Here is a 288,358-nt window from a genome sequence, read left to right as displayed (position 1 = left end):
GACAGCAGGGGGCTGATACAACCGTTTGCTCTCCTGCAATGTTATTCCTAAAGATAAACAGCAAAATGACAGCAACCTTGTATCGAAGCACCATGAGGAGCACTGTCATCAACCAGAGTAAATTCACTTTCTGTTTACTCTTAAATGAAAAAACTAGAGATCAGGTTTTTTCCTGCCGATTCCGATCACCCATGAGGGCCGATCACCGATACAGATCACCGATACCGATCACATAATTGTTTTTTTTAATCATAAGCACTACCGGTTACATTATGTGGAAAAAGGAACCATGAATTCACCTTAATTTAGACAAAAACTTGTTTTAATAACTTTTTCCAAGAAATAAACAAAACAGGCATTGTGCAAATTGTACTGCTATCGATAATACTATCTTCAACAGACTGAAAACATATGAAGGCTCGGAAGAGGCTAAATAATGCAAAGAGCCAAAATAAAACCTCTCAACATTGCCAAAAAATTCAAGTATAAAACTTAACATTCAAAGGTAAATACAGGATCCATTACAATAAACAATCCTGAGTTACTGAATGAAAACTTCCTGATAGCATGGCGGCTAGCTGATTACTACTAGTTGTGATTGGCTGTTTCTGACTGAGCCGAGTAATTATGCAGAACAGGGAGGAGATTGATTATTTTTTCAGAGATTATCTGTCTCATGTGAGGACAGCAAAAGTTTTAATACCTATGTAAAATGTATTTTTTTAAGTTAGATGCTGCAGCTTTAAGCAGAGGTTCGGTGTGAGAGTCACTACCAGGTGGAGCAGAAGCGACGCTCCGTCTGTGAAATATTACTACCTGTAGCTCGTAGCAGTGGTTCAACAGCGAGACCAGAACCAGCGTCTTACATCGCAGCTCCAAGACTTAAATAATTTTGTGGGTTATTTAGCTTTCTGTCTATCATGCTAATCGGGGTGAGTGTTTGTAGTTGTGCGCTGCTTTACCTGCCATCTGATCCTCCATATGTCTTTTTTACTGCAGTGAGCCTCGATGTAGCCAAACTCCGTCAAGTATGACATTGTTTTTTTGCCATATTAGATTCGTCGTGTTGATGCATTTTGACGTGCTTCAATTTTCCGCCGCAACACGCAAACTTCCCCATTCACTCAGTGCGTTATAGTTCCACATCGCTTAGGATTTGTTGCTGCGCGTTTGCGCAGAGTGAAGGAAAGAGGAGACCAGCTGCACAGGCAGGCTGCGAAATGAGATGCAGGTGATCGGTTTGTGTGATCGGCAACAAGAGACCGTGATTGGCGATCACCGATCATACACTTTTTCACGGAAATCGGCCGATTATGATCGGCGGCCGATCGATCGGCACATCTCTAGAAAAACCCCCACTATTATATATAGAATATACATCAAAGGTTTATTTAACACAAGACTTCCACTATACGAGTGAAAACTGTCATGTTCCCATCTCCAATGCCAGGAGTGCCAATTTGTTTTCCATTATGGTCCTGATCATTGGAACCTGAATCTGAAGAATTTTCATTCAAATCTTGACATCCAGCTGTCTGTTCAGGATACTGGTATAGTGGTACATCATTTACTCCCATAAAGAATAAAAGAAGGATTCTTTTCCCATTCCTATTCATGCAATATCAATATTTTGATTTCATTTCTGCTTTAAAATATTAGTAAAACCTAGTTCCTAAAAAGTACTCAGGAGAAAAACTAGAAAAATATACTGCAAACATAGTTTTTATATGTTCTTAAAAAAATATCACCATCAGTAAAAAGGAAAAAAACAAACAAACAAAAAAAAAAAGATTGAATCATTTAAAATGACTATGATCTGAAACCAGCATGCAGAACTAAAATTGTTGCGTCTTTTATCCCTAAACATCAGCCAGATTTGAGGTTTTGGCCAAACGTTGCCAAAATTTTCTACTAACTTCCTGATGTGGGCAAAGGACAGAACACAGGCACATTCACAGACACCGGAGGACTCCCACGATTCCCCAGCTAACCAAATATCTCGTTTACATAAAGCCACCTGTCAAACAGTGGAGGAGGGTGATGGAACAATGAAGCACTGTAAGAATAAATTTCACCGTGTCGTGCTGCATTAGGCTCCCAGAGAGCGATGGCGCAAGAACTAAAGGATTCTCACCCAGGAAGAGCTTTCAGGTCTGCTCTGTGTGAGCCAGCAGACAGACACCAGGCCGGCCGTTAAATCCACACCAGCAGACTCAGTAATCATTAAACGCTTCTCAGTGATGCAATGCAGACTTGGAAAACGCAACGGCCAAATAGAAGGCTTGGGTAGTTTGAGATTAGAATGTAAGCTGGTGGACTCACAAATTAAATACAACAAAAAACAAAAAAACACAGCAATTTTGTTTAATGAATTGTGCTTGTCAAGCAAATATGTAGCGTGCAAAAAAAGTAGCTCCTCATCTGAATGAAAACACTGGTGGCCTAATTCTGCAACCTGCAGAATAAGCTCGTCAAGCCAGGGGTGACTTGACGAGCTTATAAACTTTTGCAGCCCCAGATTTTAATGTCCTTATGTTTAAAACTGCACTCCTGCTTCGTCCACCATATTTACAAAAACAAATCTCAAAGGCCTTCCCTCAGGCTGGCAGGCCACCAGGCTTTACTTGCGCCCCCAACAGTCTAAGCATTGTTTATTTATTACTGGGGTTTTTAAACACCAGTACAGTGATAGCAAAGATGGGTGAAATTGTCTCTTTGGGTCACCAAATCCTTTGTCACCAAAGATCCTTTGTGGTCAGTATGGTTGTGAACACAGAGGACTGAAGTTAGATTAATTTTTTTAATTCACCTTAACTCCATAACCACTGCCTGTTTTTACCAGTCTGAACACTGAAAACTTCAGCAAATAAAGTGACGAGTCCCGGACAAAGGATAAAAAAATTTTGGATACTAAATAGGATGAAATCATTGAAGTACAAAAAAATATATATTAGAGGTGTGCCGATCGATCGGCCACCGATCATAATCGGCCGATTTCCGTGAAAAAGTGTTTGATCGGTGATCGCCGATCACGGTCTCTTGTTGCCGATCACACAAACCGATCACCTGCATTTCATTTCGCAGCCTGCCTGTGCAGCTGGTCTCCTCTTTCCTTCACTCTGTGCAAACGCGCAGCAACAAATCCTAAGCGATGTGGAACTATAACGCACTGAGTGAATGGGGAAGTTTGCGTGTTGCGGCGGAAAATTGAAGCACGTGGGGTGAAGCAGGTCAAAATGCATCAACTCGACAAATCTAATATGGCATAAAAACAATGTCATACTTGACGGAGTTTGGCTACATCGAGGCTCACTGCAGTAAAAAAGACGATCAGATAGCAGGTAAAGCAGCACACAGCTACAAACACACGGATTAGCATGACGGTCAGAAAGCTAAACAAATAACCTGCAAAATTATTTAAGTCTTGGAGCTGAAATGTAAGACGCTGGTTCTGCTCTCGCTGTTGAACCGCTGCTACGCGCTACAGGTAGTAATATTTCACAGACGGAGCGTCGCTTCTGCTCCACCTGGTAGTGACTCTCACACCGAACCTCTGCTTAAAGCTGCAGTATCTAACTTATAAAATACATTGTATATATGTATTAAAACTTTTGCTGTCCTAACATGAGACAGATAATCTCTGAAAAGATAATCGATCTCCTCCCTGTTCTGCTTAATTACTCCGCTCAGTCAGAAACAGCCACTCAGAACTAGCAGTAATCAGCTAGCCGCCATGCTATCAGGAAGTTTTCATTCAGTAACTTAAGATTGTTTATTGTAATGGATCCTGTATTTGCCTTTGAATGTTAAGTTTTATACTTGAATCTTTTGGCAATGTTGAGAGGTTTTATTTTGACTCTTTACATTATTTAGCCTCTTCAGAGCCTTCATATGTTTTCAGTCTTTTAAAGATAGTACTACCGATAGCAGTACAATTTGCACAATGCCCGTTTGTTTTGTTTTTTTCTTGGAAAAAGCTATTTAAAAGCTTTTATCTAAATTAAGGTGAATTCATGGTTCCTTTTTCCACATAATGTAACCGTAGTGCTTATGATTAAAAAAACAATTATGTGATCGGTATCGGTGATCAGCCCTCATGGGTGATAGGAATCGGCAGGAAAAAACCTGATCGGCACATCCCTAATATATATACTACTTGTATTTTATATGTCCACATAGCTACCTTGTTATATTTTCAAATTCCCTGTCAACTTTAAACATTTTCAAGTTTAACACAATGGGCTGCTAGATGACTGCCTGGCTTAGGAAGTTTTCTGGAGTAAACCTCGTCTCCCTTTCAATCTCCAATTGTTCTCAAGACAGGGTGGATTGCCAAGGATCCTACCAGACCTGTCCTTAAAATCCAAGGAAACAAGGATATGTTTGGGGGAGCCTTTTGATTTGGCCTTCCTTTATCACATTGCTGTTACGTAATCAACCTTCAGATGCTGCCTGTGAAGGGTACAGTCCCTGAACTCGGACACACCTCATAGACAGGACAACCAGAGGTTAGGAAAAACATTGTCTTGTCTGATGAGTATGTATTTTATTTAGATGGTAAGGTCGGAATTTTGGGGTAAATCTGAAAGCATGTTTCCATCCTTTCTGGTATCACCGCTGTAGGCTGGCTGGTGGTGTAAAGCAAACAAATTTAAAAGATTTTAAACATCACTGCACATTACACAACTGGGTTGGATTGATGGCCTTAGTCTCTCATAGACTCAAATGTTAGTATGTTTTTATTTGTAATCCCATACTTGGAATTCTTCCTTCAGCTTCCAGGGATTCCTGCAGTGTATTATAAGCCTGGCGGGCCACCAAGCTTCACTTAGACACCCTGTACAAAAATGGAAAGTTCACCTTTAGGACTTAAAAGTCCAAACTGAACTTTGAGAGAAATTGTTTCAGGTTTTTGTTTTTGCTCCATCTGCTTGGAGCAGAAATACACAAACCTCAGGTTGCTGTTGTCACTAAAATGTTTTTAAGATGGATTCTGAGAAGGAATCATTCATCTGTAAATGTTTCACTTGTGGAATCTTTTAGCCAACTTATTTATGATGGTGTTAAGTTTTTCTGTTTTGCTGTGAATGCCCTGTATACTGTGTTGCTGTCAGAGATGTTTAATTTTTTTTCTGGTGAAATAAAGGTTAATAATAATAATGATAATATTAATAAAGATGTGAAAGAACTGGCACCAACTTTCTATCCTCCAACTGGGTATTTCTTTCCCATCTGCAGCTGCTAAATTTTACAAATAAAGCAAAGCATGTTCTTGAAGATCAACTTGATTCCATTGTACAGTCACCATGTCAACCAGAGGACCTTTGGGAAGTGTTGGACTGGGAGCTTTGCATGGTGAAAATGTCAATACAGATCTTTGTAGCTATGTTTTCTATCCAAGTGTCATGTGAATATTAAGAGAACTTTAAAAATGACACAAATAAAAACGGAAAATGTGATTAGGTATGTTTCCATCAACTGGTCTGCAGGGAATCAACCAGGCTATGCTAAGTATGATTTTTGTCAGATGTTGGTGGCTATAATAAACAGGAAGTAGAGGCTGCAAACTAGTATGGAGCACACATCTCAGGAAAATGAAGACAGTGCTCCCCTCTGAGCTGGAGTTTTGGACTTTGGATTATGCGAGTTTCATGAGTCTGGTAAGACACAGACACACCAGTGGATGCCAGCGTTCACTACGTCAGAAATTATTCAACAAATGTATTTCCATCTCCCTTTTTGCCCATCAACTCTTTAATGTGAAAGCCAAAAATCACATCAAGCAAGCATAAAAACATTTTTGCAAAATCTAGTAAGTATTCTTGAATTTTGCTGTTTCCATCAACATTTTCCACTTTCCCCACACATTGAAAAATGTACATAAAGAACCTTGATGGAAACAATGTTAACAGGTTAATATCTCAGGAATATTTCCAACAGTTCCTTACATTCAAGTCTTGAGGAACTCAGTCATATCTGAAGTTAAAAGGGAGGCTGTCTACCAATAATCTGTGCTTAATAAACTGGCTGGTTAGTGCATGTCTGAATATCATCCCCAATTTTTGTTCCTTGTGCAGCTTTTGCATTCAGCTTTGAAAATCTGCAAACACATCCTAAACCAGCCACATAACTCTGATCAGTGTACAAGTGTGCACCACTAGATAGAGACTTAAAAAAAACCAAATCAGTTGCATGAGATAAGTAAGAAGTTAATTTCACTTCTAAAACTGAAGGAAAGGTGTTTATAATTAAGGAACATTCTAAAGTCTACAGGAACCGTTTCTGCAGTGTGTGGCAAAACTGCAAAGCAGCTGAGAATCAGAACATGCGAACATTACAGCCTGCAATCAGTGCTGCTGCTCCAAAGCAAGTCAGAGGTGAACGCTGAGTAAACACGGAGAAATCTGGCAGAGGGACTGGTGGCGCAGCAGTTTGTTTCCGGGTTGAAATTGTCATCATTCCCCCAAATTTCCTACGCTTCTGCTGCTTCTGAGCTTCTTTCTATCAGCAACAGCACGTTCAGGATCACCCAGAAAACTTGCGGGAAAACACCGGAATATGTCTTAAAGAAGGCTCCGTAAATCGACAACTTACCAAGGGTCAAACTCATGAATGATGCTCTCGAAGCGGATGACAGCGAAGAGCCTGGAGCTGAAACCGGCCAGACAGGCCAGAAACAGGATGGTGAAAGACAGTAGGGACTGCCAGCCGGCCGGCTGCGACAGGCCGCCGGACAGACCTCCCCCGGCGCCAGCCATGCCGTCTCTCTCCGCCGCCGCGGTGCTGCTGCGGCCATTCCCAGAGTACGTCGCCGCGGAGGTCAGCGAGGATTTGTGTTTGCTCTCGGAAATCTGGTGATGCTCCGCCATTATTCTACGTCAGCCCCGCGGTGGCAACCAAGCAAATGGAGCTATCTCTTATCACACAGGAAGGGACCCCCCTCTTGCCTTCCTATTCTGCGCCACGCTTCACTTCCTAGCCACTCGCAGCACCTTCCCCGGACACCCCGGACCCCTCCAAGGTAGCTTCTGAGATTCCCGACTGTCTGACCTTATTCCCCGCTGAAGGTAGGAGCAGCTAGATGATTCCTGGGAATCACATTGCAGCACAGTTTGGCTGCACCCTAGAAGTGTCACACGCGGCTCGAGGAGTTCCTCCTTCCTTCCTTGGAGCTGAATGAAAGGGGCGGGATCTGTTCGTGGAACAGGAAGAGTCGTCAGCCTCTCACAACGAGACAGGTACAGCGTGGACGGACACGGCTGCTGCGGAAATCCAATCCGGTGACACGGCGCGTGACAGACAAGCATAAGGACTAATGAGAAAGCCGAAGCCTGATCCGCATGACGTTCCTCCCTCCCCCCACCCAACAAGCAAAAGCCGTTGAGGCGGGGGAGGGGCCGACTGCGGTACAGGTGACCAGCTTTCTTATAGCATGGACTGATGGCTCCTGGTTCAGTGGCACTTTTTTTGTGAGATTAACTGAAACCAGATTTAAATAGAGAAAACATTTGCGCAACATATAGAGAGGTTATCTGTAAAATTATGAATTTTATGAAATCATAATTTAAATACTAATGTATTAAAACTGGAGATAAATATATAAATAATTTATTTATATATATATATATATATATATATATATATATATATATATATATATAAAATATTTGAAATATATTAAATTATGTGTGACATAACTTAATATGTTTAAATATATTTTGTATTACTGATATCATTTGAAAAGCTAGACTATAATTATAATTATTAAAATTAAATTAAATTACTTTATATTCCTGTGCTGAAGCACATCATCAACGAATTTAAATTATAAATTTCACCCGTCAACTCTATTTTTCCTGTCATTAGGGGTATCTTTTTCATGCATAATTTATCACAAATCCCAACATCCTAAGAATATGCCAATCTTTCTTTTGGAAAAGCTTTGTTTCTTTATTTTAAGACATAAAAATAGAATTAGAATGGTATTTTTTTTAATGATATAAAATTTCTTATTGTGTAAACATTTATCAGAAATTACAAGTTCTCTTTCTTCACAAGGCCATGTAACATTTGCGGTCAAAGTGAGTAAAACTTATTTTTACTTTATTATAGCTTGACAGGGCAAAAGTTTAATGAAGGTCAGGAAGATAAGCAAACGTACCACTAGGTGGCGGTGTTCTCTGTGTTTAGACTACCTCTATGACCAAGTCACTGTATTTGCTCAGACAAGACTAGTGTTTCTGCCCTGCTTTGGAAGTTTCCCTGCTTCAACACATTTGATTTCAACTAGTGCCCTAACAAGATTAGCTGAACTGCAGCCATCTTTAACTAGAGAAACATCTGGACTAGAATCTATCAATGTTACTGCAGGGTTTTGGTAATGTTATAACAAAAAATAAAATCCCAGGAAATCCTGTCTGCACTGACTTGATGGTGAGAGAAAGGACTTTATTTAATCGAAATGATAATAAAATCAGAGTTTGAAGAAGAACATACCTTGGTGCGGTTATTAAATGCCAAAAAATAGAGATTATTTATCAAAGGTAAACATTTCATCCATTTAGAAAAAAAAGTTTTTTTTCTTCTCTCACTAAAATTTGCAGTGTCTCATAGATACGTTTTGTTTTATCAGAGGTGATAATTTATTATTTATCATTAAATAGTATTGAGAACCACACAGTGCCAGGGCCCGGGGCTGGCGGCCCTGTAAGACCCTGCTAACTTCCGGCCCAACTCACATTTTCCACTGAATCCATAAAAGTTATTTTTGATTCAGTTTTTTTTTTTTTTTCCGTACCACTGCTGATCTTTTAACATCACCATGGGGCATTATGTGTACAAAACATTAAAAAGGGAAGCTACATTTTGACAGATGTAATTCTCAAGAAAAAAAAAAAAACTTCCCATAGAGCATGACTGGAATCTTTTGTAATTCCTGTGGATCTTTGTTTACTTTATAGGAGCATAATTGCATAATTACACGCATGATTACCACCTAAAAAACCCCTGAGACCTGGATAAATATATGGGTTCAACTGACAGTGGAGTCCCTGGCTGCGTGGTGTGGTGATTTGGAAGAATGAGAGTTTGAGGTTGTAAACTTAGCCAAGGCCATCTCAGTTTGCATGTTATTCCTCTGCCTTTGTTATACTGTCAGTTACTCTGTCCTAGTCTTACAGACAAAAAAAATTACATATAAGTAACTAGTAAACATTTGATGCTCTAAGGTGCCTTTGTTAACCAGTCGACATTTTTAGATCCATTAATTCAATAGTACATCTGAAATGGCCCCAACCATTGAAGCAGTGAACATTTTAGACCTTTCTAACTGACATCTGGGCCAAAAGGGAAGTTACTAATGAACTGGTGCATTTTTGTCAACTGTACTATCTAGTACACTGGGACATGTCTTAGTAACACATGTACCAGTATAAGTTAACTAGCTAATATGTTTTAGCTGCACTAGTGAATAGGTAAAATGTTCAAAGCTTTGATGAGTGTACATCCGGTCTTTGTTGGTATCTTTCATCTACATTAATAATTTCCTTTGGCATTTATTATTGATTATTTATAACATAACTTGACCTATTGTTGCACAAGAGTCAACTTGTTAACTTGTTAAAACTTTTAGTCACACGAGTCAAATGGTACACGCATTTAAATGTCACTACTAACCAGAGAGCATGATTTGTGTCAGCTAGTTCTCACATTGAATGCCAGCTAGTTAACTGTTTAGACACAATGTCAGCTAGTGCATAAAAAGGCATAGTGAAGACAGCAGAGCTACTAGAATAAAACTTCTACTTTTTGCTCCTATTAGTTGACCAAAAATGTCTATTAGTTGGCCAAATGTTTCCTAGGACCAGCATCAAATGTTGATCTGGCTTGGGCAAAAGTATAACTAGAAATGTATAGATGTGAAATTGATGTTAATGATGACGTCAAAGATATTGAATAAATACAAAAAAAGCTTGTCATAAACCTGGGCTTCCTTAGCGCCTCACTGGGCCACAGGCTGGATGCCTTCATGCATAATTCATACAAAAGGATCCCTTACCAATCATTGAGCACACATACAGTACATGAGCAAGCTTCCTGTACCCCATATTGTGTTTTAAAATATTTTTTTTTATTGTTCTCACGTAATATTAAATATTATGGAGAAACTAAATTCTGGGTTTTCATTAGTTATAAGGTATAGTCCTCAAAATTAGCTGACATAAATGTATGAAATATGATGCTCTGTTTGTAACAAATATAAGACAAGAGTTTCAGATTTTGACTTGAAATCCAAACTAACAGGGACCACTGCTGACACCCTGTCCCACTCGCCAGGCTTTTCCGAATCCTCTGCTGTACTTAAAAACGTTTCCACGTAGGCACGTCCTTTTGGAAATCTGTGAGGTGATGGCAAGTCTGGCAATTAACTGTTAGAACGGCTTGCTATACACGCAAGGGGCTATCGGGTTCTAATACTGCATAGATGAAAACCTAGACTATTCTTGTTCGTATGTCCACAAGAACGTGATCCATAAAGATCCATCCAGGGAAAAGACAGACATTTGGAACCACTGTAATATGAGAAGGGACGGACCATTGGTTCTTAAAGCAGCATCTTTTGTGGAATTTTCCGCTTCTCTGCCCTGACATGTCCTCGTAAAACTGACAACTCGCTAAAACTCTCCAGTTAGCCGCTGTTTAATAACAGCCAACTATAGCTTGTCATTAGAGGGCAGCGCGACATATAACTGCAGACATAACTCAAGTTAGCAGCACGAAAAGAAGGACGACACTAAAAGAATGGCTTCAAGTACAGAAACGCACATCAAAGGTAAGATGCAACACTTCTCTTCCCGTTGTGTCCTTCCGTTCCAGAGTTTGCCATTTCATTTATTTTGTACATTTTATTATTCTAAAACCGTAAAAAAATGTTCCAGTACATAATATACATACAATTTTCTTAGACACTGGCTACGTGTACAAGGCTGTTACTGATGCACGTGGACATATTTTATAACGTCCATGTGGGTGCAGACCCGGCTCCAGAGGGGGGCAATGGCTTATTTAGGAAGGGCACAGAAAACGGGCTTTTAATTTAATATAGATGATAAACAAACGTTTCTAACTCTTGAGATAAAAGTATAATGTCTATTAATACAAAATAAACAATAAATGCACAACCAAGCTACTCAAATAAGAGTAGTAGTACATAATAGTACACAAGTAAAGTAAGAAGAATAGTGCAGTAAAAATACTCTTAGAAGTACATTTTCCCCAAAAAAGTTAAATGTATCTACTACAGTCCACCTCCGAACAGACAAAACTATTGGCTTCTTGTTATGTTAAAGTGATATATTGGTATGGATTAACGAGTCACCATTTAGCTAAAATCATATGCATCCAACAGCATTACTCAGCTTACTCAGTTTTATTTGGGGAAAAAAACTGCAAACCCGCGCGAGCATCTTAGCGCTCATGTTGCGTTTTAAAGGCGGCTCGGAAAAACTCGCGGCTGTAAAAAAAAGTGCAAGGGACAGAGGGCTTTCTGTGCCGTCTGTCCCCCGCAAGTTATGAGAAATGGGATGTACGGAAGCCTCTGTTGCACCAAGTTGAGACAGAAATAATAGAAAGTTTACCACTCTGAGGTAAAAATAATGATAAAAAAAGCAGCTTCCAGTCCAGGACGAGCAAGGCTGACTTTAGTGGGCGGGCCATGCTCTCACAAGCTGCTGGGGCTGAGGGGTGGAAGATATTTTGTCCATTCATTGTGAAACTGCAGAAATGTTACACAAACACGCGCGCGCGCGCACACACGCACGCACGCACAAACGTATATTATCATAGTCTCTTGTTAAGGTTGCTGTGACCTAGGTTTAAGACCTAAGTTTCCTCATAGCTATGAGCAGAGGTGAAAGTAGTTTTTAAATCTTGGGGGTACTATGACAAAAAAAAAAATAAATAAAATATATATATTCGTGTGCTTTGGAGTTTCTGTGCTGTTTAATTTTTTTGCAAAGCGCTAAAAGCTGGTAGCTCTTGAATTGCTACAAAATAAAGCTGTATTTCCTCCTCCAGCCCACTGGTTGCAATGTCGACACCTTGAGATGCCATGAGACCTGAATTCTGAACATCATGGCATGGAGGGCATCCCAGTTTTCCTTGTCTGGCACATAACCATTAATTTTAACTTTTAAAATGGTTCTATTGATCCTGTGTCCAGACAGAGGGATAATTGGGATAATCATGACCTGTTTGTTCTGAAGATCTTGCAGCTTCCACTTCTCTTCCTAACATGGCGCCTCCTCATCCTGGCTCTCATACTGACAGGAGGAACCACAGAGCTCTGTTAGGTTAAAGCTCATCTTCTGAAGTTGGGATATTTTTCCTCCAAAAAATTCCAGATGAATCACCTCAAACCAGATGTTGGACTGGATTTTATTTCAATGTCATTTGTGAAAGTTAGAGCCTCATTTTCAACAGTGGAGCTATAAAGGTTGAGAAAGGTTATTATTTTGGAGAAAGTATCATCAACATCAATATTTCCACTAAATAAGAGCCAAAAAAAATAGTTTGATAAAGGACAAGCCTCTTAGACTCTGTGCCCGACAGCACCAAACAATTTTTTTTATATTAGACAATTAATTTAATTTCACATAATTATCTCGGTAGAAGCCATTTGTTTGTTAAATACTAAATGAAATATATTTACCATGTTTGATGTTTGTTGTGAATGACGTATACTCACAGACTAACAAGATAATTAGTCCAAGTTTGTAGTTTATTGAACGTTCAGAAATTACAGCGGCTGTGATTCGCCAAGACAAAGGTAAACACAGGTAAACAAAGGTAAACAAAGGTAAAACAACCCGAACAGGTGATCAACTCTAAACCACTTTTTTACTCTCCGTCTCTCTCTGTCATTTAAGCACAGCCTGTTGTGACTTTTTTACACTTATATGTTGTTCAGTATGATGTGACTGATTTACAATTATATGTTAAGCATAGATTACATGATTATTATTAATTGAATTGAACATGATTGTATATAATTACAAGGATGAAGTGAAATATATTTAAGTGCAAGACATGATTTATTTGAATAGAAGAAGTCTTTTATTTTGAAGAATGCTTAAATATCTGGTTCTGTTTTGTCACTATCTTGCTTGGTTGATATTTTGGTTGGCTTGGTTACGAACAGCTGTTGCCGTTATCAGCTGTCTCTCTTCAATAAAAAACTGAACAGAAAGGTTCAGTAAAAGACATACGAGCCTCCGTTTTGTTTGAAGAAGCTTCACTCCGTAACACACCCGTTGCCATGGCAACCTCTTGCGCTCCCCAAGTCGACCAGAGATTACGTTAAAACCATAACATTCAGTCCGTTACGATATAAGGTTTGCAGGCTTGATATTTATTTTGCTATCATTAATAAGCGGTTCCTGTACACAGAGGTGGTTGATTAGTTAATTTTAAACTCCTGCTCTGCTTGTTATTCTGGTAATGGAAGCGAAACGCACAGAATTGCGCAACAACTTGTTGAAACAATAATTACTGAGATTATTATTGTTGGGTCATTAATTTGAACACGTTTTGTTGATTTTTTTGTTGTTCTTTAATAAAGTTACAAACATTTTAAGCCAATCAGAGGAGGACGTGCTGCTCTCAGCGTCCTGGCGGTGTTCAGTTTGTCACCTAATGCCGAGATCAACTAAAAATCTTCCGCGATTGACGTATTGCAGCCCTGCTCTAGTAAAGCACGAAGAGTTAAGAAACAATATGAAATGAGAAAAAAGGTATTCATTAACTGATTAAGTCGTGTTTTAGATTGTTCTTGAAAAACTAATCAGTCACGGGTGATTAGTGGGTGAACTCACAGCTGCACAGTGAACCCGTTGATTTTTTTACAGATGACAGCCGCTCCCCTCTCTTGCAGGTACTGCGTACCCCCGCTAAATCTTTTAAGGGTACGCAGTACCCTGCCGTACCCCCTTACTTTCACCCCTGGCTATGAGGAAAATTTGCCAAACTTTGAGAAAAAGTTGTCTTTTTGGGTTACGTCAGGTATCATATAAATTGCAAATGTTCTGCCAGCCTTAGCTGACTAGGTAAGGTAAGGTAAGGTAAGGTAAGGTAAGGTAAGGTAAGGTAAGGTAAGGTAAGGTAAGGTAAGGTAAGGTAATTTTATTTATATAGCACATTTTCAGCAACAAGGCAATTCAAAGTGCTTTACATGAGTTAAAAGGAAATACAAACAAAATAACAAACCAAAGGAAAGAAACTAGAAAATAATTTAATACGTGCTGAAATGCTAGTATTTGCTTTTAACAAATTTAGTTATATTACTAAAAGGCAACACATGCAACAAATAATGCAAGAAGAAAAATAGAAAAATTTGAACGAATACAAAATCATAGGAGTCATAACACACACAGACGCACATTAATTCACTAGTATATTTGTATATGTATATATATATATATATATATATATATATATATATATATATATATATATATATATATATATTTTTTTTTTATTTTAAGTCTGCACTAGTACTAGAATGTTTGCTCTGTAATCATAGACAACGATCCCCTGGATCGCCCACCTCTGGACTTTGCTGCTACTGAAAGCTTTCTACAACAGTCAATGACTATGATTTTAGAAGATGCAGTGAAGAAGGCCACTGATGTCAGACAAAAGGTCAGAAATTTAATATATTTCCTTTGCATGTAGCAGAAAGTAATTTACTTGAGTGAACCTTGGCAGAAACACTGTTGTCCTTGCTAAACAGGTTTGTGAGTGGCACTCCCCAGAGGAGCTGAAGGAGCTTCTGGATCTGGAGCTTAGAGACAGTGGAGAGCCTGAGGCAAGGATCCTGGAGCGGTGCCGAGATGCCATCAGATACAGTGTCAAAACCAGTAAGTCAGACTGAGCTCAAATGGAAGCCAAGACCAGTGGCTCCAGCATGAATGAACTCAAATTGAAGCACCAGAAGCATGACTGTGAAGCAGCCAGGCTAGCTGTGTTGTGTCCATAGTAACAGAAATGATCTTTTTACTCTACAGTGGAGCAGTAATAAACCAAGGCGCCATCATTTCCAGAATTGGCCCCGGTCCAGTTGAAACACCCGTAGCCATGCCAGTAGTCAGCCAGCAGTGGCCTCCTGATGCCAGATGTGTCTGCTTTGTGGGCAATGTTGTCTTTAATTTTTATGGCGAAACCAAGACACTGTCTAAACAGAGTGAATTTATACAGCATTTACTAGTATCCTGTCAAAGCACTCCACAACAGAACCATTCACCAGTCTCCTCCTCCCTGTGCTGCTGTTGTCGTCTGAAGAAATGCACCAAAAACAACCAATCAGAGCCAGGAGGAGGGTCTTTGTGCTATCAGTCAGTGCTGCTCAATGTCCTAATGGCGGAGAAACAACTTACAGTTACAGGGAAGCTGTTTATCCACTGTCATCAGTGGCCATGGTAACTAGGCTAGCATTCATGGCAGGCTATATTGTAGTGAACCAGCTGTAGCATAGCAGAGAGCAAGAGTAGGGGATGAGCATGAGAGTGTTTGAAAGCACTAAAACCCTCCTCCTGGCTCTGATTGGTTGTTTCTGACTTAGTGGTGTATTTCTACAGTTAGTGGGAGCACTGGGAGAAAGTGGCGGAGCTCGATTTTTTTCACATATATTCTGTCTTACTGTCAAGACAAGTTTGACAAATATGTAAAAGACCCATTTTTACCAAAGTTACATATTGCAGTATTAATATGTGACACGAGAATAAAACACACAACTTTCCTATAGAAAGACTCCTCCCATTAACCGTCGCCCAATGACAGAATTGTTGTAACTCCTATTAGCTGCTATATAAAATAGCTTAGTAGCTATTAGGGAGCAGCAGACAGGTCTGGACCATGTGTGGTGTCAGGACAGCACTGCTGGTTGACTGCTGGCATGGCAACTGGTATTACTGGACCGGTTCAGGAAATGAACAAGCTATACCACATGGCTCCATAGTTGTGTAGTTTATGTGGCCCAAGTCTGTATACGTATCATATGCATGGCTGATTGTGGCTTAACGTATGATGCCGATGGCGTTCATGTGCTTATTGTGAATTCATACTTACATTTTATTCCAAACTCAAGTGGTGTCTGATGAACAATGAGAAGGAGAAATCCACTGGTTCCTACTGGTTATTATCTTAGTTATTCCTGTTTCAGCACTGAGTATGTTTTTCACTTTTTTGTATTTTTATAAGCCAATATTTTTTCATTAAATATTTACCACCACTAGAGGTTCGCTGTGCCTGGGTTCTTTTGCAATCTCATCATGACTCGCTAAGTGATAACGCAGTTGTGAATGGATGCTGCTTCTCTTTGCAGTTTTTAGGGAAGAACACTGTAAATCACCATTTCTTCAGTGCTTGATAGTAGTTTCATTACATGTTAACCTGAACTGTTTGTGTACAGTTTTGATGTTCATCAATTAAAAATAAATATTTGTGTAACTGTTGCGTCACTGTTGCGTCACTGTTGTGGCATTTTAATATAAATCACATGGCAAATCTTTATTGCATGGCTTTATTGAGGTGCATGCAAACATTGTTTTCCCTGAAATGCAATAACAGCATACCTTTAGTAAATGGTTGATCATTTGTAACGGAGGATGAAAATCATTCTGACATCAGCAGGTAAAAAGCTCAACTCTTTCTGCTTGGTTATTTTGCGGGATTGATGGATCTGTAATTTCACAGCAGAAGTTGTTTAATAGATATATTTTTAACAAGATTTGAACCAGGTGAAGTTAAAACTACCACTTGAGGAGTTCTGGGTAGAACAGATTTACAGACAAAGACGGTATGATTTGAAATGGAAATGTACAAATTTTTTGTACAGTTTTGTCTCATTACTGCTGTGAATATCTTGTAATTAGCCTTTTTGGAGTCTGCATTCTCCTGTTAATGCTTATTTGGTTTCAGCCCTACTTTAATTTGCATCACATAGAAAGCTGAGACCTGGAATGGGTTATTATAAATCTCTAATCTTTCATGAATATTCTGTCCTAGTTGGAGCTCTGTGATGATATGTGAGTAGATGTTTTTTCTCCCTGAATGAACCGCCTGTGTTTCATTTCCAGCTCATCCTCATTTCTTCAACCAGCTGTATGCGGGGCTGGAACCATACTCCCTGGTGGCTAGCTTCATCACCGATGCCCTCAAACCCAGCCTGTGAGACCCTCACTTAATATTCATTAATATTAATTAATTGAGTCTTTTATATCGTAGGATGAAGGATGCTGATGGGGAAATGTGTCATTTTGCTCAGGTACACCTATGAGATGTCTCCAGTCTTCACTCTGATGGAGAATGCTGTGCTCAGGAAGCTGATACAGATAGTCGGCTGGGAGGAAGGAGGAGATGGACTCTTTAATGCAGGTATTATTAAACAACGAAAGAGTATTTGTCCCCTTAAACATTTCCTTGTTTTTTTTATGTCCCACTAAAATGTTTCGATTCATCAAACGAAATATCATCCGGGACGAATGCAGGGGTCAAATGATTTAGTTGAGGTTTTAATAAAGCCCCATTCCAAGACGACTCTGTGGGAAAAGGTAATTGACTTCCTCACTTAATGAAGGCAGTCAAGAATTGGCATTGTTGATAGGAAATTAGTATTTTTACCTTGCCATGGAACTTTTGCCTACTTTTCTTTACAGAATTGTTTTGATGAAGACACAAGTCATAGACAATATGATCATGTCTGGATCTTATCCTTCAGTATTTTCTGACAGAGAAGAAGTCACAGCTCCATAAGTAAAATAAAGTTGTCCAGATGGCACACATTTATCACAATTCCACCAGCAGGTTTAACCGCGTGTTCGTACAGCTTTAATCACTCACTAGCTGCCAGTAGATCTGGTGTACTAATGTGTCCCATCTTGTTTTTTTAAGGTGGGTCAATGTCCAACATGTACGCCATGAACCTAGCCAGGTACCGTAATTTTCCTGAAATCAAGGAGCTTGGAAACTCTGCAGCTCCCCGGCTGGCGGTGTTTACATCACAAGAGGTATGGTTGTTAATGTACAACATGTCCCAGCAGAAAACATCCATCGTGATTCACACTAAGACAGCAAGTTTTTCTTTTCTCCTGTCAGCAAAAAAAAACAAAAAAAACAGTTATAGTGTAATAAAGAGCCTGCTTGTTTGAGCTGGTGGATTTCACAACCAAGTGGACTTGACTCTTAAAAAGAAAGATCCGGCAGGCGGCTTTACATGGTTTTTGTTTTGACTGCACATGAGCTCTGTTTTGATCTCTTCCAGTGTCATTACTCCATCTCAAAAGCTGCAGCTCTAATGGGAATCGGCACAAAGAATGTCTTTGTGGTTCCGTCTGATAAGAAGTAAATCACCACACACGTTTTGGAACTCTGCTGCTTCTAGTTCTGTCAGATCTAGTCTCACAGAACTGGTTTTATTATTAATATTTTAATATTATCTACAAAAGGTTTAATTTCTTTTGCAATTGTGTAAAAGCATGTGTTTGTTTATTTTGAAGACATTTTATGATGAAACTCCAATTTGTTTTTGTGTTTCAGAGGAAAGATGATTCCCTCTGCTCTTGAGGAGCAAATAGAGTCTCTTAAAAGTGAGGTGAGAAACTTTATTCAAAAGAAATGTAAGGTCAACACTTTTGCGAGAAAGTCAGATCAAATGCTTGTGTTTGAGTTCAGGGTGGAGTTCCCTTCATGGTGAATGCCACGGCGGGGACCACTGTCCTTGGAGCCTTCGATCCTATTGACGAAATTGCAGATGTCTGTGAGAAATACAAACTGTGGCTGCATGTGGATGTAAGTCTAGGAATTCATTCACGTAACGCAACCATGGCATTAGCATGCAAGGTCATTTTGTTTTTCTGTTTAACAGGCATGTTGGGGAGGAGCAGTTCTCATGTCCAACAAGCACAAGCTCCTAATGAAAGGAATTCACAGGTGATTCACTGGTTAATTTCATTTGTGTTTGAAAGATGCACAACCGTCCCAGAATAGATAACATCTGATAATTTCATTCAATTCAATTCAATTCAATTCAATTCAATTCAATTCAATTCAATTCAATTCAATTCAATTCAATTCAATTCAATTCAGTTCAAATCAATTCAATTCAATTCAATTCAATTCAATTCAATTCAATTCAATTCAATTCAATTCAATTCAGTTCAATTCAATTAAATTCAATTAAATTCAATTCAATTTTATTTTATTTGTCCCTAAGCAATAATTTAAGGGCACAGTGGAGCAACACAAACACAGGCACATTAACTAACTAGAACATTTCTGAAGAAATTTAAATGGGGCCTGCCAAAGTGTGCCCGTCTGATGCTACAAATTAGCATCAATGCTAAAGTAAGCTGCAATGTACTCAATAGCATGTGGAGAGTCTTAAACATGTTGAGTAAAATGGACTTACTCCATTCTGTATGTTAAAATTAGTGTACAAGTTAAAATGAGCCAAATTGCTAACATTAGCCTAAATGCTGTCGCTAGCATGTTGTTTTACATTTTCTTCCTCCATTCAGTATACTAAGTGTGACTAATAAATAAGAAAAATAGATAAAAGCTATTTTTAGGGAAAAGGCTAATGCTAATGGGGAGCAGTGAAATGCTAATGTTTGTGCAATGTATTAACCAACAAAAGAGATGTAACTTCTATCATGAATATAGATTATCCAAAAACCCTATAAATTACAATGAAATACTGCTACTTCCGCTAGTCACCAGAAGTAAGACCCTTAATCGTTTCCCCAGTAAGCCTCCCAGGAGTAAGGTGGATAGAATGTTCAGTTCCAATGGTATCAATGACATCAACAGTGATGTCATCACTCTATGATATCACAAGGGAATCTAAACATGCCAATAATACTTTCCAACAACTTCCAGAACTATTTTATTTCAAAGTTGATAACTGACAGTGTATTAAGCAATCTATACATATAAACAGATCGCAATTCAGCTCCTGATATTTGTGCCTGTGAGTGGGAGTTAAAAGAGTTTTAGAGTCAGAAACCCACTGTGCTGTGTGTGTGTTTCAGAGAGAAAGATTACTGATTCTGTGAGACACTCAGCCTCGATTTTTCTCTTTTTTTATCAATTTATGTCATCATGTTAACTCAGAATCCCACTAAAAGTAATAGCTCCCTTCTCGGAATCAAGCTGAATGTTTTGATACCACTTTTGTGGGTTTGCACGCAGCGGTACGGGAAGAAAAATAAATAAACTATAATAATAAAGAGACATTCTATTGGGTATAGAACAATAGGTGCCTGCCATGCAATGCGTGGAGGTCAGTCACTGCTCTCCCTATGCATTGCTATGGAAGGCCCCAATGATTGTCATGTCATTGTCATGCCCTCTTATGACGACTTTAAGTGCTTACTTTATTACTTCAAACACAAAATATAACTTAATACACATTAACACAAGATATTTCTCCATGTCAATATCTTTTAGTTGCAACGATATTGACTTTGCAACTAAAGTCAGTATCTTTAGTTGCAAATCTAAATAAGATTTTCACAAAAAATGTTCAGTAGGAAATATAGTGCTCAGCATCCAGTAACAGTGAGACCGAAGAACAAGTTACCCCTCAATTCAGACAAGTAACAAGTGTGAGTCTGATGTTTTCTTTAAATCAGTTGAGAATTTGTGTTTGGTTGTATGTTAACTTTCATTGAAATGATGAGATATAGAAAAGCCAGGTGCTTCCTGTGATGACACCACTGAGGTTAATGTCTCACCTTTGTTCCTTTGTAAAGAGTCGACTCTGTTGCCTGGAACCCTCACAAGATGCTGATGGCCTGTCTGCAATGCTCAGCTTTCCTGGTCAGAGACAAAACTGTAAGAACAGCTCTGATTCTGATTCTGATTCTCTGTTATTTAGAAATGCAATGCACCTTGTAACACTTAAGCAAAAATGTTGGTGTTTACTGTACATTTTATAAGACACCAAGGAATTGCAAGTGGATGAAAAAAACAGGACATCACATTTAGCGCTGCTGTCTCTCTGCAGCGTCTCCTCCAGCGCTGCCACTCCGCTCGGGCTTCCTACCTCTTTCAGCAGGACAAGTTCTACGATGTGAGCTATGACACCGGGGACAAGTCGGTCCAGTGCAGCAGGAAGCCAGATGCCTTCAAATTCTGGCTAATGTGGAAAGCTTTGGGAACCAGCGAGCTGGAGCAGAGGGTGGACAGAGCTCTCGCCATGGCCAGGTCAGTTTGGCTGCAGGGCAACAGTTCAACCTGGTTACATCAGGATGGAACCTGTACAGATGGAATTAAGAAAGGCTTTTTGCTGTGCTTTGGAGCTTGACTAAGTTAAATTCAATTCAATTCAAAAATACATTATTCATTCTAAAGGGAAAATAAATGTTGTAGCCTCTAATGGCTGTGGCCAGGAATGATCTCCTGTTGTGGTCTGTATCACAGTGGTTCTGTAAAAGTCTCTGACTGGAGGCACTCTGTTGCTGTCTGACCGTTGGATGAAGAGGAGGCTCAGAGTTATCCGTAATGTTCTTCATTTTATGAAGAGTCCTTCTTTACACAGTTACCGTATTTTCCGCACAATAAGGCGCACCCATAAACCTTCCATTTCCTCTAAAACCGACAGTACGCCTTATAATCCAGTGCGCCTTCTATATGGACCAATATTGAGCCACAACAGGTCTAGCAACTACGGTAAGCAGCCGACGACTTCATTTTCCCCCGTAGAAGAAGAAGTGCGTGGTACATGCTGGGATAGTTGTCAGAACGCTGGTTTGTTAATAAAGTTTGATAATACATTTAAAGCCAGGGGCGGAGGGGGGAGGGGAGACAGACAGAGACTGCGGCGGCAGCGTGTCGGTTGGTCTGTCTTACCCAGAAAGCACTTGGGCACAATATTGCAACACCAATACCGTGAGTGAAACAATGACTGGGGCAGACTACTATATAAAGTACTCAGGGACCACTTCCTTACAAATGTGGATGTGTAATAATAGCGTGTGGAGCAAATTGGCAAACATCTATTCTGTGCACCTTATAATGCGGTGCGCCTTATATATGAACAAAGTTTTAAAATAGGCCATTCGTTGAAGGTGCGCCTTATAGTGCGGAAATTATCTCCAGAAGTTCTGGAACTGTTTCCCAATCAGCTTGTTGATCTTCTTTGTTGCTGCCCCAGCAGATGATGGCAGGAGAGATTGAGTTCTCCACAACGCTTGCAGAAAAAAAAAATGCAGCATCTTGTTGCAAACACTGGAGAACTTAAGCTTCCTCAAGAAGTCTGCTTCCCCCTTCTTATAGACGTCATCCTTACAGACACATAAACTGCGATCTGTTTTTCAGGTGGTTATTTAGACGTCCATCTGTGTCTTCTGGAGTTTCTGATATGTGAAATCAGACAGAACATTGATCCTCAGTGCTTCCTGCTTCGTTCAGGTGACAGTGGGTTTACTGAAGCAGCTGTATGGTGGCGTTTTGAACCTCAGCTCCTTGCTGTCTCTAGTGTTGACTTTAAGTTGTTTTTCAGTTGTGATCATTTCTTTTCTCCCTCTCTGAAGCTTCTCTTTTCTTGGTTATCTGTTCCTTTAGTTCACTGGTGATCCAGGTTTGTTACAAGGGAAGCTGCTCACTGTTCTGGTTGTTCTGGTGGGGATGATGCTGTTAACACAGAAGTTTATACAGTCTATCAGACACTCAGTCATAACATTGATGTCCTTTCTTTGTGGCTGGCACAGTGCATCCCAGTCTGTAGCCTCAAAACAAGCAACCCTGCAAGGCTATTTGAGCTTCCTGTGACTGTCTTCTCATTGCTCTGCATCACAGAGTGTCTTACAAACAGAGAAAACTAATATTGATATCTTATTTGCCAAGAGGAAGTATGAATCCTTGACATTTGCAAAAAACAAATTTAATATATTTTCTCCATTAAAGCCGCTGACAAGTTGTTGAAGCATGCCCTTTCTTCATTTTAACATTTTCACCTGGTGCACTCTTTTTCTACAGTCATTGTATAATTTCTTTTGTAGGTATCTTGCAGATGAAATTACAAAAAGGGAAGGCTTCCGTCTTTTAATGGAGGCAAGTTTACCTTTTATTAATGAAATATTAAATGTTTGTTTGATTTGAATTTTAAGTAATGTGATTTATTTATTTTTTGCTTTGTTCTTCTGCAGCCTGAATATGCAAATGTTTGCTTCTGGTACATCCCACCAAGTCTGAGAGACCTGCCAGATGGTCCAGTGCTTCAGGAAAAACTACACAATGTATGTAATGAAGCAATGCTATTGTTAAAGTGTGGAAAAACCTAAAAAAATATAATGCAATGATCTGCAAATCCTTTTAAATGAATATTCAGTTGTACTATATATATATATATATATATATATATATATATATATATATATATATATATATATATATATATATATATATATATGCAGGCATAGAATTTAAAGTGAGTGAATATTTGCAAAACCACCAAAAAGTAAGTTGATCCATTGGAACATTAAATATCCATCCTTTGTAGTACGGCAGAGATAGCTGCCATACTACTAGCACAGTTCAGGAGCTAGTGTCTGAGCTGGATATTTAATGTTCCAATGGATCAACTTTTTGGTGGTTTTGCAAATATTCACTCATTTTAAATTCTATGCCTGCCCCGCGATCCAAAATAAGTAAGGACAGGGACAACAAAACACTAGGAAAGTTGAGGAATGCTCAAAAAACACTTGTTTGGAACCTTTAATTATAACTTTATTATAAACAAGTGAGTCATCCCTGAAAAGCAAAAATGAGGTGAGCTTCACCACTTTGTGAGCAACTGCATGACCAAATGATCCAGCAGTTAAAGAACAACGTCTCTCAACAGCAGGATTGTAGGAATTTCATCTTCTACAGTCCAAGCTATCATCAAAAGATTTAGAAAATCTGAAGAAATCTTTGCAAGTAAGCAGGAAGGTCAAAAGCAGCAAGTAAGCAGGAAGGCCGAAAACAGCAAGTAAGCAGGAAGGCCGAAAACAGCACTGAATACCCGTGACCTTCGATCCCTCAGGTAGCATTGCATTAAAAGCCGACACCATTCTGTAACAGGTGTTACCACATGAGCTCAGGAGCACTTCAGAAAACCATTCTAAGTAAGTACAGTTTGTCACTAGATCTACAAGGGCAAGTTTACTATAGTATGCGAAATGAAAGCCATATATCAACAACACCCAGAAACATCGCCGGCTTCCCTGAGCCCCAGTTCATCTGCGATGGACTGACGCAACATGAAGTTTTATTTCTAAATCTTCCTCCAGGCCAAAGAGGAAAAGAACCGTCCGGATTGTTCCCTGTACACAGTTCAGGAGCTAGTGTCTGTGATGGTACTGGCATGTGTATGGAATGAGTAACTTGTGAAGACACCGTTAATACTGAAAGGTACATTCAGGTTTTGGAACAAGATGTTTTTCATGGAGCCCCCTGCTTATCCCAGCCAGACAATGCCAAGCCACATTCTGTATGTATTACAATACATTGGCTCTATAATATAGTACTAGGCTGACCTGTCTGCAGTCCAGACCTGTCTTAAAATGAATGACACGTCATGAAGCATATCAAAGGAGACCCCGGACTGTTGACCAGCTGAAGTTGTACAACAAGAAAGAATGGTCAAAAATTCCACGCACAAAGCTTGTCCACACAACTCATTGTCCTTAGTTCCCAAATGTTTTACAGTGGGGTTGAAAGAGTGATAGAAGAGACCTTATTTTATCTGCTTCTATCTTTCTGTATTTGATGACTTGCTTAGTCAAGGCTCAGCTGTTCCTTAGATCAACACAACATTCAAAATTACAACCTGCACTTAGTTTATGAATCATGAGAACAGCTCTTTTGGTCATTTTTGTCAATACATACCCATTCTTCTATGTTAAGAAAGGCGTGTTATATCTTTGGGCTTAGAAAAGTAATTTTGATGGTCAATTTTAAGTTCAAATAAATAAAGTTGGAGTGCCTTTTATGTTTTTTAGTCAATAGAAGGGTCTGCACCCTGCTGCTTAAAAAGCTATTTCTTTTGGCTAGTGAGTTATAGACAGGTTTAATCAGTCTGATCTGTTCATCAGAAATAGTTTCAGATCTGTGCCAGTATCTAAAATTCAGATTTGAACCTTTGACCTACGGGTCATGAGTTCTTGCTGTAGACTTTGGCATGCTGTTGTGGATTGTTGTTTGAGTTTGGATGCATAATTATGGAGTTTGTATTTAGTACCTTTTGTTGCCCCCTGTGCCTCCAGGTGGCGCCAGTTGTTAAGGAGCGCATGATGAAGAAGGGCAGCATGATGGTGGGCTACCAGCCTCACAGAGGCCAAGCCAACTTCTTCAGGATGGTGGTGATCAGCCCTCAGGTCAGCAGGCAGGACATGGACTTTGTCCTGGATGAGATACACAGCCTGGGAAAGGATTTATGATATGCTGACAGTTTCTCAGGTTTATATAATCTTCTGCAAGTTTATATAGAATCATTTGCAGATTCATGTCCCTGCATATCTTGTATTAATAACTCCATCTGGGTTGAAATTTGTTCTTGGAATATATTACTTTTGGCACTTTTACCCTCAATGACTCTTCCTCATATTTTCAATTGAGTAAGCTGCTGATATCACAAGTGTAAAAAGCAAAGAGATCTAAGTTTATGGTGTGGGGTTTAGATTTGGTTATACTAGTAGTTTTCAGCACAAAGTTGTAAGAGTGCAATGTTTATTTCCATGTCATCTTCAGATTCATACTTTGTGTCAGAAATATTTTTTCATGGAACTGGAGCAATAATAAACCAACCATCTCTGGTTGTTCTGAAGCATGTGTGTTGTTCATTGTCATCACTGTGTAAATGAGACTTCAGGATCATGGGTCATAAGGTCAGATGTGTCCACTGGTCCCCCACATTCTCCCCTCTCAAAATAAATGTTGTCTGGTTATAGCAGTCTTCACAAAAACGTTTGACACGGGGAATGTCTCGGGCAGGACATTTATGAAACACGTAGGACAACTTATTCATGTACTTCAGAATTGTATCTATTTAATAATGGTTATTTTAGTGACCTCTAACATTTGGATATTTTACACTGTGCTATATAAACATAGATAAAAACTGTACAAGTACAAATTGCAGCTGCTGCTGTTATGGCAACAGCTTCTGAAGGTGAAGCTGTAAGCCCTTCAGTAAACATATGCCTGATCATTGCTGTCAGTGATGTGCCTGACAGTAATTATTCTGATGATGATAATTATGAGGGCTTTGATGAACCGGACAACTGTAGGAAACTGGAGGCTGACCATACTTCTGATTTCAGCATCTCTGTCTTAAGCTGTACAGTAACTTTCTACAGTTTTGACTGTAATCCAGCATAAGTGTGGGTAGCTAATAAAAGAGGTCTGATGTCAAACATATTTACATTAAGAAAATTTATTTCTGAATTTCAATTTGAGCAATTTTATGGTTAATCAATCAATCAATCAAATTTTATTTGTACAGCACATGTCAGCAGCAAGACATTTCAAAGTGCTTTACATAATTAAAATAAAAACAGCATGTGACGGTGAATAAACAGTGAGAAAGAGAAAGAGATTTTAAAAAAAGACAAAAACATTAAAACCCACACCCCTTTTAGGACTTCAGTTAAACATCGTTTAACTGGGACTCAAACCCTTTGGGACTTTAGTCAAAAACATCGTTTGACAAGGACTCCAACCTCCAGGTTTTTAGTTGAACGCAGTCAACTCGGACTCTAAACCCCGTAGAACTTTAGTTAAACGTCGTTTAACTGGGACGTTTCCGGGGGGCTTTACATCATTAAAACGTAAACAGTTAATAGAAACACAGCTACTGTTTGATGCGAGGATGAACACTTAAACTTCATAAGTTAGTGCTGTTTTGCAAAACCTTTAATGGAAAAACAATAACTAATACTACAAGTAAACTCAATAAAATAGCACAAAAATAATGGAAATGAAGGCACAACACAATGAATATAAAAAGGAAACAGTGGTGTTCAGTGTGCATACAAAATGTTCAAACATGTCAACATTTAAAATACATCAAATTTATAGACTAGACAAACACATTTAATACATTTTTGTGGTTTGACAATTTTGGGGAATTATAGCTCCTCTATTGCTTTTGCATGGATAAAAAGTACAAAATTTGTTGCATATGTGCAGATCATCAGATCTCTTTGCAGGATCCAGGTGATGGTACAGTCCATTGTTACGACTACAGCTTCTGTCAATTCCTTTAGCTTCCAGAAAATGATGGACCTTTAAAGTCCATCCACAGAGGATGAATAAAAGCTCTTGATGGAAACCCGTCCTGGATCACAAGTCCTTTCCCAGGCTGTGTATCTCATCCAGGACAAAATCCAAATCCTGCCTGCTCACCTGAGGGCTGATCACCACCATCCGGAAGAAGTTGGGCTTGTCTACATGCTTCTGATATCCAATCATCATACTGCCAGACTTCATCATACGCTCCTTAACTACTGGCGCCACCTGCAGGCGAAGGAGAGAGGCTACAACTTTCACTGTCTAATTTTTACACTTACAGACTGGTTCCAGCAGAGGTCTGGTTCAGGAATGAAAGACTGAGGATCGCATGCTTAAAAAACATGGACTGTTTGCTAAACATTGGCTTCATGGTCCTAAAAGATGAGTAAAAGCAGTTCTTATGTTTTACCATCTAACTCAGCTAAAAAAACCAGCAGAGGCTCGTGTAAGAAAAAGCATAATTTGCTGTTCACCAACATGATTCAAGGATTAAAGCTGCAGTAACTTTTATAAACACATTTTTTTTTTTACATATTTGATGAAACTGTCTCTATGGTATGAGATAATCTGTGAGAAAAAGACCTCCTTTGCCCTTACTTTTTGCTACGCTGAAGCTAGCATAGTCTGTTGTGGATGCTCAGGCTAGTTAGCATGGCCACTGAAGATGGCAGTTAAACAGTTTTCCAGTAATGGTAAATAGTTTCTCCACCATTAGCACATTTAGCAGTGAGTACATGAGATGAGTGACAGCACGAAGACCCGCCTACTGGCTCTGATTGGTTGTTTTCAGTTGGAGCAAAGGGAGGAGGTGGAGGAAATCAAACTCTTCACAGATTATCTGTCACAACATTGTGATAGTTTTAACAAATATGTAAAAGCCATATTTTTTTAATGAAAGTTGCATACTGCAGCTCTAGCTGAACAAATCTGCTGAAGTTAATGTAACCTTCATATGCCAGCATATTAAAAACAGACTCCTTACAGTGTGTAGCTTCTTCCACAGCTCGGGGCTTTCTGGAAGGTTCCTCAGACTCGGTGGAATGTACCAGAAGCAAACATTTGCAAACTCAGGCTGTGAATTACAATTTTTTTTTTCCAAAATGAAATAGTTTAGACATGGAAATTTGTCACATATCTGATAACTTTTACAAATAACTACCTCAATGAATACATCAGGAATTATACATATATTGGTTGAAAGAAAAACCTACCTCTATTACCAAACTGAATCCTTCTCTTTTTTTGATCTCTTGTGCGAGATACCTGCATCACAAAGAAGATTTAAAATCAGAAGAGAGTGGTGTGTATGATCTGACTTCTTAAAGTCAAATTGTTTACAGTGGGCCAGGTTGTGGCTCTGCTGGAGGTTTCTTCCTGTTAAAGGGGAGATTTCCTCTCCACTGTGGCTACATACATGCCCAGTATGGTGAATTGCTGCGAGTCAATAACTTGATGCAATCTGCTGGGTTTACTTAGAAAACTTTTTCTTAACAAACTGAATGATGACACGAACGTGACTAATCAGTCACGGCTGCACAGTGAACCCACTGATTTTTTACAGCAGAGAGCCGCTCCCCTCTCTTGCAGGTACTGCGTACCCCCGCTAAATCTTTTAGGGGTACACAGTACTCGACAGTACCCCTCTACATTCAACACTGTATATAACTCTCTGTAAGAAAAGTAAACTATCCCAGACTCCTCTTCCCAGGACTCACCGGGCCAAAGCCAGGGCCCTGTCCACCCTGTACTCCAGCTCTCTGGTGCCTACAGCTTTCCACACGAGCCAGAACTTGAAGGCGTCTGGCTTCCTGCTGCACTGGACCGACTTGTCCCCAGTGTCATAGCTCACATCGTAGAACTTGTCCTGCTGGAAGAGGTATGAAGCTCCAGCACAGTGGCAGCGCTGAAGGAGACACTGGTAAAAAGAGAGAAAAAAAAGCTTGAATACTGTTATGAAAAATATTCGACTTTAGGGGAGCTAAAATAGTGTTTTACCTTAGTACAAAAATGCAGATTGTTGCCTCCATTATAGTAACTTTTTAAAAAATACCTCTGCAACAGATCAGGTTATAAACATGCTCTCTTACACTCTTGTCTCGGACCAGGAAGGCTGAGCACTGCAGGGTAGCCATCAGCATTTTGTGAAGGTTCCAGGCAACAGAATTGACTCTAATCAGGAACAAACAAAAACAGTAAATCTCAAGTTTTAGCTGAATGGTTGAGTCACTTTTAAGACCATGCCATGCTGTTAGGATGTATCCTCCAGAGGGAGTCATCTTATTCTGCTAGTTCAGAACTCAGAATGTTTTTATAGCTAATACTTAATTAGTGTGATGTTTATTATCTGTCATTTGGGGGGAGAATAATAAAAAACTCTGGTTGTTTATAATCTTTCTAAGTGAGATCTTTAGGGAGTGGAGCTCCAGCCCATAACAGATGCATTCATCTACATACGTGTGACCCAAGTGGGCACAAAAAACCCACTGACAGCGCTGCTGCTCACCTCTGGATGCCTTTTAACAAGTGCTTGTGCTTCTTCGACACGAGAGCGCCTCCACCCCAGCATGCCTGAGGAAAATAAAAATACAATGATAATGTGAGCTGCTGTGGAGACCTGGGGTAATAAACCAGTGTAGCAGCTCACATCCACATGAAGCCACAGGTTGTGCTTCTCGCAGATGTCGGCGATCTCATCGATAGGATCAAACGCGCCAAGCACTGTTGTTCCAGCAGTGGCATTTACGAAGAAAGGAACTGCACCCTGAAGAGACACGTGTGTGCAAACATGCAGACATATGTAAGATGCAAAAAGTAAAGCCACCCCTCATCCACACACACACACACACACCCACACACACACACACACACACACACACACACACACACACACACACACACACACACACACACACGCACGCAAACGCACACGCACACGCACGCACGCACACACACGCGCACACACAAACACACACACACACACACACACACACACGCGCATACACACAAATAAGCTGGGTGGCTCACCTCACTTTTTGCCAGCTGTATTTTTTCTTCCAGAGCAGATGGAATCATTTTTCCCCTGAAAAGGAGGGAATATATGGTTTAAGATCAAACAAGCCATTTTAAAACAATGTTAATTTCAATGAGAATTTTTTTTTCAAGGTTCTCTGTAGTAGTCTAGTAGTGACACCTCTAGTAGTCTAGTAGTGTTAAATCTTTGCTTGGATTGTTCTTGTTTTAGTTATAGTAACAAAAATGCCATAGTTTGTCTAAAAGTGGAGCACCAACCAACACCTTTTTACTAGGAACAAGCTACCCTGTTTTACAGTAATCAACCTATGGAGCAGATAATCTTATCTATGGGGGCAGTATTATGTGCTTTCCAGCCATATAGTATCATTCTGCAGCACAAGAAAGTAGCTATGTTACCTTCGGTTGTGACAAAAATACTGCATATGTCAAATATGACTTAAAAGAAATTTGACTTCATAATTTAACGTCTTGAAATTGGCCTGTATCTCTTCAAAAATTCCTGTTCTTTATGAAACTCCGCCTTCAGGAAGTCATCACAACATGGCTCCTCTATTAACCCTTTAACAACGTTTTTACAGCGTCACAATGTGAAGTAACAGATAAGCATTTCCACCAGCTGTTTGCTAATTGCAGCTGGCTAGCTCAGGCCCGATAGGTGTTTTGCACACCTGAATGGTTGCCATGGGAGATTCAAGAATTTCTTAAACATGCATAAAAGAATCAAAGCAAAGTATGTTGTTGAGAGGCAATAAAATTATAACATGGTGTAAAGCTCAAAAAGTACATTTTATACAATAATGTTCCTATTTCTTAGTTTAAGAAAACTATTTTGTTCAATTGGCTCATTCATTTTTGAATTACATCTATAATTACCTTGTGTTTAATTTTACGGTGCCAAGTAAAAGTGTTTACCCCTTACAAATTACTTTTGTCTTTGCTTTTTCAGAAATAATGCTTGAAAGAGGGTCAGAAAGTGTCAGGAACAGCTTACCTGTTATCAGAGGGAACCACATAAACGTTCTTAGTGCCAAAACCCAGTAAAGCTGCTGCCTTAGCGATGGAGTAATGACCCTGAAAATGATAACATTGCTTAGGAATCAAAATATTTGCAACGCTTACTTTTCTATACTTGTATTTTATTTAAAATAACAAGAAACTGTTTATCTGACTGAAGGGCAACTAAATAACCCTAATATATTTCACCAGTGGGATCAAGAGTTACGTCTTTCTCTCCACTGTTAACATATGATGCTGTGAAAATGTATTTTCACCAGCTTTCTTCACTTTTTTTAAGCCAAGATTGTGGAACTGAAATACATATTTTGTAAAAACACATTTCATTAAATAACACACATAAAATGATGTGTGTTACTTTGAGGTTGGGACAATGTAGTTTCCCCTTTTCTTTCAACCAAAAGTTGGTCAATACGGCCAAACACTTCAAGAACTTTATTGAAGTCTTAATAATTATTGAAGTTGGTGAAAAAAATTTCAATGAGATTTTTTTCACCAACACAAGAAAGCAAATACGATAACTTTTTGTGCTGGTTTTGAAGTAATTGCTTCTTTTATGCTGAGTCAGCGATTGCCAGTACAGGACTTGTTCTACTATAAATAATGACCCTCTTTTACCAGCTTTAATTAGCATCCTCACAAAGCTTTTTGCTTTCGCTGTGGTGGTAACCTGCTAAAAACCAGCCCCTTGTTCTACGCTTTGCTTCGCCCAGAAGGTTTGGATCCTCAGCTCTTGAGAAACAATTGCTTCCTGGAGGTGTGCACTAAATTTTACCCAATCGCTAACATTTGGCCTGGAGGTATGTCATGTGTCAAGTCTACTAGAAACGGAGTGCTATGTAAGCAGCCATCCCCCACTGCAAAGACAGAAGTGTCAAGTCGAACAACATCTTTCCCAGCAATAATATTCTCCTTAAAAGTTCCTCTTGATCTGACTTTAACTGCTCAATATGTGGAAGTGTTGAAAACACGAACTGAACAGCTTCCTTCACTTCCTTCCTGTCATTGCTAAGCTACAATCATAGATAGAGAACAATTCTAAAACAGAGCAGAAAATTGATCTCATTGTTCACAATGCTGCTTTCTGTTTGATGATCAAATTAAATTCTACTGGAAGACCTGTGCTCTGTGGGAGAAATCCCAGACAGAGCAGTGGGGGTAGATGAGAATCAATCAGAATCGCATAGGAAGGCAATAGCTACCCTAATGTGCTTATTATGGCAAATAGCAAACAAAAGCAGTTTTTATGATCCTACCTGACTTTAGACTGGAAAATTTTAGTCTGATTCAATGTCAAACAGTTAGAAAAACGTCATGTCTACTTTTCCAATGTATATATCTAGGTTCAACTGCATTTGCCAATGAAGCCTCATGGAGAGGTAATATTGACAAAGGTTCTTCATGATGGCTTTCCTTCCTGCTTGGTCAACAGCATTGGAATGCTTGCAAAACAAAACTAATCTAAAGTCTAAGTTTTCTGACAGGTTTCTGTAGAATCATACCTCCTGAGACGTCAACATGACCAGTCGTGGAGAAGCATACATCCCGATCTCTTTGAAATCTGGACAGTAACGATACCGAGCTAAATTCACAGCATACATGTTGGACATGGAGCCTCCTGGAGGAGAAAGTAAACCCAGAAAGAGCAGCGTTTGTCAGAAACAGGAATAAAGATTCCGATAAAGGCCATTATGACTCAACATATGACAGAAATAATGCTGCTATGCGAACCAGGATTAAAGAGTCCGTCGCCTCCCTCCTCCCATCCAATCAGCTTCATCATGGTCTTCAGTAAAGCATCCTCAATCAGAGTGAAGACCGGTGCCATCTCATATGTGTACCTGATGGAATTTCATGGAATAATGCAGACTGGCTATAATACTATGTAAAACCAATGGTGCATTTTTTTTCATGAGGCCTATAACATGATGCTGTATCACTCACTGGCTGGTTTTTATTGCCTCAATGATGAAGCTAGCCACCATGGAATGAGGCTCCAACCCTGCAAACAACTGGTTGAAGAAACGAGGATGACCTGTAGAGGTGAAAATGAGCATCTATAATAGCGGTTCTCAGACGACGGCAGGACGCGCTGGCGGAAATTCATACAAAAGGGGGGCGCTGAGATTCCTTTGGGGGGCGTTTGGTCGAAGGTAAACTTTACACCTTAAATGCACAACAATACCAGTTTAGACTTTGAGCAACTTGGTAAAACTGTATTGTGTAACATTAAATCATGCTTGGCTGCAACTGTATCAATGGCAGCTCTTCTTTTAGTCAGTGTTTGTAGCTTTTGGCGCAACTCTGTTCTCCTGCTATCCCTCTGAAAAATGAACCAATTTAAATAAAGAAATCCCTCCATGGGTGATACCACAATAGAGAGCGTTCATTTTATAGCGTTAACACCGGTGCTGTAAGTGGTCCGGTATGAAACGGGTGTGAACGGTACCATAGCACTTTTAAATTTCAATAATCAGAATACCGAAATTGTTTCCGTTGTTTTAAAATGTTTATTTCAGTCTGCCTTTTCCCCATCGATACGCTTCCCGACCGCCCTGCACCTTAGGGACTAAAAAAAAAAAAAAACGACACGCACATTGCGCAAAACTCTGAAATAGGAGAAGCGGGTCATAAAACGGAGCGATGAACTAGATGTGAATTATGGCATAAAAACAGAATCCGACTCTGAACAGTGAAAAATCAACACATGATGTGAAACACATGACGATTAGCAGGTGATGAGTGAAGATTACTGATGGTCAATAAACAATAAAATAAATGTAGCAACAGGAAAGAAACTAAAGTGGACATAGCAATAAACCAAGAGAGGATAATACTAATCACAGGAAACTAAATGGAAATGAATGAAGAACAAAATGCAAGAATAAACTAAGAAACTAAAGTAACACAAAGGAATAAACTGGTATGGCAAGACATTTCGAGCAATAATTAATACAGAGGACTGTATGGCAAGAAGGTTAATTGGTCTGTCTAAATTGCCCCCAGGTGTGAGTGTGTGTGTGCATGGTTGTTTGTCCTGTGTGTCTCTGTGTTGCCCTGCGACAGATTGGGTGTCTGGACCAGGGTGTACCCCGCCTCTCGCCTGGAACGTTAGCTGGAGATGGGCACCAGCAACCCTCCTGACCCCACTGAGAGACAAGGGTGTCAAGAAAATGGATGGATGGATGGATGGATGTATGGCAAGAATAAACAGACACTATTTCCAGATAAAAGGTAAAATAATATTGTTGAAATGTTATGGGTTTGTTGAGACCACATCTAATACTGAGAATAAATATATCTTACAGACCATAACAGTAAAGAACTGATCACTTATTTATGTTTTTAATTAGATTTGATATATTTATTTCTTCAATATTATTTTTCATGTCAGTGTTAATGTCATGAGGCTGATGACTCCATGACAGTTTCAATTTGACTCATTAGGATTTGATTAAGAACCAGATTTGTTCTTGGTAATTTCTATCCAGTAAAACTATTAATCTATAAATCAATAGACAGGTTTATGTAAAGATATAATCCATGTTTCTGTCTCATATTTGCATGGCATTAAAAGGACCTGGAACTTTTATTTTTCCACTGAAAGCTCTGGTTTGCACACTAAATGCCATGTGGGTGAAATTTTATGGATGGTATTCCGATGTCCCATTCTCCTGAAGGCAGCACAGAGCTGCACCACCAGAAACTGACAAACACTGCAGAGAAGAGCTATGATTAATGTAGTTACAGTTCTATCCATGTTTTAATGTTGCAGAGCTCAGTCGTTTTGCAAATAGTTCAAAGTTTAAACTGGCATGTTGTACATCTTTTATCTGGTCATTTTGTGTAATATTTAACATGGCACAGAACAAGAATATTTTTTCCACTCTGACTGGCTGCTGTTTAAGCTGAATGTTCATTGCATTTTTCGTAGACACTTGTGAAAATAATTTCTATTCACATGGCTTTTTTGTTCTCTGGGAAATTATTTTTGATGATAAATACAGAAACAAGCATAAAAATCAAAACATCTACAATAGCGATAGTAATATTAATAATAAAATAATAGTCAATGCAAAGTAGCCTACAAATTCTTTGGTGGGGGGCGGTGAGGGACCTGGATAAAGGCTAGAGGGGCGCTGGCACAAAAAAGGTTGAGAAACACTGATCTATGTATAAGATGATGGAGCTTATCGACTGGTTGACACGTCTCCCTGTCTGAAACACCAACCTACAGCAGCACCTTGTGACTTCAGGAAACCTTTTGACTCTCAGATTGACCTCCTGCTCTGTGTTTTTTGTCAAAACAACATCTAAGGTACTGTGGGCCTCGCTTCCCTGAGCTCAGTGCTCAGCTATCGCCCAGCTTATGGCAGAAAGATCAGTCAAATTAAATTTATACATTTTATTTGATACATTTTATTATTCTATCTTAATGTTAAAGTACTTTGAAGTTAACATTAAGATATGTTAACTTCAAAGTACTTGAAGTTAACATATCTTAACATAACTGAATATTCTTCATTGATCAATGAAGAATATTCAGTTCAGTTCACCTGCATCTTCATGTTTATGTTATTAAGCATACAAAATAAGTACATTTCACTCAGTTACCAGTCTTCACACTGTATCTGATGGCGTCCCTGCAGCACTGCAGGATCTTGGACTCAGACTCTCCCGTGTCTTTGAGCTCGAGATCCAGCAGCTCCTTCAGCTGCTCAGGGGAGCGCCACTCACACACCTATTTAACAGAGGCCAACTTTTACTGTCACACATCCTGTATACTTTGTAGCACTGCAATAAATGCTAAGGAGCAGGAAGGAAGAACATAGTTTTACCTTCTCTTTGACATTGGTTGCTTTCTTCACGGCCTCTTGGAGGATTATTTCCATGGCTTGTTGGATGAAGCTCTCTGCAGCCTCCATGTCCTCAACAGCACCTGGAGAGCCTTTTTCTGGGTTCATCAGCTCTCCCACGGTGGTCTGACCTTTAAAGTTAATAACATACAAATTCATATGAATTTATGGAAAACCTTATATAAACAAGCACACTACCAACCACACACACACACACACGCACACCCCCCCCACACACAACACACACACACACGCACACGCGCACACCCCCACATGCACACACACGCACACCAACCCACCCACACACGCACGCACACACACACACACACACCCACACACACACACACACACACACACACACACACACACACACACACACACACACACACACACACACACACACACACACACACACACGCACACACACACACACTCACAGTCATGTTTTCATGACATAGCATTGACTTATGTTCATTTTCTGCAGCCTAACCTTTACCCTACCCCTAATCATCACATACCTAACCCTTACCCAGACCTAACCCCTAACCCAAAAAAAGTATTTCACCTCATGGGGATCAAGAAAATGTCCCCACAAGAAGCAGTAACATATCCTTAGATTAGAATTATAATATAAAAACACACCGCACACACACACACACACACACACACACACACACACACACACACACACACACACACACACACACACACACACCCACACACACACACACACACACACACACACACACACACACACACACACACACACACACACACACACACACACACACACACACACACACACGCAAACACCCAGACTGAAGGTGCAATGCTGCAGGAAAGGCTGATCTCTGTTCAGGATGCAAATAAAATTCCATATCATCTTTCCACAAGGAGAAATCACTTGTGTCAATTGTGCCAACAAATAGTGTAAGGATTTTACTACTGACTTGTAAAATAAGATTTAAAGATTTTTTAAATCATTTTCTTTAAGTCATTTGATGGATTCCTCCACTGTTTTTTACTGCAAAAAACCAGAAATGATCATATGCTTGTGAATGCTTGTTAACTATGAAGACATACAAGTATATTTTGACATTATTTGATACTATAATGTCAAAATATTATAGTACCAAATAATATTTTGGTACTATAAAAATATTATAGTACCATCTCATAACCTGTTAATGAGATGTGGATTGTGATTTAAAGAACAAAATCCATTGGACATGCTGCCGAAATGAGCTTCCTTCACAGAAGACACAATCTTCTGATCTCACAGGATCAGGGCCTATCCAAAAAATAAAAAAATTCTTACTTTGATCTCAGAATTTAGACTTTTCCCCCAAAACATTCGGACTAATCTAGCATTAAAGTCGTAATTCTGAGAAAAAAGTCTTACTTTAAATCTTACTTTTTTTCTTCCATAGCTTTTGTTATGCACACCAAGTAAATGAATGAATTAAATTAGAGAAAAAAATTCAATGAACAAAGTTGTGTTTTGTAGAACTCACCGTTCATGTGTCTCTCCATACTTTGATCGTCAGATTGATGCAACTGTAATTGTTGCTGCCTGCAGCCCAATACACACTTACAGTAAGATGCCTCTATATATACAGACAGAAGGTTGGACTGTCCTGATGTCATGGAATTTCCCACTGATCCATGTGAACACTAAACCACCAGGAAACTCTACCATGCCACCATTTTTTCTGATTACATGTGAATTTACAGTTTTATGTAATGCTATGTATAATTATCACACAAGAATGATTTTTTGAAACAAAATTTACTCGCATACAAATAAATATATTTGCATTTCAAGCAGAAGCAGGAGACTGGAGAGTAGTAACAGATATTTATGACACATCGAACCATAACTGCTTAGAGATGTGCACATAATTACAGCAGTGATAAAAACAAATTGGTTGCTGGAGGTGCAGAAACCAAATGGGCGCTATCAGCATTAATTAGCCCTGAACACCTCTGCTGGCCGCTCTCCACTTTAAAGCTGTTTGAAAGATTTCAGTCCATAAATGAAGCTCTGGCTAATCATTGAACATTTTGCACTTGATGACCTTCAACAAAGAAGCATCACAAAAGGCTTGAAAAAATACAAATAAAACAAACTACAGTATCATGAAAACTTCTAAGCTGCATATCATTCTTCAGGATTTTAATCTTTCTATCCTCCAGTCAAGCAATATGTAAAATTAATTTTGCTCCAGATCCAATGACTGAGCTTATGTTTTTTTTGTTTGAACTTTGAACTCTGGACATTTTGATGCAGGGAGAAGTGAAAGACACGTAGACGACACAAATCCACTCAAAGCTGCAGTCTAACCTAAGGTTGTGCAATCTTCTTTCAGTCGGTGAAACGCTGCTGTGCCACGGGATCCCTAAACTGAACATTGCCCCTCTCATTCAGGATGGAAAGTTACTGAAAGTGACTGTACTGAGGGAAGTTAATGAATCTAAGAATCTGTCAATATCAGTCACATGGGGTATTCAAATGATAAGTATAGAAAAGAAAGGGAGATCCAGGCAATATAGTCCATTGGTGACCTTGTCTGGAAGACTGGGGAGAGACCAAAGGTCATGTTATCTGAGAAAAACTTCAGTTCAGTGGGTGATGACTTCTTGTTGTTATGGCGATACTTTCAGTGTCAGGTTCCACTCTAGCTGTGTTTCCATTACCAATATGCACAAAAACACAATTTCGCAATTGAAATGTTGCAAAATTAAATTAAAGTCACACAGAAATGTGTTTGCTCACTCAATAGGTCATTAAAAAACATGGAAAAACCGGATGTAAATATTTACATATTCATAATTCAGCACTCATCATCTCAGAGGAAACGTCGGCATCTTATTCATGCGTTTGAGCAACAAACTCCGCCCACTTGGGAGCATCTTGTAGACAGCATTTTGAGAAGATTATAGTCCGTGAATTTACAGAAGAGCTGTGGATTGGAATGACACAGCGTTTTCTGAACTGTGAGAGCTGTGATGGGGCCAGCTGCTCATTGTCTGGAAAAACTTAAACAAACCCTCACCATCCGGCTACTTACTGTGGTCTTCGTTGTTTTCACCAGTAGTAACATCCGGTGGATTGGATTGGATTGCCGTGCGAAAAAAGTTTTACCTTTGCAGTTTCGTATAAAACATCTATTTCAACATGGCTGAAAACCTCCTCTTCCTAGCACAAAAACTTTTTTTTTTATCATAAAATGATTTTAAGTTGGTGTTTTTCCATTAAATTAATTTATTTTCATAATTTCAATTTGCTCAATTTTATAGGTAATGGAAATGCAGCTAGTGCTGTGAAACATAAAGAAAATCGGGAGAAATGAACTTTAAGTCAGTCAGCTGCTTCACATGTGATCTTTTCCCACACTGCAAAATATGACAACATCCCACAGGAATCTCGTCCGTTTATTCTGCTGCCTCTCTGCTGTGACTCGCTCTCCATGGGTTCTCTTCAGTTGTCCAGCTCCCCTCAGTTACACAAAAGTGTTTCACTGTAAATATGGTTTGTAGTTTGTTTTGTTGCAACCTGAAGTGTGAAATAAACTTCAGTGAAGTTTGAAAACAAAATATATGTATAGGTTTATGTCTGGCTGAAGGATGTGTGTGGCCAGTAGACTTTTTTTTTCCTTTTTTGGGGGGAATTTATTGTAACCCATAGGGTGTCCCAGAAGAAAATCATTTGGAACCATTGATTTAGAAACAACAATACTAATGTTCTAACTCAGAAATCAGTATTTGGTGGAATAACCAGGAGGTTTTCAATGGGGCTCAGTGCAGTGGGCTCTTCATTTATTCCAGAGCTGTACAAATATATATATTTATATATGTATTAAGCCTTCTCCTGCTAAAGCCTAATATGAACTTAGACTGACCTTTGATCAGAATCAAAGAGTTAAATTTTTTTTTGGAACCTGTCACCTTTATCAGACATTTGTGAATATAAAATCATTAAGGAGCAAGAAAGGCCTTGAACATGACATGGCCCGTCTTGAGTCGTTTGCAACCTGCAATAAAGTCTGGCCACTAACACAAACCAATTACTGGGAAGACACACACTCATCTGAAATTCTCTCCTGCTGCTTTGGTACTTGTTAGGTTTTGTAGAGTTCTCTCTCTTTCACTGAGAGATAAGATAAGATATGATGTGTCGGCACCTCTTCAAGCGTAACTAGAGGAACCCAAGGGCTGCAAACAAATCAGAATCAATGGTTTTGAGAGTTCATGGACATAAGTAAAACCAGGTTATATAAAAATGTTTTGAGCTCACATATTAGCTGGGATAACTTTGAAACTATTGTCTTAATGTGTTTTCATTAAAGCAGTTTTATCATGACACCTTATATTGTGTTTTCTTGGAACAATCTGGCTCTAGTCCAAGTTTTTCTTCAGATAAGATACTAGGAAAAGGTCCTATGGCAGTTTTTGACACTTAAACATAAAACATAACTTATTAATCAATCCTGTGTAATATGCCTTTCTCTTTTTACAAATATGCAGAAGCAAATAGTCAATTTGACCTTTAATAGATGTTAGCATCATGAAAGCAAAAGATGTAGGTGTAGTGTCCTCTATATGAGTTCAGTTAGTCATGGAGTCAGGAAAATGTATTCATATAGTCAGATATTATTTACAGTAATTAAACACAGGACAAAAATTAAAGACACACATTTAAAACAACTACATTAAAAAAAAACTGACAAAACAGATAATTATATCAGTGATAAAATGATTAAGAATAAGAAAAGAAAGATAAAACAATTAATTGAGAAATGAATTGTTTTATCATTGATCATATAGATCAATGAGGAACCTGTGGATATTTAGTTATTTATCTACAGAGGAGTAAAGTACAATAAAATAAGCATATAGTTTTTAAAATTCTAAAGTTATCCCAGATAGCGAAATATGAGTGAATCAACATTGCAATATAGTCACACAGAAACACTGAATCCACGTTGAAGCTGGACATTGAAAGTGGTTAGTAACTAACATGTTGAATCAACCATAACTGACATATCAATGTTGATTCAACCATCATCTGAATTTGGATCTACATGTACATTTGTGTTGATTTTATATTGAATCAAAGTTAGTTAATGTACATAATTTAGTCTGATAGGTTTTCATCATAATATACCTTTAAAGGTTTCTTCACTGGTGTTAAACACACAATGTTGTTGGCAGAAAATCTATAATATGTCATTCAAAATGATTACATTACCATATTTCCAAAAACGTGTGTAGACAAACTTAAAAATGACATCATGGCATTAATATCACATTTTATTTAAGAAAACAGGGATAGATCTGTAAACATATTTGACTCCTTTTTGACTATCAGAACAACAGTCTATTGTCCATGGAAGAACAGCGTCCATGAGGTCAAGCCTTGTATGAACCAGAGAAACGGTACAAGTTGGGGTAAGCCTAATAACTTGTAGCTTATAGCTCATAGCCTGTAGCCCATAGCAATGCAGGCTGGACATTATGAATTTGATGAAAAAACGTTTATTTCATTACTTGAGACTTGGCTCTGAATTGGTTCAGAAGACTTGAGTCTTGACTTAGAGAAATGAGTTGAACATCTCTGGCTGTGGTGAAGGCATGTCACCTGTTTGGCTGTTGCACAGACAAGAATTAGTTGCTCTTGTAGTTTCTCATATTGATAACATTTCTCTTTACTGTGACACATCTGAGGTATTTTAACACCCAAGCTAGTTAAAAAAAACATTTTCACTTGCTGCACTTTATGTTTGGGAATCTTTTGTATTTTTCTTGTTTTTACAGTTTGCTTAAAGGTTGCTAGCTTCATAAAAGCTCAAGCACTAGCATAGCTAGTTCAGGCTAACACTCTCTGAACACTGACTGCACTGGAGTTGTGTGTTTTCCCAGGGTTTGGTCCACTGAACCTGGTCTGTTCACCAGGCTGGATGTACGTTCTTCACCCGCTTCTGAAGGACCGGGTTTCTAATTCAAGTCTTGAAGAAGGATTTAGCAAACAATGCACAAGTCTTTTCAAAGCAAGCTGTGATCACATGAACCTTTGTAGAAATGTATGTCTTTTCTTATTTATCTAAGACTTTGAAGGCAAATTCTTCTCTTTTTTTACGAGCACACAGTGTTTTCACAGTACACCACACATAAAAGGGAACACAGAGCTTTCAATTTTTTACTGCATGTTTAGTAAAAGCCAAACCCTTCAGCTGATGCCAAAGCGGTCTTATTCCACCAAATAGGGCTCATTGTTGTGGTTTGAGCTGATAACTGCAATGGTTTAAAATTGAAAGCCTCATTTATCTGTTTAAGTCCGGTTTGGATCATTTATCATGGCGTGACTTTCATCAGACTGGTCCAGAGCTCCTTACTCTACTCAGGCTTTGTACACTGTGCCTGGCTTCATCTTCCTTCTGGTCACCATCCAGGCTGGATGTTTATACTTTAAGCATTTCTGGAGGACCAGATTTTTTCTTTCAAAGAAAAAAAAAAAAAAAAAGACAAATCAGTCATTTCTCAGTGACTTTTGCTCAAATATTTTACAACTTCAGGCACCTTTTTCATGTCTGGGCTTTCAGTTTTCAAAATGGATCTCATCTAATAGGAAACAAGCTGTTAACTGTTTGAGTTCACTTTTACCTAGAAAGAGTTAAATAAGCTCCCTGCTTCATCCATGCCCACATCACTGAACTGGACGTAGACTTTGTATGTTCCAACTTCTGCGTTTAGGTTTTTGTTGTTTAGAAGCCATTTATCCATGAGGGAATCATCAATATGCAATTGAAATTGAAGGGTGGATTTTGCATGACATATGTCTTTCTCACACTGCTACCTGATGAGAAAAAGGCCAGTCAACAGGTTTTTTAATGCGAGCTAAAGTAATGATAATGATGAATAAAGGAAAAACACAGAACCAGAGAAGTATATGTAAATATATTTAATTCATACATGATTTATAATATCTTGCATGTGACTTACAGGGTAAAAGTTCTTTGACAATGCATGTTTATGAAGACATACACTATTTTAAGACATGCATCCTGAAAAGTTGCAAAAAAAATAAATAAATAAAAAAAAAATAAAATGACTTTTCCTTTTTGTTGCTATTTATGTATATTTACTGTCTCCTATGCACAGTGGGCTTTTTATTGTTTAGAAAAAAAAACAACAACATGTAAGTAAGTATAAACACTAAAAAGTACATTCAAACAGAAAGACACAAATATACTGACCTGTTCTCCTGATTAACCAACCTGCTGGTACGGACACTGAACAGTGGTAAGGTCACTTCTCTGGTATTCAAAGTACACACAGAAAAATTTACTTTAAGGCACATTAGTGAAAAAAATATATACAGAAATGATTGAAAATGACTATTATCTGTAATACAGAAGGAGGTCATGACGAAATGCATGTAAAACCTGATTGGTTCAATCCAAACTGGCCTATTTATCATGCAGAGAAAAGCCTGTCAGGCTCTGCATTCTCCTAAGAAATTGGCATTCTTGTTATTTATTATTTTTATTTTATTTTATTTTTTGGATCTGCAGCTTTTCAACATGTTGTAACATTCTAGAAGCCATGAAAGCCCTAATGTTCACCAGGGCTGAGTCAAAGCTGAACGCAACACGGTGTCTCAGACTCCAGCTGTGGTCGGGGTCCCGCCAGAGCTCAGTTCTTCATCACCACCACCGTCATCATCGTCCGCCGTGTTAACCCGGACCAACTGGAAGGTCCCTGAAGGAGCCCGCAGATCCCCGCCTCACTTCTTGTCGCTCACAGAGCAGTCCGCAGCTATGATGTTCTGGATTTCGGAGATCTTCACCTCCTCCTCTGGGATCTCCATGGTGACGGGGATGTGCACCTCATATCGGATCTTCTCAGCCGAGGAGCTGCGGCTTGACAGCTTGTCCAGCTCCTCCTCGATCTCAGCGAGGCGTGTGGCCACGCAGTGGGCCGTGAGACGGGCCTCTGGGTCGTGGTCCCAGCATTCCTTGATCGTGGTGCAGACAGCCAAAATGCCCTGCAGAGGGAGACGTAGAGCACAGATCTGAGAGCCTCTTTCTTTCTCCGTTCCCTGTTTCATTACAGAACAAATGGCTGGTAAACCAAAGAAGCGTGTAGCGCAACTCATTGCCAGATCTTTTAGCGTTAACTGAACTCTAAATCAGGGGTGTCCAAAGTGTGGCCCGGGGCCTTCAGAAGAATTTTGTGCGGCCACCGACTGCAGTTCAAGAATGGTACAAATTTGGCCCTCCAGTGTCTAGAAAGTTAGACATGCCACTTTGCAATTTAAGTTGGAAAAGCAACATACGTGAGTACTTTGGGATTCGGGCTCATGTTGCAAAGAGTTTAGACGTCACGGCCCTAAATCAACCTTTTCTTATTGCAGAAAAACTGCCTGAATCGGTTAGGGATGATATCTTTATGTTTCTGTTCAAACTATCATATTTTTTATTTAAATTTGTTTAATTCTCAGTGCTGCCCTCTTTGGGTAAAACAGTGAGTACTGCAGTTGAATTTTTGGCAAAGCTCTTGACATGATGACTGACTAAAAATAACTTTTTGTATTTACTCAGATTATTTTTAACCTTACCTAAAAATGTATTGATGATCTAAAACAAGTAAGAAACAATAAATAAATAAATCAATAAAAATAAAATCAGAAGACATGCAAAGAAAAAAACATTTTTCTCGGCGCTGTTTACAAAAACACACATTCAATTCTGAAACATGCAGCATTTACCTCAGTATTCATCCACATTTATTTACATTAGATTTTGCTTTGTGCTCCTGCATTGTTTATTTTAAATGTATTTTCTATCAGCTGTTGTGGTTTTAACTTTTGATTTAAATCTTTAAATCTGACCTGATGCCGGAGCCAGCTGTCGGGGATGTCGGGTCTGTCGCTGTCCTTCATGCTCTCCACATAGGGGTTCTGTCGCACCTTGGAGCCGAACGCTGGCTCATAGTCCTTCACCTCTGGAAAACACAACAACAACAACAAAATAAAAACACTAACAAGGGATCAAACCAGGGGAGAGGTGTTGTTCTGAGCAGGAAGCAGGAAAAAAAAAAATCATTCTTCAATCTGTAGCACTTCTGCATTGTTATTTATTGAAAGCAGACTTGAACAATAACTGGAAACACACGGGCTGATGAAGAAAAACAGATTAACGTTGGAGTTTCTATGATGAGTCAAAAGGCCTGGTGGTCGTTTCCAGCCTGGCTGGAATAATGCTGACTGTGGAGACATGCGGTTCATCCTGCCTTATGAGGGGAAACGCCTCACTATGGCACTTCCTTCAAAACTACAAATTCATTCCTGCAGAAAACTAATTCATCAAATCATCAAAACGCAGCTTCTCAGTGTTACAATTATTATTATTATTAATATTTTCTGTTTTTGTTGAAGATTTGGTTATGGCAAAAATAAATAAATAAATAAACCTTTAATTGGAAAGTATGAGACATGAATTTCCAGGCCTGAATCCAGACCTCAGCGGACTGAAAGCGCAGCAGCTGCAGGCTGTTTTCAGCTCCAAACAGAATGCTGCATGAAGCTCACAGCTGGGACAAGATGCTGAAGATTCACAATGATCCCATACAGGCTTTCCCAGCCTGTAACTTCGTGTAGATTTACTACCGATCGCAATCTAAAACTGGATCTGTGAATGTGAAATCTGGTAGCAGCTTTCCTTCACACCATTATCTGTCTCTCCCAGCTGCAGGAAGGATTGAAATTTGATCTGCACCTCAATTCAGGAAGTGGATCAGAGGTCCATGGAGAAACGCTGTCTCTGCAAGCCTCTGCTTCCTATTTTTAAAATGTGGATCTTCCCTCACTTTCAGTGTGTAAAAGCTGGACCCACCCGGGCCGGCCCAGATTCTTCTCCTGGAGGTTATCTACGCCACAGCTGGTGGTGTGCTCGTGTTTCCCGCTGTACAGCAGGTAGGAACACCACACAGTCTTCTGCACAGCATTCATCGTGCAGCACAAAGGAGAAACCTTGTTGACCTCTCCTTCTCCTTCCACATTGGAACAATCACCAAGACTTCAATCTTCCACCTGTTCTTAACACAAAGAGATTCCCGAGACGAAAAGAAAAGCTTTGATTTTCAGCAATAAAACTGCGACCGGTGATTGTGTCACAGCGACTACATTTAATAACTGACAGAGTTGCCCTACGTTGAACACAAACGTGTAAAATGCAGGTGCAGTGAGTGGAAAGGTGAGCTGTGCTCTGGGATTATAAAACAGGATTATAACACTGCATTCCAAAATCAGTGCATAAGATATGTTGCTCATACATAAACTCCTGGGAATTTGTGATTGTTTTAATTTGTATCTGGGGAAAAACGCTCACTTAAAAAAAAAGGATTAATCAAAATCACTTAAAACAGCTTTAAAGATGCCGTATGTGACTTATATATATATATATTTTTTACATATTTGTTGAAACTCTACCTATGTGATCATAGTTTGTTATGAGACAGAAAATCTGGGAAAAAAATGGGAGCTCATCTGTCTTCTCCCAGTGCTAACTAGAAACAACCAATCAGAGCCAGGAGGCGGGGCTCCTGGCTCACCCTCCATGAGGAATTGCTCCCTGCTATGCTGTAGCCAGCAGAGCCTGTTGCGAATGCTAAGGCTAGTTAGAATAGCCACTGATGACAATGGATCAACAGATTTCCAGTGACAGTAAATTGTTTCTTTGCCTTTTACACATTTAGCAGCGTGTACATGAGATGAGTGACAGAGTTAATTTCAGGCATGTAAATTGAATGTTTGGAGATACTTGAAGCATATAATATAACAGACAACAACAGCAATGCCAGAGGAGGGTTTTAATGCAGTCTTCTATTCTGTCCCCTGTGGTTGCTATGCAGAAACCCACAGATAGACTTGAACACTTGTTGAAGGTATGGAAGTAGGACAGGTTGAGGGTGACTGTCTATTACTTATGAATCTGTATATTCTAATTTATCTAAAGAGAACACAAAGACAGAAACACACAGAAAACAAGAAAATAACCATCTAGCTTGCATACAGCAGAGGGAAGACAATCAAACCTTTGTGTATATGTAACTGTATCTGCATTTGACTTAACTGAGGATGTTTTTTGAAAATCAGAGCGAGGCAAAAATATTTCTGCTAGGAAAATCTGAACATGACATCACATAAAAAACAGATCATCTCACCATCAAATGAGTTCTCTGTTCTTCAGTTTAAAATGAGTTAAAACTACTGATAATGATTGTCAGAAGATTGTGATGCCAACGTCCTAAGAATTGCCATTAAGTCTTCAAATTCTGCACAAATATGTTTTTTCCATATTTGTTCATGTCATGGCAGTATGAGACAACGTGACAGTATGAGACAACGTGACAAGATCGATCTCTCCTTGTTGAACCTTGTTGAGTGACAGCTCTAAGGATACACTAAGGATACACTTAGCAGCATGTATCCTTGTGTACATGCTGCTAAGTGTGATAATGGTGGAGAAACAACTTACCTTTACAGGAAAACCTTATTTCCGCCATCATCCGTGGCTATGCTAACTAGCCTTAGCATTTGTAGCATTCACAGCCATAGCTTAGCTGTAGCTTAGCTGGGGAACGGTGTGAGCATGAGATTGATTGACAGCACTAAGACCCTCCCCCTGGCTCTGATTGGTTGTTTTTGACCAGGAGCGGTACATTTCTTCAGATGGCAACAGCAGCACAGGGAGGAGGTGGAGGAGATTATCTGTCTCATACCATAATGTCACAGGAATAATAATTTTAAAAAGTATATAAAAATAATGTTTTATACATATAAAAGTTAGACAGTGCAGCTTTAAATCCTTCTATAAATAAGTTCATGAAGTGTCTCTCTTATAAAAGTGATGTAAGTCATGTCAAGTTAGCTATTCAAAAATGTCCTTATGATCTCTGGTTTAATATATTTCAGTGACTTGTGTCTGTAAACTATTCTCTAGGACTTTGTACTAAAATGTGCAGAACTGTGTCAGGAACTGTAGTATAACAAACCACTGTGTTTTCAGTAAACAAACTTTGTGTTACGACCAAATAAGGAAATGTGCACAACCTTCAATATGTATTAAAAAAAAAAACATAATCTGTTTTCTCAGCCTCATACTCTGGTCACAGACTTGTGCAGCCAGGTGAAACTAGTGCAGTAGCGGCTGCAGCTCTCCCTTCATGATTTTCAGCCCAAGGAAGGGCAACAACGCAGTCTAGATTGTCTTTCCCTCATATCAGTCATTCCTCACATTCTTGCTGCTAACCTGGAGCTGAGGTTAAGGTACAGACTGACAGAAAGTCCATCAGACTTCCCCTCGTCCCCTGAATAACAGGAAACAGTAGAGCAGTCTTCTGTCTGCACCGTGTAACACACAGGGAGACAGTGAAGGTTTTCTCTGACTGGAGAAGCTTTAGTTTGCCGTATCCTACATTTGGCCAGGGTGTTACTAAGTTCTTATTCTTTTTTTTTTGTTATTAAAATTTTTATTGTTGTTTCAGAACACATACATACATAACCTCTCCCACACCTCAAAACAAAACAAACCACAAGCAAAATAACCAGTTCAGCGCATAAATCAACAAAAGTTTCACAAAAGATTAGCATATATATCCTTGATGGTAGCAGAAGCAACCACAGTAAACACAAGTAGTCATTCGTCAGTATTTTCCAAAACAGCAGTTCATTGGAGGAGTTTACTTGTCCCAGTATTGCAGGAGAGGAAAGAGTTCCAGGATTTCTTGAAGTCTTCTATGTCATTATGTAGGGGTGGTGCCAAAGTGAGTGAGGAATACACACTGTGTGAAAGTACAACAAGACAGACAGGAAGGCGATGTGGAAGGAAGTGCGGATCACTGTCTGATCAGTTTCACCTCACGACAGACAGAGAAACAACGATTTAATAATAGAAAGAGCAGGAAGGGTTTACTCCTCAGCCAGTCGACCTTTATGGAGTTTTCATGTTCTCCTCATGCATGCATGTTCTCTCCAGGAGCATTTTTCCCAAAATGATACACTTGTACTTTGCTTAATTATATTTTACAAGATGCCTGTGTATAATTTCTGACCAAAAACTTGGTGGAATGAAAATGCCTTAAATATAAGGGTGTTTTCACACCTGAAAGTCTGAGATTTGGTTCCACTGAGGCCAAAATTGCAACATTTGTTAACATATTCAGCTGCTGCTGCTGTTCACTTTCTCTCAAATGATCCTAATGGAAAAACATGTTGGCATGTATTAACAATTCAATATTTGCTTTTGTTTTTTTCTTTTTTCTGCAGTTCCACGATAAAGTTTGATGCAGCTCTGCTTTCCTGAATGGACCATCTTCATCTCCACTGCAAGTGTAGCAAATAGGCAGCTCTATGTTTTATAGATTACTGTACACTAAAAGATTGCATTTTGCCCTTGTTTATATTTTTAATAGTGTAATTCTGTAAATTACACTATATTTTCACCACCAGACAAAATATGTCTGGTGGTCTAGCTCTGATTTACATATCTTGCTAAATTGCGGGTTTGAATATTGCAATACTTTTCTATAACAAAATAGACCTGCAGAAAGAAATTACTAATAAAATATCTTACATAGGCATAGTTGTATGCTCTATATGGAGATGTTCGTTAGCTTTGATTGTATATGTCACATTTTTGTAATTTATCATTGTTTATTAAACTCTGAAAGCTGAGTGGCTTTGTTAATATTCTGTCCTAGAATGCAGTTAGATGGGCCCTTTTTTTGTTGTTGAGCACAACAAAGACACATGGGATTGTAGGCAGACCATTGATTCAACTGACTTGCGTTGCTTCTTCAAGAAGTGTTTCCACATGCACACTCACCTCCTATGGTTTTGCATCTTGACGTCATTTCCCACATGACCAGAGCCATGGAGTAAATGTCGGTCTGCTTGAAGGACTCAATGTTCTCCAGATTGAGTCGGGCCTCCAGGACCTCAGGGGCCATGTAGCGTGCCGTACCCACCTACAAGTCACACATTAAAAATTGTTCACTCACATCTGCACTCAAATATCACACACTAGATCAGTGTTTCTCAACCTTTTTTGGGCCAGCGCCCCCCTAGCCTTCATCCAGGTCCCTCACCGCCCCCCACCAAAGAATTTGTAGGCTACTTTGCACTGACTAATATTTTATTATTAATATTACTATCACTATTGTAGATGTTTTGATTTTTATGCTTGTTTCTGTATTTATCATCAAAAATAATTTCCCAGAGAACAAGAGTAATGTGAATAGAAATTATTTTCACAGGTGTCCACGAAAAATGCAATGAACATTCAACTTAAAATCAGTAGGCCTAACAGCAGCCAGTCAGAGTGGAAAAATATTCTTATTCTTTGCCATTTTCTAGTTGTTAAATGTTACACAAAATGACCAGATAAAAGATGTACAACATGCCAGTTTAAACTTTGACCTATTTTCAAAATGACTGAGCTCTGCAACATTAAAACATGGATAGAACTGTAACTACATTAATCATAGCTCTTCTCTGCAGTGTTTCTGTGAGTTTCTGGTGGTGCAGCTCTGTGCTGCCTTCAGGAGAATGGGACATCAGAATATCATCCATAAAATTTCACCCACATGGCATTTAGTGTGCAAACCAGAGCTTTCAGTGGAAAAAGAAAAGTTCCAGGTCCTTTTAATGCCATACAAATATGAGACAGAAACATGGATTATATCTTTATATAAACCTGTCTATTGATTTATAGATTAATAGTTTTACTGGACAGAAATTACAAGAACAAATCTGGTTCTTAATCAAATCCTAATGAGTCAAATTGAAAGTGTCATGGAGTCATCAGCCTCATGACATTAACACTGACATGAAAAATAATATTGAAGAAATAAATATATCAAATCTAATTAAAAACATAAATAAGTGATCAGTTCTTTACTGTTATGGTCTGTAAGATATATTTATTCTCAGTACTAGATCTGGTCTCAACAAACCCATAACATTTCAACAATATTATTTTACCTTTTATCTGGAAATAGTGTCTGTTTATTCTTGACATACAGTCCTCTGTATTAATTACTGCTCGAAAGGTCTTGCCATACCAGTTTATTCCTCTGTATTTATTTTAGTTTCTTAGTTTATTCTTGCATTTTGTTCTTCATTCATTTCCATTTAGTTTCATTCGATTAGTATTATCCTCTTTTGGTTTATTGCTATGTCCACTTTAGTTTATTTCCTGTTGCTACATTTATTTTATCGCATATTGACCATCAGTAATTTTCACTCATCACCTGTTGCGCCGCCTAATCATCATGTGTTTCACATTATGTGTTGATTTTTCACTGTTCAGCGTCAGATTCTCTGTTTTTATGCCATAATTCACATCTAGTTCGTCGCTCCGTTTTATGTCCCGCTTCTCCTGTTTCAGAGTTTTGCGCAATGTGCTTGTCTTTTTTTAAGCCCCTAAGATGCAGGGCGGTCGGGAAGCGTATCGATTGGGAAAAGGCAAACCGACATAAACCTTTTAAAACAACGGAAATAATTTCTGCACTCTGATTATTGAAATTTAAAAGTGCTGTGGTAGCATTGTTCTATTACACCCGTTTCATACCGGACCACTTACAGCACCGATGTTAACGCTATAACATGAACGCTCTCTATCGTGGTATCAACCGTGGAGGGATTTCTTTATTTAAATGGGTTCATTTTTCAGAGGGATACAAAGTGAAGATATCGTGATTTTAGTGTTTACATGTTTATAAGAGCGATTTTCTGTTGTCCTTCCATGGAAGCGGGCAGCTTTCAAACAGAAATAAAACTTTTTTAAATATTAGTTGCTGCTTTGACATGATCATAGAACTGGCAAAACATATGTACAAAAATACCAGACAAGGTGAATCACAGCAACGTCATCAGCCGGTGAAACGCTGAGCTGATGCGGTGAAGCTACCAGTAGCAGGAGCGGAGCTGCGCCAAGAAGCTACAAACACTGAAGAGAAGAAGAGCTGCTATCGATACTGTTGCACCCAAGCATGATTTAATGTTACACAATACAGTTTTAGCAAGTTGCTCAAAGTCTAAACTGGTATTGTTGTGTATATAAGGTGTAAAGTTTACCTTCGACCAAAAGCCCCCCTTTTGTAAAAATTTCCGCCAGCGCCCCCTGCCGTCCTCTGAACGCCCCCTGGGGGGGGGGGGGGGGGGGGGTACCGCCCACGTTGAGAACAGCTACACTAGATGGTAATCAATATATTTGAAGTAGATTTGCTTGATGATTTTGTTGATGGCATTTGACAAACTGTACTGTTTATTGCTTGTTTCATAGTTGGTTATTGTATTGTGTTTGTATGAAGGAAATAGGCACGTCACAGTAAACAAGAAATCAATTAATTCCATGATAAATGAAAATGAGTTCAATAATTTTCATTTGCATGATTTACCATTTTTCTCTTTCTGCCAAAAACTGGATGACAAAAGTCTCCAGCTCGGTGCTTTGGTTTCAACCTGCCCTTTCTTTGAAGGACAATTTTGTTTACAAAGACTAATAATTAATTTTATTCGTTTTTGTCTGTTGTTGTTTTTTTGGATATTTAAAATGTCTTCTAGTTCATTAAAATTTAAGTTTATTCATCTTGGAGAATAAAAAAGATGAATTATTTTTTATTCTCAAAGATGCCTATACCATAAAATAATGGTAAAGGCATTATTATGTCTTTGTCCTGAAGCAACAATATTATTGTTTATCGCGATAACTTCTGGGACAATTTATCGTCTAGTAAAATTTGTTATCGTGACAGGCCTGGGTGGAAATCACTTAAACTGCCTTGTTGCTGAAATGTGCTAAACAAGTAAACTTGACTTGACATATAAAGAGACAAAAATGATGAGTAAAAATATGTCATCAATGTAGCCCTGGGACAATTGAGCCTTATTCAACATTAAATTAAGTTCTTAATTATAACTAATGTAATTTTTCTCATAATGCATGTGTTTTGTATTGCATTGCTTGGTCACATCACCGTTTATCAGAAGTGTTGTGCACAAGTGTGTAAGTGAGAGACTGACCTGGCCACTGTTGGCGAGATCATCCACTGACAGGCTGCTGTCCAGACAGAGTGCCAGGCCAAAGTCACATATGCAGCAGGTCAGGTCGTTCTTCACCAGCACGTTGGAGCTCTTCAGGTCTCTGTGAACTATGGGCACCTGTTGGTCCAACAGCAGCTGTGGTCAAAACTCAACAGATTTCAAAACAACCATCCACAACAGTAAACAACCACAAAGCAAAAATGGTAAAAGTGTAAAAGTATAATAGGCAAACTGAACTTAGGTTGACAATGAGTTCACTGGGCTCAAATGGTTTCCACAGTAACCAGATCTTAATCCAGCAGAACACCTTTAGACTTTGTGGATGTGCAGCCAGCAAATCTGCAGCAACTGTGGGATTTTATGTTAACATGAACCAAAATATCTAAAGAAATGTCTTCCACACCTTGTTGAATCTGCCATGAGAAACTGAGGTAGTTCTGAGGGCAAAAACCAATTCAACCCAAGGTGTGGGTAATAAAGTAGACAGTGAGTGGATAGTCTAAAATCTACCCACAAAGTTTTGAAATGGATAGCTTTTTTATTTAGATATCTTTTGTGGGCTAACCACTGGAAAAACCCTAAAAGTTCACTCTAGATTCACCTGCAGAATAATGGTGGTGTGTTCTGCAACAGAACGAAAAGCTTTAGGGCAGGAGATGAGAGATACATTGGACAAAAGTCTTATATTTACCTCTACATATATATCATCATAAAACCAGGGGATGAATGCTGCTGTAATCAGAAAGAGATCCGACACACAGTGCCTGACTTTCACAGCATTCACAGGCCCCAGTCTTCAGGCAGTTCTATCAAATCTAAAGCATTTTTACCCCAATATTCTGCCAAAGTGTGGATTTCTTAAGAACTATTGAAACCAGGTTATTGCTTGCAACTTCCTGTTGCCCCGCTCTTGTTTCCAAGAGTTAAAGATACTTTTAAGCAGCCAACAGCACATACAGCCTCTGGTATGTGGAGTTCTGTGTACTGTGGACTGTATCTTTACAGAGTATCGTTTGGTGCGTGAACTTGGTTGACGTTTGGTCTTACTTTGCCTGTATGCACATAGTTACAACAATCCAAGAGCGCTACTGAATATGATGTCCTTTGATGTTAGAAACATTGACAATCTTAGTTAGCGTTGCCATCAAAGCTTTAACTCATTCTGCTCATCAGGTTTGTTTTAGTATAACATATAAGTCTTTGATCCTTTTTCAAAATGTGTTTCAAAGTAACTGTCAGGCACTGACTGGATTTTATGTTGTCATCTTCTTAAAATAATTGCCAAAGTCATTTTTTGCCAAAAGTGATTTTTTGTTTTTGTATAAATCATCTTTTGGCAAAAGATGTCTTGGGTCATTATTTCAGGAAGGTGACGATATGTGAATTAGATTTGGTCCTTGTTTGGTGATTATGAAATAATTCGTGGACATTTTTATCAAGTCCCACCTTGGGCCGTCCACTTGCGAGCTGGTCGCTGTGAAGGTGGGCGACTCCGCGGGCCAGAGAGCTGCTCAACGCCTGCAGTTCCTCCCAGCTGATCACGTGGCGCGTCAGATACTCCTGTGAAGCAGAGCGACGTTTGAGCTCCATCGCATTTAGAAGTTATTAAAGTGGCAGGTTTCATAAAGGGAAGCCAAGCAGCAGTGGACTCACCTGGAGGTTCCCAATGGGGTGGAAAGCTGTGATGAGCCAGTACTGTTTCTCTGCCTTCCTCTCCTCCGCTGTCAGGAAGTGGAGGACGTTCTCGTGTCTGAGGTCCGTGTTGAAAAAGATGTCCTTCTCGTTCTTCCAGGATGCGTACTCCTCATAGGGGAAGATCTTCACAGCCACGGTTTCAAACTGAGCCGAGCTGCTCTGCTTCAGCTTCGCCTTGTACACCTGAGCAAAGCGGCCCTTACCCACCTGGAGGAAGATTAAAAAAAAGGGCCTCAGTGAGACGTTACACCGCCTCCAAAAAGCTTCAGCTCTTCAGCTTACACTCACCAGCAGATCCAGCTCTATAGGCAGGGGTTCGGTGTTGTGATTCAGGTTGTTGGCGTGCATGGAGCTGCTGTCAGAGCCGTCGTCATCCACCATGAAGGCGCAGGTGTCTCTACAGTCCAGCCCGCCGGCTTTTGGCTTATGCATTTTAACGTTGCTCTCCCACTTCTTGCCAAGCTGGCGGCGCCGATTGACGCAGTGCCAGTGGATCACCACGGCAACCAAGACTCCCATCACAATGAGGGGAAGCAGGCTCACCAGAATTATAGAGACGAGGGCTTGATCTTTTGCTGCTGAAGAAAAAAACAGAGGAAGAGAACAGTTAGAGAAATGACGAGCTTAGAATCAAAAAGGGTCTCAATCAACACAGATGAATGTTTGATGATGGGAGCTCCCAAACTTTTCCATGCCATGGCCCCCTAAAAAGCATTGACCTCTGACCTGGGGGCCCCTTTGCAAACCAACAGACGAAAAATATGTAAAGAAACATTAACTTTTAGAACGTTTTTATTCACTGCTCAATAATTATCACAATCATTTAGCACAAATGATGGTTCAGACCAACAGACAAACCAGCCGGTGTGAAGCCATGAGTTCCATGGCTGATTTTATCATCAGATTATGATTTTAATACTAGATTACAATTTTTTACAATTCCAAAGGAAGGAGAGATACATCACTGGAGACCCCGCCTGCCTAATGGGCTGTTTATTCTGCTTCCTTCTGGAAAGCGGTGTATGAACACACAAACACACACACACTCGCACACACCACACAAAGAGACCGCTGATTCAACCAGAATGGTGAAAAACCAACATTAAGCACAAGGTGTACTTGTCAGGTCTTCACTTGTTTTGCATTTTGTTGTAGCGTGAGAACCAACTGTTGTTCCTGGTTTGAACTATTGCACCTCCATGCCTGTCAAAACAGTCTTAAGCTAACTAAGTCACACTTTAAACTGTTGGAGAAGACAGCATTACTTTCACTTTTCCTTTAGATAAGAATAAAGAGCTTGTCAAATGCAGTGGTCTTTCTCTCTATATATATATATTTGTAACGCTTTAGCCCTGACTAAAGTTTCTTTCCTTCTCATTTTGGAAAACGTTTGAATTCCAATAGTAAAAGTAATTATAATGTATTAGAATGAAATGAAATGGAAAAAAAGGCTTCCAAACACATAGCCACTTCCTCTCAAATTCTCTGTTTATGTACTTTGAATGTTTTTAAGGCTTTTATGACTCCTTGACGATTTTGGGGGGGTTAGGTTCATTTTCTCGCTGTGCCTATAAGTGTGTAATCTGTTCTGTGAGAGTAGAATGTGTTTGAGGTGTAAACACAGCCAGAAACGTACTGGAATGTCAAACTGGTAGTAAGGCTTGCATGGCCTTTTCCAGTCAGGATGCCAGAGTGTTCTCATGCTTTCCTCTAATTGGTTTGAGATGTAATTTGGCCAAAGATATGTGTCTGGGAAAATTTGAGCTAGTCTTCTCTCCCTCTCAATAAGGAAACTCAAAACAGTAACTACTCACAGTTTAAAAGAGTTTTATGATGTTACAGACCAAATATTTAAGAGGAACCATTTTTGTTAAAAAATAGCAGCACCAGACCTGATTACAGGTAATAGATGGTTAGATAGTATATACTTCAAAAAGTTTTTAAAGCTTTTGATTATCTTAAGTCGATTAGCCAGATCTTTGCAAAGCCATTTTGAAAAAATTGCCACCACTAAAGTTAATCAAAGTCAAGAAGGATGCAATTGTAAATGTGGTGAGTTGGTTTTACGGTGATAGCAATACACACAAAGTACTAACATAAAATTATTTAAAATACATATAGACATTAGGAGGATTTAAAAACAGATATTATTAATCTGTTCTTTGTTTTTTACTTTTGTAACAGTTTTTGATCTTCTGTGTGAACCTATAAATCTTGATGCTGCTCGTACACCTGAGTTTCCCCACCGTGGAACAGTCAAAACCGTTCTACAACTCTTCTTGTCTCATCTTGTCTTGTTCTGGTGAACTTCATGCAGACGGATCGTCTCAAGTCAGGATAATGAAAAAGCCTTGAAACAGTCTTGCAGGCTCTTGTACTTTTTCTGAAAATTCAAGTCGAATTATTACTGTGGTTTCACACAGACACGCACACACATGCACACGCACACACACGCACAGACACGCATGCACGCGCACACACACACACACACACGCACACAAACACACACACACACACGCATGCACGCACGCACACACACAAAACAAAAAAACATGTTTACTATTTTAAGTATAGAAGTAATCTGGCCTTACCCGACCTGCCAATATGCTACAGCCACACGGAGGTTAGCAGCTCAGTCCAACAGGGAGCATGCTGTGTATTTACTTGCTATGGTAACAGCACTGTCTTCACAACCCGCTGTTTCATAAGCACTCCTCATATAAAAAAACACACACTTTTATTCCAAGACCTTAAACAGACTGAGAGATGTTGACTGTCTGTGTTTTTATGTGCTCATTTAATTTGTTCTATAATAATTAACCATTTGCCATTGCAGCATGTCAGTTTTCTTAGTGGTTTTAAAGAGATTTATAAAAAAAAATGTGGTATGGTGTGACATAACTCTGCAGATCATCTCATTGTAGCATTTTGGCCCCAGAATGCTGTTTGGATGCGTCTAGACGATGACTTGTTGGATTTCAATTTCTCTATTAAAGCCATCTGCTGTGAAACTGAAAGAACTCAAGATTAGTTCCAGACTTAGCTAAAGAAAAAAATGGAAATAAAAAAAAAAAGTCCATCTAGGAATATTTACAAAACCACTTCTTCTTCCTTTTTTTGGGAGGAACCAAACTAAGTAACTATTTATTCCCGGTACTTATCTATTGTCGTTCCTCTGTGGTATTAAGATAGAAACGCCTCGTGTGGATGAAACATTCCCACTTGGTGTCACAAGGAAATCTGTCTTCTTTATGAGCCAACTGACAAACACATCAGGTAACATTTACAAACCTCAAAAAGAAATATATGCTAAATCTGCTCAACTTCTTTTTCTCATTATGTACCTCCAAGAATTTAAAACTTTTTTTTTTTTTTTTACAGTAGCACAGCAGTAAATATGGCCACATTAGTCCTTTGATCCTGGAAATGTTCTTCAGGTGACAGAAGGCTGACGTTGGAACTGCCTTTATGTGGCTCTGTGCGTTCAGGTCATCAGCACAGGCAGATTTCAGCCCAGATTGCTAGTTTCTAGCTGGCTAAGGCAAACTTAGCCTTTTACTTTACTTATTTGTTCCATTTGTAAATCTTTTATATTTGCATATTTACTTTGTGGAAAATCCTGGCCTAGCATTCTGCCAAACAATGGGTGTATATACATTATGGATGTCCATTCTTCACACCAATCTCTTTCATCCGTGTCCTTATAGACTTTACTTTGGGTTAATGCCCCACAAGTTGGGATCATGAAATTAACCAACGCGCTTTTATGTTCTGACGCAGTAAGAGTTTCTTTCGGTGGAATTAAGGGGCCCTAATACAAACTTTACACTTGACGGTGAGTGAAATGAAGTCAGACACGTTCTGGTGGCTGACAAACCCAGTCTGTACTATTAAACTGCCAGACAGACAGTAATGATTCATCACTATAAAACATGTTTCCAAAGCTTTAGGGGATAATGACTGTGTGTTTACACCACCACATCCAGAGCTCTGCGCTTGGTGATACAAGGCAATAAGGGATCTGTTTAGCAGAGGAAACTCATTCTATGAATCTCTGTACACACTGATCTTTAGCTGCTCTGAAGGCTATTGCTGCAGAAAGTTAGTGACCTGCACACCATATGTGGCTCAGCATCTCCTGGCCCCGCTCTTTGACCTTTTACATCTTCATGGCTTAGAGCCACTGCCTTCATATGCAGTTCCACTCATTTCTTTTGTCTCTGCAGGGATCCACTTGGGACTTCTACCATTGAGCTTGATTTATCTAGCTGACCAATCAGCGAACAGAAGACGAAGTTGCGAACAACAATGTCTTCTGTGTTATTTTAATATGGTAGTCTACCTAATGTTTGGCAATGGCAGCAAAGAAAGAGGCCATACTTCCAAATATTGAGCAGTTAAAGTTGGAGCAAGATGAAAATGCAGGACATTTTATCACTAGCAAAGATGGTGTGGCCCTGTTCCGCACAGGATTGTTTACAGCATTAGCTATTTACAGTAAGCTTCATCAAGCTGGCGCGTTGCATGCGTTATGGTCAAACGTTAACAATTTGTAAAATCAGATCCAACGTTTTCACATTTCAACAAAATCTACACCTCCAGCAAACAATCGTTTCTCAATAGCCGAGGGTCCAGACCCTCTGGATGAAGCAAGGTGTGTAGAACAAGGACCCAGGTTCCTGAGGAAGCATTAAACCGTTTTCCAATTGGAAAGTCACGATTAGAAAAGCTAATCTCTCTAATGCATGCTAACGCTCACTATGAGAAGCCAACAGGACAACACCATCCACAGAAAGCAAAGATGAGACCCTCGGGTTGTAAAACCAGAAAACCTCCTCTATACAACTATGCCTTGAGAACCAGTCGATGAAAACCACACAGGAAATCAGAGACAAGGGGTAACCTTGGAGACCACCCCACACATGGAACAAGCTTTACTTGACGCTGAGAACGCAGACACAACTCTTGTTTTAGACACTGTATTAAGTACTCATCCAGATATGCCATACTACTGGAGAATTCCACTCCCCAAAAATACCTTGAGAAACATCCTCAGAAGACTTTGGAAACACATGTAGATCAGAGAAGCTCCAATGACTACCTCAGAGATTGCACACAGGTAAAGATCTGGTCCCGTGTTCCAAAGCCAGTCCGAAAGCCACATTGCTCCCTCTGAGTCCAAAGTTCAGTAGGAACTTCTGGCATCACCACCCACACTTGAAGGAAGGCTTCCCATTTTTTAGTCTAAGTAGAAAATACTATGTGGTGCTGAAGACCAACACCGCACATAACCCTGAACACACCATCCCCACTGGGAAACTTGGATCTGGTCCAGTTTTTGTTTTATATTAGCCTATAAGTGAAAATACCAATAGAATTCATGGAGGTTTGTCTTTGTAATGTGAAAAAGTGTTAAAAAAAGGATGAAGTGGTAGGAAGCACTTTGTAAGGCTCTATATTACTGCTTACCATCCTCTTCATAAAACAGTTTTATAAAAAAATATGTCTTTAGTCATAGATTTCTTCAAATTTGATGTAATACAGACACAGACTGCTGCAGCAGATCTTTCACTCTGAAGAATTTTGAATTAATATGAATTACGTTTAAGTTTTGTACTTTTAAAACTAATTGAATTAATACATTTATTTTAATAGATTTTGTTGTAGTTGTTTAAAGTTGTATTTTTGTATGAGCAACAAAGGTAATACAAGTTTAAATAAAACACATTTTGTAACCAGTATTGCACATTCACTTCATTAAGTTTTCTGCACCAAACCTAGAATCAATTATCAACAGAACATTTACATTTTTGTAGCATGGTTCATGAGTCAAACTATGAAGAGAAACACATTCATTCATCACGGCCCAGAGGTACACCACAATCTAATTGTAAGCTGTTGCCCTTCAAAACAGGAGGATGGTAATTTGGATGGGAAGAATAAGACTTTATTCTGTTTTAATAACAGAGTGTGGGGTGAGACACGTCCTGCTCAGCAGACGTACTGCACCACTCTGTCATTCTCCAGATGAGGTCTCCTGTGTCTACGGGGTCCACTCACCATGTGCTGGAGATGCTTCTGAACCGAGTTCGACACAGACAGGAAACCATATGTCTGTGCTCTCCAGTGTGCCCGGCGCACACGCACGCACGCACGCATATTTTATTCAGCGACTGAGACACGTCTTTTTTCCTCTCCACTCTGCACGAGGCACACAGCTGCATGTTCACAACCTCACTGGGGAATCTGCGAGTGATGTTTAAGCATGATGCGAGCGTTGTGTTTCCAGTTCCTGTTGGTGTTAACAAAGCTCTCACACTGCAGCAGCCACCAGCCACTGTGAAAAAGACCCACATCTTCTTTACCATCGTTCCCCTTAAACTTTCCAAACACGGAGAGGCGGTATGATGAGCAAACATGTATGATGAGACAACGCAATGATGAAGTGAAGACGCACGACCTGAGTTAAGCACTTACACATTGAAAGTGAAGAACTTTTTGCAAACCCAAAATGATCCAAGAAGGCAAAGCTCCTGGAAGCTTTCATAGTTTTCAAGCAGCATGCACCAAAGCACCGGCACAGGAGGATAAAGTAGATTTCTTCATTGTTGCTAGAAATTGCAAGCATTTGGCTTTGACACAGAGCAGCATAATTGAATTATCTTTCAGTTTTGACTTTTGACAACAGAAAAAAAATACAGTAACAAAATTATCTATGTTATTTTGGCATTTCCCATTTTACAAGCATGTGTCCAGAGAGTAGCTCTGTCGAAAGGTTGAACCTGCATGCTTTGTGGAGGGTTTTTAGAAGTTAGTGCCAGTGAAGGTGGTAGAATGAGGAGAGGAGACTCGGCAAATTATCCCTCAGGCACGTATGACCTGACAGAGCAACAGATTTTAATCAGCATCAGTACTGGAGACGGGATGGGGAGTGGAGGAAGAGGTGTAATAGAGTGGAGGGGGAAGAGATGAGTCTGGGCTGGCCTAAAGTCATAAAATGAAGGAATGAGAAATGTTTATGAGCCGGCCGGTTTACATTATAGGAAAAAATGGATCGGCCCAAAAGAGCGCCAGATTACCAAGCAAAATGGCAGGTATGCACAGTTATCAGTCTGACCCAGTATCTTCTAGCTGTCTCAACGTCCATTAGTTTTATCACTTCATTTACAAATTAGAATCAATTGAATTTGTAAGTTAGTTAGGTTTCTAAATCTGCCAGAACACTATTCCCTTCTTCAAATTCAGTGATTTCATGATGTTTTTTCTATCATAAGCAGTCCTAGTTTGGAATTGGTAGAAATGATGATGAATATGATCTGAAAGATCAACATTCAGGCTTTTAGTTCCATGTTTTCACATCTATCACAGCGCTAGCATGGATAGAAGACTACATTTGTGAGTAGACTGATTAAAATGATGAATACTTTATGTCCAGTTGCCAAAGTGTCTGTTGATCTAAGCACACAAAGGAGCCATGCAAGCCCACCTGATGAAACTATGTCCACTGCATTTCACAGATCAGCTTGTATATTTGGAGTCAGGAGCAGATCCTTCCTTTCTCCAAACGTTTGATCTCAACCAAAAAGGTTTTTTGTTACCTAATCTATCCATAAAGCTTTGTTCCAGAGTTTTGTGACCACTCTCTGGACTTTTTGTTTTTTTTTGGTAAATTCCTTTTTGGGTTTCTTATTTTCCTACTAATGAGTGGTTTGAGTTTTCTGGGTTGTTTCTCAATATGCGTTCTTGAATTGAGCAAATAAAAGCACAAACAAAAAAACATTTTTACGAGAGCACACCACAGAGGAAGTGTAAGCAAGAACTGAGTCAAAAAAACGGGAGAATACTAATAATTAACTACAAAGCCATCAGATCCCCTTGTTTGCTGTCCAGCCTCCCATCTTGAATCAAACCATATTTTTTACGTTCTCATGACGCTGATGGAAACTTATGAACATCAGCAGGGTCAGCAGATCTGGATGGAGCATATGGCTGCACCCTGCTGGGAGCTAACACCTAGCTCCACGTTGTCATTTATTCCTGTCAGATTTCTCTATAAATCCTCACATTCTTCTGCATTACTGCCAATATAGAATTCTTCTTCAGTGTCCTGGCTGGCAGTGGTCTTTATGTGAGCCTGCAGGAATCATCAGCAACATTCGGTTCATGTCGTATTCCCACCTGAAATGGGACACCGCTTTATAACTGAAAATGTTGAGTTACTGCATAAATGAACTCGTTAACAAATATCATTCTAATTTTGTTTGTTGTTCTGACTGATAGAGGTAATCTAGATTTCATCATCTAAAACATTTTTCATCTCAATGTATGTGTAACATAGTTAATATTGTACGAGGTTACACATGTTCAGCTGGGGTGAAGAGTAAAATCCTTGCTCATCAGCTGAATGTATCAGCTGATGAGCTGATACATTCAGCTGAACAGGTGTAACCTGTTCAGCTGAACAGGTTACACATGGATGTATGTTGAAATCGTGATGTTGATTTATAAAGACTTAACTTTAAATAGCTTTTATGTTGAGTCAAAACATGATTAAATTTAGAATTCCAAAGCAGAAATCATTGGATTCATCAACCCACTGCATGACTTCATTAGAACGGGAACACTTACTGGGAACGAACAGCAGTTTGTCATTACACTCTTCTTCTGTGCAGGAGCAGATGTGCACCATCCCCCTGGTGGAGTTCTTCTCCTTCATCACACAGCTGGAGCTGTTGTAGTCGTCCAGCATGATGCCGTACAGCGACATGGACGGGTTGTGGCAAAGGGTCTCCACGGTGAAGCCGGTCCCATTCTTAATCCTGAAAGTCAGACAAACCTATTACATAGGAATCTTTTTTTACAGTTTGAAGGGAAAGTTCATACTTATATATATATATATATATATATATATATATATATATATATATATATATATATGGAAAAAAACTAAATGGATTGGGACTAGAAGAATTTCCACGAGAGGCCAAGAGCAAAGTTGACTGTCTTTGTAAAAACTCCACATTCTTACACAAAGGTGGTGGCTGAAGAGATGAAGAGAAGACAAGTTTATTGAATTTATTAATTATCTTTTTTGTGCCTTTAAAAAAAAAAAAGTCCAAAATGGGTTACCTTATCTTCATAAATTATGGTCCAACTTTATCTTCAGGATAAATAATGATAAAAATTATTTTGTCATTAAAGTAATGGGGTTACAATATGTTAACCCCTTATTGCCCCTTATTGACAATAAAATAATAAAATATTAATCTTGCTGAGTTTTTGCTAAGAAAATGCTTAATTAAATAAAGATTTGAATTCAGCAGTAAGCTATTCTCACACCATCCTCCTTAATAGATGATTGTCCATTGGTATTACTAGTAACCTGAGCCTGATTAGGACACACTCAGTTCATCCCACTCAAGTCCTTTAACTCCAGTTTTCCACTGTCATCTCATCCCTGATTCCGTCGAGTTTCCGTGGTGTACCCCAGAGCTCTGTCCTGGAGCCTCTTCTTTTCATCACGTATATCTTCCCACCTTGGTAATAACGTCTCCATCTTTAATCTCCTCTTCTACTGCTTATAAAGGTGACACCTTGCTCTGCCTCTGCAATAAACCTAATTCCTCCCACCAGCCCTAATCCCGATTCACCTCAAACTTCCTTAAATTAAACAATGATAGAACTGAAATTTTGCTTATTGGCACGAAATCTACATCATCAAAAGCAGACAAATCCTCTGTAACAACTATCAACTCCTAAAGCCTGATTTATGTTTAATGCAGCCATTCTACATGGTCATATGTAATTTTAGCAAAAATGCCTCACTGTGCAGCGTCCGTAACCCAGCCTGATTACCGTGATTCCATCGAGTTTCCGTGAGGAAGGTACATGTGTGAGGCATAAACCAAGCTTTAGTGCCCCATCCACCCTGTGTAAGGGCCTGGGTGCTCACTATTTCAGTCCCGTATCATTTCTGCATATTTTCATCAATGCAACATTAAACGTCTCTGTCCTTTCCTCACCCCTCACAACACTTCTATTCTTACTCACAGCCTCCCGTATTGATTACTGTGATTCTCTCTTCTCTGCTCTCCCTCACAAATCCCTTCATAAGCTCCATTTGCTCCAGAATTCAGCTGCTGGAATCATCTACTACTATTACTACTGCTTTATTTAGAAAGCACTTTAAAAAGAACAATTGCTTCTATTGAACATTTAAAACGTGGAAGGAACAAAAAGCAAACAAACAACAATTTGTTTTACTGTCACAAAATGACCTTTGTGTCCCTAAAAGTGCTTAGAAATGTAATTTATTAGAATTCAATGTATCTATGTGGCAGTGATTTACAACAGTTGTCAATTCTAAATTGATGTAGTTATTTCAAAATTGCAGTAAAGTTCAGTTTATTTTTTACAGCTGATAAATTTTCCATATAAGGAAACATGAATACATGCACGCATACTATTAACCATGCTTACATCTCTGCATTAAAAATCATTTATATTAGTCTGAAGAAATATTCAGATTTTCTGAGAAATGGATGTTTGGGTTTTCATAAGCTGAAAGACAGAATTATTTCAAAGAACATAGACTTGATCACTCAATGCACAAAGGATCTATATATTGTCACCTTTCTAAAATAAAGGTAATTTTTTTTACCAAAAGCGATTTTTTTTTTTTTTGCCCAAGTCATCTTTTGACATAAAAAAAAATGATTTCGACCATTAATTTAGGAAGGTGGTGATATGAGCCTCTTGTTTTGAACTGAATTAGGGCAACAAGTGTATTTTTTTCATAATAGTTTCTGAGTCTTTGTACCTACCATATAGCGACACAGACATCTTGATGCGAATAACAGACGGACGTAATGTCGCAGTCAGACATGCAGCTCCCTGTGCCGTTGCAGGAGGAACTCTGTCGGTCACAGAACTTACACAGCTGACTGATGGGGTACATGGACAAGCCTGGTATACCTGCACACCAAACACACACACACGCACACACACACACACGCACACACACACATTCAACAGGTTAGTTTCCTGTTCATGACCAGTTCTCCGGATGTCTGTGATTAGAACAAACACTGCAGAATCTCCAAGTCATCCTTTCAGACATACACTTGTGGGTTGAATAAAAGAAAATAAAGAGCTTATCGTGAAAGGATCTGTGAAAGTATGGATAAAGTCAAATTATTGGATCCAGCAAATATTGGTAATAATTTGAAGAAGCTACAGCAGAAAGCTGTGACAGTATTTATACTACCTAAAGCACTTTGTATTGCCTTGTTACTGAAAATGTGCTATACAAATAAAATTGCCTTTACCTTTACCTTTTAACTTTCCACCTTCAGACCAACATTAGTATCATAAAGCTCATCATGCTCCAGTCTTACGGATTTTGCAGCTTCCAATGTTTTATAGTTTTTATTTCCGGGGCTCTCGCATGCAGCTCAAACTAAACATACGTTTTTTTTAAATGTTCCCAGAAATGCATTTCACCGTCTGTGGAACACATCTAGAGTGTGATTATTGTATTGCTCAGAATTCCGATCTTCCAAAAAGAAAACGTTATGCCCATTACAGCTGCCACTGCTCCTCAGCTCTTCCAGAAAGGTTCTTCTGTTGCTCTCTAGAGGGAGAACTAAAACCTATGCTGTTCTGCCATATGTTTTAGGCATATTTATGTGTGATTTTATTTTTGGACATTCACGCATTTAATTCATTTTTCTCCCTTTAAAATTTGCACTTATATCTGGTGTTTCCTTGGTAACACTAACGTGTATTTTAAGGTAATAGTTTTGTCTGTTTTGGGTGTATTTTCATTCAAGAAAAATTAATAACAATGTATGATTTTAAAAAATTGTTTTCATACTTTAGCCAGCAGTAAAAAAAGATCATTTTTCAATTTCTGGATTTAATTTTATTTTAAGATGTTCTAAAACATGTAAAGTATAGAACTGACAGGAAATCTGGTTGGATATTTTTCCATGGATAAAGCAGCATAAGCAGGCACAGCTAAAGCATGTAAAACAACATAACCACTTGAAAATGGTCAGTGCTAATATTTGTACATTTTACTTAAGAATTGATTTTTTTTTATTTAATTTTGACAACCGAGGCTCTGAGCTGTACCTGAATGCAGCTGTTGTTAAATTCCCCAGTCATCAAGACGTGATGCAGTCTGGACTGATTCCACGCTCCAGCTAGCTGGAGGACTTTAGGTGTTTTTTTTTCTCCAGTACTTGTGATGCTTACATTCAGCTTGGCGTTGCTTCAGCCGAGTAATTATTTGTGTGCAGAGTCTGCTATGTGCCTTATTGCTGTTAAAAGATGAATATTCCGCCAGAAGGTTCTGGATCGCCCACCTCTGAGCTTTAGGGACACATTAATGCAGAAACAGGTCACAACCGCATGAATAGATGGTAAGCCAGTTCTGAGTTATAATACAGCCTCAGTGTGAATTGTCTCAGTTATTGCAAATTAACTTTCAAAACACCATTTGACCTTTACCTAACCTTCAGTAACAGGTGGGAAGTGACAACTCCTTTCATGTATCAAAAAAAGCGACTGCAGGCCATGTTGTGAGATGGAGGTGTGAACAGAATTAACCCACCAAATGACTCATATGGTTTTCACAGACCTCCAGGCACATGGCTGATTCCACAGACGGCTCAGACCTACAGAGTCACCGACTCCACATGACTGTCTGGAGGCATTCACACAGTTACAGCAGGAATCAGCTCATCACCGGAGCCGATCATCCTAAAAGCTCCGCCTCATTGTTTAGCTTCATCTGGGGGATACAGCACAGCGGACAGAGCAAGTGTGTCATCTGGGCTGGCTAAGAAGTGAGAGAAATAAAAGTGTGTGTGGAAATAGATTGGGACAGAACTAATTTAAACTAGCTGGAAAAAACAAGGTTGCAAAAACTTGTCAGTCACTTAAACATAAAGTACTGCTCACAGTAACTGAAAATATACTATAAAAATAATGTATTATGTATTAGATATGAGCTTGTGGTATATAAGGCAAAGTAGGCTCCACTTTAAATGAAGGACATTCTTATTTTGTATGGACAATCTAAAATACTTTCCAATCTTAATCATGCAAATGGAAATGATTGAGCCGATTTTCAGTGATCATGCATTGAACTGATTAAATTGCTGTGAGAGGCTTAATTTTCTACAAACTTCCTGCAATATGACATTTTTCTCTACAGTACATGTCAAAGTCAAGACCCGGGGACCAAATCTGGCCTGTTGTAGTTTTTCATGTGGCCATCTCCGCAGACTAGAGTCTAGACCATAGACACATGAGAAGAAACTTCATAAAAAAATTTTTGTGCTTAAAAATTATTTTATCAATCAAAGCAAAGCAGTTTTTATACGCATATTCTCAAATGACATTGATGTTATTCAGTTTTAAGAAGTGCTCATCAAATGCAGAGACATATATTCCTTACTATGTTAGCAGTTTGTTCATGGATTCTATCAATACACCCTGTCACATCTTTGACAACACCTGTGATCTTTAGAAATGAAAATAAGTCTGACTGCCTTGCTTCGTGGTGTAAGGGAATTGTTAGAGATACGAAGAAAACAAAAATCACAGAAACCTAATCAGACAAATCAGAACTATGACATTAGTGTTTTGACGGTTACAATCCACTTCATCATGACGAGAACTTTTCCTCTTACAAACGACAACAGAAGCAGACTGAAACCAAGATGCAGACAAAACAACCACAGCCAGCGCCACGGTAAGTTCCGTTGACCCGGCAGAACGTCTGCAGAGTGGAACTGTGAAAGCAGACTGGGCCGGGGGAGGGTTTGGGCTTCCCACAATCCAGGAATCATGTGGTCAAAACAACAGCGTCCGCCTGTGTCCAGGCCAAATGGCTTCCTCCCACCAGGCCGGCGGCGGGCGTTCCTGTGTCACTCGATCTGGAACGGTCGGGTTATTCATTTCACTGGAAACACACTTACTATGCTTTAAACACACATTCCGTCACACTAAGTTGAATTTGCGCAAAGCAGAGGAGTGAAACTGCAGAGCAGTACCCCCCCCCCCACACACACACACACATGCACGCACACGACCTGAGAGGTGAATATAAGCCGCTGTGCTGAGCAGCAGAACAGCACAGAGTCAATCAATCTGTACCCAGCCACACTTTACATTTCATCTGTATTTATTTACTCTCCTAAGTTAAAATTTGCTGAAATTTTTGTACTTTTTTTTAAAAAAATCTAATATCTTTCAGTATATTTTAAAAAAAGTAATCCTGGATGAATTATTATTCTACAAATAAATGCTGCTGGTTTTAAAGGAGAAATGTTTCTGTTTGTACACAACTGTAACAGACATTGTGATTTCATACATAGAAGCATTTTTGTATAAGCCAAGGTGAACAGGTGTGTGAGCGAGCTGGCCTGCACACCTGCACCACATTTAGCAGAGAACTATTCTGAGTCACTTCAACTCCGGACCTAATATCTATACATATATATACATGTATAAAATGCAAAAATTAGGAACGCTGTCTGCACAATTACTAAATAAACAGAATAAAATAAAACCGTTTCCATGGTATCCACAGGTGGCTCATTGTGTTTCAGTTGAGGAATGTTTTTTTTTTATAACAGCTCCACTCTTTCCAACTTTGGGGCCACTTTTTGGAATCACACAATGAAATCAGGTGACCTCACTCTGTCCTAGGAAAGTGGAGGAGAAAACCTTGGATTGTCGTTAAGCAGATTTTTCATGGTTTCTAAAGGGGATACATTTAAGATCTGTTGGTGAAAAAAAATCCAGCCAGGACTTAGACTGAAGAAGAACCTTCAGAAATACAAACTCATTAAAGTGCCTATGAAAAGTATTCAACCCCCTCAGTGAATACTTTTGAAAATGATAAAACACATTTTCCAAACTAGTTTGAGGTGATAAAACTTTCAGCAACTATCCTGCTGGAAGTAGGACATAAAGATGTTTAGGGAAAATCCTTAAGGAAGAATGAAGTTGTTTGATTGTCACAGCAGCAGATGTAGACATGCAACTTTTTCAATAAATCAATGGAATTTTAATTAGGATTTTTTCTGAGTAACCGGATAGGCTTTCTGGGTTTAATCAATGCAATAACCAATAAAGATATTAGGGCTGCATTCACAGCAGTCACGTTTGGTCCGCCTCAGTCAAACTCCAGTCTGGTTGGCTCAAAGCTGCTGTTGGTTTGGGGATGTGTGAATGTGGAATCAAACTCTGATCCGCCTACAAACCTCAGTCTGGGTTCATCTGACGTGAACTCTGGTTACATTTGAATGCATTTGTGAACACACATACAAAACAGACAGGAATAGGCTATTCTATACTATAGCACCTCCTCCTTGGGCTGCCACCTTATCAGGGTGGAGGGATTCGAGTGTCCCAATGATCCTAGGACAGGGGTCACCAGCTCCAGTCCTCAAGGGCTACCATCCTGCAACTTTTAGATTCACCTCTGCTCCAAAATGTCTGAATTTCCTCACCAGCATTCATTCCTCTCTGCAATAGGCTGGAAATGAGAAGTTTATTTGATCCAGGTGTGTTTGAGCAGAGACACATCTAAAAGTTGCAGGACGGTAGCCCTCGAGGACTGGAGTTGGTGACCCCTGTCCTAGGAGCTATGCTGTCTGGGGCTTTATGCCCCTGGTAGGGTCACACAAGGCAGATAGGTCCTAGGTGAGGAACCAGACAAAGCGCAGCCCGAAAACCCCTTATGATGGAAACAAACTTTGGATCTGGCGTTCCCTCGCCCGGATGCGGGCCACCGGGGTTTCACTCTGGAGCCCGGCCTGGAGGTGGGGCACGATGGCGAGTGCCTGGTGGCCGGGCTTTTACCCACGCAGCCCGACCGGGCTCAGCTCAAAGAGGAGACGTGGGTCCCCCTTCCAATGGGCTCACCACCTGTCGGAGGGGCCAAAAGGGTCGGGTGCAGTGTGTAACGGGCGGCAGCCGAGGGAGGGGACCCTGGCGGTCTGATCCTCGGCTGCAGAAGCTGGCTCTTGGGATGCGGAACGTCACCTCTCTGGTGGGGAAGGAACCAGAGCTAATGTGCGAGGCTGAGAGGTTCCGGCTAGAAATAGTCGGCCTCACCTCGACACATGGCTCTGGTTCTGGAACCAGTCTCCTTGAGAGGGGCTGGACATATTTCCACTCTGGAGTTGCCCACGGTGAGAGGCGCCGGGTAGGAGAGGGCATACTTGTTGCCCCCCATCTTGGCGCCTGTACGTTGGGGTTTACCCTAGTGTACGAGAGGGTAGCCTCCCTTTGCCCACGGGTGGGGGGACGGGTTCTGACTGTTGCGTGTGCTTACGGGCTGAACAACAGTTCAGATTACCCACCCTTTTTGGAGTCCTTAGAGGGGGTACTGGAGAGTGCCCCTCCTGGGGACTCCCTTGTTCTACTGGGGGACTTCAACGCTCACGTGGGCAATGACGGTGAAAGCTGGAGGGGCGTGGTTGGGAGGAACACCCCCCCGATCTGAACTCGAGTGGTGTTCTGTTGTTGGACTTCTGTGCTGGTCACGGATTGTCCATCACGAACACCATGTTCAAGCATAAGGGTGTCCATATGTGCACTTGGCACCAGGACACCCTACGCCGCAGTTCGATGATCGATTTTGTCATCGTTTCATCGGATCTGCGGTCGTATGTCTTATACACTTGGGTGAAGAGAGGTGCGGAGCTGTCCACTGACATCTACCTGGTGGTGAGTTGGCTCCGGTGGTGGGGGATGAAACCGGTCAGACCTGGCAGGCCCAGACGTGTAGTGAGGGTCTGCTGGGAACGTCTGGCGGAGTCCCCTGTGAGACGGAGCTTTAACTCCCATCTCCGGCAGAACTTCGAACATGTTCTGGGGTTGGTGAGGGACATTGAGTCTGAGTGGACCATGCTCCGTACCTCCATTGCCGAGGTGGCTTATCGGAGCTGCGGCCGTAAGGTTGTCGGTGCCTGTTGCGGCGGCAACCCTCGAACCCGTTGGTGGACACCTTTGGTGAGGGATGCTGTCAAGATGAAGAAGGAGTACTGTCTGGCCTTTTTGGCCTGTGGGACTCCAGACGTAGCTGATGGGTACCGGCAGGCGAAGCGGCATGCGGCTCGGGTGGTCGCTGAGGCAAAAACTCGGGCGTGGAAAGAGTTTGGAGAGGCCATGGAGAAAGACTTCCGTACGGCTTTGAGGCGATTCTGGTCCACCATCTGGCATCTCAGGAGGGGGAAGCAGTGTAGCACCAACACACACTGTTTATAGTGGGGATGGTGTGCTGCTGACCTCAACTCGGGACATTGTGGGCCGGTGGGCGGAATACTTCGAAGACCTCCTCAATCCCACCAACATGCCTTCTGTTAAGGAAGCTGAGCTGGGGACTCCGGGTTGGGCTCTCCAATCTCTGGGGATGATGTCGCCAAGGTGGTCATAAAGCTCCTCGGTGGCAGGGCCCCGGGGATGGATGACATCCGCCCGGAGTTCCTTAAGTCTCTGGATGTTGTTGGGTTGTGTTGGCTCACGCGACTCTGCAATATTGCATGGACATCGGGGGCAGTTCCCCTGGATTGGCAGACTGTGGTGGTCCCCCTGTTCAAAAAGGGGGACCGGAGGGTGTGCTCCAATTACAGGGGGGGTCACACTCTTAAGCCTCCCTGGTAAGGTCTATTCAGGGGTCCTGGGGAGGACGGTCTGTCGGATAGTCGAACCTCGGATTCAGGAAGAGCAGTGTGGTTTTTGTCCTGGTCGTGGAACACTGGACCAGCTCTACACCCTCAGCAGGGTCCTGGAGGGTGCATGGGAGTTTGCCCAACCAGTCTACATGTGTTTTGTGGATTTGGAGAAGGCGTTCAACCGTGTCCTCAGGGAGGCTTTTTGGGGGGTTCTCCGGGAGTATGGGGTACCGGGCCCTTTGATACGGGCTGTCAAGTCCATGTATGACCGGTGTCAGAGTCTGGTCCGCATTGCCGGCACTAAGTCAAGCTCATTTCCGGTGAGAGTTGGACTCCGCCAAGCTGCCCTTTGTCACCGATTCTGTTCATTACTTTCATGGACAGAATTTCTAGGCACAGCCGAGGTGTTGAGGGGATCCGTTTTGGTGGCCTTAGGATTGTATCTCTGCTTTTTGTGGATTATGTGGTCCTGTTGGCTTCATCAGATCGTGGCCTGCAGCTCTCGCTGGAGCGGTTCACGGCCGAGTGTGAAGCGGCCGGGATGAGGCTCAGTGCCTCCAAATCCAAGGCCATGGTCTTGAGCCGGAAAAGGGTAGAGTGCCTCCTTCGGGTCAGGGGGGTCGTCCTGCCTCAAGTGGAGGAGTTTAAGTATCTGGGGATCTTGTTCACGAATGAGGAAAGAAGGGAGCGGGAGATCGACAGGCGGATTGGGGCAGCGTCTGCCATGAAACGGGCGCTGTACCGGTCCGTTGTGGTGAAGAGAGAGCTGAGCCAAAAAGCGAAGCTCTCGATTTACCGGTCGATCTACGTTCCCACCCTCATTTATGGTCATAAGCTTTGGGTCATGACCGAAAGAATGAGATCACGGATACTAGCGGCCGAAATGGGTTTCCTCCGCAGGGTGGCTGGGCTCCATAAAGATAAGGTGAGAAGCTCGGTCATCCGGGAGGGACTGAGAGTAGAGCCGCTGCTCCTCCACGTCGAGAGGAGCCAGTTGAGGTAGCTTGGGCATCTGGTAAGGATGCCTCCTGGACGCCTCCATGGTGAGGTGTTCCGGGCAAGTCCCAACGGGAGGAGGCCTCGCGGAAGACCCAGGACACGCTGGAGGGACTATGTCTCTCGGCTGGCCTGGAAATGCCTTGGGGTTCCCCTGGAGGAGCTGGAAGAGGTGGCTGGGGAGAGGGAAGTCTGGACCTCCCTTCTGAAGCTGCTGCCCCCGCGACCCGACCCCGTATAGGTGGCAGAAAATGGATGGATGGATGGATGGATATACTATAGCGCATGGAATTATGGGTAAATAAAACCAAAACTAATGTGCGAGCCTTGGATGGAGAAATGTCTCATTGTCTTTTGCCAAAGAAAAAGAGAAATCCTGAAAACACTAAAACCTTACGCCACTCCATTTTAGTTTATAATTCTTGAAGAAGGATGTTAAGCTCAGTGTCTTCTTCAGAGGTTTTTGTGTTGTTACTTTCAGTAGTGTCACCATAGATGAAGGGTTTGGTTGGTTTCTCTCGGTGAAGTGTGAAAGAGAAAAGCAGCAACTGCAGCTGGAACAAATATTGCAGTTTTAGAACCAATCGAAGCGAGTCTACCGTTAAGTTAAATATCTGTGACTCAGGCTGTGAGCTTCCGGCCAGCTTAAGTGAGCTGACAGGAGGACCAGTGTGTGTGTGTGTGTGTATGTGTGTGTGTGTGTGGTCTTCTGCTGCTGGGGTCAGCCTGCTTCAGGGCCTGATGTGTTCTGCTTACAGACATGGTATTCTGCATGTTTGGTGAGATACAAACAGAAATGCATTGAACTGATGACTTTTGATTGGCTGATTTGTAATTGACATTAGCAATTAATTAATTAGCAATCAGGGCTGCACAGTGGGACAGTTCGTAGAGCTGTTGCCTTGCAGCAATAAGGTTCTGGGTTCGATTCCTGGCCCCGGTCTTTCTGCATGGAGTTTGCATGTTATCCCTGTGCATGTGTGGGTTCTGTCTGGGTACTCCAGCTTCCTCCCAAAAACATGACTGTCAGGTTAATTGGCCTCTCCAAATTTTCTCTAGGTGTGAGTGTGTGTGTGCATGGTTGTTTGTCCTGTTTGTCTCTGTGTTGCCCGCGACAGACTGGCGACCTGTCCAGGGTGTACCCTGCCTCTCGCCCGGAACGTTAGCTGGAGATAGGCACCAGCAACCCTCCCAACCCCACTAGTGACAAGAGTGTATAGAAAAAGGATGGATGGATAATTAGCTCCTCGTATATTTTGTAGGATTCAAAGGTGTCTTGGAAGCATATGAGCCCTAAAACAGACATGGCTTTATTCGTAACCAAAACAAATGCAATATGGAAGCACTTCAAGCTTAGTCCAGCTTATTTGCCAGAATCGACAGTACACACAGCATCTTGTTCCAGTAGGACATAACTCTCTCTATGCTGGTTTTTGCTGTTCTAGCTGGCTGAGGATATGAGCTCATGGTGTCAGTGAGGACTTTCCTGACAACAGGAAGGACTGCTGCTATCAAATCTTAAGAGAATGGAAAATACCAAAAGTCTCCAAATGGTGCACACACTAGGTCTCCTCTATGCTGAGGGTGAACTTGATGAATGGTGGAAGAATATTAATCATCTTACTAATTGAAGTATATATAATAGCATTAAGACAAAATGAGTTGCTTTAATTAAAAATGATTGAGCATTTGTTTGAGCATTTGTTTTTAGTCTTCCAATGAAGTTATAATGCATGAAAAAAAAGATTATTTAATGATCACTCTTTCCAATATGAAGCTGCTTGCAGTGTAAGCTGCACTTCAAATGACCATATAACTGTGTAAACTGGAATCACGAAAATACATTTGGATAACACTTTATTTGAAGGGATCTGCATAAGACTAACATGACACTTTCAGGAACACGAAGGAGTTTTCATGAATGTTAACGACTGCTGTCATGAAGTGTCATTCAGTAAATGACATTTTTAGAGCACAGTTGCATTAAAAGTGTCAACTTTTCATTATTCAGTAAATAATGACACTTTTAAAGATTAATTGTCAATTAATTAACAATTGTCAATTAAAAGTGTCAACTTTGCATTAAAAGTATCACTATTTATCAAATGACCATCAGCCGTTCTCTTCTCCGTTCTCTTCTACCTCAGATTCAGCAAAGTGAAGGGAGGAAAACGGCCTTATATGATTATTAGAGAATCAAAGAGATCCTGCAGAGAGGTCAAAGAGACACACTTCTGTGTGTCCTCCTGGAGGAAATACAGGAGGACACACAGAAGAGCTCTGTGTGAGATCTGAATCTCACAACACATTACTAGATTCTTCATTACAGCCAGGATAGAGTGAGTAAAGCTCTCTCCTCCTGTGTTGGAGAATGTCTGGAAATCTAGAAGCAAATCATTCAGTAATATTCACTAACATTCACTAAGTTTCAAAAACTTGATTTCTTTTGAAGGAATGTGAATGTTATAATTGAAATAATTTTGGAGAACCAAAAGATTTTAAGACAATGTATCTTGGAAACATAAAAAAAAAAAAAAAAAAAAAAACGTTTTGAAGGAAGACGTGTAACTTGATAAAGATTCTGTTAATTGCCTGCAAAAAAAGCCATAACAAGGGACTGTTACTGATATCTGCTCCATCCATACAACTTTGACTGAATATTGTTCTGGAAACTTATGTGAAGGAACAAATGATTTTCATTCTCGGACTAAAAAAACATCTTTGTAATTGAGTGGGGAAAATGGACATTGTAGAACACACAAGAAGAGACTTAAGGAAATTCAGCAGCATTATTTCTGCTGGCTCATAAATTAACCCAGATATTATTCCAATAAATGATGATAATAATAATAAAAAAAAATAAAATAAATGAATAAAAATAAAAAAAAATAAATAATAATAATAATAATAATAATTTCTAAAGATCTCTTAACACTTGAAGAGGTTTTAAATATCCAAAATAAATAGCAACAATATATAAGTATATTGAAGTCTCTAAACAAATTTGCCCTTCAAAAAAATACCAACCATTGTCTCAGATGGGGAAAACTGTCATGATGTCAGTATGTTGAGGTATTGTGTGTTTTCTTTTGTTTCATATGTGTTTCCTGTCAGATGTCAGGTTTTATTTTTATCTAAGTTATTCTCCAGTTCTCTCTCTGTTAATTTAGCCCTTGTGTGTCACCTGTGTCCGCTGATTAGTTATTCCCCTCACCTATTCCCTTTTGTATTTAAGTTTGAGTTGCATCCTTGTCTGGTGATTCTTGTTTGGGTATTATGTATGTTGTCAGTGTCTCTCCAAGTGTTGACCTGCTCGTGCACTGAGTTAAGAAAAATAAAAGCAAGATGCCACACCGCCGTCTACCTTCTGGTTCATTCTCACCTTTAAAGACTCCATTCCTGACAAAAACAGGCAAAACTGACAGTATCAACTTTAGTAAACAAAAAGTGCAAACTAATAACACCAACAATTCATTTAGATAACTTAACTAGATGGCTTGCTACTCCTAATGAGACTTGAAGGCTAAACTCTGTGGGATAAGACCTTGAGCCTGGCTAGTAACTGACTCCAGAGTTCACTCCTTCTTACGCAGAGAAAGCAGGAAGGCCACGTCAGTTGAGACCCGTGCAGCGTAACAAAGTAGGAACAATCCAGAGTTAGCTTCAGTTATTACAGAAACTAGTGATCCTGTTTGAAATCTGGGAGTAGAGATGGACCTTCAGAGCCACATGAAGACAGTGACAAAGTCAGCCTTCTGAAGAACATTTCCACGATTACAGAACTAATGTTTAAGCAAGATTTAGAGAAACTCATTAATGCGTTTATCTTTAGTGTCATTGATTACTGCAAAAAAGGTTTGCCTAAAAAATCAATCTTCCTGCTGCAGCTCATCCAGAACACTGCTGCTGGTGTTCTGACTAAGATCAGGAAAATAGAGCAGATCAACCCAGTTCTAAAGTTCTTCCACTGGCAGAAAAGACTTTAAAATACTGTTAATTTATAAACCACTGAATGCTTTAACACAATACATTAAAAATCTGCTGGTGTTGTATCAACCTTCCAGACCTCTCAGGTCTTCTGGTTCTGGTTCTGCTCTGTATCCCCAGAACCAAACATGGAGAAGCAGCATTCTAGCACCGGAAATTTGGAACAAACTTCCTGAAAACTGCAAAACAGCCGAAACATTGATCTCCTTTAAATCAAGATTCTAAGCCAACCTGTTTAAAGTTGCCTTTGTTTAGTAGTAACTGGAACATTGATCAATACATCTGATGTATATTTGCTTGATGGTTTGATGATGACATTTTCCAAAATGTAATGTTTGTTGTTCATTTCCTAATTGATAATTGTGTGATGTTTTAAAGCACTCTGAACTGCCTTGTTGAAGTGAGCTGTGCAGATAAACTTGACTTTGGTAGACAGAGAAAAACAAACAAGCATGCGGGTGGAAATGATGGAGCTCATTTTAATTCAACATGCAATTAATTGATTAATTGCTTATTGTGACAGACTTAGACGCAAGTCACCCAGACACGATGGAGTAGCAGTCTGAAGGCAAAAGCATGGAACCTTCCTGCTGATGGTCATCAACATCAGCCAAAACCAAACAGAGGGAGGAAAGCTAAGGACAACAAAAACAGACTGAAGCTGTTTAGGACAGGCGGGGAGTGGGTCGGGGAGCTTCCTGCAGTCCATCGTGCCCTGGGGAGGTCAGGCCAGCGGGGAATGAAAATGTGTGACTGATCCACCACAGACGGAGGATCTGCTCAGATGTTTGCTCGTCCTATTGTCCATACGGTGTGACTATTTGTGATGCAACAAGACCACACAGTCCCTCTGGTATGTGGGATTTCCAGGTTGAAAATAGGCCCCACTGTGGGAGGGGGACGGCAGGAACAAAGAGTGGGAGCGGAGGGGAAGGACAGCAGTAGCCGAGTTAACACAGTAGCTTATAATGACTTAGACCTTTACAGTAACTGTCTCCGTGTTGCAGCCAAGTCTTTAAATTGATAACAAACATAACTATTATGGCAGTGGGAGGAATCTTTTCATGTTGCCTCCCATTACACACAGTCCAGCTCTGTATGATGTAATCTGAATCTGACTGCAGCTGTTCTGTTTCTGGCCTCAGACATTTGTTAGAAAACAAACGGCATCATGGAAACCAAGGAACCATGGAGAAACGACAAAGAGGTAGTTCTGGAGAAGGTAAAGCTGCAGCATGTAACTCTTATAGAATTTTTATTTTTTACTTACATATTGCTTCAAACTGTCATAATGTCATGACAGTATGTTATGAGACAGATAATCTCTGAAAAGATTGAGCTCCCAGCCTTCTCCCAGTGCTAACAAGAAACAACCAATCAGAGCCAGGAGGCGGGTCTCAGCGTTGTCAATCATCTCTCTGTGTGGTGCTGCTCATCCCCCATTCGTGATCCCCCCTTGATCTCTGCCATACTGCAGCTAGCACAGCCTGTTGTCAATGCTAAGGCTAGTTAACATTACCTAAGCAGTTTTCCTGTAATGGTTAGTTGTTTCTCCTCCATTAGCACATTTAACAGTGAATACTTGAGGTTGATTGACAGCGCTATGGACCTCCTCCTGACTGATTGGCTGTTTTAGACTGGGAGTGTTGCGTCTCTTCTCAGGGAGGAGGAGTTCAATCTTTTCACAAACTGTTATGAGATAGTGATAGTTTTAACTAATGTGTAAAGAAGATTTCTTTTTTAAATAAAAGTGACATACTACACCTTTAAAACATGGTTTGGTTCTAAAACAGGGGTGGTTAATCCTGGTCCTTGAGGGCCGGTGTCCTGCAACTCTTAGATGTCTCTCTGGTCCAACACACTTGAATCCAACAACTGAATCACCTTCTAAGTGCAGTCAGGTTCTCCAGAGTCCTGCTAATGACCTTATTATTTGACTCAGGTGTGTTGAAGTAGAGATGCACCTAAAAGTTGCAGGAGACCGGCCCTCCAGGCCTGGAGTTGCCCACCCCTGTTCTAAAACAACATGAAAGTCTGCTCAGTCAGAGCTAGCTTCTCATCCATGGATGTCTGTAGTAGTAATCTGATAAAATGTGACTACTGATAAAATGTGAAAAAGGAACCATAAACTCTTCGCTGAGGCACTTTGGTATCCAGTGCTGTAAAAATGTGAGATAAACCAGGAAAAGATTCCCTGATATTTTTGCAACTACATCATTCGCTCTCGGAAAATTTGGGCTTTCCAATAAGATCCCAAGAGCATTTAACTTCCCAGAATACATCTCTGTGTCTCTGACTTTTGAATCTCTCCTCTGTGCTTGTTTATTGGCTGTCCCACAGAAATGTCTTTCTGGTTCCAGTCTAAGCTGTGAAAAAAAAATCTTCTCTGAAATCTGCACAATGTTCTACCAAATGCATAAAATCAATGTTTAAAAGTGTTGCTTTTAATCCAACGTTATGCATTAAAACATTTCGACAAGGGCTGTCAACATCAACACCTTAATGGATGTAATTCATCTGAAAATTTTAACACATAATGCAGATGGGAGTGATAAACGACAGCAGTTGGTGAAAGTTTTTGTGTGACAGCGGACAGCAACAAAACTTCAACATGTTTTCCTTTCTTGTGTTGCGTTGCTAACCCGTGTGTGATCATCTTCATATGCATGAATTGGGCCGGTCGCTGGATGAGGACAGAAGCCTGTCACCTCATCGCACAAATTCTATAGGAAATGAATGGAGAGGGACATTTCTAAACGAATGTTTAAAACTAAATGACTTCCTTTAAACCTTCCTGAATACTCAAACCCTGGACAACTGAGAACATTCAGACATGTTTGGTTTGAGACAAACATTTTTAGAAAACGTGCACACAGGCAGTTTTTGATATGGGCAGTTTCCCAGGGCAGCATCAGAAAGGGGTGGGACACCCAAAAGCGAGAAAATAAAATATATCTTATCTGTCCGTTGTCTCCTAAACACCTGCATACATGTAGGGGAGGAAGTTTCCCTTGAGTACTGAGACTACATGACCTGCTTTCTGCTACAAAAAAAATTTAAATAAATAAAGGTAATAACTTACATTTTAATTGGCTGACATGCAGTAGAAGGTGCCCAGAGCTCCATTTCTGCAAGACTCACATCTGTGCGCATATTTATATTTCAAGCTTGCAAAGTTAGGCATAGTGATTAATCGTGATAAATCACAGCGGCAGAGTGTGATTAATCAGTTTAATTAGGATGAAGTTTCACTACATCCTAGCCTAGAAGTAAAACAATGAAGTTCGCCATATGAGACTTCATGGTATGTAAACAAGAATTATCTGATTGCACGGGGAAAGATCTTTCTCTTGCGCTCTAAAAACAAACGCATGTGTGCATCCAGCAGTCACCAGGATAACTCAGGAGTGCATCAGCAGCTCACCTCATGAGTCACCTGTTGCCCCCCTCGGCTCTCTAACCATCCACACATAAGTATGCCAGAAGGAAGCACTCCCAGTTTAACTTTTAATTTTTTTAATAATTAAAAAAAATAAAACATGGCTGGCATGAATGAGCATTATTTGGTGAGCCCGAGGCTGTCAAACAGACAGAGAGCTTGTGTGAAGTTTAAAGTGTTTTTTACTCACCAGCTGTCCCAGGTTTGAGCAGCGGCAAAAAGAAAACAGCCCATAATACTAATGATGATGGTAATGAAACTCCCCGTGACGATGAGCAGCACTGCTGTCCGTACATGTTACTGAGACTGCTTCTGAAACCGTTCATTCACGTAGAAGAGAGAGAAGCTCGAGGAACGATTTCTGTGCGTCCGACCTGCTCTGCTCTGCTCTCTGCTCTGCTCAGCAGCTGGAGAGTTACTGCCTAACCATTTACACACACACCCACACACACAAGCATGCTGCTCTGACAGGAAACCAGAGGAAGGAGCACTCTCTCTCTCTCTCTCTCTCTCTCTCTTTCTCTCTCTCTTTCACTCGCTCTCCGTCTAGGACTGTGTTTCTACCCAAATACTGGAAATCGGAACGGTAAACAACTCGCTGCACACACAGAAACAGAAAGTTACCAAGCAGTTCTGAATTCCACAGAGTTCTACACAGACACACCGCACAGAGCTGGAGTCTAGAAAAGGAGAGATGAATATTATTTTACCATTTAAGATTTCACAGAAGCAAAAATAAATAAATAAATAAAAATACACATAAGAAACCAAAAAAATTAACAGCTAATATAATTCAGGTGAGCTGGAGATAGGCACCAGCACCCCTCCTGACCCCACTGAGGGACAAGGGTGTAAGAAAATGGATGGATGGATAATTCAGGTGTGAACAATATGACCTCTGAAAATAAAATCTTAAACACAAAGCAGATGTTGAGCTGCTGAAATAAGAAGAGTTCCAGAGATCATCAGCGCAGACAGAGATGTTGCTGCTTCCTGAACCTGAACTTAGATCAGTTTTGGTCTTTAGATTGTTCAGACGTGGTGATACGTCTGAACAACTTGCAGTCATGACTGCGTTGGAATCTGTTGTTTAGAAACAAACTTTCCTCAAATGTCCAAATCCACAATTTTGCTTCCTGAGTCTTCAGTGGGTTTATTGGAATTTCCCATTGTTCTGAGTCATGGCCAATCTAATGAATACTTTAAAGCAACATCAGTTTCATGCTAGCAAGGTAAAACTACCAGCTTACTCAATCAGGATCACAAGCTAAGTTTTAGAACCAGTTTTAAATAAATGAATAAAATAGGTATAGTCACAAGCAAAACTTTGGACACACTGGGAGAAAACAAAAAGTAAATAGTTGAAATAGCAGAAAATAATATAAATGGTAGAGTAGTAGAAAAAAGTATCAGAGTAAGGTAAGGTAAGGTTATTTTATTTATATAGTACATTTTCAGCAACAAGGCAATTCAAAGTGCTTTACATGAATTAAGAGTGAGGAAATGTGGCCAGTTTGTCCTCCAGAGGCCTCAGCGTACAAGACAATTCTGGAGGAAGACTTTTAAAGTGAACCATTCCAACGTTTTTTCTATATTCACTTTTATAAATGTCTTATTTAGGTCTCTGACCCTAATGGGCTATAAATAAGGAGTCTGCAGATCCATTGCAATACTGGAACTTAGGCTTGTTTTTTTCATGTGAGTGATGTGTCTGCTAACTGATGATGACAGCCTTGGCGGTGAATCTTGTTTCACTTCGTGGGAGTGAGGTAAACCAGCGACGGGAGCTAATACACTTCAAACCTGTCAATCTGCTTAGGTGACACAGCAGGTCTTGACATGCTGCCTGCTTCACACACTGAAACCGAGCCAGTCATCTGTCTACCCTTACTTTAACAGGCCGTCTCGAGTCCAGCTCCACTAGCTGCAGGTAAAGGCCGAGCAGGTAGAAGATTTGATTGGTCCTGGGTCCACTGGTGTATTCCAAAAACCTCAGTGATAAGGGTGTGATTTCACATGCATCTTTTTCACAACTCCCCTAGACTTTTCAGGGGCAATGGTGGTAGGAGTTTGCCCTGCAATCGGTGGGTTGCGAGCTTGAGCCCCACTTCCCGCCCCTTGGGCAAGACACTTCACCCACCTTGACTGCTGGTGGTGTTTAGAGGGTCTGGTGGTGATTGTACATAGCAGCCTCTCTTCTGTTGCTACTATCCAGTAGCTTGCCACTATTGGCATGTGATTGTGTGCTTGAATGTGTGAATAACTATAGTGTGAAGTGCTTTGGGGTCTTCTTGATAAGCCACTTACCAGCAGCTTATGAATTGTGTTTCTCAAGGTTACAGAATACTTGAGGTAGCTCTACTGCTGCTTTCACTTTGATTTATTCTGTTTAAAAAACTTTAAATCCTCCTGAAACATTGTCTGCTTGTTTAGACAATTGACTTGACTCCCAGGAGTGCCTGCAGCTGTACAGCAGTACACACTGTGCGTACCTTGAGATTTTCTTTTGAGTAAATTGAGTTATGACTTTTTTATTATTTCCCCACTTAACATTGACAAAATTATGGAAAAAAATATAAGTGGTCTTTTGTGTCAAAACAATCTGTACATAGCCCACATCTGTGCGTCTGTGGGAGTGGCCACATGTACGCCCTTAACCTAAATGTAATTGGTCAGTTCACTTTTGTGTATTTGACGTCTTGGTGTCTTTCTGTAAACTAAATGTGACTATGCTGTGAAGCTAGTTTCATCTTGCCTTGGCATCATGTCAGTTACTGTATTCCCTCTGTTTTTGGATGCTGTTCAACTGAACAGATTTTTGCTAATACATCTTTGTTTTATCCCGCCTTTCGCCTGGAACGTTAGCTGGAGATAGGCACCGGCAACCCTCCCGACCCCACTAAGGGACAAGGGTGCAAGAAAATGGATGGATGGATGGATGGATGGATGGATGGATGGATGGATGGATGGATGGATGGATATCTTTGTTTTTGGACCATAGTTATGATGCATAAGAATAGCAACAAGGTGTACCTGTAAAACTAACGACACAGCCACAAATCCCAAATGAGTTGAAAAGGAGGAGCTGTGGCCGGTTCACACCATGTCTCTCTGACCATAAGGGGTAATGTGAGGTCTTTGGTAAACAAATTGAATGAACTTCAAGCGCTAACAGATACCTAGTCAAAGTATCAGAAATGCAGTGTTATGTGTTTCACTAAGACATGGCTGCAGGATCACATTGTCAACTCTAACGTCTCTCAAAGAGTCTCTCAAAGATTTAAATGAGTGGAAAAAGCAAAGGAGATGGATTAGCAGTGCTTGTGAAACTAAGATAGTGACATAAACAGCTCTGTTTGTTTCTCTGTAGAAATGCAGCAGTTCTGAGATGTTTGTCTGAGTAGAGACCTAGTAGCTCTTTTTTTGAAGTTAGAATTTGTTTGCCTGCGAGGTGAGCAGCAATACAATATACATAAGTATGTGTCTGCCCAGCTAATTCTATAGCATGTTAAGCTTGTTAAAGAGCAATTGTTCTCAGAATAGAATATACTTTATTGATCCCCATGGGAAATTGCTTAATTCCCTCCAATTACAAGACGCAATTATTTTACTTAATTTGAGAGTTTTATTATTTTAAAGATGAAAGAATAGTCTAAATACAGTTTGTTTTTACTGCCTGCAAGGTGTGAGAAGAACCATGGCTGAATGAAAGAAATACTTATCATTACTCAGAACACTGTGTCCCACATGGGACACACTGGACTTGCATCCAAAACACAATGCACACTTCTTGGGGAGACTCCTATAAACCACAGATGCACAGATGGAGAGATTGAGTTACATGAACAACAGATGGTTTAAGCAAAGATGTGAAGTATCATCTCTGCAGTCAAGCTATCGAACTGTTAGTAAGCATCCATATTACATTTTAATACAGTTCACTAGTTTTATTTTGTCTACTACTTACATTCCAGCATTAGTTGTTGCTGTAGTTGTTCCACATGAAGTCTTCAGTTCCACTGGTGATTTTCACCATGTCTTACTCTCTACTACACTTCCAATGTGTGAACTCTTGGCCAATCAGGTCATAATTGTGCTTTTCTTTCTTTGGTCTAAATATACTTTCCTTGTTCAAAGGCAACCTGTGGTCCAAAGAACTGTGAGAAGATTGTTTCAGAAAGCTTAAGAAGCTTTCTTGTGTTGTTTTGAAGTTACAGACTAGGATGCAGTGTGCCAGCCACATGAAGAAAACACCAATGCTAAGTGTGTAGGTGACTAGACAAATTTCTGTATGACATCATCGCTCACCAGGACAATGAGATGCTTCCAAAATAACATCACTGTGCACCAGTGCACAGTGATGGAAGTCTTGACAGAGTCAATAGGTTTAGCTAAGTAACTAGTTCAGCATTTTCTTCTCTTGCCTCTAGTGAAATAGACAGTCAACCCACATAGCTTCCCAATCACACCTCAACTGGTCTAGCTTCCACCTTCTGTTTCTACTTTTTTAACTTTAACTAAAACAGGAGATGCTGCCTGCCTGTCTAAAAGTCATTCTGAGTGGCAGCTGAAGAGACCAAACTGGAGCAAAGCTGCAGGTTCAGATGGTGTCAGCCCCAGATTTCTGAAGGCTTAAGACTTATCCAAGGAAAAGTTACACCGTTGTGGAAAACATCCTGCCTTCTTATGGTACCAAAGAAAAAAAAAACGTGTCCATCATTTCTCAATGACTATAGTCCTGTTGCCCTGACATTCCACATCATAAAGATCCTAGAGAAACTCCTTTTGACCCACTAGAATAATCAGACAAGCACATGTCACTTTGCTTATTGCTGCAAAGCTGGAGTTGAAGATGCCATCATACACCTGTATCAAGAAACAAACTGTCATCTGGACTGTAAGGATTGTGTTTTTTTTATTTCTCCGGTGTATTTAACTCTATCAATCCTAATTTACCTCATGAGAAAGTCCAGAAAACATAAATGGAGGTGTCAACAATCACCTGGATCAATGATTGTCTAAGTAAGAAACTACAGTGTGAACGACTGTGTGTCTAACCAGGAGGTCAGCAGCACAAGTACACCACAGGTTACCAGGCTCGCACACTTCAGTTTCACTCTGTACACTTCAGACTTCCAGGACAACATCAGTCCTATCATCTGCAGAAAAACTCACATGACTCTGCAGTTGTTGTGCAATCTCTTCTGCCATCATCTGCTGGGGTAACAGCATCAGAGCCAGAGACTTTCCCCTCAAGTCATGTAGGGACACGCTGCTTTACTATCTCGGAGCATTCTTCCTTGATTCATGTCCCATATGTTGTTTCTTTGTCTGCAAGCGTAATATAAACAGCATGTTTTGTCTGGCTCTGGCTAACAAATCAGCCATGCTCCCTCTGTTATTTCTTCATTCCAGTGATGACGGCTTGCTTCAGTCAGAATGGAAGACCACATTTTGCTATGAAATGATTGAAAGCAGCTGAACATCTAAATCCAACAATTCTTTTTTTTTTTTACAATCCAAGATCAACATGTCTCCAATGAACTCCCAACTGCATAGCTGTATTACTTCACAAATAAACTGCTTAGATCCATAAATACACGAAGCACAAAGAAATGTAGAAAATGATGGATCACACAGTCCTTTGGTTTTAGCAGCAGGAACTACGAGGGAGGTAGATGGGTTATAATCAGCACAGGAAGGAGAACAAAAAACTGATTGTTTAAGAGATTAGCTGGTGTCTGTACCTCCAGGATGTGATCTATGGAAGTGCAGTTGAGCACAGCTGTGAGCTGAGAGCATGACGGAGCGTTGTATTGCCATGGAAACTGAAATTTTCTGCTGGCTTGTGGTCATGGGACTGAAGTGGACCAATCAGGATGGAGCAATTAAAACGATACAAATGAGAAAAATCCAATCAGGAACCAGGTAACGTCCTAACACAACATCTAAAAAAAACATTGTTCAGTTAGAAAGAGCAAGATTTCCATGTTATTGGGCAGAGATGAAGAATGTTGAGCTTGTAAATCGCTCCTATGTTCTTCCACCAAATAACACATTACTTTTACTTAGGTGGGTTTAAAAATGTTATTCTAGTGAAACTTTAACATAACAAAATATTGAATTATCAATGCTGTGAATGTCTAAATGTTTATTTTATTGTAAAAAGGAAGAACTTGAAACAAATGGTGTCTGTATTTTACAGTTAATGGGACCTCACTCAAGGTATTCACACCTTGAATTACATCTAATTACAAACATAACTCAAGACAAGGAAAATATGAATACATAGCAGATATGGAAAACAGTTGAAAATGATCTCATTTTTCAGAGGGATTTAGAGTTTACATGTCTTGGGTAAGCCTCTGGTTAGTTTGTTTGTGTCTCACAACACAATAATTACTTTGACAGGCAGGTCCTCCTCTTTCTCTCCACTTGACTGTCAACACATCCACATTCGTTTAAAGATGAAGTTTTGTTTCCTGCAGCTTTTTACATATTACATGCCAATGCAAAAATACATATGTGTAAGTTAATTCTATATTGAAGAAGAAGCTATCAATGCTCTATTATTTGCTAATGAGGAAGAATAGCCTTAGATGTGAATCTCACCGGCTCTGACCCTTTAACTAGGCAGCGACAGCTGCATGGATAACGACAAGATGAACTTTTATTTCTGCGTGTGAGAATTTGTGTGAGTGAGTGTCAGCTCCTGGAAGCCCTGCACACTTCAGTGTGGAATGTTCACAACAGTTGTGGACACGACTGAAAGGTTTTAAGTAGAAACTTAACCAGTTACTGGTGACACACACATTCCTGAAAACCCTGCAGCCTCCACTTACGGTTTTCACTTTACTCCTACTTGATTCTAAGTTGTTTTTACAAAAAGAGGCAACATCCATGTTTTAAAGATCTTCAAAGTATTTTAATCTTTTGAATTTCTGTTTTAATAGCATTTATGAGCTGTAAACCCAAAATATGTAAAAATAAACAAACACTTTAAATAATTTAAAGTGAGGATTTTTTTTGTTCTGTCAATTTAGTTCATGTGTTGTCTCGGCTGCCCCTTGATTGTTCTCAGCTGTCCCTTGTTTCCCCTGATTACCTCTTGTGTATTTAATCCCACCTATGTCCCCTGCTCCCTGTTCATTCAATTAGTTGTGTCTTTACCGTCCTGTTGTGCTTTTGTTTAGTATCACTAGTCTCTGCGTTTACCTTGTCTCATCGCTCACCTGTGCTGCCTGGATTTTCTGTACACTTCCTCATTAAACTCATCATTCATTCTACAAACCTGGGTCCACCGTGTCTACCTCACCACCTCTTACTGCAAATCTTCATATAAACTGTGGGTTCTGAATCTAACCTACTGGAATCGATGGTGGTGTCTTGGGAAGGCTCAGACCCTATGGGGAACGCAAAAGAAAATAAAATTCCCATGTCCTCTAGGGGACTCTACAGTTCCAATCTTTTCACTAAAAAAGTCTGTTCTGTGTCACTTCCATATGTGGAACTAAATCAGATACATATCCGATTGTTTTCAAAGCATCTTAAATGATGCTTCACACTTCAGTCAATAATCTCATCCCAATCTAGATGGGACTACTGTTAATCCCATCTAGATTAACGGTAATCTAGATGGAATGTTTTCTTTACATATTTTAAATGGCTAACGAACAACTACAAAAATGTAAAAGTATGAACTGTTGCGTGACATGCAACAGTTATTTTTATCAGTAAAAAAAGCAAGCATTGTAACAATGGGTTAATGATATCCTATTATCTCTACTTATTAAAAAGATACAACAAATAACACTCACTGTCATATCAAACATATTATCAGTGCTGTCGACTTCAATATTATAGTAAATGAATCCTTCAATTCTGCGTCTCTACCAATGTCAATTTGGTCTTTTGTTCTTCATGCCCACATTTCCTTTTCTCCAATCCACATTGGAGGGATGGCGGATACGATGACGGAGCTTTCACCTCTTGAGTTGGGCCGTGTCCCCAATCCTCAGTCTTCTTCTCCCAAACCACCAGTCATGAGACTCAACATGTAGCCCTTTAACTTTGATCTTTGATCAAACCAGTGAACTCACATCAGTAGATGGGAAAGTTTGATTTACATTTTATACTGTTAAGGCTCTGAGTGCTGCAGACATTCAATCAAATCTTCTCATTCCTTATTTTCCCCCATGGCTGTCATTCTCCCTGAAGTTTTTCCATCTTCTTTATGTCATGCTATAGCTGTAATGTCTATAGCATGATTAAGCAGAACACTTCAAAGCAGTGTAAAATTTAAAGCTTAAAGTTTTGTTTTTGAGGGCTGTTGTGTGATTCTTTACAAAAAAAACTTAGCCAGCCAATTTTGCTGTCTGAGTGAAACAGGTTCCTGGTTTTTTTTGTTTTGTTTTTTTGACACTTCTCACAGTCACTTTTCCCTGCTTGTCAACTGCAATAACCTCTGCTTTTTCCCAACATGGTTTCAACCACGCTTTCTCCTAGCATGGTTGATAACCTTTACAATCAAAATTTATAAAATGTGTGTAAAACAAATACAGTCATGAAAGATAATGTACAGCAGCAAAAATATGTTAAGATGAAATTACCAAAACAATATTATACTTATATATTATAGTTAAATCCACTCCCGCCTTATTAGAACAAGCCTGGTAAAAACCAGCCCCTTGTTCTACGCTATTTACTTTGTCCAGAATCTGGACTCTTGGCTATTGAGAAACGATTGATTCCTGGAGGCGTGGACTCTGGTGAGGTTTTACATTTTACCCAATGGCTAACATTTGTCTGTGACGTATGTAATACTCCAGTTCAATGATATGAAGCTTACCAGAAATTGCCTGCTCTGTAAGCAACCATCCTCCACTACAAAGAGAGAAATGCCGGGCTGAACGAGGCTCTTAATGTAGACTCAATATTAGGAATCGTGACTGACATGAACTGAATATTGTTGGTATAAATATAAGTATATATGTTTTTTTGTTTTATCAATTTTGCCGACACATAGTCATTTTAAAATGGATTCATATACTTTTCACAATGGACGCTTATCTTTAGCTGCATTGTAGTTCCTGTAGACGGGGATATCTTTGTTGAACTGTATCTAGAGTACTTGTAGGTTTCAATGGCATAATCTACTACATCTTTTACTGGGAGCATTAAATTAGAAGATTTTATGTCTTCTTCAATCATCTTCATGGACTCATTTTCCTTGAACATATTAACAGTATTCAATTTTCAATTCAATATCCACTTTTGAGGTGCATTTTTTCATTTTCAAGTCATCAAAAATTTTGTGTAGTTATCTTTTGCCCAGTGTTATAGACTCGTCCATCTGTGGGATATTTTGTCACCTTACCAAAGAGGTGGTATGTATCGCTGAAGATAGTATCATAAGTGTTGCTTTGATGATGTGCAATTTTACATGATCCAAGTACTCGTACAGTCACAAAAAGAGAACTTAACAGACAATGCATGTAGGGTAATGAAAGTCCTCATTTGGGATGTGTGTCTCAGAAAGTCAATCTTATCTCACAAGTTCCATAGGAAATGAATGGAGAGTGATGGACGTTACCTTCTGTGTGTCATACTCTTTATGCGGCTAATGTTGCAGCATGTGGCTATATGCAGAAATCTTGACTAAACAACATTTCAAATAGAGAGATCATGACGTTAGTGATAATCTTGTTAATGTCAGTGCATCTACTGTACTTCCAGTTTATCAGCAGTCTGCCATTTCCCTCTGGGCAAAATGGACGAAGATCCTGGGATATTTGGCAGCTCAAGGATCTGGTTGCGCCTTACTGCTAACAAAGGATTCTTATTATTTTCAGCTGACTCTGTAGGATTTACTTTGCTTCGTGTTTTGCCTCTGTGTCCATTGTTTACTACTGTTTTCATTCCAGAAAGGAATCATTCTCCATAAGATTCCATCCATCCATTTTCTTACACCCTTGTCCCTAAGTGGGGTCGGGAGGGTTGCTGGTGCCCATCTCCAGCTAGCGTGCCGGGCGAGAGGCGGGGTTCACCCTGGACAGGTCACCAGTCTGTCGCAGGGCAGCACAGAGACACACAACCATGCACACACACACTCACACCCAATGGCAATTTGGAGTGGCCAATTAACCTGACAGTCATGTTTTGGATGGAGAAAGTCCACGCATGCACAAGGAGAACATGCAAACTACATGCAGAAAGTCCGGGGCCGGGAATCGAACCCAGAACCTTCTTGCTGCAAAGCAACAGCTCTACCTACTGCGCCACTGTGCAGCCCACTCTCCATGAGATTATAAAGGTCATTTGCTTCACATCGGATTGGGTGGAAACCCCTTCATTATACCCTCACTCAGCACTTCCTAATCCCTGGGAAACGACCTTTCCTCCCTCTCTGAATTCTTTCCCCACCCACCAAAATCCTCCACCCAACAGTATCGAGGAAGGAGCACTCTTCAGTGAAGCAAGTCTTCTAAGAGAATTTTCTGAGAAGAATTAAATTCTGCTGAAAAGAAAAAGCTGTTTGTTTCTGTTGTTTCTAATACATCTTCTCGTAAAGTTATTACAGTTGGACAGATTAATCCTGCGGGAGGCTTAAATTATGAATATTTAATCCCTTTACCGTTCCTTTCCATTCTATATAAATTCCATTATGGATTTCTTTGTTTCTTTGAATGTGTGGATTACTTTGGAAGTATAAAGTCATATTCAATAAGTTAGAACATGAATTCTGAATAGGCTCATTTGTCAGATTAAAAATATCTTTTGAAAACAAATTTTAAGCAGATATTAAACATATATTTTATCAAGCAAGCCTTTCTGAATTATGTTTTATGGGTTGGAGGCAATATCCTAATAAATGCCATATTTCAATCACAACACCAATAAATACCTTAAATTAATGTAATGAGTTTTGTTTATAAATGAACTTTTCAATAACATTTTCACTTATTGGATATTGGTGTTCAGTAGTAGTCTTCAATATTTATTTAATGTACTCTATTAGACTTGATGTACTCAGTCCTCCAAACCTTTTACAGCTACATATACAGTCATGGCCAAAAGTTTTGAGAATGACACAAATATATTTTCACATGATCTGCTTCCCTCTGGTTTTCATGTGTGTATGTCATATGTTTTCATCACATACAGAAATACAATTGCGATCATATTATGAGTAACAAAAGTTTTTATTGACAGAATGAGTTAATGCAGCAAGTCAATATTTGCAGTGTTGACCCCTCTTCTTCAGGACCTCTGCAGTTCACCCTGGCATGCTCTCAATCAACTTCTGGACCAAATCCTGACTGATTTGTCCATTCTTGCACAGTCAATACTTGCATTTTGTCAGAATTCCTAGGTTTTTGTTTGTCCACCCGTCTCTTGATGATTGGCCACAAGTTTTCAATGGAATTAAGATCTGGGGAGTTTCCAGGCCATGGACCCAAAATCTCTGTTTTGTTCCCTGAGCCAGTTAGTTATCACCTTTGCTTTATGGCAAGGTGCTCCATCATGCTGGAAAAGGCTTTGTTCATCACCAAACTGCTCTTGGACGGTTGGGAGAAGTTGCTCTCGGAGGACATTCTGGTACCATTCTTTATTCATGGCTGTGTTTTTAGGCCAGACTGTGAGAGAGACGACTCCCATGGCTGAGAAGCAACCCCACACATGAATGGTTTCAGGATGCATTACAGTTGGCATGAGACAAGACTGGTGGTAGCGCTCATCTCGTCTTCTCCTGGAAAACAGCTTGTTTGATGTCTCAAACAATCAGAAAGGGGATTCATCAGAGAAAATGACTTTACCCCAGTCCTCAGCAGTCCACTCCCTGTACCTTTTGCAGAATATCAGTCTGTCCCTGATGTTTTTCCTGGAGAGAAGTGGCTTCTTTGCAGCACTCCTTGAGACCAGGCCTTGCTCCAAGAGTCTCCGCCTCACAGTGCGTGCAGATGCACTCACACCTGCCTGCTGCCATTCCTGAGCAAGCTCTGCACTGCTGGTAGCCCGATCCTGCAGCTGAAACACTTTTAAGAGACGGTCCTGGCGGTTGCTGGTCTTTCTTGGGCGCCCTGGAGCCTTTTTGGCAACAATGGAACCTCTCTCCTTGAAGTTCTTGATGATGCCATAGATTGTTGACTGAGGTGCAATCTTTCTAGCTGCGATACTCTTTCTTCCCCGTTAGGCCATTTTTGTGCAGTGCAACGATGACTGCACGTGTTTCTTTAGAGATAACCATGGTTCACAGAAGAGAAACAATGATGCCAAGCACCAGCCTCTTTTTAAAGTGTCCAGTGGTGTCATTCTTACTTAATCATGACAGATTGATCTCCAGCCCTGTCCTCATCAACACCCACACCTGTGTTAATGGAGCAATCACTGAAACGATGTTAGCTGGTCCTTTTAAGGCTGCAATGAAGTTGAAATGTGTTTTGGGGGATAAAGTTAATTTTCTAGGCAAATATTGACTTTGCTATTAATTGCTGTTAAGCTGATCACTCTTTATAACATTCTGGAGTATATGCAAATTGCCATTATAAAAACTGAAGCAGTAGACTTTGTAAAAATTAACATTTGAATAATTCTCAAAACTTTTTTGCCATGACTGTGCAACCTTCAACTTCAAGAGACTTAATGAGCCCACGTTTCCACAGAGCACATCATTCATGCCACCTGCTTCCTTCTTAACTACTTCTCAACAGGAAATAACTTTCCTTCAAAATAAAAGCCCTGAAACCTTTTCCTTAAAACCTTCACAAATAACACATGCACATTAATGACGGTTTCAGACAAGCTCAAATGTACTGGGAAACCTGCAGCATCAGTTCTGTTTCCAGTCTTCAATAAACACTAATTTTACTCTTGCTGGCAATATTTATTATGGAGTAACATGCTAAAGGGCTAGGCTAATGCTACAAAGAGAATGTTGTGTTCTGACATGAGTTCTGGTTGGAAACATTTCTGTGAGGCTTCAGGTGAACAAATGAGGACAAAACTTCCAGGGGGGAAATGATCTTCTGCTTCATAAACCTAAGGCTTTACTTGGAATGCTGTTAGTGGAATAATAGTGTGTCACTGAGAGCGTCCCGTTTGATCCAAACTGTGTGGGTAGGTGGCAGTTTGGAGGCAGACAGCAGAGCAAACACCTGCTGATAGTAGACCATGAGAACTGTGGAAGGACCAAAGTTCAAGCATGTGACCTTTAGACTTCCTATCCCGTTACCTTAGAAACTAAACAGAACTGGTGCTAACACATGCTCAAAGCACTTAGATAGTGGACATTGGTACCACTCCATGTTAAACACAAACTTCCTTCACTCAGATGTAACTTATACTTGTTTCAAATTCACTTTCTTTGTCTGTGGAAGGGAATCCATTCTCTGTGAAATATGAAATGACATCAGACTTACACAGTGCTGTTCAGGACCCTCACAGATGCTTTACAATGAAATCAGTCATTCAAAATCACACACACATTCACACACTGTGTGGTGAAAGAATTGAGAGATATCCTGAATCCAACCATTAAGCCCACTTTCAGGTGTCTGGAAAACTTTTAAAACATTGCAGTGGTGAACATTTTAAAATCTACTAGATGACTATGAGAAGTAGAAAGAAAAAGGTATGCATGTAATTAAGAGGGCATTTTTCTACGGAGTTCAACAGTGATAAAGAGCATACTTTAATGCAGTTTGATCACATTATGGAAGCTTCATTACATTTTAATGTATGACGATGAAAAGAGTTAATGCACTCTGACTAGTTTAAGATAAAATTGAAGTGTGTGAGCAGTCTCCATGATAACCATCCACAGTAATCCTGGGATCAGCTCAGCTTCCTTCTTGTTTTTTGATGGGATCTTTCTGGGATTAGACCTGGATAAAAATTCCTCAAAAACAGGAAAGGATGTGTGTTTGTCGGAATGTTTCTGGGCTTTGTAGAGGCCTTCCCTCCTCCACACCCAAAAAAAAAACAAAACCCATAGCTCATCTTCTGTGAATCTGTTGAAAAGCAACACATCTACACTTTTCAGCACTTTAGATAATGTTCTAAACACACTTTTTTAACACTGACTGTCTCCACAACATCTTTCAACTTTCACAGCCTTCAAATGTATTCTTAAACATGATAGAATTGAATAGGATTATTTGACAGGGACTTTGCACAATAATAACATTGCTGTAAAGCCACCAGAGTTAACCATTTTTTCATCTGCAGAAAAAACAACCACAACATAAAACGTAAGAGATACAGACAAACAACAATCATTAGAGGATTAAATCTATCCAGTCCAACCTGCTTCTGTGTGAAACTGTCGTTACTCAGGTGGTCGTTCCACCTTAATAACTGGTAATGAGTCTTTACCGTCACTGGGAAAGACACATTGGCCCACTCTTGCTGTGCAGAATTGTACAGCTGAATGGTTGCTGCTTGAGATGAAGGGATTTCTCAACCATGCAATAAAGAATCAAAGCAACACTCCAGGTATGTTTTTGATGAGAGAATAACATTATCATATAGAATAACATTAACCTCCAGAGGGTTAGAGTCCCAGTTAAACTACGTTTAACTAAAGTCCTACGGGGTTTAGAGTCCCAGTATGTGTTTCAAGTAAAAACCTAGAAGTTGGAGTCCTTGTCAAATGGCGTTTTTGACTAAACTCCCAGATAAGGACTGGGGTGCGGGTGTTGTCCCCCCTGGTTGAAAAGGGGTGCGGGTTTTAATGTTTTTATCTTTTTTAATATATTTTTTCTTTTTTTTCAAAATCTCTTTCTCTTTCTTACTGATTATTCAATGTCACATGCTGTTTTTATTTATTTTTTATTATGTAAAGCACTTTGAAATGCCATGCTGCTGAAATGTGCTATACAAATAAAATTTGATTGATTGATTGATTTTATAACCTAATGTAAAACTCAAAGTCAATTTTACATAAGACTGTCCCTTTAATTCAGCCACATTGAAGGATTTTCCTGCATGTTTTTTTTTTTTGTTCCGACAGTTTATAGCAATGTTTCTCAACCTTTTTTGGGCCATTAGTATTATCCTCTCCTTTTTATTGCTATGTCCACTTTAGTTTATTTCCTGTTGCTAGATTTATTTGATCATTTATTGACGCTCAGTAATCTTCACTCATCACCTGTTGCGCCGCCTAATCATCATGTGTTTCACATCATGTGTTGATTTTTCACTGTTCAGCTTCGGATTCTCTGTTTTTATGCCATAATTCACATCTAGTTCGTCGCTCTATTTTATGTCCCGCATCTCTTGTTTCAGAGTTTTGCGCAATGCTGCGTTTTTTTGTTTTTTTTAAGACCCTAAGGTGCAGGGCGGTCGGGAAGCGTATCCCGACCGCTTCCCGGTCGGGATACGGTCGGGAAGTATCCCGACCGGGAAACAAGGAAAATTGTTTCCTTTGTTTTAAAACAAAGGAAACAATTTCGGTATTTTGATTATTGAAATTTAAAAGTGCTGTGGTAGCATTGTTCTATCACACCCGTTTCATACCGGACCACTAACAGCACCGATGTTAACGCTATAAAATGAACGCTCTCTATCGTGGTATCACCCGTGGAGGGATTTCTTTATTTAAATGGGTTCATTTTTCAGAGGGATACAAAGTGAAGGTATCGTGATTTTAGTGTTTACATGTTTATAAGAGCGATTTTCTGTTGTCCTTCCATGGAAGCGGGCAGCTTTCAAACGGAAATAAAAGCATTTTTTTTAATATAAGTTGCTGCTTTGACATGATCATAGAACTGGCAAAACATATGTACAAAAATACCAGACAGTTATAGTTTATAGTCTGGACAGATGAGTAAGGGAACATAATTATGCAAACATGAAAAAATGTCTTTGAACGTCTCAGCTTCAAATACATTAGAAGCTGAGACCCCCCCCCACCCCCCCACCACCACTGGGATATTATTTCCTAATGATAAATAATAGCTTCTGTTAGGCTCAACGTATCTGTGCAACAGATGCAGGAGGGCAGGGGCATGCGGAGTATGGGAACAAATAACAGCTGATAAGAGTGGGCGGAGGAGTGTGTGGAGTTTATGTGCGTGAGGTTCTCATTTTTTATGGACTGGTGTGCGTATGTGTGGGTGTAGAGGACAAGTGCTTCTTCTTGCAGGAACTGTCCAGACCCCCCCACCCCCCACCCCAATAGTGGAATGTGTTTGCTTCACACACACTAACAAAACGTGCAGGCATATTTTCACACTCCTACGCATATGCATGTACACACACATCTAGTTTCACTTATCTTTATTTTGCTGGCTCAGATCAGCATTACACTGCAGGGAGAGATTAGATACTTGGACCCAAACATTACATCATTTACAATAAACACTTGACTGGAGGAGGAAAAGTTTAGAGGTGAAGTAAATGAGCCATGGTCATTTACTGCAATGGCTTGATGTTGTTGAGAAAAGACAACATGGAACAAACCAGAAACCTGACAGATAGACAATTTAAGCTTACCTTTTTACAAAATGGTGTAAACTCTACCCTCCTTTTATTAATCTATGAATATGTAGCTAGATAGATAGATAGATAGATAGATAGATAGATAGATAGATAGATAGATAGATAGATAGATAGATAGATAGATAGATAGATAGATAGATAGATAGATAGATATTTATGCATAACATTGTAACGTTTCTCAGTTTGAAATGTAAACATTTGTTATGCCATCATTGTTTTGTGATTATAATGTAGTTTAGTTATTTCTTTCAACTTCAAAGAGTGTCCTGACCTTTCTGGAATTCATTTACTAAACTGATAAATAGATATTTAACTTTTAAGACTCCTACTGCCTGCCATCTTTAATTTGTCAGGGGTAAATGAGGGGAAAACAGAATCTTTCTGAAGTAAACATCTTTATTAACACTTACCCAAAGTCATTTCGTGATACTCTGCAACATCTACATTTCTGAACAGGACCCATGTCTGACATTGAGTACTTGTAACCTCATATGAAATTAAACTACACACTAAAATCCAATCCAACTAGTTCTTTTGCTCAACACAACTTTAAAGCTTTGTCTCATCTTCAGTTAGCCATGGCAGTGGTTTGGGGTTTAATGGAGATCAAACAGTCACTTTAACCAGAAACGACAAAGCAAAGCTCTATCAGTCTTGTGAACATAACCATCAGCTGACAGTAATCAGTTCTCAAAGCATTCCAACACAGAACGGCTGACTGGATTTAGAACATTCTCTTCTCACTGACTGTAGAGTGAGTGAGTGAGTGAGTGAGTGAGTGAGTGAGTGAGTGAGTGAGTGAGTGAGTGAGTGAGTGAGTGAGTGAGTGAGTGAGTGAGTGAGTGAGTGAGTGAGTGAGTGAGTGAGTGAGTGAGTGAGTGAGTGAGTGTTTGAAAGGTTTGGAAAGCAATATCGTTTCATAGTTTCTTCAACAGTGTTTCGGGCATCAGGTGGCTGAGAGCCGGCAGGTGTTTCTGGCTGTATATCTGTTGTCTGCATCAGTGGCGCAACTACATATTATTCAGGTGGATGCGAAAACATAACACACATTTAGTGATAACTCTACACCAGTACAGCACACTTAAATACACCAATAGCTTCACAAGCTTGGTCAAACATGTGAAAGCAACACAACTTTAATCTGTTCAGTCAGTGCAATCAGGAGTAAAACAACCGATGTAAAATAAATGTCAATAAAATTGAATCTGACAAAAACAATACATTGACTATTCTGGTCAAACATGTAGGAAAAAACAGCAACAAACTTTTCAAATGATTCAGAAAGTGCAATTAGGAATTCTAAATATATTGTCAAATACATAAAGCATGGCGTCACTCAGAGCACAATGCATAGAATTAGACTGAATAGATTCGCCCTTATGGATCAGACACATTGTCACCATTTACAATGTTTTTTCAGTTTAGAGAGCGATTCAAATATTAACATCGGGTCGGTGCATCTGTAGTAATAATAGTAGTGTAGACTGGCAGCTCTTACGCTTCGCATCGATTCTATGATACATGGAATAACAACAAGATTAACAGTAAAATTGTTTAAATGGTGGAGTTCCTCCATGGGTGAAGATATCCCACAATGCATTGCATAGCTACCACTGCTGAGGGAAACAAGTTTGGGATTTTATATATACAGAGATTAGATTTAAGTTTTGGAAAAAGTGCTAAAGACTAGTTAACAGTAGATTGTTTATGATACAACTTAGTAAAAAATGAAGAAATGAGTTGAGTCTCAACACTATGAGCAGTACCATCATTTTTTTCTCATTGTTTCTACACCTTCTTACAGCTCCAACCTAATTTAAAATGTAAAGTTCATCTTTCCATTATGTTTATGTTTATTTTATGTGGACATCTCATTTCAGTATAAAAACTATGCTGGGCCCTCGGGTCAGAGTCTGGACTTGTGAACATATCTTGGGGAAGAGAATGGAAATGAAGAGGAAACCAGTGAGGGAAACCTCGATCCAAAAGCACTTTCCAATCATGGCAAAAATACATCTCTTAAGAAGCGAGCCCAGTTTCCAGCTTTAATTACATTTTAAAATGCACAAGAGAGAACAGAAAGGATTCCACACTGTGCAGAGAAACGGGCTGTTTGTTCTTCATGGCAGAAAGATGACATGTTTTTACAGAATGGAAAAAGCAACAAATATGGGAAGGTTGAAGCAGTCTCAAGATAATGCCAAAATATATTAAAAAAAAAGAAAAGAAAACGACTTCTTCAGCCTAAAATGAATCGCATCTGTTAGCCAGACAACAACTGAACAGACCAACACTGAGATCAGTGTTGCTGCACAGCTGGAGTGGAGGCACCAAGCATCTACACAGCTTCAAACAGCCGAGATTAATGAGGCTTAAAGTATGTTTTTAATCTTTCAATGAAAGACAGTTTGTATAATGGGACAGCAGCACATCACATTGTCAGAGATGAAGAGTGCAGGCGTCTGCTTCCCCTAATATTTCTGCAGAATTAAGCCGTTATAACTGAAACCAATTAATCCCCTTATTTCTAAATATACTGACAAGACATTAGGGAAAGAATTTCAAATAGATTTTTGCAGATTGACAGTTATTCCATATCATTAGAATATTTTTGGGGATTTTTGCATACTATAAAAGAATGTTTAACTTCAACATTTTTTTGTTTCAAATGCTTTTATGTCTTTGACCTCACTTGCAATATTTAAGCGTAGAAAAGCATTTTTTTCTTCAAATAAGTGTTTTAACAGCAAATTATTTTTTGTTTATTTTCAAACAATATATCTGCTTATTTATATATTTAATGACCTGAGCATGAAAGTTCAACACTCTATATGTCATGGGGTGTGGTTGGTGGTGGTGAGAATGAACGCAGGAGACCCCGGATGTAGATGAAAGGATGAATTTTAATGAACAGCTCACAGGACAGGCAGCACAGCAGCAAATTAGCACACAGCTAATACCGGTAGCAACTGACATAGAGACTGAAGACTGAACCAAGCAACCTCAGGACTTCACAGTTCAACTGAGGAAACTGACTGACAGAGACGTAGAAGGACGACATGCGACGAGGATCTGACAAGAGACAGAGACAACCGGTGGACTTAAATACATGAAGGTAATCAAGGGAACTAGACACACCTGGGAACAATCAAGGGTTGACAGGACAACACAGACTAGGGGAAACAGGACTAAACACAGAAAATCCCAAAATAAACTGTACTGAACAACACAGATCGTAACACTATACACAGATGTTGAGGGTGCTGAAATAACACTGGGTTAGAAAAAATTATTTTTTGGAAGCTGTCTGTTTTTCAACTAAATTAGGAATCCAGAAATGCCATCTTTTTTTCTCAATCAGATCAGGTTTTTATTCTAATTTGATTTAGAGAAATCTGATCTTCTGACTAAATTGATGACATTTTTGTGACATTATCAGTTCATCTCTGTTAGTATTTATCATCCAAGAAAGGTTTTAGGAGAAAAAAATGTGTTCTAACAGAGAAAATTTCTATAAAGATTTCTATAAATTGAATAACAAACACTGATAAGGGTAAGTACATGTGAATTGAACATTATTCTTCATATCTCTTTTATGTCCTGATGGAATCTCTCCCCCTCACTCATGGATTCAGCACATCAAAATTACTCTAAAACAGTTGAAAAACCTCAGACAATTTTTTTGGCTGTTGACCAGTGTAATTATTCCCTGAATTAATCAGAAAGTAGGTCAGCCTGCTGTCAGTCGGAACCACTCGAAGCATTAGCTGTTATAAGATAAGTGATGCTTCATGTAGTGCAGACAGAGTACTTGCTTTAATTCTGTTTTCTTGCATATCTGTTCTTGGAGTCTCCTGCTATGTTCGACCTCACTGCTGCGGATAAATAAAGAAGGAACCATCAACAGATGTGCCAATTAGTCTTTACGGGTTTCCCTGAATTTCTGCTTAATCTCCCCTGCAGCCAAGCAAAACCACAAACCACCACAAAGCAGAGAAGTCCTGCCCTTTGTCTTCCTTTACAGGGATTTCTGTTGGCTCTGCATAGTGGCCCAAAACCAGAACACCAACATCTATGTTATGACCTATGACCTCGTGTATGAAAAAATCTACAAATCTGAAGGCGGTGTTTAGGTTGATGTGTGTGTGTCTCCTCACCTTGTCACATTGCAGGGTGTCCTTGATTATTTTGATACAAAATATTAATTTTGTTATTCATAGTCGAACCAAACCTACTGATGCATATCATTTATTAAAACAAACAAAAAGTGATTTTGTGAAAGCCATTCTTCGTTTTTGTGAACCTAATGTTGTTTATCGTCTTCTTTGGTAGCTGAAAATGTCATTAAGAAACAAAAGCAGAAGTTACCCCAAACTAATCAGATCTTGCTTCTCTACGTGATGATGTAAGGGAACTCATCAGGTTTGTATTTGCCGTCCAAAGCCCCATTTGTACTGTCTGACTGAGATTTATTACTATGGTGAGTCTTCAGAGGCATACTGTGTTGAGTTTCAATTTCATAAAACTGACTTTGGGCAGCTGTGGATCTTGCCACATGATATTCATGAATCACTGTAGGAATGTGCAGTCTTCTACATATAACAATATGTAGAAGACCAGTAAGACCCTGGTCTCTATCAGAGAATGTGAACTTTATGTATCAGTGGAGATTTGTACAGTACACATAGCAAGTATTCACCTCTTTGAATGTTTAACTCTGTTTCTTGTTTTTACAAACCAGTCAAGATCAACAATATTTATGCAATCACTTATTTTACGTGAAATATTTTTATTTGTCATTATTTTGTAGAAATTAGACTTTATTGTTTTGTTTTGATTTTACGAAAAAAAGCCACATTTGTTGCCAATGATTGATTTATGCAAGCAGAAAAAAGGCAGGAATACTTTTAATAGGTATTGTGTAGCAGAGTAAAATCATTCCAAAGTAACACGGCACACATTAACAGTGCATTCATCAGCGTTTAGTCAGTTTTTAACAGCTGCCCCGGGCTTACCCAAAGTCCCTGTCTTTGTGCATCACACACACAGTTTCTTGTTTAGCAAATCTTTTATTCAGCTGAAATGTCACAGGGTGTGAGCAGTGGGCGTGGTGTGGCTGCTGAGGTCAGGTTGAGGGAGCAGAGGTCAGCTCGGTCTGATGAAATGGCTGATTGTGCTGTGGGATTTTTAACGCTGAATATCAGTAAGAACAGGATTTTTAGAACCAGTCAGAGGACAGGGTTCAGATGATCTCTGTCTGCAGAGCTTTGTGCTGTTCCTCACACGGAAACTTTTATCACATTTCTTTCAGTGCAACCAGAGTTGTTGACTTCCCATTAAAGCTGGAATTCTGGAAAAAAAAAAAAAAAAAAAGTCCCAGCAGACAAGTCAACTCCTGCTGTTATGTCTTTTCAACTCTAAATTATTCTTTGGTGTTTTGTCCAAATTTCATGTATTTGATAAATCAAATGTTTACTTAATAAAAGTGAAAAAAACCCTCTTATTTTGTATTTTTAGGCTTGATGTACGACGGGCCATTGATGATAGAAAGAAAATGGAGTAAATTTCCTCCAAAAATCTCAGAAATTTTTAGCTTAATCTCAGCAATTTTATAGAAAAACCAGGAAATCTCTGAGGTTGAAAAATAGACATTTTGCCAGAAAAGAAGTCAGAAATGTTCTGGAACAAATTATTTTGTTCCTATCGACAACTGTCCTAATATGACATGGTATTGATGTCAGCAGATTGCACTGAATCTTTCATGTTACTGGCTTCAGTATACTTTTCAAAATGAACAACTATCACCACCTGCAGGTGCTGAGTCTTCAATACATGCAGGCACACCAAGCAACATGCAAAAAAACAACAACCAAAAAACAGGTAGGTTTAAAAAAATCTTTTACAGTCATAAAAAAACTGAATATGAATTTGAGTGAAACTGGTTTATCAAAATTAAGATAATTTTTTTAAAAATTATAACCTTTATACAGGTATTAAACATATGTTAATATTTTTCATTAAGTAAACATTTCTGTAGTAAAATAGTTTTTTTCTATTGGTCTGATGTAATACTTTCATTTTAATTGTCATGTTTTTATTAGCTGTAAATGAAACATTATCAGAATTAATATAAATAAAGGCTGTAAGACATCCATCTGTGTGTAATTAATAATTAGAAATATTTGTTGTGTTTCAGTTAGTGATAAAGTTCTTAAAATAAATTGACTTTTTAATAATATCCTAACCTACTGAAAGCGTACTAGTATAATTTACCATTTTGCTATAGGCAGCAGTTTAGCTAAGAACCAATAATCACTGTCCAGAACAAAACTAAATTCCTAACCGTCATTGCAAATACAAAGTCATGTTCACCTGCACATCCTCACTTTTACCACAGATAACACAGACCTGCCTGAAAGTGTTCATGTCTGACTCCACTCTCCAACTTCACCATGACAATGAAGCAACTCATCAGCTTTCTCTTCTCAATTTCACAAATGAATCATTAAACAATTAAAAGACAAATGAATGCAATGAAAACTGATTTGTTATATATTCCAAACCCAGCTGATTATCAGTTAATTAAAACATTAACTGATAATGTTGTAATTATTATCAGTTATTGATAATAACTAATATTATCATTTGGCCTTTGTTGTTTTTTGTAAGGCTTTATAGATGATAAATCTATGTGTCTTTAAACGTGCATAAACGAGATATAATTAAGATTACTGCCTAAAAACAAAAACTATAACTCTATGCTGCCATCTACTGGCCTTACTGATGTATTTCTGCTTGTCAATATCGCTGATAATTTGCGGTGACATACATTTTTTCCTCACTTTTCACTATCACCAACAAACCTGTAGGGGGCAGTATGTTAGACCACATTTTGAAAGGAGATGCTATGGAAGTCTGGTTGGTGGTTAAATGACTCTGCCTTTCATTGTTCGTTAGAACTCTGAACATTTTACTTTTTAGGTCAAAGAATTTATGTCTCTCCTGCTTTGTCTATTTAATCAGAGGCTATAGTGATCCTCCAATCACATTTCAAGCCACAGAGTGCCATTTTATAGCATTATCAAGTAGCTATATTACCTTCAGTTGTTATAAAATGATTAAATATAATTTAAAAGGAAGCTGTTAAAAGAAAGTTGACTTTGAAACAACATGGCTCCACTATTTTACTATTTTTCACTGAGAAGTAGTTCCTGTCATAGACATTAATACGTAGACGCCTCATGGAGCGGGTCGGTCCGTTGCTGCGATAAGTAACAGCGTCCGCCATATTGAATGTGGAATATGTGCCAGTAAGCTAATACAAGTGAATGGACCGAACTTTATACTTTGTGCCGTTCTACAAAGTATTTTAAGTTAATACCTGCCATTGACACATTTTCTCACACACATTAATATATTTGGCAATCAAAGAAATTACTAAAGACAGAGTTTCTAACTTTTGATGTGATTATTTAATTGTTTTGGGGCATTTCTGAATAAAGAGCACAATGTTTTATTTGATAGAAATTATTCTGATTATTTTTATATTGAAATTGAATATATTTACATAATTATTGTACATTTAACATTTTAAGACAAGAAACAAATAATTTTCCTGTATTTATTTTTTATACGTTATTGAGAAATGACTTTTGATTTATAAATCAATCATTGTCAAACATTAAACTACATATTTTTCTTACTTTTTTCCAGAGAATAAATATTTATTACAGTATGTCAACTCTGCTATTGACAGCAAAGAGTGAAAATAATTCTAACAGAGAAAATTATTTTTATTTAATTACAAAAGCTACATTATTACACTAATACTTCAGATTGAGATATTTAAAATATGCAAAAAGTGAAAGAATAAAACATTTATTTATTATACTGGGAACACTGGTCACAGGCAGGGCTTCAGTCTGCTGGTCACACTGGGAGAACTCAATGACTTCTGAGACGTCCTGGTTCACAGGCTAAAGCCAAGAATAAAAGAGAAATTATCCAAAAGTGTAATAGAAAATACATATGATATATATTTCGTATATGTTTCTTTCACATTCAGAAAAAGACATTTTCAGCATGTTGGGCTCTGACTTGTAGCATCTTTATAGCTAAATACTGACATGGTGAAGCTGAGCTGGAAACAGAGACTGAAGCAGTGACATGCAGTCAGGGGAGGCAGGTGAAGCAGAACCTCACCTGGCATCATAGAAAAATGATATATAATAATAATAAAATCATTTATAAAGATATTTTCACCCTGTGGTTTGTACTATAAAGTACCATTTAATTTAACCAAATCTGATATTTTTCTTCAAAATCACTGAATTTTCCCATTTTCCCATTCAAATGCTCAGAAGCGAAGCTGGTGAGGCAGCAGTGAGCTGAGCCTCACTTGGGATTGCGCAACCTCTCACTAACTGCATCGGTTGCCATTCTGAGAGCATTTTCGTAATGTCTGTACGTCGCCAAAAAAAAATGGTTAAAAACATTTAATGTATGAACAGATTTTCCATAATTTAGCTTATGTATTTAATGTACTTTGTTTTTATTGTCACCAACTGTGTGTGTAACGTGTTTCGTGTGCTAAGGAGCAATCAGAAACGGCAGAGAACAGATTCAAGGTGAGGCAGGTAGTTCTCGTGCCTCATCGCTGGGGGCGCTCATGAACCCAGACATTGTGACTCCACAACTGCAGAGTAAGAGACAGTAACAGTGATCTAGCCATACAGTAGCTGTGCTGATGCAGAGAGCAAGAAAGACGTGGTTTTGAGTTGTACTTTAACGGTTTCTCCATTTGCTGTTAAGCACAGCACGAAATTAATAATATCTACATGTCTAAGTTTGATTGAGATAACAGAATTATTCTGCAGCGACGACGCGGCTAAGCATCACATGTTAAAGAATAGCCTTTTTGCCCTCCAGCATTGTACGCATGCGCGAAATTTCCTTATGTAAACAATAACATGCAGGGGTCTAGATTTGTGAATCCGATTGTAATTAAGTCGGTGCCTCACCAGCCATGAACCTCACCGCACGTCACTGGACTGAAAACCAGCAGCTCCAGCTCTGATCCTGACTGATCTTTCCACACAAAATCCTCTGGTTTTTAATTAACTTCTCCTCTAACAGTGGTTTTTCATCAGCTCTCTCTCATTAGAAAACAGTATGAAAACGTTAGCTGCTACGTTAACAATTAGCGGTTATTTCGGGCCAATTTAGCTACATAGAAAATATTTTCCGGTTGTTTAGAAGCGAATTTCTGGCTGCAAAGTCAAGTAATTCTGATCTTTCATCCTTACCTGGGGAATGTTATCCTAATGGATCCAGTTTGTTTCGTAAAACGGTTGAAACAAGTCCACATAGCACAGGACTTAAGGAGCTCCGATCGCCCTGCTGCCACAAAGAAGATGGCGGACGCTTTTACGTACGACTCAGCGCTCCATGAGGGGTCTACGTATTCATGTCTATGGTTCCTTTAATGATCTAAGCAGATGCACAGTTCCACCAGGTGTTTGCTAATTACTGCTAGCTAGTCTGAAGGAGCTGAGTGGAGGAATCACTGGGGAGGGCTGCTCTGTGAGGCAGAATATTGGAAACAAGATGGAGAGGTATCTGGAAGGCAGGGCTATGTCCACCCAGGCATTTTGAACAACTGGTTGCCATGGGAGATTAAATAATTTCTCAAACATGGATGAAAGAATCAAAGCAACACTACAGGTACCGGTATGTTTTTGATGATGGAATAACATAACAGGACATACATTTAAAAAAATTCAGCTTTACATAATACTGCCTGTACACTAGTTAAGCGTTGAGCCATTGCTGCTTTGTTATGACGCGCTGAGCGGCTAACGTTGTACCTGTTGATTGCGTGTAAGGTCAATCCCAGAGATCTTCTTTGTTGTTCAAATTCCGAATTTATTCCAGTCAGATGAACAAAGTCAAATTATTCCAGGATACACGGCAACAGTGTCAACAATGACTCTGCCACAGCAGTCAAAAACATGTATGCCCTTCCGGGTTCAAAACTGGAGGCCACAGCCCCATATAGTGACCAAACCCAAAATACTCATATTTGGCTCTACTGCCCTTTAAACATTGCCAAAAGCAGAATTGTGATTTCAAATCTTATATATTTTCTGCAACACTTAAAAAAACGTTTGTTGCTGCATTTGGGGTCACTTATTTTAGAGTGTCAGGAATGTTGTGAAAGATTTTAACTGGAGTAAGAAACATAACGTTCTTTCTTATTTTCTTCCTTTTTTTGGCACCGGAACCACACAGCCGAACTTTAACCTAAGGAACATTTAAGAAGTTTAGCAACTCAGCAAACTAATAACTACAGAGACAGAAGCAGTTGATGTTCTATTATTATTCACTGCTGTCATTAATCATCACCATCAGAAGCAGAGAGGTTCTGACTGATGGGAACTGGTTGAGTTTGTCTCCTACTGCTCACCTGCTGGCTTCATCGCTGCTGCTGTGGACTGGGAGAAGTTTCAGGAGGCAGAGAGAGGGGCAGAGTGTGATCAGATTTCAGCCATGCTCCTCCTCACACACTCACACTCTGCCTTTTACTCTCAAATCCTGCTCGGAAGACGCTTTCAGCGCGATGATCCCCGGGGAGCAGAGAGCCACGGCTCCTGTCTGCAACCTGTGGCTGCATGACGCTGTCTGCCGGAGCGGCTAGCAGATCAGGTGCTGTGATTATCCAGCCACTTTCCTGCTGGAAGAGACGCTGCTGTGCTTCATCCTCAGAGGATCAGCGGCCGGTCGCTTCACGGAGAGCCGGGGATACCATTCAGCTCCTGGGATGGGTCTGGGATAAGTCAGCTCTCCTCTGGAAAGGAATGCTTCCGATTAGGGACAGCAAACATGGTAAGACTCTTTATTTAGAGTCAGCCTCTATCAGAAGCTTTCCCTGATTTCATGATTTGGGCTTAGGCTGAGAACAAAGTTACTCCTTCTCTGTCTCATCTATTCAAAGTGCTCCAACTGAGCAAGTGATTTACAAATCTTTCATTTAAAAGTTACAATAACAATGTGTGATGTAATCTCCTTCCTAATCTAATTGTCATTTTATTTTGCCAAGTGATTTTTTTTTTTGCCTAAATCATCTTTTCGAAAAAAAAGAAAAAGAAAATACTTAGCCCACTATTATAGAAAGGTGATGATCTAAAGTCATAAGTATAAATTTAAGTCATCATTTATACTTGTGAAATTTAAATTCATAATTCTATTGTAAAGCAATATTTTCTCTTCTCAAAGTCATGATTGTGCAACACAACTTTCGACACTGAAAGGAGATTGAATGTTTAACAGGCTTAGAGAATTTATGGCTACTGAAAACTGACAAGAGGAAATGAGAAGTGTCATTATGTATTAGTGATTTTTCATGTTTGTTTCCCCTGATTCATAATGAGCTCCTGATTTTCAGGACACAATGTATGACAAGCTGTTTTCCTATTTGGAGAATTGAATACGGAGATTACTTAACTACGTTCATCAGCCTTCCTTGAATGAAAAAATAAAAGCATGAAGTTGCCGGGCAACAGCATCGCATCTAGAAAAAAAAAAAAAGCAGGCTATTGCAAACAAATACGAGTAGTGCTGTGACCGGCTTGTTTTTTTTTTGTTTGTTTTTTTCCAGAACTCTAGTCAGTCACTGTGTGACACTTTCATTCTGCAAAGTTGTTTGCAAAGAGTTAAGTTTTGAATAGAGTTGGGTTTGCACACCTAAACAAAGTTTCATCCACATTTTAAGGAGTCTCTGAAGGTTCACATTTCAAATTGGTTCCATATGCAGAGCAGAGCCGGCGCAGAGTGATTCAAGTGCCACATGGAAACCAAGAGGGGAAACTCTCAGACTGCTCCTCTCTATTTTCCCCATTTTGGTTTTGTTGTTGTGGTAACAAAAACCCCATAACCGAGTAGAAAAAAATAAATCTCTCAGACCAGAGTGGAAGACTCCTCATTTTTTCATTTGTTTTTTTGCCGCTTGTTTGGAATCTTTTTTTTTCTGTCTCCTGCCAGAGTTCTGGTTGTGTGTGTTACACACCAGGGACTGCTGGGGATCGTGTTGTTAGAGTTCATCGGTGTCTGTCAGTGAAAGACACAGTAAATTAGTGGGCAGCTACACTCATCTCACATCGACACACACCTCCATAACTCCTGAAAATAACAGGTGAGGTTTGTTTGTAGCAGCGGTCGTCTCCGTCTCCCAGATGGGACCAATTTAAGCCTCTAGTCACACACTGGCTAGAGACAGGCTAGCTCTCGGCTGTCAGAGCAGATGTAGCTGCACAGGAGATCAACTAGGATTTAAAAGGAGGGAATGGGTCTTCTTTATATGGGAAACATCTAAATAGCAATAGAAACTGATTATGTTGAGGCTGCACAAACTTTTTCTCTGTGAACATTTTTGCTCACACTCCCTAAAACATTTTCAAAAAAATGAATCAAATCAGCAAATAGACAAAGGATTTAGCCAAAATAAAGAAATGACAATAAATCTCAAACAGAAGCATAGCATGTCATTGCTCCAATGAGAAGCATGCTGCATCCTCCCTGCCAATGTCAAATAATGTTCGGTAGAGGCAGTGTGATGTTGTGGGGTGCTCTCTCTCACTGGGACAGTAAAGCTTTTGAAGGGGAGATTCTGCAACCAGTCATTACGTTTGCTCTGTCTTTGGTCACACAATAAAAAACTGGAGTTTATTTGCGAACAGGTGGCCACCGTGAGAAGGCGCAGTGTGAGGACACAAACGTCCTTACATGTTGTAGATGTGCGGCAAACCTAAAGATGTGTGAAGGCTGCACTGGGATAACTCATGAATTTTAAACTGTCCGACGCGTGCTTCAAAAAACTCCAGGCCGCTTCTCTGTTGTTGCAATCATTTATTTATTCCACTTTGATTGTCTTACTTCAGATCTTACAGATTGACACTGACTGACCAGGCCAAACCATCCAATAGTGCCAACAATAAACGGTATTAAACACGGTCAACAGAAATTATGAAGCACCCCGGCCCACCCGCATCCTCAAACATAATAAGCCAGCACGCCAGTATGGCTCCCATTCATACCTTTAGTGACAGCCACGCCCACCTCGACACACCCACCACCTAAGTGTCAAAGCCGTGTGCTCCCGTCACCTCAATAATCCTTCATTTCATTCATATGGCTCTTACATGTTGTGCTTAACTTATAATTTCACAAAACAATATGCACTTGGATACTTGCTAATATCATGTCATGTTTTATTAGACTGTCTTAGGAAGCACAGAGAATGGGAAGCACAGCCAATGGACCTTACCACAGGGGCCACGTTTCATTGACTAATGCCCATTTTACATCACAGCGCAGCTACCACGTGCGTGACTGTCTCACAAACGCAAGCTACAGTATGCTAATGTACATTGTGGACTAGCAGACCGGCAGAAAGTTTTTGGTCAGGACTCGAAAAAGAATGGTTCTCCACCGTGAGTGGGGTATCTGTACAGGCGTTGTCAGGTATCCTGATTGTATTTGTGGAACTAAAATTCACAGATTTCCAAAATCAGAAACGGAATGTCTTGCTTGGATTAAAGCTTGTGCACGACTGCATTTGCAGCTCAACCGTCGTAGGATCAATAAGAACAAAGGATTGTCTGCTGGTGTAGGTATTATTGCTTTGCTTTCTTTGTGTTTAGTGAATGAAAAAAAGAAAGTCAATAATAAACACATCCATTATGAAAACCTTTTAGTCTAGTACAGCATAATGGCAGTACCGATACAACTTCTACACCTTGAAGCCTGTCTGTTACAGCTTTACGTTAGCTGAACAGATCAATATGCAATGTGTACCGTATCTGACATACATTAAAGATTTTATTTTACCTGAAAAGGCTTTTTACTAAACTGTAGTCGTGTTAGCCACGCTAATCATGTTAGCCTCCGAGTGCCATGTATCAGGCCTAGGCACGTACAAACATTTGCCAACAGAAATCACCCTCAAAACCATGAATGCCTGACTTACCCAGCCTTGCAAGAACAATAGGCGTCAGTGATCTTGATCACAGCTATATTTATGCTGAGGGTCTGAGGATCTGTTCTGTTCCTCATCAACCGGTAGCATTTAGCTGTGACGCGCACAATCTTGGAGGCATCGCGTGGCTCAAACACCTTGATGTTGTCCATAAAAGATGACATGAACTTTTTGGTTCCCCTGTCCATTGTCGTGGCTGATATTTTGTGAAAATCCGGCAGAAATTCTACACTAATCAACTCAGAAATACTCTGCAGAGAGTCAGTCGAAATGAAATTACACATAGAAACTAAGCACCGCGAGGCTTTGTTTGTGAGAGTGAGACATGCAGTCACGTGAGACTTTCGAGAGGTGATTCTGGGCGGAGCTTGGTAAGGTCCATAGAATAACAAAACTATGTGTGCGTGTGTGTGTGTGTGCGTGCGTGCGTGTGTGTGTGTGTGTGTGTGTGTGTGCACGCATGTGTGTCTGAAAATGGTTTATCTGATTTTTTTTGTTTGAATGCAAATCTTACAAATATTTCAGTTTGCATGGGATAAATCAAAATACTGATTATTTTTGAGAATACAATTCTGACATATTTTTAATTAATTTAATGCAGAACGCCTCATGGTTTAGTGTGTTCATGCAGTTTTTGCCTCATCAACAGACACTGGTTGGTAAAACAGGATAAAGAGAGGGGCAGCAGAGACAGAAATTACAGATTGCATTGTTAGACGAAAATAAACAGTTTGATTAGTAAGAAGCTGGAAATGCAGCAGTGTTTATAGTCTGTCTTTTATAGGGCTGCGGTGAGAAACTTCAGCACTAATAGCTGTTTCCTTTATAGTGTCTGGCTGTTTCTCCACCCCTTCAGAGCCTGTGTCCAAGCACAGTCAGTCTCATATCTCCAGAGTCAACAGAAGGTAGAACAGTGTAAATATAGACATTTGTTCATCACTCTGGAAAAAGAGCAAAACTCATAAAGCAGAAATAAATAAATAAAATAAAACTTGAGGTGGAAAATGTTTACATTTGACAGTTATAGAAAATGGGGTTAAACCAATGGGGCTTTCTAATAATGATGCATGAAACTGCCTGTTACTCATTCATTTACTAGTCATTGTGCTGGAATTAGCAGAGAATTAACCTGCCAAACCAAGTCAAAGTTTTTTTAAATATATTTTCAACAACCTTAGCTGTCCAAAGTGCTTCACAATAATTACAGACTGTGGTCTGTTAGGCGCCATTGAATTTAATGTGTTCTAATTGCTGCATCCATCCATCCATCCATCCATCCATCCATCCATCCATCCATCCATCCATCCATCCATCCATCCATCCATCCATCCATCCATCCATCCATCCATCCATCCATCCATCCATCCATCCATCCATCCATCCATCCATCCATTTTCCTACACCATTATCCCACTGGGGTCAGGAGAAGTGCTGGTGCCTATCTCCAGCTGTCAGTGGGCAAGAGCCGGAGTCACCCTGGACAGGTCACCAGTCCATCGCAGAGCAACACAGAAAGACAGGACACATAAAAATGCACACACCTACACACACACACCTACACACACACACCTAAGGAGAGTTTAGACAGACCAATCAACCTAACAGTCATGTTAGGGCTGTAAAGCACAGATTACAAACGTGGTCGTATGCGGCGCTTTCCTCAAAATGCCAGATCCGTAGTCTCTGCAAGTAGTTTTTGTCGCTCTAACACCTGAAAAGATGCCAACTTCTCCTCTGATTGGCTAATAGACGACGAGTGCTAGCACTAAGGCTGAATTATGAATATATTTCATGTAACTGTTTACATCCATCGGTGCCACAACTTTTTAATGACTGATCGCATGAACTGGTTTATTCATGTGTGATTTTAATTTTGTTTCTTATTCAGTGGAAACACAGCTATTGCGGAACAGTATTTTTTCTACATTAGCAGAATATAGACAAAGATTTGTCAACATTTGTAATGAAAACACAGTTTCTGTCATTTACTTTTCATACATTTATGTTGATTTCCTCATTAGTTCTGAATATAACCACATTATGTTTTTTTTTGCTTCTATTTGTATATCCTATGTTTGGGGAGAATCCCACTCTAAACAGAACAGCATTGCTTTGCTAAAATTCATACAAAAATCATTTTGTTTTTGTCTCATGCAAAGCATTTGTCTTCTGAATGTGTCTGTCAGTCGATTCATTCATCCAATGAGAATACTAAACTGATTAAAATCAGGAAAATCCATGGGCAGCACTTTATTCAGACATGTGGCGTTGATGTTTGAACCAAACAGCACCTCCTGCAGTTCCTCTATGTAAAAGTTTTTGCTGCCACAACTGGTAAATGAGCAGAAAGAAATGAGGTGATTTTTTTTCTGCTGTTGGCTGCAGAGAGAAAACAGGCTAAATATAGTTTATTTCTTTTGAATGCTGCACTTACTTTGTAATGTCAGCCTTTGTTATCTTTTGACTGTTGCTTCCTTCTGCAAACATTCATTTTCATGCTGCACCTTCCTCTCAGGAGAATGGAATGTGAACTGGGAAACAGATTTGACCACGTATGCAATCCAGTCACAGGCAAAAGGAGAGGAGGATTCTTGTGCCAAAGAATAATTACATTCAGGCCTATGATCTGCTGTCCGGGCCTCACATCTAAACACTGAAAACACAATCAAAGAACACACTTTTCAGAGCTTTTTAAAACGGAAAATTATCCCATCTGTTAGTTAGACATCAATGTGTTTGCAGTGCTGAGAAAATGTGGGGACAGGTTTTGAAACTGCCTATTACGTACAAGGAATAGCTGTTTAAAAATGTAAAATTATTTTAAATTTACATTTAATTAACTGAAACTAATGTAGAAAAAAAGCAAATTGGAAAGAAAGTACAGCACAGTGTTAATTATGCCTAGATTCAAGGTGTCATATTTGCAGGTTTTAGATTTTTTGTAATCGTTTTGAATGTGTTCAGAATATGTTCAGAATATGTCCTCAAATACTTTCATAGTATTAGAAAGTACTATGGGCGTCTGCCTTGAGTTTCAATAGAGTAAGAAGACCTGATGTCTTAGGAAAAAAATTCTTCAAGGCAGTACTTAGGAAAAAGTATTGCCTTGCTGCACATTTAACTCAGTAGAAATTTAGATTATTACTCTGGTTATGCAGTTCAATACTGCTGTGAATACATACCATAACTAACGATCAGATAAGAGTAATTAACAGAAATTCAATAATACTTGAGACCTCTCAATTATGATTATTTTAATACTTCAAAAACCAAATATGCCTTAATATGCATTGATGTGCACAGTGAAAACTACCTTGGCACTACCGTTGAAGTTGACTTCCACTGTCTTTCACATCTCCACTCCTTCGAGTAGCCAATCAGTGCGCTCCTGGATTGGCTGATTGGCAAACGTCAGCAAGTTGAGTAGCATTCCGCCATATCTAAGCTGAGTTTTCCTTTGAATGTTTTAGATGTACTTGATGAAAAAATCTGCAAATAGGCTGCTAATAATTTGGAGTTACATAGAAACCTTTGAAGAGGCCCTTGAAGACTTGGGTCAAATGTTTTTGGTTTCCTTCTTTGAGCTTCTCTCAGTAGTTTTCGTAAGTTCTGGTCCATTCATCCTTCCAAAACTGGGTCTGGTTGACTTTAACTTGCAGACTGATGTCTTCAGACCGGTGGTCTCAAACTGCATTCCTTAACAAACTCGAAGTTTAGATGTCCTGCAACAACTTTTAGATGTGGCAGGATGAAATCTGAAGTAAAACAGTACCACGACTCCCATGCTTCACAGTTGGCGTTGTGTTCCCAGGCTAAAGTTTTTCCTCCAAATGTAATAATAGTCATTATGGCCGAACAGTTCACATTCACAACTACACATTATATAAGTGGATGCGAAAACATAAAACATAAATTAGTATTTTCAGACAGTCTTAGTGGGAGGATTATTGGTGTGATATTTGTGAAATAAATGATCTTTTCACTACAATTTATGCTGTTCAAAACATCGTGTGTATGTCTTGTATCTAAAAAAAAAACACAAAGCATAACCTACCTGGGTGATGTGAGCGGTCATTTGATTCTGCAGCAGAAAGCTGCTGACAGCAGAACATGGCTGTGGACCGCTCACATTTCATTACACAGGAAGAACACCTCTGTGTTTGTACTTACAAAGGAATCTACACAAGGTCGTTTTGTGTCTGTTAAAGAGATATGAGTATATTCATATACATTGCCTTTTTTCTGGACTTTATTCCTGGTGCAGCAGAAATATAGGATGAACTTAGTATACAGTGGATCTCTTCCTGTTTGCGGTTCAGGAAAATTCCCAGAGAATTCAGCTAGTTCTCATAAAACAGAGGAAAAGTTTGGTGAGTTGGATTATGATAATGTAAACATTAGACATACATGGGAGATGTCCAAGTGTTTTCAAAATTGTTTTGTAGGTGTGGGCATTTATCGTATTGTTTATCATTTATCATGAGAAATTTCTTAGGATGATAACAAATATGATCTATCGTTGTAATGATAAATTCTAATTAATGCTGTTTAAACCTCCCTAAAACTGTTTTCCTCCACTGTCATTGAAACTGTTTTCAATGACAGTATCAATAAATATCAGTAAAGTTGAAAACTAGATTGAATCCACTGGTGTCTTTAAGAAGCGCATTACAAAGGGGAATGTTTTTCAAGAGCAGTATTTTTGTTTTATGCGGTGTCAGCCATACAGGTACCCTAAAAAAGTTATGAATAGGTCTTATTGTCATTTTATGGTTATCACAATAGAACCATAACATATCGGCATTAAACTTTAACCTTATTAGGTTGTGATAAAGTCACAGTATGTGAGAAAGTTCCTCACTGTCTTTTATTCAACATAATCACTCACTGCAGCAAAATAATTTCTCTGCTTCTCTCTGAATTGTTTCACTGAACATATTATTACCTTTTCTCTGCAAACTGAGTGCTTTTCTTCTTCCATCTGTCCCGGTTCCCTGTCCTCCCTCTGCTCCATCCCGGTTCCCTGTCCTCCCTCTGCTCCATCCCGGTTCCCTGTCCTCCCTCTGCTCCATCCCGGTTCCCTGTCCTCCCTCTGCTCCATCCCGGTTCCCTGTCCTCCCTCTGCTCCATCCCGGTTCCCTGTCCTCCCTCTGCTCCATCCCGGTTCCCTGTCCTCCCTCTGCTCCATCCCGGTTCCCTGTCCTCCCTCTGCTCCATCCTCTCCTGAGGCGAGTCATCTGACTGACTGAGTGACTGACTGGCTGGCTGCAGCACCTGCTGCATGTCTCAACATATTGCTGCATACCATCCCTGCAGTCATTCACAGCAAAAAAGGGAGAAAAAGATAACAAGAAAATGAAAAGAAAAGAGCTGGGAGGTTGCAGCTTGTCGGAGCAGATGAGGTGGTTGGAGGAAGATGAGAAGTGTGGTTCCAATCCAAATATTCAGATATGTGAGAGCAGCAGGTGGGTGGAAGCTGCTGGTGCTGAGCTGCAGTAGAACAAGAACAACAAAGAGGCACAAACACAGAGATAACGTTTAATCCAAAAAGAAAAACAAGTGGGGGAAAAAAAACTTACTGTTTTTACAGAAACCTGCATACATAACATTAATCTAACGTATTGAAAATAAAAGCAAATCAGATTGTTTTTTATATAATGGGAGGAGCTGTCTCACTGCTTTTAAGCCAAGATTGTAGGAATGAAGAAATTCCTTATGAATGTCATAATAAACGTTTTAAGATTAAAACTATTCCCTGAGGTCATCAGCAGGCTGAGAGTGAAGGAACAAACCCAAACGTTCATAATAACACACAGAGCAACAGAACATGGCTGCAAAAGTCTGCTACAAATGAACATCCACATGGGATCAAACATTATATTATCCTATGGGAAGACAGATTCCTTTGTCTATTACACACACACACACATATGCCTCTGTGGGTCTATGGGGCCATAAGTGTGTGTACCATAGGAGACACTGCTGCTGCACATAGTGCCTGTTTTTTCCTTTACATTCCAGGTGAAGAATAATGGGATCCTTTCACTAAAGTCCCAGAGCCCGGTGAGAATCTGGGAATGTGGTTAACAGCTGGAAGGTTGGAAAGATTTCCCAAGGCCCTGAAACATTCCTGCCTCTGAATGAAGATGGTTGATTTACGGTGCCTGCAGAAATACCCACTGAATTCTCTCCCATCTGTGACAAACCAACACAAAGGAGTGAATGAATTAAAAGTAGAAGTTAAATTCCAGATCTAAATCCAACTGGGAATCTGACCATGTAGGGCTGCACAGTGGCGCAGTTGGTAGAGCTGTTGCCTTGCAGCAAGAAGGTTCTGGGTTCGATTCCCAGCCCCGGTCTTTCTGTATGGAGTTTGCATGTTCTCCCTGTGCATGCGTTTTCTCCAGGTACTCTGGTTTCCTCCCACAGTCCAAAAACATGACTGTCAGGTTAATTGGTCTGTCTAAATTGTCCCTGTGTGTGTGTGTGCATGGTTGTTTGTCCTGTGTGTCTCTGTGTTGTCCTGCAACAGACTGGCAACCTGTCCAGGGTGACCCCACCTCTCACCTGGAACATTAGCTGGAGATAAGCGCCAGCAACCCTCCCAACCCCACTGAGGGTGTAAAGAAAATGGATGGATGAATCTGACCATGTATTGACATTGGATGTCAATAGACTCTCCTTTTGCTCTAACATATTGTGTTTTCTCTTGCACTTCATAGGTATGCTACAAATTGTGTTGGTTTGTTGGGTACCAATTCCAATGAAATGAAGTTATTTTCCAGAGGTGCGGAGGTTTTGTGGGAATGTCTGCAGTCTAAGACATTAAAAGTCATCTTGATTTGTGACGTTTTGTCGATCAGTTAAAAGTCTTCATCTCTCCTCCTTTCTGTTTACATCTCATAAAGAAGGAAGTTTGTCTCAGTGATTTCTTCAGAGATTTTCAAGTCATTTCCTTCAGCAGTTCTTGGTACAGCGCCACCACAGGTGAAGAGGGGAACAGGTTTTTTAAAGGGTTTGGTTCATTTGATGCAGTGCAGTGTGAAAGTGAACTGCACCAGCTGAAAATGGAACAAATGTTGCAATCTTGGTCCTCAATAGAATCGAGTCTACCGGGCTACCGGTATGGAAACACTTTAAGTTGTTTCAACGCAAATCCTTGATTTCCTGCAGCCTGTTTTTGCTCTGTTGCTGCCTTGTCACCGTCCTTCACTGACCGCGTTAGCATGTCGGATCAAACCACCTGCAGAACCAAATGTTTGGGAAAGGAAAGGCAGCTCTGAATTATGGGCCTGGTACATTCATGCTGGTCTCAGAAGGGTGGTCCATCTTTCCTGTCAATACTTGAAGCATTAGCTTCCTATTCTGCTGCGCACAGCGCGCACACACACGCGCACACACACAAACACACACACACACGGCTGCAGCTCTGATGTCTGCTTACTGCTTTGGTTAAATATCACGGTGATCTCCAGCTGCTATATATTGTCTCAAACTTGAAAAGTCTTTTCCTGGAGACAGGAAAACACGCACACACACACACGCATACGCACACGCACACACACACACACACACACACACACACGCACACGCACACGCACACACACACACACACACACACACACACACACACACACACACACACACACACACACACACACACACACACACACGCACACTGCAAAGTTGAGCTGAGGGAACCTTCCAGATGTATAAACACTGTTTTATGTTTAGAGAAAATTGCTAACTACGGGATTTATGATCCCAGTCCAGTATAATTATACTTCTGCTGTTCTCTAACTTGCAGTCTTCTTTCCTTTTGTGTATTTTTGATTTTCTCAGAACTGGAGAGTGTGGTCGAAATTCTGCTGTGGCCCAAGATGGATTGTTCTCCTTTCTCCTCTTCTCCTCCTCTTCCTCATGATCTTCGTGATGGCGGTCACTTTGCCCCTGCCTGTGCCGCCTGCTGACGTTGACCGGCGACCGTCCAGAATTTTGAGTGCCGCAGGGAAGTTGAAACCCAGGGTAGTGGAACCTGCAGCGCTCAGCGGCTTCCTGCAGCCTGCTCCTCACATCCATAGCAGGACCTGGAGACGCAGCTCTGGGAAGGAGATGTCCACACACTCACCACTGCTAAAGGCTGTAGCAAACTCTGCAGGAGCTGTTAAAGTCAGGAGTCATCCTGACTTTCACAACAAGAAGAAAAGAAGCCAAGACATGGCCGATGTTTTTACTCACTCTCAGCGTTCTGACTTTACAGGCAACAACATGGAGCTCCAGAGCAGAACTAAGCCGAACAGCCACATTGCTGTGGTGAAGCACACTCTACACACACACACACATCTCAAAGGAAATGTTTCCACAGCAAACCACAAGTCTTCTGCAGCAGACACCATAAAAAGTGTCCGGAAAGCTGCTCACAGACACACACAGCAGGTCACAGTCAGACAGATGACTGACAGCCAGACCAGGGAGAAGCAAAACCAAAGTCACACAGCTTTGGAAAGACATGGAAAAGCTCCAAAGCACCCTGGGAAACGTGGCGGTGTGGGTAAGGAGGAAATGCCCTCTAGTGATCTGAGAGAGGATCGTCATTTGTCACTGGGTGGCAGAGAGGCTGCGTCGGAAGTCGAAGCCACCGCTCAGCAGGGTGTCAGGGACTGGTGTCAGGGCCTCACAGAGCCGGACTTTTCAGATGCTGACCAAAGGAAGATAAGAATAGGTGGAGACCTGCAGCATCTCCACTGGCTCAGCAGGGACGACATAGAGAAGATGGAGCTCCTGGCTGGAGGGCAAGTTGTCAGTAAGAGCAGGGTGCCGGCTCATGGACAAGTTCTACAAGTGGCGCTAGGTCTGCCTGCACGTCACCAGGTATGTTCCTCCTTGGCTTTATGATGCTAAATTATTGAATAAATAAACATATGACCTCAACAATAAGATATTTGTTGTTTTTAATCTGTTAATATTAGGTTATTAAACCATCAGAGTGGAGCAAAGTTTTATTCTATCCATTTAGGTTTCCACTGTTTAAGGAACTTCTGATCATTCATGGAACTTCTTTAGAAATGTCAACACTTTACGCTGACATTAGCATTGGGAACATCAGTGCCGCTGCTATACGTTTAGCATGGAAATTCTATTTTAGGCTTGAATGGCTTCAACGATAGGCTAACTCCATTTAGCACAACTTGAACACACAGTATTCTGTTTGTGTCCCATCAGATTGTTTTTTTTTAAGGAAGGATTAACAAACAGTGAACCAAGAGAAGTAGCTTTGTCCTCCATTACTTTTGTTTGAGGATGTTGCTCGTGCATCAGATTTATGGGTGTACCAGAAACACCTGAATACAAAGGTTCCAGCTCCGGACTTTTACATGAGAAATTAATAAATCGATTAATTGTGTTATATTTTTTAAATTGTTAAAATCTACGTAATTCGTTGAAATGAACGCATTAGTTTCAACAATAGTTTTTGTGCAGCTCTCTGAAGATCCTGCTACAACATGTCAGTCAGGTTTGGTTCTGGGCTTTGATTGGACCATGACAGTTTTTCTCACTTTTGACTGATGGTTTTGAAGTGTTTGGCCTTTTTCTGCTGTGATGAAATGATTGGCAGCTTCTGCAAGGTCATGATGGGAAGACATCAGTCTTCCCATATTGGCACTGTGAAAGCTCAGGCCTGCGTGCTGTAGAGCAGCAAACAGCTGTTTTAAAAAAAACTTGCTCACATTCCAGCTCCGGTCCAGATGAAGACACAGGAGGAGAGCCAAAATGTTTAACCATTATAAACAAATGAGAAACTACCGAATGAGACGCAAATACTGCAGAGTGAGGTGAAGGGGCCCAGTCTGGTGACAACACTGGCTGTAATTGGCTATTTATGATAGGAAGGACAAATGATGATTGGCTAATTGACAACCAAGCAGCAGATGCTTCAAAAAACAAACAACAAAAAACCCAACAGGAAGCAAAATTCTCTTTTCCATCATAGATGTAAGCAGGAAGTGTTTGGTGCTAAACAATGATTCTAGTTTTGTGTTTTCTTTAATATGTGGAATCTGTTTTGTGTTTCTGACCAGATCATTTTATTAAGTACTGAAGGGTGTACTGTATTTTTTTTCCAGACTGTGCTTGTATTTGCTTTAAATCTCCATGAAAACTAAACTGTAAAATCTGAATGTGATTATCTGTCACAGAACATCCCAGCGCTGAGGGATTCACAGCAGCATGGAGCCGGGCACAGCGGCCGCTGCCAGTGGGGGCTGTGCTCCCTGGTCAAACGCCCTGACGACTGGTTTGAGGTGTTCGCTTTCCACCTGGACAGAGTCCTCGGACTCAACAGAAGTCTGCCAGCAGTTCTCAGAACTTTCCGCGATCACATTCTACCCTACAGATTCACTGACGGTGTGCCGAGACCGGCGGTTTGGTGGGACCCAGACATTCAGCATCTGGATGATAAAGACAGCGACCAGAACTCAGTGCCTCTCAGCTGGGTTCAGTACCAGAAGCTGCTGCGGGCCCGGTGTGGGAACCAAACAGGCCTGAGCTCAGAGCCATGTGTTGGGGTTCTGCATGCAGAGTGGGAAAGACTGGCTCTGTTTGACTTCTTATTACAGGTAAGAGAACGTTTCTGTTTTCTTCTTTTGACTCGGTTTGCAGAATTATTCAAACCTGTTCAACTTTTACACATTCGATCCTGCTGCAACTTCTGACCTTCATGTATTTTATTAGGAGTTTCTATGGCAGTCATGCCATAGAAATCTTTCTGTATTATGGAAGTAATGCCTCGTTATGATGAGGGATAGAAGTGATATTTTGCTTTTAAAGTTTTTAACTAATAAAAGTCCCAAAAATGAGGCATACAGTTAATTACAGCCTACTGTAATTAACTGGAGATAGTTACATTATTCCTAATCTAATTCAACATGGTTTAGAATATAGTATATTTATTTATTCACTTACAAGTAAATGATTCCTATTGGTTAATTCAAAGAGTTTGGGAGGAGTTAACGGTGGTCAGATGGTCACAGAGGGAGGTCAGGAGGTTACAAAGTTCCTGTATGATTAAAATCTTTGTTCGTGGGGGAATTTCCGGTCACAGGAGGGGGGGGGTTAATATCAATTAATCCTTCAAACTCCGATTAAAATTTGACTGAAGGGTATCAGAGGTCACAGGCTCACAAACGTCCTATGGGGGGAGAGGAGGAGGTCAGAAAGTTTCCATAGGGGAAGGTCACAAGGTCACAAACGTCCTATTGTGGGAGGGGGGGCGGGGGGTTACAAAGTTTCCATAGGGGAAGGTCACGAGGTCACAAAGTTTCCATGGGGGAAGGTCAGGAGGTCACAAACGTCCTATGGGGGCAGGGGGAGGGGGAGTGGGTAATTAAAGGGGGCGGGCTTTGATAACGTTTAATCCATCAAACTCGGATTAAAATTTGACAGAAGGTGGTATATATAGTCTCTCTTATGGGCACTGTAATTCCCTCAGTTTCTTTTTCCACAGCTGTACCACATTTCCTCTGATTAGTTCCTCTGGTTGTTTGTCCTTTTCCACCGCTGCAACACTCGGATCCAGGAGTTTTAGTAGAATGTTCTAGAATATTAGGTAGTTGCTGGTCAGTGCTCATTATGTTGTGGCTAATCAGTTTAGAGCAAAGGTTTATGGAGATGATGTTTTCAATCTTTCTGTATTTCCTATAAAACAGAGATGGTTACATTATTTTGTAATGTTCCAAAACAGACAGAGCCTAAAGCTCCACCAGATAAAGCAGAGCACCACTGCTTGAATCTGTCCAGCCTTACTGGTTTCTGCTGAAAGTTTTGCTCTCTCTCTCCTTTGGCCTGAATCAATCAACATTGTTTACTTTAAAACAGCTTCTTACATCTGCTTCCTCTGACTATGTGAAACACCACCACTGTTTCTATCACCACAACCGGGTAGCAGTCAGGGACGGTGCATTTACTGACCAAAAAGAGATCAGACCAATGAGCTTCCGACCAGCCAGTTGCCAGTCTACGTTGATCGAGGTGAAAATTGTCTTATTCTGGTCCACAGCCAATTTTTTTCTGCTTCTCCATGTTTCCAGGGAAGACCACACATTTTTAACACAACAATATATAACCAGATTCTTCATAAAAAATCAAAGTGTGGCTGGCTTGATCTGGTGTGCATGCAGTTCTCCTTCAGTAGAAAATATGGGTCAAAATGAAGCGTAAATGTTGCACGCTGTTACGTTGTCTCCTTTGAACTCATTGTAGTTGCTGCGAGAACCAATTAGCTCCCATATTTTATTGGAACATGTTGCAGGTTTGAAATGGAGGAATGGCTCGAACACAAACACAATTGTATTTATGTTCAATGTACAGTATATATACAGTTCATACATCCATGTGTATGACACATAATTCACCTACAGATAGGTGAAGTATCTTTTGATTTTGATGTTTTTCAGTCTGAACATCAAAATCCCCAGGACAGCAGTAATACAAGCACACAGACACAAATAAGAGCCTGAAAAGGAAACTGAATACTTAACAAATCCTGAAGCAGTGCTAATCCTTTGTGTACTAGAATAAACATTAAGAGGTGAAGAAGAAAATGTGTGTGGTTCTTGGTAATTCAGCATCGAGCATATGAATAGCAGTTAAGACATATATCGATATTGTCATTTTTACAATGTTTTCTTTTCAGTTTTGTTTTAGCCCGTATCTCGCTAGAGTTATGAGCATGAAAGGCAGAAAAAAACTAGTAGAAGGCAGCTGAGAAGGTAAATAAGCTTCCCGTGTCTCAGATGCAAAAAGATCATAAAGATTTACATTTATTCAGTTAGAACTGGAAATTTGAGGTCTTTAAAAATCCAAAAAGCCATTTTTGTCCTCAGTCCATTTAGCTAAATGAAACTCATTCAAAGCCACAAATGTGGCACGACCTTTCACAAAACATACATATCAAACAATGTAATATTGATGTCGTTTTTGAAGAACCGCTTTGTATTTTTAGGTTTTAAAATCCAGACAAAAAAATTAAGCATTGTGAAAAAAGAAAGCATAAATACATTTTCTTCTGTGGAATATTGAAATTTATGGAAAATTATGTGAAAATGTTTTAAATAAAATAAAAATTCCCATGGTTTCCAACCTAAAGAAAAATAAAAGATCTGGAAAGATGTTTTATTGTGGAGATTCAGTGCAGTTATTGGACGTCATCACACACATTCTATTTTATTTCTGCCTCGGTTCCTTGCATGTACAGTAAATGGTTTACTATCTCAGTGTGTTTTGAACATATTGCTCTGCTCGCTCTGACATGTCTGAAACAGGAAGGAGCCTCTGATTTCACAGCCTGCAGCAGTAATTTAGAGCTGCTTTGTTCCGAGATGGAGTGTGTATTCAAACTCCTAAAGTGTGTGTGCATGCATGTGTGTGTGTGTCTTTGAGACTGAATATGAATAACCCATGAGGCAGATTCTCCCCCTTGCTGCCAGTAGTGGATCCATGTAACATGGCCAACCTCTAATAGCCTCAGATTGAGCTGAACACTTGTTCCTACCTGCTGCCTCGACACGTCCTGCGGCTGCAGGAGCAGAGCAGAGAGGCTCCAGGTGTGAATGGGTCCGGGTTTCACTGAAGGAAATTCTGGTTTAGTTTTAATGCATAATGTGAAAGCCAAGCAGACCAGAAACCGCTTCAAAAGCAGGAAATTGACTCTAGCGCATGGCATTCTGAGTAAATACAACCAAAACAAACATGCAGGTCTAGCACTATGGGTCAAGGTCTTTCGACAAAGACAAAAGAGAAATCCTACAACCACTAAAATCTGACTCCACTCCATTTTTGTTTGCATTTTGTGAAGAAGGAAGTTGCGCTCAGTGTCTTCAGAGGTTTTTATGTTGTTTCCCTCAGTGGTTCTTGGTGCAGCGCCACCACAGGCGAGGAGGGGAGCAGGTTAAAGTGAACCATTGAAGCTGGAAATGTAACAAATGTTGCACATTTGGTCTCCAATTGAACCGAGTCCCCCTGACTATCAGGTGTGAAAACACCCTTACTCTGTAGTCTTTGCCTTATGTTGTCTCTTCTCCAGATTTCTGAGTTAATATTCGGTACTAATGGGTCATTTTCCCTCAGTTCATGCCTCAGCTGCTCTGCATTTTGCTGATTGTTCCCATCTGGTTCTCATGGTTCTTTTACGTCCCCAGCAGATAAGATGTCTGTCAGTTTCCTCCACTCCTCATCAGGTTCTTGCCTTGTGAGTTTTCTGTTGTCCAGCCTGCTCTTCTCCAATGCTTTCTGACCTTCAGTTATTGTAATAAGAGGATGCATCAGCACTATGACTATGGTATAAAACACCACTTCCTGTTTTCTTGTTGTACAGGCTGATGTTCATTCTGTCAACTTGATTTAGTTTCTCTTTACACCCACACAGTGACACTAATACCCTGAAGCTCCATGGTGAGAAATGTGGGTTTACTTTTATTGATCTGTACTTCACTTTGAACTGCTTTTAGTATGAAGGGTTATTCATAAATAAAATTGATTGATTGATTGATTGATTGATTGATTGATTGATTGATTGATTGATTGATTGATTGAGTTCACATTAGAAACCATCCTAAGTCTGTGGATCTGATGGGTCCAACAGGGCCCCAGCCCAACCTGTTGCTATTTGTTTTGTAAAATGGAAGCTGCAAAAATAACAAAAAAAATTAAGTAATAAGAATTCCTAGTCTACATTCTGTCACTGAATGCACCATTGCAATCAAACATAAAAAAATAACAATAAAATGCTTAAAATGTTGAAAAATATAAAATCAAGTTATAACATAAAATGCTAACAGTCTCGATTATTAGCAAATAAAGCATGAATTATGTTATTGTGAGACTTTTTCACTGCAACATCTTTGAATTCTGTTCAGAACCATGGACAGCAGCATCCCATAAATCAGGTTCTAATTAGACTGAAAGAGAGCTGATGTTCAGGCTGCACAGTAGCGCAGTTGGTAGAGCTGTTGCCTTGCAGCAAGGTTCTGGGTTCGATTCCCGGCCCGGGTCTTTCTGCATGAAGTTTGCATGTTCTCCCTGTGCATGGTGGGTTTTCTCCGGGTACTCCGGTTTCCTCCCACAGTCCAAAAACATGACTGTCAGGTTAATTGGCCTCTCCAAATTGTCCCTAGGTGTGAGTGTGTGTGTACATGGCTGTTTGTCCTGTGTGTCTCTGAGTTGCCCTGTAACAGACTGGCGACCTGTCCAGGGTGACCCCGCCTCTCGCCTGGAACATTAGCTGGAGATAGGCACCAGCAACCCTCCCGACCCCACTGAGGGACAAGGGTGTAAAGAAAATGGATGGATGGAGAGCTGATACATCCATGTGTGTGACACATAAAGTTTGCATGTTCGTGCTCCCGCTCCCCCACCCCCAAAAACGAATTTAAAAAAAGCACTAGTTTAAATTATTAGGGCTTGAGTTGCACACTGTTTTAAGAGCAGTAACATTTAGAGTCAGTAAAGCCCAGATGTTTGATGTTCTGAGTCATTTGTGTGGTAACATCATTCAGACTAGTGATTCCTGTTAATTCAAGCTGAGGTGAACCATGTGCTGCAGATCAGACAGATCCCTGTTTTCTGACTATATGTCATAAAAATTTAATTTTTCACACTGCCTGTATTTCTTTTTTAATCTTATTTTATTTTTATCTGACATATTTCTTGTGCTCCTCTTTTCTCTTATCCAGGTAAACGACCGTCTGGACAGGAACTGCTGTGGGTTTACACCCGATCCAGCAGAACTCTGCGTGGAGAACCGTCTGAACGTTAAGTGTGGCAACAGCAAGGAGCTGCAGCTGGTTCACATCCTGGTGAGCAAAACAATTATACGTCACTAGTGCAGTTTTAAAATCTAAGTCTTACAGAAACTGCTGTTTCAAACAACTGTATAAGTCCTGCAATTTTTCTTTTCATGCTGTTGCCATGTCATTATCATAGTAATGGGAATGTTGAAATTTAATATGCTGAAATGGACTGAACTGGTTTCCTTTGTTCATTTCCCTTACATGGCGTTGGAGCTGAATAAAAACATTCCAGATTTAGATTGCACTGTAGCATGCTGTTCATCTCTGCTGTTTTAATGTAATGGAATGATTATTATCATTACTGCACAAGTTAATAATTATTTCAATTACATTTTTTTTCATTATGTAATAATCATACAATAATCTAATGCCAGGCCAGGCCACTTTAATCCATGGCATGGTTTTTGTCCAGGTGAAATAAGTGGAAATAAAACACATCCAGGCTGTACAAATGAAATATGTTAGTTTACAGACTAAAATGTTTACCTGCAAACTAAATATCAGAAAATAAAAATATCTGTCGCAGATGCTGATCCGGTAAAATCATTGGTAGACCTCTACTAGTACATTTCCATTAAGGCGATATTTAATATCTTCAGGATTCTATTCTAAAAGAGATTTTTAATCTCAGTTGGATTTTCCTGGTGAAATAAAGGATAATAAATAAATAAACAATAGCACAGTGAACATTGACATCTGTTTGCTCAGGTGAGGAAGACGGATCCTTCCAGACTCGTGTTCATAGATAATGCTGGCAGACCAAAGCAATCCAGCAGCAACCTCAACTTCAGGCTGCTTGAGGGCATTGATGAGTGAGTGAACAGTGTGACTGCTGAACAAACAGAACACACACACACACACACACACACACACACACACACGCACGCACACACACACACACACACACACACACACACACACACACACACACACACACACACACGCACACACACATCTACATTACAAAACAGGAGGACACACACAAAAAAACATCTAACCTTTCCAGTAACCATTGCTAAAATCAACACCACCATATGTCCCACTGTAGAGAGTTGTTCAGTTATTTTAAAGTCTTTTACAAACTCAACTATTAAATGATTGAAAACCAGACAGTTTTTTAAGTTCTAACAGAAACTGACATGCTGGTGTCATGAAGTGTTGAGGCAGATTAAAACAAAAAAGTCCACATCCAAAATAAAAACTCATAACGAGACCAGCAATAACTGGATATGACTGAGAGCTGTTATATGAAGATATTGAAGCAGAAGAGCTGATTAATGAACAAGTGGTTATTTTCCAACTATTAAAAAAGTGGAGGAGATTATTTCAGGAAAAATGGCTTTAAAGGGGTTAAAATTCAGGAAAACTGAAGATTAAAGTAAACATTGGCATTCCTAAAAAAAAAGAAAGAGATAATGTTTTGGCAATTCTAAAAGAGTATTTTTTTGTGTGTAAAGGATCAGAACCTAACACCAAAAATGATCACTGAAAAAAAACACAACCTTTGTTTTTAACATATGTAAGACTGAATTCATTTATTTTATTTTATTTTTTTGTATTATAATTTTAATACTGTGAAGTATCATCATCTCCTGTTCAGCTTTTCTTCTAAAAGATTTTTAGACAATTAGCAACAGCGATAAGTTTAACAGAAGGAATAAGTAGTGATGTAAAACAGCCCCAGGGTTTACTGGGGGGTTCCAAGTGTAAAGTTTATAATTAATGGTCCGTTGGTTTATAGTTCTAAAGAATAAGTCCTGCTTTGGTAGTTCTATTGTCCTCTACTCAAAAACTCAATAAACAAGTTAAATGGTCTCAAATATATTTATATTTCTTACTGATAAACACAACAAAATGATTGAGAACTTCTTAATAAAAACCTAAAACTAATTTGGGCACAAATAGAAACTCCTTGGTGTGAGGAAGCTGCATTAGCCCTACCATGGAGCTGCAGCGGGTTAATTAAGCTGTTTCATGTCATCTGTCGTCTCTGCTCAGGTTTCCAGAGAAAGCTGTGTCCGTGCTCCGCTCTGGCTGTCTGGAACATCTGCTGCTGCGCTCCCTCTACGTAGACAAGGAGTTCTGGGAAAGCCGTGGCGGGTACACGGCTCTCAGGCCTCTGGTCCGCCTGGTGGAGGAGAGGGGGCACTACATCCTCCAGCACATCAGAGACAAGAGGATACATCTCAGGAGGGACCCGTGACCCGGCTGAACCGAGCAAACTGGAACAGGAAGTTGAACTCATGTCTATGGATATAAAAGTATTTCCTCAATGTGACCAACTGTGGAGAAAAACAGACCAAATTCAGTTTGGCTTTAAGTCAGTTTACTTGAATAGCACCGATATAAACACAAAAAAGTCGACCAAATTCAATTATGTGTTTCAATTCATCCTAATTATCAAACAGTGCAGTCCAATTCAGATTTATTATTCAAATTAGTTTAAAAAGTTTTCCATCTAAAGAAATCAAGCGGATTGCTTCGAGTCACTCACTGTGTTTCCGTTTGTCAGAAAAACCACAATTTAGCTATTATGGTGTTTCCATTAAATAAAAAACTCTGTTAAAATTACACATGAATAAGTTGGTTCACGTGATAAATCATTAACAAACATGTAGCGTAACAAACCCATCATCGTCAAACCACTTCCTATCGTCTCCTTCGTTGTTTGCGCCAGTGGCAAAATCGGGTTGTTGATCATGTGACTTGTGTGATGCAAAAAAAGTGCTTCGATTCCAGTTTTGCCAGTTAAACCAATTCTAATCAATCAAATTTTATTTGTATAGCACATTTCAGCAGCAAGGCATTTCAAAGTGCTTTACATAATTAAAATAAAAACAGAAATAATCAGTGAGAAAGAGAGAGATTTTAAAAAATAATAATAAAAACAAAATAAAAATAAAAACAAAAACAAAAAAACATTACATCATTACATCATTAAAACGTTGAAAAGAAAGAAGAAGAAATTAAAAACATTAAAGACATAAAAACATGGAAGACATCAAAACCCGCACACTAACTCTAATTTAGCCATAAGCAACTCTAAACAGGTGGGTTTTAAGTTGAGATTTAAAGGCACCCAGTGTTTCAGCTGTTTTACAGTTTTCTGGAAGTTTGTTCCAAATCTGTGGTGCATAGAAACTGAATGCTGCTTCTCCTCGTCTGGTTCTGGTTCTGGGGATGAAGAGCAGACCAGAACCAGAAGATCTGAGGGGTCTAGACGGTTGGTACAGCAATAACAGATCTTTAATGTATTGTGGTGCTAAACCGTTCAGTGATTTATAAACTAATAGTATTTTAAAGTCTATTCTCTGAGCTACAGGGAGCCAGTGTAGGGACTTTAAAACTGGTGTTATGTCTCTATCTTCCTGGTTTTAGTCAGAACAGCAGCAGCAGCGTTCTGGATCAGCTGCAGCTGTTTGATTGATTTATTAGTCAGACCTGTGAAGATGCTGTTGCAGTAATCAATGCGGCTAAAGATAAACGCATGGATGAGTTTCTCTAGATCGTGCTGAGACATAAGTCCTCTAATCCTAGAGATGTTCTTCAGGTGATAGAAGGCCGACTTTGTGACTGTCTTAATGTGGTTCTGAAGGTTCAGGTCAGAGTCCATCACTGCTCCCAGGTTTCGGGCCTGATCGCTGGTTTTTAGTTGTAATAACTGAAGCTGTGCATTGATTCTAGTTCGCTCATCTTTAGGTCCAAAGATAATAACTTCAGTTTTGTTTCTGTTTCTGTAGCCGCATTTCCATTCAACATTTGAACAATAACTTCGCTTAGTGGAAACATGTCAATTTTGAAAAAAAAAACATTTTTTGATAACTTTTTGCTCTAGCTGTATTGAAATGTGTTTCGCAAAACTGCAAGAGAAACAGTTTTTCCGCATCACACACGTCACAACCAGACCCAGATGCAGCCACTGGTGCAAACCATGAAGAAGACAACGACGGGAAGAAGTTGGCTGTATGTTTTAATGCCTTATCGCGTCAACAAACTTATTCACATGTGATTTCAATTGCGTTGTGATTTCAATACACATGTGATTTCAATTGCGTTTATTTAATAAAAACATTGCAATTGCGGGGGGGGGAGGGGGGGGGGTAATATCAACTACATTTTTTGCACATTTGGAATGGAAGCAGCTACTGACTTGCAGCATTCACTCCTCCTGGAGAAGCACATGGTGACAGTGGGCAGTCACTTGAGTTGTGTCATCAACTTTACAGCAATCCCTTACACTGAGGATGCATGTAGCAACTTTAGAGAGGAAAATCTCTTAGTGTGAACGGCAGTCTGCCACAGACTGGGGGTTTGAGAAGACAGAACAGATACACTAAGAAAGTGTATCTGTTCAGATACACTAAGAAAGAAACAGATGAGTTGATCCAGGTGTATTTTTTGTGTTAAATCAGTGGTTCTTAACCTTTTTTGAGGTACCGAACCCCCCAGTTGCATATGCGCATTCACCGAACCCTTCTTATTCCAACACCCCCACCCCTCAGCCCCCCGACACACAAAATACTTTGTGGTATTCTGATTTAGTAATGTAATTATATTAGCTGTGTTACCACCCCCACACCACTAGAGGCAGTAGCAACCCCGAAAAGATGCGATTAAGGAGCAGATTTAGACTATAGAATTTGGTAAAAACTGTGAGCTTTGCTGAAGTAAATAAAGACACAAGTTCAAATCCATGCTCAGAGGAACTCCTTCAATCAGTGCTCCGCCGCAGCACTGATTGGCTAAGCAATGTAACGTGATCCTCTGATTGGCTAAGCAATGTAACGTGATCCTCTGGAGCAAGTGATGGCAAAGCGGCGCGTCATCACGACTTTACACAAGTGTGTCTTTACCTCTGCGGCAGAGGCTCCGCCGAACCCCTGAGACCGACTCATTGAACCCCTGAGACCGACTCATCGAACCCCTGAGACCGACTCATCGAACCCCTGAGACCGACTCATCGAACCCCTGAGACCGACTCATCGAACCCCTGAGACCGACTCATCGAACCCCTGGGTTTTCGATCGAACCCAGGTTAAGAACCACTGCTTTAGAGGCTGTGTTACAAACGCTCCAACCTTTGTCCACGAGAGAGGCTTTTACAACAATAACAGAGTTTGTCTAAGCAGTAGCTCCTTTGGTTGCTTTTTGTAGAAGACAGACAAGGTCAACCTCTGAAAGACTGGGCCAAGAGCTTCATCTATAGGAAATGGTGAAGTTATTGGCAGTAACTCAGCCGACGTGGCACAGCTAAGCACATCAGACCAAATGTAGCTTCTACAAAAAGAGAACATAAAGTTGAAATAAAATAAACAAAGACCCATTGCATCCTGTTCAGATATCACCGTTTCTGCATGGATTTATTGTGTTGTGCTGGATGGAGGCAGTCAGTGTCTGGCTTGGATGCCTGTTTTTATGAGATAAGCTTTTAATCAAAGGATTAAAAATGGCTGTCAGAAAATTGCTTCTGGACCAAATCCCAGCAGCTTTGGGATGAAGATGGACCCAAATGTGAACATTTTACATTTTCTTTGTGTTAAAATGCACAGCAGTGCACAAAGCCATAATTGAAAAATAAATAAGCGACTGGCTAAAAATCGAGTTGCGTTAGAGAGTGAATGAAGCAGAGGCATTCTTTGTCAGAATGACACTTTTCTAAAGAGGAACTGTCACACTGCTTTAAAAAATAAAAATAAAAATCAGGCGCTTGTGAAAAGTCCAGATTTATTTATTTTTTTTTAACTCAGATTAAAAATTCCAGTCATACTCTAGTTTATGGCTTAGTTATATTTTCCGTCTCATCTCTGTCATGTTTAGTTCCAGTCTTTGAACCCACATGCAAGAACACAATCAGGAGACGCGTATTTCAAAACAATATGGTTTATTGTAAAGGGGACAGGGAGTGAGTGTGGAGCAAGAATCAGGATCGGAACCAGTGGTGGGAAGTAACGAAGTACAATTACATTTCGTGTATCTGTACTTTACTTAAGTTGTAATAATGGGTACTTTCTACTTTTACTCCACTACATTTTACAGTAAGTATCTGTACTTTCTACTTCACTACATTTGTACAAAACTGTCGCGTTACTCGTTCATCCAAGACGCATTGCTCCTTTTTTTCCGTTAAAATGTGAAGTTCAGGGACTTAAGGTGGCGTCGTAAAATCCAAGCTATAACGTGACTTACGTGTCTGTTGTCATCCATCGCCTCCACCTTTACTCGCACGCGGAGCTCCAAGACATGCGCAGTGGTTTCCTCTGAGCGGGAGGAGATGTCTGTCTAATCGTCAGTAATATAATAGCGCTGCATAAATCATAGATATGGCGACATGTAAAATCAGCAGCGCTTCGCTTTCACAGACGGTGGGGGACTTCGTCCAACTTTTAGTCACTTGGAAGGAAAGCTTAAAGCTAAGCTCCGGGGACGTGTTGCTAGCAAAGCTAGCTGTACTGAGACACATGTTGCATCTGCGATGAAAAAAAGTTGTCACTCAAGCCTGAATTATTGTGTGGAGGTGTTGACTGAGGTGTCGCATATATGGGACAACGCTGCGACCAAAGTGCAATATAGTGATATGACATTCAGGAACAAACCGATTCTTCTGGACAGATCTTTACTGATTAAATTTATTTCAGCTCTTAGTATTTAATATCTAGGTGTTTTATGGGAATGTGGATCATTCAGATCAATTTGAGAAGCAATTTTGATAGGTAAAAGCTAATTTTTTTGTGTCATGTAGCACGGGGTGCTGGTCTTGACTTGGTCTTGGGTAGACCAAGTCTTGACTACAACTCTGCTACTGGCTCCTTGGTTGCCTGTCCTCTCCCACCCACCTTCTTTCCATCCCCTTTCTGTTGTATTTCTTTCAAAATAAAAGCCACTAGTGGCAAAAAAAAGTGAAGTTCATGTTATGTTTGGACAGGAGACAAGATGGTTCCATCCCTGAAATTATGATGCATAGAATCACATATCTAAGTCTAAACTATGTTACAGAGTAAACACAATAAAACATGCTTTATCTGTGGCATTGTTCATTAAAATGGCACATTTCTAATGTATTAAAATTAAATACGATCGGCACACTTAATGATATTAGCGATTAGGTAATCCATTCAGCAAGTACTTTTACTTTTAATACTTAAGTATTTTTAAAAGCCAGTACTTTTTTACTTTTACTCAAGAACAAATGTTAATGTAGTACAGTGTTTCTCAACCCTGGTCCTCAGCTCCCCTGCTCTGCATGTTTTAGATGTGCCTCTATTCCGGAACAGCTGATTCAAATGATTGCATGACCATCAAGTGGTGCAGAAGTATGCTGAGTATTTACAAGTATATACAGATGCTTCTAAAATGATAAATGATAAAATTGGAATAGCATTTATAATTCTGGACTTGCATATTATGAAAAATAAAAGAATAACAGACAGATTGACAGTTTATACAGGTGAGCTAATGGCTATATTAATGGCTCTAGAATGGAGTGAGGAAACGAGAAGGAAAGAAATATTAATTTGTTCAGATTCAAGTAGTGCATTAATAAGTATTTTAGAACAGAATTCAGAAACGAGACAAGATATATTGAATATTAATCAATTTTTATAATTAAAAGATATGGATCCAGGGTTAAGTTTATTTGGATTCCTGCTCATATTGGAATAGTAGGAAATGGGTTGGCAGATAAATTTGCTAAGAGTGCAACAAAAAGGGATAGTGTTGAGGTAAATATCAAAATATGCAGGAATGAGGTCAAAAGTATAAGTAAAATATATATTAAAAAGAAATAGCAAGAACTATGGGATAGAGAAGAAAATGCAAGATTTTATTATAGCATTAAAAAAAAGTAGGGGAATATAGGGAAGGTAGTAGCAATAAAAAAGAAGAGGATATTATATCCAGATTAAGGTTTGGGCATACGGGGCTAAATAGTACTCTGAAAATAATTAATAAACATAGTACAGGTTTGTGTAATTATTGTGGAGTCGGAAACAGTGCAGCATATTTTTCTAGAATGTAATGAGTATAGTCAGGAAAGAGGTGTTAATTAGAGAGTTAAATAGAAATAAAAAATAATTTAGAAATTAGAAATTTGCTGCAAAGATCGTCTGGGGATGTAGCATTTGACAGCATTTTTAGTTTTCTTAGGAAGATTATAGCGTTAGGACATCTAATCTATACTCCAGTCTGGAAGGTGGCGTTAATGCACCTATAAGTTGTTTGCCAACCGCCATAAAACAAAAAGAAGAAGAAGTGGTGCAGAAGCCTGTTAATCACCCAGAGATACAATTCAGGTGTGTGGCAGAAGGGAAATACCTAAGTCAGTGGTTCTTAACCTGGGGTTCGATCGAACCCCAGGGGTTCGATGAGTCGGTCTCGGGTTCGGCGGAGCCTCTGCCGCGGAGGTAAAGACACACTTGTGTAAAGCCGTGATGATGCCCCGCTTTGCCATCACTTGCTGCGGTACCTCAAAAAAAGTTAAGAACCACTGACCTAAGACATGCAGGTCAGGGGATGCTGAGGACCAGGGTTGAGAAACACTGATGTAGTAGTTTTACTCGAGTACATTTTTGTCTGTGTATTTGTACTTCTACTTAAGTACATTTTTTTGAGTACTTTCTCCACCACTGATCGGAACCACCAGAACAGCCACTGTAGATGAGAGGTAGAGGTAAGGCTCTGATAAACAAGGAGTCACAGATCTTATGGCGGAGGCTTACTTTAGAGCAGAGTGAGTACTTGTTGGAGCAGACAGATATCCGGAGACGACGAGGAGAACCAAGGTGCCGTGGGAGGACGGACAGGTAAGATGGCTGTGTGGAGGGTGAGCTGATGGCTGACAAAGGTCCGGAGGATGAGAAGCCGGGCGGCTTCGGGCACGACCAGGTACGTACTGCTGAATCCACAGAGAACAAAGGACCAGTAAGGGAGTGCTCAGGAAGGCAACCGATTGGTAATACCAATGGCGTTGTGGGGAAGCAGATGGGGGTGGGGGAGTTCGCAGGAGTTAGCATAAACTCCGTTCTTGAGAACTGCTGGAGAACCTGAGGCAAAACCTGAAGAGAAGGACAAACACAGACAGGATTACTACAGGAAGCCACAGAATCAGTCCTCTTGATGCGCCATAGGTGTGTCTCCAGGTTCTCCCACTCGCTGCTCCAGGGGCTCTGCTCACAGGCGGCATCTGGTGGGGGAAATGTGGAAGCAGCAGGCTTCCCAAAACAAAGAAAACAAACCAAAACAAAACCAAAACAGAATCCAACCTGTCAATCTGAATAATTGCTCTGAATTACATCTAGTAAAACGTGTCCTCCTTTCTTTATCCCGTGTTGGTACGCTTTACTCTAATGTTTTGGCTCCTTTTTTAAATTGTGTAACAACTCTGATTTAATGGCTGCTTCTGGCAGTACATATTACATTTGGCTCATTAAAGCCCATCTGGATGATGTCATCGCTGCATTCATATGACCTTTGTGCTGTGAGGTTCTTGTGAGCACAGAAAGAGCTATAGAAACAGAAACAGGATGTGAAGTAGAACTAAAATGATGGGACTTGATGTCATTTTACTATTTGGTTGATTCTGGCTGACGTATTTCAGATACTAAGGAGCAAATTATTCCTGCCTTTCTAGGATTGCAGCATGGTTACTTCATCCCAAGGACCAAACAGCAACACAGGTAAGTGGTGTGGTGTATGCAGCTCTGGGTCAGAACAGTCAGCTGTCGGTTCAGGACTCAGCAGTTCAGCTATGTCTCAAGGACAAGGAGTTCATGACAGTAGAGTCTCAGAAAGAGGAGTGAAAGAAGCCATCTTCATTAAATACAAACACCCACATTTTACAGATTAGGCAGCTTCACCAATTTATTTCTTCATTGAAATTCAACTCAATTTATTTTTCACGCTGGTTTGGTTCACCACATACGAGAACTGAGACTCACAAGACACTGCACAGAAAAAGGCAATTCAGTCCGTTCACATCAAGTCAGATTTAAAGTATGTGGGATGAAAAAGTGTTTGCCCCATTCTTCACTTCCTTTTTTTGCATGTTTGTCACTCTTCAGTGATCTAAAACATGAAACCAATTTGAATATTAGTGAAAGATAATTAAAGGGTGCACACGTTTTCAAATGAAGGTGTTTATTATTAAGGCAAAAATGACATTTGTGAAGAATTATTTTCTTTTTACACAAATGAAAAAGAAAACAATTGAAATATGTCACAACAAAAATACATGAGCTAAAAGTTGGAGAAAACAGCTATGTGTATATTCGTTCTTTACATTCTTTTAGCATCGAAGAAACAAAAAACAGGGCAGATGATTAAAGTTAGTGGGATTTTAAAACCTATTTGTTCTCTGTTTAACTGGAAGCTGGTGTAGAGCTTTTAAGAGGAGTGATGTTCAAACTTCTTGCTGCAGTGTTCTGCATGAACTGAAGTTAGTTATATGACTGGAGATTCCAGCTAACAGTGTGTTACAGTGATCTAATCGAGAAATAAATCTGTTTTTCTAAACCAGGCTTGTTCAGGAAGGATTTGGTTGTGAATATGTTTCAAGGTGATGAAACATATCAATATTTCTGAAAATGTAGGTCACAAGTTAAAGCTTCTTGTAGGTAACTAACAACAGAGCAATATTAAGGATAAATATGATTATCGGGTCTAAAAGAAGAAAGCAAGCTGATCTCATTCAACTTTAGAAAAGTCATGGAAAGCTAACTTTTCACATCCATGAAGCAAGATTAATGTTTTCAGCAGAATAAGGTTTTATAAAAAGGTTGTATGATCACATTACCAAGCCTTTGCTTGCAAACTGCAGTCATGTTTGTTCCCTGATGCTCTGACAGTGAACCTACAGCTCCCAGCTGAAAGCTTCCAGCATGAACTTTATCTGCTCTTGTCCTGCACAATCTGCAGAAGCTACTCTAACCTTTAGCACAGATCAAAGACAAATACAAAGACACAAGGAGGCTTTAGTCACAGTTCAAAGCACTGATATTTGTGTGTATGTGTGTTTCTGAGGTAATGAATGGTGGAGAAAGCTATGAGAGGAGAGAAGAAGAGAGTCGATGAGACAAAACCCTGACTTCAGACTTTAACGGATTAACCTCGGAGCTCCCAGCTATCTCTGAGAAAAAAACCTGCAAGATGACTTCTGGAGGGCTGTGATGGAGGGAGTTAGAGCAGCGGTGCTATGTGAATGCTAACACGTCCTGCACAAATGTCACGTCAGCAACACCTTCTTCAGAGGTTCACCAGAGAGCTGACCTCCTTTACACTGTTGCACTGATGATGTGAAGAAGTCAATCACAGGTGAGAAACGAGTGTTTGTCTGGCAGCATCTGAAGGTCACCTCATGCGTGTGCGCTCACACACGCGCATACACACACACGCACACTCGCGTGTTGTGGCCACAATTCCTCTGAAACAGCAGGATTTAACCCACATAAGGAGAGATCTGCCTTCTGTTCCTGTAGCATTTGGTTTTCCTGGTGTGGAATGTGGGAGAGCAGAACTTCCCTATGGCCTCCACTGGAGTTAGCTGTGAGTGAAATAGTCAGAGAGCTGGTGTGTGTCCACTTGAGAGTGTTTGAGGGGAAACCCACTTCTTACATCCTCAATGTGGATGCTTTCTGTTTCCATGGTTTTGAGCCAATCATCACTAAGCAGTAACCCACTTAATGACAGTGAAATTGCCTTTTTAGCCACATGACCTCCATAAACCATGTCTGGTTGTCCAGGCTTAAATGTGTGTGTGTATTCTCTGTCTTCTCAAACCCTCAGTCGGCCATGGCAGATGGCTGCTCACACTCAACCTGGTTCTTTGTCTGCTGGAGTTTTCTTCCTGTTAAAAGGAAGTTTCCCCTTTCTACTTTTGTTACATGAATGGACAGTGTGAGGAATTGCTGAGTTTCCTTAAGTAACTTGACAAATATTATTTGAATTATAATCTGAACTTGGGTATATTTGTTTAATGAGTAGGATTGAACTGGAATAATGTAGCTGACATGGAAACCATCTGTATTAAATGTATTTTTGCATATAAATTTGATCTTATAGAACCTTGAAAGTAGCTCGGAACAGCATTAAATTGGTGGTATGGAGAAACTGAGTTGAATGTGTAAGAATTATTAGTACACTGAGAAAAGCACAAACAAACAAATCATTGCTTTTTTACTTTAAGTTGCATTTGTAAGTAAAACGTTTGAAGTAATGGTGTATTTTTTCCCAAAGTCTAATTTATTGTTTTTATTGTCAACCAGTTTTTACAGTGCATGCTTTAGCAGACGGATACTTATGGAAAATCCATTACAATAAAAAGAGTGGGGAGTAGCAACCAATTCATTGTCATTATAAATTAAAACTAAATTGAATTAAGTAGTTGTCTCATTTCAGATATCAGCGGCATCACCTGTCACCTGTTCTGACGCCCAAGCAGAAGGGGGCGCTAAAGCAATAATAATGAGACACTTATATTTGTATATCTAGTGATTTATCTGTAGTTTTTATTCAAATTTGTAAATTCAGTAAACGGGTCACATAATTGTAAATACTGGCTGCTGTTTCTGACGGATAATTAAAAAGAGGGAGGAAAAACAATTCTAAGGCCCACCCGCTCCAGCGGAGCTACTTCCTTCCGGTTCCTGCGGAGCTCCGCTAGAGTCTGCAGTCAGAGCCCTCTCTCTCCTCCGAGCGGCTCCACTGCCTGTGGTTCTGTCTCTGTCTCCCTCTCCGTCCCCCTGACAGCCCGACTGCCGGGACCATAACCAGGCACGGTGAGGTGGGGGTGGGGGATTCTCTGTAACGGACCAAGCCGGTGTTTTCTCCGTGTCCTCCGTTTCCTCCGGGGTGCTCCAGTCTCCGGATTGGGGCTCCGGACTGGCGAGCTGATGGTGCCTGAATGAGCTAACCTCCGGACTGTCCTCACAGAGCCGCACAGGCAACGCCGTGTCTGGGACTGTTGGTGGGACTGCAGGTAAGAGCTGCAGCAGACACACAGCTGGATGCTTCAGTGTAGCATCTTTAGAACCGGAGCGGGTCCAGCTGCTGGCTGTCATGGTAGTGTCAAATATGAATGAAAAAAATGCAAGTAAAAGCTGAACACTTTGAATTTATATAAACAGTTCTAGGCACTTTATTGTTAGCTCTTTACAATCTGGTCTAAAACACGTTTAAAAATAGTACTGTGTTCAGAAAGAAAGTTTAAAAAAATGTTTTTGTTTACTGGCACACCGGGACAGTCCCATTAGAGGATCCATGTTTATCTCTGCACACCATGAGGGGGATGGGATGGTCAGGCAGGGAAAACCCGGTTTAAAGCTCTCTGCTGGAGACCTGCAGCAGAAAGAGGCGTCTTGGGTTGATCACATCTCCATGACAACCATTAGGCTCCATCTACATGCCATCTGGTTTCTGTGGTGTGATGCCAGGGGAAAATATTTTTCTTTCCTACCATCACAAACGTAGGCATGTGGAGCTTCTAACCTCAGCAGGAACTGAGACTCAAATTTAGTTCTCTGGGTGTTTCTGGATGATTATGTAGAAAAATAGCTTATCCACATCTTTACCAGAGCTGCCAATAAATGTAGATGGAAAGAAGGAATATTTTCTAAAAGTGAAGTACTTTCACTTATAGAAGTGAAAGTACAAACAGCTGACCTCCAGTCAGTAAGCATCAAAAGCAAACATCATTTTCTTTCATATTACAGCTGAACAATGTACTGAATCACAAAAGTCAATCCAGTATTAGTCAATGATCGCAAACAACTGCCTGGACACCATATTTGGTAGAATATTACAGTATATTTCATTAGCATTTCAGCTGTTGTGCTTTTAAACTTGGCGGTAAACTCTTAGTGTCAATAATTAGAAACTAGGTTGAATAAATGTAGAATTCAATAAGAATAAATTCTGGGTTGAACAAGCATTTTAAAGGGACAGTATTATGTAAAATTGACTTTTTTTTTTAGTTTTACAATGTGTTATGATGTTATTCCCTTGTCAAAAACACACATGGAGTGTTGCTTTGATTCTTTCATGTATGTTTGAGAAATCCTTTAATCTCCATGTCAACCATTTGGCTGTGGAAAACTCCCTGGTGGACATTTGAACATGTAGCTTCTCCTCAGCTGCAGTTTCTGATTCTGCCTCACAGAGCAGCCCTCCTCCATGACTCCTCCACTCATCTCCTTCAGACTAGCCAGCAGCAATTAGCAGCACCTGGTGGAACGACGCATTTGCTGAGTGAACTACTTCTCAGTGCAACGCTGGTAAAAAATATTAAAGGGTCAGTAGAGGAACCATGCTGTGGTGATGTATTGATGGCAGAGTTTCAGAAAGAGCAGAAGTTTTTTAAAGAGACAAAGACCCAATTTCAAGGCATTGAAATATGAAGTCTAATTTATATTAAATCACATTTCATATGTATTGCATTTTTATAACAACTAAAGTTAACATTGTTACTTGATTGTGCTATGAAATTATTTTATTTGGCTGGAAAATACATAATACCACCCCTTTAAGAACAGTGGTGGTGGTGTATCTGCTGTCAGATGGGAGGCATCAGGAAGGTTCCTCTCTAGACGTCTGGCTGATGTTTGCTGCCACCTGGCATTCAGAAATCACCAATCAACCCGACCGAATGTTCACCTCCATGTGACCTCTGGTCAAGGTGCTGCAGGGCTGGCATGAAGCTCTACACAGGAAGTGTATTTCACTTCCTGCGTAGAGGAAGTGAAATACTGATATCTGTTGTTCTTTTCTAACAGATGTCAGGAGAACTTGTTTTAGAGTATTCGCTACAGAAACAATTGTGTATGTGCTTTTAAACCCTGCAGCCAGCTGGTCACATGAACCGGAGGCCGTCTCTGCATCACAGCACAGATGTTCACAGGACATTTTTTCTCATTCTAGGTCTGTTTTGTGGCACTGAAATGTTGTTGTTTCTGTGAACACACGAGGACAATAAGCACCAAAACAAACCAGTGTGCCCCTACTGATTTGTACCTTTCCCTCCTGATTACATGAGATTCTGATCTCTAGCAAAGTCAAAGTAAAAGTCAAGTCCCTAGTGTTTGTTTTTGTGACTCGGGGTGCAGTTCAAGTCCAAGTCTGGACCTGCTTATTGTTTACTTAATAAAAGGTTCACATGATGACATACTTCATGTTTCTTACAAGTTAGCTAGGTTAGAAATAATCGCACACTTACGTTGTAATGAAGGACGACCCAGTCTGGGTCCATCTTAAGGTCCTGAATTCCTAGCAGGGATCTGGCCTGGGTTCACATAGGAGGGTTGTTTTCGTAGCACTTTGATATGCACTTCTGTTCTTGTCTTCAGAGCCATTCAGGGGGATTTATTTGCCTATTTTCTTGTAACTGCAGCGCCTCTCTGTGAAAGAGAGCGTTCGGTTGCCTTCTGGGAATATTCTTTTTCTAGGAGGAAATAATTCAGTTCAGTACTTTGTGGATGTGGAAACGCATGAATATGAATTGATTTGCATGTTTTTTTTGTGCTGGGTATATTCAGACCAAGTGTGTGGTTGAGTGCTTTGTTATAAAGGAAGCTGTCTGTTGGCATTAACTTCATAGCATTCTTCTGCAAAGATCCAAATATTTGTTCACAGGAGGTTATACATGTGAGGGTTTGTTGGTGATCGTGTCAGAACGATCTGCTCCCCTAACCCTGTCCCGAATGTCCCCTCAGCAGGAAGTACATCTCTGATTGAAACCTACGAAAGTCTTCACACCCCTGTTAAAATGGCAGTTGTTTGTAATGTGAAAAATGAGACCACGATGAACCTTTTCCAGATTTCCACTCAGCATTTTCCACCAACTTTAAGCGACATTTTTTTGTTGTTTGTTTTTAATGAGCTATTTAGAAATAAAGTTATTCTTTGGATTAATGGCTGGATTCATATTCAACACAAACTTTAAAGGCTTTATCTCACAACTAGGCACAAGAAATGAAAGTGATTTTGACGCCACCTTAACAGTTTGTGAACTAAATATATGAATGACACTTGAGGTCACCAATGAGCAGCATGGAGAGAGGAAGTGCTCAGCTGTACACACAGCGGCATATGTCTTTCTGCTGAAGATTAAACAATGAAGGGAGCTGCAGTGTTTTATTGGAAATAGACTGGGGATTATTAGGCGGATCATGCTGTTGTCTAGGGATGTACTGACACTTTTTCTACTATGTCAATCATGCTGAGGCACCATGATGGACTTCAGAAATGAGGGACAGCAGTATTGAACCAAGTGACTGTGATTGTTTTCCGAAGTTGTTTTTGACCGTGTAGCTATGGCTTCTATTTGTTCAAGTCGAGCTAATTTGTCTGTGGAAGTAGCACAACTAGCTGGGGCTAGTAAACAACGGAATTTACAAAAGTTAGAAATAGCTAGCTTAGAATCCAATCCACACCTCCTTCCTCCTGCCATGTTTGTTGATTTGACCAAATTTGCCTGAATTCACAGCATTTTCTCTCACAACAGAGCAGACTTAAAAGTGTACAAAAGTCTAGATGCTAACCTTTTTTCCCTACAGGGTAGACTATATGGGGCATTTTCTCTTTGGTTTCTAATGATTAGCCGTGTACCTTCACCATAATGCAATATTTAATTGTATCTTACTAATCTTACTTACTTATGAAGTATTTGAAAATGAATCTTCTTACCTTGTAAAAAGTGTTCACTGCAATTCGATAAATATGCCGATTGTCAATCCTAATGATTGATGGAGCTATCCATCACCGTCTTCTGTCTCCATCAAAAGGTTTACGATAAAATGATAAGTTTGATTTGCACCTTTGTTTGTTTTGTGCTGTCGACCACTCAGCACCTTATGACAGTTTTTACAATGAAATCAACTAAATAAATGTGATATTAGGCGAACCAGAGTTTGCTTTTGTGGTCCGCACTAGAGTCCAATTGTGCAATCACATCCCCATGTGAACCGGACTTTATAGACAAGTGTGATGTCATGTGCAAAGGGTCAATGAGCCACAAAACTGGAGCTGACTGAGCAGTTGATTGGTGATATATTCTCATTTGTAGTCAATTGGTATTCATGGGAAATTACCATTTGGCAGTTGCAATGTTTAGAAACTTCATTATTAATTAATTAATCATGTTCATTGTGCTAACATAAGTATAAAGCATGGTTGGGTCTCTCGGGAGCAGTGTAGGTATTTACAGAGTGATCCCAAACTCTGTTCCTTATGGCTGCTCTGTACCAGGATTACTAGGATTAATTATTTTTCCCTCATTGTTTCTTATAATAAAACTGAATAATGTGACTGTAGATGCTAACAGGTGTTAGCAGCCAGTTAAGAGCACAGATAATAAGCTCCCTAGCCACCACAAACTGTAGAAGATATGGGAGTCCACTGTAGTTTCTAAAAACTATGCAGCAGCCCCAATTAGTTCTGTTTCTGTCTAAAATCAGAATAATTGCTTTCTCCATAAACATTTTTGTTACTTCTTTACTCTGCGAGACATCTTCTGAAGATGTACCTGTGATTGTAGGAAGGTGTGTATTCTGTGCTTCTACAAGTTTACACTTCCAGCGTTGAAGTGTAAAACCCAGGTTGCAGTGATGTCATTTTGAGCATCTCTTTAAACAACAGGTTTCTTTGTTTTCTCAGAAAATCCAGTTTCAGTGGTGAGATGCGGTCTAAAAAAACCTGATAAAACGTCGCCATTTCTGCCAGGTTGTCAAGTGCTCCCAGGGTTTCAACATTAGTGTGAAAAGTCCAAATCTTTCATAAAAAGTGTTTGCATTCAGACGACAGTGCAGCTAAAAAATAGAATTTAGCCAATTGTTCATGTCAGTGTGGACAACATGTTCTTGAGCTGCTCCTTTTCCCTGATTGTAAGTTATAAATATGGCATCAAGAATGAAATCTATTTCTGGGTTTCACCTGTTTTTCTGTGTCAGTTTGACATCCAGACAGCCGTGTCATTCTTGATGTAAAGAATTACCCGGCTACTCAAACTGAGGTGTATGAAGATGCACTAAATAATGAGAAACAGGACAGAAATGGGCAGTACCCATGCTAACACCACTGTCCTACTATAGACCAGTGTCTTTCAGTGTGTACGCAGGAGACTTGGACACTGTAGTGTCCAAGTCTCTTGTTTTGGTGCTGTGTCTCCACATGCTCCTCCTGCTCTCTGGTAGAGTCATGTTCTACAGGGGTTTTTGCCGACATTTCATTTTCTTCCTTTTTGTCTCTGTCACTGAAATGTTCAGCAAAAAGCCCACACCAACCCATGTACCCTGAGAGGAAAGGGACAACATAAAGCAGTGTGCTATAAATCAAGTACTTACCCTTAGCTTGCAATAGACAAGCTGTCAGACATGTGATGTATCAAACATAGACCATGGGGGTTTTCTCACACTCACTGGCTGTTGTTATCAGGCAGACAGTGTTTTTTCTTCTTCCTCTGGAGCAGATTGCAAAGCTTTAATAGTCTGTCTGGACATGAAGAAGAAAGGGATGCAAAGTGAGAGAACGGGCATGAGACTTGTCTTGGTACAACCCGGTAACGGCTGCTGGGCCATTAATCCTCCACGGTGCCATGCTGAGGTCCAGGCAACTTGATCCAAGCTGACAGGCCATGTTCAGGTCTAGAAATAAAAATAACATCAAATAACGACACACTGTCACGGTCAGCAGGTGTCCGGAAGGAAGGGGAACACTGGTCCAGACTTCAGCGAAACACTCAGCTCCGAGTTGACCACTGCTTTAGGGAAGCTTTTGAGCACTTATGGAACTAACTGAAAAATGGAAGCTATGGGGATTTGGTGTAGAAAAAAACACTTGGAGGGCTGGAGGAGAGCTGGAAATCTGGGTGTGACCATGCACTACTCCCCTCCCACTGGACCCTCTGCCGCTGCTTTCCAGGATTCTGATTAAAATACATCAGACCCTCGTGGCTACCAAGCACTAACTCTGCCAGGTCATCACAGCACTTATCATCTCTACACTAACTAAGCAACCATTGTGGATCATTTTGTTCTTCCTCTTCGTACAAGTTGATGTCCCTAGATACAGGAGCCTGTGTGCTCACAGGACATGCTCTGTGATTTATGGATCTATTGGAACAGGATTTACAACTTGCAGCATTCATCTGAACAATGAGCAAAGCAGGAGGCTGCATGATCCTCATGCAGCCTTTTCGAATCCATTCACTTCTTTCCAAATTAGCTCAGTTGTTGGCCATCCTGATCATTTTATTATCTGCATCAGATTCTACTGAGCAACGTTTGTCAGATCAGTGCGACTCTGGAAGACCTTTGGATGCTTTATCTCCCAGATTATGTATCATCAATGCATGGCTGCAGTTAACTTAAATATTAATTATCGTGATAATTATTAGTTTAAAAATAGCTTTGTTTGAATCATTTACTGTTTTACCATTCATTTTTGTATTTTGAGGTGTACAAAAAATCCCCAGTATCCTAAAAACAAATTTGGTCTTGGTCTTGGAAGGTTGGATCTTCATCTTGGTCTCGGTAGGTTTGGTCCTGGTCGTGGATGTGGTCTCAGTCTAGGTCTTGGAAGAGCCGTCCTTAACTACCCATTGGGCAGTAGACTGATCAAACAGGAAATATTTGATCAGTCATTTACTACACTTCTCAGTTAAATATTCAAGATGACCATCGAGATGTGAATCTTTCTGTTTTTCATAAACCCAGCGTTTCATTGCTTCATTCTTACTGTGCCTGTGTGTCTCCATTGGGTTTAAACTGAAAAGGTGACCCTATTGCCAGTGACATTGCACTTGCATGGATGTCAGAAATAGCTCAGGGACTGAACGGAAAGAGTAAGGAAGAGCGCAGACTGGTAGTGCTGTGAGAACGCAGCCGCATGACGGCAACATGGGCAGAATGATTGAGTGTATGTGATAAAGGGGCATTTTGTTTAAAGCTTAGTGAATTAATTAATTAAGATTTCAGTGTCCACATAGACTCTTACCTTAGTTTAGTTTGAGCCCCTGCTGTGTCTGACAGACACTGCAACATTATCAGTGTGTACTTCCATTTATCAGTGCATGATGATGAATTGAACAGAATAAACTTGATGCAAGTCTGTTTAGCTAATTAGACTAGCACTTAAAGGGATATTTAGCATGCCAGTTGCTTTGTGTGTGCAGGCAGCTGCTGGCCATTAGCCGTTCCTTTGATTTGACGTCTCTCAATGACTCACTTGTTCTCTCAGTATGCAGATGAGGAGAGCAGAGAGCAATGTTCCTTTCTGTGCCTGCTCGCAGTCTCATTTGTCCTGACATATCAGAGTAGACATAAGATGAGGAGAATTGGTTTGTAAAAATAAAGGGAGATTGTTTCCAAAAGTGAGAGCTAAGGCCACATGATGGATGTCTGAATCTATCTTATATAAAGATGGAATATGGTCTGTGTATTGATTTGTTGGTTTTTGCTTCACTGATGTACCTACACAAGTGTCTTGCCCATTTTTACTCAGAGGATTGATTCAGATTCAACAAACATACTTGTCGATGTTTTTCTTTAGACTGGTCTTTACTCTCCTTAGCTTACAGACTTATCCACACTCATTGGTACCCCAAATTGTAAATGTGCTAAATGAATTTCTCTCTTATTGAAGTAGCATAATCTCACACACAAAATGGGAATATGTATCCGAGTTGCACAATATCAAGAAATGTTTTTTTATTATATATATTATTGCTTAAACCAGTTTCTCAATCCTGGTCCTTGTGGCACACTGCCCTGCATGTTTTAGATGTTTCCCTGCTTTAATACGCCTGATTCAGCTGATTACAGTTCAGCAAACTCTTGCTAATTGAAATCATCTGGACTGAAGCAAGAGGACCAGGGTAGGGGAACACTGGCTTAAACCTGATACAGACATGGATGAGAATTATTCCACAGTTTCGTCACACTGTCCCTTCTTTTCCAATACACATCACCACCAAACATAATTTCAGGGCCAAATATTATCATTATGCAGAGTGTAAATGCCTGACAGCTGAAATGTTAATGAAATATAGTATTCTACCAAATATTGTGTCCAAGCAGTCGCTTACAATTATTATATTGGCTTTTGCAATTCAGTACATTGTGCAACTGTAATATGAATGCTATTGATGTTTGTTTTTGATACTTTCTGACTAGCGGTCAGTTGTTTGTGCTCTTTCACATCTAAAGGCAAACTGCAGGGCAGGAAGGAAATATGTATAGCTCTGTTTAGATATGCATAAATGATGTATTCATGTGTAACAATCACAGAAAATGTTCCTTCTTTTCATCTACATTTATTGGCAGCTCTGATAAAGATGTGGAAGCAGCCTCCAGATTAATTCACATTTTATTACAGCAGCAGCATAACATCTGTTAAGTGTATTTATTCAATTTTTTAAAAACTAATCTCGTTTTAAGGTTGTTGTTTTTTTAAAACCAAATTAGCAGTGACAAAATTATTGGCACTCCTGCTGTTCTACACTTTATTAAACCTCTTTTTTACTGTTGAACTGTACCAAGTCTTCCAGCAGGTCCATTTGTAGCATACAGAAAGAGGTAGATCTGATTAATCTTTCTAGATTATGGGAATCAATGTCCAGTCCTTGAGAGTTTCCATCTTGCAACTTTTTGATGCCTTTGTCAACAAGCTGATCAGTACGATGATGCTACTGCAATAAGGAGCTTTTTTTTTTTTTTTTTTTGCTGTTCTATAATGGGAATACCAATGAATTTTCCCTCATCTCTGTATTCTCTTCTCTGTTTCAGGTCATCGCTTGGCAGTTAATGTTTTGCCACTTCCCTCTGAGGTTGGAGGCCAGTTGGAGTTGGGCGCCGGGTCCTCAGTGGCTGCAGTGATGCGAGCTTCTGTGGCGGGCTGCAGGATGAGCTTGGGTGCGCTAATTAATGGGTTACTCGTCTCCGTGATTGCAGCCCTACTTTGGAAGTGCTCCAAGCTAAGTGAGCATGCAGCCTCACTGGAGGAGGAGTTGCATATGACACAGCAGTCCAAGGAGCTCTCTCAGGCCCGCATTGACTACCATGTTGCCCTGCAATCTCTCCAGGAACATGGCACCCGCATGGTGTGTACTGGCAAGATGCACACCGACCGCATCTGCCGCTTTGACTATTTGTGCTACTCCTCTGAGGCAGAGGAGTTTGTGTTTTTCCACTCCAACTCCTCTGTCATGCTGCCTAATCTTGGATCTAGGCGCTTTCAACCTGCCCTACTAGATTTATCCTCAGTAGAGGATCACAACACCCAATATTTTAACTTTTTAGAACTCCCAGCTGGCGCTTTAAAGTTCATGCCCAAACCCGTTTTTGTACCAGATGTGACTCTGATCCTCAACAGATTCAATCCGGATAACCTTATGCACGTATTCCACGATGATCTTCTCCCAGCCTTCTTTACCATGAAACAGTATTCCGACTTGGACGATGAGGCACGTCTCGTGTTCATGGAAGGCTGGGGTGAAGGGCCACACTTCGACCTCTATCGACTTCTCAGCAGCAAGCAGCCACTTCTTAAAGAGCAGTTGAGGAACTTCGGAAAACTAATGTGTTTTACTAAATCTTATGTTGGTTTGTCTAAAATGACCACCTGGTACCAGTATGGGTTTGTTCAGCCACAGGGGCCCAAAGCCAACATTTTGGTTTCAGGGAATGAGATCAGACATTTTGCCAAGGCTTTAATGGAGAAAATGAACATAACAAAGCGGGACGAGGCAGATGGAGGAAGCTCAGAGCAAGAGAAGGAGAGAGACAAGAAAGATGAATACATCGCTGTGTTTAGTCGTTCGACCACAAGATTAATTCTGAATGAAGCAGAGCTAATAATGGCCTTAGCCCAGGAGTTCCAGATGAGAGTGGTTACAGTATCCCTGGAGGAGCAGTCTTTTCCTAGTATCATCCAGGTGATTAGCGCTGCTTCCATGTTGGTCAGCATGCATGGAGCTCAGCTCATCACCTCAATGTTCCTCCCCAGAGGTGCAACTGTGGTAGAGTTGTTTCCCTTTGCTGTGAACCCAGAGCAGTATACTCCATATAAAACCCTCGCCACTCTACCAGGCATGGACCTTCACTACATTTTTTGGAGGAATTCTAAGGAGGAAAACACTGTCACCCATCCAGACAGACCGTGGGAGCAAGGCGGCATTGCCCACTTAGAAAAAGATGAGCAGGAGCGCATCCTGACAAGTACGGACGTCCCAAGGCACCTGTGCTGCAGGAACCCGGAATGGCTTTTCCGGATCTACCAGGATACTTTGGTAGACATTCCGTCATTCCTCGAGGTCCTCAAAGATGGCATGAAGAGTAAGCCTAGCCTGAAAAAAACAAAGATAGCCAGCACAGTTCACCCTGGCAGGGTCAGAGAAGCCCACTGTCAGACATCAGTACAAACCCCTAATGAGGCCAAACTCACAGTCTCTTGGCAGATCCCATGGAATCTAAAGTACCTGAAGGTGAGAGAGGTTAAGTACGAGGTATGGATCCAGGAGCAGGGAGAAAACACCTACATGCCTTATATCCTTCCTCAACAGAACTACACTTTCTCTGAGAACATAAAGCCCTTTACTACCTACCTGGTGTGGGTGAGGTGCATATTTAACAAGAACCTCTTAGGTCCGTTTGCAGACGTTCTAACATGTCGGACCTAATAAACACAGAGCCACCCTGTCAATTTCTACAACCTCACTGGAAGGGGCTACTTGATTAGATTTAGATTAGTCTTGGTAAATAAATGGTGTTAAACAGATCTTTGCAGTTCCAGGACAGACAAAGCCAACATGAAGACTCTCCCCGTCTTCACTGGAGGACTCCTCTACTACTGGGTGATGAAAACTGAATTTTATTTATTACACTTTGAAACTCCTCTACTGATATTACAAGAACTTAAATGAGCAGATGTATTTATGAGAAGAATATTATGAGATTTTAGGATTAGTCTATACACTGGATTCTACCTTTTAGAGTATGCAATGTAGCTTCTGTGTTGTAGGTGAAGAGATGTTATATAAATAAGCAAGGTTTTTTACATTTTTCTGACTTGTCTAAAGTGTGTGTGCGAATGGATGATTCCATAAATTACTCATAATATACACAATCCATCCAAAATCAAACCAACTTGTTCTATATACTTAGTTTATACCTGCTGCGTTTATTTGTAACTTCAATAAACTTTGTTTCATCCGTCAGATGGTTTGGAAATGTACACAGTCAGTCCTTTAAAGCATTTGGAAAAAGTTTCAGTAACAGATTTTAGCCCACGCCACAAAAATCCTTCTTTTAAACTCTTATGTTCAGATATGTGTAAAGCACTGCCTCTTCTTAATTTTGTTAAATGTTATAATTTATCTTGAAGTGAAAAGTACATACCTCCATATCTGCTTCAGTGTTTTTTTTTTGTTTTCTTGTCTCATTTAAATATTTCAAATCATCAAATATTAATATCTGATAAAAAACAACCAGAGTGAATACAAAAAAGACAGTTTGCAAGTAATGCTTTTAAAACTTATCCAAACCAACTGTTCACCTACCAAACATAATGACTGTTCTTACCAACAACTGCCATAAAGCGTTTTTGATAACTGGTAATGAGTCTTTTCATCACTGGAATCTAGACTTTAACTTGGCCACTCCAAAAGGCCTTTTTAAAAGCATCAAGAAATTGACTTGCTGGTGTGTTTTTAATCCTAGTCCTGCAGTATGTGCTTAAGTTCAATATCACACACTGATTGCTAGACGAGGGCTCATTTTTGGAAAATACTACACATCTAACATAAAAACCACACCGCTTGTTTGGCAAACTTCAAGTGTAGACTCAGCATCCTGGACGCCTCCCTGGTGAGGTGTAACAGGCACGTCCTACTGGGAGGAATCCCAGAGGAAGACCCAGGACACGCTGGAGGGATTAAGTTTCACGACTGGCTTGGGAACGCCTTGGGATTTCCCCAGATGAGCTGGCCCAAATGGCTGGGGAAAGGAAAGTTCATTTACCCAGGCTGCTGACCCTGGGTAAATATAAAGCAAGTGATAGATGGATGAACATTGTTACTACTAACCATCAACAGTTTTCCCTCCCCCGTGACAGTGACCTTTGTAATGAAATATGATAGTTACTGAGAAAGAAAAAGATGCAGTAGATAGACTGAAAGATAGAACGAGACTGATGAAAAAAAAGATATATATATATACGCACAGTTCCCTAATGTTCTATTGAATATGTAGACTTATTCAAGACATGTTTAAGTACTCCTTCAATAACTGCTAAATATATTTTGTTTGTATTAATGCTCATTACATTACAGCAATCAATTGTTCTACAGAGTAATTATTAAAAGACAGTAGGGCCAAATACTGTTTAGCAATGTACACTTTAAATATCGAACACTAAAGTACTTTCTTTTTCTTTATTTGGTGCTAATCAAAAATAATAGTCAATCAGTTTTTGTGCAGTATTATTTCACATGACAGTATTTAGTATTAAGCGATGCCTTCCTCGACTCCGGTCTGCATCATTTTCATCGTAATAAAACTTGCCAGCCTCAGGTTTTCTTTCAACTTCATGGTTGCCTGTCAAATGTCATCATTTGCCGATGAATTGCAGTGTTGTGCTTCTCCTTTATGTCATTGAATTAAAGTGTTTAATAGATGAGATTTATCAAGATATTTCTATGGAAATACAAGATGGACAAAACACTGCCACCAACATAAGTTCCTTTGGTTAGTGCATGTTTAAGAGATTATTTGAAGACTTTGCAGCAAACCCAGGTTGTGGTGGATTAGATATGTGTCTGTGCTGTTGGTTAGTTTTCTTTGTTTTCCTGCCACTCCTGTAGACATGAGTAAAACCAGAATGTCTGTTTTCTACACTAGAAATAGATGGATTTTTCCCCCCAAGAACTGTGAATCAATAAATAGTTTTTTGTTACACTGTGTGTCTTTGCCTGTTGAATGAGTTATTTAGTGTGTACATATATAAATATTTCATTAAGAACTTTATTCTACAGGCATTACCAATTATTTTCTCAAGACATTGCTGCAGTCTACACATCCTACCACTAACACTGAGAGGCAATAAATCTTAAAATGTAATCAAAAACACTTATTCACTGGGAGCTCTAATAAAGCTGGGCCTTGTTGAACTGAATAAGTTCACATAGTGGAACAAAACACTAATAATAAATTTTATTTGTAGGTGCCTTTCTTGACACTCAAGGTTACCTTACATAATTTAACAGAAAAACAAACACAAAATTGAAATACATGGTAAAAATGAAGTACAAAATAAGATTTAAAAAGACAATGCGATTAAAATCAAAGAGCTACTTAAAACAGATGAGTTCTGAGTTTGGACTTGAAGTGTGGCAGAGTCATTGTAGCGGAGATTAGATGGGAAAATGTCTTATTCTGAATCATTTGTATTTTAAAACTTGATATGGAAAGAACAGTAGCTGACTGTCAGCTTGTCCTTCCTTTCTCTGCCTTCTGCTTGGGTTGCTGGTGATCAGTGCTGCCACCTATAGGTCAAGGCAAAAAAAAAAACGTGCAAAAGTGGCCTGTTTTGATCTCACTGAAGAACAAACTGTTAATAATAATAATAATAATTGACCACTCACAGTAGTCAATTATTATATTATATTTGTGGTGACACATTAGCTACAGACTAATGTGGTGACACATGAGGGTCAGGACTTTCTCTCATGCAGTGGAACATTTTTGTACCTGTAGATTTAAAAATCAAAAGTACGTTTTTAATAACTTTTTCACACAGTCTGTTTCTTTTATGCAATGCATAAGTGATTTCTTAAAGGTGTTTTGATTTTCTGTCTTTGTTTTGATAACATTTGGATATCCTTATCTACAAATGGTGATGTTGAAATAAAATTGCCTTGCCCAGTAATAATGCTCATGCTTTTCATGTCAGAAATTACTGACATATTCTCTCAATGCCTGTATTTGCATATATGTAGTCAACCTTCTATTCCCTGCATAATTTTGCGATATCAACCAGTCCATTCATGTTTTCCTTCCAGGCTGTATTATAGTAATCTTGTTAAATGTGCAAATGTGGTAATACCTAAGCAACAGCATGCAGGAGGAGCCTCAAAATGACCCACATATTACTCCACTTGGAAACACCTCCAGGAGATGGTGACACCATCGTGAGTTCACCAACCTCAGCCACAGTAGGAGACCATCACTTATCTGGTCAAGTAGACAGCAATAAAACAACACTACACATCAATCCTCTTCATCTCTGGAATCAGACTAATGGTCTGATATTCCCTTCTTTTCAGAAGCCTCCCGTCAAACAGAAGAACAGACATTACTAGAAAATAAACCTTCCCCATTTCCTCGTTGTTTTGCTTGAGAGTCTTGAGAAGGATAACAAGTAAAAAGGAGAGTTAACTGCCTGTGGTTTAGCAACACGTTAGGTATAAAGATATACATTTGTTTTCAGTTAATGAGTTGACAATAAACACATGATGTTTTCTTTTCACTTCATCATCAGATTGAGAAGCAAGCAGTAAATTCCGTTATAGAACTGTCAGGACACAACAGAACGCCAAATTATGGCAACCCCGCCATCTAGAGTATGAAGAGAGAAAAGCAGCAGTATGATGGATTCTAGTGTGCATTCGTATCCGATGTGTTTGAGACATTAAAAAGTTTGATTCCAAATTACCGTAACATATTATTTAGAATAATATGGAAGAAAATATAGTTTTATTTTTAGACATTGAATTCATAACATTATGTATGATTTTTGTTTTAGTTTATATTCACCAGCAAAAATTTCACCTGCCAAAATAGGCTGCAGCAAATGTGGTGACTCAGATTAATTTTTCTGTTAAATTTCGAATTGCCCCTCTGTGTGTGTGTGTGTGTGTGTGTGTGTGTGTGTGTGTGTGTGTGTGTGTGTGTGTGTGTGTGTGTGTGTTTGTGTGTGTGTGTGGGTGTGTGCGTGTGTGTGTGTTTGTGTGTGTGTGGGTGTGTGCGTGTGTGTGTGTTTGTGTGTGTGTGTGTGTGTGTGTGTGTGGGTGTGTGCGTGTGTGTGTGAGAGAGAGTACACGCGCGTGTGCGTGCATGTGAATTCTGCAAACATATATCAAAACAAAGGAAATAATAATTGATTTCAGGAAAACACAAACCAAACACCTCCCATTGGTCATCAGTAGCACGCCAGCTAAATGCGTGCACGTCACACATCACCAGTCCAGGTAAAAGCAAAAAACAAAAAAACGCCACTTTATTGGCAAAAAAGGCCCAACAATGTCTCTACTTTTTGTGAAAATCAAAAATAGCAGAAGCTCAAGTCTCAGTCTTCACCTCGTTTTACTGCACTAACAAGGAATCTGTTCTTATCAGCTGCATCACAGTGTGGCTGACACATCTCCAGTGCCAGGAGGTCAGCAGAAGAGATGTGGTGCCTCGTTCTCTTCCCTCTATTACAATAGACTGGCCCAAAAAGCCACAAAGCTTGTTGGATAAATCAATTTTATGTGATGCAATCTAATTAATCTGTGACGTGTATAAGGGGGTATTGTGTTTACAACCATGACCACTAAGTTAAAGTGAAGATAGGGTGGTTCAGGGGGGATGCTGGTCTGATCTCCTAGATGGACATATCTGACTTTTCGTCTCTGGATGTCGCTGTGCGCTTTACACACAATAACATGTGTCACGTCTGGGAGAAAATTATGCAACACCACAGAGACATAAAGTGTAATGCTTATCATCACATTGGAGGACATATCGATAAAAATATGGGGTGTTGTGCTTCACGTATCCCTATAACACATTTTAAAATCTAAATTACAACGCCATTACGGGCTGAACATTTGTATTAAATTTGAGCTGCTTGTTTATCCTGCTGCGGTCTGTTACCATCAAAAGAGTCCGTTTGACGTCAAAGCTGAATGCGGTTGATGATGCTCCTTTGCTGCGTTCAATAACATCTGGTAAGATCTTGTGGTTTGGTTGATTTCCTCAGTTAGGAAGTTTACGTATTCAACAAAATTAAACGGTATCTGAAGCTTCTGATGATTAACAAATGTGAATGGATTTAAAATATAATTTTCTTTTCTCCGCCGAGGTCGAAATAACGCAAATCGATTGAACAGCATGGGAATAGTAGCAGTGAACCACTTTGTAAATTATTCCGAGTAAATAAGGATATCTAGAAATATCGACACTATGTTAAGCACCTGAACGTCGCGTCTCTGCCCCCTGCCCCGACTGGGAGGAAACAGCCATTCCAAACAGCGCAGCCGTTGCTAACGATGCGATGTCCCGTCTTACGGATGAATCTTGGGTGTAGGGGCTTCAGGGGTGCCGCGGTCACCAAAAACAAGGTGCGCTGACCTTTTCTTCTTTTCAGATTTCTTATAAATGGTAGCAAATGTCTGTCGCGAGCTCCGGTAACAGGCGAAAGCCAGATTCTGGGTCTAATGTGTGTCGAAGAGACTAAGGAGCGGAGCGTAACGTACCGCAGGAACTCTAGCATGCTAACCGCTACATGCTTACAGGAGCTAACAGTGGAATATCTGAGGCTTCGCTGTCTCAGAGCTCCTTTGGCCGCGCCGGTGTAACGCAGCTGTAAATGGCTTTGTGTGGTTGTTAGTGTGAGCTTGTGTCTAATAAAGAACTCTACTTAACTGCAACTGGTCTTTAAGCTAACGATGTAAATCAATGAATACCGGGGCTAGTCTGTGGTGATGTTAGGCTAACTGTTAATTTAACAGAGCCAGCCGACTACTGAGCTAGCTTTGCCAACACTTCTGTGCTTGGACGGTGTCTGTTTTGTCGCTTATGTCCCTTAAAATTTAGCTGCGGTTCCCAACAGGAGGCAGCGGATGTGGAATAGCTCGTAGGCTAATGCAGCTGCCATCCTGTCAAAACAAGCCCAACCTCCTCACAGCGACCGGAAACAGAGACATGCTGTGTAATAGAATGGATTCAGCTTCGGCCAGACGTTGACATCATCTCATAAATGTGATTAGATTTATGTTTGTGATTTATGCTATCCGTTCTTTTTCTAGACTGCAATAATACTACAAGCGTCAGTGGCTTTTATAAGCAAGAATTGGGTGTAGACGTTACATTTTATTGTGGAGAGTCATCAACTCTGGATTCCAATTATACAAACAGTTGAATGTTAGTGATCGTTGACAGCACCTCTGCCAGCTCACTGCTGATTTATGAGTGAGTTTTATGAATTTATAGATGATCCCTATTTATTATAGCATCCATGTTGTAAAGTGGACTAGTAAATTTTTTTTTCTGGTCTGTTTACTCTTGGACAGTTGTTATGATGTGTAGCCATGGCAGCAGTGTATTGCTGCCATGGCTACACATCATGCTAATCAGGAGCAGCTGATTAGCATCTCAAAAAGTCAAACAATATCAGAACTATGACCCCAAATTCTTGAGGAGTTGAATAGGAGATTTCATGGATGCAGAGAGCAGGCTAATGTAATGAAATGTAAAAATATTGTAAAATATTTCTGGGTAAATTATATGTTACAGAAAGATATCGCCACTGAAATGCTATTTAAACCCACAACTATAGAGTCTTAAAAACAACAAAACAAAAAAATACAATTAAAATTAATATAAATTATTTGCACTTCTGTTTAATCCAGATTAAGCCATCAGCTTCTTAAGGTGCCCCAAGCCTTCAGGGCCTGTAAATGCAAATGTGTAAATGTAACATTTAGAGATTTGCCAATCAGGTTTTTTCCTACCGATACTGATCACCCATGATCACCGATACCAATCACATTATTATTATTATTTTTTTTTTAATCATAAACACTACCGGTTACATTATGTGGAAAAAGGAACCATAAATTCACCTTAATTTAGACAAAAACTTGTTTTTAATAACTTTTTCCAAGAAGAAAGCTGAACAAAACAGGCATTGTGCAAATTGTACTGCTAGATTAGGTGGAGATAAAATAGATTAGGTGGGAAAATCTTTAACAGACTGAAAACATATGAAGGCTCTGAAGAGGCTAAATAATGCAAAGAACCAAAATAAAACCTCTCAACATTGCCAAAAAAATTCAAGTATAAAACTTAACATTCAAAGGCAAATACAGGATCCATTACAATAAACAATCCTGAGTTACTGAATGAAAACTTCCTGATAGCATGGCGGCTAGCTGATTACTGCTAGTTCTGAGTGGCTGTTTCTGACTGAGCGGAGTAATTATGCAGAACAGGGAGGAGATCGATTATCTTTTCAGAGATTATCTGTCTCATGTTAGGACAGCAAAAGTTGTAATACGTATGTAAAATTTACTTTTTTAGGTTAGATGCTGCAGCTTTAAGCAGAGGTTCGGTGTGAGAGTCACTACCAGGTGGAGCAGAAGCGACGCTCCGTCTGTGAAATATTACTACCTGTAGCTCGTAGCAGTGGTTCAACAGCGAGAGCAGAACCAGCGTCTTACATCGCAGCTCGAAGACTTAAATAATTTTGCGGGTTAGTTGTTTAGCTTTCTGACCGTCATGCTAATCCGGGTGAGTGTTTGTAGCTGTGAGCTGCTTTACCTGCTATCTGATTCTCCATATGTCTTTTTTACTGCAGTGAGCCTCGATGTAGCCAAACTCCGTCAAGTATGACATTGTTTTTATGCCATATTAGATTCGTTGTGTTGATGCATTTTGACGTGCTTCAATTTTCCGCCGCAACACGCAAACTTCCCCATTCACTCAGTGCGTTATAGTTCCACATCGCTTAGGATTTGTTTCTGCGCGTTTGCGCAGAGTGAAGGAAAGAGGAGACCAGCTGCACAGGCAGGCTGCGAAATGAGATGCAGGTGATCGGTTTGTGTGATCGGCAACAAGAGACCGTGATCGGCGATCACCGATCAAACACTTTTTCACGGAAATCGGCTGATTATGATCGGTGGCCGATCGATCGGCACACCTCTAGTAACATTTGTTTATTGAGATTATCAAAGCTGCTAAATTTGATTCAATGGTTTCAGCATACATAATTTAAAAGATTTAAAAATGTTTAATATTTAAATTTAAGATTGTAAGGTGCTGGCAAGTTTACTTTGTAAACGTGCAAAGAAAAATCTTCATAGTTAGTTTTGTTACCACAGCTACAGTCTGATCTGAGATTAGTCTTTGAGATTGAGCTCTGTTTGATCACAAATATATCTCAGTAAACTACAATTATCACTGATTGCTTTTAAGGTTGGCCAATTAAACTAGACCTCTTTCTCCCAGACTTTACTAAATCTATGCTGAAATGCTGTCATAGGTGCTTGATGTTCTTAGCAGGAAGAGGGGCCTCTAAATTAAATTCTGCTCAAGGCCTCAGACAACCTTGGACCGGCCCTTCATGATGAGTTAAATCTGCTGCACTGCGCACAGAACAAAACAAATGAGAGATTTAATTTAATGCTGCTCATGTTTTTTTAGTAGCTCTTCCATTTTGTGTCTGTCGAGTTTTTAAATGAGCGCCACAGAGACTGTTTTGGTTGCCTGAGCTTTATGGGACGAGTTTTTTCTGATCTCTGCGCGTATTTACTCTGTCTGTGAGTGGTCAGTTATTATTATTATTATTATTATTATTATTATTATTATTATTATTATTATTATTATTATTATTATTATTATTAATGTCCACTTATTATTATTAAGCGGACAGAGAATTATGTATGGTTTGATGCAGAGAGGAGGAAGTCCATCATAACGGACAAGGACCATATCCCCGACTCCAACGTCTCTCTGCTCAGCTTTCTGACCATACGGCAAAAGCAAAGGCGGTGGATTAGCAGAACTTGCTGAAAGCTGATGGTATCATTCAGGATACATCTCTGTGAAATATTGCCTCTGCTGCATGGATATCAAGCTGTTTGCATGTCATAGTAATGATGATTGTCATACAGCGAAAATCTTGTTTGCCTCTTCAGATTTGTTGAAAGACTGACTGCATAAAACACTCATACCTTAATCCTGCCTTGGAGTTTTTAGGGACAGGGGATTTGGCACAAGTTCAAGCCCAGTTCCAAGGTGTTCAGTTTTGGAGGTTGGAGGAATCCTTAAAACATTACTAGGTTCTGAAGACTTCAGTGGTTTTGATTAGTTTTGGCTGTCAAATAAATCCTCCAAATAATGCAAAGAAAAAGTATTGTCTAGTTAAGACTTCCGACTCTATTTTAAGGCTTATTGTTGTATGTTTATTCATATTACTTTATTTATTTATTTTAATTTGTATTGTCTGCTTTGCTGAGACAACAACCCTCACCCTCTTTTAGGGGATCAATAAAGTATTATTTTTATTTTATTTAGTACCAGTCTTTGAAATATTTTGACCAGCGTACAATTGAAAGTATTTCTGAGAGTTCCACACTAAATTCAGATTTGTGCACCCAGTGGTCAATTTTAAAAATCCTTATTGTTTTGTGTTGTATAGCATAGGGATGAAACGATTAATCAGATTAATCACATTGAATCAATTATTGAATTAATCATCAACTAATTTAGTAATCATTTAGCTGCTAACTGAAGAAAAATTTTGAACTGTTCTTAAAAACATGCAATGTGATTCTTTTAACCAATGTCATATTCTTTTAAACTGTTTTAAATGTGTTTTACTTTTGTGTAACCAGTTTATGTGCTGCAGATTTCTGTCCAGGTCCATCTTGAAAAAAGTCCTGGATCCCAATGGGGTTTTTACCTGATAAAGGAAAATAAAGAACAACACATTCAGAGCAGTAATTCAGACAAAAGTGTGTAGAAAATATATACATTTTGCATTTAAGGGGAAAAAAATAGAACATGTGTTTAACCTAGAATTCTTGATGTCACAGTTTAGCTTCACCTTGTTCAAATTGGGTAAAAAAAAATCTTTCAACAAGCACCTTTTGCTATCTTATTACATTGATAAGTCAAGCAGAAAGGCCTGAGCTTTCCACATGCTGATCTTAGAAGTATTAGCTGCAGAACAATCCTTTGCTATAAATAATAGAGCATAAACTAATGCTGTTATTGCATTTTAAGCAATACAATGTTTATTTTCTTATTTAAAAAGAAATTGATGCATCTTTTAAAGCTACAGTGTGTAACTTTTACAAAAATATATTTCTTCCATATCTGTTAAAAAAAGAGATCTTCTATCTCCCCCCTTTTGCGATCTGGGAAAATCACTGCTCCCAGTCAAAAACAACCAATCAGAGCCAGGAGGCAGGGCTTAGTGTTGTCAATCAACCTTCCGCTAACTAGCATTAGCTTTCTTAGCACACTATGTTGTGGTGAACCAGCAAAGAGCAAGAGTAGTGGTGCCATCATGCATGTTTTTGGTCTGTCCCTCCTCAGCATGTCAATGTTCTTAGACCTTCTAAAGAGCCATTATTTGGTGCAGGTGCATTAAACCAGGGAAAGAACTAAAACATGCAGGATGCCGCTCTCCAGGACCAACTTTGGTCACCACTGAGCTAGTGGGTGGGGTGAGCACCCGAGGGACTGACAGTGCTGAAGCCCTTCTCCTGACTGATTGGTTGTTTCTGGCTGGTGTATTTCTGAAGTTAGTACTGGGAGAAGGCCGAGAGCACTGTCACCACATAATGATAATTTTAACAAATTTGTAAAAAAAAAAAAATATTTTTTTATTTAAAAAAAAGTGACATACTGCAGCGTGAAGGTATTTCTGATATAGTATAAAAAAAGGCTTAAAAGAAAAATCTCCAGAATCTACCCGTTTTTTTATCCAACTAATTGTCAGAGTAATCAATAGATTAATAGAATAACTAAAATAATGAGTAGTTGCATCCCTTGTGTAATCATTCTAGTCTGGAAAAAAAACCCTTCAGTAAATCTTTCAAAACCTCAGACCGATGAGCTGAGGAAATGCCTGACTTAAACACGCCAGGAGTCGTACGCTTACTTTGTGTCTCTTCCCCTTTAGGAAACTGGAGCCATGGGTTTCCTCTTCAGCCTCGGATGAGCCGAAATAAGCTGGACCCACGCGAGCCCAGCGAGCTGCCCCGGCCTGCGGGGGTCGCTCCCCTGTCCCCGACACCCTCTCCAGTCATGGCGGGCTTCAAGCGGGGATACGATGGCAAAATCGCCGGCCTGTACGACCTGGACAAGACGCTGGGGCGGGGCCACTTCGCCGTGGTCAAGCTGGCGCGGCACGTTTTCACCGGGGAGAAGGTGGCGGTGAAGGTCATCGACAAGACCAAGCTGGACACAGTGGCAACGGGCCACCTCTTCCAGGAGGTGCGCTGCATGAAGCTGGTACAGCACCCCAACATCGTGCGCCTGTACGAAGTGATAGACACTCAGACGAAGCTGTACCTCATCTTGGAGCTGGGAGACGGGGGAGATATGTTCGACTACATCATGAAACATGAGGAGGGCCTGAATGAGGAGCTGGCCAAGAAGTACTTTGCCCAGATCGTCCACGCCATCTCCTACTGCCACCGACTACACGTGGTGCACAGGGACCTGAAGCCTGAGAACGTGGTGTTCTTCGAGAAACAAGGACTGGTGAAACTCACCGACTTTGGCTTCAGCAACAAGTTTCAGCCGGGGAAGAAGCTGACCACCAGCTGTGGCTCTCTGGCATACTCGGCTCCGGAAATCCTCCTTGGCGACGAGTACGACGCTCCAGCCGTAGGTACGTAGCAACCTGAGGCGACGGTCCGCAGTGAGTCACGTTGTTAATTAGAGGAAATTATTCAAGAGTAGGAGCCCATGAGCAAACAGGATGTGAGCCATTTCTTTACAGTGGATGTATATTTTCCACCAGGCATAAGGTCAGTGTGGTTTGGATAATCAACCTTCTCTCACTGGGTTTTTTTTTCTATCCATCAGCTCCAGCGCTAAAAGGATCCATGTTGGTTTAGCACCGGTTGTTTTGGGTTTCTTACCTCCAGAAGCTCTGGCTCTGTGAAACCCTTCCTTTTTAAGCAGTAACGTTGAGTTGAGTCAGAGGAGAGAACCACTTTCATCAGGAAGAGCAAGTGAGCTCATGGAGAAGGAAAACCACTCAAAATATTTCATGCATCAGTCCTAGTTTTATTTTCAGTGTACTTAATTTAAACCACAGAGATAACATGAGCTCTGTTCCTCTTCTAGCAGTTTATGTAGATGTAAGGGAACCTGACTGTTTTGGTTCAGTTTTTATCTATTCATAGATTTGTGTGGAACAAAGCTCCAAATTGTTTGTGGAAAATTAGTCTATTTGTGGACTTTTTTCACAAAACATATCTAAAATATTTTTTAGAAATGCATCTCAGAAAGCTGGAATATCTCAAAAGGGTATTTTCTAACCCGGTGGTGTGACTGTGTGTTCTGATGGGTTCTGTGTAGCAGAACCTTTGGAGCTGCAGGATGCTGCTGGGTGCTGAGCCTGACGCTCGTCCTGTTGTTGGGTCTGTGGTGCAAGGTCAGCCGTGTTCAATCTCATCATGTTTGTGGGAGTCCCATTGCACTGAATTAACTGTCTCATTGATTTCCCATGGAGACCAGCAGAGTGCAGAAACTACTGTTGTCCTTTCATTACAGGACATCATACCTTTCATTCCAGCCTGTTCTATTTAAAGCAGAAACTAAAGTCTGATAATGTGGCCGGTTAAGCAGGTTTTTTTTTTTAGTATGTGTGCTGTGAGAGCGCCGCTGATGCTGAAAAATCTCTCATCAGTCACGTGTCAGTGCAGTGAGCACTTTTAAATTTAGCCTGTTCTCTGTTTCCGCTTTTCTATTGTATTTATCAGAAACTTGAAAGGTGCGGCTGAGGAAACTGCGATTACTTCGTAAAAATTCTTTCTTAAAATCTCAAATCCACATGGACCTCTCTTGAAGACATTTCACAGTTCAGGAACTGCATGTTGCTCTGAAGTGTAATGCCAGTAAGGAGATACTGGAGTATTTAGCAGCTTAGTGGAGGTTATGTCAGTCAGACTGACTGTGGTAAATTCTGAAACATCTCCAGCAGGTCAGGATTAGGTCACATTTTGCTTTTCAGCAAACTCGCGCTTTTCCTAGCAGGTAGCCATAGATCAGTGGTGTCCAAACTTTTTATCACATGGGCTTAAAAATCATAAAGTCAAAAGGACTTAAGGACCAAATAACATTTTTGGCTTATCCACTCAACAGTCTCTAAGCATTATGAATATTTTAATTAAGCAAGTAAAGTAATCAGATTTACCTCTGGAATGGAATGTGTAACTTGCAGTGTTTTGCAGGGTTGGTTTATTTGAAGAAATTTTGCACATTTTCTAGATATCGATTGGAAAAGAACAACCTAATTTATCCAATTCTGATCTGTAAAATCAGGATTTAGTTCACTCTGTCTATGAAAATGCTTCCTGTATTTAGCCAAATTTATTGAAATACAGATTTGAGTGTAACAAAGTTTGCCTTTGAGTATAAATCATTGGACAGATGTGGAACAAACAACAAATGTGCTTAATGAAAGACAAATAATAGACATGACCAGATAACTTTCAAACCAGTAAAGGTCTTGGTTTAAATTTATTTATGTTCAGGCATTATATTCCTTTTCATGTTAAATCTCTATTACTAATTCCTGTTTCAGACGGCAAGGTTTTGCAACACACACACACACACACACAGTCGTGTTTTCATTTCTTGTGGGGACTTTATATTGACCTTTATTTAGAGATGTGCCGATCAGGTTTTTTCCTGCCGAAACCGATCACCCATGAGGGCCGATCACCGATACCAATCACATAATTATTATTACTATTATTTTTATCATAAACACTACTGGTTACATTATGTGGAAAAAGGAACCATGAATTTACCTTAATTTAGACAAAAACTGGTTTTTAATAACTTTTTCCAAGAAGAAAACTAAACAAAACAGGCAATGTGCAAATTGTACTGCTATCGGTAATACTATCTTTAACAGACTGATAGCAAATGAAGGTTCTGAAGAGGTTAAATAATGCAAAGAGCTAAAATAAAACCTCTCAACATTGCCAAAAGATTCAAGTATAAAACTTAACATTCAAAGGCAAATACAGGATCCATTACAATAAACAATCCTCAGTTACTGAATGAAAACTTCCTGATAGCATGGCGGCTAGCTGATTACTGCTAGCTCTGAGTGGCTGTTTCTGAGTGAGCGGAGTAATTATGCAGAACAGGGAGGAGATCGATTATTTTTTTTAGAGATTATCTCTCTCATGTGAGGACAGTAAAGTTGTAATACGTATGTAAAATGTATTTTTTTAAGTTAAATGCTGCAGCTTTAAGCAGAGGTTCGGTGTGAGAGTCACTACCAGGTGGAGCAGAAGCGACGCTCCGTCTGTGAATAATTATTATAATAATTATAATAATAATAATTAGTATTATTATTATTATTATAATTACCTGTAGCGCGTAGCAGCGGTTCAACAGCGAGACCAGAACCAGCGTCTTACATCGCAGCTCGAAGACTTAAATAATTTTGCAGGTTATTTGTTTAGCTTTCTGATCGTCATGCTAATCCGGGTGAGTGTTTGTAGCTGTGTGCTGCTTTACTTGCTATCTGATCCTCCATATGTCTTTTTTACTGCAGTGAGCCTCGATGTAGCCAAACTCCGTCAAGTATGACATTGTTTTTATGCCATATTAGATTTGTTGTGTTGATGCATTTTGACCTGCTTCACCCAACGTGCTTCAATTTTCCGCCGCAACACGCAAACTTCCCCATTCACTCAGTGCGTTATAGTTCCACATCGCTTAGGATTAGTTGCTGCGCATTTGCGCAGTGTGAAGGAAAGAGGAGACCAGCTGCACAGGCAGGCTGCGAAATGAGATGCAGGTGATCGGTATCGGCAACAAGAGCCAATGTTCTTGGCTCTTGTTGCCAAGAACATTGGCAATGCACTTTTTCACGAAAATCGGCCCGATTTATGATCGGTGACCGATCGATCCGCACACCTCTACTTTCATTGGTTTCCGACAGCCTAACCCGAACCATCACATACCTAACCCCTCACCAAGAAACCTCATTCCCCTCATCAGGACCAGGATTTGTGCCCACTGCCTCATGATGTAGGCAGAAATAGGTCCCCACAAGTATATAAACATCTGGTTCACACACACATAAGCATGTGATGATAAAAATAAAAAGTTTGGTTGTACAGTGGGGTGTCGAACCACAAGGCAGGAGGAATACACCTCACACATTATATTTAATGAGTCAGATGGGAAATCCCGCATAACGTCTCAAGACCAAATGTGAGTACAGAGTGAACAAACATGGCTGACTGAAAAGAAACTATGGTGATAATATGTGGAGTATGTTTAACAGAAAAAAAAAATTATACATTTCTGATGTCCACTGGACCTTAAGGCGTGCTATGGTTGTTGTTTTGTCATCTTTATTTAGAATTTCCCTCCATGTTTCCATCAACTCGCTTTCTGATTGGCTAAACGTCACCAGCAGCAATTAGCAAACTTATCAGTGCAATGGTATTAAAAATTTGAATAAAGGTGGTTTGATGTGATGACTTCCTGAAAGCGGAGTTTCAGAAAGAGTTAGAGTCCTTAAAGAGACAAAGGCCCAATTTCAAAGTTTTAAATGTCATAATAAAATTTTTAAACTCATATTTGAGATATATATATATATATATATATATATATATATAGCATTTTATAACAACTGAAGGTAACATAGTTACTTGATTGTGCAATAAAATGGCAGTATGTGGCTGTAAAATAAATAATACTGGCCCTTTAAGACCAGATTCAAAGTCGAAAAGAGTTTATGGCAATAATAATTAGAGAAACCTAGAGCTGACTGATGAGTTCACATCCAAAGAAAAACATATTCAACAAACAGTGACATTGAAATAAATTTAAAGAGGATTTGTTCTGAAGGTGGAATGTTTTTCTTTAAATTTCCTGGCTGAAAAGCAGAACATGATGTTAACCAGAGCATCATAGGTCACAGTGACTGTTCTCCATAGTGGAGTCTGTGAGAGGCCAGCACATGATCACTCTGTTGTGAACTAAAAACTAGAATTGAGTCCCTGCAGCACTAGTTGTTCAGTTAGCAACAGGAGCTGTAGGCCTCAGATCTTGATCTGGATCAGGCTGCAGTCTGCAGATAGAACATGCCGACCCAGGCTGTAGTAGTAACCACACGAGCCCATGCAGCAGTAACCTGAGCTCAACGGATGTGGTTAGCATGAATGTGCATAGAAGCAGATGTGCAGCAGTCGCACAAAGATCTCCCTCCTGTCAGAGGAGGTTCACTGATTGCAGTTTTCTGGTTTGACCTGCTCATTCCGAATTTGGCCAATGCCAATTTTTTTCTCTGAAATGTTAAATATAGGAAGTCACTGAGTTGGTAACAGTGGGTTGACTGTTGTTAACTGCAAACGTGCAGACATGACCTGATGGACTGGGCTAACAGTCAAACCTCTCTAAAAGCAGAGCAGAAGAGGACAGTGGTTGATTGTTAGACCTTTGCTGATGTTGATAAGATCTGCTTCACATGTAAGTCTCAGCCGGTCACATCTCTCCCAAAATTAAGGAAATCGGCGCCAATAAATTGGTGCACCCCCAGTTCATGTGAATATCTTGTAGAAGCCGAAGGTTTGTGAAACATCATGACATATTTAGCAGCACATCATGCTGCTAAACATGCTTTAGATGTTAACAAGTCTGATTCACCGTCCTTTACCCAAAGAGGCTGAATGTTGGAGTTGTTTTGGTTACCAGTTCAAGTTTATTTGCTTAGCACATTTCAGCAGTTTAGTGGCTTATGTCATAAAAACATCACTCAACCCCCAGCTGTGAAAACAAACATTAAACGTTGCGTTTCTGTTCTGCACCAGGTTTTGTAAGCAGTTCTCATGCTGTTGTGTGAAGGAACACACTAAGAGGAGTTTGGTCCTAGAAAGATCATGTGAATAATGACACTATTTATTTTCTGTAAACTCACTGTGCTCTACTGTGGAGGACACAAACTACCAAAATACAGAAATGTTGTGTCGACCTTGTCATAATAAAGTTAGGTTATTTTGACCGTTATCACCTTTACAATGGGGCTTAAATTAATATTTATTCTTTTTTGTCCTAATAACATGTCTATGTCACTAGTTTATTAAGTAAGGCAGTTTTATTTTTATAGCACATTTTTAGCAACAGGGCCATGCAAATAGTTTTTCATGTTATGAAGGAAAATAAAAAAATAAGCAACAAACCCAGACATTACAGTGGTAAAGTAATGGAGCTGTTTGACATTGTGGCGTGGCTTTGTATTCAGATCTGTGAATGATCGATGTAAATAAATTATAACTGCATTCTAGAAGTAGTTTAGTAGTCGGTTATTCAGATGATTAATCAATTAGTCGGATAAAGAAATTGGCTCAAGCTGTAGATTTTTCTCTTAACCACTTTTATTTGTAAAATATTGAAAGTGAATTAAAAGATGCAAAAAAACCAAATAGTTCGATGCCTTTTCAAAATAAGAAAATAAACTTTTTATTGACTAAAATGCAATAACAGCATTTCTTTAGTGAACTCTTGATCATTTGTTGCAAATGATGCATCTGCAGCTAAAAAAATCCTTCTAACATCAACATGTGAAAAACTCACGTTGATTTCTGATAGACTTACAGTATTGCTCCATCTCATTAAATCCCTTTGAAGTTTAAACTCCACTGAAGTTTGTGGTTGTCAACTGGAGAACGTGTTGAAAAGCTAATCCTGCCTCTCTGCTAAACTGAATCATTTCTTGATGCTTCATTATTGTTGTTAGCAGATGCAGTTTCCGGTTCGTTTGGGTTGTTGGCTGCGGTGGTTTAGTATTAGCTGTGGCAGTGAAGTGTTTGCTGTCAGTGGTCTGTCTTTGTTAGAGTGATGGGAGATTCAGGCAGTCCTTCTGTGTGTCTCCCTGCCTCAGACATCTGGAGCCTCGGCGTGATCCTGTTCATGTTGGTTTGCGGCCAGCCGCCTTTCCAGGAAGCAAACGACAGCGAGACTCTCACCATGATCATGGACTGTAAATACACTGTACCGGCCCACGTCTCCAGCGCCTGCAGAGAGTAAGTGGATCCGCCGTCCTCTCCTCTTCATTCTTCATTTATTTACTTATGTATTATTTATTAAGGTGGAGTTTTTTCTCCACCCTTTGCTGAATGTACCTCTGAAAAATGACATTTAATCAAACTTCTTCTATTTAGCGTTTTTTACTCAGACAAGCAGAAAACTTGCTGACCCTTGTGGTCGGGCACCGTGGCTGTTCACCAGGGTTTTGTATTAAAGGATGGTAATTTGACAGGAAACGTAAAATATTACTGGGTAATTATGTTACTGGAAGACATTGCTGACAGTACTTAAACCCACAACTACAGAATATTAAAAACAACAAATAAAATAAATACAATTAAAATAAATATAAATTATTTGCACTTCTGTTAAATCCAAATTAAGTCGGTGAATTTAAACACGATGTAATGCTGATCACATTTAGAACCGGCCCAAAGCATAAACAAACTAAGAGAATATTGGTGCTGTTAAATTTGATTTAATGGTTACAGGATATATAAATTAAAAGATTATAAATTGTTTAACATTTAAATTTAAGATTTTAAGGAGCTTGGCAAGTTTACTTTGTAAAAGTTCAAAGAACAATCTTCATATTTAGATTGTTTTGGATCTTAGTAAACTACAATTACATTTGACTGCTCAGTCAATTAAACTAGGCCCCCCTCTCCAAGTTTCACTAAATCCACGTTGAAACGTTGTTGATAGTGTTGATGTTCTTAGCAGCAAGAGGGGCCCCTAAGTCAAATTCTACTCATTCAACATTGAACCGGCCCTACATGATGAGCGAGACCCGCTGCACAGCGCATCTCTGCAAACACAAAAAAACCTTGAAACCTTAAATAAAATGAGTTAAGACAAAACCACCCTTCAAGAAATATATATATCAGAAGAATGGAAATGATCAAGCCCATTTTAATTTACCATGCAATTAATTGATTAATCACTTATTGCGACATACTTAAGAATTGCTATTCAAACTAAAGTAAAAGTTTAAATAGAAATTGATATTCAGGCAGTCCCTCTGTCTTGTCTCCCTGCCTCAGACATCTGGATCCTCGGCTTGATCCTGTTCAGACTGAACAGTAAGGGGTAAAATAAATGAATAATGTGTACAGTGTACATAGGTGTACAGTAAATAATACTGTACACCTATTAACAATGGCATGCTCTGACTTTTGACCCAGTCTTTAATTATTTCTTCTGTTATCAAAGTTTAATCTGCAGCCTTTTCCACTTGTTGCTATATTTGTATTTTTGACTCCTCCTTAATACCAAGTTCTGCCCAAAAGGATATCAATGCTTTTATATCTTTATAGATGTTCTTTATTATTACCTGAAAATCTGATAAATGTCCCTCAGTATCCCTGTGGGCTAAAGGCAAGATGTTTTTAAAGCTCGAGAAAATGAAATACATTTTACGAGGATGTACACAAAAGTTTCACAGGAAATTGCAATGTTTTATTTCTTATTTTTCAAACTTAGGTTTTGCTTCACTGAATGTGCCTATTGCTGTCCTCTTTTGTTTTTATGTAAATATGTGATGAGATTTTTTTGTGTTGACGTTAGTGAGCCGAGATGTGAAAGGGGTTGGATTTGTTTTCAGTTTTACTTTTAATTTAATATTGTATTTTCCCTTTGTTACAAAAATACCAACGAAACAACTGACAGTAAGTGCATCAAGAAATACAATACAATGCACTATCTTGCACCAACGCACACTATGGACATTAAGAGTCCATAGGTGCCAACATTTTTTTTTATAAAATTGTAAATTTATAGGTAAATAAAAATATTGGGAAAAAAATAGCATGCTCTGCTGAAAAAGACTACTTAGAAGAAATGTACAAACATTGTTATCCAGCTGCAGTTTAGCATCCTCAGCTCCATCAAAGCCTACATCCCCCACTGTCAGTGAACACAACACACTGTATGTTCAGTTCTTCCATGCATGGCTCACACCAGTGGACCTGTGGCTCAGATCAAGCTTAATTATTAGAGGATGTTTGTTTGAGTGAGACAGTGTTTGAGTTCACATGCTGAGAAAAACCTCCAATAAAAACCTTTAAATGTGTCACTGGTCCTGAATGTCACATCTAAACTCTGTGTTGAGCAGCAAATGAAAATTATTTCCTTCAATGAAGGCACCTCTAAAAGACCCTCTGGAGTCGCCGCCCGCTGTGGAGCGGGCAAAAACTCCTCAGCCACTCAAAGAAAAAAAGAAAAAAAAAGACCGCATGAGAAGTGTTGAGTTCAATTTTGTCGGACAGCAGAGACTTCTAACTTTATAAAAATAGTGTTTTTATATTGATTTTGTTTTATATTTACTTCGAAATAAAACCAGAAATGTGTTCGATCGTGATAGCGCCGCCTATGGTTCAATTCGGAAATCGCAAGACGTTATGTTTTATGATCAAAAAGTGAATGAATGCAACATGAACTCCATTTTCCCGATGTCCTCAAGCGTACCACATGTCTGAAGCAACCAATCAGAAAGCACTGTCGGCCATTTTGTCTGACTCGCCTCCGGGCAGACTTCAATGAGGACAACGTGGAAATAATGGGGGAAAAAACCGCCTGGGAAATTGCCGCAATGTGCTGTAAAAATATGTATACTAATTAGTTTTTGGCTATGTTTGTACACAAGTTCTTAAAATTTACAAAATACAGTTTCATTTTAGGCTGTAAAAACGATTCAATCATAATTTTTTTGAATGTGATAATAGTACAAATATCTTTTTTTTTTACTCAGATTTTGTTTTTGTGTGTTTTTTTCATCCAGTGGATATTGCATTTTGTCAAACACTGTAAAATGACAGTGTTTGTTTCATTTTGACAAAATGCCTTATTCATGATTTCATGAAGCTTAGGTTGTGCTGAAAATAAATATACCAAACAAGGAAATGAAAATAGTTTTCATGGTGAAAATATAAGGATAAATTCAAAATTAGACCAAAAATGGCCATTTAGACACAAGACTCCAAGAATTGATCAATTATGAAGAATTAAACCTTTTTCACATAAAGTGTTCTCAGACCGATAAGACCTGGAGATTATATGAGCAGTCAGACGACATCGCTTCCTCTTCTGACCTTTAGTATCATGTCCTTCTCTTCTCAACCGGTTCTCCATCTCATCCCAGTCTGATAGACCGCATGCTGCAGAGGGACCCCAAGCGCCGAGCCTCACTGGAGGAGATTGAGAGCCACACCTGGCTGCAGGGGGTGGACCCCTCGCCGGCCACCAAGTACAGCACTCCTCTGGTCTCCCACAAGAACCTGTCAGAGGAGGAGCACAACAGCATCATCCAGCGCATGGTGCTGGGAGACATCGCTGACCGGGAGGCTATAGTGGAGTATGTTTCATTCCCCTCTAAACTAGAATGCTCTGTTATTTGTTGCTCTTTATACAACTGTCATAAAACATGCTGCAGTGTACGCTGTTGGGTAGAATCCACGGTTGTAACATGATTATAGGAAGTATAGGAGAGAAAACCTGTTAGAGGCTGCTGGCAAACCAAAGTTCCCAGTTTTCCCTTTTCAGATTTTTTCTTTGTAGAAACTCTTTAAAACCATGAATGATTTTCCTTCCACTTCGTAGTTTTGCACTGCTTTGTGTTGCTCTGTTTTGCGTAAAATCCACAGTAGTCTTGTAAGTCAAAACCAACACTAGAGTGTATTGTGACTGAGACCAAGACCAGCTCCCCACACAAATATTAGGTGACATTAGCTTGTACACCAAGCTAGGTGGCAAACAGCTAGCAATAAACGGAAACTAATGTCCAAAAACACACAGTATGTAACTAGCTTAGCATGTGTAGCTAATATTGACTAAATCTCTTTGTGTAAGGACCCGGTGAAGAATTTTTTTTACAGAGGCACATTGCTAGCTGGCTTTGCTAACATCAGTTTCACATACTGTTACTTTCCTAATATAATGGCCAAAGTCATTGTTTGGCAAAAGTGATGTAATCTACACAAAATGTTCCTCCCTTTTTATTGTTAAAATATGATTTAGGCAAAAAACAAAAAACAAAAAAAAAATCACTGTCTAAAAGTGACCCGTCATTATTTAAGAACAGTGATGATATCTTATATCGGTCCACACTGTGCCTGCTGGGCCCTGTCTCCTCTTCTCATCATGTGTGTTCTGTTTCAGAGCCCTGGAGACCAACAAATACAACCACATTACAGCAACATACTACCTGTTAGCAGAGCGGATCCTGAGGGAGAAGCAGGAGGAGGTCCAGACCCGCTCCTCCAGCCCCAGCAACATCAAGGCACACTTCAGGTAACGGCTTCCCCTGCTGCCGAGGGAGACGTCAGGAACCTGTGGTAGCTAAACATCACTGTCACTGTCCCAGTAAAGATCTGAATCACTCAGTGCATTTCCATTACAGATGTGGGCAAACTTTGTCAATATTCAATATTCCGCTAATGTAGAAAGAACGTGATTTCACAATTGCTGTGTTTCCATTAAATAAAAAACACAATTAAAATCACATGTGAAGAAGCTTGTTCACGAAATACGTCATTAACAAACATCTTTCACTTGCTATAGCCATTGACAAGATTCTGTTGTTGGTCATGTGACTCGTGTGATGCAGAAACTAGTGTTTCCATTGCAGTTCTGCAAAATAAACCAATTTTGATACAACCAAAAAAATAGACCTTTTTATTGAAAAACACGTTTTTTTTCCCAAAATTGGTGTGCTTCCAATAAACAAATTCCTTTTCGAAATGTCATATTACATAATTATATGGTCAGTGGAAACGCAGCTGCTGTGTGAAGTGTGGAACTACCCTGGTGTGGTCACGGCAAGCCTCCACCTGCTTGGATCAGAGAACTGGAGGAAAGAAATCCTCTGAGTTATAGAGCAATCTGTGTCTCATCATCATTTCCTATCATTACTTCTAATGTCTGTTAATTCTCACATTCCTTCCCAGCAGCGCTAGCGGTAGCTTGGACCTCGGCCATTAATCACGCTGCTGTAAAAACTAAGATGATGAGTCCTTGTTCGGTTCATCCCTCAGCTATTTGCTCCATGCTTCCTTGCCAGCATTGTTGCTCTGAGACTTAGCAGGATCACACATTGAGACACATTTTGCTCACCATAACTGGACGAATCAGTTTGAAGCAGCTGTTTGTTGCCATGGTGACCTGGATGTCCAGGTTCTCATTAATGCCATACCTGCTTTAAGACACCAGGGAGAAGGTGTGTGTCAGCAAATTTTCCAGGGCTGTGTACATAGCAACAGTAACCTATCCAAACACCACACTGACATCTGGAGGTGTGTGTTTTGCTTCTTGTATCCAAAGTGGGAGTGTTTTCTTCTCATACAGGAAACTGAGCCTGAACAAGATGAAGGTTCTATCAAAGTAAAATATTCAAAACTAACTGAAAACATGATTTTCTTTTATTTGAAGCAAAAGCAATAATAACAAGACTGAAATAATTGAACACAGTGGTTCAGTGTTTTCAGGGTTCACTCAGTCTCTGCAGGATTTTTAAATTCTGTCGATTTTTAAAAACTGAGAGAAAACACACAATATTGTATAACAAAATTGTAAATATAACAGGTTTCATCATACAGTGGATGTTGTTGAGCAACACAGCAGGAGCAACAAACCACAGACACACGCGCACACTCCAATTTCAGTCACCAACATTCAGATGTCAGATGAGAAACCTCGCAAAACATCTCAAGACCAAACAGGAGTTCAGGTTAAACAAACATGGGCGACTGGGAAGAAGCAATGATGATAATTGGTTTATGTCTAACAGACAAAACGATGCAATGACATCAGCTGAACGTTCTGGTGCGCCATGGCCATTGTTTTGTCTTCTTTATTTAAAATTCACTTCGTGTTTCCATCAACTCGATTTCTGATTGGCTACATGTCACAGTCAACAGGCTGCATCCTTGTTTGTCCTCAGGGAACACCACACACACTGCCACATCGTGCCAAGACAATCCATCATGCTCAATATCAACAACTTTAGACCGGAACGGTCCTGGTGTCCTTCTCAGCAGACCAGGACCCCCACACATCTCCTAAATTTATCTTAAAAGCCATCCTGATATTTGGGTTGTCCTCAAGATTGTCGGAAGGAAATATTGGCGTACAAATCTTGCCATGTGAACGAGGCATTTAGGACCAGAGCTACCATTTAATAGCTTAACTGTGAGATCATCTCTAAAAATGCTTGATATGTTTTGATAGTTTCCTCACCACATATACCTGAATATGCATGAATAGAGTAGAAACCATCTTAGCAGTACCGCAGAAGCTAGCACCCACTGTCCTCCTGGCCTCTGCTCTTGGGATTTCAGCCAATCAGTGAAATTGGACCATGTTGGAATAAAATGTCACTGTGCTCCAAAGTGATCAGATAATTATTGGTTGAATCAATAAACGAAAGCAGGTCAACCATCTAATATTCAGCTTCATGCAGCCAGCATGCTGAGTTCAGTGACTGCACAGAATTATCTTTTATTTTTTGACAAGTTTGCACAAATCAATGGTAGTCTAGCTTATCTGTTCATCGAGTTGTGTAGTAAACCAATGCCAGAGTTGTTTTCCTCCACCATCATGTCTTCCTACAGCAGTAACAGTGTGATGGGAGCGTTGGAGTCCAGGGAACAGCTGTTTGTTCCTCCCTAACTGCTACATTTACCTCCTTTTTTAAAGGATGGACAGAAACGGTATCATTTCAGCCAGATGACCAGCAGTGTGCAGGGTTAGAGCTGCATTTCTCCGTTCCCTAGGGCAACCAACATCTCTTTTGAGTCCTAGAACATTAGTTAACATTATTTACATCAGAACAAGAGGAAAAATGTGGACTTTGAGGAACTGACACTGAGCTGAAATCACAAACACATGCAGAGATCTAGTGGTTGGTTTAAGGATTTGTGGTTTATTTAATCAGAGCAGTTCTGCAGCTGCTACCAGCTCTGGTACCAGGTGTGACAGTAGTTTGTCACTCTACCCAAATGTAATGTGACAAGGTGTTCTCTTGTTTGACCCAGACCATGTGTGTGTAATGTGTGTGTGCAGGCAGTCCTGGCCGACCAGAATGGACATGCATCAGGACATAGAGGACTCTCTGGCTTCCTCGTCCATCTCTCACACCGGGGGCCCCCAGACCCCTGCCCGCAGTGCAGAGAACCTGCTGAACGGACACCGCTCCAAAGGCATGATGGAACTGGGCCGGCGGGAGGAGGCCACGGTCACCGACTCAGCTCAGGTTTTCATCATGTTTCCTCTCGCATGTGCAGAAGTGATTGAAGGGTTGTACTTTGACTAGACCAGACCTGTCCTTCAGCTTCAAAAGTGTGCAGCTGTAACAAAGCCATCAGCTGCAGGATGTTCCCTCATGAAGCTGCCTCCTAATGAATGGACATGTGTAGTTGATTCCAGTAAGACCAGGAAGTATCTCTAAATATTACTGAAGACGGATCAGACACACTAACAATAGATACAGAAGCTCTGCTTTGTCTTTGAGTTCATTTTATAGACTGTTTTTTGACAAGATGTTTCTAATTTTAAAGGGGCAGTAATATTTAAGATTGACTTTGAGCTTCACATCATGTTATGTTATTTACTCATCAAAAACATATATGAAGTGTTGCTTTGATTCTTTCATGCGTGTTCGAGAAATCCTTTAATCTCTCATAGAAACCATTAGGCTGTGCAAAACACCTGGGTGGACCTAGCCCCGCCTTCAAGGACGAAGCTCCTCCTCACAGCTTCAGTTTCCAAGCTTCTGCCTCAGAGTAGCGCTCCCCCAAAAATTCCAAACTCAGCTCCTTCAGACTAGCCAGCAGTAATTAGCAGACACCTGGTGGAACTGCTCATCTGCTGAGCTTATTACAAAAGTTACTTCTTAGCTCAACGCTGATAAAAACATTGTTAAAGGGTTAATAGAGGAACCATGATGATTTCCTCAAGGTGGAGTTTCAGAAAGAGCAGGAGTTTTTAAAGACAAAGAAGCCTAATTTCATTATGTTTAATTTGAAAATTAAAAAAATTTTATTTTCTTATTAATTTTTAATTAGAAAATTAATTACATCGCTTCAATGCTACCTTCAATTTTTCTAACAATTGAAGGTAGCATAGTTACTTGATTGTGCTGTAAAATGGCATTATGTACCTGGAAAAATACATAGCACTGCCCATTTAATAATATTTCAGAGATGAAAAAAGAAAATCCCAGAAACCTGTTAAATACGAGATTTAAATGGATAAAATAACTCAGAAGGTCTTTATCATCCAGATGAGCTGATTGGCTAAGCAGGTTCAAGCTGCTCTTGTCGCTGACTTGCCACTTGATTTTCTCTGCCTTTGTAAATAGGTGCGTGCGTGTGTGGGCCTATGCGTGTGTATGTGTGTGTGTTGTGATGCTGCCTGTGCCCCTGTCACAGTGTGTGTGTGTGTGACTCTGTAACACTTGTCCTGTGTTGTGTTTGCTTCAGGGAGCCTGTGCAGCAGCAGCTTCTGGCCCTGCTGCTGCTGGGACCCTCAGAGCTGCAGGTCCCTCCACATCAGCAGCCAAGCAGAGGATCTGTCTGTTCAGGTCAGAGTTCACCTCAACCTCCTCTCAGATCAGAACTCAGCAGATCCAGTGATCTGGTGTATTTGTTTCTCTTTGATCCTCTGCTAATTTGGCCCTGTCCTTTCTGTGTGGCTGTTAGGGTGGAGGAAGATGAAGAAGAGGAGGAAGAGCAGGACCCGTCGCCCCTGCCGACCCAGGTGATCCTGCGGCGGAAACCTCCTTCCATCACCAACCGCCTCACCTCCAGGAAGAGCGCCCCGGTGCTCAACCAGATCTTTGAGGAGGAGGGAGAATCAGACGACGACTTTGAGATGGACGAGGGTCTGCCGCCCAAACTCAGCCGGCTCAAGATGAACATCGCTGGCGGGGCTGGGGGCGTGGGCTCCGGGACTGCCTCGGCCGCGTCCCCCGGCCCCACGCAGAAACGCTACCACAGGCGCAAGAGCCAGGGTCGAGGGTCGTCCTGCTCCAGCTCGGAGACCAGCGACGACGACTCAGAGAGCCACAGGAGGCGACTGGACAAGGACTCTGGTTTCACCTACAGCTGGAACCGGAGGGACAGCAGCGAGGGGCCCCCCGGCAGCGAAGGGGGTACTGGGGGGGGCAGCAGTTCCGGCCAGGGGAAGCCCCCCTCGGAGGGTGGCGGCTCCTCTGGCCCCGACAGAGGCAGCCCCCCTGGTAACGGGGAGAGGGAAGGTGGCGGTGGTGGAGGGGGTGGCGGGGGTGCCGGAGGGGGCCACCAGGGACAGGATCGAACCTCCAGCTGCTGCAGCAGCTCCACCAAGCCGGCCCTCAGCATGGCGAGCCGGCCCTCCCGCACGGCGAGCCGTGGCGCCGAGCTGGTGGAGAGTCTGAAGCTGATGAGCCTCTGCCTCAGTTCGCAGCTGCAGCAGCGCAGCGGGCGGGGGGGCCGAGCAGGAGGCGGGGCCAAGGTCATCCTGGAACCCCGGGGCGTCAAGGAGAAACCAACGTGGAGGATCTGCATCAGCTCCACTGACAGCCTGGACTCCATTGGCCTCCCCACCGCCGGCCTGCCCCGTTCCCACGCCGTGCTGCACCTCCGCCAGAAGGGGGCGCCGCCCGGCAGCAGGGACGCTCATAGCAACCTGCACTGCCTGAAAAACGGCGTGCTGCAACTACCTCTGTGTGAGAAGAGCATCTCTGTTAACATCCAGCGCGGCTCCAGAGACGCTCTGCTGTGTACCTCAGCTCCAGCCAGTTGCTGCCAGGTCATCTGAGGCCCCGCCCCCTCACCTGCTCCACCCAGCTCCTCTGTTTTAAACGCCTGTTTTTAGCCACTTGCTTATACTATTTTCACTTGTTTTTGTTTTGTTTTATTTTAACCAACTGCACTTTACTGTTCTTCAACTGAATGTCAGAATTGAGTCCAATTTGATAAAGAAGTGAAACCACTATACATCGCTTTTTATATGAGCTTAAAACAGTTCAGAGCGGAATTTAGGTGAAATAATGTCTGTCGATGGAAGATCTCTGTTCCTTCTTTGGTCATCAGTTTTCCAGGCCTGGGTCAAATCTGAACTGTAATGTGGAATGTTTCAGGATGTGATGGAAAGCAGAGCTTCAGTCAGATTCGGGTTCAGAGTTCTGGGACTGGTTTGAGTTTCCAGTCGGACCCAATTCTTCCTGCTCTGTCAGCCTGTCTAATATTCATCTGGTGTTGTTGGGCTCTACAGCTCTGGGAGTTTGAGCTGTGAGGAACCACAGCACCAGAACAGGTTTCATGGTTCAGAGTCATGATGAGGTCAGAGGTCAGCCCCTCTGGTAACTGGTAGAGGGAAGGTTCCAGGTTCCAGCTTGACCAGGAAAGCAGACATTAACCACAGCAGCACCAAAGTGTCCTCTGTGTCGCTATAAACCTTCTGATTTGACTGTTTTTACCTCTAATGAGGCAGAATTACAGGAAGTGTGAGAATCTGGTTCTGGCCACTTTTGATGCCATTTCCACAAAGTTGTTCTAAATCCTGACCCAGTTAAGAGTCGATGCTGAAACGGAACCAGTGACCCACCAGTCTGCTGTTTGCTGGGTGAGAACTGGAGGAACTGGTTTAACACTGGACCTGGTTCTGGTGGAAAGGCCTGCCCGGATGTAAAGCCATAAATGACATAAACACGCCCTTTTGGCCTTTAATAATGAGCAAACAACGTGAAGTTCAAAGGTCACCATGTTCCATCATCAGGTTGAGGGAAGTCCAAGGCTGGCTGGGCTGCCAGGCGTTAGGACAGCAACTTATTCATATTTTTGCTAACGTGGATTCCTTCCATCAAAACAATCATTTTTACAGAATCTCCTCCTGATGCTCCTTCACTCATCTCTGCTTTTCCTCCTGTTGCACTCAGACAATCTGCAGCTCCTCTTCCTGTCAGACTTTCCTCTGCAGCTTTAAAGCTCCGATCAGAATCTACACATTACGAACATTAATGATGATCATATCAGTTGCTAAGAATTAGAATCGGTCATTTTGCAGGGTGGGATTATTATACAGATACAGGATGATTTGAAACATGACCTGTGATGAAGACGAAGGAGTCTTCATGAATGTTTACGACTTGTCATGAAATGTCATTCGACAAACAATGATACAATGTAAAGTTGACCATTTTAAAAGTGTCATTATTTACCGAATGACACTTCATGACAACAGCCTTAAACATTCATGAAGACTCCTTCATGTTCATTACAGGACATGTTTGTCATGTTTATGACAGTGTCATGTCAGTCTTATGCACACCCCGTCAAATAAAGTGTCACCTTCAACTTTCTTCTTGGGATTTTGACTTTTTCTTGGATTTCTGACAGAATTTACAGAATTTTAAGAAAAGTCAAAATCCTGAAATTTTAAGTCGGGATTAAGATATTTTTTTGTCATTATTCTGACTTTAAGAGCTTAAAGCTAAAGTCAGAAAAGTCAAAATACAAGAACGATTTCTTATTTCAGTGGCTCTAACCTCCTTCTGTACATTTATGAATACATTGACTGGATAAAGATTTCTGACTTAACAAAGCAGCACCTTCTAAAAGAAACATTTCATTTGAAGAAAAGTGCAGCGTTTTGTGTAAATTCCTTCATGATGTTGCATTAAAATATCACTTGCTGACCAACTATGGAAAAATAAGCTGATAGATTTTGGTTTTCTCCTCCTCACACCTGAACGTCTCCCAAAGCTCACTGTTCATGCGGCTGCTGAGTCATGTGTTGTGTACATAGCGTTATGAAGATGAAAAATGTATTTTTTAAACATGTACATTTTATGAAATGTCTGCTGTTTGATTTTTGTTGTTTTTGTTTCTTGCTGGTGTGTTTTAAAAAAATAAATAAAAAATCGGCCATGTGAGAGTCAGCAGGAAGTGGAAGAGCGGCCATGTTTTAGGGCATTGGCAATAAGCTATAGCATGTGTTGCAGCTATCTGTACAGAGACGTTTCATTAGCTTCACTTTTTCAGTCAATTCCAAACCTGCGCAGCTTCTCAGCTGCCGCCGTCAACTTTTAGTTTCGTCAGAGATTTCCTGAAGAACCAAATGTACATAGAGTTGTAAATATGGTGCTCTCTTTACCTAGAACATTTTGGTGCATAGTTGTACAGTAAAACTAGCCTTATAATGACCGTAGTAATCCTGTATGGATGTGTTAGTCGCGTGGGCAAAATGACAGTTTTCTTCATACCGTCAGCTGTCTGACTGTTGTCTTTATTCAGCTGTTTTCAGGTGAATGATGTGCATGTGTCTCAGTGTTGGAGCAGAATCAGCCACAGAAATCCTACTGGACCAAAAGGCAACAAACAGGAAGAAAAAAAAATAAAACATCGCTGTAATATTCTGTAGTTGATACCTGTTGTCAGACAATACATATAGCTCTGGTAATATCCCAAAAAATAAAAGTTGAATTTTGTCTCTTACGTGTGATCTGAGTGTTTTTATTTTTTGTTTTATTTATTTTCAGATTTAAACACGTGTACATCAGGCCTTTATCATGATATCAAGTTCACCGTATTGTTAAAGGGCCAATATTCTGTAAAATCAACATCTTTGAGCCTTATGTTGTAATGTTATTGCTTCATCAAAAACATATCTGAAGTCTTGCCTTGATTCTTTTATGCATGTTTGAGAATTCCTTTAATCTCCATGGCAACCATTCAGCTGTGCAAAACGCCTGGGTGGCACTAGCTCCGCCTTCGAGGCACAACTCCTCAGAGCTGCAGCTTCCATCTCACAGAGCAGCCCTCTAACACTGTCAGCTCCTTCAGACTAGTCGGCAGCAATTAGCAACCACCTGGGTTGCTAATTGTAACCCAGGTGGTTATACTATATATGTCCATGTTGTGATGGCTTTTTTGAAGGCAGAATTTGAGAAAGAAGTTTTTTTTTAATTTTTTAAATTTTAAGTTGTTAAATTATGAAGTTGTAGCAACCGAAGGTAACATATTTACTTGATTGTGCTATAAAATGACACTATGTGCCAGGAAAACACATAATACTGCCCCTTTAAGGCTGTTTTATCCCATTCAAAGTCATATTCAGTCCATTTTCTGCTGTTTTATCCAAACTTCAACTTGCAGGTTTTGGTCCAGAGTTGTTTGGTCTGAAAGCCTCACCCTGACTCCTTCCATCATTCAGACAGCTCAGTCTTCACCCCATCAGAGCATCAAGCTTTTCTCCATGAGGAGATCTGGTGCGTTCGGAGCTGGAAGTTTCAGTTCAGCCTGATGTAGATTTGGGATTTCTTCTTTACTTCAGTCCATTTTAAAGGACTTGAAGTGGAACAACAGGATTCCTTTGCTCCTCTGTGTTTCTGTGAATCTCAATCTAACCTTCAAGGCCTGCCAGTGTTGCCACAGATAGGAGAGCTGCTGAATATGAACAGGAGAAGACGGAGAAGTGTGAGCAGGACCGACCCGGCCAGAGGAATCCAGCTCTGCCTCCCAAAAGGTCAAGCAACCCTCCAGCCTGGGTTTCCCCTGGATCTGCTCCAGAGATCAGGTTGGGATGTGAAAATCCGTCTTAAATCCCAACAGGACTGACATCACTTCTCGTTCTCATAGTTCATAAACTAGATTGTTTCTGTCTGTCCTGCTTCATGGACCTCCTGCCTCTCCGTCCATTCGGCTCCAACGTTGAGTGGACTTTATCTGTCTGTCTTCATGTGATTCGGATGGGAGTTGTGAGGGTCTCTGAATGACACTCAGAGCATCAAAAGGTGTTGAAAGGTTTTCAGCTGCATGGCGCTGAGGAGGGGCGCTCTCTATCAGATCTCCTCTCGGCTCAAATGACCCAGAAGCTTCCAGAGCAGCTGGCATGCCGTGTGCTCCTCACACACACTCTGAGGAAGACAAACGGTCCGGTTCCCTTCAACACGCCACGCCCACTGGACACAAACTCTGTTTCCGACAACTCATGTCTCTGAAGATGAAATCAAATAGAAGGAGAGTTTGGAAAATCTCTTCTGTTGGAGGAGAAGAAAAAACTGGACTCGTGTTTAAGTTACAGGTTTGTTAGTTTATTGAAGCCAAGGCTGATCCAAAGCAACCTGCTGCTGCAGCTTTGGTACATTTTATAGAATAAACAGCAGGAAACTAAGGCACCAGGAGGTTACAGGTTACACTTCATCTTCTGTGTATGATGGTGTATCAGGGCCACTGTAAAGAAAAATCAACTAAAAAACTCAGAAATTTCATTGGTTTCTCTAGAAAATTTTAAGTAGTTTGAAAATCAAAAATTTGCTACAACATTTTTTTCTGCGAACCTAGAAATGTTCAGTTTCAAATGTTTACCATTTTCAACTAATGAATTAAGATTAATTTAAAAATTCAGAGTTTTCGTAGCAAATTGTAGACTTTTCAAACTTAGAAATTTCCATGTTATTTCTAGAAGATTTCTGAGATTAATCTTAAAATTTCTGAATTTTTTTCTCCCAAAATTTCAAGTTTTGGAACTCAGAAATGTCTATGTTTTATCTAGAAAATTCCTGAGATTATTCTCAAACTGTTTTAGTCGACCCTCTACAATGGCCCTCATGCCGGTGTGTATGTGTCCCTACCCTGGATGTGAAGAATTCATGATTTAACACAAGCTGTGATTATATGGCATTCCGCTGTGATCGTCTTTACGAGAGCAATGAAAAGCCGAAGTGTCTGTCCGGATAAATCCAATCCCAGCTGGATCTGGTTCAGATTTTAAAATAAAGTCTGATGTTGCTTTCAGTGGTTGCATCTTTTTGGCCTTTCTTTGCTTCCATACATTAGGGTGTTTGTGTTGTCAGCCAATCAGGTAACCACACACCTTGCAGTCTTTAACACGTTTATAATTAGAACATGCTAGTTTGTACTGTTCTGAACCAAAATACTGACTGAACCCAAAGTGACTTCAGTGGCTGAACATGAGAACACCAAAGCAGTTATTTTCATCAACACTCTTTGGAATAACTAAATATGTTTTACAGTGCATCATATCTGCAGAGAAATTGAACAGCAGCTCATTCATCCCAACATGCCTCTAGTTGTACATCACCCCAAACCCAGAACCCGTTTCAGTGCTCAGACTGTTCACCATAATGAACCTTTCATACTTGTCTGCTCCACTAATAGTAAACCATATTTTCACTGTGCATAAAAATAATAAACTGTAAAAAATAACAAAGATGGGGCTTTTAAAGCAAACAAAAAGAGAGTGTGGGCCGTCAGAGTCTGCAGGTCCTCCTCTCCTCACTGGATGCTCTTCCTGAACTCCGTGCCTTCCAGCATTTTCTGAAACACAAAAGGAAACCCGATCACGTTCATTCAATACGATCCACAGTGTTAGATTGAGACGGTTTTACACATTTCCAAACGGTGAAATGTGATAAACAATCCATGTGCAGAATGGAGACTGTCAGGTGTTTGTCTGGCTGGAAGGTCTCAGGGCCTCTGCAGCCTCCAACACTGAAAAAAACACAATGCAGCTCCAACTTAAGACAAACTGGAATTAACACTTTTTGTTTTAAAGTTGGATCCATATTCTCCGTTTTTCAGTGCAGGATTCCCCCAGGATTGTTATGGATTTACCTTCATCCAAATTCCCATCAGCTCTGAGCAGCCTCCCCGCTCCTACTGAAGAAAAGCATCCAGGCAGCATGATGCTGCCACCACCATGTTTCACCATAAGGAAGCTGGACTCTAATTACTCAGGAGGTAACTTTTTACACTCATGTTGGGTTTTCATAGTAAACCATGCCCGACATTTCTAGATTTATGTTGTTAAAAGTGACAGATGCATCATGAAGACAGTGATGCAGAAACACTAATTAATTTAACGTGACTATATTTCTAACAGCGTAAGGAAGCTGGAGTTTGTGAGGAGAACCCATGCATGGTCCAGTGGATACATTCATTCTTCTCCTGGTTTGGATGTTTAGACTTGTCCTCTTCAAAAAGATTAACTCGGATTCCTTCTAAAGCAGATTTTTGAAAAAAAAAACAAAAAAAATCAGGTTAAAAGTAGACTTGAGTACCAACAGTCCAATCAGTGTGTGTGAACTGAATGACATCATTGAGGGTTTGGACATTTCTGCTCCTGAAAATGTCAGTAGGCAGACCTGGACAAAAGTTTGAGTCCAGCGGGAACATGGGTCAGCTACTGTACGTCCGGTGTGACAGCAGGTTGGAGGCAGCGCTGACTGACCTGCTCACATGGTGCTGCACAGCGAGGCGGTATGGAGCCGGACATGTGCAGCCAAGGAATCCTTTCATCGGCCTGATCGAGTGTCTCATGGGGGAATGTGAACTCTGCGAAACTTAAAACTTCTCTGTGCCTGAGGCTGAACTGAGGGTCAATAGGCATCAATTATCTCATCGAGATATTATTAGACACGAAACGAAGGGAGCCGCAGCCTGTGGGACAACAATCTGATGACACGCTATATTTAGATTCTAATTCAAAAATACTTTATTGATCCCAGAGGGAAACTTAATTTGAATGGTGCTGAATATTACTGTAAAAAAAAATTCAAGTGTGGATGCAACAATTTGCATGATCAGCCTGTTGTTTTTCATTAGCTATTTCAATTTCAAAATGGCCACCATTTTTGAGCCTTTTAGACTAATATGTCATCAAACTCATACAACTTTAAAATAATAACATGTAGCAAAATCAGAAGCCAAAACTCAAACTGAGGACTTTGCTGTTAGTAAGTCTGAAATCTGTCGTCAGCTGGAAGGAGATGAAGATGTGTATCATAAACAGAGCAACAGTCGTCTTAGTGGTTCATTTTTTATGCGTTTAGCGGTTTGGTGTTAGCTTTTGCTCATTTCTTTGTGTGTTTCAAAGTTCAGTTTAGTGGTTCTTGTTTATTTATTTACTTTTTGGTTAGCTGTACCCACTGCTAGCAGTAGCTACAGCCAATTTTAGAGCAAACATATATTCTGTTTTGCAGCCATGGTGGTCATTTTGAAAAGTGAAAAGAAAAAGGAACACAAGTTCAAGAAAATATGATTTCTATGGTTCAGAATATGAAGGCTATGATTTGACACCAAACAATCTAATTAGCGATTTGAGTGCAAAAATAAAATTTCCATGACAAAGATGGTAGCCATCTTCAAAATCAAACAATTATTGGCAAATATAATTTCTACGGGTCCAATTATTATGTATGATTTGACACCAAAATGTATCATTTGTGATTAGTAGTGCCAGTTTTATTGCAAGCATAGATTTTCCCTGATGACCATGGTGGCCATCTATGATCTTTTTGATCCAAACATTATTTGTTTTCATATAAAGCAAACCTCTGGGAACATCTGTGCCATGTTAGGTTCTTGCATCTGCAAGAGAAAGATTTTTTTCTTTAGCCCAACATTAAACACACAAAGGAAAACCAGGAAAAATATGAATCTGCAAATTTATTTACAGAGTATTGAAGTCTTAACTTTAGGTCAGGACATCAGGTTCTTAATCATTCAGATTTAGAAGTTTAAACTACCCAAATTAACTCTGTAAAGGTTCTTATTGACCCTAAAATTAGGTCAAAATAACATCTGATCAACAACTTAATTTGAATGTTATAGCACTCATAGCACTCATATAGCAATCATAGCCTTCATTACTGATTTATCAACAAAGTAAAAACAAAAGTTGTAAGTTGAAAAAACAAAAAAACATTTTCAACTGGTGATTTAACCTTCTAGAACACGTAAACGTGACTTCATCAGTCTAACTTTACTCTTAGACATTATGGCTTATTACAGATCACTGCTGTTTATATATGGTGGTATTTATTTAATTTCAAATGTTAAATCTTAGAGCTAGGAGAGTTTGCATTTCTTCTCTCAAATGTGACCTGGATAGCCAATCCCTGAATCAACAAAGCAAAAAGACATTTTCACACCTAAGAACACAACAAGCTCTATTACTAGATTTCAGTCCATGCTGGAAAACAGATCAATAAGTTCATTACAGCTGCAGCAGTATTATACTGTGGAGCTTTACAGGTTAGATTACAAACTGAGTCAGGGGTTTAGACAGGAGAAAAGTATGCAACATTTTAGAGTATTAACGTGTGATTGCTATGAGGGGAGGTGAGAGGGAATCATTGGTGAGAAATGATGGCAATCAAAGTGAAAACCAACCCGGAGCTACTCACCCTGCATTTATCTGCCTCTGGAGAAGGAGGAGAACAGAGAACGACTCAATGAGCCAAAAACCAGCAGCTGGTATGAGAAGTTGGGCCTTAAACCCAAAGTCACAGGAAGGATGGAGAAACGCTGTCAGTGTTACTCTGAATGTGGCATTGCTGATGTCTTTCTCTCCTCGCTTAGTGTTTAACACACACCTGCACGCTGCAGAGCCACTGACTGAGAGGTATTCACACTGTAGCAGCACACCGGAATGTCTCCTATGTTGTAAGACAACGTAGGAGATCTGTATTCTATGTTATCAAAAGCGGCTTGATCTGTACCAATTCTCCAAAAATGAGCCCTCCTGCAGGGTTCATAATGCCAGTGCAGGTGGACCTGCTCTGCAACGGCACCTTTCAAATCGTTCGGTCAGAGTAAGAAGTACTGCGCAAGATCCACAAGCGCAACAGACACAGTGTCAGTGCTGGAGATCAACCAGCAGGGAGGAGACGGAGCAACTGGTGCGCGGCTCCTTGCACACTGTTTGAAAATACTTGTTTACAATAAATAAGTTTACTGTAAATCAACTTATTTAAATAAACTTATTTACAATAAACAGGCTAAGTCCCACCGGGCTTTACTAAGCCTGGTGGGGGTAGGGGGGCAAGTAAAGCCTGGTGGGCTGCCAGGTTTACCACACACTGTGGGACTGGAATAATCTTGGTAATGCTGACTCTCTGAGACACCGTGAGAAAAAAGATCATCTGGTTTAAAGTTTGAGTCATTGTCACTTGACAATCCACGTGTTAATAGTGCCAATATATGACTTATTTTGATAAGATGACCTCAGGTGAATTTTTCTGGGGATAGAGTCCGAGCTTCACTGTAGGTGTTAGAAAAATGGAACCTGAAGTCACCATTTCTGTTTAGTGATTTTTTTTTTTCATGTTTTACTTACAGGATTTCTTTCACTTTTCTCTAAAGTTACCTTTATTGCTGGTCTAAAGTGTGGACTTACTGTCTAAATAGTGTGTGGAGGCAATCAGACGTAAATGACTGTTGAGCCATTTACATCTGATTCAACAGTAAGTCAAGCTAAGCTAAGCTAAGCTAAGAACAGATAAACTAAAAACTAACATATGACAAGTTAATCCAAGCTAAGAAAAAATAAATGTAGCTAAGCTAAGATCATAAGAAAACCTACACCAAGTAGCTAGGATTTAGTAATGATTCTCTGTTTTGGTGTCGTTATGTGTTTGTTGGTCTGAACATGTTTTGGTGCACAGGAGCTCTGAGGCCGTTTTGGATACTTAATCCTTGAGATGATGCAGTCTTTGTCCGACAATGATGTTAAGTTTAAAATGTTGTTCGGTTTAAAATGCACCGGGATATTGTGTTTGGAACATTTCTCTCAGACAGTCAAACCACATGTGTGATGACATGTCCTCCACCTAGTATTTTGTTCTCTTTCACTGAACTCAGTTGTGTTTTCTTTAAATGTTGGAAGCATCAAATATCTGCTCAAAGCTGTCAACACGTCTTTCAACTTCAAACCTAAAAGGTGTTGACAGTTTCAAAGAAAAAGCCCAAAGTTTCCAAACAGACAATGGGAAGAATTTAAGTTACACAGATTCTAGCAAAAAGCCACTCGTGGTTTGTTATCATCTGGATCCACCAGACCAACACATGAAGCTACTAGTAGTAGGAAGAATCACTGATACGATAGAAATTCATTCTTTAAAGAGACTCCAATTCCATAGGCTTAACTAAGAAAAACGTTTCAGATGAAAAGGGAAACATATTCAAGAACCAAGAAAAGTCCAGACGTCCTAGAGAATCCAAACGAATCTATTTACCTTCTTCTTCAGAGCCTCCAGTGACTCGAACTCAAGCCGGGCCAGTTTGATCTGGATGTGTTTGGGAACATCTGGGATAAGGAACGTCAGGATGAACTTGAAAGCCAGCAGTCCATGCTATATTTATAAAAAAAAGTCAAAGAATCAGAATCAAAGAGCACATCAGAGTACATCATCTTCAATGTTCATTTAAATCTGCGTTTGTCAACATGAAGTAATGGAAGCTTAGTTTGACAGAAATGACAACACAGCAAAATTCAGTTGTTTTTTTTTATTGAGTTGTTCCTCTGCTGTAAATCAGAAAGAGTCAGACAGACTGATTGACAGACAGACAGACAGACAGAACCTCCATCAGCTTTACCAGGACAAAGATCCTGCTGAGGTCAGAGAGGTTTTAGCCAGACTGATCTGATCATCATAACCAGCTTCCCTCGCCTGCTTTGTGTTCAAACATTCACCTGCTCTGGTCATGATCATGAATCCTATTAAATTAAGTGTGTGACCCAGGGTGAGAATAAAAATAAGCAGCACAAGTTTCTCTATTTCATACAGGCTCAAAATGATACTTTATTTACATATAAATCACTGGCTAGCTAAGCTGTGCTAAGAAAAGTCACGCTATGAAATGAAAAGATAAGATAACAAAAGCTACATTAAGCCAACAAGAAAAGGTCAAATTCACCAAGACATGCTAACATAAGGAAAGCTAAAAAAAAAAAAGGTAAGCCAAGAAAAGAAAAGAAAAGCTAAGCTCATGAGAAAATTTAAGCTAAGATAAGTTAAGATAAGCTAAATTAAGTAGAAAAGTTTGCTGCAGAAGTGAAACACGTCAGTGAAAAAAAATTATTCTTTAAAGAGACTCTGAGTCCATCTTAAGTAAGAAAAGTGTTTTGGATGAAAAGGGAAACATATTTAAGAACCAATTAAGTTTTGAGAGGCTGGATTCCTCAGTGTGTCCAATTTGGTGCACAATGTGACAGCGCCACCACAGAGGGGTTCTGCTGATGTACAGAGCAGAGTGTGTACTGGACTCTGGATTTGGTAGAATCACAGGGGGTTTCAAAGTTTCCATTGTGTCCATCCATACATGGCTCTCGTTCTCCTACCAATGGGACATGAAAGCCTCCACAGGGAAGAACCAAGGAGGCATCCTGACTCCTGATGCAGAGAACCAGTGGTTCCACTCTAACTGCCCGTTGTGTGACAGAAAGTTTCACCCCATCCCTGAAGCTAAGCCCAGCCATCCAACAGAGGAAGCTCATTTCAGCTGTCTGTGTGTGGGATGCCACACACATGGTCATGGTCTGTATCTTATGATCACAAGTGAGACAGACCAGTAAATCAAGGACTTTATTTTTTTCTTTACAACAGAGCAGAGCAGCACCTGCAATCTAATCTGTCCTTCCATATAGAGGAAGAGCCTGCTGAGTTCAGGAGAAGGTAATAAATAAAGCACCACTGGGTAAAGTCTGTTTTTGCTTTATTCAGGCTGGCATATCATCAGGAAGTATCTCCAACGCTGCCAGAGCCAATGAGGAGAAACTGATAAGATGAAGGAAGACTAACAGCCCTACACCAGAGTTAGTGTGTGCTGTTTTAACAAGCTTCCTGGTGCCACACAGTCTGATAGGCCTCCAACAGAAAGTAAATGCTTCACTTTGTGCGGCTTATTTGCTTCACATTAAACATCATAAACTGAGTGTCTCCAAGGAAACCACTTTTTACTGACATTAGGCTTCCATTTCTAATGCTGGTTGTGTTTGAGTACAAAATGGAAAACTAATCCTCTTTAGCCAAATATGAGATTCAATCCATGTGTACAATAACTTTGAATCATAACAGTGGTGGACAAAATGAATGCTTTATCACCGATCTGAAGGAGAATGACGTTAGCACGCCTCAGAGCAGCAGTGACAGCAGACAGTGTTTGCAGTTTGATCACTTCCATTATGTCAGGCAAAACACACTTTGTGGTTTGTGCCTGAACATCCTCAGGGTTCAGGGTAACCTTGAGCTGCTGAACCATCGGATATATAAATTAGCTTCTAACAACATGAGCAATCAGCTAAGAGCCGGAGTGTTTATTGTGCATATTCAATCAATGTGACAACTCGATAAGACCAGAGATCTCTGTTTGTTGATTAGGGAAAGTGCTGCACTGTGCTGACTGAATCAAACAGCATCCTTCTTGATTCTTGTTGTTTTCCTTAGCAGTGTTGTTGTCTCAGTATTTAAAGCCACAGTTATCAATTAAAGAATAATAGCAGTGTGATAGACAGTGAATATGTTCAGGTTTTATCCAGGAACCAAGTCTGAATCTGCCCCTTCCAGCTACTGCAGCTTGCATCAGTCGTGTGTGTGCGTGCAGGGGTGTGTGTGTGTGTGTGTGTGTGTGTGTGTGTGTGGCCTATGGTTAGGGAAATGTCTGGGTTAGGCATAAATGCAGTTATCATTGAAAGTCAACTCAAAGTTCTAATATGGGTTTAAATACAAACCTTTGTGTGTGTGTGTGAGACAGAGATGATCTATCTGGGAGGAAGCACACCCCATGACTTCATCTGTGTACCATGTCAGATTATTCATATATTTTGTGAGTCAACACTGAAAGAGTCAGTTCTTCACACAGTGGAGTATGTGTGGAAGTGTTTTTCTTCTTCTCTTCTCCGTAACTGTAGCTGTGATGCTAGTCCTGTTCTGTCACCCTGACAGAACCTAACAGCTCATTACTTCCTTTGGTCTCCCAGCAACCAGCACAGTCAAACTTCGGCACAATTTGTAGGTAAGTGAATATTTTCCTGTAGGTGGGAGCTGTACCATGACGACCTGCAGACATTTGGTGGATGTGCAGAACATACGTTAAGTAATCCATCCTCAGGTTTCTAATACGACCTTAGCAGGAGTTCTTGTTCTAAACACACAGACTGAGATATTTGAATGGGAAACATCCTGCAGATGGCAAAGAACCTGCCAGGATAAAGGGAGCTAACTGCTGTTAGCCTTTGTGAGTTAACATGTAGAAACACCTCTGAAATCAGACTTTTCTGATTGCCTAGACTGTCCTAGCTTAATGTGAATAAATAATCACTTGTCAGACAAAAATCTTGTGAATAGTAAAGGAAATTTTAGGAAGATCTTAAGCCAGAGCTTGACCATTTGTGTAAAATAATTGAACAGATAAATCTAGTTGGTTTTCTATCCTGAGCAGCTTCACTTCAGAAGATTCTGGCAAAAGTTGCAGTGCTATATCCACTGCCCAGTACTCAACACAGTACGTTACCATGGCACCCACCCATGTTAGTGAGAAAATTTACTTTTCAATCTTTTCATTCAATATTAACTAATACGGCCTAAACAATGAATTAGAATAAATGCTAATTTATCCTCAATCTGACGTAATGTATTTCTGCAGGCTGGGCAGTTTGGCTCAGGTTACAACTGCAGATGTTTAATATCTTATTACAAGTATGAATAAAAATGACCAAAATTGTTTATCTTAAAGCTTATTTATGTTTCTATTCTCAAAGAGGCTTTCTGCAAAGATTCAAACTGATGCATTCAGAGCACTTACCAAAGTGGAAACTGATATTATCTGGAGGCTTTAAGTAAACAAACCAATAATGAGGCATAATTAATATTTTCATGTTTCACATGGTCCGCCAACACACAGTGTTTGAATGCCAGATTCTTCTGGGCACAGAATGAAAGAAAATAAAGATCCACCAGTCTGTGTTGGCCTGATGTGGAGCACCATGATGATGATGATGATGATGATGGTGGTTCAGAATAACAGGTAGCAGAATATTAACGCATATAGAATATTTTGCTTTCTGTAGAACTTCAGATGTTTAACATCATCAAACTGATGTTAAAATCAGACAAAGATAAATACAAAAAAGCAGTTTCCAAAATATAAGCTAACCTAGGTGAAAAGTAACTACCCCCTAAAACTACAACTTTTTTTGATAAAGATGTGGAATCTGTTGAGTGATTTAAAAGGTTATGGCTCAGTTTTTAGGGTCTTTAGATTTTGGCAAAATTTGTAAAATATAAAGATATGATTAAACTGCTTGCACTAAACTACAGATAAGGTCAACCAATACTAAAAAAAAGTCAGGATTAACAAACCCAGACCAGTGATTTTTATTCCCCTCTTGATGCTGTTTGGTCCAGATGTAAACAGCTGGTTGCTGAAGCTGCACACTCTGCTCAGAGGGTTTGGTCTGTAAGCCCAGCTGCTCTGAAATGAGACAGCCCTGTGACTCTAAAAGAAAATCTCTGACTCTGAGACAGGCCGGCCTGTTGCCTGGTTACTGCTCAGTGATGCGAAGAGGCGCCATACAGTAATTACCCAGGTATCACAGCACCGCCGCCAGAAAGCTACAAGGCGCCCAGCAACCGGGAAACAAGCAGCGACCTCTGAATTTAAACCTAACTGTGTGTAAAAACACACACCCAGCTGGTCTTCATACACTCAATCAGTGGAGGCTCCGCCCCTTTGCTCTGTTCTAATAAATGTGCATGATGATGATATTGATGAAGTGGAAACATGTTCAAAGCACACTCATGAGCTGACTCTTCCTCTATCACAAGGGATAGAGGAAGCCAGTAATGCTCTGATTGGTGCATTACTGGCTGGCTGCATGCTGGGAGCTGTCCTGGTTCTGTCTGCGCTCAGCGGAGCAGCATCCCACCTGCAGCCAGAACCCCGGGACAGCGTTCAGTCCACAACCATAAAAAGTCATGTTCCCATGGCTCCAGGCCAGAGGACGCTTCAGACAGAGGACGCTTCAGACAGAGGACGCTTCATGCTGCCAGAGTCCAACTAACCGGCGCCTGGAGCAGTTCACGGTGTCTACAGAGCTGAGGAAAAGTATTTACCCCCCTTCAGAGTTCTTCTGCTTTACACTTAGATGTTTCACATTGTCAAACTCATTTTATGATCCAACAAAGATAACTTGAATAAAAACTAGTTCAGTTTTTAAATTAAGGGGACTAAGATTTACAAAGTGACTTTTACCAGTCACGCTCAGGTCTGACAGTAATCGGACGTGTGTGTTTTAAAATCATAAAATGACTTAGGACCTGTGTGACAAAATGAAACAAAATGAAAGGAAGAAAGTCTCTGATACCAGCCAATCTGGACTCTGGAAAGAGTTGTTGTTGCAATCAAGCGTCGCAGAAGTTGAGAAATAAGCCTCTCTACAACCTGAACCACTGTAGCCTAATTTAAAAGCTTTTTTGCCCAGAAAGCAGAGTTTCTAATTCCAAACCCATTTTGATGTAAGGGATCGCAACAGAAGTGAGCCAGCAGAGAAAACGAGCGTCATCCAGTCTATTGGCCATAAATTTGTGTGCCCCCATGATGGACTCAAAAAAACCTAGCTAGCTAGCAAATGTATATTAGCAGCTAACAGGCTACCAAATCGTGTCGCAGAACAAAGTGAAAATCAAACTTTGCCTGACAGAAAAGTACATATATTTGGCAATATATGAGACTTAGACACAACACAATTTAAGACCTGTAATTAGCGCATTTAAGGCCTTCAGCAGTCCTCATATGTGGAACAGTTTACATCGGCAGTAAAAATGGCAACAGAGTTTTTAATTCCCAGGTAAAAACAAAAACAAATGTGAACACTAATGAATAACAACATACACTGCTGTGGAGAATTTACTTCCTCTAATATGCAATTTCATGTTTTTCTTGCTTGTAGTCGCAGAAATTTAATTCAGTGACTTTTAATAAAGGTCCAACCAAAGACTAGGTTTGCAAATTAGCCTGTGGTTAGAAAACATAAGTACAAAATCAAGGTTGCTCTGCTTTTAACATGTAACATTGTTTTAATGTGCTGTCCTTCATTAAGTAAGCTTGTATTGAATTGAAGGCTAAATCCTATTTTTTATTAGTTTAAAACATTATATTACATACAGCCAACACTCTCCCACAGAACCTCCTCTCATCTGAGCCAACTTGCACTGTGGCTCCATCTAGTGAGGGAAACTCCATCAGCTCAAGGCTTACTGCTGGATGTCCTGCTTCTGATGGTATGATGTGGGATTTTCAGGATAATTTGGGGCTTTTAATTATTCCTTTGAACAATTTAATTCCCAGGATGGCCTCATTATACAACATAGCACTGCATTACTCCTTAAAAACTGGTGAATTCATTGTGAATGTTTTTCTACCCATTCACTCAAACCATTGCGTTCAGTTCATGTTTTCTGTGCAGTTTCAGAATTTAAGCTGCACAAAGAAATCAGAGCAGCTCATCATCAAGGTGTACCAAACCTCTCATTGCATGTCAGTGACTTATTTCGGGCTTCAATCCATCCTCTGTTAGGACAAGCTTCTCTTTGTTCTGAACTAAGTCACACTAAAACAATTATGAAGTTAGTGATGTTCCAGAACACAGCCCTGGAGCTGGCATGAGTTGTGTGGATTTACCTCGATGGCCACCGTCCACAGGATGAGCTGGGTCTCAGACTCAGGGAAGTATGCTTTGACTTGTGGAGACATGCCGATGAGCGCACAGTTGGTCACAACAGCAATCACACTCATGGTCTCAAAGGCGAGCTGTGGAGAGTCAGAGGCACACAGAGAGCAGCAGCTGCTTTAAATCAGCCTCATCTCTTCGGATCAGACTGTTTAAGGACAACAGGTTTGATGCTGGAGCCAAGAAGATGCACTGGGTTTTATGAAACCATTCAGGATCGACATCAACTGGGCCTGAAGTAAAGTCAGAACGTTTTAAAGGGGGAATAAGGGATTATGGAAAATATTTTTTTTTTAACCTTTAAATTGTGTTTTAATATTTAGATCTCTTTAAGGAACCTGAGCATGCTCACATTAAACACTGAAACAGATTTCTTTACTATGATTTGACTTTAGTTTTCTTTGATCTTATTGTTTATAATTATTGACAGGAATTAATAAATATGAGTTAACTGCATTCTAGGATCTACAGAAATCCATCCAGTACACCTCAGTTTCAACCAACCACCTGAAATATTCTCTTCAAATGAAGTTAGATGACCAACATGAGAGCAGTTCTCCTCTGTCTTCTAAACCTTTGCTGTTCCCTCAGTTTATGAATAAACACCATGTTCCTTTGTGCAGAAAAAACTGGCGGATACCAACCTGCCAGACTCCGATGTTTGCAGCCGGGTCAGCAAACGGTCTTTTGAACACATGACACATCTTGAAGGCGTCGGAGTAAACCTCTGTGACGTTGTTCAACACCACCAGGACGGCAGCCAGCGGGTAGACGCAGGAGAACAGGCTGACGTAGCCGAAGAGCAGAAAGAGCTCCAGGTAGTCGTCAAACGTTCCCTGAGAGAAGTAGACCTCAGAGATCAGACTCTGCTGGGTTGATTGCTGTAGCTTTCATCAGAAGACGTGAGCTCACCAAGTACGTGCTCATATCGGCCTCCAGACGGACCTGCTCCGCCAGAGGGAGCTCTTTGTCCCCGGGAGTTCTTCTCTTCTGAACTTTGCGAATCATCTTCTTGTTGCGCCTCCTCTGCAGCCAGTAAGGCAAGAAGGCCTCCATGAACTGATTCAAGATCTGACTGGTGATCAGTAAGGTGGCCAGACTCTAACAGCAGGATAGGAGGAAAAGATGTGAGATGGTTCGAAACATGAGTGCACACGGAGAAGCAAATAAACCGGAAAGGAGGGAACGCACCTGACTGAGCAGCACCATGTCCTGCATTACAAACGCGATGTAGAACAACGAGGCGAAACAGTTGAAGAAGTTAAACTAAATGACAAGATGAGATTAGATCAATAAGAGCCTGAATGTGGGAGTAGAACAGAGCAGATAGTTTCTAGCCTCATTACAGCTAGAAACTAGTGACGAGGCTTTAAATCTGAGTGTAGTGATGAACTCTGACCTGAACCTTCAGAGACACATAAAGACAGTTACAAAGCCTTCTATCACCTGAAGAACATTTCCCGGATTACAGGACTGATGTCATGGAGAAGCAGCATTCAGTTTCTATGCACCACAAATCTAGAACAAACTTTCAGAAAATGGCAAAACAGCTGAAACACTGAGTTCCTTTGAATCCAGGCCCATTTGTTTACAGCTCCATTTGAGTCACAGTAACTGAAACATTGATCAATATTTATGATGTAAATTTTGCTTGATCATTTTGACGACGGCATCATTTGACAAAATGTAATGTTTACTTCTTGTTTCATAATTGATGACTGTGTGATGTTTTTATGATGTAAAGCATTTAGAACTGCTGACATATGCCATACAAATAAGCTTTACTTGAATAAATACCCTGACTGATTGCTTCTGCTTTTGTGTCACTTGAAGGTTCCAGATCATCAAATTAATTTTCGGTAAACAGAAAGAAAAACATTTCTCAGATGATCATTTTACTTAAGGTGATAATTCTATCCAAACCAACCTGACCCTGTGTGAAAATAATAACCCCATAAACCTGCAGACTGATTGTGTTAGTGGTCACACAGCACACCGTCATTTATACTCACAACAAGAACTTTAAGGACCAAGTGGTTCTGATATGAAGACTCCAGGCGGTGATTTTCTAAACACATATCAACAAAACCATTCAGTGTGTCAGCATTAAACCATTTTATGTGAAAAAATAACAGTTCAGAACTGCTTAGTGGTTCATGCAAATAAAAATCTGAACTCTTTCTATTCTGATTCCATAAATAAAATCCAGTGAATGCAGCTGCCCTCATATGTCCGCTAACCAGTATAATCAAGAAAGTGTGATTTAATCTCAGAAGTGTTTAACTGCTATAGGCTAGAAAAAAATTTCAGGAGCAGTATCTGGTTTAAAGGAGAAAACTTTCCCATTTTAACGAGATTTTAATAAAAACTCATAAAATCCATCCATCCATCCATCCATCCATCCATCCATCCATCCATCCATCCATCCATCCATCCATCCATTTTCTTTACACCCTCATCCCTTAGTGAGGTCGGGAGGGTTGCTGGTGCCTCTCCAGCTAACGTTCCGGGCGAGAGGCGGGGTCACCCTGGACAGGTCGCCAGTCTGTCACAGGGCAGATTTATGGCTCATTAACACCCAATTGTCTTCATGTCTAAATTAGAAAGGTTGCAACAGTAAAAGAGCATCATTTCAAGAGATTTTTAGATGCCGTCTAGAAGAAACGGGGTGAGAAGGAGCAGCCTTAGCAAACTGCTTTAACGCCTTTTTAAAAAGTCAAAATTTGTCAGAGGAGAATTTTTTATATCTTGTTAAACAAGAAACCTTCTCATTTAAACGAGTTTTGCATCTAGTTAAAATAAGAATGTTTTTTTTTATTTTACTGTTTTTTTTTCTTTTTTGGGATATAAAACAAATCAAATACAGGCATGGAGATGAAGTGAACAGAAACCAAAATAAAATGTGCAATAAAAGCAAAGAGATCAGTGTATTTCTTTAGGTATTTGTAGCACAGAGTGTGTTGTTAATATGGTCGAAGAAGAAAGAAACAATAAAATAATAATTATTATTTTATATACCATTATATAATAATTAGCATTTTAATTTGAAACTTTATACTTTATCTCGCTCCTGAATTTATTTCCAAACTCTGGCAGTGAAATGCTTCCATATAGTATATATTACTGATCAGTTGTGTTTGTGTAGATTTAGAGTTTTTAGACCTTCTCACCCCATTCTGTGAGGAACTCAGCAGCGTATCTATAAACGAGGTTCATGGCCTCTATCACCACGGCGTAGATAATACTGGGGATGTAAAGGAGCACTCCTGTCCAGAACGAAGGGTCCTGGTCATGGACGGACAGCGCCCAACCTTCCATCTGGAAGTAGATCATCATGACGTACAGAGACAAGTAGAGGCAGAGCAGGACGAAGGGCAGCGACACCAGGTAGATCCTCAGCTGGCGCTTGGCGTTGGGGTACAGAGGCTCCTCCCTATCTGTCACGGGGTTGTACCCGAGGACGCCGTGGAACCCAGGCCGAGGTTCTTCGAAGGCCTTCTTTCTGCTTAGCGTGCCCCAGTGGTAGGCCAGGGTGGCGCTGGATCGCTTCCACAGCTGGAGGATGAGGAGGATAGAGGGTCCGGTAAACTTGTTAGCTGTTATTAACATCCTTTATGGTTCTGAACAAATAATACTCCGTGTTACCTGTCAGTTTTACACAAACTAGCTGCCAAATTATTCTCTCCCAAATGAACAAACAGCTGCTCTCAGGAACTTACAAAGTTCCCAGAATGTCTCTCAGAATCTTCTGATCCATTCGAATCTCTCTGATAACTATGGCTTTAGCAAAGGCTTCACATACGGAAGAGTCAGAGAAACCCAGCAAGGACTAGCTGCACTCTAAAGTTAGACTGGTTCACTGCAACTGATGGAAAGTGTGAACCCAAGAAAACTGAATGCTAAAGACAAAACAAGAGTTATTAGTTTAAAGGTGTGAGCAGTTACACAAATTCCACACCGCGTCGCCCCAAATACATGTTTGTTTTCTAACTGAGATGCACAGAATACAGCGTCTCATTAAATGTGGGAAAAGTTTGTAAATAATTTATCATGGTTTCATATTTCAGAAACCTAAGATTCAGTATTTATAAAACCTTCTAACAAGTTCCAATCTTTTACATTTAAGGAGCTAATGAAGGTTTATACTAAAGCAGGTTTTTCTGCAGACTTCACCAACTCAAAATCAAGACTTCTTAAGACCATTATAAATGGAATTTAAGATCTATATCTCCACAGAAATGTAGGAACATCATCCAGCCAACCGGAAATAAATTTGCACTTAATCATGATAGAACTAGGGTATGTTAGAGCCACACTTACATAGCCACACATTTATGCACCAATACGCAGACTGGTAGGAAATTTGGGATTAAGTGCCTTGCCCAGGGGCACACTGACATGTGAGAACTTAACCTACAACAATTTAACCTCTGATTGCAAACGATTGCACTACCTACGAGCCACAGCCGTCCTGTCCTAATAATAGTTTTCCCAAACTCAAACCTAACATGTTCTGTATGATAGGCAGGGAAACAAGAGGCTTTCTTCTGACATTAATGTCCTTGAACATGTAGCTATAACTACCATGGAGCTTCTGTTTCTGTTATTTCACACACTGATCTGAGGTAGATTTGTTGCCTAACTGTCTTGTCCTCAATACAGACATAACGTCTCAGTGTTACACAGTGAATTTCATTCCTCCCAGATCGATGAGAAGCAATGATTGCTTCTGTAGGATCATTGCTGCCGTCTTTCCTTTCTGTCATTGTGTTGACACAGACAAAACTGCTTACTTCTGTATTATTTTTTGCTATGTAAAAACGAATTTGTTTATGTTTATCGACAAATATTTTGATCTTATTGAAGACCTTAACTACGGCACAGAGCTGGAATGGATTTGTTCTTTAGTCAGTAAAATCAGTTTTCATACCTCCAGAATAATTGTGCACCAGACCACATTGAAAACAGCAAAGGCTACATATTTATCATAATCCTCCCAGTCAAACATGTAGTAAGGCACTCCAAACAGAGCCATAGGCACCAGGGCAAAGGTGAAGTACTCCAGGAAGCCAAAGTACAGCGCCTGGCCCTCACCGTAGTAGTGTCTGATTTCATCTGGAAAGAGAAAGAGCAAAGTAAAGACCGGAGTAGGAGTACTGACAGTGGTTCAGTAAGAAAAATGACACATTAAAACATTAATATTACATGGCAGAGGAAAATGGAATCCATCACATTACATCACAGTCTCTGAATATCTACTAGCTTCACAGTAATGCTCAGACATTTACTGATGCATCAATCAATCTGAAATCAGCCAATGTTCCTATGATGGTGATCAGCACTTTTTCTGATCATAATATGCAATAACATTCATTCAGTCTATGAACACATTCACAAACGGCAGGTTCTGTGTTTAATAAACCCAAACTAACAGATGTTTTAATCAGGGATGAAAGTAGTTTTAAATTCTTGGGGGTACTATGACAAAATAAATAAATAATATATGTATAGACAAAATATATATATTACTTCTTTGTGTGCTTTGGAGTTTCTGTGCTGATTAATTTTTTTGCAAAGCGCTAAAAGCTGGTAGCTCTTGAATTGCTACAAAATAAAGCTGTATTTCCTCCCTCAGCCCACTGGCTGCAATGTTGACACCTTGAGATACCATGAGACCTAAATCCTGAACATCATGGCATGGAGGGCATCCCAATTTTCCATGTCTGGCATATAACCATTCATTTTAGCTTTTAAACTGGTTATATTGATCCTGTGTCCAGACAGAGGGATAACCAGTAGCTTAGCATCATGACCTGTTTGTTCTGAAGATCCTGCAGCTTCCACTTCTCTTCCTAACATGGCGCCTCCTCATCCTGACTCTCATACTGACAGGAGGAACCACAGAGCTCTGTTAGGTTAAAGCTCATCTTCTGAAGTTGGGATATTTTTCCTCCAACAGGTTCCAGAGGAATCACCTCAAACCAGATGTTGGACTGGATTTTATTTCAATGTCATTTGTGAATGTTAGCTCCTCATTTTCAACAGTGGAGCTATAAAGGTTGAGAAAGGTTATTATTTTGGAGAAAATATCATCAACATCAATATTTCCACTAAATAAGAGGCAAAAAACGAAATTGTTTGATAAAGGACAAGCCTCTCAGACTCTGAGCTCAAAGCACCAAACAATTTTTTATATTAGACAATTAATTTAATTTCACATAATTATCGCGGTAGCAGCCATTTGTTTGTTAAATACTTAATGAAACATATTTACCGTGTTTGATGTTTGTTGTAAATAACGTATACTCACAAAGAACGAGATAAGTAGTCCAAGTATTTTGTTTATTGAATGTTACGGCCAGTGGCCTTTTCTGTGTTTATTTGTTTTTTTTTGCAGTGGCTAATCAGACTGACTTCACCTGGAAGTGGGTGCTGCCCTGTTGTCCTGTGCCACACCCAGTGGCGCAACTACACATTATTCAGGTGGATGCGGAACTCACGGCTGCACAGTGAACCCGTTCATGTTTTACAGCAGACAGCCGCTCCCTCTCTTGCAGATACTGGGTACCTCCGCTAAATCTTTTAGGGGTACGCAGTGCCCTGCCGTACCCCCTTACTTTCACCCCTGGTTTTAATGCACAAAAAGGGAACATTCCTTTGCTTCCACTTGGATTTAAAACTACTTTCCTATCAAGGAAGCAGTTGTTACTATGGATGAAAACAATGCTAACCCTCATACATCAGGGTCTAGATGCGTCATAGACCAGAGGAAGAAAAACGTCAGTAAAACATCAGTTGATACATTTCTAGAGACAGTCCCCGGCCTTCACACTCAGCCTGGTTCTGGTTGTGCTGCAGGTTTTTTCCTGTTGAAGGGGAGTTTTCCTCTCCACTGTCGCTGCATGCAGGTCAGTATGAGGGATTACTATAAAGTCAATGAGTCGATGCAAACTGTTTGGTTACATTAAGAACATTTTTAACTAGTTTGAATAACAAACTGAACTTGACTGCAGTGTTTGATAACAATGTACGGAATCAACTTGGAATCTGTGTGATTGGATGTAACTGACTGAATATTTTTGCATGTAAATTAGATGTTTTGGTATAATTACTTTTTTGTACAGTGACTTAAGATGATTGGCTGGACATTGGTGCAGTCAGATGGACTGTTGCCTTATAGCAAGAAGGTTCTGGGTTATTTAATTTTTCTTTGGGATCAATAAAGTATTCTTGAACTGAATTTGAAATCCCAGCCTGGGGCCTTTCTGCATGTATGCATGGATTCTCCCCAGGCACTAGGTTAGGCTAAGTCATCTCTCTATTTTGTCTTTAGGTGTGTGAGCATGGATGGATGAATGAACGAAAGTGAACTGGATATGATGAAATCAGCTTTACGTACCTAGAGGCTGAAGGGACAGCTTGATTTTTTTATACCAAGAAAAGGAGAGTCTCTTCAGTTCTTCTTTATGGTGTAGCGGAAACATCTGGATCAGGATTCCTTTGGACAGCAATCTGCGTACTGAGATTTTAAAATAATAAAAAAAAAGTGTTTTGATTCCATTTTTTTGTCATCAATTTACAAAACTCTGTCTCTGATCTACTATAAATATATCAGGAAGACCCAGACAAGGATTCTAGTGAAGATGAATATGTTCAAGTGATAATAAAGTCAAACAGTCCTGCTTTTCTCCCCCTTATGACTAAACAAAGACGGAGCTTAAACTCGATTCATTGCCCAAACCACTAATTGCTGTTGTGCTCAGATAATGAGTCATTTATAGAAAATGATGGCATTCTGCTAACGGACTATTTGTCAAAAAGGCAGCTTAATATCTCCCTCTTAGGTTATTACAGAATGTTTGCATATTCATTATTTTCATCACGCCAAAACAGAACAATTGTTTATCTGCCGTCATGATTGTTTCTTAAAAAGGCCTGGATGTTGGTTAATTTGAGCTTCAGTTTAGTAGATTAACAAACAGGCCATTTTTTAATAACCCTCCTTTCCGCTTCAGCATCACAATTATGCTCAAACAGACGTTGAGCATAATTTTCAGTTTAAATTGTCAAAGACAGTCGCTAAGTTTAAACTTAGCGACTGTTTAAACAAAATAGGAAGGTTAAATATTCAACTTCAGGTGAAATTTATTTTACTGATAAACTAAGGTTAGTCTAGTTTCTGACATGCAGTGAGAGACTGACTGATTTATTTACTTAAAGTCATTTAAAAAACTGAAAAGCTCCTAAAGTTGAAAAGTCCTACAGTTAGATGAGAAAACTCCTGGAAATCCAAGAGAGCAACGTGTTAATAGATTAATATGAATGTCTGGTGTTTGAGTGAAACGCTGAAACAGAAGCAGAAGCTGAAGCAACGCAGTCAGACACTCACTGATAGATTTCCCTGGATAAAGCTTGGCGTTGCTGTACCCGGGTATGTGAGTCTCATCTTTGGCTCTCAGTGTCTCCAGCTCATGTTTGATGATGTACTGACACTCAGCCATGCTCAGGAAGCCGGCTCCATCCCCTAGAGGTAAAAACATCACAGATGGTTTCCTGTGTGTGGACCAGAGGTTCTGCAGCAGCTTGTGACGGGTATGAGTGGGGACGTGTTACAGAAAAGATGAAACTGGAGAGAAGGGTTATCTTCCACAACCCTAAACACAGAGCCAGAGCTACTACGGATTTTGTTACACCGAAGCATTTGTTACAATGACCTACTCAAAGTCCAGACCTACATGCACTGAGAATCTGTAAGGATGGAAAGCTGCTGTACAGATGCTTTCTATCGACTCTAACTTGGCGATGTTTGAGCAGTTTTACAAACATTGGCAGTAGTACCAGTAGAGACAGACTCCAAACGTCCTGCAGCCAGATAAAGATCATTTTTCTTTCCACTTCAGTATAATGCACTACCATAAAACTACAATAAAACACATTGGGTGTATGTTTTTGGGGGGCTCTGGTAATCATCTGAATTTGTCCTACTGAAGCAGAGTATCTAATAAACTCCGAGGTGTCTGACTGCGTCCGTCATAATGCTGCTGCAACAGCACTTGTTTGAAACATCACAACTAGGGTTGAGAGCTTAACGCTTTCATCTCAGTTACTTAATTTGATTGACTTTAAGGAGTTAAACATTTTTAACAAAGTTTAATCACATTATTTGATTTGATTTTTTTTTACATACAAAAGTCCTGCACTGGAACTTTCATACTTGCGTGATTCTGGTACTTCTGTAAATTTGACACACAAGTGTCATCCACAAACAAAAGTGATGGACAAGGAAGCCTCTTCTCTTCCTGAAGGGGTAACTTCTGCTTCAAAAAACAATCTGGTGGGATGCTGGAAAGGACTAGTGTTGTGTTCAAGTTGTGCTAAAAGCAGTTAGCCTATCAGCGAAGCTATTCACAATAAAAATAGCATCTCAATGCTAAATGCAGATGTCCCCAATAATGTCAGCGTCCACAGTCCACCCTCCTAAAGAAGGGTTTTTTCAAAATAGTTACATGAATGACAGCAAAAAAATATCTTTGTTGTTAAGCTTATGTCTCTATTCATTCAATAAGTTTTTGCTTATTTCTTGTACTTTAAAGACCTTGAAAGTCTTTAAAGTTGTGGTTGTTGGCGCAGGTGAAGCCTCTCATGGAGCCGTCACTGTACTCCTTGAAGAGGCCCACATCCTCAGCTCCAGACAGCAGCCTCTCCCAGGATGCCCCCACCAGAAACAGGTTGGGGTTGTCCTTCTGCTCAGCACTGACTCCAGGGCCCAGCTGCTCCACCAATAATCCAGCACCTGAGTGGGAGACAGGACGTTAGCAACGATGTGGAATCTAATGGAGAGCAACTACTACCTGACTGTCACACCTCCAGCCTGCTGTGGGGTTCTGATCCTACTCAGCAGCCAGGCGATGGCCTCCTCCTTGGTGTCAGAGATCAACTCCAGCACCACTAGAGGGTTAAAGGAGGGAGTGCCGCTGTCATCTGACTGCTGCATTGTCCCATTGGCTGGAGCTCCTGCAGCAGAAACAGCAATGAGATTAGATATTTCAAAAAGCATGGCACTGAACTGGAATGAATCAACAGTTTGAAATTAAGGATGTTTTCACGGGTGATAGTCCGGTAGCCTCGGTTCAACTGAGGACCAAAACTCCAACTTTTGTTCCATTTTCAGCTGCTGTGGTCAAATGAAACAAAACCTTTGAAAAACCTGTTCACCTCCTCACCCATGGGCCGCTGTGCCAAGAATCACTGAGGGAAACTACTCAAAATCCTCTTAATAAGACATTAGGAACAACTTTCTAAACAAAAATGGAGTGGCATCAGATTTTAGCAGTTGGAAGATTTCTCTTTTGTCTTTGGTAAAAGACCAGAAGGCATTTTTTTCTGCTAGTGCTAGGCTCACAGGTTTGTTTTGGTTGTATTTACCCAGAATGCCCTGCGCTGTAGTCTGCTTCCTGTTTTTGGAGCGGTCTTCGGCTTGCTTGGCGTTCATATACTGTATGCATTCAAATCGCACCAGAGTTCACTTTTTGATCCAAGTTATTCTTGGATTACGTATTCACACCTCCATAAATAAACCAAACTTTCTAAGCAACCAAACCAGAGTTTGACCAAAGCGGACTGACAGAGCTTTTGTGAAACAGAACCACAGCAGCTGAAAATGGAACCAATACTGCAATTTTGGTCCCCAATTGAGTCTACTGGACGATCAGGTGTGAATGAACCAAAACAATCCTCAATTATAGCAGACCATGACAGGACAGGGGGCGCTATAAACAAATGGAAATGTACGCAAAAGGCAAGCTATAACATCCTAAAATGTAAAAGAAAGAAAAAATCTTTTGCTTGCCCAGACCAGTTGCTGCTGGAAGTTCATCCAGGTAAGTCAAAGGAAAATGTTCACGAAATCTCTCTGGCATTCCTACCTAAGGTGTGTCAGATGGACGCTGTTCACGGAGAACTTTCAGGAATAAACTGATCTTTTAATCTCTGGAGGAACTTCTACATGTTATTCCACCCATGTGGTGCTGAACATGCTTCATTCAGCAGAAACTGAAAGGAAAGAGTCCAGCAGAGCAGACTGACCCTGACAGAAGCAGACAGACAAACAGACATACAGACAGACAGTTGGAGGGCGGAGCCTCTTCACAGCAGGATATTAATAGCTGTGGCTCTACACACTGATTCAGTTCCATCTCAGCTTCTCTGTAAACACACGGACCTTACTGTGAAGTAGATCTCAGAGCTGGAGTCCGGCTGACCTGTGAAAAGCCTGGTCAGAAATTCAAGGAGCTGTGTGTGTGTGTGTGTGTGTGTGTGTGTGTGTGTGTGTGTGTGTGTGTGTGTGTGTGTGTGTGTGTGTGTGTGTGTGTGTGTGTGTGTGTGTGTGTGTGTGTACGCTGTTTGGATCTCAGCTGTTGGGCTCTCAGCCCACAACCTGGTGTGTGACTATCGGGTTAGTTCAGCTGGTGGCTCCCCGAGTTAAAAAAAGATGAAACACAGAAGGTTCCAGTCATTATGCTGCCCCCTGCTGGAATCAGCTGACCATGAAAGTGTTTTTGATGTTGAGCAGCTGCTCCATATCCAGAGTCCACTAGTCATCAACGCAGCAGTATGCAGATCGATAACCAACCTGATATTTGCCGAACATCCTTCTGATTACTATTAATGAAGCCAACTAATGCCAGAAAATAAAATAATTTTTTTAGAAATGTTGCTTCACATTCACTCACACTTAAAAAAATATCACTTAAGTACTCATTGACATTGTCTATTTCTTTCTATTGCGAATAACATTTGATTCAATCCTTGATTTAATATAACAGAATTTAAATAATGCATCAATGATCTCACTTTTCCTGTTTTCCTCTGTACTGTGGACAGAGGCTGTGTGGAAAATTACTTCAAAAACAAATAAAACTGTAATACATTTGATAACATAGAACTAACATCAAAATCAATATAAGGGGAAGAATGGGTGTGATATGAATCACACCCATTCTGATGATGATATTCTGTATTATTATTATTATTATTATTATTATTATTATTATTATTATCACTACTACTACTATTTTTATTCACCTGGAAAAATATGGAAGTAGATCTCTTGGAGAAAGTTGAGTAAAGTAAGAATACAAAAATTACATAAATTATATAAATATAAATATACACATTTATATTCTGGAAAATTACTTTTCCAAAGATTTTTGAAACAGAGCTCAAATGAAATTGTTGAATAAAATGTAGGATGAAATGTTGAGACAAATAAAGCCACAGTCAGAGAGGGAAAAGGATTGGCTTCCTCCTGTAAGTTCTAACGCAATTTACAACTGACCTTAAGAAAATCTGTGGTCATGAACCCTAAATATGAAGGTTAAAGTTTTTTGACCTCACATCTCTACTTACTCTGTAAAGTCGTGCCTAAAACAAAGTTACATATTCTGTGTTCCATTCCTTCTATCTTTGTATTTGTAAACAAATATCTTTTTAAATAAATAAATATTATTTTAGTAATTTATTTATTTGCATTATAGTAAAACTATTTCTTCCACGTCCTTTTTTTCTTTTGATTGCAGTGATTCCCTATTTTACTAGGGTTGGAAAATGTAAGTGAACTGAGGATATAAGAAGTCGCTCATTTCAAAAGTAACCATTTGAAGGTAAAGAGCCGGAAACAAACAGACTCCAGCTCTTTGCTGCAATGTTTGCCCGTCTAGATAATTCAGTTAGGTGCAGTTTTTAAAAGCTGCATTTACTTACAAACGGAGGAATCTGCAGCTGGAGGCAGGACGTGGACGTGGACAAGGACAGGACGGGTTAATGCTACCGATCTTTCACCGTCACTTCTGAACTGCTCTAATAATGAGGCATTGAAAGCGTCACTCATACTCCCAGAACTCTTCCTAATTTGATCAGATGATCCCACTGAAACACTCACCACAGTCCTTATTCCTCCTCGGTAGTTTGCAGGGTTGGAAACATAAATGTCCACTTCCGCAAAACTCAGCTGTCAGTTCAGGATGTGTTCCTTTTTCAGCCAAGATGAAAACCACCACTACGGCTAACTACAAAGAGAAGAGGAGGCTGCATGGCCGCCCGGCGGAGTTATCCCGACCGACAAATCTAACGGCCACAGTCTGACTGAGGTACGTCAGTGTCACGTGACAGCAACTACAGTATGGCGGAGCGGGAGGAGACGGCTAACAGTGGGTAAGTTTCTGCTGTCAGTGCAGAATGTTCTAATGTGATTAACATATTTTTCCGAACCGCTCAGAAAGTTTCCCTGTGGTTCTGTTTTAAAGTTCTGCTTGTTGCAATAAAAAACGCAACAAGTTAAACCTGAAGAGTTCAGGTGAAGAGTTCCAGCTGGAGCCCCCAGGGACCCCCCTCTGGCTGTCACTGACCTGTTTCTCATGGACCAGAACTCTGAGTCCGCCTCTGAAGGTTTACTTCACAGGTTGTCGGCCGCCGGGTCCTGTCCGGTCCGGTCCGGTCCGGTCCATGCAATGCATTTGCCTGATTTTGTTATTGTTATAAATATTATAATAAACCAGAAGTGAATAACTACAAAAAAACCAAAAAACCAAAAAAAAAAAAAAAAATCAGTTATTTTTTTGGTTAAAATCCAAAAGCATGAAATTGATTTTTTTTTTTTAACGGTGGAAAATAACCACCATCAAACTAAATTTATATTTAGTTCGAGGTTATTTTTGTATTCAAAACGAGGATAAATCGGCTCGTTCCCTTAGAGTCTGTCAACATCCACACTACAACATGTGCGCTCCCTGTATGTTTAACCCCTGACGTCACTGACCATAAATGGTAATGGTGTATTCGTCAGGCATAATATTTTGCTTTAAACTCTTATCAGAGCTAATCAGAATTTTAGCAGTGTTCATTTTGGTATGTATGTGAAGAAAAACTATCCAAAACAACCTGAGGTGCTTTGTCTGAAGAGAACAGGCTACATGTATGCAGGTGATTCTTATTTTTTAGTTTAAACATAAAAAAAAAAAAAACTAATAATGATCCAATGGCCAAAATTGTACATTTTGACTCCTCTGCTTTTAATTCTTTTGTTTGTTTCAGAGTAAAAAAAAGTACATTTTTTTCTATCAGTTGTTTCTGGTGAGCAAATCCATCCATCCATCCATCCATCCATCCATCCATCCATCCATCCATCCATCCATCCATCCATCCATCTATCTATCAATCTATACACCCTTGTCATCCATCCATCTATCTATACACCCTTGTCATCCATCCATCTTGCTGGTGCCTATCTCCAGCTAACGTTTCGGGACAGGTCACCAGTCTGTTGCAGGGCATCACCAGAACCTGCACAGAGAAAACCATTATTGGCAAATTAAAGAAGTGATAGCTGCTGATTTTTTTGTTTTGTTTTTCATTTTAAGATTTCAGGCGATTAACTTAATTACTAATAACTGTCCTATATAACTTACATAAAAAGTTAATATTTTTTCCTTTGCTCCTTGTTCTTTCTGATTCTCATAATTCTCTCCAACATGCTAGATAGGAACTTGTGGATCCAATCCTGTCAGATAACCAGAATTTGTCTTCTGGTTCTTGGGGTTGGTCCCACATTTTCTCTGCAATGCTTTTAGCCATTTTATTACGCCAGCCTTGTGACCCAGAGTGATGTGGTGAGTGAGTCTGTCAGTCAGTCCTCTCTCACAGCAGAGCAAACTGGGACAGTGGCTGATTTTCTGACCTTTGCAGAGGTAGATAAGATCAGTGGATACGATTGTCATGTTAGTCATGTAAGTATTGCTGATCATAGATCTTCCAAAATTAAAAATTAGAAAGGTGGTGCAGATGGACCAGCTGATTTATTGGTGCACCTCTTCTTATCTTTAAGAACTCATTTATAGTAGGAACCTGATCTTAACTCATGTTGTTCCCAGTGTTCCTGTACCTGCTCAGTGATCTCTCCCCTTCTCCACCTCTTCTTCTCTGCAGAATTGTGCAGAGAGCGTTATCTGTGACTGGACTTCCCAGTCTGGCCAGTAGCGTTTGGAGCTACGTGGATAATACTATAAGGTAATTGCTGGTTTCTGCAGCTGCCACGGGCTCCTTCCACAGCCACTGAAATTGGTGCAGGTCTATATTAATCGTGTTTTTGGGTGTAGTGATGGACTCAGACCTGAACCTTCGGAGCCACATGAAAACAGTTACGAAGTTGGCCTTCTATCACCTGAAGAACATTTCAAGGATGAGAGGACTAATGTCTCAGCAAGATCTAGAGAAACTCATCCATGTGTTTATCTTTAGCTAGCGTCTTCACTCATCTGTCTAAAAAAATTAAAATCAACCCTCCACTGCAGCTGATCCAGAACGCTGCTGCTGGTGTTCTGACTAAAACCAGGAAGATGGAGCAGAACACCTAGTTCTAGAGTCTTTCCCCTGAGAGAATAGATGTTAAAATACTGTTGTTAGTTTATAAATCACTGAACGGCTTAGTACCACAAAACATAAAAAATATGCTGGTGTTGTATCAACCTTTCAGACCTTTCATATCTTCTGGTTCTGCTCTGCATCCTAAGAACCGAACATGGAGAAGCAGCATTCAGCTTCTATGCACCACACATCTGCAACAAACGTCCAGAAAGCTGAAACACTGAATTCCTTTAAATCAAGACCAAGGCCCAATTTGTTTATAGCTGCCCTTGATTAATAACAACTGCAACATCATTTGTCTTAGTCTGGATTCCAACTCTTCATTACTTCTCTTTATTTTGCCAATACAATGCAATAGATTTTCTGTTTGTTTGTGTTTTTATTGTGATAAGCACTTTGAATTGACTTGTGCTATACTAATAAACCTGACTTAACAAGCAAACTGATGTTACACAGTGGTCATCAAAACCATTTTCATGGAAACATTCAATCATACAAAGTACAATAAACTGATGAGGATGTGAAACTGTCTTAAAGAGGAACAGGGCAGAACTTCATTTCCCTTATCTGTAAGGTGTTTTTGCTTCACATCTTTGCATATTGTGACACAGGGAATTTCAAACTTGTGCCTCTTAGAAATCTGTTTTGTTCAGTCAGGTTGTTGATTCTCCTGCTGCATGAATTCAAGACTGGATGAAGATCTGCATCAGAAAAGCCTTTCACCCAGGCACCAGCAGAACAACTTCATGTCATTTCACTAAATCTGATATTGAGTCATAAAAAGATATTAGGTAATACACGCACAGTAAAGTTTTCCTCTGTGTGTTTGTAGGTGGTGCTGGATCCCTGACTGGCTGCCATCATGGTGTCCCACCTCTCAGAGCCAGCTGGAGGCTGCAGAGAACAGGATGCTGAGCTGTAAGGATCAGCGTTGTCTGTCTTTTCTTAACCAATCACTGCCCTGGGAACATGAACACATAAAAAGGATGGCACTTTCGTTGTCTTTCTCTTCACTGAACTCCGGCGTTGCGTCTGTGTGCCAGATATCTGTGCAGAGTTGATCCTTATGGATATAAAGCTGATTAAAGACTGTTAATGTTAGAATAAAAACAGATTATGTTTTTATACCTTCCTCTGATAAGATCTCTATCTGTAGCATCTGGGCCTGCCATGATCACATATTTTAGTGGACGAAAAATCGTAAAAGAAATTATTGCGATAACAGATAACAATGTTGTTTTGAGACCATTTTCAAGTCATAATAATGCAAGATCACCCTTTTAAAGTCTAATAAACTTTGATTTTGTACAGAACATGGCACGCTATAACTGGATGACATTTTCAATATCCTAAATAAAACATGACGCCAAAACCAAAAACAATAAATAAAGAGGAAGGAAAAACTCTACAGAACTGAAACATGAATAAAATGGATTAATAAAGTACAAGCACAATTGTCTTTCAAAAGATATGAAATCACAATGGAATTGATCAAGCTCTATTTAATTTACCATGCAATGAATTGATTAATTGCTTATTGCAAAAGGCTTAGGAGCATCATGTTGAATTACCCACCCACTCTACCAAGCGGTCTAGTCCATCGTTGTTGGGCATATTTTATGTTTGATCCTCTAATCATTTTTCCTTCTCTGTCTCATGGCTCCTTTTGTTCTTGTCAGGTATCAGAACTGCATTTACCAAGGAGTTTGTCCCCGTCTCCTGTGGCAACATGCTGTGGACGCTGGCTTTTTGCAGTGACGGTGTTAAGGATAAAACCCCCATAGTCCTGCTGCATGGGTTTGGAGGTGGCGTGGGTCTGTGGGCTCAGAACGTGGAAGCTCTCTCACAGGACCGGCCGGTCTATGCTCTGGACCTGCTGGGCTTTGGCCAGAGCACAAGGCCTGTCTTCTCCACAGACCCTCTGGAAGCAGAAGTTCAGTTTGTGGAGTCTATTGAACAGTGGAGGGCCAAAGTGGGTGTGGAGTCCATGATAATCCTGGGTCACAACCTGGGAGGATTCCTGGCTGTGTCTTATGCTATTAAATATCCAGCCAGGTGAGTTCAGATGAAATCTGTTCTGTTATCTTCCTGAAGTGTTTTAGATTCTTGACTAACCTTCTAAAAGATTTCATACTCTCCCATGTTCTGTCCTGATTCCATCCCAAATGATAATGTGCTTTACTGCATAAAACCAACACTCAGTATTTTCAAATTCTGAACTGGAAGGAAAAACTTACAAATAAATCCAACTGAGAATCTGTAGTCAGACTTGAAAGCCATTCAGCTGTGCAAAGCGCTTGGTTGAACCTAGCCCCACCTAGACATAGCACCAATCTTTGCACAGAGCAGCCCTCTCCTAGCCCTCCCAGCTCCTTCAGACTAGCCAACAGCAATCAACAAACACCTGGTGGATCTGTGCACCTGCCAAGCTCATTATATGAGCAACTTCTCAGAAACGTTGTTAAAGGGTTAATAGAGGAGCCATGTTGTGATGTCTTCCTGAGGGTGGAGTTTCAGAAAGATCAGGAGTTTTTAAAGAGACAGAGGCCCAATTTCCAGGTATTAAATTACAATGTAAATTTATTTTAAGTTGTATTTGATATATATACCATTTTTACATCAGCTGAAAGTAGCATAGTAACTTTATTGTGTCATAAAATTATACTATCTGGCTGGAAAACACATAATACTGTCTTTTTAAAGCTGGTAGAGACATACCTCTGAATGCAGAGAACATGTTGGTGTGAAATATGCACCAAGCCTGTTTTCACTCCATACAGAATTACATTGACGGGTTGTTTGTTAGCATAATGTTGAGCATCAATGTGTTAGCAGAATGCCACCTCTCTACTTGTTTGGATGGAGTTGACACCCTGAGTCCATGTTAAGCTGAACGTTTCCTCCCAATGCAGGGTGAAACACCTGGTACTGGTGGAGCCGTGGGGTTTTCCTGAGGTTCAGGAGATGGTGGAAGCAGACCGCCCCATTCCGGTGTGGATCAAAGCCCTCGGAGTGATGTTCAGTCCCTTCAACCCGCTAGCCGGCCTGAGGCTGGTCGGACCCCTCGGTAAGAGTCCTATGCATGTTTAACTGGGATTCCAACTCTGGCATTAACTGCAAAGGGAATGAAGAGATGAGGTTACAGCAGTGATGTTGTAGCTGAGGCTGATGGTGTCTCTGCAGGTCCTACTCTAGTTCAGACACTGAGACCCGACTTCAAGAAGAAGTTCTCCGCCATGTTCTCAGACAACACTGTGTCAGAGTACATCTACCACCTGAATGTCCAGTCTCCCAGGTCTGCCTCCTCCTGCTCTTCCGTTCTTTCCCTAACACAATCTACACCACCCCACATCACTTATCCGAACTTTTGTACACCCACAGCGGAGAGACTGCTTTTAAGAGCATGACGGGTTCGTGCGGCTGGGCTAAGAGGCCCATGCTGCAGAGGTTAGACCAGCTGCATCCTGACATCCCCATCTCCATCATCTACGGCTCACGCTCCAGCATAGACAGCACCTCAGCCGCCTCCATCAAAGAGATGAGAACAAACTCTCACGTGGAGATCATTGTGAGTTAATGCTCATTGTCCTCTAGTACTGTGGTGGTAGTATCATGATATAAGGAGTGTTAAAAGTGTACATTGTACCACAACACAGGAGCATTGCTGCAACACAGAACAGGATCAATGTGCAGCATTTCAACTGTGCAGTATCAATGACAGTTTATCTATTTATACATTGAAATTTAATGTATTTCTTGTATGTAGGTTAGTTTTTTATATGTTCATTTTATCTTTTATTAACAATATCCACTTCACTGTTCCCAACTGAGCAACTTGGTCACTATATTTAGCATTTTTTTATGATCTCCCTTAGCTATTGGAACATTGACGGTGTGTTGTAAACTTTTTACATGATTAAAATAATTTGTGTCAGCCAAAATCAGAATCTTTGATCAACCAGAAAACTTCAATAAGTGCCCCCTGTTACACCAACTTCTGGAGTCGTAGTTTTTTTTCATGACTGCATGCTGAGTTGCTGTATTTGGCTACCAGTCTTCCTCAACACATTGCTTTGTGACAAGTCTCTATCTCTCTCCTTCCTTCCTGTTCCTGCAGACCATGCGTGGAGCTGGACACTACGTTTTTGCCGACCAGCCCGATGATTTCAATAACAAAGTCTTGCAGGTGTGTAAAAAAGTGGACTGAGAACAGGGACGGTCTGGATGTCAATCTGTGGAGCAAAAGGAGAGCGTGACTCACTAACATCACGTTCTGATCTGCTGTGGGATCTCCTTAAGAAAAAAGGAACGAGTGTTTTAGAGAGGAAAAAAGGAGCATGACTCGGATATGAGGACATGATTCTGATCATCAGACCAGTGATTCAGTGGTATTCTTAGAATCCCGAAAAAATCCAGCTGATGCCATTCATCTGATCGGTGCTATTTAGCAGCATTCCCAGTATCACCAATAATCCCATTAGACCTGAACTGGGTGGTTCATTTGAATTACTTGTGAGCGCCACACTATACATTCTGGGTCGGAGAGCAGGAGGATGGGTTCCAAACATCCATCTGACTGGAGTGTACATCTTCACACTCAATCTTCTAAAATATTATAAGAATTGGAAAATTACTCCATTTTATTTTATTTTTGTTCTAACCCAGCATTTATTCATAAATTCTGCCTGTGGGATGTTGAGTGGAGAAGTTACTTCCACTACAACATTGTTTTTGTTCTCAGCTTTAGTTTGTTTCTGCCACAATCACATGTTCACTCCAGCTCTGACTGATGTTTCTGTGCTGAGCCTTGGCAGTGGCCTCTTCTTCCTCTTCTGATCCAGAATTAAGCTGTGAGGATCTACTGGGAAGCTGGAGTTCCTGGAGCAAAGGTTTTCTATAATACAAAGATTCTCAAGTTAAGCTGAAATGTTTTAATCTGTTCAGAATGAACAGAATCACGCTGATAAAACATTAGAAAAAGTGGAAAACTGTTAAAATTTTTTGTTAGTAGAACCACAAATATTTGATGAAATGGGTGTTTTCTAAAAACGCATCTCATTTATGTTTTTCTGAGAGTATAGTAAATATTGGATTTTTATGTTTGTAATGATCTATTTTAAAAGTGCAACGTACTTGTGTTCTTCCTGCTGTTTCATTGCAGCCTAATTAACATTAAAAAGCAGTTTTCAGAGTGCTGAACAACCTAAGATCTATCACTTATCTCTCACAGGGCTAATGTAGGGAGTTACAATTGGGAAATGATCTATTTTGTAATTTTCTTCATTTAGCCTAGTCCGCAGGCTGCACAGTGGCGCAGTTGGTAGAGCTGTTGCCTTGCAGCAAGAAGGTTCTGGGTTCGATTCCCGGCCTGGGGTCTTTCTGCATGGAGTTTGCATGTTCTCCCTGTGCATGCGTGGGTTTTCTCCGGGTACTCCGGTTTCCTCCCACAGTCCAAAAACATGACTGTTAGGTTAATTGGCCTCACCAAATTGCCCCTAGGTGTGAGTGTGTGTGTGCATGGTTGTGTGTCCTGTGTGTCTCTGTGTTGCCCTGTGACAGACTGGCGACCTGTCCAGGGTGTACCCTGCCTCTCGCCCGAAACGATAGCTGGAGATAGGCACCAGCAACCCTCCCGAACCCACTAAGGGACAAGGGTGCAAGAAAATGGATGGATGGATGGATGGATAGCCTAGTCCGCATATAGCCAGAAAACCTGGAAAACCCACATATTTCAATGCGTTCTGGCTTTTATCCACATGAAAACTGTTTTATGCAACTAAAAACAATTATGAAAACACCGACCAAAGTGGAGTTTTGAGAAAACTTAATATTTGTGTTTGCACGTGTTCATGGATAACTGGAGATGTAGGGTTTGCGACAGTATGTCTACATACTTGCTTTCACATGATTCCCAATAGACGTCTTGTTTTATTAACTTTATATTCTAATACACCATTTAAAAGTAGTTCAACCTCCATATGTCCACACAAATTAGCTTAATGGCGCCATATTTAATTCCTAGTAGAAAGTCCTGGTTGATTTGAAGGATTGTGATTGGCTGAGACAGGTTTGAGCTTTGTGCTAGACTGCCCCCTATGGGTTTGGCATGTTTAAAACAATACTTATGGGCGGATTTGTGCAAGTTTATGTGAATGGAAACTTAATTTTTAAAACGATGTGGCAGAAATATTTGTTTTTATAAAGACCCAGCTACATGTATTCTTATGGAAGCTCGTTTCCACCACTCTGTTAAAAAATATCACATTATAATGAGATACTATCTTATTATGAGATACTATAGATGGATACTATCGTATCTCATTGAGATACTATCTCATTATAATGAGACGGTATCTAAAAACTAGAAAATTCCTGCAGAAATTTTATGGGGCCTGCCAAACTATGCCCGGCAGTTCAAACCAAATATTTTAGCTATAGTTTACATCTGAAAATGACTCATAAGCAGAAATGTGCAATACTTAGAAGCCTTAAAATGTTCAGTAACAATGTCCAATTACTGAAGCTCTTACCAAATCCATCACCATATTTCTATGGCTGATCTGGTTCACTGCAACAGTACAATGACTGAATCCACTGCTCAATGAATTTAATTTCGAGACTGAAGACTTTAAGCGTCTCACATGTGGTTCTCACTCACAGTCCGAAATAAAAAAATAAATAAAGACAGTTGGTAATTGTTTATGTCTCGAAATCTTTCATCTTTCATACAAAGGATTTTAATTCACAGGCACCTGCACTTGCGAAGCAAGTCAGTCACTCCTCTCCCTATGCATTGCTATGGGCAGGCCCCAATAATGAGATGCTATCTCAAATTAATGATTTACTATCTCATTATACTGCAACAGTATCTCAAAATAATGAGAGATCTCAAAATGAGATAGTCTCTCATAACAGACTTTTTTTTAGACATTACTGCAAGGACTCTGCTGTTTTATTTTCTCTATTCAGTTTATATGAATAAATTGAATGCTTGACTCAGCCTTGTCTGCTTTACTTGTGTAATTCTGTTCATCTCTGGGTGTTTGTCATACAAGAAAGGAACTTAAGAAATATTATAAAGATACAATATTATTATTTATTCCTAAATCCTGACCAATCCAATCAGTTAGGTAGATCATAAGCATGTCTTGACAACACAAAAAATTGGATGACTAAATTTTCGTCTTTTAAATACAAACATCAGATTTTTGGATCAGAGTTATTGGAAAAGAAACTGCTTAATCAGAATCCCAACCTGGATGGCAGTAAATTAGTCATCAGTAATAAAGTAAAGAAATTATTATTTTTGACCATGGCACGTCATTTAATTCCCATACTAAACAGGTTTCTATAGTTTTCCTTTTTCACCTCTGCTAAAATTTGAAATATTCTGTCCAAGAATGATACTGCAAAACTAGTCCATGCATTTACCGCTAGACTAGTGACTAACCTTAACTATCAGGTTGTAGAATATTTTAGCCTTTTTCCTTCATGGCGCCCTGTTAAATCCAGAGTAGAATTTAAAATTCTTCTTCGTACATTTAAAGCCTGTAATCAACTCCATCATGCATCAGAGACCTGATTGGTCCAGATGTTCCTAACAGAACCCTTAGCTCTCAAATCACAGGTTTACTGCCGGTTTTTACATCTATAAGACATATCCTTTCAGTTTGAAGCATTTGCTCAGGTAACATCAGGCTTTCTGCATTGAGGTTGTCCTCCATTTATGGTTTGAAAAGAACAAAGAGACTCAACCATCTGTATTTAATAGATAACATGATGAATTGTTTTTATTACGTACTTACTGTATGGAAAACAGACAGACTCTTTATTCTCTCATGGCTAGGTAAGGTTCAATACTTAGGTTTTCATTTTAACAGAGTAGCAGATGATTAGGAGATCTACCTGCCCACAACCATTACCATCTTTAAAGAATTTTGAATTCATTTGAGTTACAACAATATTCATTTTCTCGTTGGGATCCATAAAGTATTTTTGAAATGTAATAAAAAATTTATCCCAACTTTTCTTAACATTTTTTTTTACTTTCCCATCCTGTACCAGATAAATATTCATGGGTGGATTCAGCCCAGGATGTTTTTAATTCCCCACATGTCCACTAGAGGACGCTCGGATATAGAGGTACTACTTGTATAAATGTCCAGTCATCCTCCTGTGCTTTTGTTTCGTTAGCAGGGAAACAGTCTAACACTCTACAAACAGCTGACAGGCTCCATTATTTGGATCCAAATATCCACGTTAACACAAACACTGATGCTTAGATCTTCTGTTTTCATTCCTGCTTGTAGGTTTATGGATACATCAAGTATTTCTCATCTTTCCCCACTTAGAGTGATGACTGTTGGCTGTAAAAAGCTTTTCTGAATGTTGCAGGGGTTTCTGATTAGCCTTAGAGACTTTTAGTCATTTTATTTCTAATACTGGAACCCTCAGCTGACAATTTATACATGAACATGTTCCACTCCCACTGAGGCTTTGCTGGATGGCTGATCTGTGGCATTAACTGGGTAGTTAGCTATCATCCTTGAGCACACCTCAGGACACACACATACACAGCAAGAAGACAGTGATGCCATCCTTCCTCTGACATGACACCATTAAGAACTACATGGCAGGGTTGGGCCGCTCCAGACCTGTGAGTCATTCGTCTGACTTCAGCACCCACTAATGAATCACAGGGCTGATTACTGGAGCTGGAGTTTGTCAGATTGGGTCATCCGCTCAATCAGATTGTGGCGGTGCATCATTAGGTGTAAATATGGATCTAAAATAAAATCTGTTGATCCAATAAGGCAGCAGGTGGAGAGGTGCGTCTTAAAAATCATTCATTTTTCTTCACAGTGTGCCGAGCACACTGATAACTATTCACTAGGAAGATATCAGACCAGATCTAGCTTCTATAAAGAGAACAACTGAGAAAATATAAAGGTAACAGTTGAAATGTCCTCCAGCAGCATAACCTCAGAGATAGCCCAGGATAAGCTTATCCCATATATTGATGTTCAGTAGAAGATGAAGACTCATCATCATGATCACAAACACCTAAACCTATAATGACAAGCAGTTTGGGGGTTTTGGAGGTAAGTATTTTCCATGTGCTGACGTAAGTTTAAATATTTGAGGACTGGCTGATCCAAACACGTACATTTTATGGCACCAGCTGAACAAAGCAGAAGAACTTGTGTCTGAGAATCCTGCTCAGTGAAACTGACTGGGACAATGATCAGTGAGTGAGTATGAGTGAGGTGGACTGAGGAAGAGGAAGAAAGGTTTTGGAGAAGAACCTTTTCACTGAAGCACAAACCAGCCCAGGCCAGGCTGGTCTTATTTATGTTGCTAGGAAACCGCCATGGTTTGAAGCCTGAACCAAATGTATTAAATTCATCCTCTCGCCTTTTCAGTATCTCTGTTGTTCTCTTCCTGTGTCTGTCACTCGCTTTTGGGCCTCTGTCATGCTTTCTCTATTTGCTGTTATCTTTTTCACCTTCTGATGGAGCTTATCTCCCTCCTCTCCTCTTTCCGCTCTCTCTTCATTCTCTCTCTCTATTTCTGACCCCTCAGAGTGTATATAGCAGTATCTGCTGGTCGTTCTGTTCCTCCCTCCATCTTAGACCTCAGACAGCCTCAGAGGCAGTGCCACCCCCGTATCTTTCACACTGTGCCGCCTTCAGGAAGACCATTCCCGACCTTCTGCGACTTAGTTAGCACACCAACACATACCGCATTATCAGATGTTGTCTAGCTGGAAAACTTGAGACTAGATTTATAAATGCTGAACCCCATGCACTTTAGTGCTGCACAATCTGTTGTGCTTTACTGAGTATCTGAAATAGTACAGCTGTTTTCAGCCAGATAAGTGTTTGGTTCCAGACTATAGCTGCAGCTGCTGTCACACTGTTTCATCCATGTAGGTGTATGCAAAAATGTGCCCTACATGGGTCTCAACTTGAGGGAATGAAGCAGATTTTATGGCAGTCCTGTCACACATTTGAAGAATTTCCACCTTATTGATGCACTCCCACTTTGAATACTGTGTGTATGTGTGCGTGTGTGTGTGGGTGTGGGTGTGTGTGTGTGTTTCGAGATCTACATTGTCAAATTCAGTGTTCTGCTGCTTCATGACCATGTGCATTATTTTCCCTATAACTTTGTGATTTTGTTTTGTTGTTTTTTCATATTGAGAAATGAATCGACCCTCTAGCAAATGTACAATTTTGCAATATGACATTTCAGAAATAAATGTACTTACAGGCAAACACTGCAATTTCGAAAAAATTATTTTTTGATAAAATATTTTTTTTGGTCATATCGAAATTTGGTTGTTTTGAAAACTGCAATGGAAAAAAAAATGTTCTCCTCACACGGGTCACATGATCAACTGTATGTTGCCACTGGCACAAACCACAAAGAAGAAGACAGGAAGTGTCAGGAGGACCATGTGGTACGTTTTTACTGACTTATCACGTGAACAAACTTATTCACTTGTGATTTAAATTGTGTTGTGTTTTTAAGATATTAGCGCAATATTGACAGTTGTATGCACATTTGTAATGAAAATGGAGTTTATGTCAAGAGTGAACAGGACAAACTTGGAATTGTGTTGGGTGTGCAGAAGTCCCACCAGTATCTTTTTGAGACAAAGTTTATTCTTCGGACGGATCATTCTTTGTCCTCTCGCCACAGTCTTCACGCCCATTAGAGGCATTCCACTATTTGCCACAAACCGAATGCAAAGATGGGTGCTGCTGTTGTCAGCACCCATGAAGAAGCCACAAGAAACCTGAGTTTTATGGGAATGGTGATGGCCTCTCAAGGTTAAGTCTGGAAACAGTGAAGAAGAACTACCACAAGCGGAGATCTTCTACTTTTGGGTAGCAGAGGAAGATTCTATAATTTCTTTGAAAGTGAAACAACAAACTTAACAAAACTATTGGCAAAACCATTCCATTGTGTTCCATGGGGAACATGAAGACTTACACCTCTATCTCTCAAAAGGAAAAGAGCACACAGCTCAGGCCAGGCAGGTTGTCTGTCATGAGGATGTAAAGTCATCATTCCACCTTCACAGCTGAAAATGCTGTACAACTCTAGGCTAAAATCCATAATACATGATTTCAAAGACACAGCATACGCATAGAGCAGTGGAGTCACCTATTTTCATGTCTGCCAAGCGAGGCACCCAAGGTGACACACCCACATATAGACAAGTCTCCATGGTGATTTCTCCCTGCCTGTAATTATGATGTTAATCGTTAGACTGGAAATGCTCAGGTGAGGCACAGTGAGAGGCCCCCTACACTAGTATGGTCACTATGACAACCAGGGGAGTCCCATCTCACTCCACAGGATGTTAGCTTTTAGCACAGACAGCTATACAGTCAACATAATGAAATACTTCTACAGCCTTTTCTTCCATAAATAATATGCTCATTGCTGTTATTGTGTATTGTCCTGGTTCTCATGCCAGAAACCCTGAACAGTTTGAAATTGTGATATAGAAAAACTATGAAACAACTTTACAGGTTGTAGCTAACATGGTGAGTTAGACTGAAAGGATGCATTCACATCAAGAGAGATCGTTGTTTTAAAGAACCTTTTTTCTTCATTTTTCTCTCATTCTTAAATTCTTCATTGTTGACTGTTTTGAGGAGCCAACCTTTAGATTTGATGTCATTTTAGTCTGTTGTCCCAGTGAAAGCTTGTTAATAATTCACATGGATATGGATTTATATTTGCATGCACTCTCATTCACAGGCAGCATACTGTGTTTTAGGGTTCAAATGGTCTTTCAAGCCTTATTATGAAACAAAACCAGTTGTAACTCTGTGTTATGGTTGGTTAGTTAGTTGGATTGTTGTAGGTGTTTAATGTAATCCAACTATCACACAGTAATAATGTGTTCATTTTCAAAAGTCACACATTGCAAAGTGTCCTGTGAAACTTTTCCAGCTCTGTCAGGTATAATGGGAATCAGCTGGGAACAGCACTTTCCAAGTCAAATTGTCTATTAGTTAGAGGTCTTTGCTTTGACTGGGCCACTCCAGAAAATCCACCCTTGCCTTCAAACCGGTTCTGTGTAGTTTCAGCTGGATGCTTTGGGTCGTTGTCTTTCTGGAAAACAAATGTTCCATGAAAAAGTAGTTCTCCAACAGGTGGAAACTAATTGTGAGATGATGACAGGTGCCATCTCACGTCCACATGAGATGGATGTGGAAGATACATGATTTAGTGTTTGTGGCTTTAATTTCAGATCAAAGAGGAGTTTAAGCAAATAACCACAATCTATCTCGAACAAACCTTTTAGTCCAGATTAGACGGGCACATAACCAAACTCCTGGAGATATTTCAGAGGAAGTTGAGGACAGAAGGGACTAAAATAAAACCAGTGTCGGACTCACTGAATGAAGTAAAATTTCAAATAATTCTAATTTTATAACATAGTGATGTCATGTAGCTGAAATGAAGTAATTTGAGCGCATGGCGCCACGCGGACCCCGAAGAAGCGTCAAACATGAACTATGCTTTAGCTGTTGTAATTTGTTAATGTCAGTTTTATGGGTTTTGTTTGCCATAGTTTTGTATATGGGCAGCACTATAAAAGCTGCCTAACAGCCGTTGGTATAAAGCCGTAGAGCAGGTGTTTGTCGTCAGACTTTTTTGTTATTAGCAAACACCATCAGCAGAAAAGAGAAGGAACAACTGGTCAAAGTGCCTCAGTCGCTGTGAGCAATTCATCAAGGTAAGTAGCTGCTCTCTGCATTAATTGACTGATCAGTGTTAATGGTGTGAAGAATCCTTTACAACTGGCAAACATTTTATGCAGTTTTCAGAATATCTGTGCATCTATGCAGATAAAAAACCCTGAATAATTCTAACCATTCTGAAACAGAATTGCTGTGATAGATGTCATCTTGGCCTCCTCACTGCAGGGGGTGTGGTCCCTGCAGACGCAGGTCTTGTTGCCTTGCTGAGCTTTGGTTTCGCTGCCCTGGCTGCACTTTGATAGGCTACATAAACAGAGATACACACACACTTCACAAGAGCATGCATGAACAGATGAGGCTGAACTCTAACACAGAACCAGCTTCCAACCTGCTGCATCTTCATATAATGGTCATTCATCAGTGTGCATGCATTACAGAGAGAGAAAAAAGTGTGTGTATGTGAATGAGTATTCCTGCCAGGCCTGCACTAATAGTCTTAATGCTTCCTGAGGAGTTGCCCAGAGCTGCATTAGCCTCTGGATGGGCCATTGATTTGACACAAAGAGCACCAGACAAACGCACACGCAGAAACACACACTCTCCACCCATCCCGCCTCTTAAAGTTCTATATGGCCAAGGCTTCCTGTCTCACGCCCACAGGGTTATCTCCCAATGCAATTAAGGTGCTTTAAAAGTGCATTTTCAGGAAGAAGAAGCATGAGGGTAATGAGGGAGAGTGCTGGCTGGACAGCTTCTCTGTTGAGTGGGATGGGAACCCCCCACCCCCACTCTTCAAGAGCCCTGCTAGACAATAAGATGGAAGGACACACCCCAAATAATAGAACAGCACTGGGATGAGAGGAAATAGATGCATTACTAGAGGGGGAAATGTCTTCGCACGTGTAATATTAGAAGGGTTCAGGGGCTTATAGTGTAATAATACTTATTGGAAAATAGGTTTTACTACCATCTTTTTGCTGCTAGAGTAAAAGCACCTACCATCACTGTCAATGTGCCAATCAATATGCAATTCAAAACTGATTATATCATGCAGCTAATAGAATTTATTGGGTGTAATAGCTCCATCAGATGTAGTACAGCACTTATGCCAGGCCAAAGATCATCTGTCTTGTCTCTGTGGCTTCACTTTAGCTTTAGCTTAAAGCTTTCCTCAGAAGTGGCAAGAAGAGTCTGGATTGAAATCTGGCCATGGCCCTTACTCTGTAGAGTTGGTGTTGTCTCTCTGAGCATGTGTGGGTTTTCTCTGGGTACTCCAACTTCTTCCCACAGTCCAAGAACATAAACAGCTGCATTTCCATTGGAAATGCGTTCAAAGCTTTTTCAGTATTCTGCTGATGTTGACAAAATACAATTTCACAATTGCTGTGTTTGTATTAAGTAAGAAATGCAATTTAATCCATGTGAACAACTTTGTTTATGCAATAAGTCATTAAAAATCATTGAGGTGACAGATGTAAACATTTACATTAGATGTATTCATAATACAGCCATAATTCAGCTAGCGCTCATCATCCACCAATCAGAGGAGACGTCAGCGTCTTATTCAGACATTGGCGCGACAAGCCATTTATATGTGGAACAGCGACGTATGCGACGTTTTCAGGAAATTGTAGTTGATGATTTTAGAGAAGAGCTGTGGATTCAACATGCTGGAATGACTCAGAACTTTTTATGAACTGTGTGATGCTGTGAGAGCTCTGGTGGAGCCAGCTGCACATTGACCGAAAGAAACAAAAACAGACTATCGTGCTCATATTTCCTGTTGTCTTCATCGTTTTCGCCAGTAGTAACATCCAACTGCATGACGTGGCTAAGCGTTTCCCTTTGCTGTGAGAACGCTGGTGGAGCCATCTTAGCAGTGTTACTGCTGTGTACAAACTAATGTGTCTTGTGTGAAGCAAGGAGAAAGTGTTTCCAACATATTTTACAAAATACAGCAGTTCTGACGCGACTGAAAAACCACATCATCTCACAGCAAAAACTTTCATTTTCAAAATGAACGTGTTTCCATTCAGTTAAATTATTTTCATAATTATAATTTGCACAATTTTATAATCAATGCAAACACAGCTACTGACATGTAAGCTGCTCATTCTAAACTGCACAAACAGAGTAAGATAAGGGATTGTTAGCCGCATTTTCACTGACTACATAATTGCACAATAAGACATTTTGAAAATATATTCACTTAATGGAAACATGTCAATTTAGAAAAAAAAGAAGTTGTGGATTTTTTTGGCCACATCAATAAAATGAGTTTATTTCAGTATGCTAAGTTTAATCCAGTTTGTCGTGAGTCATTCTCAGATTCCACCCCTCCCACACTCCAACAAGCTGGCTAACAATTAAGCGCTAAGGCACACAAGAAATGTCTCCAATCCCCATTTATTACATCTTATGTTTTCAAACTGTTAGTTGTTGGTTGTGGTGACAGCATATCACACTACCACCACCGTCAATGTGAGAGGTTAGGAACTAGGCTCCCACAGAAGCGGGTGTGCTGTGCGCCTGTTATGAAGCCGCATGGACTCTGTGCCGTTTGTGGTCTTTTGAGATTTTCATTTCAAGCAAACTAACTCCCTATATTTCTCCCGACAAATTCCAACATTTCCTACACTTCCTGTCAGTGTGGAGAAGAAGAGAAATGGATGGGCGCAAGTTTGATGAGCTAATAGGACGCCCAGTACCGTTTCAGCAAGTAGTTGGAGAACCATGTTTTTTCATGGCTTTTCCTGTGAACAAACTTATTCACATGTAATTTTAATTGAATTTCTTTTTTAATGAAAACACCACAATTACAAAATTGTGTGTTTTTGACATTGGTACATCAATCTATGTCATTTTGGTTGCTGCCATTTTGTTTTAACTTTTAATATTATCTTTAAAGCAAGTAAAACCACAGAATGAACCCCAGCGGTTGCATTTAGTAGAAACACAGCCCCTCACTGTCACATCATCCCAGTGATGTTCTGAGGGAAGGTTTGCAGGAACGCTGCAGGGATCGGGTTGTTGAAGCTTTGGGTCTTGGGCTCACATCTGAAAACAGTGCAGAAAGCTACGACTACAGAGACAGAACTGGATGAGATAAAGTCTCCTAATGTACTGGGAAAAGAATATGAAGTCTCATTTTTAAGCATGGTCATTAAAGGACCGTCTTCCTGTGTTATTCTGTGAGCAATTTCCTATTTAAGAAGGAAAGACACATCAGGGTTAACAGGCTAATTACTGCAGCTGCTGCAGCTCTGTTACTGCATGTTATGCAATATGTGGGAGGATTCAGACAATTAGGTTTCAGCATCTGACACTGATGGAGCGTGGCTGCCTGTCTGCCTCCCTGCTGGTCTAAGCAGTCACCCAGTCCAGTGCTGAAAGCGCTCCAGGTTGGGACCGGGTTGGAGGTCTTTCTGAGCAACGAAATCAGCCGTTTGTCTCTGCATGCAATTTCAACCTCTATAAACCTTTTGGACAAAAAAGCAAGCAAAACTTGACAACCAAACCGGCAGATATTTAAAGCTTCAAGCAACAAAAAGGGAGATATGTGGAAAATGAAGTGAGACATAAGAACAATGTAGACTGGTGAGTCTCAACAAACACTGAGAAAACAAAGGCTGTTCTCGTCTAAAGTCGTGAGAGTAGTCTTTTATTTTATTTTATTTTTTTTAAATAATAGGTCAATTTGTATTTGACCACAATTTTCATAAGTTATTGGAGAAAATTTATAAAACAAATTCTCTAAAATTTGGCTTTACAGGAAATTATTTCACAATGTGTGGTCAGCTGGGACATCAGGGTGTATGGGTTTTAACGGTAAGCTAGCGTTTTATGCTAGCTTACCGTTAGATTCATTGGTGTGCACTTGAGCTCATATTCATTAAAACACAGTGAAAGTAACAATGCTTGAAGTTTTTCACTCTGTGTGATGAGAAATGAAATGAAAATATTAGATATTTTTCTTATTTTCAAATATTTTGAACTTTACCATTACAAACTAAAGTTTGGGAATAAACTTATAAAAAAAATCACCATGCAAAAAAATTCACAAGAGCTGTTAACATATTTACTGAAACAAATGAAGGGCTTAGTAAGTATTTGTATTGCTCAAAACAATATTATCCCACATGTTCAAAATTTGATCAAATGAGGTTAAAGGAAGTTATATCATAAAACTTAAAAAAAAAAACAACTAGTGAATTCTAAAAAGAGACGAGTTCAGTTTCAGTGGCTCATTTGGTGAATTTCTGTGCTAATAAAGTAAAAACCTGTGAATATATAAAACTTAATAATTCCTACAGGTGTGAGTTGTACATTTATAGGCATTGATGTTTTCTTGTCATTAACTGAACGACCCTAATAATCATGCTTCTCATGACAGGTGTTTGCTGAGTTTTTATGTTTTCTTTTGCTTTGGCAAGTGACCAAAGTTTAAATGCAAGTAATCAAAGACAGAAAGAAGGCAGACATTGCTCATGTCCCCAAGCAAGTAAAACCACAAAAGAAAAATGAGTTAGCAGATGTGGAAGGAGGACATATGCTCCAGCAGATGAGGAGGAGGTGGCACAGGTTACACACTATTAGCTAATAAAGTAGGAGTACTCTGCTCTGCAGCATCTGGTCCTGCTCTGCTGCTCTCAGTGAAACAGCAACTGCAATCAATAGCCTCATAATTTTACCCAAATAGCTGCCCTAGCTACTGTGAAATGGCGACAAATCATGAGCGCAGCCGTGGCAACATAACTGCCTGGGCTTGCTCCACCCCTCCACTTTGACAGGGAGCCAAATGTTACATTTATCTCCCTCCAGATTGCTTTATGCAAACTGAATAGGATTATTGAGAAACAGCAAAGATTTGTGTGGAAGCATGGAAAAAAAAGGGGGGGGGGGGAGGGGGGAATGCGGCTCTTTTTCACAGGAGTTATACAGACAGTGGAGGTGATGAGGCGCTTTTGTACCAGTTGGCTTAGAAGCCAGCCCTGCGCTGTTAGGGCTTTGTTTCAGGTCCAACCAGATGTCTTCTGGGGGCAAGCAGCAACATGGGAGCATTTCCTCCACTCACACTGGAGCTCACAGCTCTTCAAGTTAAGCTGAGCACTTTGTGCATTAAAATGAGGGCAGAATAAGAAGAAAAGAGCGTATCAGTTTGCCCAAACCCAGCCATCCAGAGCAACTATCCTGCAACATGCATCCTTGCTACCACAAACTTACATTCCCTCATCAGCAGAAATTCAAGTGGAACTAAACGTACAACTCCGCCCCCAGATAATTTCTGGAACCAAAGTGGGTGGTGCCAAGAGACACTGAGGAGCGTGGCCAGGTGTGGGGATAAGTGCAGGGGGTCAATCAATCAATCAATCAATCAATCAATCAATCAATCAATCAATCAATCAATCAATCAATCAATCAATCAATCAATCAATCAATCAATCAATCAATCAATCAAGTTTATTTGTACGGCACATTCCCCAAATAAGGCAGTTCAAAATGCTTTGCATCATAGAAACATTTTAAAAAGTCCTTAAATAATCAGTTATCAAATTCAAAAATAGTGACAAACATTACACTTGGTCACCATCAAAATCATCGATACACATCATATGTTGATCAATGTTCCATTTATTATGGTTCAAAGGCAGCTCTAAACAGGTGGGCTCATTTAAAGAAACTCAGCGTTTCGGCTGTTTTGCAGTTTTATGGAAGTTTGTTCCAGATTTGTGGTGAATAGAAGCTGAATGTTGCTTCTGCATGTTTTTTCTGGTTCTGATGCAGAGCAGAACCAGAACCAGAAGACCTGAGAGGTCTGGAAGGTTGATACAGCAACAGCAGATCTTTAATGTATTGTGGTGCTAAACCGTTCAGTCATTTATAAACTAACAGTATTTCAAAGTCTATTCTCTGAGCTCCAGGGAGCCAGTGTATTGACGTTAGAAAAAAAAGTTACATTGGAGTTTAGTTACTCTTCCAGCTCTGTAGAGGCCTGCTAATGAGTCCTTCATTAAGTTCAGGTGTTTTGGAAAAGAGATCCATCTAAAAGCAACAGGACAGTAGCTGGTTTTAGACATCTGGTTGTGAGCCTTGAAGTGCCAAGTTTTGGCTGCTGTCATAGGAGTGATTATCTCGTCTTAACAGCACTGAGATCACATTAGGAGCTGTTACAGAGACCATAACATGGAACAGCAGCAGCCCAATATGTTGGCAGTAGCTCTGCTGCTTTATGGAGGGCAGGAAGAGATGCTCTGAGCTCATTATTCAACATAAACCTGATATACTGACAGGTCATGGCATTAGGGAATGGATGGAACACAAACCAATGGAGACTTAGGAACGTCGGCACTCAACAAGAATTCTAATATGCAACCTGGTTTCAAAGAGAGTTTTGTGGTTTGCATCAGTTTGCCTTGCTGGCCTCTCTTTACTCTTCCAGTCCTTCGCCAGATATGACTATGATGACTGCGGTCTCTCATATCCAGTTCATCCTTAACTAGAACTAACTAATTCAAAGAAAGTTTAATAAATTAATTATTGTTCTTAGTTCACCAGCTAAACATTCTGGAATAAGTTTCATGCTCCAACATGACCTAGTTTTACTTCATTTATCACATTTTATCTAAAATAAAGTTAAAAAATAATTTAATGCGTGTTATGACATCACTCACCATTTAGCATATGGATTATGTCATTGGCTAACGTCCATTTAATTCTCTCCTGTTCTAATAAACTGGATTTCATAACGGATGAGTTCCCACAACAGCTGCTCAGATTCACACACTCTAATGTTTCTGTCAATTAAGAGAAACATTTGAAAATGTTTGATGGAAAAATTATCCAAATGGATTCAGTTTGTTTCTGTGGTTACCCAAGTCTGGGATATGTCCTTTTTTTTTTTTTTTTACATATTTGCCAAAACTGTTAACATGTTGTAAGAGTATAATACCTGACAGATAATCTGTGAAAAAAATTAACTCCTTTGCCTTCTCCCAGTTCAAACTACAGAAATAACCAATCACAGCCAGGAGGAGATCTTAGTGCTGCCAATCACCCAAGTGTACTCACTGGTCACACCTGGCTCTCTGCAACCCTACGGTTTCTCCCTATCAGAAGAGCCTCTTGTGAAAGCTGATGCTAGTTAGCATAGCCACTTGTAACAACAGGTACACACTTTTCCTGTAATGGTAAGTTGAGCAGCGTGTGCACAATATTGATTGTCAAGTTTTTTTATCCATCATTTTTGCCGAAACCCTGGACACCACTTTGACCTGAGCAACTGAGATCAACACAGAAAAGATTGATTTTAAGAGCCTGGGCTGAAAAAGGTAGTGAATTAAAATGATTTACTCATCTTTCTTACATATCTTTAATGAATATGTCTCATTGAAGAGTCTAAAAAAAAACATGCAAGGTTGTTTTGTCGAGTGTGCCTTTGGGTAGTCATGTCCATTGACTGCTGGAGATGGGCACTTCTATCACTCCTCTTACAGCCTAGAAAAGACACGGAGGGAGAAAATATCTTTATTTCTAATCTACATATTATTTTCAGTCCTCCACATTGTTTATTTTCAACCTAGCCTTAATGTTAGCCACTTTAGCACATCTTTAAGATAGGACGTGTAGCTCAGCATGCTGTGTCAAACCCATAACACAACCCTGCCGTGTTAAATTAACCCAGATGTGGGTCGGTTCAGGCGTCGTTTCCTGCTTCACAGAGCTGAGCAGTCTGATTCAAACTCCTCCAACATCTATAATGAGTCTGAATCCTTACAGCTACAGACAGATGAAACCCAACACCAAGGGAAATACCTCCATAAATCTATGTGCATGGCTGTTTTAATATGATATATAGAACAGAACAAAACAAGAGAAAGTCATTCTCAGCTGAATACAGTGGCTGTGCATTGTGTTTTCCAACAGTACATGAGCAACATTGTAATTTCAGGATATCAGTGGTTTGAAATACAGCATTTATATTAAATGTAAATAACAGGAGTCAGTCTTTCATGCTATCTGACTGATTTCCTTACATTTTGACTTTCTCCTTGTGAATTTCCAGAATTTTCATTCAGTGCACACAGTCCTTCACAGTGGGGTAATTTGCAACCCTGCACGATGCCAGCCTTGATTGATTGTTTCCATGGTGTTTCTCAATGCACATTCAGGCATAAAACAGCAGAATGCTAAATACTTTGGCTGCTGTTAACGAGGACTCACTCTGTCATGAGAGCACATGGCTGGACTTCAGAGTTCGGGAGTTTATATGGAAATCATGAGATAATAGCAAGAAACCTTTCATTACCAATCAGACATTTGATTGTATTAATTACAGAGGCATATCAAGGAAGAGGATCTAGAATAATTCACGAGTAGCCCTTTTAGCACATGGACCTATTGATTAAATGAATAGCCTGCGGAACAAATACTTCACACAACAAAGTGGAATAGAACAAAGTACTTTTTATTTAAATTGACATTGACACGGTGTCCAAGAAAACTCATTTCAATCCAAGGACATTTGTAATTATTCACTTCATCAGTCTGTCTAAGCCCAATCACATCATCGTTGTGATGATCCAGTGAGATCTTGAATCTGTGTGTCTATTTCCAGAAGCAGCAGCTGGGAGTGGTACACCATGTACATTTTAACATCGTGTTTACCTGCAAAAGATACAACTTGATATGACTTTGGTCAAGATTTTGCTAACAAAAGTCTAGTGAACTTTTGGGTGCAGTGAGGTTTCAATGCTGGCTTTACTCTAGCAAATTAAGTGGATATAATTTACTTTTCTATTTGTTACAATGAGCATTCCTGTTGAGGGTCTTTTTCAAATATTAAGTTAACACAGATCACAGATGACAGTCCAGAACTGAGGGCGTCAGGGAATCCTGAGTTCTCTCTGTGGTTATGTTGTTATAGGTGACGGATGCTGGAGGACAAACTGACCACTTATCTGCACTTTTTTCTTCTCCTCTCAAATTTGCATTATTTGCTATCGTGCCAGTTGTTAATTTTATGTTGTTGTTTTTTTTAGTTTTTTTTTTATTAGTGTCAAAAACTGAAGCCATTTTTCATAATGACATGCTGCTGCTTTTAGTCTGTTTAATGAATTGTGTCATTAACCTGTTTTGGTTTTATGAGCTGCAGGGTCGACGAATGGCTACAAAAGCGCTCTAAAATGTGAAGAGCTCCCTGAAGAGCCACATTCAGCTCTTTGTTCTGTGGGCAGATAGTGAGCGGCTGTGTATTAGGTCAGGTATGTGAATGTGCTCACTGTTGTCTATGTACATCTGTGTCCAGCAGTATAGCGAGTGTGTGCTTCCTGCCTTTGTTTCTCAGAGGGTAAGAAACTCCCTGATCCTTTCCACATAGCAGCCTCTGGACAGCCTCCTGTGGACTTGACATGTTTTATTCTGCGTGATGCATGGCCATAAGTCCATGTGTCCATCCAGGTGTGAATGCTCTGTACAACAGAGTGACATGAATGTGAGAGCAAGCACATGCTCTGCCAACTTCCAGATTGAATAGAGGATGTTTGTCTGGTTCCTTAAATAACATAGCTTCCAAATTTGCGCCCTTACGCACACACACGCACACACCCACACACGCAAACACACGCATGCACACACACAAAAAAACACAATAAAATGAGCATGTTTTTTGTAAAATGTGCATTTAATTGTAATTTTCTTTTTTTTTTTACATCTAAATCAGTGGTGCTCAAAGTTGGTCCTCGAGGGCCGGCATCCTGCATGTTTTAGTTCTCTTCCTGGTTTAACGCACTTGGATAAAATGATGGCTCATTATAAGGCCTAAGAAGAACATTGACAAGCTGAAAAGATTATTACTACCAACATGGGGGAGAACTAAAACATGCAGGATGCCGGGCCTCAAGGGTCGACTTTGGGAACCACTGATCTAAATGCATTAAGAGACTGTATATAATTAGTATATATCACTGCTTTCCTTTATGTGCTGCTCCAATAGTGGGGTTTTACATTAACTGTCATTGTCTTTTTATTTGCCCTGACAACTCTCAGACACATTGCTTTAGAAATGTACAAAACCCTGGATATGTCAGTTTCAATTATTTATAGCTTGTACATTTAAAATTAATGGACACTGAACAAACTGATTTATGGTAAAAAAAACAATGTGAAAATTAAAAATACAACAACAAAAAAAGAATGAAAGGAACAGGCTCATGTTAAGAAAATTATTTTATACTGTGCATTTATCTGGATCCAGAAGTCCTAAACAGTGTTTAGGATGTTTCAATTCGTTTGTTTTTTGTGCACAGCATGTGCACAGCATTATCGAGTACATGTACCCATTTTTGCTATTGTCACACAGATTTGCATGGATGAGGCCATTAGTGGATTCCATCTCTTATGAATACATAAGCAAGCCACACTTTCATCTCTGCTACAAGGCTAATGGGATAGAAAGCATACCAAGAATAAACAGAAATTCAGTGGCACAGTGGTGACCTGACTGATGAGCTGTTTGTCAGCCACATGTAGCTATTAAAGTCAAGCAGGTGTGTTAGAACATTGCTTACCTGGACTTTTGTATTTACCAGTGTGCAGTTTAAAAGGCTCATTTTAATGAAATGGGCCAAAATTGAAAAAAAATTAACTGATATTTTTGGGCATTAGTGGCTTTTATTCAACAGTAAGCTGTGAGGAAAAAGGTTGGAGAGAAAAGGTAGCAAATCAACTGAAACTGGGAATTGAACCCAGGACAACCATGTTGAGGATTGCAGCACCTACCCACTGATCCATCCATACCCCACCTTTTCATAAGGCAAAAATGAAAGATTTCTCTACGACAAGCAGATCGGGTAACAGCTCGCCCATCTACAGTCATATAACTCGCAATTTATTTCCAGTAAATTAGAATGTACATCTTAAATAGTGGAGTTTATCAGAATAAAAGTACCTTTTGAAAATAACCTTTAAGCAGGTATTAGGCACACTTTGTCATAAAGTGGTTTGGTGGTGGTGAAACAAGGACGCAGGCAGAACCAGGATGTAGATGAAAATGAATTTAATGAAGGAATCCAAAGAACAACGGGGAACAACACGAGGAACATATGATTCATGACAAGGATCCAACAAACAGGTGGGACTAAATACACACAGGGGTAATCAAGGGAACGAGACACACCTGGGAAACAATCAACGCAGAGACAGAGACTCACAGGGAACAGGACCACACAGAAAAAACTCAAACACACAGAAATACGGATCATGACATTTCATCAAGTCCCTATGCATATCTTTCTGTCTTCACAAGAACTTAATATTGACTTGCAATCATGTTTCATTCATTTCTATAGCTCAATCTTATCTTAAACCTTAAACCTAAGCATTACTATTATATGTGTACCCTAAACCTGACCTAAACCCAATTCACACCTTATTCCTAAACCTAACCCAAACCCAAAAACAGCACCGGAACAGTCAGTCCTCACTACAAACACACACACTTCCCATGTCTCCTCCTTTTATGCCTCAATGAGTATTCATTCAATCTCACTACCTTCACTTTTTCAAAAAGACATGCAAAAATTCGCACATTAGAAAATCTTACTGCAGCAGCATATTGGAGCAGCCTATGGTAGCCATATGCTGCAGGTAAAGTTCAGTTTATGAACCAGAGCAGAATGGTCTTGCATGTATTAAAATCACAGCTTTGTGTAAGCACTGGAAAGAAATAACAGCAACCATATGGCCCTTTTAGAGAAGTATAAAAAGAAAGATGGAGGAGAGTTTGAAAAGTGGATAATGATTTATACATTATATTCACATAAAGACAGAGATCATTAAGAAAGCAGGCTGGGTCCTAGGAAATACCAATGACTGTATGACATTGAAACTCCATCTAATGGTTTGAATGGGTAATGTAACGCATAATTATGTTCACATTTTGTATTCAAATATAATGATTATATTCAATTAAACTGACTTCAGAGAAACATGATCAGTTGAATGGTAATAGTGTCTAAGAGAGCTTCTTGGACTCAGACTTGTCTGACTTTTGTTGTTTTGTTCTTCTCTTCTGAATTGAAAATGTGTTTTATGTATTCAGCATTTTTCCTAGATTGTACGGTCATTAACTATGTCTTCATCCAATTGTCATGCTGATTTTGAGCAAATTTCTAAAATGTTGGGGGGAAAAAAGCGGTAACACTTTTTTGAAGGGGGGACAGGTGTTATGTCATAAACATGACATAACACCTGTCATTGACATTAACCAAGAAATCATTACTGTTTAAACTTTACCTTTAATAACATAAAGTTACCTAATTTTTAAAGTGCAATCAGTAATACTTTTATAACAAATTTATATCAGGTAATGATTTCTTGGTTAATGTCAAGTTATCATAACAAAGACATTTTGAATAATGTCAACTTTGTATTAAAAGTGTCATAATTTATCGAATGACGCTTTATGACAACAATCATAAATATTCATGAAGGCTTATTCATGTTCACGGCAGGTGTTTATGACACTGTCATGTCAGTCTTATTCACCCCCTTCAAATAAAGGGTTATCAACAAAGCTAATTAGGCTTGTTTCCATCTATGGGTTTGGAGTGAATCAATCAGGCCATGCAAAGCGTGAGTTTGTCAGATGTTGATGTTATGCATGGCTGTAAGAAACAGAAAGTAGAGATTGCTAATTCGTACAGACCACACATTTCAGACAAATAAAGAGAGGATTTCAGGAATGTGTTGTAGCTTTTCTGTTATGTTAACTAATATTGGCGAAGTTACATGCTGTCCTGAGATGTGGACAAATAAATGCAATTCTGACAGACGCCGACAATGGACACAGCTGGTCAGTTGTGAGGTGAATGTTCGCTATGACAGTACTTATTCAGTAAATGTGTTTCCATCTCCCCTTCGACACATTAACTCTTTACCGGAAATACCAAAAAACCAATTAGAAATTGCACAATTGTTACATCAAAGACACACAGGTAAACCAATACCTGTCATCTGTTCACCTTACGGAAATACCAAAAACCATCTCAAAATTGAAAAATAGAAAAAGTTATTTTGAATTTTGTCATTTCCATCAATACTTCAAGGTAAGGAATTGGATCCACTGCCAAGGGAGGCTTCAGGACATGGATAATAATAAGATAATTATTTCTGTCTTGCTATGTCTGACGGGAGGCTGATAAAGACATATTCTATGGATCTAAATGTAAATGAAGGGAATTTTGTGGGAACATTTAGAGAGAACATAATAGTGCTGAACATGAACAGTCCTCAACTTCAGTGATTCTTTGAACCAAATGTCTGCTGATGGTTTTGTGGGTTTGGAGCCAACTGAGGCTAAATGGACATTGCTGAGATGACAGCTCTGTGTGAGACAGGCAGCCGCCCGGTCGCCCTGGGAACCAACCTCTCAAAGCTTCCTGTCCGTTTTAAACCTGCACTTCCACGCAGTTGGCTATCGGGCACAAATAGTCCTTCTGCTCCTGTTTGTCAAAAATTTTATACCTCTTGCTGAAATATTTCAGGAGCTCAGATTCTTCATAGATTCCATCCTCCACCCTCCCAGACATCCCATCCTCTGTTCATCCCTTACCTCTTCCTTTTCATTCCTCATCTTATTCCCACACTTCCTCCTTCTTCCATTCCGCCTCTATCCATCCTCGTTTCCTCCCTCCCCCTCCCCCCGACCTAAAAGAGAGGATATAGAGAGGCGAGACCTCTTGTCGGCGGTGGGAAAAAAGGGAGAGACCATCAAGGCGCAGACAGAGGGATGAAGCGAAAGTATAGGTTAGTAGGTAGCAGTATAGGCCTGTTCCATCCTCCCTCCCCCTCTCCTCATGCTCTGCATCCCCTCTGCCCCCCATTCACTGTGCCAGGGTGGTATGAACTGCTGGATTACAAAACAGCCCTCCCATGTGTCTGCCTGTTCTCTGTGCCAGCCGAGAGACAAGCGATACCATGCTCCCGGAGCGCTGCTGAGGCTGAAGGGTGGGAGGGAAGGAGGGAGGGAAGAAAGATGGAGAAAGTGAAGCAAAGAGTGAGAGAAGCAGAACCAAGAAAGTGGGAGGACAGAGAAATCATATGAGCAGGGATGCAGGGACAAGAAGACATGGGATGGGTAGACAAAAGATGTAGAGAAAGGAGGAGAGAGAGAGAGAGAGAGAGAGAGAGAGAGGGGAGGGAAAGAAGAAGGGAGGTTGGAGCGATGGCAGATGAAAGCTTTGGGAGGAGCGGAGCACTGAGCAGCATCAGCCAGCGCTGTGAGAGCATGTTGAGCCTGCAGGGACAGCCGGGGGGTAAGTCATACACCACTCAGCTAAACATGCAACACCCACAGCTGCCTGCCTTTCTCTGCGTCTCCGTCCCGTCCTGGGAGGCCAGGAGAAAAACTTTCACACGCAGTCTGAAATTAGAGACAGGTCTTAAAGCTGCAGGTCAAAAACTCAGAATCACCCGTTTACCTGGGCTGCTACATTATTTTCTTTTCCTCACGCTTCCACCCAGGACAGCAGTATTCTGAAAAGGTAATATGAGCGAAAGAGACAGCTCAGGAGCAGATTCATCAGGGGATGCAGATGATGGCATGGAGAACGGAGAAGGAAGCCCTTCTCCGTTTCCTGGAATCGATTTCAAATGTCTGACAGGCTGTCAGGAAATCATTATGCAACCTGCAGACACAAAGACAAGCTTTAAGAAACGGCATGCATGTGTGACGAGCCGCTGCTTCTGCACACGCATTCCTGCAGCGCACAATCAGCCCTTCTCTTCGCTGCACACACTCCACTCAGCTCTGAAACAGGCGAAGCCACTGGGCCCTAAACTGGGTTAACGCTGCAATTCAAACTATTTATCTATCTTGAGTTTTTTCCTTCGGCCTGCAGTAGGACAGAATCTCCATTCGATGGGTGGGTGTGTGGAGCCAATCAGTTCTTGTTTCTGGAGGTGAGGGGTCACTTGTGGAGGGTGAAGTGGGCTTTATTGTGTAAAAGAGAATCGCTTCCTGTGATTCCTCTGCATTAGCCCCCAGCAGTGAGGTGGGTCGGGAGGTGAGGGAGGTTCAGCCAGCCTGGCTCCGCTGCAGCCGAGTTAGCTCCATTACAGGCCTCCGGAGGACGGCTGGGTGCCAGAGGTCGTCATGGTGAAGGGGGTGGCGGTGGGTCGTCATGGTAAGTAGTTGTCATGGAGACTGTGGATGTGGGTGGGGACCCCTGTAGAAGGGGCTCACCTGGTGGAGTCCAGATGCTGGTGGTGACAGGGTGAATAAGGCGGGGTTGGGTTGATCTGTGGGAGTCAGCGTTCTGCTTCTGTCTGACCCCAGTGTTCACAGCTCACACTGACTCCTGGTTAACCCTTTAACAACGACACTAGAAAAAAAACTGAAATTAGTCAAAAATGTCCACACATTTAAGGCTAAACTCTTTTTTTTTTAAATAAAATCTCTACTCATCAATACTTTTGCTCTATTTCATGTACATTATATCTTCACCTTCCTAAAATAATGGTCCAAGTAATTTTTTGTCAAAAGTGATTTAGGCAACAAGAGCAGCAGCAAAAAACCCCGCCCCTAAAAAACAACATTTTTGACAACAAAAATAATGGCCTTATGCCGTAGGCCATTATTTTAAGGAGGTGACAATATTGATAATTATTTATAATTTCTCATATCACTCTACTAAATGCTTATGAAAAAACATCATCATTTATTTTGCTTTCTGTAATCACTCAATGACAATCGTGTTTCTCCAACGATGTGAACATATCTGGATAAAACTGGCACTGCCCAACTGTAGTACTTAGGTCGTCCAGCAGGGGGCACAAGGCCAGTGTGATGTGATGCAGGAGATTTTGGAGGAAAAGAGCGACTTTGTTCAAGAGGAAGAGATGCCAGATGAACACGTATCGAAGCACTTTCATTAACTTTAGTAGAAACCTCTGACAGACAGTTTAACAATAGTTTTGTTTGAGTATCTGATGGTGGAGCTGGTGGTGGGAGAGGAGGGAGCAGGCAGATGGTGCAAATCCTGAAACTTCACCATTTATTTAACTGGTTTCCTTTTCACAAACTTCTTATTTGCCTTGAATTTGGCTGGAGAGTCTGGCACTGCGCTGCGTAACTAATGAGAAAGCCAATCCCTCCAAATGCATCACTTTACACACATGAATGTAAATATAATTCCTTCATCTATTGTTCAGCCTTTATCATAGTCAGATCACCGTAGGCCCCCCCTCCCCCATCCCCTCCAGCAGCGTCTTTTATCTGAGCTAATAATGGCCTCCGGCGCTGATAGCGACCCTTCTCCAGTTTTGTGGCATGAAGCCTCTGCGTTCTCACATGTGCTGGCAAGCAGAAGATCATTTGAAAAGCACAAAGCCGTAACAATACGCTGCTGAGTAATGCACCCCCCACCCTCTCTCTGCAGTTCGGCCATTAAAAGCGGTTTGGTGGCTCACCTGGACTCTGGGAACATGAGAGGCTGTCAGCAGCAAGAAAACCCCAGAATGATTTGAGCATGAGCCGTGATTGAAATGGAGGACAAGGATCGCCTCTGATTGAATTAGTTCTGTTTGATCAACAGTAATTCAATGTGCTGGTCTGAACGCTTGCTCATCCGTCTCATGTATCCACGAGGCGGAGAGGCGCCACCCGCATCAGGCCGCCTGCACCGGGTGGGCATCTGCAGAGAGAACGCAGCAGCTCCACCATGCCCAGAGCTGCTGCGTGTGTTTCATACCACAACGCTCACTGCTCGTCTATTTGCCTTTAAAACAGAATCCAACAGCATGCGCCTGTAGGGCCGGGGCCTGTAAGGGCCTCTGGGTGTGGCTTTGGACTGAGGAAACGCAGTTCATACAAATCAGGTGCGTTTAAACTGGAATTGTAACATCCATCCATCCATCCATCCATCCATCCATCCATCCATCCATCCATCCATCCATCCATCCATCCATCCATCCATCCATCCATCCATCCATCCATCCATCCATCCATCCATCCATCCATCCATTTTCTTTACACCCTTGTCCCTTAGTGGGGTCTGGAGGGTTGCTGGTGCCCATCTCCAGCTAACGTTCCAGGCGAGAGGCGGGGTCACCCTGGACAGGTCGCCAGTCTGTCGCAGGGAATTGTAACAGAGACAATGTATTTAATTTTAGTCATTTTGCTATTCTCCAGCTTTGTTGCTTTTTAAGGATCCCTAGACTCATTTAGTGTGATCATTGAGGCGAGTCATTCAGATGTACAGAGGCTTTGACTTTACACTTACCGTCTACCACAATTTCTGATAGTAGCTGCATAAATATATTGCTTTGCATGTTTTTGTCTTTGATTAAAACCTATCTGCTAATAATTTTCTTTATATCAAAGTGTAGTATGTAATTTTCATTTTCTATTATATTGTTTTTCTGGAATGTAACTTTTGTAAAAGAAAATATATGCATTTCACATATTTGTTTAAACTTTTACTGTGTCGTAACAGTATGATATGAGAAAGATAATCTGTGAACAAATCAAGCTCCTCCGCCTTCTCCCAGTGCTAACTAGAAACAACCAATCAGATCCAGGAGGCAGGGCTTAGCACTGCCAATCATGGTCATGTGTGCACCAGTGACGTGCGGTCAGGGGAGGCATGGAAAAATAATATATAATAATAAAATCATTTATATTGCTATTTTCACCCTGTGGTTTGTACTATAAAGTACCAATTTTTTACGTAGCTTAACCAATTCTGATGATTTTTTTTCTTCAAAATTGCTGGATTTTCTCATTTTCCCATTTAAATGCTGAAGCCGGTGAGGCAGCAGCGAGCTGAGCCTCACCTGGGATTGCGCAACCTCTTGCTAACTGCACTGGTTGCCATTATATGGGAGAAAGTTCGTCCTGTCTGTACGCCGGCAATAAAATGGTCTCTTGCCTCATGGCAGGGGGCGCTCATGATCCCAGATATTGTGACTGCACAACTACAGAGTAAGACACAGCGAGCTAGCCATGGAGCTAGCCATACAGAGTAAATAAGTAAAGTACAGAGATATATTTGTTTTCTTCTCTCTTCCGACGTCAACATGAAAGACTAGATTTCTACACTTAAACAGTTTTCTAAAGTGGATTTTCATTTGAAGCAGGAGATAATAACTAAAGGAAGACCAACACCGGAGCTGAAAGCTTCGTTTCGAGACAGTTTGACGATTCTTAAACGGAGTAGAAAAGACATGCCGAGGATAGACTTGGCTTTGGATGAACGGATATTTTTGTGCAGAATTAGCGGTGCATGGAATTCATTGATAAGTAAAGGTAAGAGAGCAATAAGATGTTTTTGTTTAGTTTTTTAATGAAATGTGCGTTTTGTGGGCTACAGTTTGTATGTCTAAGTAATTCATCATCGTCGTCATCGACAGCGGCCCAAGTACTATTCCACTTCAAAGTACACATCCAGGCAAGAACGCTCAAAGTACCCGGATGTGTTCTTGCTCCGCCCATTTTATCGAGGATGCATCAATGCATCCTTCTGCGGACTTGAGGCAGCAAGATATCCCACAATGCAATGCGCCACCAGCAGCGGTAAATAGAGAAGGTCAGTACAGAAATGTATTGCATTTTTACCACCATTAATTGCCACAAAAACTCATTTAAATTTGTTTTTAGGCTAGAAAGTAGACCTTATAGCTTCATCTATCCACTCAGTTGATCCAGAATATTCATACTTTAATATTTGCTCCGGAGTTTTTCGGAGTAGCATAGCTCTGCTAACAGACCGGAGGAGCTGCCAGTTTAACGGGCGGTTGGAACGTGTTTTCCCCGCTAACCGCAGCCTGATTTCAGCAAGTCACTGTCGTTTTCCGCTGCTTGTTATCTGTTCGTAGCGGCTGAAAGTGAGTTGGTAGTTAGCTGCAAGTAACAGAATAGGAAATATATTTTCTCTTAGCTTATTTTTTATATTTATTTAGTTAATATTGGTATTTGATCAATTGTGTTGACACAGACTTTCAAAATCAATTACTTTCATTCGCTAATTAACTGTTTTTGGGCATTTAAATTAGTAGTAAGAAAAATATTTTAATACAATGTCCCTTCATGATCAGAGAATCATACTTTAATTTGTAAATTTAAAAAAAACATTTCACTAGGATTGGCATTTCATGTATTTGAGTGAACTCTTTATTTTTCATTGTTTTATGCAGGCAGCTCTTCAGGTGAGCAGACTGCAGCTCCAGGTTAACTTCCAGCTTCCCAAAAACTCCTGGAGATTCTCTTCATCCCCACGTCCTGCCAATGTTCTCTTCACTGTCTCATCTTCTTAGAAAAAAAACTATTAAATTGTGGTAATATTTGCTTTTGACTGTCTCAGTATGAATTTCCTGGAGTTATTGACTGATTATCTGCTTGTTTTGGTTTATTTATTTTTTTTGTTATTCTAATAAAGACATTCCTACAAAAATGATGTTTCTCTTTCTATGCTGGTATCTTACTAGAGTATACTTGATTATGATAACAAAGGAAACATACGTTTCTTAATAAGTGTTTAGTAGTTATTATAAAATAACCATCCAGTTGTGTGACAGGAACTCTGAGATGCAGGTTGATAAAACATTAAATATGAAATAATAGTTTTAACTTTCCCTGTTTATGAATCCCCAGCAAACCTGGGGAATAAGGAAGAAATCGGTTGACTGCATGTCAGGCTGGCCATTCTCTATTATGATTTGTCATTTGAGATAAATATTTTATAAGCAAATAATCTGATGAAGGTGGCAAACAAGACTCATGCTTCACTGGTAACAGAAATCTGAAAAAAAAGTAAGTTGAGGTGATAAATTGTTTTCTATTAAGCTTTTTTCAATCAATAATAAAAAACTGAATCCCTTAATTTAAACTTAATCCTTAATTATGTATATTTAATATCTGTTAATATTTGTCCCAATTGCTGAATTGTTCCGTTCAACACATGAATTATCCTGCGTTAAACTGAACAATTTATTGAAATTTACGGGAATTGAGTGACTTCATCAAGAACGCCCTGTTCCAATTGGCGAACTAGCATCCTGCGTCCTTGTGAACTCGGTATGAACGGACTGTCAACAGTTCTTGCGGGTACAGAACAGTACCCGCAAGAACTGTTCTGTCTTGAGTTCTACTTGGCAAGAACTCAAGAACGTACTTGTGTTCTTGAGTATTGAGAAACGGCCATTATCTGTCTCATAAACTGTTATGACATTGAAAAATTCGACAGATATGTAAAAAATAAATAATAATAATAAAAAAGTATATATATAAATATATATATTCATATATATATATGGATATATATATATATATATATATATCATACTGCAGCTTTAAGATGAACATTTTCATTTCAGGAGAAAAGGTTTTGTACAGTTTTCTTTTTTTTTTTTTTTTAGAATTATACATAAATTCTACTTGACTATCACAATATATATATATTTAAGATCTTGTCCGGTCACATTTCTTACCTCAAAATCTGCTCAGACATCCTACTAGTGAAGCCTTATCTTCTCTTGCTTTAGCCTTTCCTTATATTTTCACAAAATGTCCTTAAATTTAAAGGACATTTTGTGATGCACAAAATAATGTATTTGTATATATATTCAAAATATATTTTTTTAAATATAAATTTATTTATTGATTTTACCACTGATGACAATCCCATTTCTAAAAAGGAAATATCCTTTTAATTATTTTTTTATTTTGCACCTGACCACTGTCATATCTCTAAATACTGAAATAAGATACAAACATAAACTCTCATTTATTATTTATTTTTTATCATTTAAAAATGAATTAAAATTGTTTATTTCAACCATCTTAATTGTTGAAATTAACCAATTTCAACAGGCTGACAGTCATATCTAAAAGTACTAAAAACTAAGTAAATATATAAGTGCATTTCTTTAATTATTTCACATATATTTATTAAGTTTAACCCTTAACCCTTGGAAAATACAATGGAAGAATATCACGCGGGCATTCCCCTGCACCTTAAAGGGTTTTAAAGACAGCTTTGTCACAAAGGTAAGAAAAAATACTTTAATATATTTACTTATTTTACTCCTAATCAATGTTACTAGTAAGGCATGATTAAAAAAATAATAATTTAATTTATGTCTTTATCCTAGTGAAAGCCCAATCTTCAGGTGATAAAAAATATGTATTAAATGTTTTTATTTATTTTACATCTGTAAACAGATCTGGCTTTGAAAAAAATACATGACTTTTTTCAAAGGAAAAAATAAAATGACATGGATTAGGACATGTTTGTACATTCAACTTTTTAAACTTGTGTAAAAAGAAAATATGGAGGTTAACAAAACAACCTTTGACTTTTATTGTAATGTGACAGTTTTTTTTAAAGTATTTTGTTTTATTCCAGAATGCAGAGAGAAAAATGATCAGAGAAAATCAAATAACATTTTTGGTTAAGACAATATCTGCAAACTGTGAGTCTGGCCTGTAAAGACAAATAGGACATTTATCTCCAAAAGTTAATAAGCAATTTGAAATAACATCGTGGTAATAAAAACATTTTCAGGTGGAACATTGCTACAGCATTTAATATATGCAGGGACGGTAACACCACAGAGCTGATAGCTACTCCTATTCAGCAGAAATCTGAGTCCCACATGGGAACATGTTCACTCTATTAAACACGTGTTTCTAAACCTCTGCTGATCACAGCAAGGACACTGCAATCTGTTATTGTTCTAAGCAACAATAAAGACATTTAGATAGATTTTAATCCCATAAACTATATGACTCTTTCCTTAAATCAACCAGGAGATAAGCTATATTGCCAAAAGTATTGGTTCACATATGAGCTTTGACTCACATATGAGCTTAAGTAACATTCCATTCCAAATCCGTAGGATTCAAATTGACGTTGGTCCATCCTCTGCAGCTAGAACAGCTTCAACTCTTCTGTGAAGTCTGTCCACAAGGTTTAGGAGTGTTTATTGGAATTTTTGACCATTCTTCCAGGAGCACATTTGTGAGGTCACAAATGGATTGAGGATGCAGGATGAGAAGGCCTGGCTCTCAGTCTCCGCTCTAATTCATCCCAAAGGTTTTCTATCTGGTTTAGTTCAGGACTGTGTGCAGGCCAGTCAAGTTCATCCACACCAGACTCTGTCATCCATGTCTTTATGGACCTTGCTTTGTGCTCTGGTGTCATTTTGGAAGAGGAAGGGACGAGGTCCAAACTGATCCCACACAGTTGGGAGCATGGGATTGTCTAAAATGTCTTGGTATGTTGAAGCATTCAGCGTTCCTTTCACTGGAACTAAGGGACCAAGCCAAGCTCCTGAAAACCACCCCACACCACAATCCCCCCTCCACCAAACTTTACACTTGGCACAATGCAGTCAGACAAGTACCGTTGTCCTGGCAACCGCCAAACCGCCAAATCGTCCATCAGATTGCCAGGTGGAGAAGCACAACCTCAGAGAACATGCCTCCACTGCTCTAGAGTCCAGTGGCAGCATGCTTTACACCACTACATCTGATGCTTTACGTCGCACTTGGTGACGTTTGGCTTGGATGCAACTGGTCACCATGGAAACCCATTCCATTAAGCTCTCTGTGCACAGTTCTAGAGCTAATCTGAAGACCAGATGAAGTTTGAAGGTCTGTAGTGACTGGCTCTGCAGAACCTGACGACCTCTTCACACTATGTGCTTCAGCATCCGCTGACCCCGCTCCATCAGTTTACACGGCCTACCACTTCATGGCTGAGTTCCCAAATACTTCCATTTTCTTACAATGCAGTGGAATTGACAGTTGACTGTGGAATATTTAGGAGCGAGGAAATTTCACCACTTGATTTGTTGCACAGGTGGCATTCAACCATAGTTCCACATTGGAATCCTCTGAGCTCCTGAGAGTGAACCATTCTTTCATACATGTTTATAAAAACAGTCTGCATGATAAGGTGCTTAATTTTATTCAGCTGTGGCCATGGAAGTGACTGGAACATCCGATTCTGATCATTTGGATGGGTGAGCAAAAGCTTTTGGCAATATAGTGTATGAGGTTAACATGGAGACTTAGAGATTTTACTCCAGGGTTTTACTTATAAGAGTGACTTTCTTTGTGTTTGTGTTTAATTATGAATCATTTAATTAAGACTTGTTCAAATGTCAAGAAGAGCACGTGAAGCACATCACGGCTATATTGACTTTTCAAGCAAACAAGATGATGATGTTTAACTGTAAAAGGTGAACTCAGCTGCAGGAGGAATCCAGAGATAGTTACTTCAAATAAAGGGAGTAAAAAACAATGTGTGTGAATACCAACAATCCTTCTGACTGGAGCGCAGCTAGAGATACTTTTTCTTTCCAAAACTAACCTCGTGATCTGTAAGAAGAAACAGCAGCAGCTCATTGTTAGGTAGTTTAAGATTACGTCAAGATTAAGAGCACAGCTTCTACAGACACCGCAGAATTACTGTACAGTTACATTTACTGTACAGTAATTATGAGGAACTTTGACTATTTCTCGTCTTTATGGTTAAGAATATTTTTCCTTTACATTATGAAATATTATTCAGACTTAATAATAAGTCTGAAGGTGAAACTTGGAAAACATGGAGATAAATAAGATATAAAAAATGCAAAGGAGAAGCTACAGAGAGGAAAATATATTTAATTATAATGTAGAAAAAATATAGCATTTGAAGTCATTTTTTAAATTAAATTTAAAATAAATTCCAGAGTGAAGAAAAAAAAACTTAATAAATGATTATGATTGTAAATATTAGTGTCTTCACACTGACTGCTGAAAACTCTGTTAAGTTTTTTAAGATTTATTTTTGCCATGACAGGGTATTATAAAACAATTTAAATTTGCTGCACATTGCCTTCCAGAAAAAAGACGGAATTTTGACATAGTTAATGATTTGATCTGTATTCAAATGCTATTTGAAGAAGGAACCCGCAAATAACACGTTAATACAAATCAAATCATGTCCTGAGGAGTTGTCAAAGTGCAAAAGAAGAATTTCATATTAGTCATTCATGTTAATGTGAACTGTTCACATAGTATAAACAAAACCTACGGAACATCTCAAAATGTTTTTTGCCAAAAATGTCACCACTTACCCAGTGTTTCATCTTGCAGGTGTGACTTTCAAAAGACTTTGTGAAACAGGAAGTTAAATTAGGCGAATAAGGCGATTGGTCAATGTTCAGCTGAGTTGCAGTGATTGGTCAGATTTGCAGAAAAGTTGCGATGGCAGGCCTTGCAAAATTTGTGAAAGATAAGTGAAATGATTCGATATTTCTGTGTTTTCAGCAGCTCTGGTTTGACATCAAGCGATGCGTCCCATCTCCATGCATGCTTCGCACTAATTGACTGATGAAAAGCAGAGCAGCACCACCGCTCTCTCACACACACAAATACACACACACACACGCACACACGCATTGTGCATCACGCGCTTCACATGATCCCCCTCTGTCAGTGTGACTGTGCGCTCAGTGTCTATAGGAGCGGGAGAAGAGTGTGGATGTGATGGAATTCCTGGAGAAAAGGGAGGGTAGGTGTGTGTGTGTGTGTGTGTGTGTGTGTGTGTGTGTGTGTGTGTGTGTGTGTGTGTGTGTGTGTGTGTGTGTGTGTGTGTGTGTGTGTGTGTGCGTGTGTGTGAGGAGTACTACTCCTACATATTCCCATCCAGACAGAGCTACGTTTCCATGTGGGAGGAGTTACGAGAACAATGATGAGTTCTCGTCTCTCCCTCCTCGTGCTCGGTGTGTGTGTAAGACATCACGTGTGTGTGTGTTTGCGTGTGCGGGTGTGTGTGTGTATCCGTGTAAGTGTGTGTTTAAAGAGCGGCAGACTGTCACATGCAGCAGAGGAAGTGAAAGGTAAGCCCCTTTTCCTCATCTTTGTCTCCAGATTCCTTTACTCAGATGTTTTATGGAACAGATTTCAGTTTTGATCAGCCGGATGTGTGAACGTTGGGGTCTGCGCTCGTTCTTCTTTGTCCGCTAATCTTTCATCCACTTTGAGCACTTTCGCTGTCAGGACAGCTGAGCGGGATTGAGTGCATTTAAACGATGAAGGGTTGGTCGTAACTCCATCATCCACACCTTCTGTTTGTCATGTGTCGCTGTGATGAGTGTGTGTATGGGCTGTGGCTGTGGGCTGCAACAAGCCCCTCTGAGATGATGTATCCTCGGTCCCAATTTGTCAAACTGCTCCCTGAGGATACACCTTCCATTTTTCATTGTCTTCCCACGCTTGTCTCTTACTTTCTTTCTCTCTTTCTCTCTCACTCACACACACACACACACACACACACACACACACACACACACACACACACACACACACACACACACACACACACACACACACACACACACACACACACACACACACACATTTGCACAAGAGCAATACTGGGAGGTAAACTTTCTATTAGAATGCGTTGCCAGCTAACATCTGGTCCTGGATGAGAGCTGGGGGCTGTCAGATGGACTGAAATGGAAAGGTGCTCGAAGGGAGGGGGACTGTCAGGGACAGACTCATGGAGAAGAGGTGAGCATGCCTGAAAAAGAGCCGAAACTAACAGAAAGGAACAGAGTGTCAGGAGGAGGAGAGACAGTCGGTGTGGAATATTTTCACACGGCTGGTTGCCCCCCTCCACCTCACCCCCACCCCGGCTGTGTGGACAGGCAGACGTAGCGGCCCTTTGTTTGACACATAGCTGCACACAAAGGCATCCACACTTTACTAGGGCAAACACACACCCACACGCACGCACACACACACACGCACGCACACACACACATTCATGCTGCCTCTCATCAGGACCACTTGTGATTGGCTGCAGCTACACTTCATGCCTGTGCTACAGAGCATTGCTGGAGTAAAACAAAGCCTTTTGGTTAAATTGCATCTTTCCCTGCGTGTGTGCCCAGAGGAGGGAAAGTCTTTGGTCCTACATGTTAGGAGCAGATAAGATGAAACAGCGTTCAGCAGCAGCTGTGGGAGACCTTTGTTCCTGCTCAGACAAAAGGGAACATGTTGACTCTAGAAAGCACATCGGCTCACTTTGAGATTGCTCATCCTGAGGCAGTGGGACTTGACTGTCACTGGAATATTTTCCCAGACGCGACATGATTCATTAGGCTGAGCGCGCACACACACGTATCAGCAGAGATTTTTATTTTGTTCCGGTGTTGTGCTCTGAAAGCCGACCTGAAGGGAACGCCGTGGGTGGGAAAAGAAAGGTTTGCTGCATATGAATTCTTGAATTTTTGAAAATATGCAGAGCTTGGTTGAGTGCAGGAGCAGACTACAGATAGGACTGAGTGTTTCTGATGAGATCAGTCAGAGCTTAAATACAGGGTACAGTGTGAGTATGAGGGAGCCTGGACAGCTGGATCTTATGCTGAAATAACAAAATGATCAACTTTAAATATTTGTGCTCCTAACAGAACGGAGCGTGTTTCCAATTCCAGGAAACATGAATCTCTTTGTTTATCCAGTTTCTTCTTTGTTAGAATCCAGGAGCTGTTTCCTGTTTTACATTCTACGTTGAATTGGAGTTGCCACTAAAAAGATCTTGTATTAACTTGTATCACATACTTTTCAGTGACTTTGTATTTACTGATATATTTATGCATAATATGTTATTTGTTTCTGTGATTTGACTTTTTTTAAATTCTCTCTTTCTGCAGGTTTAGAGGCAGACTTTTAAGCAGGCTTGTATTCTCTCTATGCTTCTTTCTTTTGACTACTATTATTTTTTTTCCACCTTTCTCCCTTTCTTTTTTCTCCCCATTGCATTTTCTATAAACCCAAAGCCATGTAGACTAAAGTTTTAGATATATTTCAGGTATCCTAGTATCCTATCGAATTCCATAATTCTCCACTTGTGAAAATAAATTTGTTAAGCCTCACTTGGCACTCAGACACACTCGCCACACTGGTTGCATTTCCATTGCAAATGTTCTGCTAATGTCAAAGGAAACATTGGCGTCTTATTCATGTGTTGGAGCGACAAGCCCCGCCTACTTGGGTGCGCCCATGTAGGCGGCGTTTTGGGGGAATAGTTCCCGATTTTACAGAAGAGTTATGGATTCAACATGTTCGAAAGACAAACTTGGCATTTAATGAGCCCACAAATAAGCGAGTTGCTGCTGTATTCAAACTGGCATGATACGGAAAATAGTGATTCCACTGCAGTTTTGCAAAATCCATCTGTTCCTATACAGATGAAAATGTTTTATTGAAAAAGTTGTTTTTTTAAATTGCATTGTTCCCAAAAAGCACATTTATTTCTGTATTTCCAAATTATGCAATTGTATGGTTAATGGAAACGCAGCTACTGCTGGACTAGAACTGTTAAAAATACAAGCGATTCCAGGAGCTGCTTTCAACAGCCACAGCTGAACTTTTTTTAATCCAAAGGAAAAGCAAAATTCACATTACCAGTTAATAGTTCTGGTGTTTCACACTGTCAACACAGAACAGAGTCAGAAAGCTGACCACAGCTTCACCCTTTCTCTCTTCTTTATTGCTATTGTGATAATAACTGCTGAAGAGTCGTTTCCCTCACGATGGAGTTTTGACTCACTCTGTTTCACAGATTTAGATCATTGATCATTGATCACTGTTTCAGAACCTAAGTGAGGTTGAGCTTAGGGTCACAAACCAATAGTGAAAAAAATTCTCCTTCAGATTTTTCTGCTAGAGAATGAGTGAGGCGGCCCCAAGCCATCACACTGTTACCACCATGTGTTGCTGTTTTATGTTCAAGCTAAGAGTAGCTGAACTGAAACGTTTAGTTGTGAACACAAAAAGCAAGGACAGAAAAAATCCATAACAGTGCTTATAATTCCTCACAGTACTGTATTTCAGTTGGATTTTTTTTTTTTAATTCCAGTTACAAAGTTTCTGTGGGAATCTGTGGTTGACAGATTTCACGCTTTAAGTCGCATAACAAGGAATTTAGGGCAATGCTGGGCAAAAAGATTTCCCAATCTGCCACAGAAAGCAGGACCACGGCACTCTGAGAGGAACAGTGTTTAAAACAGTTCCTGGCACTGAGCTGACAAAATACTGCACAGATGTAGGGCTCGCAGGATTGGTGGTTATGCAAATAAATCTAATAAGGACAGACAACGCTTCATTCCTGAGCTATAGAGAGCATGTTAATGTGCACATAAGGAAGCCCCAGTCTTGCACTTTTCACTATGCAAGTTATTACCACAGAGCCTAATCCAGCACACTGCGCAGAGCTACTTAGAGATAGGAGGAAGTGTGAGTCTGGAGGAGAGGGAGAGGTGAGGCTTTAATTCCAGCTGAGGATGGCAGGTGTGTTAAAACCTGATAAAACGCAACATTAGCTGAGTGACAGACTTTGCTAGTGGCTTTTATCAGAGGATGTGTGTGTTTATGTGCTTGCGGGGTTGTGATAAAAAAGTGTGTGTGTATGCATGTGTGTGTGCGTGCATTTGGTCTTGGCAGGCCGTCTTCCTCTCCATTGTTTTCTGTCTTTTCTGCTGGTTTGTTTGCTGGAGTTGAGAGGAGAGCAGCAGTGAACCAGGTGCAGCTTCCACTGAGAACATCAGCAGAACCTGCTCTCTAAAAACGGGGCAAAGAAAAAAAAAAATCACAAATTCACTTCTTTACTTTCCTGGATTAAAGCTCCAGCAGCGCTGACTAGAACATTTAGAAGTTTAGAGACGCTCGCTTAACCATTACCATTATTGTTTTTTTGCAACAGCAAGCCTTTTTCATGGAGGTCAGTTGGTGCGGTGTACTTTGGTCATCAGATGACCCGTTCCAGCTGGTTTCTGGGCTCTGTGCCTGACTGTGCGTCCTTTTCTTGATGCGTTCAGTACGTTTTCTCTCTATCGTTCCACTTCATTACATATTGTTTTATTTATGAACCACTTTTTTATGATTAGTTTGTGATTCAAGTTGGCATGTCAGTGGTTTCACCACCACTTACCACAACTGATCTGTGCAAACTCAGTTAAGAAAAAGTAATTTACTGAATGCATATTTTGCCAAATTTTTTTTTTAATTTTGTATGATATTTCAGTAACTTTTTATGATTTAAAATGCTATTTTATTTATTTTACGAGTTAAAACTGGTTGAATATTTTAATATCTGTATACAGTGGACCCTCACCCACATTTATCTGTGGAATGTAACTCCAAATTATTTGTGGAAAACTTGCCTATTTGAAGATTTTTTGTTTTCATTGAGCACATCTAAAAAGAAAATGTGGCTAAGAAAGTTGAAAGACCTCTGCCAATTTACACTGTTGTTGGGAAGCAGCCAATCAACGATCCATAACCCTGTGAATATCAGGGTCCACTGTATTTTGGGATTATTTTTTTTTTGTTGTCATATTTTTCAGAGTCTTGAACTACATTTAAATTCTTATTTTATTTGTGTTGTGCTATTTGTATTTTGAGATCATATTTTTGAAACAATATTTAAGTTTTTTACATTTTATTTTTAAAAGGTTTTTTGGGGCTTTAGTGGCCTTTATTTGACAGTGGTCAGACAGGAAGGAGGGTTGTGAGACTCAGGTGTGATGTCACATCCAGCTCCGCCTTCCGAGGTTAATGGAGCTGATCACATGACCATGTTGGTTTGATTGTTCAACAGTGCTGCTTACAGTCGATTAGTGCCATTATAATTATTAACTGAAATACTGAGGACTGCTGTATCAATTACCTTAGTGGTCAATGAATCAAACTTCATTTTTGTGTTCAGTAGGCCAAAGGAAGAGAATCTTCATTGGCGCAGACAGAGAGTTTGCATACTGCTCTATTAGGTTGTGTTGCAATGGCACATAAATTGCTATGTTTATTCTTTGAAATTTAGACCAAAAACTCAGTGAGGACCTGGACCTGCTGGACATCAGATGAGAGGCTGGAGCAAGCTGAGGCTCTTTAGGCTCCAGAAACGATGTCAAACTGAGCAGAGGTTTAACACATAAACATCATAACTAGGCTGGTTAAACCTGTTTAATGAGTTTTAACAGATGGATGCAGAGCAGACTGTCAGTAAGGATATAAAGGTCATGCTTTTGCTTAGCCTGCAGGCTACTATCAACAAGCTATTGTCGATTATTTTCAATCAATAATTCAAGACCATTTTTACACTCTCTCTGTTGTTGTTTTTTCAGATTGTTTTAATTATAACCATTGTTGACATTTTAAGTGGCAGGGATTTAAAATACATGATCAGCTTTATTTTTTTTATGTCTCTACATAAAATCTGTTTAGTATGTTTAAGAGCAGAAATGGCTCTTTAGATTGTAATGGCTGCTAATGCCTCTGCTACATTATTAACTAGGTTATGAAGCATTGCTGCTGAGTGTCTTCTTACACTGGAGAATGTAAAGACAAAAATAAGGCTAGAGTTTGATTTAAGCAACGTATATAAATGGAAGTCATCCCGTCTTTCTAATAGGGACAGAAACATGAAGTTGTATCAGTGTGGCTCGATCCGCCTCAGTCAGGTAGCTTCAGCAGAGCGGTGAGGACATGCTTCCTTCACTGCTGAGGGATTTGTGAGCGGACCCCAGGAGCCTCCATTCTTATTTGGGCCTGCCCTCATTTTTTATCCTCGTTTCTCCTGAAGGAGGTGAAGCTGTTGTAATGCAAAGCGTAGTGCCTCACCATGAAGCCAGCACACATCCATGTGAACATAACACCTCTACCTGCTGTGTATCCGGCCTCGTTTCATACCACTCTACTGATGGACGGTACTTTAAATGCTTTTGCTCAGGCGACATAGGAATACTGTATCATTTTTAAAACTAAGACACATGAGCATGAATTTATATTCAGCTTTAGCTTGATGCGATATTTTCAATGAAACCATGTCAATTAGATAAAAACATTATTAGCTGTATATGTTTGCATTGGCCTGATTAGGAATTTTTTTATTTACTGACTTTCACATCGTTACTGTAATATTTTCAACATTACAAACTTAGTGTTTTCCTGATATTGTGCACTAATATTAAAACACAAATCAGTTTAATCCCATAAAGGATGAGTAAACTGATCTCATTGTGCCATGAGGAGCTGCTCTGGCCTGCTAATGTGTGACAGGTCACATGATCGCTGTGTGATTTCCATCCATCACTGGGAACAAACAGACACAACCGAAAATGATCTGTTAAAAACTCACAACAGAAAAAGTGAAGAGAGTGTAAATTATTATCAGACTTTTCCATGAACCTTTATGGGGTTTTAGTTGTATGAAGATGTCTGCAACAAGGTTTAATTTAGGTCCAACGTAATGCATTTCAATGGAAACAAAACCAAGTTCAGTCCAGGATACAACTGACAATAGTCCAGCTGTGTGTAATCCTTATGCAATTTATTCAGCAGAGTGGGAAAAAATATGTTGCCTTTTTATTTTTAGCAGAACTAGAGGCAGGGAGGGAGACGATCCGCTCCAACAGGCTGAAGAATGGCCGGGTTACTGATGAAGGAAAATCTCAGTTTTCTATCAGTCTTTCTATGAGTTGCTGAATTTAAAATATGGTTTTAGTTGTGAACTGATTGCCATCATTTCTGCATCTTTAAACAGCAACAGCATGTGAGTTTTTCCTGTACGGAAGTAAGTCCTCCTGATGCTCCCACTGATAATCGTCTCCTCTCCCAAGAAAAACAGGCTGATTTCATCCGGCCCCCTCCAGCATTCAGCTGCTGAATCCTCCCTGTCTTTGCTATCTCTGATTCAGAGCAGCGGCTGCTTCGTCCCTGAGCTAATCAATGCTGATCATCATAGAGGCATGATTAATGAGCTTGTTATCAACGCAGAGCGGACCTCATCAGCGCCTCCGAGAGAGACAGAGGCAGCGCAGACAGACAGCACTCACACATATTAAGCATACATGTCAAACATTATTACGACATATAAATCTGTCATATTTCTCAAAAACTTTGGATATATAAATGGCAGTCCAATATTTGAGAGGCAGATTATTTTCCTTATATGGAATGGATGGCATATAGTAAGATCCTGTATACTTCAACAATATGCAGTTGAATTCTATACACATTTCAATACAACAGGTGTAATTCAGTAGAGTAAGTTGTGTATAGTCATATTTGGTGTATTATGCATAGGGATATAAAAGCTTTTACTTCATCCTATTCCCTTTGAACCACTCACAACAAATTTTTTTTCTCTGTCAATATATGTACATGTTACTTTTTAAACTTCATTTGTTTAAATAAATAAAAAATGAAATGAAATGAATGACTCTGACATCTGCTCTGATCCCACAGGTCAGCTGTCAGCCATAAGGTTACCGGACTGAAGTCAGCTGAGAGGTAAGAAAACTGCTCTTCCTGCTTCCTGTCTACTGAAACACACCATCCTACTGCGGTTTAATACCATTGCAGCCATAAATGAACTGGTGTGATTGTTCGTTTCACACTCAGAAGTTGAAATTTGCAGGTTTCAGGTTGAATAAAAGCCTATTGCAGCGCTTTCTGAATTCCGCCTTGGAAAGTCAGATGTTTCTGGTACAACCCCAGTTTTTGGGTAAGACACTAGAACTCCCTCCTCGCCGGCTGGTGGTCAGATGGTCCGGTGGTCAGTCGGCCCGGTGACGCCGGTGTATGGCAGCCTTCCCTCTGTCAGTCTGAACCAGGATGGCTGTGGCTACTGTCCAGTAGCTTACCACTATCAGTGTGTTTACTGATGAATGACTGAATGTAGCATGAAGCGCTTTGGGGTCCTCTGGTGCAGATGAAGTGCTACACAAGTATACAGACCGTGTACCATTTATCTGTAGTGCAGGCAGAGGGTCAGAGGGAAGAGGGGACTTCTTTTGTGGATCTTAGGTGGGGATGAAGCGTTGTGAGGTGTGAATGGATGTTTTTTAACCTGGAGCAGTCCAGCCTCTTGTTCTACGCTTTGCTTCGTCCAGAAGGTCTGGACCCTCGGATATTGAGAAACGATGGCTGGCTGGAGGCGTGGACTGTGTTGAAGTTTGAAACAACTGGATCTTGTGCTCCAGTTCAGTCTGTAGACTCTGTAGCTGTGGTCCAGTGCTCTTTCTGGTGCCTGGGAGTTGCTCTCTGGTGAAAGTAACATGAGAATAGCAACAAAGCACATTTAAAATACAGCAAAACACAAAGTAGGAGTAAACGTAATGGCATTCACGGTTTTCAGATTAGCACAAGCTGTTGAGCCAGTTTATCAGTCATGTTTATCAGTTTCAACATTCCTTCCTTCAAGCCACTGAATACATTATTATAGTATAATCCTTTAATTTAGCTGAAGGTGATGAGCAAATAACTGTAAAAACGGAATAATTTACTTCCTTTGAACTGAGGAATCATCTTCTCCCCAAGGTTGGAACAAAACAGGATGGATGTAGTTACTTTTTACAGAACAAAGTAAATGAACGGGATTGAAATAGGCCAGTAGATTGACTTTATTTATAAGAATGGACTGGAGAAGATGATGAGAAGACTTGCTCTGGTTGGTCTTATGGCTCAGCTGCCTCCCATATTTGTTCTTGTTCAGAAATTTGTCTTTAAAGCAAAAATAAGACAATAAAAGAATAAAGTACTTTTGGTCAATTTGCGAGAACAGGAAATCCTAATCTTTCAAAGATGCTGTGGTTTTATTACCAAGTTACAATATGAGGAGTTAAACGACTGTTTCTTAAGGTTTTCATAGTTATTACAATTATGAAAAAATATTGATGTAGCAAACCTTCAGGGTTCTGCCTACCATCCACAAGATGGGGCCAGACAGTCAGTTATATAGGGACTGTTTTAGTTGATCCAGTGTGGTAGTAGTTAAAATAATTAATAAGTAATTCAACAAACAAATAACAAAAATACACAAGTTTAAACCCCAACCTTTTAAAGGTAATTGAATCTTTTTTCTATCTTGGATATTTTGCACGCCTGCACACTGCAGTGTCCCGTGGGAGCCTGGCAGACGTCCTACACACTGACGAAGCTGTCAGTCGCACGGCACAGCTCTCTGAAGCAACCTCCGTTTCCCTACAAGCAATCCTACATTTCCCCTTACTCCTTAATACTTTTTACTTTGTGGGGGAAAAAAATTAGTCATCTCGAGCTCTACTACAAACCCATCTTTAAAAATGGTGAGATGAGGCTCTTTGTCTGAGAACGGTTAATTAGTTGTGAGTTTGGGTTTAACCTGATAATCCTGCCTCCAATCAGATGCAGCTGAGACTCACTGGCTTCAGTTTGCATTCAATCTGAAATGTTTCGCTGCATAAATGCCTTCATTTAATTTTAGTTATGGCAAAATAACTCAGTCAGATCCTCGTCCTCTTAAAGGGGCAGTATTATGTATTTCCAGCACATTCTGTCATTTTATAACAGTCAAGTTACTATGCTAATTCCAGTTGCTATAAACATGCTTTATATGTCAAATAAGTTAAAATAAATGTAATTTGATACTTTAACCTCTTTAAAGTGGCTTCCTGCTCTTTCTGAAACTTCACCTTCAGGACTCATCACAACATGGCTCCTCTGTTAACACAGTTTGTACCAGCGTTTCACTGAGAAGTAGCCCTTATAATGAGATCAGCAGATGTACAGTTCCACCACATGTTAGCTAAATGCTGCTGGCTAGTCTGAAGGAGTTAAGTGAAAGAGCTGCTCTGTGAGGCAGAAGCTTGGAAGCTTGGAAACTGCAGCAGAGTGGAGCTGTGTCTCGAGGGCAGGGCTAGGTCCACCCAGGTGTTCAGCACAGCTCAGTGGTTGCCATGGAGATTATAGGATTTCTCAAACATGCATGAAATAATCAAGGCAACAGCCCAGGCATGTTTTTGATGAGGGAATACATTATAACCTGATGCAAAGCTCCAAAACAATGATTTTACATAATATGACTTCTTTAATGAAGTGATCACAATCTGACTTCATTTTTCTATCAGCGCTAAAGTAGGATTCATATGGAGAACCTTCTCTGCGCTTTTCTTATTACAGAGGTCATGGTTGAGGTAGTCACCAGACTGAATGAGTGTTTATGATGGTGAAGCATGTTGTGTGTTTCCTCCGGAGGTAATTTAGTGAAGCAACAACCTAACAGGAGTCGGTCATTTGGCAGCTCTGGCTCTGTGGATGACAGCTCAATGCGCTGCTGCTGGTGCAAACAGAGGAAGATGGCGGGAGAGGAAGCGAGGATGATGGAACCCTGCAGAGCATGACATGACATGTTTGTGTATTTGTGTGGACAAGACATCTGCGTATTCCTCTTTTTTTCTCTGCTTCATTCTTCCTCCACTTTTTCAACTCTCTCTCCGCCATCTTGCTCCTTGCTTCCCCGCCTGCCTCCCTGCGTGGCTCCCTCCGTCCTCCCGGCTGTCGGAGGGGACAGCAGCTGCTTCAGAACAGCTGTGGCACACCAGGCCTGTCAAATTTCTATTGTACAGTCCTTGTATTTATGCTGCCTCTGTCTGCAGCTGCAAAATAACATTCAGCATCATGGAACAAGCCTTGCCCTGCTGGTGTCTGACAGGCCACTGGGCCACATGGTGCCTGAGAGGTCCAGGCAGCGCCGGCTGGAACGCTGCAGCGCCGGCCGGAACGCTGCAGCGCCGGCCGGAACGCTGCAGCGCCGGCCGGAACGCTGCAGTGCTCTGTCAGGGCTTTGCTCCCAAACAAATCCTGAGAGAAAAAACGAACAAGAGGAAGATTGTGAATGACAGCAGTTAAATTACTCCAATGAGCAAAGGTTAAAAAAAATTCAGTTCAGTTCAATTCACAACACATCGTCTCTCAAAGCAAGACTAATTCAGCTATTTATTCCTGTGATGTCATTAGGAAAATGATTTAAAAATGTGAGTTGAACTCTGCAAATCAAACGGCTCTTTGATTTGCAGAGATCGTTGCCAAACCTGATGGCATGCTGATGTGGTTCAGTAGTTGGATTGGAGCAGAAATGCAGTAAGGCTACGTTCAGACAGCAGGTCTTAATGCTCACTTCCCAGTATTTGCTGAAATCCAATTTTTTGTTTTGTTTTTCTTTTTTGCGTGGCCTTTCATAAATATGACTAATATCAGACTGCTGTGTGGACGGTTTATGTGTGACCTGCAGGCGCAGAAAAAGAACATAGATGTCACACATAGTTTACAGAAGTAATAACAAATGAGTCTACGGTTCAGGTTTAAAGTTTCAGCAATCAGAGTTGACAGGATTGTTTAATTCATTATAAAATGATGGAAGCAATAAAAAGAAAGCATGACTAGTAGTGATGGCCTTCAGTGGATCGCTGTGTGTAGTCAAAGCCAAAAGCATCCCACTGATGGTCTCCACTGACACACACCTCTATTATAATTTCATAATTATAACTTTCAGCCATTGTTTACATCCCGATTTACCACGTCTGAATTCTTCTGGTGCAAAATCATTGTCTGAGTGACATAAAAGTCGGATGAAACGTGATGTGACCGTTCAGACAACAGGCGCTTTGAAAACAATCAAATATGTATCTGATTTAGTTCCGCATACAGAAGTTGCAAAATCTGATTTTTTGCGGGGTGAAAAGGTCAGAACTGGACCTTTCAGACTGCGGTGAAAAATTTGCATAGACCCGCTGTGTGTCCTGCTGTCTAAAACTAGCAGGACAGTAGCTCTGGAGGGCTGTAGGTGGCGATCCCTCTCCTATAGAAACTGTAATTTTTTTCTTCCATTTACTTTCTTGTCCAGATCTAGTCCAGAGTGTTTTGTTCATGTTCATGCAATATTTCTCTCTGATTTCCTCCCACGGTCCGGCTGAGTGGGTTAAAACTTGTTTTTGCATTGGCCTGTGATGAACCCTGGATGGACAGGTGACCAGTCCAGGGTGTACACCACCTCTGCACCATGATAGACAGTATTAACAGTTTCATGGCGGTCCTTCAGGGCAGCAAGCTTTGGACAGATAACAATGAGGGACATCAGACTGTGACAAACGTATGCATCTGCTGGATCTACTCCTTTCTGTCACAGATTTCCTGGGGTTGTTGGCTTTCTCCTCGTGTGTGTGTGTGTGTGGTGTGTGTGTTCTGCTCATGTTGCTCCAGTTTTCACGTGTGTGTCCCTCTATGCCGCAGAGACTCGGCTAGCAGCCCATGCAGAGCTGCAGATCCAGCCCAGTGCCTCCTCCTAATGAGCAGGCTGTTGTTGGCCTGCCATGGGGACCCAGCTTCAGGGCTGGCACACCCTGCAACACTTTACAAACTAATTAAACTCCAAAGTCTCCTCTTCTGCACTAAAGTCAAGGCAAGGCAGCTCTCATCTCAAAGAAAATCCAGGAGGAAAAACTTAATAGCTTTTTTTTTCTTCTTCAAACTTTGTTCTATTTGACTTCAGTCGCACAACCTTCAGCTATAGAAGCGATACTTATTGCTTTCTTCAGATCCCTATAGAAGTATTCACAGCCAGTGAACTTTTTAATATTATTTTCACTTTGCAACCCAAAGCCTCAGTGTATTCTACTATTTTACACAACAGACAAACATATAGCAGACCATAACTGTGAAGTACAAGAAAGATCATTCATGTTTTTCAGAATTTTTCACTCCCTTTTGGGTGAGTCTCTATGTCTTTTTGCTCTGCCTATCAGATCAATCATATTTAATGGAGATCATTTGCCAATATTGATTTATAAGTCTTATTTAAATGTATTATTTAGACGTAGGTCTGGACTTTGATTAGGCCATTTTAACACATGAATCAGCTTTGATCTAACCCGTACCTCTGCAGCTCTGGCTGTGTATTCATGGTGGCTGTCCCATGCAAGGTGAACCTTGCACCTTTACACAAATTTAGGAAATAAAAACAGACACAGGCCTCGACCCAAATAAAATTCTTGACTCCAAAATCAATGGAGAAAACACAAGTTCAAAACAGCATAAGAAACATTAAAACGTTCCTATATAAAAGCTGATCAAGTAAAATTTCAAAAAAATTAATTGATTAATTGGTCTCTCTAAATTGTCCTAAGGTGTGAATGTATAAGCGCAAGGATAAGTGTGTTAGATGGATAAATATTTGTTAAAAGTGTCTGACAGTAGAATATGAAACAGAGAATCTGTGAAAAATCCTCTGACTCTGCTGCTGCCCAGAAAGAACCAATCAGAACCAAAAGGCAAACTTTTGCCTTTATACTTCATTATATAACTCACCTGGTATAAAGTTAATTTTTTGGTACTGGAATTATACCGAAGATATGTTACAAACACAAGGACTGGTGTCAGTGTAACAGATACTGATTTTCCTGCAAAAAGTCTAGAACAGGTAGGAGTGATGAGGCAGAAACAAATCTGTGCTTCACTAATCGTCCTGGAATCTGTTCTGGTTAAACATTTATTAAACTTTTCCAAACAGCACCAGATCTGATCTTTCTTCAAAATAATCATTGTGTCCATGTTATTTTCTTTGTCATTCAATACAATATACTTATTCCTGTAATAAACAGTTTTAGATCCTTTAAAACAAAGGTACAGTTTATGTCACACACTTAAGTCTCAGAATAAGCCCCATCTGCTACTGCATAAAAAATATACAATGTATTTGCATATTTTTTTTATCTGTGCACCAACATGTTCACAGAAAAACACAATATAGCTAAACAGATTTGACTCATATAAAAACGATCTGAACAACATAACAATATTACTGTCCATCAACTTCCAGAACCGTTTTATTTCATCGCTGATAACTGAAGGTATATTAAGAATCTGTACATAAAAACAGATCGCAACAGGTCCTGTACAATAGCTTTATACCTTAGCTAACTAGAACCGCAGTCGCTCTTTTTCCTTCTGGTGCCTGTTAGTGAAGTTGCTATGACAACGGTAAATAAAACACAAAAAACCTTTCAAATATTGTAATATACTGCATTTAGGGGTAGCAGAGTAAAAGGTGCTGAGTATAAATCTATGCTAAGCCTTTGGTAAATGTATATATAATGAAATAAAAAGAGATCTTGTCTTGAAGGAATGATAGTTGGGGTCTGTCTATATGCTGGAACTCTTTGGTCTCAGGAGTGATGGAGGGGTAAATGTGCTGGATTCCACCCTAGAAGTTGAAACATGGTTCAAGTAATTTATTTAAAATTTTTTTGGCTCTGGTGGCCTTTATTTGAAAGTGCTCAGAAAGGAAAGTCAGGTGATGAGAGAGAAGGAAGTCATAAGCTCATCAGGCCAGGAATCAAACCTGTGACGGCCACTTTGAGGACTATGGCCTCCATATGTGGGTTGTGCTTAACCCACATATGGAACGGTGCCACCACAGCACCCTGAGTAATTAATTCTTAAGTTTATTGAAAAATTATGGAAAAAGAATAATTTGTGATTTTCACCTTCAGCATCTTGACTGTTTTGCGTGAAGACATAAATGGGTTTAAACCATCCAATCAGAGTCTGTTGCTACAAAAGTAACCATGCCACATCAGTCGGGCTTTCTTGAATATTTCCATATGAAAATGTAGTGTTTCCTCCGGTGTGCTGCCTCCAAGCCCCGCTCGCTTTGGAAATCCAGACAGGCATCAGATTGGCAGGCAGGCCGCTGTATAGCCTCATCGCTCGCCAGCCAGCTGCACTTCCTGTGATAAGACTGCCGTTCATTCTGGGCCCGAAAGTGCTGGATTCAATCTGGCCATCTGCCGATGGCTCAGTGTTTCTGTCTGTCTCTGGATAAACTGCAGCACATATTCCTGTCAGTCAGGACCTCCACAGTGTTTACCACCTTCATTTCATTTCATTTTATTGGCTTCAGCAGAATAATCAGAGGAAAAAACTCAGAAAACCTCTCAAACCAGGGGGAAAAATATTTTGAGCAAGTTAAATATGATGAACAAAACTTGATTTAGCAGGCAGTGATTACACAGAGCAAATATTCTGGAAAAGCTGATGAGTGACTGAATGCAGTAACAGCCTCCTTCCTCGTCGCCCTCAGCATGTGATAAGAATGATAAGTCATTGAAGCCGGCGTCTGATCTGAATAAAACGACCAGGACCTATGGAAGTAATTATGTGCCATCAGAATTTGAATAAAAAATGCATCTGAAATTTGAATGTTGTATATTTGTTCTTACTTTTTCAATTTAAAAATTAATTCAGAATATATTTTTGACCTAAAAAAAATTTCAGTGTCATTATTTGTACATGTATGCAAATTTCATTTGTTAAAAAAAATTCACATTCCTATTTCAGAGATCAAATTTTCAATATATATATTTTTTCAGTGTTAAAAAAATTCAACATATAAAAAAATTCAACTTTTAAAAATTCAAATGCAATATTTTCAGTGTCCTACAAATTCAACTTGCTCAAATTCGCTGTCTCAAATTCAACATCTAAAAATTCGCTGTACAAAAATGGCGAGGTTACTTCAGGTCACAGACATTAGCAATCGTTGTCAGATTTCAACACTGAGCTAATCACATGACCTAAGCGTCATATTGAAGAAATACCAGCATCACTGAGGCTAGCGACACATGGAGGCGAACGCAAACCCAACGGTGAGTCTATGCTTTCATATTTCTGTAGTACATTTTATTTTGCGCATGAACTTTGATACATGACATTAAAGCTTGATTTAAAACACGGGTTTGGGCCGTTGTTAATCTTACGCCATGTAATGCTGGCATATTAGTTCTCGCTACCTGCTGGACCTCCACCCCCTTCTCTTGGCTGTCCTACGCCCAATTTTCCCGTTTTATTTAAAAAAGGAATATCACTTGCGCCAAGTCTAGAATCTTTAAAGATAACTGATGGGTAGCGACTTTCCGGGTTGTTTGTATGTTGTCTTAGAGGAGACTGAGACAGGCGGTCTTAGTAAAAGTCGTAATTTTCCAGGAGATGCTACTGCTAATGTAGAAGCTAATATGGCTGCCTTGTATGCTTCAAGGAGGGGCTGTGAACTCTACCGACATTAATTATAACCACAACCCCATTCTGTTCATCTACGGTATTGTTCATGTGACTTCATTTATGAATAAATTTATACATTTATGGTCATTATAGCGTCATCCAAACGGCTGCTTCTCTTATCTGACAAGTGTTGATATATATTAATTTACATTCTTTTACTTTGCGTTACAAAACGTCGCTCTGTTACCTAGCAACATTACAAACAACCTCCCTTGTTTTTTCATTTGATTTTAACTCATTTGAAGAAAATATATGCTTGCAAGTACAGCTGTTAACTTATTAAAATCATTTTAATCCCCACTACTTTGTATCTCCAAAATATATCTTTGGTTACAAAGAATGTTTGAGCTATGCTAAAATTTGTGATTAATGTTGTAATTAAAAGCAAATTCTGATTAAGTTAGACACCATTCAATTCCTGAACCCCACAGTGCCTTGATAGAGGTACATTTTAATTGGATAATTTAATGTGTAGCATGTATACTATCATTCATTTAATTTATTACATAGGAATCTGCAATCAAGTACATTTTGAGTTCTCTTGATCCCTTCTTTGTGTTTTCCAGGGTGTAGATTCCCGAAATTGAATGGGAGGAGTGCGGGCTTCCTCTTCAGGAAGAGTCAAACGTCACAGTACCAAATTCAAGTTGTGCAACTGACTGACGAACAAATGGCCTTAAGAGACGCAGTAAACCCAAAAGGCACATCACTGTCTTTTGGTTGTGACATTTATATTGCTGCAGTTCTGTTTTGTGAACAGTTCTTCACTCTGTGAAACTTGTCCAGTTTCAAAATTCAGCATTTATGAAATGTAAAGCTAAGTGCTGATCATATTACCACACAGGTAAAATTTGTGATTTGGAAAAGTGAATCATAGTGCTTTTATGGTAGACATGTTAAAGAACTAAAATGTTCTACATTTGTGAGTTGATTGTTCTTTTTTTCTCAAAAGGAACCTAGTAGGTACAGGTGTGTAGGACCTTAATTTTCTTGCATTATAAGAATGGAAAAGTTAAGTTTGTCTTATGTCATTTATTTTCTAATACTTCAAGCATAGATGAATATTCAATAAAATATTGCATAAAAACAGCTTCCGTTTCATATTTCCTGTACAAACAGTGCTGACTCAGAAACTCTGAACATAGTTACTCTAACATTTCAGATTTACAGGGATGCTTGACAAACATTTCAGGTACTTAGTCGTCACTTCAAAGAACAACTTAATGTCAAGACTGCGGTGAATGATGAACAGTATTTGTAAAAAAAAGCTAAAGCTAATAATAAAACGACTTTGTAATTTTACTTAATTGCCATATTGAAATGCAATTATTGAACAAATGAAACACCAATGCACTGAGTTCTCAAAGAAGACCAAAGCCAGTCCCAACCGATTTAAGACACCATCATGTCAGCATACAGAGCCTGGTAGGTAGAATAATGGCTTGGAAGGCGTAAACGTTCACTGCAGGTGGATGAAGTGGGCTTGTGGTTTGGTCCAGTTGACTGCACTACTTCAGGCTTCAGTTCCTGCCATGGAGCCTCCCAGCCAACCCAAAATCTCATGAGCTGGTGCAGATTGTCTGAAAATGCTAGGAAAAGTATAATTATTTTTAGATACATGGTGAGTTTCCTGTAGATGGAATCATTCATAAAGCTGACTTTGAGATATGACTTTATGCGAATGTCTTTTCCATCTAAGAAACTAATGAATATGAATGTGATATCCTTCAAAAATCATGCTGGTATAATACCAGCATAATACATTTGTTATTTATCATTCTCAAAATAACAAACATTGGCCAAATGTTTATACAGACATTTTACCTTCTTTGAGAAACTGATGGAGAAACCCTCTCACCTGCATAGTTTCTGCTTCCAAGACATCATCGTTGTCGTCACCGTCATCACTTTGCTTCTTCACCTGTGGCCAACTGATTGACTGCAGGACCATCTGTAATTGTAGAAATAGAAATGGCTCCAAACGATCATGGAGTCTATCAAAAATATGATCCATATGTTCCTTGAAAAGAAAAAAGAAAAAAAATGTCAAAAACATTGTCAGTAAAATAAAAAAACTATTTTGAAATCAGTAGGTCGGAAATCAATTAATGTCGGTAGAGTTCACAGCCCCTCCTTGAAGCACACAAGGCAGCCATATTAGCTTCTACATTAGCAGTAGCATCTCCTGGAAAATTACGACTTTTACTAAGACCGCCTGATCAGTCTCACCTAAGACAACATACAAACAACCCGGAAAGTCGCTACCCATCAGTTATCTTTAAAGATTCTAGACTTGGCGCAAGTGATATTCCTTTTTTAAATAAAACAGGGGAACATTGGGTGTAGGACAGCCAAGAGAAGGGGGTGGAGGTCCAGCAGGTAGCGAGAACTAATATGCCAGCATTACATGGCGTAAGATTAACAACGGCCCAAACCCGTGTTTTAAATCAAGCTTTAATGTCATGTATCAAAGTTCATGCGCAAAATAAAATGTACTACAGAAATATGAAAGCATAGACTCACCGTTGGGTTTGCGTTCGCCTCCATGTGTCGCTAGCCTCAGTGATGCTGGCATTTCTTCAATATGACGCTTAGGTCATGTGATTAGCTCAGTGTTGAAATCTGACAACGATTGCTAATGTCTGTGACCTGAAGTAACCTCGCCATTTTTGTACAGCGAATTTTTAGATGTTGAATTTGAGACAGCGAATTTGAGCAAGTTGAATTTGTAGGACACTGAAAATATTGCATTTGAATTTTTAAAAGTTGAATTTTTTTATATGTTGAATTTTTTTAACACTGAAAAAATATATATATTGAAAATTTGATCTCTGAAATAGGAATGTGAATTTTTTTAACAAATGAAATTTGCATACATGTACAAATAATGACACTGAAATTTTTTTTAGGTCAAAAATATATTCTGAATTAATTTTTAAATTGAAAAAGTAAGAACAAATATACAACATTCAAATTTCAGATGCATTTTTTATTCAAATTCTGATGGCACATAATTACTTCCATAAGGACCTCCATTAGAAAACGCTCAGCCGACTTTGGGCTCATCTTTTTCTGTCTCTCTGCAGAGCGGAGAAACTGCGGCGTGTTGGAAGAAGCTTAAAAGACGGACGCCTTCAACCGAGATGTGAAGAGAGTGTGTAACTTTCTAACGACACAAAGAGGAGGAGGTATGAGGTTTCAAATGGCTTTTAATGATTTACTGTTTCAGAATAAAGATGCACCGTATTGAAAATACTGTTGATGTTCCTGATAGAGCCTCAGCTCTAACTGCACAGAATCATCAGGGAAATAACTCATATTACTACACATTATATACAAAGAATAATACAAAAACATACCTTTTGGTATACATATGGAGCTGTTCATTTTCCCAAGTTGGCATACAGAACTTTTCATGGAGCATATCTAATACGTTTGAAAGAAAATGCAGGTTGCAGGTTGGAACAATGAAACACCCAGACGCAGTGCTATTGACATGCTATTAACAAGCAGCCAATCCAGGACCTGCATTTATTTTCCTTGCTGCTTGATTAGTTGTACTTCCAAAAGCAGAATTTAGGAAGACAGTAGATATTACCTTCTACGGTAATAATGCATAAACCTGTTTCTGATTCATGTCTAAAGCAGGTTAACAAAGAGAAGGAATGCTTCCCTTCAAATAACCCTCTGCTTCATTACTAAATATATATGTTATTTCAGTAACACTTCAGACATTAACACATGCTTTGCATCAGACATCCGTATAAAGCTTTTATAAATGTAAATGCTGACGTGCTATTAACACTTAGTTTATGCGCATGAAATTTTGACACCAAAACATCACACATAAACATCACCTAAAATAATGGAAAGTTATTTTGGGTGAGAAAAACACATCACCACCTCTTTCCTTCCCAAAAGATGATAGAGGCAAAAACTAATCATATGCTATTAATATATAATATACTGTGACCAGCGCACTTTGAGCACTTTGTGCACTGGTCACAGTATATTGGTCAGCATGCACTCACCAGAATTAAACTGCAAACTTAAATAAATCCATACATGTACAGCTTTAGGATTCAAATAAAAAATAAAAACAGAAATATAAACGAATAACAGAACTCAGACGAAACAATGAGCAAGTTTTATTGCAACAAAACTATTTATTTACTGTGTCCTAGATATTTCATGTAGGAGATAATTGTAATCCTCTTAGTGAGAACACGTTTTTCTCATCATGCCTGAGGTGTCTGCTAAGCAAAATATTATCGGAGGGTGTGAGGGTTGGGGTGGGGTCTAATCAGGAGAAAAGAATCAGACAGACAGCAGCTGGCTTTTCTGCAGCACTTTGTTCACAGTGGAACAGGCTGGGATCGTAAAAATCTCTTGACAACAAGATGTTATTGCTTGAGGTATTGTGAGACGGCCGCATATGGGAAATATATATGTGTTTATGTAATCAAAGTCAGGCGCAGAGATATTAAACTGGAGAGCTCCTAAATAAAGATGCATGCACTGCAGTAACCTTCTGTGGTCTGTTTGTCTGCTTTTATTTCCTGAAGGCCCAGTCAGTTAGGCTGAACCCAATCACAGTGTGAATCTGAACTTCATTAACTTATGGAATAAGACAGCCAGTTTTAATTTTTATAATATAAAAATACTGACAAGTAGATTTTTAAGGCAGTGCCATTAATTTACAAATGATAAACATGATCAAGTTTAAACACTGTTTGCTTTGTAAAACATCAGCTAAGGGAAAATAAAAGAAACCTCTAACGTCCTATTGTCTGTGTGAATGTGTTACATTTAGTTATTGAAAATATTTCATTGTGTAAAGCAGCAGTGACTCTTAGTTCATTTGCAAATCATTTTTTGTGCTGAGTCCAGATTAACATAAAGTGATAACTGAAACACCATGTGAGCGGCGCGCTCAGATGGAGGTAAAGCTGCAGACACTCTTTCCCCTCACACCGTTGTGATGCTCTTCCTCTTCCATCTCTTCCTCTCCTTCCACTACCTCATGTCTCTGGTCACCTTTGACCTCCATATGGTCGGGAACACTTTTGTGTCACTTCATCTTCTCGACCCTTCCTCCTCATTTCTCTGAAGATTTAAAGCAACTTTACCTTGATTTCTCTTATTGGTGATTGTTGTAATTTACTCATAATGATGATCAAGATTGCTGTGACCAGTGGATGTGCCCACATCGTAGATGCAGTACTGCAGTACTTGCTGCTTAGAAAGGATGTAAAGCCTCTACATCATCTGCAGCTATTAATAGTCCCTCATCCTACAGAGAAAGATTATTCCCCTGTGGAAAGCATCTAGACGGCTGCCAATCTTTCAAAGAATACTTGTCTCAGCAAAAGGGCTGCAAGGTCAGACTGCGAGTTTAAAGAAATTGCAAAAAAAACCAACGAAAAAACAAAGAGCTTTTTCTGAGAGTTCTCACTTAGTATGCTAAACACGTCAAGTTCATAACAGAACAGTGAGGAGAAGAGCATCCAGTATGTCTTGGCTTAAAGTGTTGAAGGAGAAAGCTTTGGATCTGAGAAAACCACCAGACAGCAAAAAATAAAAGGCCATGTTTTTAAAACGAGTGGAGCACGATGGTGGAGGGGAGGTCATTTTGACTTGTTCCACAGCTACTGGACTGTGTTAGAGTTATTAAGTTGACTTCTGTTCACCAAAAACAGACTGGTGTCTAATATGAAGCCAATCTGCTTGACAGATGAGTCTTCGGGGTCATCATCAGGTCAATGATCCCCAACACAGCAGCTAATCTACATCAGCTTGACCAAAGAAGAAGAAATGAACAACATGCTGCAAAAGTCCAGAACTCATAATTGAGATGTTCTGATGACAAGAATAATGAACAACCACAAACCTCACATTGAAATTACGTTGAGTTCCGATTAAATCCTGGGGTGTGTTGAGCTTTTTACCCTGACTGGAATCAGAAGTCATTTACCCATCAGTAGCTGCATTTCCATTACAACAGGAAAAGCTGAAATAATTTTAAAACACACCAATTCCGTAAAAACACACGTTTTGAGAAAACGTTGTTGCACTGGGATCAGATGTTTTTTCAGCTGTACCAAAATAGATGAATTTCGCAAAGCTGCAACGGAAATACTTTTTTTTCCATCTCACAAGTCACATGATCAACAGCTTGATGTTACTACTAAAACCCTAAAGAAGACGACAGGAAGTGGTAGAAGGACGATGGTTTGTTTTTGTTTCTTTTATGTGCAGCTGGCTCCACCAGAACTCTCTCTGCATCACACAGTTCATTAAAAGTTTTCATTCCAATGTGTTGAATCCTTAGTTCTTCTGTAAAATTACCAACTGCAATTTCTCCACAACCCCAAAATAGAGTGAAATAGTCACTACCGCGTTTAAAGTGCTTGATGTTCCAAAGTCTGAACCTGACACAGACGTCTCCTCTGATTGGCTGATGCATAACGAGCGCCAGCATCATGCCTGGATTATGACTATATCTCATGTAGCGGTTTACCTCTGTCACTGCCATGGTCACATGAACAAACTTATCCATGTGCAATTTTAATTTAATTTCTTATTTAATGGAAACGCTGCAAAATAGTGAAATAGAGTTTTTTTTTCAATATTTGTCAAATGTAGGCTTGTGCACATCTGCAATGGAAATGCAGCCACTGTATATGAATGTGCTGAAATGAAAGCCACCAAAGTGTATTGTTTGGAAGTTCTGGAGAAAGATGGCTACTGAAGTACTGAAGGACAGATTAACAGTAAAGACAGGCTGTGGCAGCTGGAACAATAGCTGAAAACAATGAAACAAAAACTCTGTCATGTTTAGACGAGAAGTTTAAAGGAAACTTCAAATAAACCATCTTTGAGAAGATTCAGACCACTTCCACCTTTTCAGCTGGTGCACCTTTAACTGAGCCTGTCTGCATCCCCGCTGCCCCAATATGCTCTCGCCCCCTCTGCCTCCTCCAGCTGATAATCCCTCAGGCTACTTTTGATTGTTACTTCAAATCTTTCAGCTGTCTGAAAGTGCTTGTGAAATCAGCTAAACTGTGAGCAGAGTGGCTGGGTGGGTTATTTCCCCTCCCCACCACTTTCTGCACCTCTTCCACTTCTCCTTCACTCAAGTGTTTCCATTCATTATGTGCATGACATTCTTTGTCTGAAGGACATTGGCGGTCAGCCAGGAGTCTCCGCTGAGCCAGTCCAGGCGTTTAATTGAAACCATAAAAGAACTTTCTGTTGGCACAAAAGCCCTCATGTGGGCTTTGTTGCAATTAGATAGACCAGAAAGGCCAGTGAACCTGATGAAAGGGGATTAGCAGGAATGTGTTGCCTGGATATTATGTGAAGTGTGCCACGGCAGCTTTCAGAAGAATTAGTAAAGGCTTGACCTGTCCACCACCGGTCAGGGAAAAGGACAAGCTGATGACTAATTGAGTGAGAAAAGGCAAAGCTTAAAACCCAGCTTCACTACCAGACATGCGGAACATTGTGCACGCTGCTGCTAATCAGCTGCTCCCACCTACAGCCCAGTAAAGCACTCTGACACAGTTAAGGGCAACTTCATTACACGAGCTTGACCAGTGTGAAGGTTTAACCAACAGAGCTGCAGAGGGGTCACAGTGCTGGAGGGACGCCTGCAGTCCACATAGAATCATAAAGGTACATATGGTGATTCTTCACGCCTTATGAAACTGTAGCTGAAGCTGGAGATCACACTGTTTTGATGCCTGGCCATGTTTCTCTCTGTTTTTCATAACTTTGGCGGTTTTGATGCAAATTAATGAAATTTGGCCAGGTTGTGAATTATGCAGGTAAAATTAAACAAATGTAGTTAAAATAAGTTGATTATGATCATCGTAATGACACGTACGTACTATGGCAGTCTTTAAGAGAGCATTTTGTATGTGTGTGTGTGGGGGGGAGGGGGGACGTGTGTGAGAAATCCAACTGAAAAAAAAGAGGCCCAGGAAAATGTCCTTGTTTGCACCAGTGTCCCGCTTTGTTGGTGATAGTGGTTATAATAGCCCATTAAATGCCATATATATATTATTGACAAAAGTATTTGCTCACCTGCCTTGATTCATATATTAGCCTAAATGGCCTCCCATTCCTATTGCCAGATGGAGACAATCTGAAGGCCACATGAAGTTTGAAGGTCTGTAGTGACTGACTCTGCAGAACCTGACGACCTGTTCACACTATGTGCTTCAGCATCCGCTGACCCCGCTCCATCAGTTTACACGGCCTACCACTTCATGGCTGAGTTGCTGTCGTTCTGAAATACTTCCATTTTCTTACAATGCAGCTGATAGTTGACTGTGGAATATTTATGACTGAGGAAATTTCACAACTAGATTTGTTGCACAGGTGGCATCCTACCACAGTCCTGTGGGTTTGGGGAATGTTTATTATTAATTATTTGAAATAAATACAATTATTATTATTATTGCCATAAGAGTAAAATAAACACATAAATTACCACCAGTCCTATGAATAACTAATAAAACCAAACTCTGTGTTTGTCAGCACCATTCATTAAACCAGCAGTTGTTTATTTCTTTACCTTGAACATCATTAATTGTGGTACCATTTAAAATGACGTTTTTCTGCTGATCAGAGGGATCATGCCAGATTCTGATTGGTAGAAACCAGATGTTAGGCCTCCCAGGGATCTGGGGTTACAGTTTTACTAAGTCTCCTCTTGCTGCAAACCTAGTTTTTCTGACATGATTGGAGTGTTCCCACTCAGCGGGGCTGCTTCAAGGTGGATTAGGGCTTTCTGCTGTGAGACCCAAGTTATTCTCAGCTTCATCATAACCCTGTCCTCAATTCCAAAGCACTTTATAAATAGATGAGCAAATAGAGCGCTGCTACATTTATGGACTGGGCCTTTTGTTTCACAGAGAAACTGCGAGATTTTTTTTTAATTGGGAATTTTGTAAAAGATGAACTGCTGCAGGGCTGAGGTCAAGATTTTAAATGACATATTTCCAACATGTACTTGCTGATTAAATTGATTTGCCTTTTTTGTCTTTTCTTTAGGTTAAATCGGTGTGAGTGACCTGTTTCACATCAGATCATCAGCCTGTAAAATGTGAAAGCAGAACTCCTGTGAGCAAACTGCCCCCCAGTGGAGAGACTGTGAATGACATGGAAACTGGTCCCAGTATCTGTTGAGGCTCCAACCTGGGTATTGTCGCAGCTATGTGTATGAAGGTAATCTGTACTGCAGAGGGGCGATGGGTTCAAATGTTACATAATCTTTGCTGGTTCAGCAGGTGTCGTGCGTGTGTGTTTCTGTCCATGGAGAGAAGTTCTCGTCACACTGCCTCTGCATCGTCTCAGCGCCGTGGTGAAGGCCTGTGTGGGTGGGTGGGTGGGGAGGGTCAGCTGGTGTTGTGAATCAGGCCGCTGAGGTGTCAGGGACGGCTTCTTCACAACACCAGGGTTCCTCCCAGCCATTTCCTGCTGGAATACATGAGCGATCTGCAAGAGAGCTGGGCTGAAATAAACCCTGAAGTCATTTCCAAGGTTGGAATAAAAAGCACTTTTCAGTCGGATATAAATCGATACAACAGCCCATGAGTTTGCTTAGATTTTTGTTGGAATGTTGATGTTATTGAAAACTATTTCACAAATATGAATTATAAACTGAACTTGACTTCATTAGCTGCATTTCCACTGACCATATAATTGCAAAAAATGTAATTACAAAAATAACTTAATGGAGTTAGATAGATAGATGGAGACACGCCAATTAAGAAAAAAAAACTACTCAAATTTTTTAATTTAAAGATTTTTGCTAGATTTACTTAAATTTGTGTATTTTACAAAACTGCAATAGAAGCACTTTTTTGCATCATGGAAGTCGGATATTACTACTGACAAAAAAGAAGAAGACAACGACAGGAAGTGGTAGGAGGATGGTGACACTGCATGGTTTTTAAATATCACGTGAACGGACTTACTATATGTATGTGTGATTTTAATTGTGTTTTTTATTTCATAGAAACACTGCAAGAATTGTGTTTTTTTTTTTTAGGTCGGCAGAATACCGATACATTTTTTGTAATTCTATTCCATTTGTAATGGAAACACATCTACTGTTTGATAACTACCATAAATGTGGATTGGATGTAATTGACTCGAAATCTGTCTGCATGATTGAATTAAATTGATGTTTTTTGTAAAGTATCTTGAGATGGTCACATCTTCAATAAACTGAATTGAACACGTGACCATTTTATATTGATCAGCTTTCTGACCAAGGTCCTCAATCAACTGGCTTTACCAGTCAGACTCCAGTCAAGTTGCAGAAATGTCTGAACGACGATCAGATGAACCTGATCTCAGTTCTGAGTCTTATAAAGAGTGTGACTACTTATGCATGTATTATGTTTAAATATTTACATTTTTAAATAATTGTTTTAAATATTTGATAAGCAAAATAAACCTTCCACTTCAATTTTAATAAATGACTCAGTGAACAATGTAGTTTTTGACTCCTTATTACCACTTATTATACAACATGACAGAATCTTTTTCAATTAAAATGTATACACAGTTTTGTATTTGTTTTATTTTTATTAAATGAAACAAATGCAGTGTACTACAGGACTGCATGATCTAGAACATAACTAACACTAATTATACATGGGGAGGGATGAAAATAACCAGAAGAAACAAGGATGGATAGATAGATAGATAGATAGATAGATAGATAGATAGATAGATAGATAGATAGATAGATAGATAGATAGATAGATAGATAGATAGATAGATAGATAGATAGATAGATAGATAGATAGATAGATAGATAGATAGATAGATAGATAGATAGATAGATAGATAGATAGATAGATAGATAGATAGATAGATAGATAGATAGATAGATAGATAGATAGATAGATAGATAGATAGATAGATCAAACACTGGTCTTGTTAATCTGGGCGACTTCATTCAGGTAGGCGATGAATAACTTGGTTCCTTCGATGTAGTTGTACCTGCAAAATAAAAAAGAAGTCTATTTTGTGCATTTTTAAAAAAATATTCAACTCAGTTGCACATCCTTTTGAATTAAACTATGCTATTTTTAATAACTGCACAGTGTTTTATTTATTAATTTTGCCCTTACTGTACACTGTTACTAATAAATTAATTTTATATACTGTATTATATTTGTTCTTTATGTGAATATACATGTGTCATTTCCTGTCACTTTCCTAATGTTACACCAGATGTTCCCCACTGTGGGACAGTAAAGCATATTTCTATTTAATCTTTCATTCAGAAACCTCAGTGAGTCTCCACATGTATCTACATACAAATGATTTCAAAGGAGGAAAACTAAACTTTTAGAACCGACTGACCAAGTGGCTGAAATTAATCTGAAAGAAAATATGTGGAGTCACATGAGGGCACACAGCTAACATTATACCCACAGCTTCCAACAGTGTCCTTGGGCAAAAGAGACCAAAACTGAAAAGAATGAAGCTCATCCTGTGAACAAAAAAGGAAATTAGAGTAGTTGTTAGGCATGAAGTGTGTAAAACCTGCTCATTTTCTCATTCTGGGAGTGCATTCCATCGTCAAAGCCTCCAATGGGCATCATGATGATGCTTTTTCCCGTCACATCCTGGAAGGTTCTGGCAATGGGGATGGTCCCACCTTCACGGATTAGATCAGGATCCACATTGAAAACTGAAAGAGAGCCAATATATATCATGTAGGTATAACTCAAATGCAAAAACTCTTTGTCTATTGTATGATCTTCAGTGTTGAAAAAAAACAACAACAATGTATTTTCAAAAACCCTAAATACTTTTACAATTTCACAAATAAGCACAACATCTCTCGTCAGCTTTATAAGCTTCTGTAAAGCCAAACAGTTCAGGTAGAAGAGAACTGAAGTAAAACATATAGCTGTGTGCAGTACAGATCATTTTTTCTATCTATAATGGCTCTAAAAGGCTGTTGTAGGATCCAGTCCCTGGAAAGCTGAAGTAGCTTTCTTACCTCCCTTGATCGCTGCCTTTCCAGCCTCATACAGAGGGTGCTTAGTGTCAGCCAGCCAGGGCTTGGCCCCAATCACCATGGTAACTTTCAGCTTGTTAGGACTCCTTCTCTTAGCAAACACAGAGTGAAGGTAGTCGGACACCTAAAGCACAAAAAGGAGACGCTAGTAAAGCAAAACACGACATAAATCAACTCTCTAAAGCACTCATATATGCTACCTGTTTCTTGACCGCCGCTGGGTCCATGTCAGGGACTTGTCTTATTGAGAACTTAGCAGTGACCTTAGCAGGGATGACCGTCTTTGTGCCGGAGTCAGAGAAAGCCCCTTCTATACCATGGATGGAAACGGTGGGGTAGCGCCACCTATGGGCCAACAAGTCCACCTTTTGGAAGAGCAATACAGAGACTCATTGAGTCAGGAGACAACTCTTGTTTTTTTTTTCCTGACTTGACTTTTTACTACCTTGTTGTTGTACATGAGGTGGCTGACGCCAGTCTTGTTCTTGTAATTGTCCACGTCAAACTCAATATCCTGATACATTCTCCATTCCTCATCCGACAGAGGAGCCACTGCTTCCCGGATCCCTGGAATCAGAATCTTTCCACTGGGGCTGATGAGTGTGTCTGAGAGAAAAGTGACCATGAAGCAACTCAGGATTTTTTAAAACTATTTTCTTCTGTAATTTACCCCAATATAAAACATTAGCTGAGGAAAGCATTCAAAATTAAACCATAGTTTACGATAACTGACAAGTTTTATTTTACATCCCTGTAGATAAATTTTGGCCCATTCATGTTTGCAGAGTTGTTTTAATTCAGTCACTTTGATTTGCCCCTCCCCCACATGCTACTGCATTTCACTCAGTTTGAATTTGACTAGATCGTCCTAAAACTTCCATTTTGATTTCAGCTGAGACCAACATAGTATCAACACTAAGTTTGACTATTGGTATGATATTCTTTTTCTGAAATGCAGTTAGAGTCAAAGCAGATGTAATGGGATACACAGCTTCCAAAGAAGTTCCACTTTTGTCTCTTCAGTCTACAGAATATTTGTCCAAACGTTTTGAAGACTGCCAAGATGTTTTTTTGTGTGTGAAGATCAGACAGCTCTTTTTGGTCAGAAGTTTATTTGCCCTTTTCTGCTACTTGTTCATTTTGTCTTCATTTCTGGAATATTGTTATTTTCCAGAAATGAATTAGTGGTTCTCTGGACTCACTAAAAATGGTTTTCGTTTTAGATCAGTAGATCTCAGTAACCTTGTTTCTCATCTGCTGTCCACCTTCTTTATTAGCTTTAGATGTGATGGCTTGCTTTTTAAAGTCTTTTAGCACATTTCATGTTGAAAGGAAGGTTCTGTTGAAGTGATGTTATTCTACACGTCTGGGATTAATCAGGTCTGGGTGTGCTCACTGAGATTAAACTCACTGTTTTTTAACATATCAATTAATTCCTGATTTAACAAAAAATGGGTAGCAATGACTTTACCATAGTTTGGTTTAGATACATTTTTCCCTTGATGAATGAAATCATTGTCTAAAAACAGTTTTTTATATTTGCTCATGTTATCTTTGATAGTAAGATAACTATCAAAACTGTCAGAAACATCAGCGTGTGAAAAACAGAAAATTTGGAAACCAACGGTAGCTAGTAAATACACCAGATAATTTACTGTAACAACATATAGGTTTGAACATTTTTTCAAAATTATAATTTCTTACTGAGGATATTTGTCAGGAGGCTCTTGATTTTATTTTTAAATCTGACAAAAATGTTGTTTGTTTTGTTTTTTTAAATTGTACAAAGCACAAACTACTGCAAAACATATAGGTACCACATTATAAACCAATTCAGTTCAAATTTCCCTAACTTAGCTGGCCATTTCTAAACACTCAAGTATTTTAGGGGATGTTTTCCATAGAGATCAAAGGGTTCTGCTCCTTTAGCCCTTCAGCTAGTTCACTGGGGACTGTTTCGATGAGAAATCTTTATTCTTAAAAGAAAACAGCTGTATAAACTACCAAAGGCAACAGAAAAACAAATGAACAGGGCAAAGTGTGAGGATCAAAGGAAGACGCCCTTTAAACCCACCAAGAATGCCAATGAGGTCAGTCATTGGTTCGATCACCGTGCCTCCATAGACACCAGAATGTAAGTCTTGTTTAGGGCCTTCAACCTACAAACACACAACACAGTAAGAATCAGATACAGAGAGAAAAGTTTCAAGAAAGAATTCTACAACCTCAGCAAAGAAGTAGCAGTTTCCTCTGGTGCCATAGGTTAAGGCTGGCCGTCTGCTCAGCCAGCCACAGTCAGAAATGACGATGTAGTCCACATCAGAGAAGAAGGTGTCTCTCTGCGCCAGGATCATTGCATCCAGGCCGTTGGAGCCTGTCTCCTCCATACCCTCAATGAGAAACTTCACATTCACTGGCAGCTCCTGGTGGATGCCAGAAGTAAGAGTTTAAGAACAATTGCAGTAATTGTTTGACATACAGAAATATAGCCATTTGAAGTTAAAACTATGTTTACATAATACATAATAATGTCTCTATAGGGGTCGGTGTGTTTTCTCTCACCATGCTGAGGGCTTGGTAAGCCTGTACGGCGTGGATCCAGGCCAGAACCGGAGCCTTGTTGTCTGATGTTCCTCTTCCGTACAGATTACCTGAAGGTACAGTGCCATAAAACATATTTATCTATGACACTATAGCTAGAATTCGCCGTAGGTCAGGAAAATTTAAATGCAGATCACAAATTATGTCATTTTTGAGATGTTTCAAACAGCCATAATAGTTATCTTTGACTGATATATGAAAAATAATTCCACAGGAAGAAATCATCATTTAATCAGTTAAAAATTAGTTAAAAAGCTGTATAAAGAACATAAAGGTGGCTACCGTTGATGTCTGTCAGGTTGTAGGGATTGGTAGCCCAGCCGTCCTCCAGCTTCGCTGGCTGAACATCCACATGACCGTAGACACACACTGTGTGTTTGCTGGGGTCACTCCCAAACTGAGCTGTCACTACTTTTGGCAGTGCTATCGTCTGTCCACTTGGAAGCTGCATGTACAAAGGCATGGTTGATATTCACACATTTCTACAAAATGATACATTAGCCCCAGATTTGCAAATTATATGGCACAATGTGAACCAGTACCAGGGGGTGTTAATGTATGTTTATGTATTTGGCAGGAGCTTCTATCCAAAATAACTTACCAATGAGGAAATGACAATACAGTTAAAACAAAAGCTTACTCCAATTCAAAATTTGCAAATACTTTATTGATCCCAAAGGGAAATTAAATGTTGTAACTCATTAATTTAAATTCTTCAAAGAGTTATTTTAGATAGTGATGATGTTGGCAGGAAAAACGTCCTGTAGCAGTCTGTCTTACAGTGAACCTGAATAAGCTTCTGACTGAAGGCACTCTGTTTTTCCAAGACAGCCTCATAAAGAGAATAGTCAGGGTTGTCCATAATTTTCTTTATTTTACAAAGAATCCTTCTTTGAATCATCATCTCCAGAGGTTCCACAGCCGTCCCCAGAACAGAACCAGGACAGAACCAGCCTTCTTTATCAGGCTTGTTGAACCTTTTTTAGGGCCCTGTTCTGATGCTGCTGCCTCAACTGATGACGGATGAATAGTTGACGCTCTCAACATAGACTTATAGAAGATCTGCAGTATCTTGCTAAAAACCTTGAAGGATCTTAGCTTTCTTAAGAAGTCCAGTCTTCTCTGTTCCTTCTTATAGATGACTTCACTGTTGAGTCTCCAGTCCAGTCTGTTGTCCAGATGAACACTGAGGTATTTATATTCCTCGACCACTTACACTTCTTCTCCCAGGATGCAAATGAGGTTTGATCTTGTTACATCTTAACAAGATATAACAAGAAGATATCTTCAGTATTTGTGAAGAACTCTTCACAAATAGTGACAAGTTTATGATATTGTTGTTTTTGTTCAATCAGAATGAGACATCATAGGTTTAACTCTCATGGGAGGTATTTTCAGATGCCTTTATCCAGTCATTATAACAATCTAAAGAAACAAAGAGCTAAATTATTTAGTTTTTACACAGCTTTTCCTTTTACAAGTGACAATTACTCTAGGCTGGTACTCCAGGTGTTTGAACTCTTTTATTTTAGTTGATGTTTTAAGTGAACTTAATCTCCTGGCATAACCTCCTTTCTGATCAAATTCAAAGTACCCCATTAATTCCACCTTTCATTTTATTGTTCTCGTTGCTAAATAAATGTTGGATCATTAACTGGTTTTCCATAAAGTGGCTGTCATTCGGTCTCAGGTGGAGCAGAAGCGAAAGGTAATTGGTGAGCAGGGCACAATGAAAGGCTGAATGTTTAGATTCAGTTTGAATATGGGATGCTTTTATCCAGAAGGTGATGCTGTAAATTGGGTTAACTTTTGAAAATGTTTATGAACCTGCTGTTAACTGTTAGCTCCTGGCCTTCAGAAGGTTTGTACTTGGCTGTTCTGGTAAATCAAGCTGTAGTTTTGTCATCTCAGGTATATTAATGAAGACATATACCTGTCCAATTGAGCAACCCCTGCAGAATTTTTATTAGCCTACTGAAGTAAAGACGACAAACTCCAAATTCTCAAAGAGAAGTTAAAAAAGGGAATCGCTTTAGCAGAGACCTGGGGGTTTTGTCACTGACCTCTTGCTCTCCGATGTCGACCAGTTGTACCATCCCTCCCATCAGTCTCAGCTTCTCTGCCACCAGCTCCATCATGCGGTGCAGATCTGGTCTTCTCAGAATGTTGCTCGAGTCACTTTCAATTGCAACCCATTCCCTCAGAGCCTGGCGCACAAATCAAAATCTCATTGTGAATGAGCTATAACTTTTAATCAATCCAAAGAAAGTTTATGTTGATATAACAGAAAGTTATTCTGTTGAATAAGTGAGGTGAGTCCTCCTGTAAGCAACTAATACCCATATCTTCAACAAATCACAATTTTCTTCCTCCTTTTATGTCAGGCCTGTCCTCACATACCTGTGGACATGAACTGTGGATCGTTTTTATGAAACAGAACTCAAACAAATGAAATCTCTAAGGACGACCTGCTGTCATTGTGCACTATGGTGGAGACATAACCATAGTCTAACCATGTTAGGCTGAAGGTGAGCGGAAGATCCTGCAACAGAAAACCATCTCCGACTTTTATTTGAGCTTTTTGTTAATAGATGCAAACTGCTTGCATTCGCTGGACCCAATGTGTGTGGTTGATCAACATGTAGTCAGAGCAATCAGCTTTGGGGAGAGATGAGGCAAGTTGTATGTCAAAAAGATGAGCAGTGAGATGGAGAAACAGCACCATCGGTATTTCAAGTTGTCACCTCTACATGTTCTTCCTGATGGTCATCAACGTACTGCGCCAGCTCGGTATACTGAGAAGCCTGGCCACAGGAAATGACCAGCAGGATGAAGGGGACAGTTTGAAGATTCATCTAGTGGAAAAATTAAAAATCAAATGATAGTGGGAGTAGCTTGTTGGAAAAAGAAGTTATCACAAATCATCTTAAATTAATAACCATTACATCATAATCTAACTGAATATTGAAGTATTTCTAATTTAAAAATCAAGCAAACAGATACTCAGCTATTATCTGTACAGTATCTCTCAAAGGTGTACATAACCTTATTGAACTAACAAAAATTGACTAAATAAAATAGGTGACTTTAGTAAAACACAAGAAAACTTAAAACAACACATTCTGTGCTCTAAGAACCCAGGTGTAAAAAAAAGTATACTTTAGTATAAGCCTACTTCAAACATACTTAAATTTGTGAAAGTACACTTTAAGTATACTAAATATTAAGTGTACTACCTATAAGTATATCTGAAGTATATTAAAAATACACTTGTACCAATTTCGAAATTAGAACTTTAAACACACTTAAACATAATTGTACTAAAATACACTTTTAATATATTAAATAAAAGTATACTTTAAGTGAACAAAATATGAATTGATATGTATGAATTTTTAAGTGCCTTTAAGATATATAACTTACGTTGGTTTCATAAATAATTATTTTATCAATTTTATTGTGACTTCTATGATTATTACAATAGGAATCATTCAGCTTCATGTTATAACTGCATGGAGGCTGTTTGTTGCGACTTATACTTTAATTCATAAACTTAACCTGGTTTTAATTAAGCTCCATAAGACAGAGAGACTTTGATATTGTGAGGTGGTTGTTGTTCTAACAAGTTCATCAATGATTTTATCTTCAACATATGTTTGCAGTCTAACTAAGCAAATGAAGATGAAAGAAGAAGCCAGAGAAATCGGGTGTTAGAAAACCTAAAGACTTTTCTGTCTCAGAAGAAGCTCTGACTCCACCAGATCACCAACCAGCTCTAAGGATGAACCTCCACATCGTCTTCATGATGTAAGTTTGTTTTTTCAATGAGGAGCTAGCTACATTTTCAACATCAAAAACTGCTGTGTTACCAACACTAAGTGCTTAATAAACATGATTTGATTTAAAGGTAACTGGAAATATTTTTTCTCCTTGTTAATCTAACATTTTTATTTGTTGTTGACTTTCAGGGCCCTGTGATGGACTGGTGACCTGTCCAGGGTGAACCCTGCCTCTCATCTGATGGCTGCTGGAGATGGGCACCACCAGCCCCCCTCAGCACCCTGCAAGGATCAGTGTGTTCAGATCATGGATGGAAAGATTTTAAGGTAGTTTGTCTCCTTAAGTCCACACTTCAAACAGCTTCATAGTTAATGCCAACATCAACTGATTCTATGACATTGTTGACTATTTTTTTCTACTTCTAACATAAACAGGCAAAGACATCCAGAAATGTTTTTCCACCCCAGGCATCCGGTCCCAATCATCATCAGTTATTATGATGTCACATACATGGCGAGTCCACAATGTATTAAAATTGTAAGTATTATTTTTTTATTTGCCATTTTTCTGTTCTCTTTAAATCCAAATACTTTCTCTGTTTAATTGCTCTATTGTTCTTTTTTGTAGGTTCCTGTAAGGTGCAGTGAACGGGAATGTTCTGTCATTGATTCTCACTGTCATGTTTTATTGTCACATTTAAATTTTCATGTTCATGTGTTCACTTTTGATGTGTAAACTGATCATTTATGAAAAGTTCATAAAGTTGTGAATAAAATTGGACAATTTTAAAATGTCGATAATAAAACAATATTTTAATTACCTTGGGCATCTTGTGTAATTAATTTTTCCATGTAATTTTAGCCTAAAACAATGTAAGTAGTTATGCATGTCATGTACAAAATAGGTACGTAGGAATAAAGACTTTCACGAGTAATTAAAATTGTGGTTTATTATGAATAGCAGGAAATCAAAAATAAAAATTAAGTGTAATTTAAATACATTACTAATATATTAATAGTATATTTAAAATATATTTGAAGTATATGAAATATATATTTTTAATATAATTCCGAGAGAATTAGTACTCAAAATATAATATCAAAATATAATAATAAAGCTCTGAAATATTATATTTAAAAAGTATACTTTCAGTACACTCTAAGTACACTTGGAAGTTGTTCCAAAAAAGTACGTATAGTATACTAAAATATACTATTAGTTGTAATTTAATACTATTTAAATACTACTAAAATATACTAAGCACAAAATTTGTTTTTCCAAAATAGTACAGTTTAAGTACATCGATAAAAGTATACTTTTTTTCACCTGGGAATATTTAATATAAACATATAAGCATACTTACTCATTATTCTTGGTAGGTAATATTTATTTTATTTTCATTTTAAATGTGACCATCATTACACAGCTTGTCTGAAGATCCACTATCTGATGACTTCATTAGGATTTAACTGAAGTGCAAAAAATGTATATTTATTTAAAAAGTTTTTTGTGTTGGCCTTTTTTTAAGACTCTTCAGTTGGTGTTTAAATATTGTCATTAAAGTGACCCAATAACACAGAATTACCTAGTAATATTTTCTAATATCGTGTCGACTTTTAACATTTCTGACACAGAAACATGCAGGCTGCTGGCGGACCACCCAGAGACCACAGCAGGTCGTCCAACTTCACTTAGCAGGTTGTCAGTGAAAACAAGATGCAATATGAGACAATAGTGAGGAAAACCAGAAACGGGTCAAGGATGTTGCCGTGAGACCAACAGTAGGACTAAAGGAGCTCCAGGAATTAAAGTACTAGTTGTGTTCTACATGGAACAACCTGTTCCCTCCGTATGTAGTGGTCCAAGATTGAAATGTAGAAATATTTTTTCCACAGAATACTCAAAACACATTTTCATGCAAAGTGAAAACCTTTGGGCCACAGATCCAAAACATCTAATTCACAGAGAACAGTTCTGCACACCTTTGATGGTGTAGATAAAGAAAGATTATATTTTACAGTATTAGACTCTAAATCATTCCAGATTTGATGGAATGATGCAACCAGAGTCCAGAACTGAATATGGCAGAAAATCTGGGTGGTAAACAGTGGATAATTTAATTTGTTTCCATCTGAAATATCTGCAGAACATTTGAAAAGCAGAGTGGGAATTCTGATTAAGATGTGACATCCTGACTGAATCATAAAATGGTATTAGAAGATGTTTCAACAAATCAAGTTTCATCCAAGATTAGGGTTTTTATTTTTTAAATCTATTTAATGTATTTGTTTTCAGCTGAATTATATAGATCAATTTAAAGGTAGAGAACATTTAGAAATTATTTGAAACCTTTAACATCTACAAAAGCATTTTAACATGGATGTGGAAAAATGTTAGAGCCTCTATAACCAGCTGCTCTGCTGAGTCACTCCATCTCACTAAGTAGCTTTTAAACAACTTTTACAACTTCTGCCTGATCCCTCTTAAACGTTAATAACTTTTCAGCTTTATCTTGCTACAGATTAAACCGTATTTCTATATTGATGAACATATATAATCTTCACAAGATGAATATATTTCCCTACCTTCTCTTAGATGCAGTGGAAACAGTCTTATCAGGCCCAGCAGCTGTGGCCCCATGTTGCTGGTGGGACATTTATACACATTCCCTCATGCTGCACTCTTACCGGGCCCCGGGGTCACGCTGTCAAATGTTTCCTGACATCTTGCCAAGACAGCAGACAAATGACTTTTTTCTTGCTGAGAGAGACAAAACTCCACTCAGATCCATTGATCTTGGTCCAAGAATGTGCTTGGATCGACGGTGGGGGGTTTGTGTTTGGGGGGAAGGGGAAGGGTGCTCGGAAGGACAAAACATCATGTGAAACTCCTAATTACTGTGCTTCCCCACACACATAACAAGTTGCACAACGGACGACCCCCTGAACTAAACCTCAAAGGAATAGCCGTTTCTCATAGGGCAATGTGAATTCATGGGAAATGATAAATGGACCAAACTTTTCCAGTGATATTGACCACTCATAGCGTTTTTCATTAGAGTCACATTCACCCATTCGCACTCACAAATGCATACATATTTACATACCGATACATAATTGATGATCTCTGTAGCAGGAGTTACAGGACAGAGGAGAGGAGGTGCTGTGCTGACTTGGTTCCAGAATGGACTCATTATCCCGGAAATCTGCAAAACCCAGATCAGCAGCGAGGACTGGAACAGATTTGTATGTGTGTGTTTAATAGTCAGCTAATACTATGCATGGTTTCTGACTGTGGGGCACAATTTTAATATCTAAAATATAAAGTATATATTAATAAAAATGAGTCTTGATTAACTCACTAGACCAGATATAGAGAAAAGTGTATTTTCAAGCAATGTAAAATTTTGATCTGGACACCTGAAACCACCCCTCCAAAAATTCATCTGCATTGTAAGGAAACCCAAGTTTCTTTTAGTTTGAATCTTGTTTTTTCATTCACTCTTTTTAATACGTATTTTCATATTCTGAAAATGTCTTGGTTTGTTTAATTTTCCGATTGTATGTTTTTATATTGAAATCTTTTTTTCTTCAGATTCCAGTGTTTTCAGTTTCTGATGGGTGAAAAGGTTGAGGCCAGCGTCCCCTACCCGTTACCCGTTACCCAGGTCCCTGGATTAACTTTCATGGGAGGTAGCCTGCATAAGAAATGATGTAGGCACCGAATATTATTATTACTGCTGTTATGACAAATATTTTCTTTCTGTAATTATCCTCACAACTCTTAAAAAATATGGATAAACAGATTGGACGTTGTTACACCTAACAAGATAATGGAAATCTCTCACTTTGTTGATAATTCATTGCTTTCTGATGAGCTGATAGCGCTTTATGCCAAATCTACACAGGAGAACGAACAGCTGAAAAAGCAAATCAAAGTCAGTGTTTATGAATTTATTGCTACATTTTATCTATAAAGCCTCTTCTCTTGGAGTAACTGCTCAATAACGGTTCTCAAGGTTTCCCCCAGAAAACTGTCTAAGCCCAGTGGTTGGGTGCTACAGGGCAGCCATTCATCCAGTTGTGTCTTTGAGTTAAATTTTTTTTTTAAAGTTGACAGGAAATTTGAAAATATTCCTTGATAATTATGTGTTATTGAAAGACTGGAAGATTAATACCTGAACACCAACTATAAAGTTTTAAAAATGCAAACATTTAAAAAAATAAATAAGCAATGGTGTAAAGCCTTGTGGCCCGCCAGGCTTATAATACACTGGGGGAAACTCTGGTCACCATATCTTTAATTCTCATTTAAGACGCATAGTTAAATGTTTGATTCCTGGTCTATCAGTAGTCTGCTGAAACTGACTTGTTAGTGTGAATTTCAGGACATCAGAATCTCTAAAAACTGAAAGATTTTGTTTCATTAGCTTTAGACATCGCTTTCCTTGGTTTTCTGTGTCATTATTGTCATCTATCCTAAATAAATCTTTAAAAAACTGCTCTCTTAGTCAGACCTAATAAGGTAGATGCCTCCGCCATCTTGGAAAGGTTGCCTGCTCTGTGTAATCTGTTTGGCAGGTGTAATGAATGGTTTAATCAGACATAACTCACTGAATACTAACCTGATTTTCACATTTTCTTTCCTGAAACTTTATGCATACAGTCATATATATGGACACATGGGTCAGTATATTCTTGGTGGGGTTAACAGTAATGCAATATTCTAAAATTATGTACAAAAAGTATTTTGCAAATCAGTCACTCATATTTTA

General features: G+C 39.9%; 10 protein-coding genes and 4 long non-coding RNA genes across 28 annotated transcripts in view; 7 read left to right on the top strand and 7 right to left on the bottom strand.

Annotated features, from left to right (window-relative positions):
* Positions 1–7,231, bottom strand: part of LOC103465888 (dolichyl-diphosphooligosaccharide--protein glycosyltransferase subunit STT3B) — a 34,704-nt gene extending 27,473 nt beyond the window's left edge. The window contains exon 1 of the mRNA XM_008411089.3: positions 6,595–7,231. Coding sequence (XP_008409311.1) covers positions 6,595–6,869 — 275 coding nt within the window. The 5' untranslated portion in view covers positions 6,870–7,231. The remainder of the gene's footprint in view (positions 1–6,594) is intronic.
* Positions 7,232–7,720: 489 nt separating this feature from the next.
* LOC103465889 (acidic amino acid decarboxylase GADL1) lies at positions 7,721–25,867 on the top strand. The gene is made up of 15 exons (XM_008411091.3): positions 7,721–10,831; positions 14,579–14,697; positions 14,789–14,915; positions 17,133–17,223; positions 17,321–17,430; positions 17,947–18,062; positions 18,317–18,396; positions 18,592–18,646; positions 18,727–18,843; positions 18,920–18,984; positions 20,808–20,889; positions 21,062–21,261; positions 23,058–23,109; positions 23,205–23,294; positions 25,305–25,867. Exons 1-15 carry the CDS (start codon positions 10,801–10,803, stop codon positions 25,476–25,478), a joined length of 1,509 nt encoding a protein of 502 aa, XP_008409313.1. The 5' UTR covers positions 7,721–10,800; the 3' UTR covers positions 25,479–25,867.
* An 805-nt stretch (positions 25,868–26,672) lies between these two features.
* LOC103465887 (acidic amino acid decarboxylase GADL1-like) lies at positions 26,673–37,870 on the bottom strand. The gene is made up of 15 exons (XM_008411088.3): positions 37,748–37,870; positions 36,216–36,364; positions 35,992–36,118; positions 33,322–33,412; positions 33,109–33,218; positions 32,880–32,995; positions 31,355–31,434; positions 30,355–30,409; positions 29,975–30,091; positions 29,834–29,898; positions 29,418–29,499; positions 29,046–29,245; positions 28,542–28,593; positions 28,313–28,402; positions 26,673–27,555 (listed from the first exon to the last, which is right to left on the bottom strand). Exons 1-15 carry the CDS (start codon positions 37,764–37,766, stop codon positions 27,382–27,384), a joined length of 1,527 nt encoding a protein of 508 aa, XP_008409310.3. The 5' UTR covers positions 37,767–37,870; the 3' UTR covers positions 26,673–27,381.
* Positions 37,871–43,179: 5,309 nt separating this feature from the next.
* Positions 43,180–81,592, bottom strand: tgfbr2b (transforming growth factor beta receptor 2b). Of its 2 annotated transcripts, none has more exons than XM_017305089.2 (10): positions 81,347–81,592; positions 65,862–66,012; positions 63,667–63,857; positions 55,327–55,613; positions 54,997–55,245; positions 54,790–54,903; positions 53,323–53,460; positions 50,123–50,264; positions 45,127–45,239; positions 43,180–44,280 (listed from the first exon to the last, which is right to left on the bottom strand). In XM_017305089.2, the coding sequence occupies exons 1-10, from the start codon at positions 81,480–81,482 to the stop codon at positions 44,020–44,022; spliced, it is 1,782 nt and encodes a 593-aa protein (XP_017160578.1). In that variant the 5' UTR covers positions 81,483–81,592; the 3' UTR covers positions 43,180–44,019. The 2 variants fall into 2 exon arrangements, with proteins under 2 accessions (XP_017160578.1, XP_008409309.1); XM_008411087.3 differs by having other exon boundaries at positions 55,327–55,616; positions 81,347–81,590.
* A 26,531-nt stretch (positions 81,593–108,123) lies between these two features.
* On the top strand, positions 108,124–133,237 carry gask1a (golgi associated kinase 1A). 2 transcript variants are annotated; one of them, XM_017305109.2, is made up of 6 exons: positions 108,133–108,540; positions 119,531–120,559; positions 121,885–122,304; positions 127,417–127,539; positions 128,242–128,345; positions 129,532–133,237. In XM_017305109.2, the coding sequence occupies exons 1-6, from the start codon at positions 108,538–108,540 to the stop codon at positions 129,734–129,736; spliced, it is 1,884 nt and encodes a 627-aa protein (XP_017160598.2). In that variant the 5' UTR covers positions 108,133–108,537; the 3' UTR covers positions 129,737–133,237. The 2 variants fall into 2 exon arrangements, with proteins under 2 accessions (XP_017160599.2, XP_017160598.2); XM_017305110.2 differs by lacking the exon at positions 128,242–128,345 and having other exon boundaries at positions 108,124–108,540.
* Positions 133,238–133,362: 125 nt separating this feature from the next.
* Positions 133,363–153,462, top strand: pomgnt2 (protein O-linked mannose N-acetylglucosaminyltransferase 2 (beta 1,4-)). Of its 3 annotated transcripts, none has more exons than XM_081597173.1 (2): positions 133,363–138,837; positions 149,298–153,462. In XM_081597173.1, the coding sequence occupies exon 2, from the start codon at positions 149,387–149,389 to the stop codon at positions 151,187–151,189; it is 1,803 nt and encodes a 600-aa protein (XP_081453299.1). In that variant the 5' UTR covers positions 133,363–138,837; positions 149,298–149,386; the 3' UTR covers positions 151,190–153,462. The 3 variants fall into 3 exon arrangements, with proteins under 3 accessions (XP_081453299.1, XP_008409305.2, XP_081453300.1); XM_008411083.3 differs by lacking the exon at positions 133,363–138,837 and adding an exon at positions 139,904–140,500; XM_081597174.1 differs by lacking the exon at positions 133,363–138,837 and adding an exon at positions 146,277–146,488.
* LOC145547581 (uncharacterized) lies at positions 140,496–146,286 on the bottom strand. The gene is made up of 3 exons (XR_014083867.1): positions 145,857–146,286; positions 142,733–142,957; positions 140,496–140,859 (listed from the first exon to the last, which is right to left on the bottom strand). It is a non-coding gene; the product is annotated as an uncharacterized LOC145547581 (long non-coding RNA).
* A 3,269-nt stretch (positions 153,463–156,731) lies between the features above and the next one.
* On the top strand, positions 156,732–182,038 carry snrka (SNF related kinase a). Its single transcript, XM_008411081.2, has 8 exons — positions 156,732–156,889; positions 162,460–163,173; positions 169,423–169,564; positions 172,708–172,920; positions 173,724–173,855; positions 176,625–176,814; positions 178,043–178,143; positions 178,262–182,038. Exons 2-8 carry the CDS (start codon positions 162,495–162,497, stop codon positions 179,358–179,360), a joined length of 2,556 nt encoding a protein of 851 aa, XP_008409303.2. The 5' UTR covers positions 156,732–156,889; positions 162,460–162,494; the 3' UTR covers positions 179,361–182,038.
* A 1,576-nt stretch (positions 182,039–183,614) lies between these two features.
* Positions 183,615–209,131, bottom strand: ano10a (anoctamin 10a). 6 transcript variants are annotated; one of them, XM_008411076.3, is made up of 16 exons: positions 209,017–209,087; positions 208,839–208,934; positions 205,941–206,090; positions 205,672–205,869; positions 204,466–204,600; positions 203,476–203,595; positions 201,007–201,191; positions 199,247–199,631; positions 198,089–198,144; positions 197,268–197,342; positions 196,989–197,177; positions 196,721–196,912; positions 196,028–196,156; positions 189,583–189,699; positions 187,753–187,769; positions 183,615–184,882 (listed from the first exon to the last, which is right to left on the bottom strand). In XM_008411076.3, exons 3-16 carry the CDS (start codon positions 206,068–206,070, stop codon positions 184,816–184,818), a joined length of 1,995 nt encoding a protein of 664 aa, XP_008409298.1. In that variant the 5' UTR covers positions 206,071–206,090; positions 208,839–208,934; positions 209,017–209,087; the 3' UTR covers positions 183,615–184,815. The 6 variants fall into 6 exon arrangements, with proteins under 6 accessions (XP_008409298.1, XP_008409297.1, XP_008409300.1 ...); XM_008411075.3 differs by lacking the exon at positions 208,839–208,934 and having other exon boundaries at positions 209,017–209,131; XM_008411078.3 differs by lacking the exons at positions 208,839–208,934; positions 209,017–209,087 and adding an exon at positions 207,298–207,478.
* Positions 209,132–209,157: 26 nt separating this feature from the next.
* Positions 209,158–216,687, top strand: abhd5a (abhydrolase domain containing 5, lysophosphatidic acid acyltransferase a). 3 transcript variants are annotated; one of them, XM_081616766.1, is made up of 9 exons: positions 209,209–209,288; positions 209,381–209,535; positions 211,059–211,139; positions 212,329–212,414; positions 213,176–213,551; positions 214,409–214,563; positions 214,680–214,791; positions 214,878–215,064; positions 215,614–216,687. In XM_081616766.1, the coding sequence occupies exons 2-9, from the start codon at positions 209,492–209,494 to the stop codon at positions 215,701–215,703; spliced, it is 1,131 nt and encodes a 376-aa protein (XP_081472892.1). In that variant the 5' UTR covers positions 209,209–209,288; positions 209,381–209,491; the 3' UTR covers positions 215,704–216,687. The 3 variants fall into 3 exon arrangements, with proteins under 3 accessions (XP_008409296.1, XP_081472892.1, XP_081472893.1); XM_008411074.3 differs by lacking the exon at positions 209,381–209,535 and having other exon boundaries at positions 209,158–209,288; XM_081616767.1 differs by lacking the exons at positions 209,381–209,535; positions 211,059–211,139 and having other exon boundaries at positions 209,214–209,288.
* A 21,548-nt stretch (positions 216,688–238,235) lies between these two features.
* LOC103465878 (uncharacterized) lies at positions 238,236–274,538 on the top strand. Of its 3 annotated transcripts, none has more exons than XR_014083939.1 (5): positions 238,236–238,533; positions 256,524–256,568; positions 268,238–268,339; positions 274,212–274,359; positions 274,445–274,532. It is a non-coding gene; the product is annotated as an uncharacterized LOC103465878 (long non-coding RNA). The 3 variants fall into 3 exon arrangements; XR_014083940.1 differs by having other exon boundaries at positions 238,237–238,533; positions 274,448–274,538; XR_533865.3 differs by having other exon boundaries at positions 238,240–238,533; positions 274,212–274,532.
* On the top strand, positions 264,229–266,240 carry LOC145547717 (uncharacterized). The gene is made up of 2 exons (XR_014084018.1): positions 264,229–264,739; positions 265,718–266,240. It is a non-coding gene; the product is annotated as an uncharacterized LOC145547717 (long non-coding RNA).
* LOC145547716 (uncharacterized) lies at positions 266,169–268,173 on the bottom strand. Of its 2 annotated transcripts, XR_014084017.1 has the most exons (3): positions 267,675–268,173; positions 266,976–267,171; positions 266,169–266,740 (listed from the first exon to the last, which is right to left on the bottom strand). It is a non-coding gene; the product is annotated as an uncharacterized LOC145547716 (long non-coding RNA). The 2 variants fall into 2 exon arrangements; XR_014084016.1 differs by having other exon boundaries at positions 266,976–268,173.
* A 1,190-nt stretch (positions 274,539–275,728) lies between the features above and the next one.
* Positions 275,729–286,323, bottom strand: cndp1 (carnosine dipeptidase 1). The gene is made up of 12 exons (XM_008411072.3): positions 286,170–286,323; positions 282,549–282,659; positions 281,868–282,011; positions 280,087–280,249; positions 279,766–279,854; positions 279,429–279,626; positions 279,278–279,362; positions 277,649–277,809; positions 277,404–277,568; positions 277,186–277,327; positions 276,723–276,870; positions 275,729–276,173 (listed from the first exon to the last, which is right to left on the bottom strand). The coding sequence occupies exons 2-12, from the start codon at positions 282,657–282,659 to the stop codon at positions 276,095–276,097; spliced, it is 1,485 nt and encodes a 494-aa protein (XP_008409294.1). The 5' UTR covers positions 286,170–286,323; the 3' UTR covers positions 275,729–276,094.
* Between the last annotated feature and the right edge of the window lie 2,035 nt (positions 286,324–288,358).

Source organism: Poecilia reticulata, chromosome 16 (assembly GCF_904066995.2).
Source record: "Poecilia reticulata chromosome 16, P_reticulata-male-v2, whole genome shotgun sequence".
Lineage (NCBI taxonomy): Eukaryota > Metazoa > Chordata > Actinopteri > Cyprinodontiformes > Poeciliidae > Poecilia > Poecilia reticulata.
Note: the sequence above shows the minus strand (reverse complement) of the source record. Positions and strands in the feature narration are given on the sequence as shown.

Bases quoted from the DNA above. Each gene is read 5' to 3' on its own strand.
- ano10a (XM_008411075.3), bottom strand. From the start codon at position 206,070: ATGCAGCAGTCAGATGACAGCGGCACTCCCTCCTTTAACCCTCTAGTG. The intron at 198,145-199,246 runs GTGAGAAGGTCT...ATATGTGTTTAG, and splicing joins TGAGTTCCTCACAGAATGGG to AAAATCACCGCCTGGAGTCT. The intron at 196,157-196,720 runs GTTGGTATCCGC...GACTCTCCACAG, and splicing joins CAAACATCGGAGTCTGGCAG to CTCGCCTTTGAGACCATGAG.
- abhd5a (XM_081616766.1), top strand. From the start codon at position 209,492: ATGGACCAGAACTCTGAGTCCGCCTCTGAAGGTTTACTTCACAG. The intron at 211,140-212,328 runs GTAATTGCTGGT...GTGTGTTTGTAG, and splicing joins TACGTGGATAATACTATAAG to GTGGTGCTGGATCCCTGACT. The intron at 214,792-214,877 runs GTCTGCCTCCTC...GTACACCCACAG, and splicing joins CTGAATGTCCAGTCTCCCAG to CGGAGAGACTGCTTTTAAGA.
- cndp1 (XM_008411072.3), bottom strand. From the start codon at position 282,659: ATGAATCTTCAAACTGTCCCCTTCATCCTGCTGGTCATTTCCTGTGGC. The intron at 277,328-277,403 runs GTAGCATATATG...TTTGTGCTTTAG, and splicing joins CAGCGGCGGTCAAGAAACAG to GTGTCCGACTACCTTCACTC. The intron at 276,871-277,185 runs GTAAGAAAGCTA...GCTCTCTTTCAG, and splicing joins AAAGGCAGCGATCAAGGGAG to TTTTCAATGTGGATCCTGAT.
- gask1a (XM_017305109.2), top strand. The intron at 122,305-127,416 runs GTAAGAGAACGT...TCTCTTATCCAG, and splicing joins TGTTTGACTTCTTATTACAG to GTAAACGACCGTCTGGACAG. The intron at 128,346-129,531 runs GTGAGTGAACAG...GTCTCTGCTCAG, and splicing joins CTGCTTGAGGGCATTGATGA to GTTTCCAGAGAAAGCTGTGT.
- LOC103465887 (XM_008411088.3), bottom strand. The intron at 30,092-30,354 runs GTGAGCCACCCA...GTGTCTCTTCAG, and splicing joins TACAGCTGGCAAAAAGTGAG to GGTGCAGTTCCTTTCTTCGT. The intron at 28,403-28,541 runs GTAGGTTTTTCT...TGTAATTCACAG, and splicing joins GATTCAGTTTGGTAATAGAG to CCTGAGTTTGCAAATGTTTG.
- LOC103465889 (XM_008411091.3), top strand. From the start codon at position 10,801: ATGGCTTCAAGTACAGAAACGCACATCAAAG. The intron at 18,647-18,726 runs GTGAGAAACTTT...GTTTGAGTTCAG, and splicing joins TAGAGTCTCTTAAAAGTGAG to GGTGGAGTTCCCTTCATGGT. The intron at 23,295-25,304 runs GTATGTAATGAA...CTGTGCCTCCAG, and splicing joins TTCAGGAAAAACTACACAAT to GTGGCGCCAGTTGTTAAGGA.
- pomgnt2 (XM_081597173.1), top strand. From the start codon at position 149,387: ATGCGAGCTTCTGTGGCGGGCTGCAGGATGAGCTTGGGTGCGCTAATT.
- snrka (XM_008411081.2), top strand. From the start codon at position 162,495: ATGAGCCGAAATAAGCTGGACCCACGCGAGCCCAGCGAGCTGCCCCGG. The intron at 172,921-173,723 runs GTATGTTTCATT...GTTCTGTTTCAG, and splicing joins GACCGGGAGGCTATAGTGGA to AGCCCTGGAGACCAACAAAT. The intron at 178,144-178,261 runs GTCAGAGTTCAC...TGTGGCTGTTAG, and splicing joins CAGAGGATCTGTCTGTTCAG to GGTGGAGGAAGATGAAGAAG.
- tgfbr2b (XM_008411087.3), bottom strand. From the start codon at position 81,482: ATGAACGGTTTCAGAAGCAGTCTCAGTAACATGTACGGACAGCAGTGC. The intron at 54,904-54,996 runs GTGAGTCCACTG...TCTGCTTCACAG, and splicing joins ACCCCATTGGGAACCTCCAG to GAGTATCTGACGCGCCACGT. The intron at 44,281-45,126 runs GTCAGATTTAAA...CTCCCTCTGCAG, and splicing joins ACAGCTGGCTCCGGCATCAG to GGCATTTTGGCTGTCTGCAC.